The sequence below is a fragment of the Tursiops truncatus genome, chromosome 11, assembly GCF_011762595.2.
Source record: "Tursiops truncatus isolate mTurTru1 chromosome 11, mTurTru1.mat.Y, whole genome shotgun sequence".
Lineage (NCBI taxonomy): Eukaryota > Metazoa > Chordata > Mammalia > Artiodactyla > Delphinidae > Tursiops > Tursiops truncatus.
Window position 1 is genome coordinate 94,155,418 of NC_047044.1, and position 273,141 is coordinate 94,428,558.

At 38.3% G+C, this 273,141-nt stretch overlaps 7 protein-coding genes and 1 long non-coding RNA gene across 24 annotated transcripts; 5 read left to right on the plus strand and 3 right to left on the minus strand.

Annotated features, from left to right (window-relative positions):
* Window positions 1-1,057: 1,057 nt before the first annotated feature.
* Window positions 1,058-60,275, plus strand: STYK1 (serine/threonine/tyrosine kinase 1). 6 transcript variants are annotated; one of them, XM_073789040.1, is made up of 11 exons: window positions 32,120-32,470; window positions 32,997-36,731; window positions 41,464-41,618; window positions 42,029-42,163; window positions 44,898-45,164; window positions 45,886-46,067; window positions 47,904-47,987; window positions 52,402-52,610; window positions 54,386-54,426; window positions 55,089-55,185; window positions 57,342-60,275. In XM_073789040.1, the coding sequence occupies exons 3-11, from the start codon at window positions 41,555-41,557 to the stop codon at window positions 57,544-57,546; spliced, it is 1,284 nt and encodes a 427-aa protein (XP_073645141.1). In that variant the 5' UTR covers window positions 32,120-32,470; window positions 32,997-36,731; window positions 41,464-41,554; the 3' UTR covers window positions 57,547-60,275. The 6 variants fall into 6 exon arrangements, with proteins under 6 accessions (XP_019793305.2, XP_019793314.2, XP_073645141.1 ...); XM_019937746.3 differs by lacking the exons at window positions 32,120-32,470; window positions 32,997-36,731 and adding an exon at window positions 1,058-1,115; XM_019937755.3 differs by lacking the exons at window positions 32,120-32,470; window positions 32,997-36,731 and adding an exon at window positions 4,820-5,000.
* A 4,813-nt stretch (window positions 60,276-65,088) lies between these two features.
* MAGOHB (mago homolog B, exon junction complex subunit) lies at window positions 65,089-72,429 on the plus strand. Of its 2 annotated transcripts, XM_019937782.2 has the most exons (6): window positions 65,102-65,246; window positions 65,647-65,854; window positions 67,423-67,481; window positions 68,156-68,266; window positions 70,543-70,625; window positions 72,073-72,429. In XM_019937782.2, the coding sequence occupies exons 3-6, from the start codon at window positions 67,467-67,469 to the stop codon at window positions 72,170-72,172; spliced, it is 309 nt and encodes a 102-aa protein (XP_019793341.1). In that variant the 5' UTR covers window positions 65,102-65,246; window positions 65,647-65,854; window positions 67,423-67,466; the 3' UTR covers window positions 72,173-72,429. The 2 variants fall into 2 exon arrangements, with proteins under 2 accessions (XP_004321593.1, XP_019793341.1); XM_004321545.4 differs by lacking the exon at window positions 65,647-65,854 and having other exon boundaries at window positions 65,089-65,246.
* A 137-nt stretch (window positions 72,430-72,566) lies between these two features.
* Window positions 72,567-107,473, plus strand: LOC109550379 (uncharacterized). Of its 9 annotated transcripts, none has more exons than XM_019937792.3 (12): window positions 72,567-78,325; window positions 78,650-78,721; window positions 79,792-79,907; window positions 88,624-88,753; window positions 89,143-89,259; window positions 91,338-91,436; window positions 92,456-92,575; window positions 93,690-93,761; window positions 93,904-94,055; window positions 95,586-95,692; window positions 98,024-98,180; window positions 98,276-98,440. In XM_019937792.3, exons 4-11 carry the CDS (start codon window positions 88,720-88,722, stop codon window positions 98,163-98,165), a joined length of 843 nt encoding a protein of 280 aa, XP_019793351.1. In that variant the 5' UTR covers window positions 72,567-78,325; window positions 78,650-78,721; window positions 79,792-79,907; window positions 88,624-88,719; the 3' UTR covers window positions 98,166-98,180; window positions 98,276-98,440. The 9 variants fall into 9 exon arrangements, with proteins under 9 accessions (XP_019793351.1, XP_073645143.1, XP_073645148.1 ...); XM_073789042.1 differs by having other exon boundaries at window positions 72,567-78,277; XM_073789047.1 differs by lacking the exon at window positions 98,276-98,440 and adding an exon at window positions 106,225-107,468 and having other exon boundaries at window positions 72,567-78,721.
* Window positions 107,474-115,581: 8,108 nt separating this feature from the next.
* LOC117314287 (NKG2-A/NKG2-B type II integral membrane protein-like) lies at window positions 115,582-150,521 on the plus strand. The gene is made up of 13 exons (XM_033867033.2): window positions 115,582-116,559; window positions 117,662-117,760; window positions 117,904-117,972; window positions 124,685-124,836; window positions 125,805-125,893; window positions 131,409-131,482; window positions 132,717-133,457; window positions 133,849-133,947; window positions 134,431-134,484; window positions 135,011-135,162; window positions 137,073-137,173; window positions 137,495-137,611; window positions 149,400-150,521. The coding sequence occupies exons 7-13, from the start codon at window positions 133,271-133,273 to the stop codon at window positions 149,524-149,526; spliced, it is 837 nt and encodes a 278-aa protein (XP_033722924.2). The 5' UTR covers window positions 115,582-116,559; window positions 117,662-117,760; window positions 117,904-117,972; window positions 124,685-124,836; window positions 125,805-125,893; window positions 131,409-131,482; window positions 132,717-133,270; the 3' UTR covers window positions 149,527-150,521.
* A 9,104-nt stretch (window positions 150,522-159,625) lies between these two features.
* On the minus strand, window positions 159,626-165,319 carry KLRD1 (killer cell lectin like receptor D1). 3 transcript variants are annotated; one of them, XM_033867035.2, is made up of 6 exons: window positions 165,132-165,318; window positions 163,708-163,800; window positions 163,498-163,560; window positions 161,904-162,055; window positions 161,026-161,129; window positions 159,626-160,211 (listed from the first exon to the last, which is right to left on the minus strand). In XM_033867035.2, exons 1-6 carry the CDS (start codon window positions 165,160-165,162, stop codon window positions 160,091-160,093), a joined length of 564 nt encoding a protein of 187 aa, XP_033722926.1. In that variant the 5' UTR covers window positions 165,163-165,318; the 3' UTR covers window positions 159,626-160,090. The 3 variants fall into 3 exon arrangements, with proteins under 3 accessions (XP_033722926.1, XP_033722927.1, XP_033722928.1); XM_033867036.2 differs by lacking the exon at window positions 165,132-165,318 and adding an exon at window positions 164,064-164,304; XM_033867037.2 differs by lacking the exon at window positions 163,708-163,800 and having other exon boundaries at window positions 165,132-165,319.
* Window positions 165,320-208,616: 43,297 nt separating this feature from the next.
* Window positions 208,617-221,163, plus strand: LOC109548474 (uncharacterized). Its single transcript, XR_002174561.3, has 6 exons — window positions 208,617-208,996; window positions 209,337-209,384; window positions 209,856-209,951; window positions 211,120-211,203; window positions 218,094-218,177; window positions 218,427-221,163. It is a non-coding gene; the product is annotated as an uncharacterized lncRNA (long non-coding RNA).
* A 14,900-nt stretch (window positions 221,164-236,063) lies between these two features.
* GABARAPL1 (GABA type A receptor associated protein like 1) lies at window positions 236,064-244,665 on the minus strand. Its single transcript, XM_004323534.4, has 4 exons — window positions 244,291-244,665; window positions 239,644-239,722; window positions 238,322-238,440; window positions 236,064-237,419 (listed from the first exon to the last, which is right to left on the minus strand). The coding sequence occupies exons 1-4, from the start codon at window positions 244,378-244,380 to the stop codon at window positions 237,354-237,356; spliced, it is 354 nt and encodes a 117-aa protein (XP_004323582.1). The 5' UTR covers window positions 244,381-244,665; the 3' UTR covers window positions 236,064-237,353.
* Window positions 244,666-260,505: 15,840 nt separating this feature from the next.
* On the minus strand, window positions 260,506-266,637 carry TMEM52B (transmembrane protein 52B). Its single transcript, XM_004330894.3, has 5 exons — window positions 266,584-266,637; window positions 264,414-264,457; window positions 262,495-262,533; window positions 261,789-261,955; window positions 260,506-260,768 (listed from the first exon to the last, which is right to left on the minus strand). Exons 1-5 carry the CDS (start codon window positions 266,635-266,637, stop codon window positions 260,524-260,526), a joined length of 549 nt encoding a protein of 182 aa, XP_004330942.2. The 3' UTR covers window positions 260,506-260,523.
* Between the last annotated feature and the right edge of the window lie 6,504 nt (window positions 266,638-273,141).

Here is a 273,141-nt window from a genome sequence, read left to right on the forward strand (position 1 = left end):
TTCAATTAAAAATAAATAAAGTCAATGTGCATCCGAATGCATGCATTTTTTAATACAAAAACTCTGTATGTATTTGTATGTACTTATAGTACCTGTTATAAAACATAAAAAAGAAATTAAAAATGAAAGACAAGATAGCATGCAGAAAATGTTTATTAATGTAATAAACTTCTTACTATGATATTTTAATAATAACTAGTAAAGTGATTTAAATTGTTTTAGTATTTGTAAAAGTATTGGCTTAATATTTTGTGATATGTGATTTGAAAATATGTTTTATATGTTCACTTTGATCTGATAGTCGATTTCAGTGGCTGTAATAGCTGAAAAAAATGTATGGGTCCAAATGGAAGAAAAGCATTTTGCTTCTATCATGATATATTTCAATTCCATCTACCAGCTATTTAAATGTTTTGTTGGAATTTGCATAGAAAATTTTCATCTATCTGGTATCAAAACAGTTATGTAAACTAGTTAGAAATTGTTATATAATAATTGCTTTCAAAGTGGAAACTATTCATTTATACAATTTTTAGAGGTTAGAAATTTTAAAAAGTTTTAAAAATATGTAAATATGAGAGAATTCAGAGGTGAAAAATATATCATTTCAGCAACAAAAAAATACATGATAATGAATAATATCTCCAAAAACCTATTTTCAAACCCCATAGCAAGGATTCTTTTCAAAAATGTTCAATTTTTACACATTGTGAAAATATCACTTTTACCTTGAAGGTGTTCATCTTTCTACAACTATCTGCTAGCATATTCCTGTCAGTCACTGAACACAGGAAAAATAGCAAATTTAGGAGACCTACCTTCATATAAAAGAAAAGTGGATATTTTAAATGCGACAATTCTCTTAAGTATACAGATGCATCTATATAGGACAATTTAAATTATTACTTCTCATTTCAAGGTATTTCCAGGATTATACTACTTAATAGTTTTGATTTTACAAAATAAACCACATTGATATCATTATAGATTGCATTATGTTAAACATGTATAAACAAATGTAAGTTATCACCCCCTTTTTTCATATAATTGCAATTCTTTTCTCAGGATACCTCATCCTGCATACGTGACACGTGACCCTCTGACATGCAGATTCAGTGAGTATTCCATTGTCACTCTTTTATATAAAAATACAGTGAATTTTAGTGAGAAAGCTTACTTTCATATACTTCAAGATAAAAACATAAGCAAATCTTCGTATTTTCCTCACAATTTACATATATCTCACTAATGTATCCTATGTACCGAGCACTATATAGATTATCTTTTACCTTTACTACAAGACTTTTTATTTCCCTTTTATTTATGTGGAGAACAGTGGCTCTGAAAAAGTGGTATGCCTGCCTTTCTCAGGGTAATTAATTCTAGCTGCTGTAACAAACCATCGTAAATTTCAGTGGCTTACTATAATACACTTTTTTCTTATGGACGCTTTTGGTTGAGTGGTTCCCATGGGCACTTTTCCTCCCAGTGGCTTCTTAGGAATAAAATCTCTTTCCATGCTGTGGGTCTGTTGTCTTGAATACATGGTTTCAGCTTGTCCTGCTGTCATCCAGCCAGTAGATGGGCAAATGAGAAGATGTCTCCTGGGCTATGGTCCTCACTGCTCTGAAGAGGTAGGGGGAAATGTCGGTATATAGAAGATATTAGTGAAGGGGGCACGTGCAGTCAAGCTCACGTTTTGGCAGAGGGTTACTGCTGGTCACAAGGAACAGATGCCTCCGTGAGTGATTTGAGTGCTCTTCCACATGTCAGAAGATGCAAGAAATTGGGCTCATAAACTCTACTCCTGAAAATATCTAACTATCTGAAGGCCTGTTCTGCCAGTTTTTCCCAGAGCACAGAGTGCCTCATTCCTGATCTCCACCCTGAACCCCTTTTAAGGTGTGTTGAAGGTCAGGGATTGCTGTGGCTAGTGACTTCAGCCTTGTAGAACCTGACGGCGAGTGACAAATTTTAGTTGGCAGTATCTACTGTTCTTTCAATTCCTGAGACGCCCCATTTAGGTGGGGGGCATTGCTGCAGCGAGTCTATTGCTGACTCTGTTTACAGCTTGCATCATTGTTCCGTTTCCATGTGCCATGCAAACCTTCTTTGTAAGCCTCGGGGTCTGTGAAGCTGTGTATGGTCCCCTGCTGCCCTCCTATGGTGAAGTTGGATTGTTTTCAGATAAAGTTGGAAGACTCCATTTGCCTGGCTTTTGTGTTAACTTCCTTTGAAACAGTTCCAAAGCAATGCTACCCAATCTATCACAGTTTTGTTTTTTTTTTTGTTTTTTTCAGTACACGGGCCTCTCACTGCTGCGGCCTCTCCCGTTGCGGAGCACAGGCTCCGGACGCACAGGCTCAGCGGCCATGGCTCACGGGCCCAGGCACCCGGACCGGGGCACGGACCCGTGTCCCCTGCATCGGCAGGCGGACTCTCAACCACTTTGCCACCAGGGAAGCCCTATCATAGTTTTTTGGCTTTGTTTTGTTTTTCTGTTTTGTGAAATAACTCTCCCAGTTGTACTTACGGTCGCCTTTCCTGAGGCTCAGTTATGTTATAAGGTCTAGGCCAAAGGACTTTAAGAGACAGACACAACGTTGAACATCATTCTATTCTTGTCATTGGGCAACGCCTTCTCGCTCCGACACTTTCCTTATAATTAACAATTTTCTAGGGCTTTCTCCATGCCTCACGTAAACAGATTTCAGGAGGGTCCACCCCACCAGTCTTCAAGCTGGAGTTCCTCCTCACATTTGTAGAACCCAACAGAATACACTAAATAACACAGGAATGAGTGTTGTTGTAGGAATTTAGAGGATCTGGTAGAGGTGTGTATGGACTAAACTGCAGAATGAAGAGGTCCCCAGTATATATTTCAGAGTGACCTCTTGCTGTTCAGCACTTAACATTGGCAGAGCGGAAAATGGGCATTCAATAAATGCTGATTGAACGAATGGCGAGGCAGAAATAGCCATCTGGCAGGGAAGGATGGACTGAAGCATTGCTGAAAATGAGTAGGAGGGACAGAGGTAATAATTGAAATTATAAGGGAATGAACACTTGGAGAGAAAAGAGAAATAAGGGGTATCTAGACACCTTATTCACGCATATATGTGTGGGACCAGTGATACATATATGCCTCCTGTTTACATCTTCTGTTTAAGATTCTCTATCTAGCAGGCATGTAGGTGTTTCTGTGTCTGTGCAGTTATTTCCAGAGTTTTCCCTATCTCAGAAATTTTAAAAATTCATAATTTATTTGAATTGTTTATTAAAATCGGAGAATAAACTTTTGAATCCCCCTTTGTTCTATCTGTATATATTTTTTAAAATTTCTAGGTCCTAGAGGTTATTACTTCGGTGACCGTAGTGGGTCCTTTACAAAAACTAGATTTTTAAACACAATTCTGTGTATCAGAATGGGTATCTAGCAGTATGTTGGATGCTGCAGGAATTACAAAAATGAGTAAGCCATGGTCTCTGCCTTCAAGGAGATCAGGGTTCTTGGGGAAGTAGAGTAGGAGATTACATAATATAAAGCTCAGATGAGTTCATGTGTCTTTTATTCATCAATTATGACATAAAGGATGGGAAGAAAGTTTGAGTGATGAGACTTCATGCATTCTTTTTTTAAAATTGAGGTAAAATTCCCATAACAGAATTAACCATCAACCATTCTTATCAGTGGCATTCAGTACAGTTCATCCTATTTTAAAAGAGATCTGAAGGAAATGAAACTGTCAATAGCAAAGACTAGAGAACTGAAGTACCTCAGTCTCTAAATATGTCACGTCACATTGCACCCAAATTCTTTCTGTTCTAATGATGCCCGATTTCTGCTTAGTTTGTTAACAATGCTGAGCAAACTGGTCATCTATTCAATCTATGACCTATATTTCTTGAATAGAACGTGTATTAGGTGTTAGTATCTAATTTGGAATTCTCCCAGCTGTGTATTTTCTTCAGTGTCTCCTATGATTGTAAAATCCATGTGGGGGGACTTCCCTGGTGGCGCAATGGTTAAGAATCCGCCTGCCAATGCAGGGGACACGGGTTCGAGACCTGGAAAGATCCCTCATGCCGCAGAGCAACTAAGCCCATGGGCCACAACTACTGAGCCCGCATTCCACAAATAGTACTGGAGCCCGTGTGCCTAGAGCCCGTGCTCCGCAGCAAGAGAGGCCACTACAATGAGAAGCTCGCGCACGGAAACGAAGAACAGCCCCCGCTCGCTGCAACTAGAGAAAGCCCAGGCGCAGCAACAAAGACCCAACGCAGCCATAAATAAATAGATAGATAGATAGATAAATAAGTTTTTTAAAAAGTTAACATAAATTCCACATGGGCCAGTAACCTAACTAGTTGTTCATCACTATATCCCCAGAGGAGAACCGAGCACACAGATTATGTAAAAAGCATTTGTGAATGATTGATTACCTACTCCTGGGATCTTTATTTTCACTTGTCCCATATCTATTGCCTCATGTCATAGCAGTGGTCAATATAATCTGGTGCACCCAGTAAAGACTTGGGGCTGCGATTGTCCCTGGAGCTCAAGTCAAATCCTGACCATTCTGAGCACCAATGAAGGCAGCTGTTATTGGGTCGCACAGGAGGTGGCGCTGTTGCGCTTTATCATGACTATAATTTCACCTGGACAGGCGTCTCCTTTATACCGGTCTTTCAATCGCTAGTGAAGGAATTGAATAAGTTGATCAGCGACAAGTCCAGCTTTTACAGTTTCGGCAGAGGTTTCCTGCTGGTTCATGTGTGGTGAGTCCCGGAAACCTCAGTGCCCGCAGACTTTCCTTTGTGGGGACCCCGCCCAAACTCCATCCTTTGCTGGCAGCCACGCCCCACAGTGGGAAGGAGGGACTGAAAAGCATTTCCTTGAGGACGGCACAGCTTGCCCTACCCAAAACAGTCTTTTTTTTTTTTTATTCCTGGTTGGGCCCGTTTCATCTGAAATACAGAGTGACCGGAGGAAGGACACGGTAGTAAAAAGGGTTTGGGGGTACTAAGGGTGGGAGGGGGATGGCAGTGATGCAGCTCTGGGTGGACTTTGATGTTTGGGAAGAAAAAAAGGGAGGCGGCCGAAAGTGGGGTGGTTGCGAGTGGCTGTTTCTATTTTATGTGAACAGCGATCACCAGGTGAATGAATCTGTATTTCTTTGGAACAAGCATCTCGTGGGTTTTGGCTTCTGGCTTTTTTTAAGGAGAGGCTAAACTTGCCTCAGCAATTTTGGCAAGGATAGAGGCAGCCAGAAAGCGAAGTGATGAGGGGTCTCTGTGTATTACTGGAGAGGAGGCCATCAGGAGAAGGGAGATATATAGAAACAAGCATGTACAGGAATTACAGTACTTGTCACAGGACAATACAGTCGTTCAGACGTGCCGCCTTGGGCTCCCTGCTGTCACCTTCAGTTCCTCATCTCTTATGCATAATGAAGAACGTAATTACCTCACAGGGTTGTTGTGATATTTAAATGAGATGAGATAATATCTGTAATCACGCTTAAAAATCGTGCAGTCTGATAATGCTGTTCTTCGTTTACCGAATTTCAGTTTCCTTCTTAATTTGTCTTCTTTTTCTTTTTTATTGAAGTATAGTTGATTTACAATATTATTAGTTTCAGGGGTACAGCATAGTGATTCAGTATTTTTATAGATTTTACTCTGTTAAAAGTTATTACAAAATAATGGCTATTATCCCCTGTGCTGTGCAATATATCCTTGTTGCTTATGTATTTTATACAAAGTAGTTTGTATCTCTTAATCCCATACCCCTATCTTGCTCCTTCCCCCTTCCCTCTCCCCGCTGGTAACTACTACTTTGTTTTCTATATCTGTGGGTCTGTTCTGTTTTGCTATATACATTCATTTGTTTTATTTTTTATATTCCACAAGTAGGTGTGAATACAGTATTTGTCTTTCTCTGTCTGACTTATTTTACTATGCATGCTGTTCTCTAGGTCCATCCATGTTGCTGCAAATGGCAGAATTTCATTCTTTTTTATGGCTGAGTAATATTCCATTATATATACTTATATAATGTATATATGTCTTTTTTAATCCATTTGTCTGTTGATGGCCACTTGGGTTGCTCCTATATTTTGGCTATTATAAATAATGCTGTTTTGAACATTGGTGTGCATGTTTTTTCAAATAAGTGTTTTCATGTTTCCGGATATATACCCAGGGGTGGATTTGCTGGGTCATGGTAATCCTATGTTTAATTTTTTGAGGAACATCCATCCTGTTTTCCATAGCAACTGCACCAATTTACATTCTCACCATTAGTGTACGAGAGTTCCCTTATCTCTACATCCCTTCCAACATTTCTTATTTAAAGCTATTCTCACAGGTGTGAGATGATATCTCATTGTGGTTTTGATTTGCATTTCCTTGCTGATTAGTGATGTTGAGCAACTTTTCATTTGCCTGTTAGCCATCTGTATGACTTCTTTGGAAAAATGTCTATTCAGGTCTTCTGACCATTTTTTTGATTGGGTTGTTTGGTTTTTTTTAATATTGAATTGGATGAGCTGTTTGTGTATTTTGTATATTAAGCCCTTGTTGGTTGTGTCATTTGCAAACACTTTCTCCTATTCCATAGGTTGTCTTTTTGTTTTGTTGGAGGCTTCCTTTGCTGTGCAAAAGCATTTAAGTTTAATTAGGTCCCATTTGGTCACTTTTGCTTTTATTTCTTTTGCCTTAGGAGACTGATCCAATAAAATATTGCTATGATTTATGTCAAAGAGTGTTCTGCCTATGTTCTTTTTTAGGAATTTTATGGTTTTAGGTCTTACATTTAGGTCCTTTAACCATTTTGAGTTTATTCTTGTATATGGTGTCAAGAAATGTTCTAATCTCATTGTTTTATGTAGCTGTCCAGTTTTCCCAGCACCACTTGTTGAAGAGACTGTCTTTTCTCTGTTGCATATTCCTGCTTCCTCTGTTGTAGATTAATTGACCATAAATGCGTGGGTTTATTTCTGCTTTCTATTCTGTTCTATTGATCTATGTGTATGGTTTTGTGCCAGTACTGTGCTATTTTGATTACTGTAGCTTTGTAGTCTAGTCTGAAGTCAGGGAGAGTGATTCCTCTAGCTGTGCTCTTCTTTCTCAAGATTGTTTTGGTTATTTGGAGTCCTTTGTGTTTCCATACCACTTTCTTAAGTATTTGTTCTAGTTCTGTGAAAAATACCATTGATATTTTAATAGAGATTGCATTGAATCTGTAGGTTGCCTTGGGTAGCATGGTCATTTTAACAATATTAATTCTTCCAATCCAGGAACAGGATAGATCTTTCCATCTGTTTGTGTCATCTTCAATTTCTTTCATCAGTGTCTTATAGTTTTCAGAGTACAGTTCTTCTGCCTCCTTAGGTAGGTTTATTCCTAGGTATTTTATTCTTTTTGAAGTGATTATAAATGAGTTTTGATCCCCTTCCCTCTGTCTTCTCCTTTGATAACCGCTTTAATGAAAATACTGGTGCACTTAATGTTATCCCAGAGATCTCTTAGATTGATTTCATTTATTAAAATTTGCTTTTCTTTTTTTTTTTTTTTTTTTTTTTGCGGTACACGGGCCTCTCACTGTTACGGCCTCTCTCATTGCGGAGCACAGGCTCCGGACGTGCAGGCTCAGCGGCATGGCTCACAGGCCCAGCCGCTCTGCAGCATGTGGGATCTTCCCGGACCGGGGCACGAACCCATGTCCCCTGCATCAGCAGGCGGACTCTCAACCACTGTGCCATTAGGGAAGCCCAAAATTTGCTTTTCTTTTTGCTGTTATGATTGGGTGACTTCCATAATTCTATCTTCCAGATCGCATACGTGTTCTTCTGTATCACTTAGTCTGCTATTCATTCTTTCTAGTGTGTTTTTTATTTGTTATTGAGTTCATCATTTTTGATTGAGTTTTTAAAAATATATTCTAGTTCTTTGTTAAAATTCCCATGGTGTTCATCTATTCTTTTCCTTAATTTAGTTAACATCCTTATTACTAATGCTTCGAATTCTTTACCTGGTAATTGTTTATTTCTGTTTGTTATTTATTTTTTCAGCATTTTTTTTTGGTTTAACTTTCTCTGACTGTATTGACTCTATGAACAGTTACCTCTTGCAGTCTTGAAGGGGTGTTCTTGTGTAGGAGCATCCCTGTACAGACTATGTGTGCCCAGTGCCTTTGGTGGGAGAGCTGGATTTACTGTGTATGCAATCATGTCTTTCCTCAGGGCGTGCCGGCAGCTATCATTTTGGTAGGAGGTGGGGCTGGACATGGAGGGGCTGGAGCTGGAGCTGGTGTGAGGCGGGACTTCCCCTCTTCTCAGTGGCCATCGCTGCCCTATTGGGGGTGGGGTATGACCCCAAGTTGCTGGAGCAGAAGCCCTGAGGGTTGGGCCAAGCTGGCTCTGTTTCCTTTAAGTGTGTTTTCCCCTCCCTCTGTTCTGGGACCCTTGTCTGAATTGTCTCTGATGTGCTGCATGTGCAGATGCCTGCAATTGTTTCCCTTGCTCTGCTCAGAAGTAGCCTTGGATCCAAGTCCCTTTTGCCCCTCACAGCTGATCACTGCCCCACCCAGGTCACCTCTGCATTGAACAGCTGAGCTTTCTTCCTGGCTGTGGCCACCCCAGATCCAGTGTCACACTGAGACCCAGAGCAAGTGGGGCTGGAGAGTTCACTCTGCTTGGGCTGGGGCACATGCCGAGGCTTTCTCGGGAAACCTGGCAGCCACTGGAGTAGCCCTCACTCCGTCCTCTCCACTTTGCCTCAGGGGCAAGCCAGCACATGTGCACTCCTCACGAGTGAGTCCAGGCTCCCCACAGCTCTCCTGTTAGCCCCAGTGGTCTTCCCACAAGCCAAGGGAGCTCATCTCCCCTGTGTAGGACCCCAGAACTGGGATGCCCAATATGTGGCTTGAACTGCTCGCTCCCCAGCATGGGTCTTCACCTGTGTAATCCTCCTTTTCCCCTGAGTCCCCTTCCAGGGGCACAGGTCCTAACCTGATCATTTCTCTTCCCTTCTTATCCAGTTACGTGTGGATCTTTCTTATAGCCTTGTTTGTACAGGAGTCTTTCTGCCAGTCTCTAGTTAGTTTTCAGTGAGAATTCTTCCATATGTAGATGTATTTTTGATGTGTTCGTGGGGGAGAAGTGAGCTCCACCTCCTCCTACGCCACCATCTTGATTGATCCCATCTCTGTCTTCTCTTTTTCTTCATTTGTTTTTCCTTTCTGTCAATCCCTCAACCTCATTCCCATGTTGTCTCCTATCTTTCCCTGTTATTTCTGTGACTGTGGACTCCTGATACGAATCCTCTTCCCATCTGAGTTGTTCTACATTTCAGACCAAGCTTTCTTCCCACTACTTACTTGCAGCCATCGGTAGTTATGGTGATAAAGGCATTAAGCTACTGGAATGTGTAACACACCCACACTGAAAAGTACCCGGAAAAAGCCCTGTTCCCAAGTGCTAGGGGTACAGCCAGGAAGAAAATAGCCAAAGTCCCCAAATTCTTGTTCTCATGAAGGCTTTCATGCTTTCCCTTCTAACTCCCCACCAGGCTACTGCTCTGTGTCTACTTCTCGGCTGTGCTAATGAAAGGACGTAAAGAAACTGAGTATGCCCTCAAGGAAATTACCATCTGGTTAGAAAGAAACAGATAATCATAGGCAAACTGATTAAGTACTGAATAAGTAAGTTGGGTATTCAATGCTCTATATTAGCATATCATTTCTTGGATACAGTTTCTAACTGGGGAAAGTACAAGTAGAAGGGAATAAATGTACACAAAGAAAAAGGAGATATTATATACATAGTGTAAAGTGGAAAGAGTCCTGTCCTGAGTCCAAGGATCTGAAATCTGTTTTAAGCTCTGGTACTTTTTGTGAGCAAAGAACAAGGTACTTACCTCAGTGTGCTTAGTTGTTTTATTATTATTTTTTTTTTTCTGTCTTAGAAAATAAAGGGTTGAGGTAGACTGGCAAATCTTGGGAATTCTTCCAGATTAAAAAACTGGGTCTTTTATTGTGGAATTTCTCATAATTTCTCTCAGTTTCCTAACCAGAATGATCATGAGGAGATAGGTTAGAATTTAGCTGCGGAGACAGTCAACTCGGGATAAGGAAAGGAAAATGGGGATGAAGTGAAAGGGTTCCTATCCATGCCTTAGCTTCAACCTCATTTCCTAAAGTTAGTCTTACCCCCCTCAGCTCAGGTGGCCTTCTCCACAACGTTCCCCTGCCTACAACGCTAGCTGAACTGGGCGGTGTAGACTCCAGCTACATAACGCTGTGAAGGCCCCTTCCTAAGCGAGAGATTTCAGGGAACAGAAGGATTTCCTGATGCTCATGCTTCCTTTAACCCTCATCAGTCTAGGTTCTATCTCAGCTTTTAAGCATTGTCTGCCCCTGCACCTAATCTGCTTTCTTACTTATAATGATAATCGTTCTTGGCCTTGATGTAGCCAATAGCCAGTACAGCCGATTCTTTTTCTTTTTAATTAAAGAGTAATTGGCCTACGACACTATGTTAGTTCCAGGTGGACAAAATAGTAATTCAGTATCTCTTTACATTACAAAACGATCAACCCAATAAGTCTAGTTACCATCTGTTACCATACAAAGTTATTACAATGTTATTGACTACCTTCCCCAGGTTGTATATTTCATCCAAGTGACTCATTTATTTTGTAACTAGAAGTTTGTACCTCTTAATCTCCCTCACCTACTTCACTGGTTGTCCCTCCCTCCTCCCCTATGGCTGCCACCTGTTTGTTGTCTGTATCTATAAGTCTATTTCTCTTTTGCTGTGTTTGTTCATTTGCTTTGTTTTTTTAGATCCCGCATATATGTGAGATCATACAATATTTGTCTTTCTCTGTCTGACTTATTTCACTTAGCATAATGCCCTCTAGGTCCATTAATGTCAAAAATGGCAAGATATCATTCTTTTTTATGACTGTGTAATATTCCATTGTATATCTATCTCTCCATCTCACATATTCTTTATCCATTCATCTATTGATGGACAGTTAGGTTACTTCCATACATTTGCTCTTATGAATAATGCTGCAATGAATATGGGGATGCATATATCTTTTTTTAGTATTTTTTATTGGACTATAATTGATCTACAATGTTGTGTTAGTTTCTGCTATACAGCAAAGTGAATCAGTTATACATATACATATATCCACACTTTTTTAGATTCCTTTCCCACATAGGTCATTACAGAGTATTGAGTAGAGTTCAGTAGGTCTTTATTAGTTATCTATTTTATATATGGTTTTGTGTATATGTCAGTCCCAATCTCCCAATTTATCCTTCCTCCCCTTTCCCCCTTGGTAACCATAAGTTTGTTTTCTACATCTGTGACTCTATTTCTGTTTTGTAAATAAGTTCATTTGTACCATTTTTTTAGATTCCACATATAAGTGATATCATATGATATTTGTCTTTCTCTGTCTGACTTATTTCACTCAGTATTCATATCACCTCTTTTTACATGCATTACCCTTTGTCTCCCTAAAGATTATTATTAGTGATATATGAGAGGAGAAAAAATATGACCAATGAATGATAGGACAATGAGCATATATCTTTTTGAATTAGTATTTTTTTCTTCAGAAAAATACCCTGAAGAGTAATTGCTGGCTCATATGTTAGTTCTGTTTTAATTTTTTGAGGAACCTCCATACTTTTCTCCATAGTGGCTGTACCAATTCACATTCTCATCAACAGTATATTAGGGTTCCCTTTTCTGCACATCTGTGCCAACACTTGTTTATTTGTTGTTATTTTGAGAATAGCCATTCTGATAGGTGTGAGTTGATATCTCACTGTGGTTTTGATTTACATTTCCATGATGATTAGTGAAGAGCATCTTTTCATGTGTATGTTGGCCACCTGTATGTCTTCTTTGGAAAAATTCTATTCAGGTTCTCTGCCCATTTATTAATTTTTTTTGATGAGTGTGTGTTTTTTATATATTTTGGATATTAAGCCCTTATCAGATATATCATTTGCAAATATCTTCTTCAATTTAGTAGGTGGCTTTTTCATTTTGTTAAGAGTTCCTTCACTGTGCAAAAATGTTTTAGTTTGATGTAGCCCCATTTGTTTTGTTTTCTTTTTTGCTTTTGTTTCTCTTGCCTGAGGAGACATATTCAAAAAATATTTCTAGGGCTTCCCTGGTGGCACAGTGGTTGAGAGTCCGCCTGCCGATGCAGGGGACACGGGTTCGTTCCCCGGTCCGGGAAGATCTCACATGCCACGGAGCGAGCCATGGCCGCTGATCCCGTGCGCCCGGAGCCTGTGCTCCGCAGTGGGAGAGGCCACAGCAGTGAGAGGCCCACGTACCGCAAAAAAAAAAAAAATATATATATATATATATATATATATTTCTGTGTCAAAATGTATATATTACCTATGTTTTATTCTAGGAATTTATGGTTTCAGTTCTTACAGTTAAGTCTTTAATCCAGTTTGAATTTTTTTTGTATATGGTGTAAGAAAGGAGTCCAGTTTGATTCTTTTGCATAGTGCTGTCCAGTTTTCTCAACAACATTTATTGAAAAGGCAGTCTTTTCCCCATTGTATATTTTTTCCTCCTTTATCATGGATTAATTGACTGTATAAGCATGGGTTCATTTCTGGGCTCTCTATTCTGTTCCAGTAACCTATTGTGTTTGTGCCAGTACCATATGTTTTGATTACTGTAGCTTTAGAGTATAGATGGAAATCAGGGAGTGTGATACTTCCACCTTTGTTCTTTCTCAAGATAGTTTTGGCTATTTGAGGTCTTTTGTGCTTCCATACAAATTTAGAATTACTTGTTCTTGTTCTGTGAAAAATACTATTGGTATTTTGATAGGGATTACATTGAATCTGTAGATTGCCTTGAAGAGTATGTTCGTTTCAATAGTGTTAATTCTTCCAATCCATGAACATTGTATATATTTTCATCTGTTTGTTTCCTTTTCAGTTTCTTTCATCAGTGACTTATAGTTTTCTGAGTATAGGTCTTTTACCTCCTTGGCTAGATTTATTCTGAGGTGTTGTATTCTGTTGATGCAATTGTAAATAGGATTGTTTTCTTAATTTATTTTTCTGATAGTTCATTGTTAGTATATAGAAACAGAACTTATTTCTATATTTTAATTTCGTATCCTAAACTTTATTTGTTAGTTCTGATAGTTTTTGTGGTGGTTTCTTTAGGATTTTCTGTATAATATTACATCATCTGCAAACAGAGTTTTACTTCTTCCTTTTAAATTTGGATTTCTTTTTCTTGCTTGATTGCCATGGCCAGGAATTCCAATACTACGTTGAATAAAAGTGGTGAGGATGGGCATTCTTGTCCTGTTCCTGATCTTAGAGGAAATGCTTTCAGCTTTTCACTTTTGAGTAAGATGTGAGCTGTGGACTTACATATATGGCCTTTATTATGTTGAGGTATGTTCCCTCTATATATACTTTGTTGAGAGTTTTTGTCATAAGTGGATGTTGAGTTTTGTTGAAAGATTTTTCTGCATCTATTGAGATGATCATATAATTTTTATCCTTCAGTTTGTTAATGTGGTGTATCACATTGATTGATTTGAGGATATTGAACCATCCTTGTATCCTTGGGATTACTCCCACTTGTTCATGGTATATGATCCTTTTAACGTATTGTTAAATTTGGTTTGCTAATATTTTGTTGAGGATTTTTGCATCTATGTTCATTAGTGATACTGGCCTCTGGTTTTCTTTTTTTGTGGTGTCTTTGCTCGGTTTTGATATTAGGGTAATGCCTGCTATGTAGAATGGGTTTGGAAACATTCCTTTATCTTCATTTTTTGGAATAGTTTGGTAAGGACAGCGTTAATTCTTCATTAAATGTTTGGTAGAATTCACCTGTAAATCTGTCTGATCCTAGACTTTCTTTTTTTGGGAGTTTTTTTGATTACTGATTCAATTTCATTACCGGTAATTGGTCTGCTCATATTTTCTAATTCTTCCTGATTCATTCTTGGGACTCTATATGTTTTTAGAAATTTATTCATTTCTTCTAGATTTTACATTTCATTGGTGTATAATTGTTCATAGTAGTGTCTTGTGACCCTTTGTATCTCTGTGCTTTTGGTTGTAACTTCTCCCCTTTCATTTTTTATTTTATTTATTTTGGCCCTCTCTTTTTTTCTTGATGAGTCTGGGTGAAGGTTTATGAATTTTGTCTATTTTTTTCAAAGAACCAGCTCTTAGTTTCATTGCTCTTTCCCCTTTTTGTCTCTATTTTCTTTCTTTCTTTCTTTTTTGCCATGCCATGCAGCATGTGGGATCTTAGTTCTCTGACCAGGGATCAAACCCACACCCTCTGCAGTGGAAGAGTGGAGTCTTAACCACCAGACCACAGGGAAGTCCCACTTTATCTCTTTTTTGACCTTTATAATTTTTTCCTTCTACTAACTTTGGATTTTTGTTTGTTCTTTCTTTTCTAGTTCCATTAGTTGCAAGGTTAGGATGTTTATTTGAGATTTTTCTTGTTTCCTGAGGTAGGCTTATATTGCTATAAACTTCCCTCATAGAACTATTTTTTCTGTTTCCCATTGATTTTGGATCATTGTGTTTCCATTTTAATTTATTCTCAGGTATTTTTTGATTTCCTCTTTGATTTCCTCAGTGACCCATTGGTTGTTTAATAGCATGTTTTGTAGCCTCCATGTGTTGTGGTTTGTGCAGTTTTTTTTTCTTGTAGTTGACTTCTAGTCTCATACTGTTGTAGTTGGAAAAGATGCTTGATATGATTCAATCTTCAAAAATTTATTGAGACTTGTTTTTTATCCTGCCATGTGATCTATCCTGGAGAGTGTTCCACATGCACTTGAAAAGAATGTATATTCTGCTGCTTTTGAATGGAATGTTCTGTATATATAAAGTCTATCTGATGCAATCTATCATTTAAGCCAGTGTTTCCTTATTGATTTTCTGTCTGGATGATCTATCCATTGATGGAAGCAGGGTGTTAAATTTCCCCTACTATTATTGTGTTATTGTCAACTTCTCCCTTTATGATTGTTAACATTTGCTTTGTGCATTTAGGTGCTCCTATGTTAGGTGCATCTATATATACAACTGTTATATATTCTTGTTGGTTTGATCTCTTGATCATTATGTAATTTCCTTCTTTGTCTCTTGTTACAGTCTTTGTTTTAAAGTGTATTTTGTCTAAGTATTGCTACCCCAGCTTTCTTTTGGTTTAATTTTCATGGAATTCCTTTTTCCATCCCCTTGCTTTCAGTCTGTATGTGTCTCTAGATCTGAAGTGAGTCTCCTGTAGACAGCATATATATTGGTCTTGTTTTTTTTTAATCCATTCAGCCACTCGTTGTCTTTTGATTGGAGCATTTAGTCCATTTACATTTAAAGTAATTATTGATAGGTATGTACTTTTTGCCATTTTGTTAATTGTTTTTGAATTGTTTTTGTCCTTTTTTGTTCCTTTCTTCTTCATTTGCTCTCTTCCCTTGTGATTTGATGACTATCTTTAGTGCTGTATTTGGATTTCTTTCTTTTGTGTGTGTGTGTCTATCTATTTTAGATTTTTGATTTGTGGTTACCATGAAGTTTAAATACAGCAACCTAAATATTTACATGATTATTTAAGTTGATGATCTCAAGTTCAAATGTATTCTAACAACCCTGCATTTAACACCCTCCCCCCCACACTGCATGTTATTTACACCATATTTTACATCTTTTTGTTTTGTGTATTCCTTAACTATTTTTGCGCATATAGATGCTTTTACTAATTTCATCTTTTAAGCTTTCTACTAGGTTTGTAAGTGGTTGATCTACTATCTTTACTGTATATTTGCCTTTACCAATGAGAATTCTCCTTTCATAATTTTTATATTTCTAGTTGTGGTTTTTTCTTTTCTGCTTAGAGAAGTCCCTTTAACATTTCTTGAAAAGATGGTTTAGTGGTGCTGAACTCTTTTAGATTTTGTTTGTCTGTAAACCTCTTTATCTCCTTTTCAGATCTGAATGATAGTCTTGTCAGGAAGAGTATTCTTGGTTGTAGGTTATTTTCTTTCATCACTTTAAACATATGTTGCCACTCCCACCTGGCCTGCAAAGTTTCTGCTGAAAAGTTAGCTGATAGTCTCATCAGAGTTCCCTTGTACATAGTAGTTGCTTTTCCTTTGCTGCTTTTAAGATTATCTCTTTATCTTTAAGTATTACTATTTTCATTACAATGTATCATGGTGTGAAACTCTATGGGTTCATTTTGTTTAGGATGCTCTGTGATTCCTGGACCTGGATGCCTTTTTTTTTTCCATATTACAGAAGTTTTCAACTTTTTTTTCTTCAAATAACTTCTCTGCCCCTTACCTTCTTTTCTCTTTCTGGGACCTATAAAATGTGAATGTTAGTAAACTTGATGTTGTCCAGAAGACCTCTTAAATTATCCTTATTTTGAAGAATTATTTTTTCCTTTTTCTGTTCGGCTTGGGTGATTTCCACTACTCTGTCTTCTAGTTTGCTGATCCGTTCCCTGTATAATCTAATCTCCTGTTATTCTTTCTAGTGTATATTTTTAATTTTTGTTCTTGTATTTTTCAGTTATTTTTGGATCTTCTTTTAAATTTCTGTTTGTTAAACTTTTCACTGTGTTCATCCATTCTTCTCCTTAGTTCATTGAGCATCTTTATGATTATTACCCTAAACTCTTTATTGGGTATATTGCTTATCTCCGCTTAGCTTAATTCTTCTTCTGGGGTTTTACCTTGTTCCTTTATTTGGAGTGTATTCCTCTGTCACCTCATTTTGCCTAATTCTCCCTCCCGCTCGCTCTCTCTCTCGCGGGCTCGCTCGCTCTCTCTCGCTCTCTCTCTCTCTCTCTCTCTCTCTCTATATATATATATATATATATATGGTTGGTTATACATCCCGATCTTGGAGAAGTGGCTTATGTAGGAGACATCCTATAGGGCCCATCATCACACTCTCCTCTGGCCACCAGAGCCATATGCTCTAAGGGTACCCCCTATGTGGACTGCATGGACCCTTCTGTTGTGGTGAGCTGACTACTGTAGGTGTGCTGGTAGGCAGGGCTTGCCCCCAGCCAGTGGCTCTCAGGCCCTGCCTCATGTGAAGGATGCTGGCCCACTGGAGGGTGGAACTGGGTCCTTGGGTGACTGCTTGTGGGGCTTGAGTTGGGGGTTTCCCAGGGCTGGTTCCCCCCATGTGGCTGGTTTCTTGGCCTGTGGGGTCCTAGGACTGGTGCCTACTGGCTGGTGGGCAGGTAAGCCCCTGGTGCTAATAGGCTAGAGGAACGATTCCAAAACGGTGCTTGCCAGTGTTACCGAAAGCTCGGCCTCTCTGTACACGGGTGCCGAATCAAATCCTGGAGACAGAGTGTTGGGTGAAGTAGAAAAGGATAGCTTTATTATTCAATACTCTGCCAGGCAAAGGGAGACACACTGGGCTTCTGCCTCGAAAAACTGTGTGTCTCAACCCCAGAGGATTTGATGAAGGGTTTTACAGCAGTGGTTCAAAGGTGGGGTCTCTGACAAGATTAGGGTGTGAGCAGGGCTGCTCTCCCTTAATCTCATCTCAGGTCTCCTAATCTTGATGAGCTTCTCTGGTCCCTTTAACCTTTCCTCAGGTGGTTTCCTGGCTGCTCCTCCCTAGATTAGCAACTGTTCAAATCCGCCCTTTGGAACTCAGGGAAGGTCATGGAGGCTGGAGTCTTGCTTATAAGAAGTGGTGGACAAAAGGAGGCCTCCGTGCCTGCCCCACTAGGTTTCACCAGCACCAGTATTCTTGTAGTAGAATGAGTTCCCAAAATGGCTTCTGTCAGCATCTATGTCCCCAGAGGGAACCCCAGTTGCTTCCTGCCTCTCTGGGAGGCTCTCCAAGATCAGCACATGAGCTTAACCCAAGCTCCTTTAAAATTCCTGCCTCTTCACTGGGTCTTGGAGCATGTGAGATTTTGTGTGAGCCCTTTAAGAGTGAGTCTCTTTTTCCAAGACAGCTCTCCCTATGCAACTTGCCCTAGGCAAGCCCTACTGACCTGCAAAGCCAGGCATTCTAGGGGCTCAACTTCCTGGTGCAGGAACCCCAGGCTTGGGAGCCCAATGTGGGACTCAGAACCTCACTCATTGGTAAGAACCTCTGCAGCTGTTATTAACCTCCAGTCTGTGGGTCACCCAGCTGCAGGTGCGGGGCTTGACTAGACCATTCTCCTCATCCTCTTCACCTCCTACTCATCTCATTGTGGTTCCTTCTCTGTATCTTTGATTGTGAAAAATCCTCTCTTCTAGTCATCAGGTCATTTTCATCTATAGTTGCTCTGTAAATGGTTGTAATTTTGGTGTGCTGGTGAGCAGAGGCGAGCTCAGGGTCTTTTACTCCATCCTCTTGACCACTCCACCTCAATAAAACCAATTCTTGACAATTGCATGATCATAGCACCTTGAAGATAGTGATTGAATGTTTTGGACCTACACTTTTATACTTTCATGGACTAAATTACTGGCAAGAATGATAAATGAAAGGGAAATCTGCTTCAGTTTTTTTCTTGTATAGCTGTTAACATCTTATACCTTCAGTCATAGTAAACTGCCCCATCTTTGTATAGTTAACAGTGGTTCTTAAAATTGTCAGGTGACAAAATACGTAGAAATATGGTGCTGTTTCTAGAACATTGATCTAAATTAAAATTATTATATGTATATAATTCTAGGCTTTGTTAGAATTCTACTAAGAACAAATTGTAGCAGATACTAAAGTTTAAGAAAAAAATGTGTTTCCAAGTGTACATTGTAGCCATAGAAAAATCTCAATAATACATATATAAGACTCATGTTAAGCCAGTTAGCTTCCTGGAGAAGACTTCAAAATTATTAGTTTTCATCTGATTATCATTTTGAATGATTTAACCAAATGTACTGTTTTGTTGGATAAATGTGAGGTGTTGGGTTGAACAACTCTGGGAGACACCATTTATGTTATATCCGTATTATGCTATCACCTGAATGATGAAAAATATTTGCCAAAGATGATAATTTGGAGCTTAGAGAAGATGATCTTAAACATTTTTTTTTCTGACAATAATAAGTTTTCAAGACCAATTGTAGACCCAGCCACCCCTAGTTTGTGTCATTAGGATCAACCTCTCCGAAGTCCCTTTTAAGTCAGATGGGGTTAGCTTAGCCCAGACAAGGAAATCACCTGCTGACCCTTGCCTACATGCTGTACGATGCCCCTCCAGCTGAGACCCAAAGTCAGTGCTGCCTCTGGCTAGTTAGAGGCTACAGCAGCAGGAAAGGATTTGTTTATCTGAGTAGAAGTGACAAGCTTGGCTTGTGGTTCAAGGAAGGGGGAGGGGAGCTGAGGGAATGCTGAAAATCTGTCTCGACTGCCTTGTTTTCTACGGGATTTATAAGCAGATTCCACAAATCCAACCAGTCTGGTCTAAAGCTGCCCTGCCTCCTACCTCTGTGGTCTTTCCCAGTAGGTCCCAATGCCTCACCCCTTGAGTGTTCCTTGGGGCTGATATCTTAGTATGAATCAAAATGAGTTTTGGGGGAGGGATAAATAAGCAGAATATTCACAAGAATATTCTTAAAGCCCTGCAGTGCCAGCAAGGAGAACACAACTGGGATGTAGAGTCTCTCAAACCTTGGAAACGTATGGGGTAGATTTCCAGAGGTTAATCCAGATACACACACAACCCAAAGGCCTGGCAGGCAGAAGAAACTATGAAACTATAGGCATGTTATGAATTCTAAGAGCTAGGATCTTCCTCCTTATTTTCATCTGTGCAAAACTTAACTTAAAGAAGAGATCAAATGTCCAGTCAGCCTTTGGAAGGGTGGAAAATTACAGTAAAAGAACACCAGATGGACATTCAAGGCACACAAGGCTAGTCTTAGCTTAAGTTCTAATTAGCTGTTGGAAGACACCTAAATCCTGTGCCTCAGTTTCCTCATCAGCTACTTATGGAGGTTAGGGCTTTTTTGGTTGCTTTCAAAGGGCTCTTCTTGTTGTACATGCTTAGAATACATTTGTGGAGTTCATGTTGCATCTCACAGTGTACCTGTAAAGCAGGATAAGAAATGGAAGGCAGAGTTGCTATTTTTATAGTTTCTTTAGCAGGGAGCTGTGTCTGTAGTGGCACAGGAGATACAGTGGTGGTTTATGGTATGGGAGTAGAATGGCTTTTTGACACTGAAAGTTGAACCTGCTGTGTTTGCGTCCCTTCTTGAAGCCCAAATAGCTCCCTTAACACCAAGTGACCTCGATTTCATGCCCTGTCTTTCTTGTCCTCACCCATGTTCCACTCTTAAGATGGTCTAATAATGGATTCATGATCAGAAGATCCCACATCTGATTAGATCTCTGATTTATTTTCTGACCCTAGGCGAGTCACCTTTTCACTTGGATCTTAGTTTCCACATGCAGTATGAAGTTCTTAAAACAGCCGTGGATTATTCTGAATGGCTTGCTATCATAAAAATGAAGATAACTTAAGGGACTTCCCTGGCGGTCCAGTGGTTAAAATTCCATGCTTTCACTGCAAGGGGCGTGGGTTCAATCCCTGGTCAGGGAACTAAGATCCTACATGCTGCATGGCCAAAAATAAATAAATAAATAACTTTGAAGAACACTCCAAGTTTTTAGGATTGGGAAAAAAAGAAATGTAGATTAACCAAACGCTATTTTGTAATTATCTGTAAAGCACCTCCCCTTCATCACCACCACCTTTATCTTTCTAGGTCTGCTTTTCTTGGACTGATATTAAAATTGATTATTTTTAATTCACTGAGTTAATGCACCGGGAACTAGAGGCAAATTGACTTACAAATAAAAGTATGAGCTTAGGTTATCTACAAACAGATGGGCAATAAAGACTTGATAGTATCAGCAAGACCACAGATTGTGGGCTTATAGAGAGCTAGATGATGTGTGAGATCAATCGCTCAGACAAAGTTCACTGAACCTTGGGATAGAACTCTGTGCTAGATGGAAATCCCCATATCTTCATACCTGAGTTTAACAGCTATATTGGAGGCTGCACCTCTGTGGCTTTTATTTCAACCTTAATCAAACAAATTTTGGGCGCCCAGGGAACAGATTTTTTTATAGGTTAGGTTTATAGAAACATTTATGTTGCTAACAATTTAGAGATGTGACTCTTGTTACATTCTCTAGTCCTGCCAATTCATGGCAACCTAAGAAACTGAGACCAACTCAGGAGGTCCAAGGAAAGAAACTGGTTTCTGTCACTGAGAGCTACAGAATGTGGTGCTCTATAGTCTGTGTACTTACCCAGATATGAGAAAGATAAGCAGTGGGCTTCTATTATCTTACATAAGGCATGTCTGGTCAGCTTCTAGGAGACATGTACTGTGCAGCCTGTTTTAGAACTGATTTTCTCAGACACAGAACATTCTGTGGTATCACCAAGCCACACACAAATTCTGATTTAACCTTTAGAGGCCATGGACCTGCAAATGCTGACAATAAATGAGACTTGTATACTGAAAACTACAAAATGTCATTGAAAGTAATGAAAGAACTGAATCAGCAGAAAGATGTCCCGTAGGAGTAGGAAGACTTAATATTGTTAACACAGCAGTCCTCCCAAGTTGATGGACACAGTCAATGCAGTCTCTGCCGAAATTCCAGATTTTTTGTTCAGAAATGGTCAAGCTGATTCTAAAATTCATATAAGAGGGAACACAAGGGACTTAGGGTATCCCAAACAATCTTCAAAAAGAGAACAAAATAGTAGGACTCAGACTTCATAATTTAAATTTCTTTTTTTTTTTTTTGGCCACACTGCACGGCTTGTGGGATCTCAGTTCCTCGACCAGGGATTGAATTGAACCCAGGTCCTCAGAAGTGAAAGTGCTGAATCCTAACCACTGGACCGCCAGGGAATTCCCCAGACGTAATAATTTTAAAACGTACTACACAGCTGCAGTAATTAAGACATGCGTTATCGGCATAAGGAGAAATATGGACTTCAGACTCTGGGACCCCTGTTTTCAGGCCTCCAGCCTCGGATTGAATTATAGCCCCAGATTTCCTGGTTCCCCAGCTTGCAGATGGCAGACTGTGGGACGCCTTGGCCTCCATAGCCTTGTGAGCCAATTCCTATAATGAATCTCCTCTTATGTATGTCTTTCTCTATATATGCTGTTGGTTCTGTTTCTCAGAGAACCCTCACTCATACAATGGATGAAACTTGAAAACTTGCTAAGTGAAAGAAGGTCACAAATTGTATGATTCAATTTATATGAAATATCCCAAATAGGCGAACCTTTAAAGACGGAAAATAGATTAGTGATTGCCTAGGGACTTGGAGCGGGGAGGTGGGCATTGGGGAGTGACTGCTACCGGTACAGGGTTGTTATTTTTGGGGTGGGGGATTAAAATAGTCTAGCAGTGTGGTTGCACAACCTTCTGAAAATGCTAAAAAGCACTGAATGGTATACTTTAAAAGGGTGAATTTTATGGTATGTGAATTATATCTCAATTTTTAAAAAAACCCCAAAGCAATATTAAAGGTAATTTTTAAAAATATAAACTTATTTATTTTTGGCTGCATTGGGTCTTCGTTGCTGCATGCAGGCTTCTCTACTTGCAGCGAGCGGGGCTACTCTTCGTTGCGGTGCGCGGGCTTCTCATTGCGGTGGCTTCTTTTGTTGCAAAGCATGGGCTCTAGGTGCGCGAGCTTCAGTAGTTGTAGCATGCAGGCTCAGTAGTTGTGGTTCAGGGCTCTACAGCACAGGCTCAGTCGTTGTGGCACAGGCTTAGTTGCTCCGCGGCATGTGGGATCTTCCCGGACCAGGGCTTGAACCCGTGTCCCCTGCATTGGCAAGCGGATTCTTAACCACTGTGCCACCAGGGAAATCCCTAAAGGTAATTTTAATTTTTTTTTAAAAAAAAAGTTTTTTGAGAATCTGCTATGGAAGCAGTATATAGTATAATGTAAAAACACAGATTCTAAAACCACACAACCTGGGGTGAGGTTCCAAATCCCTGCTTACTAGCTGTGTGATCTAGAGCAAGTTACTTAACCTCTCTGTGACACAGTTTCTTGATATGTAAAGTGCTTAGAACAGTACCAAACACATGGTGAGCACTGTATAAGTGTTTGTCATTTTAACTATATGCCATAAAATGTACTAGGCAGTATTGGGAAGCAAACACTAGTATCGAGGAAGCAGTGCTGAGCACAAATATCAGTTAAGGGTGGTGGCGTCCACAGCAGGTTGCTTCACTTTCTTTATTGTTTGAACTCTGCTCCTTGCTCACTCGTGAAAAGAGCCTGGGTTTAGTGGAAAAGGAGGGAAAGATACTGTGGGTCCAAGGATACAATACCTGAATTTAACCTTGCTACCTGGGTCCTGGAAAAAGGTCCAAAATATGTTAGGAGAGATATATAGAGAAAAAACCAGAGCAAGGGATGGTGAACAGTACTTCATATATGTTTGTTGTTCAGTTGAATGTGTTAGGCAACAATTCTGAGGGTTTTCCTCTGGAATTTAGACACTAACCTCATGATCTTTGTTCTCTTGTCCTATCTTTGTTGGGATCTTTTTTGCTCTTTCATTTCAAAATGTAAGATCAACAGACCTTTAAAGTTCATGTCCCTGCCACATTTTTATTCCCAGGACAAATCAAGAACCCAGGAGGGTGGCGGGCATTTCAGGCAATATTTGCATCCCTTTGCTTTAAACTGCTTTCTGCATCTTTGTAGGGGTGCATTTACAGTTATTGATTTTTCTGTGGATCTCAGTCTGTTGACAGACACCAAATAGAGATTCTAGCAGAAGGACTGGATTGCATACCCATTTTGAGGGAATGATATAAGGTATTAAATTCCCTACTTAGAAGGATAGAGAAAAACCCTGTTGTCTACCTTTCTCTGGTTTTACACTTCTGAATTCTCTTCTACTATGTAAATATATTTTATACATACTTGGTTTCATCAGAGTTCTGCTTTCTTGAATATTCTCCATTGGATATCAATAAATAATTATAATGCCTTGTATTTTTACTCTTTACATATTATTTCTTGGTGCTTTACATACAATCCTTTGACAAAGAGATGTTAATTGACTTGTTTAAGGTCACACACAAGAACTTGCTGACCCAGAATCATTACTTAGATCTCGTGACTCCTTTGCCTGTATTAGGAGAGGTTTCTTCCCTTTTACTGTACGTTTCTCCTAGAACTTCCTACTGAGAAATAATCTGGGTGAGGAAAATATGGTGAATTCCAGGGCAGAAGGCAGCCGAAGCCTGAAGATTAATGCCAGGGCCTCATTATACTGGCATCCACGCTGGTACCGATATAGCATTATTTAAAATTCATTCGATATCAGATTTTTCTCCTAGGTGAATCTCATATCACCTTTTTTAAGATGCATTAACCTTTGTCTCCCTAAAGATTATTAGTAGTGATATATGAGAAAAAGTATGACTAATAAATGATAGGGCAATGAGCAGAGTTGGCTTGAAGTTCTCTGGAATACCTTAACAAAGCTTAACAGATCCCCAAGTTATTACTGTAGGAAAGCTTTACCTGTGTGTGTGTGTGTGTGTGTGTGTGTGTGTGTGTGTGTGTGTGTGTGTTTGTGTGTGTGTGTTGGGTGCAGGAGGGTGGAACATGATTCTGAAATCCTTTTATTCTAAAACTGTAAATGTCCTCTCGTATGTTTTATGTCATTTGTCAGAATGTCTCTGGTTAGGTAAGGATGACAATATATTATGTTATAGATTAGGAATTAAAACACAGGGGAGGGCTTCCCTGGTGGCGCAGTGGTTGAGAGCCCGCCTCCCGATGCAGGGGACGCGGGTTCGTGCCCCGGTCTGGGAAGATCCCACATGCCGCAGAGCGGCTGGGCCCGTGAGCCATGGCCGCTGAGCCTGCGTGTCTGGAGCCTGTGCTCCGCAATGGGAGAGGCCACAGCAGTGAGAGGCCCTCGTACCACAAAAAAACAAAACAAAAAAAACAAAAAACAAAACACACAGGGGAATGATAATATTTGGCCAAAGAGAGAGAAAGAGAGAGTACTAAAACATAGTTGCCAGTTTAGAGCCTTATCTATTCAGGGTGATCAGCTCGGTGCTCTGTGATGACCTAGAGTGGTTGGTTAGGGAAGGTGGGAGGGAGGTTCAAGAGGGAAGGGATTGGGATATATGTATACATATAGCTGATTCACTTTGTTGTACAGCAGAAGCTAATACAACATTGTAAAGCAATTATACTCCAATAAAGATGAAAAAATTAAAAGAACCTTATGTATTTAAAATAATAAATATATATTTTTCATTTTTGGCTGCGTTGGGTCTTCGTTGCTGCGCACTAGTTTCTCTACTTGCGATGCGCGGACTACTCATCGCGGTGGCTTCTCTTGTTGTGGAGCACGGGCTCTAGGCGTGCGGGCTTCAGTAGTTGTGGCTTGCGGGCTCTAGAGCGCAAGCTCAGGAGTTGTGGCGCACGGGCTTAGTTGCTCCGCCGCATGTGGGATCTTCCAGGACCAGGGCTCGAACCTGTGTGCCCTGCACTGGCAGGCGGATTCTTAACCACTGTGCCACCAGGGAAGTCCCAGAACCTTATCTATTAAATTAGAGCCTGGTGAATTTCCTCTGTATTAAGTAAGAAAGGAAGGTAATGCTGGTTTAAGGCAGAGTTCCCAAACTTGGTTGCATACTGGAATTAACCTTCAGAGCTTTAGCAGATCCCAGTACTTTGTTCCCATTCCCAGAGACTCTGATTCTGACTTAATTGATGCATCTTGGGCGTTGAAACTTTTAAAAAGCTACTTCAGCCACACTGGTTTAACTCTGGGAGGGGGTTAGAGTCGGGGTAAGGAAATCTACAATCAGTTTTATCTACTTTTATTGTAAGTATATGATGTTTTAAATTTAAAAACTATGAAGCAATTTATAGAAAAGAACACGAAAGTAGAAAATTTAAGATTTAAAAAAATCAGGTACTTCACAGAAGGAAGGTGAGAAAATTGTAGTAGAAGCCTGGTAATATTTACTCTAAGAATACATTAAATTTAGATTTCAGGAAATAATTTTCTTATTCCTGTGATACACAGACATATGAGTATTCTAATTGTGTTATTATGTCATGATATTGGTATGAAATCTCATACAAAAGGATAGGTCATTTGAAGATATCATAATTTGAATAATAATATTATTATAGGAATGTTTTTATTTCTATAATTATTATAGGAATAATTAATAATAGCTACTGTTTGCTGTGTGCTATATATTGTTCTAAGGATCATTTAATTCTTACAATGACTCTTGGAGCTAGATAATACTGTAAACCCAATTTAACAGATGAAAAAAATGAGATTTAAGAGAAATTAAGTAATTTGCTCAAGAGTACACAGCTAATTAGTAGCAGAAATGGGTATATTGGGTTTCAGAAATGCATTGGGCTATACTTCTGAGAACTGTAATAAAAACTGAAAGGTAGCTGAAGCCTGGGAGTATGCCTTTTTGGCCTTTGTTGTGGAAGATATAAAAGACCTCAAGGAAAGAAGCATCTAAAAACAAAGCATCTTCCTCATACATGTAAGTTCAGAGCAGGAAAGAAAGGGACAAAGACAGATGGCTGAGATGGGGCCAGCTGTTGGGCTGCACTGGGGCTATATTAAGACAACAGGCCAGCTATAGAAGAATCTCTCACTTCTATTTAAGAAAATACATGCCTACACACCCTACTCACCCACACCCACATTCTCCATATTCGCGTGCGCACATGCAGTGGTTCTGCATTTTTTTGCTCACTGAATTTATTTTCCAACTATTCTCCTTTAACATTTAGCAAGTCTTTTGGCATTTTCATTGTGTTGTGCCTGTGTTAAGAAGAAAGGGATTTTATCCACAGTTATGCCAGTGCTTTGAAGGAAAGCCACACTCTCTTGAGATCATCATGGTGGACCAGTAGTAATCATAGTTAGAGACCGTCAAGTAGAGTATATTATTCAGGAATGGTACGTTGGACCCCTTGGTCTGAAAAGTAATTATGCTACACACATGAATTCTTGTTAGAAGAGGAACTTATAACTACTACCATTGAAGAACACTTTTACAATCTTATTAATTCTCACTAGAATCCTCTGAGCTAAGTGGTCATGATGATCTCAGTTGTAAAAATTAGAAAACCAAGGCTTTACAAGGTTGAGATAAGTCCATTCTGCATCTCCATCTCTGATGCCTGTGTTCTTTCAACTATACCACAGTTTGATGAAGATGATATATTAACTTTGTTCCCGAAAGTTCCAACTTGGCTGTTTCCCAGATAGGAAAGATAACGCCTCCAGCAAGCAATAAGAAAGGACTTGCTAAACTTCAGAGCTTCACCTTGACTTTCGGCCAAGAGAGCCCTCTTTGAAGCCATAAATCTTGACTTACTGATTCTACCTTATCTTTAATTCTGATCACTAGTTAAGAAGAAGATTTTAAAGAAGAGTTTCTCTTCTGTCTTTTCTGTCACCCTCAGCCAGTTTTCTTTTGATGTCTCTGCTTTCAACTTTTTCTGGCTTCCAGAATTTCTTCCTTTTCATTTTTTATTATAAAATAATGAAGGCTTAATTCAGACTATCTGAAAAATAAAAAATGGGGGAAAAAAATCAATCTTACTGTCACCATTGTTGCTGTAACATTCTGATATATTTCTCTTTTGGGTTCCCCTGCATGGGTGTTTCCCCTAACCAGTACTGGTGTGGTCTTCGCTTATATATGCATATTTTAAAAATCTGCTTTTATCATCTAATGTGCTACCAATTAAAATTCCCCATTTATTAAAAATTTTCATGAACATAAAGTTAATGTATTTACAGTATTCCACTCTATAGCTATATAAAAATTTAATATCCCACCTTGTATTACTTAGGGTTCTCCAGAGAAATAGAATCAGCAAGAAGTATGTGTGTGTGTGTGTGTGTGTGTGTGTGTGTGTGTGTGTATTTATCTCACTATCTATCAGTCATCAATCTATCTACCTATCCAATCTATCAAGATATACGAAATCCATGGATACTTGGCAAGTTCAAAATCTTCAGGGTAGGTGAAGACCCAGGGAAGAGTTGCCATTTGAATCCAAAGGTAGTCTGCTGGCAGAATTCCCTCTTCTTCTGGGCAGGTCAGTCATTTTCTATTAAGACTTTCAGCTGATTTGATGAAGCCCACCCACATTATGGACGGTAATCTGTTTTATTCAAAGTTCACTGAGTTAAATGTTAATCTCATTTAAAAAATTCCTTCACAGAAACATTTAGAATAATGTTTGACCAAATATCTTGGTAGCATGGCCTAGCCAAGTTGACACAGAAATTAACCGTTACACTCTTTTTGATGACAATTTGTTTATATTTTTATCTTTTTTTATTGTAGAAAATTTCAAATCTATACAAAAACAGAAAAAAGTAGGTAGGATGGGAAGATGGCTACTGATGTATTAATCACCCAAATTCAACACTTTTAAACACATGGTCAATCTTGTTTTTTTACATCTCCACCCACTCTCCTTCAAGTCCTGGGATTATTTTGAAGTAAATGTATATTTTTGCTTTCAAGAGAAATAGATGACAGTACAATAAAAATGTTTGTCTGTGTTCAGAAACATCTTCCATTTAAAAAAGATCTTCTGGGACTTCCCTGGTGGTGCAGTGGTTAAGAATCCGCCTGCCAATGCAGGAGACATGGGTTCGAGCCCTGGTCCAGAAAGATCCCACATGCCGCGGAGCAACTAAGTCTGTGTGCCACAACTACCGAGCCCATGCTCTAGAGCCCACGTGCCACAACTACTGAAGCCCGCATGCCTAGAGCCCGTGCTCTGCAACAAGAGAAGCCACTGCAATGAGAAGCCCGCACACGGCAACGAACAGTAGCCCCTGCTCACCCAACTAGAGAAAGTCCACATGCAGCAACGGAGACCCAAAAATAAATAAATATTTAAAAATAAAAAATAAAAATAAAAAAGATCTTCTTATAATTGACTCCTAGGAGAGAAATTATTGGGTCAAAATTATAAATGTCATTAAGGCTCTTCATTTACGTATTGCCAAATTTGTTTCCGTAAATGTTGAAATTTTGATAACCTGTCAAAAAAAAAAGAGACTTTTTTTTTTTTTAAACCCTCTTGCACTGTTAGTGGGAATGTAAATTGGTGCAGCCACTATGGAGAACAGTATGGAGGTTCCTTAAAACACTAAAAAAGAGTGAGCTTTTTAATAAGGCTCTTCAGTGCATCAAAGTTCTTTCTTTCATTTTTTTCTTAAGCGGATAAGCAAAAAAAAATTGCGTCTTGTTTTTATTTTAATGTGTATTATTTAATTACTAGTTAAATTGAATATCTTTAATCTTACTCCCCCGTGGTTCTCTATTTGTTAAACATTTTGGTTTGATGAATTTGTTTTCTTCAGTTTTTCATTTTCCATGGCCATTTATTTATTGGCATCTTAATAATTTTCTTATTTATTGCTGTAAAATTTCTATGCTTTTATTTGTTCATTGGTTGATCCCTTTTTTTTTCTATTGGAAAGAATCTTTTCTTTAAAATTTAGCAAGTCCTTGCCAATCCAATATAACTTATACTGTTATTTTTTACTCTTCTTAAAACATACAGTCATTTTTCCAACTAAAATTTATTTTTACATAGGGATGAAGCGAGGATCTGAAGTATTTTTGCCAAATGAGTAACCCGTAATATGCATATTATGCGTAATTCGTATAATGCGTAATCGATCTCAGCACTTCTCAATATCAGGTAGAGTTTAGTATCTCCTGGGAAACATGGAGACACTCTTCCTTTTTTCAGTGCTGATAGGTGAAAGCATCATCTATTGGATTCATAATCATCATAATCTCTTCCAGGGTTGGGGGGTGGTGAGCGCCAGCACTATAGTACTAGTATTTTCTTAGAAGCTCAAAAAATTCTAATGTACAGACCAAGTTTGAGAATCTGCTTGTTTTTTTCATGCTGACTTCTTTATACTAAATTTCTAAATATATGTTTTATTTATAGGATATTTACATGTTCTATTAATCTTTGTCTCTATTTTTCAGTGTCATTGTGTGTGAGTGTGTCTGGGTAGGTGTGTGTGTGTGTGTATGTGTGTGTTAGGCTTTGTCATATATTCAGGCTTAGAACATGCCTCTCGGGCTCAAAGTTTGATTTGTTTTGTTTTTAGAATAAAAGATTACCTCATGCTGGGATGTTGCTTGTTCCCTCCCTCATCTTGCTGGAGCCCTAAGTTTCCAAACAAACCACCTATAAGAGATCTCCCTGGGGGCTTCCCTGGTGGCGCAGTGGTTGAGAGTCCGCCTGCTGATTCAGGGGACGCAGGTTCGTGCCCCGGTCCGGGAAGATCCCACTTGCCGCGGAGCGGCTGGGCCCGTGAGCCATGGCCGCTAAGCCTGCAGGTCCGGAGCCTGTGCTCCGCAACGGGAGAGGCCACAACAGTGAGAGGCCACAACAGTGAGAGGCCCGCGTACCGCAAAAAAAAAAAAAAGAGCTCTCCCTGAACTCCTTATCTTAATCTTCTCATTCTTAGCTAAACATCTTAGAAAAGCTACCTAAACACATTTTCTCCACATCCTCACTTTCTATTTATTCCCTGAACCACACCACTCTCTGGCTCTGCTGCTGCCCTGACACTACCCTTTCTATGGCCAAGAGTGATCTCCATGTTGCCTTTATCCATTGGTGACTTTTTTCTCGTAATTTTCATCAGCTTTACGACCAATTGTCTGAGCAAGAGATGTGAGATTAACTAGGTTGCAGAGGTAGACGGTAGGTAAAGATGGACAGTTCGGTTATAGAGTCAAATGCAGGCAAGAATAAGCAACTTGGGTTTTTGGTGGCGTGAACAGAGCACAGGGGCAAGAGGTCCTGGGGTGTGTGGATAGACATGAAATAGAGCAGGGATGGGGTGATGGCTGTGATTCAGGCTCTAGGCCAGCAGGGGTGTTTACCTGGGGGGAGATGTCTTCCCATTTGTAGCAGAACCTCAGTAACCAGAGTATAGAGCAAAGTTCTAATCTCATGAAGGAGGATTGATTTAGGCAGAGAGGACAGTAAGATCCTATCCACCCATGAGGATGGATTCAGGATGGGACCCCAGATTTGAGAGTGCTTGGATCCATAGCACGGGTAACCAGACATGTCTTGTGAAAATGGATCGAGGTTTTGTCCTCTCAAACTGGGGAGGATGGTGAGAGGAAGGGGAGAGGGGAACTGAGACTACTGATCACTGTTGATCTCCTTACTGCCTCTGTCAAGATGGGTTCAGGACCTGGGTGAAGACTGAGCCAGCAGATAGGTGGTATCAATGGAACCAGCTAGAAGGAGTTGAGGAATTTAGAGACAGAGGTTAATTAACTAATTAATTATATCACTATTTATTACAGCATTCTACCTGTTTTTGTACCTTTGTTCACAGCATTATGCTCTTTGATCCACCACGTCTAAATCTCCCTTCCTCGACATGATTGTTTTTTCTTTTTTAAAAAATATATTTATTTATTTATTTTATTTATTTTTGTCTGTGTTGGGTCTTTGTTGCTGCACACTGGCTTTCTCTGGTTGCGGTGAGTGGGGGCTACTCTTCTGTCCGGTGTGTGGGCTTTCTCTGGTTGTGGTGCGCGGGCTTCCCACTGCAATAGCTTCTCTTGTTGTGGAGCACAGGCTCTAGGCGTGCAGGCTTCGGTAGTTGTGGCTTGCGGGCTCTAGAGAGTAGGCTCAGTAGTTGTTGCGCATGGGCTTAGTTGCTCCGCAGCATGTGGGATCTTCCCAGACCAGGGCTCAAACCTGTGTCCCCTGCATTGGCAGGTGGATTCGTAACCACTGTGCCACCAGGGAAGCCCGACATGATTGCTAAATTCAGACACCTCCTGGCAGGTGTAATACTTAGGCTGTCAAATCACACCTTGTAGGTGTATGCAGATTTTTAAAAAATATTTATTTATTTATTTGGTTGCAGTGGGTCTTAGTTGCGGCAGGTGGGCTCTTTAGTTGTGGCTCACAGGCTCCTTAGTTGTGGCATGGGAACTCTTAGTTGAGGCGTACATGTAGGATCTAGTTCCCTGAGCAGGGATCGAACCCGGGTGCCCTGCATTGGGAGCGTGGAGCCTTATCCACTTCACCACCAGGGAAGTCCCTGTATGCAGATTTTTAAAACCTACATTAATTTGTGATTACTTTAACTCGCTCTTCAAACACAGGACTACATATACTTAGATCCACAAATATTATAAATATTTTGATAATGGTTTTTTTTTGTTTTGTTTTTTTATTTGTAGTTATATATGCTTACCTGATTGGTACAGCTGTGTGACTACCTCCCAACCTGGAAAACAGGTGAAGAAGGGAGACACTAATATACTGTATATGGATTGCCTGTAATGGACCTGGCACGACACCAGGTATTTTACATAAATTATCCCATATAATTTTCAACAGCCTTGGAAGGTAGATATTATTGTCTCCACTTTACAGGTGGAAAAACAGAGGCTCAGAAAGTTAGGATAACTTATACACAGTCATGGTGAATAGTAGAACTGAGATTCAAATAGAAGCCCTACTCCAGAGCTCCTTCTCTTACTATTACCCCAAAGGAAATTACAGGCAGGGGAGGGATAGGAATGAAAACTTGCGAGGTTCTGGGGCTACCATGATGTGGGTAGGAAGATGCAGGTCCAAGGGAGCCTTCAGAATTTGAGAGAGGCGAGGGGGGATTACTGGTTGTGGGGACTTCTTGGCTGGCCTGCCCCTTTTCTGGTGTCATTCATTTCCTGCAGCTCTCTGTAGTTCTTTACTACCCTCAGGAGAGAAGCAGGTGTCTCGGTCCCGAAATTAGGAAGAGAAGGGATGACAAGGTCAAGTGATATGCTCAGTGAATCACCTACCAACCCAGAACTAGAACTTCAAACCTCTGCTCTGTAATCCTAGCACCAGGTCAGCGCTGATGCTACTTCCCCGGACTCCAGACCGCTCAGCTCAGAAGCACGCTGGCCCACTCCTGAGGCGGGGAAACTACTGTTTGCTCCTGACAGTGCAGAATGAGGTGGTGATGTGTTCCCACAGGTGCCTTTTTCATCTTGCCAGGCCTTTGCTATTGTTTACCTGGAATTACCTTCTGTGTATAGAGCCCTTACAAGGGCACACCCCGTGTGACAAAGCACTGAGGTGAACGGCAGCTGAGCTGATTTCCTGATTGTGGAGTCTCCTATCTGTCTCTCTGCCTGCCTGCATCTGGGACTCATTTATCAGAGAACGAGAAAGTGTGCTTGTGTGTGTGTGTGTGTGTGTGTGTGTGTGTTTCCCACAATCTTTTGGAGACTATCTTCCTTCTTTCTTTTTTTTTTAAACTGTGAACTGTTTGTCCTATTAGCATTTCCTGATTGGCAAGCTTATAAACATATTCCACAACCTCTACAAATACACATTTTCTCATTGCATAATTTCTGCATAATTTCTTTCGATGTGGTATAAGGTGTTTGTCCAGTGAACAGAAACATCTTCAGTTTTTCTCTAATAAGAAGATAAAGTAGTTAAATGTAGACATGTTCAGCAATTAATCAGACTGTCTTCTTTCTGCCCTCCTCTCTGCAGAGGGCTGTGTGTTAGAAAAGGCTGGAGGTGTGGCAGGACAACAAAATAGATCTCCTCACTTATAGGGGAAACGGAAACGGTCAAAAGATTTTTAAAGTACCAGAAGCTCCCCCTTAGAAGGAAAAGCCAAGTGGGGTGAATCACAAAGATGGGGACTGGTCCCTGGAAATGCAGTGTGACTGACAACAGTAAAAACAAAGTATTTGAAACAAGCCCCAAGCAGCACATACAGGCATCTTTGGTGTGTCCATCAGGTAGGAGAAAATAAATGGATCAGAGGCAACTCTGTTTTCAGAGCAGGTGGTGATTGTATGTTCTTGGCCTTTCCTTTTTTGTTTGTAATAACCCACAGTGCCCAGCGTGTCACTGATATTCAATCAATGAATAAGGGAGTGGACAGCACTTTGCAGGGAGTTGATGTTGGGAGGCAGCAAAGGAGCTAAAAAGCCATTGGCCTTTCCTTCCTATCAATAATCTTTATTATGGGCTTGGGAAATTGCTGTTGGTTAGTAATCCCAGGAAGAGAAGATAGCCAGCAAGAGAGAATATAATTATATATATATTATTTCCGGACTTTGGAGGTTTGCACGTGGTGGATGCAGGGTTATGGAATCAGGAATGTGATAAGTAAAATGATCTTTATAATAAAAACAAAATGTCTCGAATTTGTATAACACCTCAAAGGGCATAAAATGTGTTCATGTCTGTAGTGATATTTAAAATCTGATGCTGTCTGTGACGTGAGCACCGCACCTCGTGCCTAGGAGTCCTGGGGCTGCGTGTCTTGCATTCCATGTCCTCCCCTACGGAGCAAGCTTTTCAGGAGAAGCCAAGATACAATTTAGGCTTCCTCATCTCTACTGCATATCACGTATATTTCAGGAATTCTCAAAGAGGTAAAAACTCCTGACAGGTAAAAATAAGCAAGAAGAGCTGATAACGCTCTGTCCTGTCGTCAAAAGATTTTGTTTAAACATGGTCAGGACTCCCAGGCAGCATGGCAGGGCCTCTCTTTTTATGGTTCAAAGTGCATTTCAAGCCTTAGGTCTCTAGGAAGGTGGAAGAGGGTGCAGATCAGCCCAGTCACAATCCTTCCATATCTGAGAAGTACGGGAGGACGAGGGGTTCTCTCTGGCTACCTCCTCTCCTCTCCGCCTTATCTGCACCAGGAGATATCCCTGGGCATAAGGTGAGTTATCTGTGCAAGTCTGATTCTCTGGGTTTAAAGAGCAAGCCCTTTCATCTACTTGTCCTCTCACGAGTGCACTGCAGGAGAAAGGTAGAGCCTGAGGCGCTCGGCAGGGCAACTCTAATGATTAGGCCAGTGCTCTGTCTGCTGGGGGTTCTGGCCCTTTCCTGAGCCCCGGGCTCACAGTGGAAGATCGCTAGTGCTGGAAACCAGGCCCTTTTCCCCAAAATGGAAGATAGAAATAGGCTTGGGCTCAGATCCAGGAAAATGAACAGACAAAGAAAATGATCCTGGATTCCATCACCTGGTGAGTACTGGAAACCATTTCTGATTCGACACTCATATTCAGAAAGCATTTTGAAGACAGACATGCAGACGTGCCCCTAGGTGACCTCGAAGAACGCACAGATTCTACTCACCTGTTCTTTCCAGTTTATGGTCTATTTGTTGGTGAAATTTAGTTTCAGCCTTGTGGTTTCCATGATTGTTTTGCATTCTGACATAATTCCTTCTTGACACTATGTGTCTTGTGCATTTGAATGGCAAGGACATACACGTAATGAAGTAGTTTATTATTTATTTATTGGGCTGCATTGGGTTTTCATTGCTGCGCACGGGCTTTCTCTAGTTGCAGCGAGCGGAGGCTACACTTCATTGCGGTGCACGGACTTCTCGTTTCGGTGGCTTCTCTTGTTGAATGGGCTCTAGGCACGCGGGCTTCAGTAGTTGTGGCTCGCGGGCTCAGTAGTTGTGGCTCATGAACTTAGTTGCTCTGCGGCATGTGGGATCTTCCCGGACCAGGGCTCGAACCCGTGTCCCCTGCATTGGCAGGTGGATTCTTAACCACTGCGTCACCAGGGAAGTCCCAATGAAGTAGTTTAAAGAACATTGGGTTTGTAGTTAAAAGACTGAGGTATGGGAAATTACCTGGTGCTCCAGTGGTTAGGACTCTGCGCTTTCACTGCTGAGGGTGCGGGTTCAATCCCTGGTCGGGAAATTAAGATCCCGCAAACTGCACGGCCAAAAGAAAGAAAAAAGTCTGGGGTATGAAACCTTTCTCTGACATTTATTTACTTGCCTTTTGTTTTTTTAAAAACCCTAATTCAGAACTTCATCTCTCTGAGCCTCAGTTTCCTCCTGTGTGTGAAAGTGGCTAGCCTAGCATGATACATGCACACTGTAGCTCGTCAATATATGTTTATTGGATCTGAAAACAGGAAGGACAGCTCGGTTTTCAGAAAGTAATTCTGGAATCCTCTAGATCTGAGCAGTTCTTTTCTATCTTGCTTCCAACTTAACATTGTCACTCCATTAAGTGAAGTTTTTGGCTAGACAGCTCAGGGGTAAGGATGATGGGGGAAGAGAAGGGAAGGCTGAGTGACAGAGCCAGGAGGCAGATGGTCTCTGTTTCGGGGTGCCACCTCCACATATTTTATCTTCCTTACTTTGGGTCTTTGTGTGCTCTGCCCCATGGCCCACAGCTAATAACCCCCTTGACCCAGTGCAGTGCCCAGCTAGGCAGCGGGGCACTTTGTCTGTATGAAGATAATATGGCTGGCAGATCCACTTGTGCAGAGATGCAGGTGGTAAGATTGAGGGTGAGGCAGGCATAACAGATTTAATCACACCTTATGGGAATGGGACCATGTGTCATACAGTCTTTCGAGGAATTTCTCACAACACACAGGCAGACAGAGTACAGGAGAATGCATCTAAATTTTTTTTTTTTTTTTTGGCCTCAACCTGTGGCATGCGCGATCTTAGTTCCCGGACCAGGGATGAAACCCCTGCCCCCTGCAGTGGAAGCTTGGAGTCTTAACCACTGGACCACCAGGGAAGTCCCTGCATCTAATTTTTAAAGTTCTATCTGTAGATGAATTTTGGTAAGAAGAGTTTCTTCTGGACACTCACAAGTAAATCGCTGTTTATGTCCACGACATTATTATGCTAACTGAACAGAAATGTCACTCATCAGAGTTGTGTTATTATTGCAAACAGAACTGTCTTTCTTTGTGTGTAATAAAACAGATGCAAAGATGCAGTGTGCATTGTACTTACATTGTAAATATGTGTAAGAATTTGGAGGGCTACTATGAATACTTAGTTCAATTCCAGTTGTGATCATTCACTTTTTTTTTTTTTTACATCTTTATTGGAGTATAATTGCTTTACAATGGTGTGTTAGTTTCTGCTTTATAATAAAGTGAATCAGCTATACGTATACATATGTCCCCATATCCCCTCCCTCTTGCATCTCCCTCCCACCCTCCCTATCCCACCCCTCTAGGTGGTCACAAAGCACCGAGCTGATCTCCCTGTGCTATGCGGCTGCTTCCCACTAGCTATCTACCTTATGTTTGGTAGTGTATATATGTCCATGCCTCTCTCTCGCTTTGTTACAGCTTACCCTTCCCCCTCCCCATATCCTCAAGTCCATTCTCTAGTAGGTCTGTGTCTTTATTCCTGTCTTATCCCTAGGTTCTTCATGACATTTTTTTCCCTTAAATTCCATATATATGTGTTAGCATACAGTATTTGTCTCTCTCTTTCTGACTTACTTCACTCTGTATGACAGACTTTAGGTCTATCCACCTCATTACAAATAGCTCAATTTCGTTTCTTTTTATGGCTGAGTAATATTCCATTGTATATATATGCCACATCTTCTTTATCCATTCATCCGATGATGAACACTTAGGTTGTTTCCATCTCCGGGCTATTGTAAATAGAGCTGCAATGAACATTTTGGTACATGACTCTTTTTGAATTATGGTTTTCTCAGGGTATATGCCCAGGGGTGGGATTGCTGGGTCATGATCATTCACTTCTATGGTCTCTAGACTGCAGTCTTGAGAAAATTTGGGGTGGATTTCGCTTCTCATTTTATTCTCATTCTCTTCCTGTTTGTATCTCCTTCATACTGCTCTGTGTCCCTCTAGATTCTCGATTTGGGGGGCGGGGGAACTAAATCTTTTTTTTTTTTTCTTTGCAGTACGTGGGCCTCTTACTGCTGCAGTCTCTCCCGCCGCGGAGCACAGGCTCCGGACGCGCAGACGCAGCGGCCATGGCCCACGGGCCCAGCCGCTCCGCGTCATGCGGGATCCTCCCAGACCGGGGCACGAACCCGCGTTGCCTGCATTGGCAGGCAGACTCTCAACCACTGAGCCACCAGGGAAGCCCGGAACTAAATCTTTTAATATGCTAACAGAGTCAGGAGCAAATGAAAAGAGAAAAAATAAGGAAGGATAACCACAAATGAGGCAATAATATTGTTTTAATTAGAGCCCTGCCTGAGAGATTTGGCACCATATGTATGTGTAAACTTTAGGCAAGCTATGTACATATTTTCCACTGTCAAATATAGTTATCAGAATTAACAATTTCACAACCTCACTCGACCCTTGATTCCAATGCCCTGCGTGTAGTAATACATGGCACTAAAGAGAGAACTTGAAATCTGCCAACTCTTTATTCACTGTCTGAATTAGCTTTGTATAAAAATGAAATTAAATGTTTTGTTTAGAAAATAAGTGAGACACAGAGAAAATTAGACCTGCTTAACGACCATAGGGAGGTAGACTTTTCCCACATAACCCACGGGCCACAATTGTTCAGACAGGTGCTGTGAACATCTACCTGAGCCCTAGAGCAGGGGTCTCGGGTGGGAGAGGAGCCTTTAAAAATAATTTGAGAAACAATGGCATGAAAGGATAAGGCATATAGGGTTGTGTTTTACATACTTAAGGACTTTACACTCCAATTAAGAGACGAAGCAGTAGCGAACATATTTTTTTCTTTTAACCCAGTGAGATATAGTTGAAGGGGACAGAGTATTGGTCATTATTGTACAGAAATGTTGGTCAGATACATTCTTCTAATAATCAGATGGGTTAGAATCAAATGCATAAGAACGGCCATCCCAGAAGGTTTTTTCATCTAGCCATGGCTTTTCTTAGCTTGACACAGAATGGGCAGCCAAGTCATGTGGTAATTGAATGTTCGTATTCAACTAATTGCAGAGAGAAAAATGATGTGGAGAGAAATATTGTTCTTACAAGTGATTATAAGAACTTTGTGACCTAAGTGCTTTGGCGGGCTCTGTGTGGTAAGTTTCCTCTGTAGGCGTTCATGGATATAGGGGTATACCTGGCGCGTATTCCCTAAAAATTCTACATTCATTTGGTATATTATAGATGCCTCTAGCCAAAGCGTAATCTTCGGAAAGGGCTTATTATACAAACATCTGGAAAGCAATTTATTGAGTGGGCCTCGCCACATTATAGGTTTATTTCCTTGCTTCAGCATCCAGTTTCGTTGGGCCGCTACGTGTTGTTAAGCCCAGTCTCTATAAACTGTCTAAGCACAATTACAACTCGTGGTGAGAACCTTGCTCAGGAAGTGCAATAGAAGGTCACGTTGTATCCCAAGGTGGGTGCTCTGTAGTAAGTGTGATACCCAGGTGAAAGGGTATAGGCATGGACTTGGGGCCTTGGCCACAGGTACGTTTGGCCATGTGCTGTCATCGTGGGTGGCCACCTGAGCAGCTCTACGCGGGGACACGTGCACAGGGCTTTACGTTTCGTGCTCAAGTGTGCGTCAGCACATGTGTAGTTTGGTTTCTGGGCGGAGCTCGCGAGTTGGAGCCGGCTGCTGCCTGACCCTTTTCTCCTCTTGTACTGCGGTAAGAGAGATTATGCTCCCAGAACCGACTCCCCAGAGAGCCAAACTCGTTTAACTGGCTGCTCCCTGAACGAAAATAATTACATCTGATAAGGCACCGAAAAGGAAGTAAGAGGAAAGGAAAATAAGAATCAGAATGACATTTGCAAATTATGTTTGAATTCTCCCGGCTGAGCTAATGTTTTATTTTTAGGACCTTCTTCGCTCCGCCCTCTCAAGGCTCTCCGTTTCTTGCCCTTTTATGAGTGTTTTCCCTTTTGTGCAGTCTTGTGGAATTGTGGGAACTTTCACCTTGCCTTTTTGGCTTGCAAACTCGATGAGATGGACTTTACTATCTTACCATTCATTGCCTTCATAGATCCCTCCCTATGTGCAAGCCCACAGATAAGAATTTCACTTTCTCTCTGTGATGTTCCTTCTCCTGGCTACTCCTCTGTTTACTTAGATTTCTGTCAACCAGCCACACACCTGTATCTCTTCTGAGCTGTAAGGGGATTGTTTAACTCTCATCCCCTCAGACAAACTCATGCAACTCCAGGAATAGTGAAAAGAAGACAGCTGGCTGGGAGGTTTCTTTACATATGTGTTTCCGGCACTGAGACACTCTGCCTCAATAAGGTATTAGTGGTTATTAGTATTAATAATAAAACACAACATGTAATGTAACAGACGGGACCATAATATGGCTAATGTCACATGTGTACAATATAGTATAATATCATATAAGCTACAATTATGCTTTTCTAAAATTTACCTTGTTATTAAATCACTACAGAACTAGATCACATATTCAGTTACCTAGGCAGTGGAAAATCACCATATTTGTTTCAGATCAATCAGAATTAAAGAAGTTGGCTTTGCTGGCCATGGAATCAAGTTAACCAAGGGCAAAATAAAGTTTTTATATATATGGAAGTGTGGTGACCACCAGTTCTCTTCAGAAAGAAAGAATTGGGTTTTTGGAAATATATGATGATTATATAGAATTCTATAGAAATATAAGCTGATTATATAGAATTCTATAGAAATATATGCTGATGATATAGAATATAATCATGTAAAGAATCTCTGGTCAGGTAAGCAAGAAACTCACAACTATAGTTTACTTGGAGGAGAATTGGGAACTGTACAGATGGAGAAGGATGGGGTGGGGAAAAGATTTTCATGGTATACCATTTTATATTTTTATTTTTGGAGTATATGAACATATTTCTTTTTTGTTAAAATAAAAAGAGAGGAAGAGAAGATGGCTTAGTCCTGACGCTTGCTTTCATCCACATATTGGTAAGAATGAGTGTCTGTGTCTATCTGTATATGATGGGCAGGGAAAGCTCTGAGAGTTGCAGAATTAAATAGTTTTATTGATAACTGCTATCTGCTCACTGGTAGCGAGAATGCGGGAGAGGGATGTTTCAGAGAAGGAAAGCAAATGCATAACTCTTCTCTCTTGAAATCTGCCAACTATGGATTCATTGTCTGAATTAGTTTTGTATAAAAATGAAATTAAGTGTTTTGTTTAAAAATTAGGGGATACACAGAAAAAGAAAATTAGACCTTCTTAAGGACTGTAAGAGAGATAGATCTTGGGCTTCCCTGGTGGCGCAGTGGTTGAGAGTCCGCCTGCCAATGCAGGGGGCACGGGTTCATGCCCCGGTCCGGGAGGATCCCACATGCCGCGGAGCGGCTGGGCCCGTGAGCCATGGCCGCTGAGCCTGTGCGTCCGGAGCCTGTGCTCCGCAACGGGAGAGGCCACAACAGTGAGAGGCCCGCGTACCGCAAAAAAAAAAAAAACAAAAAACGTTCTTCCAGTTTGAATGTCAGATAGCTGGATAGAGATGAATTTGTGGCTTGGAGCGTTCCAGGCACCTGTGTACTTAATAACTAGTTATTTGGAGAAGTGTTTTAAAATTCTCTGTGTGCTCCATTTTATTTTAGTTTTTCAGAACAACTCAATCCTTGGGGATTATTCTCTAGTGCTCTTTGCATCCTCTGGGGGTCAAGCGCTGAACTGGACTGCTGTGTGGCAATGGGAGATGAGAGGCGCATGACGCGGATGCTGTTGGAATGCAGTCTCAGTGACAAGTTGTGTAGTAAGTACAGATGATATAGAGATCTGCCCTCTGAGTTTAGGATGATGGAGATTAAGATCTGAATAGATTCTGGAAGGAAGATCATTTGATTTCTAATAGAAATGAAGCAATGGTGAGAACTGAATTGGCACTAGTGGCTTTGGGCGGAGGGGGGAGAGTGGCAATCATAGATCCAGATGTGCTGCATCCTCCAACTCAGCAGGAAAAGTGAGAGACGAGGCGCACAGCATACTTCATGGGCTAAGAGACAGGGACACTGGGATTTCAGAGCAGGGAGTCGATCCCGATTGTGGTAGAGGGATCAGCAGGAAGAGATGATCGTGTGGGGTGAGCTGAAGACTGATGGGTAGGGGAAGTCAGGTTAGGCTGCTTCTTCAATCTCTTCTCTACTTCCTTGATTTCCTACCTAGTTGTCCAGGAGCAGCAGTATGAAATCATCATCATCCCAACCCTTCTGGTTGGGATCTTCCTCATTCTCCTTGGGGTCATCCTGTGGCTTTTCATCAGAGAACAAAGAGAGCAACAGCAGTCTCCTGGACTACGAGGTAAAGTTCAAACCGGGGCTGGGCAGTGGCTCGGGGAAGATGGAGATTGTAGAAAATGAGGCACAAGCCTCAATGAGCCCAAGTCTAGAGGACCCTGCAATGAGATAGTGGGTATGGGTCCCCTCCTGTGTAGTTGAGAGGGAGGTGAGCTCTTCTCAAGGAAATGTAATGTATGCTTGTTAGCTGAAAGAAGAGTAGGCAAGAGAGGCCTCCTGTAACCTGTTTCTGTCTTCTTCGTCCTATGGCACTATCAAATCTTTGGCCATGTGATTGTCTAAGGACTGGGGAGCAAGGCTTGGGTAAAGCCCAGAGCTTTGTAACCAGCTTGGAAGGATGACATTTTACTCTACAATGCATTACAGCCCTACCCTGTGCTTCTGGAATTTAGGATGTAAAGGAGTAGCCTTCATAATAGTCCTTGAAGCATTAGGTAGGAGGTGATAATGTGCTATTCTGGGGTACCACTGAGCATATAATGGAAGAGAATCAGCTCATACAGGAAACTCAGAGAAAAAAGAAGGAAAAAAATATCCTGACAGTAAATGAAACTCTACAGTGGCTGACCCCTAATCCTTCTCTAAACTGTATCCCAAGTCTCTTATAATTCACTCTTACAAAAAACTTCTCAAAGAACTTGTCTAAACTCACTCTCACTACTTCTACTTGTCATGTTCTCTTCTGAACAAACTAAAACAAGGCTTCCCCCACCCCTCCCCGCAATCCACCAAAAGAACTCTTTCCAAGATCACCAGTGTCAACTCTGTTGGGTCTTCATCCTACTTGACCTGTCAAAAGCATTTGACACTATTTTGCACTTCCTCCTTCTTGAAAAACTTTTTTCTTTCCTTTTAAATCTACAGTCACTTCGTAACTGATCTCATTTTCAGTCTTATGGATTCAATTATTTTCTCAATTCTGACTATAGTCCCCTTGAACTCAGATTTTTATACTAAACCACCTACTTTGCAGTTTGGACCTAGTACACATCTAATACGTAATGTGTGTAAAACAAAGGTCCTGAAATTCCCTCACAATGTCCTCTCCCAACAGCCCTCCCTATCTTAGTAAATGGCAAGCCCAGCTCCCTATATGTTCAGTCTAAAATCTTGAAGATGTCCTTGACCCCTCTTTCTGTCACACTCCGTCTCTAGTCCATTAGCAAATCCTGTTAACTATGTCTTCAAAATAGACTCAAGCCACCCTCACCTCTCATAGATAATTGTAATACACTCTTAAGTGGTTTCCCCGCTTCTGCCTCTATCCTTTTATGCTCTATTGTCCCAGAGCAGCAGAATGATTCTTTTAAGGCATAAGTCAGTCCTGTCAATTCTCTGCATGAAACCCCCAGTTGCTTCTCAACTTAGAATGCAAAAAGACAAAATTCTTTTTTAAAATAATTAATTAATTTTTGGGACTGTGTTGGGTCTTTGTTGCTGCACGCAGGCTTTCTCTAGTTGTGGTGAGCTGGGGCTACTCTTCGTTGCGGTGCGCGGACTTCTCATTGCGGTGGCTTCTCTTGTTGCGGAGCATGGGCTCTAGGCGCACGGGCTTCAGTAGTTGTGGCTTGTGGGCTCTATAGCACAGGCTCAGTAGTTGTGGCGCACAGGGTTAGTTGCTCCGCGGCATATGGGATCTTCTTGGACCAGGGCTCGAACCTGTGTGCCCTGCATGGGCAGGCGGATTCTTAGCCACTGTGCCCCCAGGGAAGTACAAGACAAATTTCTTTTAATGGTCTTACATGATCTGGGCCCTCTCTGGCCTCATCTCCTGTAACCCTCCAGTTTTCCCCTTGGTTCCAGGGGCACTGATTTCATTACTCTTCCTCAAATATGTCAAAAATGCTCCTTCCTCAACCTCTGCACTTCTTCCTGATACCAGTATGGTTTGCTCTCAAATTGCTTCTATTTCTCAAAAGTCATCTTCTCAGAAAGACCTTTCCTGACCTTCAAACATAAAATTGCATAACTGATGCTCCTTCTTCCCCTCTTTTCCTCCATAACGCTCCTTACCTAGTATATTATTATCTGCTTCCTCTCTCCTACCACTAGATGGTAATCTTCATGAGAATCTGGACTTTGCCTCTTCCTATCACCTAGAACAGTGCCTGGCACAGAGGAGGTGATATTTGTTGAATCAATGGATGAATTCATGAATGAATAAAGACTTAATAAAAAGAGTGAATCTCTCTTCTCTAATGGAGAAAAGCTGGTTTAGAAAGGGGGAAAGTACCAAAAGAATTTTTTGACTGAGACTCTTGGAAATATGGAATAATTTGATTTTGGGGACAACTTGAGGGAGGAATAACTTTCGCTCAGAGTTGAGTAGTTATCCATACCTACCCTCCACCTTGGGAAGCTGTTTGATTGACTTCAATGATAGTCTCCACTGGCAGACCACATTTAGGTGTCTGTGGTTTGAATATCTATTCAGTAACTTCCTTAATTGTCTTCATACTATACTCATACTGACCTGTAATCCTGAGGAAGACTGAAATGAAATGTCGTTACCCATTTTCAGAGGTCCATCTCCAGTTGTCTTAGAAGTAATGGGATTATTACGTAAATTCTACAAGGTTTGTATTGATGCTGGTTCATAGGGAAGCATCAGAAGGTATCCTCACATTGGCCAGAGAGAAAATTGCTGAAGGGACTCCTTGATGGTTTTTTTCCAGGTTCTGCTTTCTTGGAGTCCCTAGGCTAGGAAAAAGCTTGTTGGTACCACCTCTTTGTTTTAGGTGTTGCCCACGTGCCTGCATCTAGGGGCCTAAGCTGGGAAGCAGCAAGACCTGAAGGAAGTGTGTTTGTACCACTTAAGGAGACATCGGTGGAAAGCCTTCTACGAACTTCCACACATGCCCTGGCTAAGCTGCAGGTGCCCCGGGAGCACCTCTCTGAAGTTCTGGAGCAAATCCACAATGGTAGTTTTGGGACCATCTACCGAACCAAGATGTATACTGGGGACCCTGATGAGCCCAAGAGTGTTGTCCTCAAGGCTTTAAAAGGTAAAAGGAGAAGTGTTGGACTTCCTTTTCTCTTTTAACTTGTTTTTACTGTGAGCCCTCAACAGTGAATGCTAACAGGCTTTGCAGACATTAAGATGTTAATCAACAGATAGTTGTGGTCACAATTGGGCACAGAATAAGAAGGGAATAGAAAGTAAAAACTCTGAAACAGAAAGGTTCTTCTTTGAGTCTTTCCCTAGCTCAACCTTGCCTATCAAGGCTGTTAAAACTGATTTTTCCATATTAGATATTACTTGAATGAGGATTTTGTGGTGGTTTCTTCATTTTTCTTCACTGTTTTGATATCTTTTCTAGTTACTGCATTTTTCTTCTTTTTGCTGATACTCATTGATATGGACCAGTAATGATGGATACATAAAACAGAACAAGGATAGGATTAGCAAGAATATTAATCCAAAGGTCTAGAAGTGGTAATATGTTAATGTGTGATAATATTTTAATGTGAACAGAACACTTGTCTATTAGGCAGAGGAAAGCCCACCAGTTCTAAAGACCTACGGTTCTATGTTACCTTTGACAAAAGATCAGTGACATTGAAGATCATCTTCTAATTGATTCTCTTTCTTTTTACCTTTTGTCTACACTCACTCCCCTTTGGAGCCTTGAAATTTATCATCTGAGGTTGCTTCCTGACTTGAACCCCCATTTTATTGGTGATACTCTGACTGCTCACTCCCCATGGTTCTTCTGTCCTCCACAGAAACAGCTGGGCTCCAAGAGGTGCAGGAGTTCTTAGGGCAAATCCAGTTCTATCAGTACCTGGGGAAGCACAAGAACCTGGTACAGCTGGAAGGCTGCTGCACAGAAGGGCTGCCGCTCTATATGGTGTTGGAGGATGTGGCCCAGGGGGACCTGCTCAGCTTTCTCTGGACCTGTCGCCGGGTAAGTGGTAGGGTAGAGGTGTTGGGAAGGAAAGGCATGACCTGGCTTATTAGCTGTTCACATGTCAATTAGCCTGACAAATGAGAGAGACATTATAATAGCATAACAGAGTGATTATCACCAACCAATAGAATTTTTAGTGATGATGGAATATCTGCTCTGTCCAATATGGTAGCCACTAATCACATGTGGCTACAGAACCCTTGAAATGAGGCTGATATGATTAAGAAACTGAATTTTCAAATTTATTTAATTTTAAATAATGTATGTTTAAATAGGCATATGTGGGTAATGGCTACCATATTGGGCAGTGCAGATTTAGAGAATGGACTTTGGGCTCCATCTCCTACAAGCTATGTGACTTTGGGCAAATCACCTCTCTGAGTCTGAGTTTTCGGAATCTGTAAAGTGGGAGTAATAATAAATACTTATTAAAATTCAAGGAAATTATGTCTGTAAAAACATAGTGATTGGAACATATTAAGCACTCAAAATGGTAGCTGTTTTAATGATAATTGCATAACAACCTAACTACTGTTAGTAATAATTTTGTTGTTAGTGTCAAGTATATTTTCCATTCTGTAACATCACCCTAGTGTGCCGAGGCTGAGTTAAGGAGAATTTCAGCCTGCAAGTTTGTATATCTCCGATTCATATTTTGAAAAATTTAAATGTTCAGAAATTTCCAGGCTAAAGTGCAAGTCCTATTCCTTCCAATTTCACCACTTCTCTGTCTACTCCTCTTTTTGAAGTGCTCCATGTTTTCCTAGTTAGCTCGTCACTTGCTGCTGAACAAAGTTCAATATTAATCAAGCCTCCTAGGTAGGCTGATCATTGTATTACTAAATGTGTATGAAAAAGAGACCTTGTTGACTTCTTCCACCCAGTGATGCAAATAGGACAATGTGCACATCATGAGATTTTAAACTTTTTAAGAGGTTATCCATCTGTCACTTGGTCTGTGCCCTAACCTCACTTGTTTCTTTTTATTTTTCAGACTGCATGCCTCTCTATTTCAGATTGTTTTCACATGCTTTTCTCATTACACAAGACTTCTCTCCCTTTCCCTTCTTTGTAGGGTCAATGGCCACTCACTCTTCGGATCTCGTCAAGAGCTTTCCTTGCTTCTCCAACTGAATGAGCTCTCTTTCCTCCACCATCATATGATCTCTTTTACATTTCTTTCATGGCACTTATAGATATGTAACCATGTATTTATGTGTGATTATTTTATTTTGATTCACATGTGTTTGCCACAGTATAAGCTCCAGAAGGCATAGACATATTTATTTTGCTCACTTTTGTATTCTGAGGTCCTAAGATGGAATCTGGCACATAGTAGGCATTCAGTCAAGATGTGTTGAGTTAATGTGCTTAATTAATCTCTCTCTCTCTCTGTCTCTCTCTGTCTCTCTCTGTCTCTCTCTGTCTCTCTCTCTCTGTCTCTCTCTCTCTCTCTCTCTCTCTCTCTCTCACACACACACACACACACACACACACACACACACACACACACACACATGTTCTGCCTTAGGAAAATTGCTGCTTTATCCAATGGATAGTCTTATATATACTTGTCTTTCTTACCTGCTATTCTGTTCTTCATTCTGCTATTCACCTACATTCTTTACTGTTTTTCTGGTCCAATAAATCATGGTACTTCTCTGCATATCTGAGAATCTCTCATATCGTCTGTCCTTGAATCTTATAGTCCTTATATTTTTGTGTATTTTCCTTAGCTTTGATAACTGCATTTAAGAATATCTCTGCCCCTAGCTTTTCTTTCAGATCTGTTCATGTCATTTTGATGTACTGCTTTTTTCTCTATCTATTTAGGATGTGATGACCATGGATGGCCTTCCGTATGACCTCACAGAAAAACAAATATATCACATAGGGAAGCAGGTCCTTTTGGCTGTGGTAAGGCTTGGAGAAATGACAACAGATGGCAGTGATTTTTCTTGTTAGCTTGGTATTTAATGTCATATTTCTCAGTTATGCTCTCAAATGGGGTATATATTATAAAGGAAATCAGATGAAAGATAGGGGACGGAAACTCAAGCACCAATAAATTGTTTTCAATTCTTTCATGAAATTATTTAGATAATATAATTCAGGATTGGTAATTCTAGGAAGAAAGTAGTCAGTTTAAAATGTTTTTTTAATATTTATTTATTTGGTTGCATCGGGTCTTAGTTGTGGCGGGGGGCTCCTTAGTTGTAGCTCACTGGCTTCTTAGTTGCGTTACGTGGGCTTCTTTTTTTTTTTTTTTTTTTAAAGAAGATGTTGGGGGTAGGAGTTTATTAATTTATTTTTGCTGTGTTGCGTCTTCATTTCTGTGGGAGGGCTTTCTCTAGTTGTGGCAAGCGGGGGCCACTCTTCATCGTGGTGCGGGGGCCTCTCACTATCGCGGCCTTTCTTGTTGCAGAGCACAGGCTCCAGACGCGCAGGCTCAGTAGTTGTGGCTCACGGGCCTAGTTGCTCCATGGCATGTGGGATCCTCCCAGACCAGGGCTCGAACCCGTGTCCCCTGCATTAGCAGGCAGATTCTCAACCACTGCGCCACCAGGGAAGCCCTGGGCTTCTTCATTGCAGCAGGCGGGCTCCTTAGTTGCAGCTCCTTAGTTGTGGCATGCGAACTCTTAGTTGCAGCATGCATGTGGGATCTAGTTCCCGGACTAGGGATCAAACCCAGGCCCCCTGCATTGGGAGCACAGAGTCTCAACCACTGTGCCACCAGGGAAGTCCCAATTTAGGGTTTTTAGAAGGAACAGGGGGCTTCCCTGGTGGCGCAGTGGTTGGGAATCCGCTTGCCAATGCAAGGGACACAGGTTCGAGGCCTGGGAAGATCCCACATGCCACGGAGCAACTAAGCCCGTGTGCCATAATTACTGAGCCTGTGCTCTAGAGCCCATGAGCCACATCTACTGAGCCTGCATGCCACAACTACTGAAGCCCGTGCGCCTCGAGCCTGCGCTCCCCAACAGGAGACACCACCGCGATGAGAGGCCTGTGCATCACAATGAAGAGTAGCCCCTGCTTGCAGCAACTAGAGAAAGCCCAGGTGCAACAATGAAGACCCAACGCAGCCAAAAAGAAATAAATTTATTATTATTTTTTTTTAAAAAAAGAAGGAACAGGAAGGGTTTTAAAAGGTTTCTCAGTCTTAAGGGTAAAAAACCAGGGCCAAGAGCTGTATGTCCACATACTTCCAGATATATACTAATGTTAACATAACAGATGTAAAAGGGGAAAGGGGAAGCAAGTTGGGAGAAGAAATGGGAATAGAAACTGAATGGGTGAAAGGCTACAGAACCAGAAGGAAGCTTATAATTTATACCTGTAAAACAAGAAATACTAGTTCAGAACATGTTAGGTTGTAGATTTGCTTCGATACTGAATGTGATAGGAGTTACAGATACTTTAAAAAGAACAAGGAACAAGTGGAAAAGGAGGAATAAAAAAGAAGGGGCAGAGGTGAGAGCATTTCTTTATTTTAAACTAACCTAAATAAACAGGGAAGAGAAAGAACTCAAGGTTTAAGAAAAAAAAAAAGTTACCTTTACCAGAATTACTCAGGAAATTTAGGTGACTATTCCTATGAAATTATTTAGATAATTGTGTTTAAAATTAGTTACGGAAAATCAGGGCTCTGTGAAGCTACTATTTTAGTATTTGATATATCTTGCTACCTTGAGGTATGAAATATACAAGAGATATAAAAGGAATCAGAGAAAGCTTAGGAAAAAAGAGGTGATGAAGTGAGAAAAAGTTAGTTGAAGTTCTCATGGAGCGAGGGAGAGAGCACATCATACAAATAAATGTTAACTATGGTGTTTGGATGGTCTAGTTGGTATATTTCCTTGATAAAGTTAGGGTATCAGGGGCTTCCCTGGTGGTGCAGTGGTTGAGAGTCCGCCTGCCGATGCAGGGGACACGGGTTCGTGCCCCGGTCCGGGAAGACCCCACATGCCGCGGAGCAGCTGGGCCCGTGAGCCATGGCTGCTGAGCCTGCGCGTCTGGAGCCTGTGCTCGGCAACAGGAGAGGCCACAGCAGTGAGAGGTCTGCGTACCGCAAAAAAAAAAAAAAAAAAGAAAAGTTAGGGTATCAGGACAAATGAACTATTTAAAAAACAGAAATAGACTCACAGCATTGAAAACAAACTTATGATTACCAGAGGGGAAGGGGAGAGGAGGGATAAGTGAGGAGTTTGGGATTAACAGATACACACCATATATAAAACAGATAAACAACAAGGACCTACTGTATACCACAGGGAACTATATTCAATATCTTGTAATAACCTATAATGGAAAAGAATCTGAAAAAGAATATATATATATGTATATGTGTATATATATATATATACATATATATCTGAATCACTTTGCTGTACATCTGAAACTAACACAACACTGTAAATCAACTATACTTCAATAAAAAGTTAGGGTATCAGGACAGAGCTTACCTTGTATTCTGAACCATAATTGCAGGGGTGCCCCATAGAGATGCAGTGATCACACTGGAGCATTCCTGAGAGCCCAAGGTTACCAGTTATAAGGCAATATCATACTATTTTTTCTAACTTTTAACAACCTCAAGATCAGTACATTCTTCAGTTCTTCTCATTAGAGTATAATATCTTTGTTCTGAGACCTCACCTGAGACAAAAAACCAAAAAACCAAAAAATCCCTGCTAGTCACTGTTTGCTTCACCATCAATGACTGGAAATTACCACCTTCACCTTTTATTTTTTCACACCATTCTTGTTTAGTAATCATAGACCTCAGTCTCTAGCGCTTCAGTCATGTATAGTTTTTCAGCATCTCTGTATGCCTTGAACACCGTGATGTTGGGGGAAATGATTTCAACACATCAGTGTCATTCAGGTGCAGTGGTTCTCAAATGTCTTCTTGGCTGTGCTATAATCATTTTGATACTTCTTAAAAAGATAGGTTATCAGGTCCCTCTTCCTAGATTTTGGTTAAGTAAATCCGGAGAGAAAACCTTATGAATTTATAAATCTCTCAGGCAATTCTGATTTGCAGCCTGGCCTGAAAAGTATTAGTAGAATTTGTAGTACTTCCTATGAATTAGAATACTGGGTTCTGGTCACTACCACTTAGTACCAGTGTGACCTTATATAATCATTTAGATTTATCTGAAAGTTACTTCCCTAACTCACCTCATCTAGTTATTTTAGGGACAAAATGAGATGATGTAAAACTGTATATAAATTTATTATTATGACACTCAATTTTGCTATGTATATATTACCCTGTTTGGGAGACTGCTGCTAGAAACTTGAAACCTCCTCTCCTTCCCCTTGTCTAGCTGGGTCCTATCTGAGAGGAAAATCAGGCCAGGGTCAGGGTCAGAGTAGGAGATTATAATTTCCAAACCCAGTACAAATGTTATTTGGATTATTTGCTGTTTGCTAAGCTTTATTTGTTTGTTTTAAAGCAAAGCTAGTGTATTTACTAATAAATAATATATAAGGGTATATCAAAAATATAAGGGTATATCAATGTATCCAAAATGTGTAAATCGTTTGTCAAACCCCAGAGAATGTACAATGCGAAAAGTGAACCCTGAAGTAAACTCTGGACTTCAGTTGAAAATGTTGTATCAGTATCAGTTCATCAGTTGTAACAAATGTATCACACTGATGCTAGCTGTTAATAATAGAGGAAACTATGAAGTGGGAGGGAAGGGATGTGGGAGTGCTCTGGATTTTCCACTCAATTTTGCTGTCAACCTAAAACAACTCTTTAAAAAAAAAGTCTTTTAATTTTTTTTTAAAAAGGAATGAAGTATTGGTATCAGTTTGCTAATCTTAAACACAATGCAAACATGTCTGATTCATTATAAATACTTGGAAGCCGGACTTCCCTGGTGACGCAGTGGTTAGGAATCTGCCTGCCAATGCAGGGGACACAGGTTCCATCCCTGGTCCAGGAAGATCCCACATGCTGTGGAGCAACTAAGCCCGCATGCCGCAAGAGCCACAACTACTGAGCCCGCATGCCACAACTACTGAAGCCCGCGTGCCTAGATCCCGTGCTCTGCAACAAAAGAAGCCACCACAATAAGCCCCTGCTCGCTGCAACTAGAGAAAGTCCGCGTGTAGCAACAAAGATCCAACACAGCCAAAAATAAATAAATAAAAATTAATTAAAAAATTAATAAATACTTGGAAGCGATATGTCATTATTAATGAGGCTTGTTCAGAGTAGAAAATATACTTTTCTTCTCAAGGATTTGTTTCTCTTTATCTGTGACCTAAGCCATGACCTCAGAGAGCTCATCCATCTTTGATCTCATGTTGACAGGAATTTCTCCAGGATAAGCATCTGTTCCATGGGGATGTGGCAGCCAGGAATATCCTGATCCAGTGTGATCTCACTGCTAAGCTCTGCGGACTGGGCCTGGCTTATGAAGTCCACTCCCGAGGGGCCATCTCGTCTACTCGCATCGTACCTCTCAAGTGGCTCGCCCCAGAACGGCTTCTGCTGAGACCAGCTGGCATCAAAGGAGACATGTATGGTTTGTTCCTGCCCTGCCCCATGGATTTCTTCCTTTCTCGACCCAGGTGTCCTCCAGCTCATGAATATGACTGGGTCTATTGTCAATTATGTCTCCACATAAAATGTCTACTGAGAAGTCAGACTCTCAAGCAAAAATGCGTGTTATGTGGCAGAGCTCATACTTGGCATCTGCCTGCAATCCTTTTAGTGCCTTTTGAAGTATTCCCTCTGTGTTAGATTAGAAACCTTAATTAGGACAGAAAAAAATGAATAGATTATTCATGCTAGTATCTGAGGACTTAATCTGGTGGAGTTTTATCTGTTTATCTAGTTTTATCTGAAAGAGGTAGGTCCGCTTATTCAAAAGTTTAGTTAAACTAGGACTTATTAAAATAAGTACCTATGTGTGTGTATACTCAATTTATTTTAACTTAAAACATATAAATAGATATTTAATTATCAGTCTTTTGGAGGAGGGCCAAGGGGATAGACCTGCTGTGCTAAATGAAGTTACGTGTTGTGTTTCTTGTATAAGTAGCATCCATAATGAATTACTTTTGAGTTTCCGTTTGGGATGACTCTAAATAGAGTGGGAAACTTGAAAACGCTTGTGACGCAGTTTGACTACAGACACTTAGTGTTAATTTTTCCCAGTTTTCTACAGTTGTCTCACCCACGCAATGTGACAACACTTTCTTTTTAGCAGCTTGGTTTTACAGAATATTTTCAGAGCATTCAATCTAGTTTTCAGGGAGCTAATGCTTTGGGCATGTATATTTAATCAGCTTACGTAATATTTAATTGCTTACATAATTACAGTTACATGTAGGATTGGCATAAACAGGATTGTAAAGAACTGCGATTGACTTTTGGTAGCCATATAACTCAACTGCTCGGAGGAGCACATAAACATAATATAGAATATCTTACTAGCCATGAATGTTATGAGTTGCGGGGGAAATTTAGAACATCAGTTGATGTGGTGAGTCAATTAAGAGACTGCTTTTTTATTTTATTTATTTATTTTTTGGCTGTGCCGCGCGGCATGTGGGAGCTTAGTTCCCCGACCAGGGATAGAACCCATGCCCCCCTGCAATGGAAGTGCAGCGTCTTAACCACTGGCCCTCCAGGGAAGTCCCCAGAAGACTGCTTTTTTATTTCATTGCTGTTTCGCTGACCTCTCCTTTTAAATAGAGGTCTGGGAGCTTTGAGGGCTTAACTGGGAAATATTGCTCATTTAATGATGATATTATAGAACAGTGAAATACACATCTCTTGAATCATATTGCTCAGGCAAATGCCTACTCCAATTATGTATAAAACTTGTTATGTTAATATTTTTCCTAGGTTTGGGCAATTAGATCTACTGAGGAAATAGTAGATAAATGATAAAACTTGCTTGGCCTTGAGCTAAGAATAAAGGCTAGAATTTCAGCAGGGAGAAATGGAAAGGATGAAAAAGATGCAGAGGGGAATTTCTGTATGTTTGGGTGAATATGTTTGCACAAACACTCACAATTTAGCAAATAATGGTAAATATCTATTAATGTGTAATATAGAAAAAAGGAGACATAAATTCAGTACTCAAATAGATTCGATTCTAAGGGGATTGGACAGAAATGCTTTCTAATGGCAGGCACTACCTCATTGCTTATTGTATCAGTCACCCTTGATTCCCTTTCATTGCCTTTGTAATGGGGTTCTTACTGAAGGCCTCTGGTACTTAAGTGAGCTGTCTTTACAAAAGGCAGAAATAGAAATTAAATCCATGGCCTTGTTTCTTTTACAGCTGGTCTTTTGGGATACTGCTCTACGAGATGGTGACTCTAGGTAAGGAGGATCCCCAAAGTAGTGTGCACCTATACAAAAATATACAAGGATGTTTATTTGGGTGGTGGATGACATTTGCTATGAGAAGGGGTTTCGGTACAATCTCTGAAGGTTGAACTGAGTTGACATAGAATCCTGATTTTTGAGATAGTCTTGTAATGTCTTGATTCCCTCCCTCTCTCTCTCCTTCCCTCTTCTGTTTTTAACTTTCTTTTGCTTTCTTTCTCTTTCTTTCCCTCAACACTTACCAATTCCATGGGAGGTTTTAAAATCCAAGGATGATTCCAAGGATGATCTTTTGCATAAACAAAAATATTGTCTTTAGATTTATTAATCCACTTGATGGAGAAACTATAGCACCTTCTCATGTTTGGGAAGTAGAGGGCAGATTATCTTATGTCTCACTTTGCTTTATTTTGTTACTTTCCTAAACACTCAACGTTCTGCTAAGTTATCAGTACCCACCCCCATCTCTTTTTTCCCAAAATTCTCTAAGCTATATCCTTACTTGATCACCAGGGAGCAATTATATCTATTAGTTTTTCTTTGGCTATACTTTTGCAGGTAATTAGCCCAGGTGGATGGAGAGTAGTGTTAGTTATACTTTATATTCTGAGGACCCTTAAGTTCTCTTACTACTCTCATTCTTTCCATACCAACAGGGGCACCTCCATATCCTGAAATTCCTCCTACCAGCATCCTACAGCATCTCCAAAGAAGGAAAATCATGAAGAGACCCAGTAGCTGCACACACACCATGTAAATGGTTTTTAAAATCTTTTTTTGCTCTTCATCAGTCGTGCTCCTTTCAAAGTGGCTCAGATGACCCTCAGCTGTCCTTTGTGTGCTAATGTACAACCCTAAACCAAACCTCTGCAGTAAAACACATCTGCTCACATATACGATGTACACGTATATGTATATCATATGTATGTGTGTATACATACACACACACAAAATATTGAGGCAACCACTGAGTACTATGTTAGGAATTTAAGTTTGCTAACATTGTTAAAACTTAGTTCTTCTGGAAGCTTTTAAAATAGACCAAATCCAATGCAAATACAGTAGTGTTTTATCTATTTAAATGTCAGTCTCAGTTAGAGACTACTGGCTTCAGTTCTAATATAGTTGTCATAAAATCCATTGCACTACAGTTACTCACTGGTTCCTATTTAATATTTAACTTAAAAACATATTGATTATCTGTTTTCCCAGTTCTAAGCATGTTGGAAGCCAACCAAAAGTGGGGGTGAGAAGAAATGAGGCAGGAGGAGGAGGATATCAAATTGTCAGCAGAAAGGGACAGTTGGTGAACTAACGTAGAGGCAGAAAATGGAAAAATTCAAAATTACATTCAGAATTTTATAACCAATAAAGTACAAAAAAAGGTTGTTATAGAACATAAGAAAAGGTTAAATTATTTTTAAGAAGACAGGAGTTAATATATTAATATACATTTCTATTAAAGTTGTTGCTATTTTTCAGCACTGAAAGGGTAAATTTCCAGCACCTGGGTTTCCCAACATTAAACAGTTACAGCATCAAGCATGTTAAAACTGTTAAATATCATAACTGTTGACATATATTTTTATGTGTATATACACACACATACACACAGTATAGTGATACTGGCTGGGTATACTAGAATGGAGTTGTTGACAAATATTTCTCATAGGCTTTATGTGTATAAAATGCTGTCCTTGATACTGGGGAGAGACATTTAACTGATAAAGTACCTGGTCTTGAAGAAGGATGTCAGAAACAACATGAAAATCAACATAAAATTTGAGGCAATAAGTAGAATGGTTAAAAGCTCAGATTCATCTCACAGAGTCAGAAAGACACACGTTCAGTCCTAGTCCTACTACTTTACTGTGCGTTGTGTACTTATTTTAAAATAGATATAATGATAATCCTACCTCAAAATTATTGTGAGGCTACAATGAAATAATGCATGTTAAGTTCCCCTACCATGCCCTTTATAATAAGTAAGTTCTTGGTAAAACATTAGCAGTATTATTAAAATAGCATCTTCTACAAAGTCTCATCGTACAACATTAAAGAGTGTGGGAAACACAGTGCATGCTGAGGTTTATAAGGAAAGGAATTGAGACTTAAATCTGTAGGAAAGGATATTCAAGGAATTGGGCAGAGCATGAGCAAAGACAGAATTGGGTGTTACTAACCACATCTAGGGCATAGCAAGACACTGACTTGTCAGGAGGAGAGGGCTTCAGTTAGGCAAGAACTATATGTTAAGAAGCTAGGGGGTGGTATGTTGACTTTATATGGTGAGCAGTGGTAAATCACTGTAGGTTCAGGAATGAGACTTGATGAAGAGTGTTTGAAAACAGGCTATGTTGTAAATTCTCTAGAAACTGGATTGAAGCAAAGACAGATTAAAGGTGGTAAGTACTTCTATCTCGATTAAGGCAATTTCCTAGAGAAGCTAAGTAATAAAGAGGGGAAATGACCTGGATTAAAGGAAGGAACCATCTAATTACATTATCTGAAATGAGTATGAATCGTATTATTCCATACCTTCTTATTTTCCTTGCTGTGATGTAGCTCATACTGGTAGATAAGTTATAGCAATGGTTTGGAATGATGCAGATTAATAACATGTAAGATGAAAACACTTAAGAGTTTTTGGTAATCTAATGGAAAAAAAAACCTGTTCTGTCATACTGATTGTAGTTTAAGAAATATTTAGTCATTCCTTTTATAAAAAGGGTCCTGTTGAGAAGATGATATTAAGAGACTTAGCATTAGGAGGATGAGAAGGAACAGTATTCTCTGGGAAGCATGTGGGACACAGCAGTGAGAAGTAGGTTAAAGACTCATAGGTTTCTTTTGTTAAGGTTTGTTAGGAGATGAGACAGTTTCTCTTGTTTCTCTTGTTTTCCTTTCAGGTACGGTCTCATGAAGTCCTGCTGGCGTTGGAGTGAGGACAGCCGCCCCTCACTTAGAGAGCTACACTCACGCCTAGAAACTGCCGCTCGAACTGCCAATGACAAGGCTGTGTTGCAAGTACCAGAATTGGTGGTGCCTGAATTGTACGCAGCTGTGGCAGGCGTCAGCGTGGAGAGTCTCTCCTATAGCTATAGCATCCTTTGAAGATCCTGGGGCAGCACACATTTTTGGGAGATCATATACTCTTGGAACCAATTCCTCCAAGAACAGAGACAAGACTTTCTAGTGGGACATAAAGGGAGGAATGGGACATGGATCCTGCATCTTCCCCTACACATTTCCCCAGAAACCTGAAATGATGCTAGATGAGGCTGCACACAGCATATACCCTCGAGACTGAGAAGTACAGTTTCATTTCTGTTATCCCAGTCCTGAAGATGCAGGGTAGATGGGATGGACCGTGTCAATGCAAGGGAGGTTTTACAAGTCTGCAGTGTTCGTCGCAGCATGGCACAGATAAGCTGGTCCCTCCCACCACAGGCTGGTTTCCTTTGAAACATGCTTTTATCTAGACTATTATAAGGTCCAGAAAATTGGAATCAAATGAGGGAAGAGAAAGCTGATAAAGGAGTTGATGAGAAGAAAATTGAAGGTTCTACTTGCTCAGGAGTATAGATGAGGACCAAGGTCATCCTTCAGAGAGAAGGGGGAGGAAGGACACACAGGACTTCATTCCTGGTCCGTTCATGCAGGGCTGAAGGAGAACCATTAAGGAAGACTTCTGAGCTCCCCCTAAGGTGTATATAGGAGAAATATGGTCCCCTTTGATCTAATTCTGAGGTAGGTGAACCCTGTTGGTACTATTTTAACTAGAAGCTGGCGGGGTCATTTCATGATTAAGAACATTCAACATGTACTTTTCAACAGTCTGGCTTCCTGGCCCCTATGAGACTAGGGAGACTGAGCCCAGAGGGTCAATTGGTTCGATGATGAATACACTGTGTATTTAATAAATGGGAAATATGGAAGTCAAGCAAAAGTGCTTAGTAGGCAAGGACGTCTTTAAAAGGGCTAGAAAAGGATGTAACCTGAGATGGAAGGATGATACGTTCCCATTTTCAATCATCCAGTGATCTACTGTGAAACTTATTTCATTAAATTCATATTTATTGAGTGAAAGTAGGCTTTTCAGGTTATACAGTTGCCAAAATCTCTCCAAGAGGGAGAATAACAGTAGATAAATGAAAGCTAATGACAACAGAAAAATTCAAGAGGCAATCTAGGTTGTCAGAAAAGGGATTCCTCATGCGTGAAAAGGGGATACTACCTACCTCACAGGGTTGTCATGAGGATTGAATGAGAGGATATATTTGTACCGTATCTGGCACATACTATGTGCTCAATAAATGTTAATTTCCTTACTCTCATCCTTACTAGCCTAGAATCTTTCATATCTTTTTCATTTAACACCTACGGTGGCCAAGAAGAGAACCTCGGTCTGTCAGTCACACTGCAAGGGAGGACATGCTTAAAGATGATGGGATGGTCCAAATACCACTTGACTAAAATGAGGAAGTCGTAATTTTTGTGTGAGCGTGTGGATGATGACAGGCATCTCCTACTAGTTCAAAATACTGGAAATATCATGATAATGACAGTTCAGTTGAACACGTGGTCTGTGATTTTAAACAATACCTTGGATGCTCTAGAAGGGACATCCAAGGCTGCTATAGGAAAATGACTGGCAGTTGAAAAACTTGCAGAAGTTAGAATCCTGATGGAGTCATGATGAGTCGCCCAACTGAATAATGATTCTTGCACCTCTAGGAATACCACAATGAGTAGACAGAATTTAAATGCGTGGTAAGCAGCAATAGAGAGAAGGGAGGAAGAATGGCTCAGCACAAAATGATGAAGTCCTATGGGATCTCATTGTTCTCAGCTGTTCATTTAAGTCAAATTTACAAAATATTTATTTATTTATTCAACTATTTTCAAAGAATAGAGTGTTAAGGACAACTGTGCCAGACACTGTGCTAGGTGTTGGATAAAAAGAAATGGAGAGCTTTGGCTTACAGTCTAGAAAGCAAGAGATACTATATACACATTTATGTGGGTATTTGTTAATTACAACTGTGATAAGTGCTGTGAAGAAAAAGTAGGGTAGTAGAAGGGAGTATAAAATGGGGACCTCCCTGAAAAAATGGCATTTAGACTGAGACCTTAGGGATGGGTGAGTAAGCCTGACAGTGAGGAGAAGAGAGTTCCAGTTGAAGGATTATGTATGTGAAAACTCTGAGGCAAGAAAAAACTCAGTTTGAGGAACTGCAAGGAGGCTAGTGGGAGGGAGGTATAGTGAAGTGGGAGGAGAGTGGTGCATGATGAAACTGAGCATTGCTCTTTCACGCTGTATTTTTTCTTTTTTTGCAAGGGAAATAATGAATTCACCTTTACCAATGATATTCAAAGTAGCACTCGACACTCATCCATCAGGGGTAAATTAGGAATAATAAAAATCAATTCTACCAACAGTCTGGGAATAGATCAGATGATCCAAGAGGGAATACGTCTCAAAATCCCCACCATGTACAAAAATAGACTCAATGGAAAAGAGCAGCTTTTAAAATATGTAAGAGGAAAAAAATATTAATTCTACAAATAGTTATTCATTGTATACCACACACAAAGCTCAAAGTTAGCTTCTATGGAAGAAATAAAGACAAATCCTGAATGACTCAAGCCTTCAAGTCACTTATTTGGTAGTAAATTGGTGCCCCTCATTTTTTTAATTACATATCTTTATTAGGAAAAATATTTTGAGCACTCAACCCTACTAAAATTATATAATTTATATATAGATGTAAAATATACACAGTATAAAATAAATGCAATATAAATTAAAATTGGTAAAATAAAGAAATATTTTTAAATTTTATTGGAGTATAGTTGCTTGAAATAAATCTTATTTCTAAAATATTTTGCTAGTTGTCTCACATTGTATGTTAATGTTTGTTTTGGTAGGAGGCAAAGAAGCAGACAATTGCCATTTTAAACTTTGTTTTTCTGGATATAGGTCTGGAACATTGGATACAGTAATTGTTTATTCAGAGGAAACTGGGTCTTTCCCTCACTTGGCCAGGCTTTTTCCAAAGGAGAATTATATTTCTGGCATCTTTGACTTATCAGCCATACCAGGTATTCCCAAGCTAATGAATGGAAAAAAGAATGAAAATATTTACCATTTAATCAAGTTGAATCCAGGTTAGGGTTTTATTGTTTTGATTCCCTCCTCTCCCAGTCTTGCTTTTCCAATTTATGCTTTATGGTTAAAAAAAAATTGCAAAATAGCTAGGAACTGAGCAAATGCCCACCTGGAAACCACGTCTCATTGAAACTTGACAATGTAATTCAACTTAGAATAGTCTGAACCAGTAGTTCTCAAATCATGTTCGTGCACAACACTAGTTTTAGGTATTTTCTATTAAAATTGAATAATAATATTTTTCACCATGCTAAAGAAAAAGTTAGTGAATAGAATCTTCTAAATCTTAACCTTGCTGTAACAACTGTTGTTAAATATTTGCTCTACCATGACTCATTTAAACAAATAAATGTGTATCAAATACAGTAGAAGACTGGGAGAATCACCTATTATGCTTAATTTAGCAGACTGGTTTTACTTGTATTGGAAATAAGAATTAGTGGTCATGCTATGTGTTAGAAGCATATAATATTGTCATATGCTCGATGAATTGAATACATCATGTCGTAATAATCTAGCAATAGCTTCAAGTGCTCACTCACCATATATGAACATATTTGAGAAACAATGGTGTGGAAGTTTTGGTGTTTCTGCATGATGGTGGTTTTCTCATTAAAAAAAGTAACTCCACTGAGTGGTTTAAAACAGCGGTCCCCAACCCCTGCGGGGGGGGGGGGGGGGCGGTTCCTGTTAAGAACCAGGCCGCACAGCAGGAGGTGAGCCAGCGAAGCTTCATCTGCCGCTCCCCCTCGCTCCGCACTGCTCGCATTACCGCCTGACCATCCCCTAACCCCGCATCCGTGCAAAAGCTGTCTTCCACAAAACCGGTCCCTGGTGCCAAAAAGGTTGGGGACCACTGGTTTAAAAGACATATATAGTTAAAACAGAGAAGTCTGCTACAGAAGGGAAGACAGAAAGGTGGGTGGATGGAATGAAGACTGAAATAGACCATAGTCATTCTGACATTTAAAAACATTTCAATTACCTTAGAATAATTTTTTAGACCATATAATATTCTTGATTTACTACTCTGATCCATTTAATGTAATGAGCTAGTCCTAACAGTTTTTGTCTGTAAATACAAAATCAAAACTATTCAAAAGCTACTGATAAAGAAAACAAATGAAAACAACAACTATCTTTGGGCTTGCCTGGTGGCGCAGTGGTTAAGAATCCGCCTGCCAGTGCAGGGGACACGGGTTCGAGCCCTGGTCTGGGAAGATCCCACATGCCGCGGAACAACTAAGCCTGTGCGCCGCAACTACTGAGGCTGCGCTCTAAAGCCCGCGAGCCCCAACTACTGAGCCTACGTGCCACGACAACTGAAGCCTGTGCGCCTAGAGCCTGTGCTCTGCAACAAGAGAAGTCACCACAATGAGAAGCCCGCTCACTGCAACGAAGAGTAGCCCCTGCTCGCCGCACCTAGAGAAAGCCTGCGTACAGCAACGAAGACCCAATGCAGCCAAATAAATAAATAAATAAAAATTAAAAAACAAAACAAAACTATCTTCTCTAATTATCACAAGAAAATCAGAACATATTTCTGGAAATTGTAAGTAGGAATGATTCGATAATTTTAAATAGTGGGGCAAAAGGCAAAAGAGGTGTGAGGACAGAGCAGACATGAGAGATCAAAGGAAGAGAGAATTTTAGACATAGGAAACATCAGAATATTTAAAAGATGAAATTAACACTTAGAAGAAATAATCATCTCTGACTTGATTCGTCATCATGAAGTTGAAAGCAATAAACTTAAAAACTTCAATGGGAAATCATTATTTTATCAATGAATAACGTGTATTTGATTAAATCATTAAGCCTTCATTTCAGCTGGAGTTGGAAAATGAAATGTTTATTTCTTAATTACTTCACAAGGGTTTTTGAAGCTAACCACAGAGAGACTGCATTAGCAAAGGCAGAAATAGTTCTTCATTTGGCTTCATTTAAGCAGCCCAAACATTTATTTTTATAAATAAACTATGCTGTTACCAGTAAGTAGGTCCTAATTTGAAGCCTACAGCCATTGAGATTGAGATTTCTCAATGTTCCAAAAATATTTTCTCTGTTTCCAGCCCATGTAAAAGCATATAAAATGGTTCTTATATAACTTTATTGTCCAAAATGATAGCCACTAGACATGTCTGGCTATTTAAATATTAAGTTCACACAAATTAAATAATATTTAAAAATAAAAATTCAGTTCCTCAGTCTCACCAGCCACATTTCAAGTGCTCAATAGCCATTCAGAAAGTTTCCATAGCTCTGGTGTATAACATCCAAGAAGACCACAATACACAAATGCTTTATCACTTTCCAATCTTTACGGTGACACAAGAGACCTACAGTTTGGCTTTTTTTTTTCTTTTTTCTTTTTTTGTTAATTATAGGAAGGATTGAGTAAGTATATTTTCACACTTCATCTTAAAAACAGGGTTAGAGAGGATTAGTCTTGAGCTCAGATGTCTTTTTAGGGGATAAAGACAGTAATTGGTTACAGATAAAAATCTTAACCCTGTGCATTCCATAAGCTCTATTTACACAGTCACAGACCTGGTACCTGTAGCTCTACCTAGGTAAGCGTGAACACTTGGCACATTTGCCAAAAATGGGAAGGAAATGCATTAGGAAATCCAAAGATTGCATGAGGCTCCCTACAAAAAACAAATGGATTACTGCCTATATTTTCAGAGATATTATGGAATATTATGATCAAGTTTCTGTGGATTATTTTTGTGGTAAGTACAGTGACTGACGTATCCCAGTTTGCCTGGGAAGTTCCAGGTTTTAAGATGGAAAGTCCCACATCCTAGGAAACTCCTTGGTCCTGGGCAGACTGGAATGGTTCATCACCCTAGTGATGAGGGATGGTGCTTTATGTTTCTTGTATATTTTCCATAATGGCAGCCTATATTGGAACTGAATAATTTTTCTATATTAACATTTATACAATGGTTAATATAGTTTTCTATATTGACAGTTATACAATTGCTAATACAGACTCAACATAACCTGCCCAGTCTGCTTTTCTGGTTATTCTACTTCCGTGAACTTTGTGTTCTAATTATACTGAAATGCTTGGCTTTCCCAAGGCATGCATTGTAACACGACTGCACCTTTGCTCAGGCTATTTGCTTTTCCATCCCTCTGAACATATACTGAATTTACCCAACAAGATCCAACTCAAATAGCACATCTTGTCACAAGCCTTCCCTGGTACTTCCCCTTTCTTCAACTTCCCCAGTAAAGTGACTTGTGTCCTCTGCTGTATTACCAGCATTAAAAAGATTTTTTTTTTCCTTATAGCATTTGCTTCCTTGGGCATGTGTCTACATGTTTGTTTCCTAGACTACAAGTGCAAAGGGCTCTTTTTTAATTACCAGTGCCCAACAATTTCTGGCATGTAGGAAATGCCCGTTATAACTCATTATATAATGTTTTATAAATTCTAAATCTTATTTGACATGCATTATCTCATCTGATCTTTTCAACAATTCTTTGAGCTTGACAAAGTTTATTGTAGTCTATTCGTTTGGCTGACGAATAAACAGGCTTAGAGATAGCGTCTTAACCACGGTTAGGTAGAGATACGTGATGGGAACGAATCCCAGGTCTTCTGACTGCCACTCTTTCTACCAAATCCCACTGAAGGTTAAAATCATCCAACAGGCAGGATTATTCTGTGTGTTGGTAAAAGAAAGGTAATGAATAATATCTGAACAATAGGCTTTGTGTAAAGCTCACCTTGCCTTTCCCCATCCTTCAAAATCTATCCTAGATGAGCACTCCTTCCCTTTCCCCATGTAATTCTATCTGGTAAGAAACGCGGGCTGAACCATTTGATCTTAAGTCAAGGTGCCAAAACTCCAGAGGCCACCAGAGAGTAACCCTTACTGAATAAGTTTTATTATTAAAAGGAATTCTTTTATATCATGACTGCCAGAGATTTTTCAGTTTCAACGTGCCTTTCAAAATTTCAGACCTCCTGTCTGATGAATTCTTTTTACTTTGTCTCTACTACTGGCTTCTAGGTGTCGGATAACTAGCCATCATTGTCCGAAGGGGAAAGGCCCGTGTTAGGAATCCAGCAGGAGAAGGGTTTGTATTCCCGAGGTGCCATTCTGATTCTGGGATTTCACTTTACTCACTCCACGAATCAGGGGAATAAGGCCACACCCACCTCACGGATGCCGCGAGAATCAGAGACCCGACAAGTCAGAGCGACTGCGAAACTTTAGCTCCAAGCCCGTAACAAATGCTTTCATATTTTCACACTTCTGTGCTTTCCTAATAGAATATGATCTACTGAATTTTGAAAATAATACGCTTCCAACCTAGTAAAGTTCAGGTCATTGCCGCCCGCCCCTTCCCCGCGCGCCTCCAGGTCTCTCACTCGAGTCTCCGCCCTCCCGCTTTCCTCTGGGGGGGGGGGGGGGGGGTCGCAGGAGGCGGAAATGCCGCAGTGACGCGTTTATCCTGGGCGACTGACGTCACTGCCAGGCGTCCGGCGGCAGGTTGGCTGGGCCTTCGGCGGGCTTTTCGGCGACAAGGATGGCTATGGCCAGCGATTTCTACCTGCGCTACTATGTAGGGCACAAGGGCAAGTTTGGACACGAGTTTCTGGAATTTGAGTTTCGGCCGGACGGTGAGCAGAAAAGCGGCCGCGGCAACGAAGCGCGGTGCTGAGCAGGGGGAAGCGACGTGGAGAGGCCGCGGAGGAGTTGGGGTGGGTGGGCGCGCCTCCGCGGGCTCGCGAGTGTGCAGTAGGGCCGAGGAGCTTAAGGAAAATAGGAAGCGTACATTGGCTTTGTGAATAAAAGAGTAAATTGGTGTCAGTTAAAAGAAAAGCCGATCCTGCCAGATAGTAAAGTTCAGAATCCTAGCATCAGTTCACCGGAAGGGACCTTAAAGGCTCTCTAGTTTATCTGCCTAATACCTGAACGTTTGTGAGAACATCTCCACCACGCGGCGGACGCATGGATGCTTAAAATCTTCCGGTGAACAGTAAATTTCGGACTGCCCATTCATCTTTTTTATTCATTCAGGCGCTGTATGGAAGGCAAAATGTCGAGAAAAACGAATGAGGCCTGCTCTGAAGCGGGGAGCCCCACGTGTAGAAAAATGAGTGTAATGACGTGTTTGGGGTGCCTAAATACAGTGTTCCCTATAGGATGCATTAAGACTATAAAGAAGGGGCGTGGTTAGTTCTACATGAAAGAGTCGGCAGTCTTTTTAGAGAAGGTGACAGTTGAGGTGAGTCTTGAAACGAGAGGAGATTTTTTTCTTGGTCTCTGAGGGGAAAAAAAGAGTCAGACTGCTGAGAGCCGTATGAGGTGAAACTGCCTGCTGCCCAAGAAAAGTGCAGCAAATTCTGTCTTTGGACAGCTCTGATTCTCTTTAGATGGTTGTACTATATATTGAATTCTTATTGTAACAGCGACAGTCCCACTGCATAGACTTTTCTTTTTTGAATGCATATTATGTGCTGGGCAACATGTAAAAACAAAAATTGAAGGGACAGTAACGCATAAGACTCTTTACTTCCCTTCAAGGAGTTATACCTTGGTGGGTGACATAGACATGAAACTAACCGTAAGGCAGTATAGATATTAAGTGCTGTCGTTCATGCTTTGGACAAAGTTCTGTGAAGGCATGAAAGAAAAATTAGGGGAGGATGACATATTAGGAAAGGGGAGGAACATCGCACATTTCATGTAGAAGTCAGGGTAACTTCGGCTCTGCAATTATTTAGAAACCTTAATCACCTTACCCTCTCTGGTTCTCCCCAAGTCTTTTCTAAATTTAGCTAAGGAGCCAAGTTTACCTGAATTCTCCATCTGTTCTTTCTTTGTGTGATACTGTTTTCAGGGCCTTTGCCTGTGAACAACTTGTATCTTGTCGGTATCACTTTTAGCCAGTCACATAAATTAAGTAGTTTAAGATTATCAGGGAAATTTCATTCCAGAACACTGGTTCTCATCTGCCACCACACCATTCCACAACCTTCCCATAAGTAATGATGAGTTCCAAAGACAGTGATTCCTAAGGGCTTCTCCTCATTAGGATAACCTGTCACTTTAGAGGATCAGGGTCACATTATCACAATACATCTGTATCTGGGCAACTGACCAGCCATGAGGAGAAGCAGACATTAGGGAATTCATCAAAATTAATTGTAGATCAGGTAACAAACTGGTCAATTTTTATTCAGAAGTTATAGTTTGTGTGCTTCTTAATTACAATTCTAAAACAGTATCATTGCCATAATACATTAATTTGAAGGAAAATAATTAAAAGAACATTTTGGAGTAGTGGGGAAAGTATGTGTAGTGGAAGAAGGTAGATCTAGGTCTAAATCTTGTGTGACCCCGGGCAAGTTACTTAACTCTGTTTTCTCAACTATGAATATGTGAGAGAATAAAACATACTTTTTAGGGTTGTTTTACAGATTAGATTAAATGTTCTGGGTAACTCAGCACCAATAAGACATGTAATGTAAACTTTAGAAGAAGTGTTAGTTCCTTTTTTAGATTCCCTGTCTAGATCATGACATAGCTTAAGAAAAATGGGCCTTGAAAATAACCTTCCCATTATATGGAATTGTATTGAAGGCATGGAGTTTAAAAAGTTGACTGGCTTCAACTTCAGCCAACTTAACAGCAAATACATGTTCAGCATTGATCTTATGCCAGGAGGGAGGAAATATTAATAAAAGTAGTAGTATAAAATGATTTTTACCTTCAAAATTGCTTACGATGTCATTTCTTTATATTTTAGCAGTTTTTGCTGTTATAGATTGAATTTTTTTCCACTTCCCACAGGAAAACTTAGATATGCTAACAACAGCAATTATAAAAATGATGTCATGATCAGAAAGGAGGTAAGTTTTTTACAGATGTGTAATTTTTTATATTAAACCTGTTTCCCTCATGTCTATGTTTTTATTTACATATTTAAAGTACATCTAAGGCTGTAAAGAAGAAGCCGATGTATAGATTGAAAAAGGCTTCTAATTGTAGCATCGATAACAACAAAAGAAGCAATCTGAATATATTAAGTTGTAGTCCCACATTCAAGTGTATCATTTAATTCATTTTATAATTAACTTTGTCTTTTTACTCTATTCATTATTTAAAACTAATTGATAATTATGTTTTAAACACGGTATGAATTTTAAATGAAAGTCTCGAAAGTTAGGTATAAGAAAAAGTTCAAAGCACTAACTGTGCTGTGTATTTGTATTTGTCACTGTTCACCTCATAGATTTTGTGTTGACCACTCAGAGGTACTTGAGTCCTGTGTTACAAAGGCAGAATACAAGGTTTTAAGATGAGGCTGGTGTTGAGAAGAGGGGAAAATATGTTTTAAAGGAAAGGGCAAGAGAGTGAAGAAAAATCATAAGAATGATTCTTTCCCATGTTGTACTTTTAGAATCAGAATTAAATTTTTCTTTAATATTCTATTTGAATACTCAGGGTTTGTAACTCTGTTTTATTATTGCCTTCTGAGTTGTGTTGAGAAATAGACACTGAAATTTTTATAACTTGTTTTCAGGCTTATGTACACAAGAGTGTAATGGAAGAACTGAAGAGAATTATTGATGACAGTGAAATTACAAAAGAAGATGATGCTTTGTGGCCTCCCCCTGACAGGGTTGGCCGGCAGGTTTGTATTTAATAATTCTTTAAATGCATAAATACTAAAAATTGTTAATATAATTATTATGTTTCTCCTTGTTTATTTAGAATAGCTCCTCATTGAGTCTTGGGTTTTCCATTTAGTAGGCACCTGGTAAATACTTTATAATTTTATTTCACTTTGCGTCATTTTCTGTGCTACCGCCTAGTAGTAAAGGAGTCACTTTAGACATCTTACTGAACAGTCTTCTCTGCAGCCACCCCAGCTAAAGTTAAGATGTTTCACAGTGTTATGAATGATTGGTATTATTGGTTAATTACTTTTATTAGGAAATAAAAATAGGTAGGAAAAAACACAAGTGTTTGTTAACTTTGAGAATTAGAATTCTCATTGACTACATAAAATTCACTTTCGCCAGATTTATAACTTTGAAAGTTCTTACTTGCATCTTTATGCCCCAGAGAGTGATTTGATTGGTTTCTTTGTTCCAACTGACCGTTGCCTTTGCCTCTCATATTCCCTTCAGAAAAATCGATGGGCTGCTGAAGAGCTCTGAAGGCCTAATTTCACTCTGTAGAAAGCCAGTTTGATTTCTGAATTGGGTCTTTCACCTGTTGGAGAAATGAGATATGACCCCAGGAGGAAGAAACATTTAATTTCACTTTTGTATATTCCCGAGGATTATACTGTATAACAACTTCTTTGACTAGAAGAAAATGTGGCGAAATCTAATAGATGCTGACTCTCTGTAGCAGTAACTTAACACTTCTCTTTAAAGAAATATTATTTAGGAAAGCAAAGGTAATAGTTAACAGTATTTATTTTATGCACTGCAAACACTTTTAAGAAGTAAATTTAGATCTGTTTGTTTTATACATATATACGTTTGCATTAAAAATAGCAACAAACCTTTTATTATCTCTTTAGACTCAGGGAGAGAACAGTGTTTTCATCTACCCACTTGATGTGTTCATGTGTTTTGGTTAGTGGGGAGGATTACTCATGCTCCAGAAATTGTCTGTTGGATCTTTAAGTCAAAGATTTTACGATTGTTTGAGAGTCTTATTTAATTCTCCATTTTGTGTGTGCCATAAACTGTACATAATTAGATTTTCTGCTCAAATACACAGCTAGGAGTGTCTTTAAGGTCATCTGTTAATTTAAACTGAAAAATCACTACAGACATAGCCTCTTACTTTTTCATTTTAGATTTGCAGATAAAATATGGAGAAAAATTTATACTTAATTTTGGCACACTAGAAATACCTATATTATGTTATATTTGTTTTACTAGTTCTTAATTTTAATTGTTTTGTGAAGTCTAAAGAGTATGAATCAAATATTAGTACCATCACTTACTAGTGGTTCTACATCAACAGTTTTTTTCCTCTGTTTTATGAGTCTTGGATTTCACATTTGTAAAATTAGGCAAATAAAGCTGACCTAGAAGGGTAGGCTTTATTAGTCCAATTTTAGGGATTACAGAGAATGTAAAGTCCCTAGCACCAGGCCTGACACATAGTGGGTACTAAGTAGTACTGTTATTAATATGCAGTTTATTTGTAGAGCCTGGTAGAAAGGGTAAATGTGTTTGTATTTATTATATTAAAAATAGGCTTATACCCATATTACTAGTTTTACTCACATAAGAAACATTTCTCTGTCACTCGTAAGTATATCATTCATTTGATAGCATCATCTTTTTGAGATCTCTGGAAAGCAATTCTTTTTTTTTCTCTTTTTTTTGGTTATTTCTCTCTTTTTTTAACATCTGCATTTATTTCTATTTATTTATTTATGGCTGCGCTGGGTCTTCGTTGCTGTGCATGGGCTTTCTCTAGTTGCGGCGAGCAGGGGCTACTTTTCATTGTGGTTCACGGGCTTCACATTGCTGTGGCCTCTCTTGTTGCGGAGCACGGGCTCTGGGTGCACGGGCTCCAGTAGTTGTGGTGCGTGGGCTTAGTTGCTCCACGGCATGTGGGATCTTCCCGGACCAGGGCTCGAACCTGTGTCCGCTGCATTGGCAGGTGGATTCTTAACCACTGTGCCACCAGAGAAGTCCCTGGAAAGCAATTCTTGATTCATCCTAATATTGGGGACACCTGAGGAGCTGATGAGATTTTTTTTTTTTATTTTACATAGTTTATAGCTACCATGTCGTTTCGTTTTTGTTTTTTTTTTTCCTCCTCTATGATGGCTAGAAAACTTGCAGCTAAAATTGGGACTTCTTGGTAGCAAGAATACATATATCTTGTGAGATGGATTTTTATATTAACTACATTTCTCTGTTTTATTTTTTTCAGGAGCTTGAAATTGTAATTGGAGATGAACACATTTCTTTTACCACATCAAAAATAGGTTCTCTTATTGATGTCAATCAGTCAAAGTGAGTATGTTAAAGCATTTTGACTAAATTGACATAATTTATTAGAGGGGCTCATTTTAGAACCATAGCCAGTTTGGTAAGATTATTTTAATTGCAACCTGTATCAGTTCATTATGTATATGTAATCCTCATTTTTATATTAGTGAAGACTTGTTATCAAAGAAGTTAGTGGTATATTTTACTGATTGCCAAAAATAATCTTAATCTGGACACAGCATCACAAAATTTAAAAGAAATCCTTATTGGATTTATCAGCCTTATTAGTCCCATATAACATCATTCTCCTCCTTGGATTTAATACTTGAAAGAAATGGAAAAAGCCCCAGTATAGCTTAAGTATGGCTTTAGCTACCTGTGTCTTCCCAAGCTCTGTAAGTGCGGTACCACATAACCATTGTCTGAAAAATCTCTCTGCCTCCAATTATTTCTTTCCACTCTTTCCCCTCAAAATGTTCTTACAGTGTCTTTTTCCTATCCCCCTAAATTGTAATAATTTATTTGTTTGCTTAACTGGTTTCAGTGTAAGCTCCCTGAGAACCTTGCCGTATCTCAAAGTTAGTGCAATGCCTGGCACACAATAGGTGCTTTATAATCTATAGAGGAAAGGAGAAAGGAATTAATGCATAACTACTGGATACAAAAGGCTATGTTCATATATGAAGACTGGCGAGATACTTTTAAACTATCACATCTGTTTTCCCATAGTTGGTGAGGATGTGGCATTTGTATCCTACTGGGATTGTAAATTGTTACAGTGTTTTTTGGAAAGCAATTTGATAATATGCATCAAAAGCTGTTAATATTTTTCATTTATCTTTGTCCAACTGATTTCATTTCTGAGCATTCATCTATCCTGGGAAATACTCTGAAATAATGAAAAAACTTTATTATTCATAAAGATGTTCATTAAAACCTTAGTGATAATTGGAAAAAAAAATCCAAATGCTAACAAGGAGAGATTTGCTAAATTAATTAAAAATTATTTGTGACTTTTTTTTTAATGTAATGGAAAAAGTAATGTTTAAAAGGCCACAGTAAATGATTTTAATTATGAAAAATATTAGAGAAATACCAAAATATCTATAATTATTCCATGAGGAATGACATTATATAGTATTGAGTTTCTTTTTTCTATCTTTATAATTTTATTTGCCTTAAACATTTTTGTGATGCATAATGTTATTTTTTATAAGGAAATAAACACTTTAAATATGAAATGAATACTGATGAAGAAATTTATGTATTTTTTTATTACAGAAAAGGTAGAGATGGGAATTGTTCAGGTTATCCATTTTAGTTATCAGAAAATGCTTTCTTTCTCTTCAAAATTCCTTTAATGTAATTGTTTTAGGTTTTTGGTCTTTGTTTTGTTTTAGGAATTAATTTGTACTATTATGTTGTTTCATTTTAGGAAGAAAAAAGTAACTTTTATCTTTTTAAATTTTAGGGATCCTGAAGGCCTTCGAGTATTTTACTATTTGGTACAGGACCTGAAATGTTTAGTTTTTAGTCTTATTGGATTACATTTCAAGATTAAACCAATCTAAATTGTTTTTTGAAACTGTGTTTATATTTAATTAAGGGATGGGTGAGGGAGGGTTTGCCATTTATGATATTGGGGTTTTTTTGAATGTGAAGCAAGCTTTTTTTGTATGCAAATTGAAAATAAGAGAATACATAAACAGGCTTAATGATTATCTTCACCTGGGTCCAAGTGGCTTGGACAGTCCCCACACACATTAAATTCTGTAAATAAAAGCCACCTTTATTGAAATTTTGCTCCAATAAAACATATCAAAGCCTGGATGGAGAGTGCATTTTTTCCTTCAGGAGGCTGTATCTCTGATTCATTTTAAAGATAAAAATTGTTCTAGTAGGTGCATTCTATGGCAGAGGGTCTTTCACATAGAAATATGTAGCCAGATTCCCATCCATTTAAAGGCAATTGTAGATCTTCCCTTGTTTCTACCATACCTGATGGGATTTAATTTTTTGGTGCTTATAGAAGTTGTTTGTAGAAGGTTTTGGAGTTTTTACATTTCTCACAAACCCCTCAGGGGTCATTCACATTTAAATGTTTTTGTATAAGCTGTGATTTCCTCAAGGTTACGAAGGTAAAGTCAGTACCCCAAATTAGGCACATCTTTTATTATGCCCCTGTTTCCATTATTTCACAATGTATATATTTTGTATATCTGTGGGAAGTAAATGAGTTCTCAGCTCTAAAAATTATTTAAAATTTAGACTTATGTATATATGTGTGTGTGTGTATTTATATCCTAACTCCTAATGAACACATCCCAGTCATATTTCTCAGTTCCCTTCAACTTCTTTCTGATAGACCTGATTACTTCTCCTGTTAGTAGCTAATGCCCTGATATTCTGTTACTTTTCCATCTGAACCTTCACTCTAAAAGTATGCAGTCCTGTTAGTCATCATCCGCTTTGCCCAGGGACCTTAGGGTGGAAGAATTGGTGTCTGAAGGCTCACCGGGGCTCCTGAGCAGCTATGGCCAGTAAACTGTGCGATAATAGAGATGTTCTGTATCTGAGCAGTCCAATAGGGTAGCCACTGGATACTACATGTGGCTACTGAGTACTTGAGATGTGGCTAATATAACTGAATTTATAGTCCTGTTTAAAAATATTTTCCACCATTTTATTATGAAAAATTTCAAACGTAGAAAACTTGAAAGAATTGTAAAATGAACACCCATATGCCAATCTAGATTCTATAATTAACATTTTTCATTTACTGTAATAAGTCTATTATAAGTCATATCATTGATTTCTCACGGGTGGAATAACTAGTATAATTGGTGTCAATAAACTTATTTTTATTTTTTTATAAATTTATTTATTATTTTTGGCTGCCTTGGGTCTTTGCCGCATGCGAGCTTTCTCTAGTTGCGGTGAGCGGGGGCTACTCTTTGTTGTGGCTCGCGGGCTCTGGAGTGCAGGCTCAGGAGTTGTGGCACACGGGCCTAGTTGCTCCATGGCATGTGAGATCTTCCCGGACCAGGGCTCGAACCCCTGTCCCCTGCACTGGCAGGCGGATTCTTAACCACCGTGCCACCAGGGAAGTCCCCAATAGACTTTTTTAAAGTGCTATTTAATTTTTATTAAATTTAGATAGCCAGATGAGGTTTGTGGCTACCCTTTGGACAGTGTAGCTCTAGAGCATGGCTTGGAAGCTTGTTTACCTTGGAGTGCTTCTGGTCCTTTGCATTGCATTAAAATGCGTGGCCATCCTCTTCGGGTTTGCCATGGAAAGTCACCTGATCTCCAGATTGCCACTGTGCAAGACTGCTGTCACCCCCTTGAGGTCTCTTATATGAAAATAAGCATTTCTGTTCAAGCTGTAGACCTTGATGGATGTGTACTATAAAACTATGTTATAATTCTCTTAAGCTAGATGTCAACCTCAAGGAGAAAACTGTGGGCCCACGATTTTGGTTGCTCCTCAAAATAATTCTGTGGCTCCTATTGAATAAGGCAATCCACTCAAGACTGAGCAAGACTGGGGAGAAATAGTCCTTGGGTTAGAAAGGTTTTGATATGTTAACTCCGTCCTCATTCTTAACTTCCCCCTAGTGCTGATTTACTTATGGTCTATCTTCACTATCTACTAAGGTTCTCATATTCAAACCAAGATTGGAGAATAGGTCATTAGGAGAAATATTTTATATTTTCTCTGATATTCTTGTCATTTTTGAACTGGCTCTTGCTTGATTGTAAGTGGCTAGTGGAAAACGAGCATTAAAAATGAAATTTTGTACAGCACTAGTTTTATGTGAAACAGGATTTTTATAGCACGCAGGTCAGCAGATACATGTCTCCACCTCTCACTCCCCCCATAATAAAGAGACCTCTTTAAATACATTTCTTTTTCTTTTTTAATAAATTTATTTATTTTTGGCTGAGTTGGGTCTTTGTTGCTGTGCACGGGCTTTCTCTAGTTGCTGTGAGCGGGAGCTACTCTTCGTTGCGGTGTGAGGGCTTCTCATTGCGGTGGCTTTTCTTGTGGAGCACGGGCTCTAGGCACGTGGGCTTCAGTAGTTGTGGCTTTTGGGCTTCAGTAGTTGTGGCACGCAGGCTCAGTAGTTGTGGCTCATGGGCTCTAGAGCGCAGGCTCAGTAGTTGTGGCGCACGGGCTTAGTTGCTCCGCGGCATGTGGGATCTTCCCAGACCAGGGCTCGAACCCATGTCCCCTTCATTGGCAGGTGGATTCTTAACCACTGCATCACCAGGGAAGCCCTAAATTTACTTTTCAAGTGTTGACTTTGTGCCTCATCCCTTTATTTGCCCCTTCATGGGATGGAGTGTCACTACCCAGCATCTAAGACAGTCTTTTCTATGTAGTAGGTGCTTTGTAAACATTTTTTCAGCATTTTATTGTCTTTTATATTTAAAAGACAATAAAAAGCCTTTTATATTTAAAAGACAATTAAAAGCCTTTTCAGACTGCCTTCTTTCACTCAGTAATACATATTTAAGGTTCCTCCATGTCTTTTCATGCCTTGATAGCTCATTTCTTTTTAAGGCTGAATATTATTCCATTGTCTAGATGTACCACAGTTTGTTTATCCATTCACCTACTGAAGGACATCTTAGTTGCTTCCAAGTTTTGGCCATCCTAAATAAAGCTGCTATAAACATGTGTGTTCAGGTTTTTGTGTGGACCTTAAGTTTTTTGATTATTTTAATAATTGGTTTCCTAGCATTATATGGCAATGAGCTAGATTGAAAATCCAAAAAAATTAATAAAAATAACAAAGGTAAATGAATGATTTGAGGATGAGCTTAGAGTCCAAACCGTGTGATACAGTGGCAAGAACACTGAAGAACTGAAATTCTTCATTATGGCAGTACTTCACAGAACTATTTTCCCTTTCGACCTGTGAACAGGCTTTATCCCTTAGTGGCACAGAGTCTGAATAGTTATCCAAAATCCTTTTATTTGTTTTTTTTTGCCATTATTTTTTCATGCTTTCTTATTTCCTCAGGTGTTCTCATTTAGTTAGAAGTTGGTGGAAGGATGCTTCCTGTTTGATTGGCTGCTGGAGACCAGCTGGGACAATAGAGAAATTCTCTAGACCATTAGAATAGATTTTATCGTCAAGAGAAGGAGGACAGGGCTTCCCTGGTGGCGCAGTGGTTGAGAATCTGCCTGCTAATGCAGGGAACATGGGTTCGAGCCCTGGTCTGGGAGGATCCCACATGCCGCGGAGCAACTAGGCCCGTGAACCACAACTACTGAGCTTGCGCGTCTGGAGCCTGTGCTCTGCAACAAGAGAGGCCGCGATAGTGAGAGGCCCGCGCACCGCGATGAAGAGTGGCCCCCGCTTGCCACAACTAGAGAAACCCCTCTCTCAGAAACGAAGACCCAACATAGCAAAAAAATAAATTAATAAACTCCTACCCCCAAAATCTTCTTTAAAAAAAAAAAAGAAGAAGGACAAAGTAGCTAATTAGGGAAACGGGAAATCTCAAACGTGTTCTTTTGAGTTTTTACTGTAAGAGCCAGGAAATTTCATATGGCTCAGTGGCATAAAGGTTAGGCATTAGGACAAATAGCCATGGAGGGGGGAACCTGGCCAGGTGAGGTTACTCCTCCCGATAAGAGAGAGAAAGACCATCTTCCCCTGGGATCTGGTGGTAGTTCTTGAAGCCTTCACTTCAGGCTGGGACAGGAAGAACAGCCTGCTGCTGTGAAATGATAAGCCATTGAGGTTTGAAGGTGTGACTAGGAGCTGTGTGCTAAGCCTCTAGCTGACGAAGTTAATATCAGCAGGAAGGGACGGGTAAAAGGTGTGGTTTCCTAAATGCAGAACGCCTTTAAGCAGCTAGGAAGTAAGTGGGTGCTTTATGCATTCATGTTGTGTATGTGTTACCTGTGTTTTGCACAAAAGTGAATTCGGAAGACAATGTACAGGAACATTCAGAACATCTTCAGACTATTCATCTTTCTGTTTTCTTAAGGAGTGGGTGTGGTAGATGAAGTTTAGTGCTTCCATTTTGTGCTTCTTTGACCAAATGGCAATGCTATAGGAGTTTCAGTTAGTCCTGTCTCAAGTTACTGCTGTTATCTTCTGATGCTGGTTTGAGTTCTTATTTAAGAAGGGATTTGCCTTTCCCAGAAATCAGAGCTTCGTAATAAAAAGAAACTGGAGCTTAGAGGGAGCAGCTACACAGTTTGGCTTTCCCATTATTAATCTCATGATGTCTCTCTACGAAACTATGAAAAATCTAGATTTTGTAGTCAGTTCTTACCTTTAACCACCTTGTTCATCAAGGGCACATGTAGGCCTCATATCTCTTCTATGTGCTACAGTTAGAATAACGAATGGGACCGATGTTCTCATGGTATGGAGTTTATACAGAGGAAACAGATGACTATGTAAGTGTGAAAATATGTTCTGCCCTCGTCTCAGCCTCCATCATGAGAGCTATCCACCCTCTTACCAGCTATGGGCATGTAAAACAAAAGAGAAAAAAAGCTCAACATGACCAATATCTCCATGGGGTGGTAAGACATAAAATAACCAGATCTGAGGTCGTGGAATGCCTTTTTCTATAGAGGCAGTGGGATGCTGCCATGTCTCCCAGCTCCTACATTGTGTTAATATGCACCGCCTTCACCCCCCGGTCCCCCCGCCCAGCCCCGCTTCCTTCTAAGCATCTGCACTCCTGGCTCAGTGTGTCAGCATTTCTGTATTGCAGTCCTGGCTCTTTCACTATTTATAGACCCCTCGAAGAAAGAGAAAAAAATGAATACTTACTTATTTTTGAAGTCTAAGAAATCCTACCTGTAGTGCTAATCTAATTGAATTCTTCCAGATACGTAAAGTGAGTGATATTCTTATTGAACGTGTGAAGAAACAGGCTTGAAGATTTGGAGTGACGAGTTCAAATTTTTACAGCTAGAAAGGATTTGAATCTTGGACTTCAAATAATAGTATTTAACGTTTAATGAACGTTAGCATTAGGTCTGGTTAGCGCTTTATATACCCTACAATCTTGGGAAGCAAAAGCATTATTTTACTTTCGTCGAATCTGAGGTTTAAAAAAGTGAAGTGACTTGCCTCAAGTCACACGTAGAAGTGAGGGCTGGTATTTCAAGCCAGATCTGCCCGGTTCCAGAATTCATGCTTGGTGGCAAGAGATTAGTTGAAAATCCAGGCTCTTCTGAATCCAACGCCCATCTGTGCTCTATGTATTCAATCTGGCCTGATTTTAAACATGGGTCAAGAATTAGCAATAATGTGGTCTTTGGTAAGTCAATTACCTTCTTAACATCAGTTTCTTCATTTGTAAGAGGGGGATGATAGTAAGTAGCTGTCAGCGCTGGGAGGTTTCAATATGGTTATACACACAGCAGTCCTCCAGCAAATGATGGCATCTCTCTCTGCCACCTTTTGACTACCATTACTATTTCTCCCACCCCTACTCCCTACGTTCTCTCAGCAGACTTCGTTCGTTCCTTTCTGGCATTGGGATTGAGGGCTCGGGATCTTTCTGTTTTGAGATTGACAAAGTCAATCCAGGATGACGGTAAAGAGAGAAGAAAATGCACAGCAGTCAGTGTTCCTGAAGTGTCCAGACTCCACTCATGAAACTTTGTGTGATTGAATTAAGTTAGTCTCTGGGAGGTAATTCAGCTGACTGCCTGCCCATGATGACAAGTGGCAGACTCAATGGTGATTCTGAGATTAAGAATTGCATCGGAGGATAGGAGTGGGTCAGCTGACAGCCAGACAACAGGCAGCATAACCTAGTGGTGGGGGGGGTCCTAGTGGTCAGAACATTCCGTAGACTGTGTTTGTAAAGTAGTTGGAAGAGACGTGGTAGGTGAAGAATGGGGATGCCTTCTAAAGGGTGATGGTTAGTTGTGGCTGGAGGTTGGTAAGGGAAGAAAAGAATAAGCATGGAATGTGGTTAGAACCTGGTGAAATAGGGCTGGGTTTGTCTCTGCATAATCAATTTCACCTTATGTTTCCTACCTCACTCCTCTTCCCCCACAGGGTCTGGCTCATAGAAACAGACTTATAGAAATGAATTTCTTTTCACTGGAAGATTATAGGTCTTCACGTGAGGTAAGATTCGTGGATGAAACTCAAGTAGAAGAATAATTCACCAGTATTTCTTAAAAATATCAAATGTGAACACTTTCACACTAGTGTTGTATAAATGGAAACAACTTTTCTGGAGGGCATTTGGTAATATGTATCAAATTCTTTAATGTATATATCCCTTGGCCCCATAATTTCTTGTTTAAAATTTTTTTCCTAAGGAAATATTTGAAAGTACAGGACAAATTTTTTTTAATATTCACAAAAAAATGGAAACAACCTAAATGTCCAGCAGTATGGGATTGCCTAAATACATTATGGTATAATCTATATGGATAAAAACTATACATTGTTTTTATTTCTTATTTTTTGTGATACGCGGGCATCTCACTGTTGTGGCCTCTCCCGTTGCGGAGCACAGGCTCCGGACACGCAGGCTCCATGGCCATGGCTCACGGGCCCAGCCGCTCCGTGGCATGTGGGATCTTCCCGGACCGGGGCATGAACCCACGTCCCCTGCATCGGCAGGCGGACTCTCAACCACCTCGCCACCAGGGAGGCCCCCTTGTAAGAACTTTTTACTACTGATATGTAGTCCTGAATACACATATATATATATGTTTTAAGCCAAGATATTTATATTTTTTCAGAATCCCCAAAAGTAGAATTTTTGTTTTTTGAATTAATAGTTTTAAAAGTGTCTCAGTAATTTGGGATGGTATCACTTTGTCTAACATGTGTATATATATACGTTGAACATTTTGAGCTGAACTGAATAGGACCCAGCCTATCTAATCTATTGGTAAATTTAAAAAAATTCTTTCCTTATTTTCTAATAATCATGGCTGTAGTTACTAGGAGTACAAATGACGTTAGCAAAAATACTGAAAGGTTTTCATTTCTTATATAAATCAGTCTCAGTCTACATGCTTTAGGCACTTGAAGGAGTTAATAAACACACGTCCACAGACACACACATACATCTTAATCCTGGTGTGTTGCTATAGACTAACCTTTTAATTTTTCTTTGGATAAAAATCTTTCTGTTACAAAGTTTTAATGCAAAACACATACCTCACCTCTTTTTACTTTAGAGATGAGTGATCAAGAAGGGACTTATTCCATCCTGAGATTTCTTCGGTCACCTTCGGAGTCACAAAATAGATCAAGGCCTGGTAGTACCCAAAGCCTGGCAAGACTGACGGAAAAGGTAGATGTTTGAAGCAACTAGATTCACCCATCTCTGATGAATTGTCCAACTTCTGACATTAGAAATAAAAAGTTCCTATCTGTATTCTAGGTTCTCAGTAATATGAAACCATAATGGTCTTTAATATCTTTTTTGTTTTTAATTTTGTGAGAATGGAGAAATTAATTCTTTTAAATTTGAGAAGGTAATAGAATTTTTTTTTAATAAATTTATTTATTTTTGGCTATGTTGGGTCTTCGTTGCTGTGCGCAGGCTTTCTCTAGTTGCAGTGAGCGGGGGCTACTCTTCGTTGCAGTGCGAGGGCTTCTCATTGTGGTGGCTTCTCTTGTTGCAGAGCACGGGCTCTAGGCACGTGGGCTTCAGTAGTTGTGGCTCGTGGGCTCTAGAGTGCAGGCTCAGTAGTTGTGGCACACGGGCTTAGTTGCTCCACAGCATGTGGGATCTTCCCAGACCAGGGCTCGAACCCGTGTTCCCTGCATTGGCAGGCGGATTCTTTTTTTTTTTTTTTTGCGGTACGTGGGCCTCTCACTGTTGTGGCCTCTCCCGTTGTGGAGCACAGGCTCTGGACGCGCAGGCTCAGCGGCCATGGCTCACGGGCCCAGCTGCTCCGCGGCATGTGGAATCTTCCCGGACCGGGGCATGAACCCGTGTCCCCTGCATCGGCAGGTGGACTCTCAACCACTGCGCCACCAGGGAAGTCCCAATAGAATGTTTTCATTCAAATTTGGTCAAGAGAAATTCATGAGGACTTTTTTTTTTTTTGGCCAGACCGAAAGGCTTGCTGGATCTTAGTTCCCCGACCAGGGATGGAACCTGGGCCCCCAGCAGTGGAAACGTGGAGTCCTAACCACTGGACCGCCAGGGAATTCCCTCATGAGGATTTTAAAAGTAAAGGACAGACTAGAATCTCAAGAAAACATTGCAGGGGCTTCCCGGGTGGCGCAGTGGTTGAGAATCCGCCTGCCAATGCAGGGGACACAGGTTCGAGCCCTGGTCCAGGAGGATCCCACATTCCGCAGAGCAACTGGGCATATGCGCCACAGCTGCTGGGCCTACGCTCTGGAGCCTGTGAGCCACGACTCCTGAAGCCTGGTCGCCTGGAGCCCGTGCTCTGCAAAGAGAGAGGCCACCGCAGTGAGAAGCCCGCGCACCGCAAGGAGGAATGGTTCCTGCTTGCTGCAACTGGAGAGAGCCCGCGCAATGTTAATTCTTAAGGGAGGAGACATTTGGTTCAGGTCACAGATCTTTTTCCACTTACCCGTGAATCGCAAGACTCCTGTTGTTAAAAGGAGAAAGAAACAGAAGATTCCAAGAATCACTAGAGTGGGAAAGCAGGCAAATGGAACTGAAGACCCTGCCCGGACAGAAAACAAAGAGGCTGAGGAGACCAGCAGGGGAAAGACTGAGTTACAGGGCTTAGAGGGGGACGTTCCGTAAATTCAAGACCCTAACTCTTGAATGTCTTCAAACTTGAAATCATAAATTGAAAGGGATACTGGACAATTTGAAACACCAACGGACTGAGAGTTGGATGCCAGGGTTCTACTCCCTATTCTGCTACTATATACCTCTGAGGGAAGTCACTTATTCTATCTTTACCAAAATAATCCTCTGATTCATCTCCATGATTTATGAATACAAAGTGAATACTAGATATGAGGACTTGGTTTTTGAGATGCAAACATACTTCTAAATAAAACATATCTGGGGCTTCCCTGGTGGCGCAGTGGTTGAGAATCTGCCTGCCGATGCAGCGGACATGGGTTCGAGCCCTGGTCTGGAAAGATCCCACATGCCGCGGAGCAACTGGGCCCGTGAGCCACAACTACTGAGCCTGCGCGTCTGGAGCCTGTGCTGCGCAACAAGAGAGGCCGCGATAGTGAGAGGCCCGCGCACCGCGATGAAGAGTGGCCCCCACTTACCACAACTAGAGAAAGCTCTCACACAGAAACGAAGACCCAACACAGCCATAAATAAATAAATAAATAAGTAAAACGTATCTGTATAGTCAATTTTATTGACCCATAATCAGAAGATATTTATTATCCTGTAAATATCATATGCTTGCATATATATCCATCATTTTCTCATTGGAGCCTCACTACAGTTCTTCAACAGTAGAAGAAATTATAATTCCAAACATGTATCAAATAATGTTAATCAAATATTGTTTCTTGAAACTTCATAAAATGAGTGGATATAGACATCGGGAGATTCACAATTGTTTCCAAATTGAAAAGCAGTAATTTTCCTGCTTGATTTGCTCAGTTATGAATTTATGTATATAGCACCCAAACTACATTAATCATCTGGAATATACTAAATAGGGACATTTCACTTTCAATACCATGTTTTTGGTTTAGATTATAAGATATAGTTTAAGCAACCTCATGAAACTGGGCAGGCTAACTTAGTTATTTGAGGCCATGGTAAGCTGAGCAATTGGAGGACAGGTAAGCTAGGTCCTCTACATAAACTTTACCTTTTTCTTCAGGTGATTCAGTTCTTGTTATCTTTGTCCGATTGGACTTTGTAGCGCATATTTTTGCTTCTGCGTAAATTAGCTGCTCTTTTGTCTCTGGAGATTAAAAGAGAGACGTGGTTACCACACCATAGTCACACTGTTTCTTGGAAAGCATGTAAGTTATCAGTATGTGTGAAGGGAGTTGACAGAATAGGATTTTTTCCAAATCGAGGAGATCTATATACTTGTTTTCTTCTTACCATGTGAAGTCCATCAGGTAAATCTTTTAAGTAACAAAATCTTGAAAAAGAGTGAGACATAATGTGCCATATGCTAAATTATAATGACATTCTTTAGAAAAATTATTTAACAAGGAAAAGAAAATAATATCAGAGTTCAGTAGGGACTGGGAGAAAAAAATACTCACTTTCTGCATCTGCTTCTTGGAAGGGATGTGTTTCAACTCTGCATATCCTGGGTGTTTTTCATTCATCTCTAAACATTTTTGAGATACAATTCTAAGATGCAGACATCAACAGGTTTTTTTGAAACTAAGTTTTCAGGTTCTGTCTTTCTGAGTTCTCTGTGTATTATTGAAATCACTATTTCATACCATTTAAATACTGATGCATGATTTTACTTCTGCAATTTTCTTCCAAGAAAGATTTTTGCCTCAGATTATTTTCTTTCCCATTCCTAAAATTATCAGTTACCAGCATCTCTTTAGATGTCATTTCACCTGTTACCTGGAGTTCTCCAAATGTGGTATTTAACTTTAAAAGGGTAACAGTGCTATGATCTATGAAATGTTTATACTACACTTAAAAACTGTCCCCCAAAAAAAAAAAAAAAAACTGTCCCTATCCAGAAAAATAAAAAGATAATTTTTATGAGTCATTTTGTATTGTAAAGATAACTAGTGTTACATAGTAGGTTATTCTAAAATTTCTCTTTCAGGAGTTCTCCTGATTTTTTTTCTATTTATCTTCACTCTTTTTTTATGATTAAAGATAGTTTACTTTCCGTGATCTCCTGAAGAATCTCTTCCAACAAGTTGTTAAAAATGAAAGACCTACAATTGGGATGCAAATTAGTTTAGTTGTACTCTTGTGGGGTGTGTAGCATTGTGCCCATAATATTTGAAGGCATAGGCTAAAAGCAACCAATTCTCCTTGAAATATTAACTTTACTTGCAAATTTTTTGAAAAGTTAATTTATTTCAAGTATTTCAAATATCATTTTTATAATCAAAGCAATTTATATAGAATAGAATTCTGATAACACAAAAAGTTTTAAAATTCTTATGTTCACTAGTTTGCCAGTGTATCATCAAATAAAACACTTTTTATATATTTTATTTCCTCAGAGAATTATGCCCTGTTGTTGTCTTTTATACTGATGAAAATATATAGGCCTTCGTGTGTTCATAATATTCACTTATAACATTTAATAGTTTCCCACAAGATAACTTCTCATAAGAAAACATGATTGTGCAGAAATAGGTTTATAATGCCTTTAAAAAGTCTTTACCAAGTTTGTAATATCTCATGAATATGGAAGCTATATCACATAAATAAGAAAATTCTAGATTTGGATGTGAAATAGAGAAACACACTATTATACAGACAAGAACAATTAATTACTGATTAAATAATTATTTTATTATTCATATCCTGGCTTCATCGATGTGACCATTTGCTTTATTAACTCAGTTAATCTGAGAGATATCCTGAAATATTTTCTAACAGTGCTATCAGTTATATTCAATGGTAAACCATGAAAAAATCTGAGGTAATTTACCTTGTAAAGTGAGTTTTAAACCTGAATGGGTTAGTTCTTTTTCTACAAGATTAAATTTACTGGATTACTTTTTAAAATCTCTATTCTTTGTGCTCCGTATACGCACTAGTAACGATGAGATAAGCTGAGAGCGACAGCTATAGATATAGTTGGTGATACCTGTGTCAGTGTGGTAGTTTCTGCTGGAATCTGGTCCCAATGGAAGAGGTGAACCCCAGTGGGCGAATGGCACAGTTGTGTGAGCTGTAGCTCAAGACGACTCTTCTGGGCTCTATATGTTATTGGCTCTTGTTATCAAAGAAGCTTCAGTATTTGCCAGCTCTTCATGAACATGTGAGAAAGCAGTTCATATTTATACTTCAGGCTTCACAATTTGCATCTTCTACGGAGAAAGGCAGTTTTTAAGCAAGGGAGATGAATGGGCAATATAATTTAAAGGGCCATGCCCATTTTGCACAGAATTCAACACTGAACTTAAAAAAGAAAAAAGCACCAAAAAGGCCACCATCACCACTATGACCACCACCAAATACTATGATTCTAAATATAATCCCTATATAAATTAGACACTAGCTTGGGCTCTAAATAGAAACTGTATGTAATGGGATATTTAAATCCATCTTCTAAACTATGCTAGTGTTAGCTAAGTGGAAATATTAATACATGAATACTAATAGTTCATTATTCTCCCCAGTTATCTGAAGGAGATTTTGAAAAATAAAGTTTTCAGATGTTAAGTTTTATTAGATGAAGAGCTAGTCAATCCCTGGTTCCTTTAAAATATATCTAAATTCAATTGCTTTATTCTTTGAAACATTTTTTTCAGAACATATACTTTTTACAGTCTGTTTTTTCAATTCATTCCAATACAAGTATACTCTATATTCTCTAAATATTCTCTCTCTATATAAACTTCAGGTTTTGAGGTTTTTGGTTCCCTTCTCCTTCAGTCTGTACTCTAATTATAAAGAGTAGAAATATATTGGCTTCCCCCTTAGTGGTCTAAAGTGGCATTTCCAATGGTGTAATGGATAAACAGTGACAGTGCAGTTGGAATATATATGTTTCAACTCAGTAGAAAAGGATTGATAGCTCTATCTGTTTTCACCATTCAATAATGGTAAAAAACACAATAAAGAAATGTATTTCAATTGTGGATTTCATTCCTTCAAAAAAACCCATTTTAGACTGGTACATTTGCAAAAGTTTTACATTGAGTTCTAGTATGGAGAAATGATGACAAAAGAAAAACCTATTTTGATGTAAAAACAAGTTGTTACGGAAATTTTCAAAGAGAATGAGTGTAATAAAAAAATAACCCTATGTAGCCTGAGAAAGAGGAATATTATTTATGTTCTGGCTATATGTTCTTTCTGGCTTTGTTATAGTCCCTTCTTATTCTTGTCTTGCTCTCTCGAACTGCTAGAGACTTCATCTGAAACAACCATCTGGTAAGCTCAACACTCAACACCACTGTAATTGGAATATTAGAACTTGAAAACATTTGCTTAGGCCTTAACTTCTCACATTTGGAAGTCCATCAAACATTTCCATTTCTTCCTAATCACTAACTTTCTGCACTTAAACAAAAAGTCAGTTCTCTGATCTACTTCTTTATCATTTTTCTTTACAATATTATACCTCTTTACAGCAATTTTTCTTTTTTAACCAATGATATAATGTAATAATTATTTTCATCATGAAACATATGTGCCCCATTATTTCTAAATAGTTCACTAATTCTTTAATCTTTCATATTCAAAATAGCTCTCTTAGTCTTTAGTACGATTATGCTTCACCTTACAAATTACCTTCTTGCTTGTAGGTGTTTCCCTTTCATCACTTTAAATATGTCTTGCCACTCCCTTCTGGCTTGCAGAGTTTCTGCCAAAAGATCAGCTGTTAACCTTATGGGTATTCCCTTGTATGTTGTTTGTTGTTTTTCCCTTGCTACTTTTAATATTTTTTTCTTGGTATTTAATTTTTGATAGTTTGATTTATATGTGTCTTGAGTGTTTTTCCTTGGATTTATCCTGTACGGGACTCTCTGCTCTTCCTGGACTTGATTGACTATTTCCTTTCCCATATTAGGGAAGTTTTCAAATATAATCTTTTCAAATATTTTCTAAGTCCCTTTCTTTTTCTCTTCTTCTGGGACCCCTATAATTCAAATGTTGGTGCATTTAATGTTGTCTCAGAGGTCTCTGAGACCGTCCTCAATTCTTTTCATTCTTTTTTGTGTATTCTGCTCTTTAGTAGTTATTTCCACTATTTTATCTTCCAGATCACTTATCCATTCTTCTGCCTCAGTTATTCTGCTATTGATTCCTTCTAGAGAATTTTTAATTTCATTTATTGTGTCTTTCATCATTGTTTGTTTGCTCTTTATTTCTTCTAGGTTCTTGTTAAACGTTTCTTGTATTTTCTCCATTCTATTTCCAAGATTTTGGATCATCTTTGCTAGCATTACTCTGAATTCTTTTTCAGGTAGACTGCCTATTTCCTCTTCATTTGTTTAGTCTGGTGGGCTTTTACCTTGCTCCTTCATCTGCTGTGTGTTTCTCTGTCTTCTTATTTTGCTTAACTTACTGAGTTTGGGGTCTCCTTTTTGCAGGCTGCAGGTTAGTAGTTCCCGTTGCTTTTGGTGTCTGCCCCCAGTGGCTAAGGTTGGTTCACTGGGTTGTGCAGGCTTCCTGGTGGAGGGGACTAGTGCCTGTGGTCTGGTGGATGAGGCTGGATCTTGTCTTTCTGGTGGGCAGGACTGCGTCTGGTGGTGTGTTTTGGGGTGTCTGTGGCCTTATTATGATTTTAGGCCTCCTCTCTGCTAATGGGTGGCGTTGTGTTCCTGTCTTGTTAGTTGTTTGGCACAGGGTGCCCAGCACTGTAGCTTGCTGGTTGTTGAGTGGAGTTGGGTGTTAGTGTTGAGATGGAGATCTCTGGAAGAGCTCTTGCTGATTGATACTATGTGGAGCTGGGAGGTCTCTGGTGGACCAATGTCCTGAACTCGCTTCTCCCACCTCAGGCCTGACACCCGGCCGGAGCACCAAGACCCTGTCAGCCACACGGCTTTTGGGAAGTCTGAGGTTTTCTGCCAGCATTCAGTAGGTGTTCTGTAGGAGTTGTTCCACATGTAGATGTATTTCTGATGTATTTGTGGGGAGGAAGTTGATCTCCACCTCTTACTCCTCCGCTATCTTGAAGGTGACACCAGATTTTTCAATTTAGAGTCAGAAAGTAAACAAAATAAAAATGAATTACAATATAGGCGGATAATCATTGTAGAATATTTTTTATAAAATCTCTTCTATCTCTACCCTTGGTTTACTGAGATCTTTTTTTTTTTTGTGATATGTGGGCCTCTCACTGTTGTGGCCTCTCCCGTTGTGGAGCACAGGCTCCGGACACACAGGCTCAGCGGCCATGGCTCACGGGCCCAGCCACTCTGCAGCATGTGGGATCTTCCTGGACCGGGGCACGAACCCGTGTCCCCTGCATCGGCAGGCGGACTCTCAACCACTGCGCGACCAGGGAAGCCCCTACTGAGATCTTTGAATGAACAGGAATGTTATAATATTCTTCTTGGTCAACCAACCTTGTATTTCATACATTAAAAGATAAAATGTGATATATTTTTAGGATTATCTGTAAGACCTTTTGATCTGAACTGGACATAGGACCGTGGGAAACTTATGACCACTGCCTGTATCTGAGGCATCTTGTGTGGTTTCGCCTGACTCACACATACATTAGTTTCTATGAGGTTATAGCCCTGATAAGAGTCTTAGGTCTATTTTTGTTTGTGTACAATATCTATTTATTCCCACTACAAATATTGAACTTTTTTCACTTGAGCAGTAAAGAGCAAAAGGTAGATTGTCGGTGGCTACCCAACCATATTTATATGAATAGAATTTGTTTTTCCTCTGAAACAAAGTCAGGGTGGAGGTAGTACCAAAAAACCTTGAGCCAAACTGTCACTATCTGGACATATAGGTTTTATGATGTGATTTCTCTCTTCAAATGCCTTTTTATATAAGCAGTCATTTAACTCCACCTTTGATGAACAGATATGTTATTTACAGCATTATTCCTTTTAAAAATTCCTCTGGTTGTCTAGAACCTTAGTTTCCATATACCTGTGTCTCCTTTACTGCATACTCAGTTCTCATAAAAATTTTCACTCTAGACTACTCAATTATATTATTTATGACAGTGGCTTTTCCTAATTTATTTCTGGAGTGATGGACTATTACCTGTACAAACCAGATGGTATTTAAAGGCTTGTTGTACATAGTTTAGTTAAGTAGACGTGATTTTATTTTTGTATACCTATTAGAAAATATCCAGTTAGAGATTCATATTTCCTCTGTGGTTTTTACCAAATTGAGTTAGTTTCATACAACTGTAAGTAGCTGTACCACCTGAGAGGTCTGGACTTGTCATCAACTGTAGGAGGATAGTGGAAGAAATATCTCTTCATTCATCCGCCAACAACTTTGTAAGCTCTCCTTCACTTTGGGATAAAGAAATCATCCAAAAGTCTCCACAATGTCAACTGCTTCAGACTGTGATCAACCTCCAGGTATTTTTTTAAAATCTAAATGTCCTGTGCCATTTCAATGGAAATAAAAGTTTTGTTGTTTTTGTTTGTCATAAGTGCTGGTTATGATTATACTAGGGGCATTGTATTTTTAATATTTCCCACATATACCTGAAAGAGTGCCTTTAAATATATTTAAAAGAAATAATTATCTATTTCCTGACTTGATCCAAAGTGTAATCAACCAGTTTAAATACTTTTAGGAAAGCTGGATGGGCTGTCGAGTGGAAATGTGTTTTGAGTATCTTTGATTTTACTACTACTATATTTGTATTTCCAGTGATCTTTGAAAATGGTAATGAATCTCTTAAGTTCTAATCTCACTTGCTTTACAAGGTTATAAAGTAATTATATATTTTCTATGCTAAAAGAAAACACAGAGCAGACAGAGACAATCCCTATTGTGGATGTGGAAGAGCCTCTTGCCCTTCCTCCTCCTCCACCTGAGGATGAATGGCGCCCGATTCCTGAGCACACCAATGTGGATGGTAAAGTAGATATACCAGATTTTATTCATTTACGGTCTCTTTTTGTTATCTTTAGATACATCTTCCATTTTATGTTTCTCTACTTGTTACTATTCGGAAATTTTAAAATTTAGAGAAAATACAAAGATTAAAACATTTTCAAAACATACATAGAGGGCTTCCCTGGTGGCGCAGTGGTTGAGAGTCCGCCTGCCGATTCAGGGGATGCGGGTTCGTGCCCCGGTCCGGGAGGATCCCACGTGCCGCAGAGCGGCTGGGCCCGTGAGCCATGGCAGCTGAGCCTGCGCGTCTGGAGCCTGTGCTCTGCAACAGGAGAGACCGCAACAGTGAGAGGCCCGCGTACCGCAAACAACAACAACAACAAAAAACATATATAGAAGTAAAACGAAAGTGTATTTTCTGACAGGTTTGAAATTTTCATATATTAAAGAGCATAGTTAAAGATGAAAGAAGCCATTGGTCCAAATTTAGATTTGTTTTCTCACATGAAACTGAGGGACTTAAGCTTGTTCAAGGTTTAAAACTCAGAAAATTTGTAAAAAAGACAAAGAAAGGTAGAACCCTATTACATGATGCCTCCTTTTGATCATAATTAAACTTAACATGTTTTAATAGAACAGGGTTTTCCAAGCTCGGCACTAATGACATTTTGGGCTAGGTAACTCTTTGCTGTGGGACACTGTTTAGTGATTGTAGGATGTTTAGCACCATTCTTGGCATCCATGCACTAGATGTCAGTACCACCCGCCCGTCAGTTATGATGCCAAGAATTTCTCCAGATATTTATTAATGTCCCCTGGGGAACAAACTTTCCTCTGGTTGATAACCACCAAGTTATATGATTCAGAAAGTTAAAGAAATGGTTTGGGTATTAGTCATGAATATAACCATTCTCTTGACAGCAATTTTTTACCTTGTTTCAGAAATACAATTCTTCCAAAATATAAAGAAATATCTTTTTTACACTGGAGTTTATACATTTATTTTGGAGGGAAATAAACTTACCAATAAAAGACTATTAACAATGATCTCTGAAAGTTTAGTTTCTAGAATGTGGGGATGTAGCATATTATTTTTGTGAAATTGAATGAATTATAGATGTTGTTTGACCTAAAACCAAATATCATCCCTTTAAAACATTCACTAAGATTTACTGTAATTCTTTATGAAAGGAACATACTACTACATCAAGTTCAAATAAAGAGTTCTATCTTAATAATAACACAGATTTTAAATTGTTAAGCATTTCTCCATCTGATCATATTAATGAGGATAATGTAATCTGAACTGAAATTTTGTGTCTGGTTTAAGGATATTTAATAATGCCTGTATGTAAAATTTTCACCTGTGCTGGAAGTCCCCAAAGACACACTCAGGTTTAATGTCTCAGTAGGAGAACTCGGAGGACTCTATACAGTTGTACTCCTAGCTGAGATTTACGACAATGAATGGCTAACAAGCATCATCAGCAAATGGAAAAGGCACATGGAGTGAAGTGTTGGGGAGACCAAGCTCAGGCTTGCAAGGGTGCTCTCCCAGTAGAGTCACATAGGTCCCACGAATTCCCCAGCAACAAGTTGGGACTATGTGTCACATGTTGCCAACCAGGGAAACTCATTAGAGAATCAATGTTCAGGGTATTTACTGGGGGTTAATCACACAGGCAGCTTCCAGCTGGCATGTAACAAAATTACAGACTTCCTGAAGGAAAGCAACGGTTCAGCACAAGCTATATTGTTTGCACAAACAGTGGAGACATGGTAAGCCGTGCCTATCAATTAATGGTTGTGGAAACCCTACTGAAATGTAGCTTTCCAGATGCCAGCCAAGGCCAGCCTTGTAAGCGGGCCTTTCAGGATAACAAGTCAGGTCTGCTACTTTAATTCTTTTCTGCACATCCTCCAAAATAGTTTTTTCCCCCTGTCATTCAGCCTAATAGTTCATAGTAATTCACACATTGGGCATTATTTTTCAGAAAATGTGGGCATTTTAACAATAATAAAAGGAAAATAATGATATTAGTCTTTCAAATAGCAGGAGTTTACATTACCTCTGATTTCCCTCACTCTGTTTCTTAGCCTCTCGTTTTTCCTTCTCTCTATGTGGAATAACCCCTGTGATCCTGGGAGTGTTCAGCCTGCTGCTCTTGATGTTGTGTGGATTCTTTGGTTATCACTGTAAGTCTGACCTATTGGGAGAAAAGAAATAATAGACTATTTGTCAGATGATCATATTTCATTAAACCATTCCCAGAGAATAGTTTTTGGTAAATGTTTTATTGCCATACTGAATGGAGAACAGGAAAAAATGACATGAAAGTATCACAACTTTTTACTATATGAATGAATTTAACCTTGTGAGTTCTCAGTAACCACGTTTTTTTTTTTTTCCAGGGAAGCTATATTGTTGAAATTACTGCAGAATTTACTGAGTGTAATGATTATTATCAGTATTTTGAAAGTTAGAAGTTACTATATATTAAGCTCGATGAATTTGTAACTGTCTTTATGTTGAAAATAAAAAGGAATTTTTCAGTTTGTTCAAACTGCCCATTCCTGCAGCATCCTAAATTAGACCAACAGAATGTTTGGATTATTATTAAAATTGTTCACAACTGGTTATTTTAAAATAGTAGTTTCTCCATTGTAAAGCAATTATACACCAATAAAGATGTAAAAAAAAAAAGCTAGAAAGAATTTACAGATATTTTCAGTAAATATTTCTGGTCTGTAAATGTTTGCAGCCAAGGTTATTTAAAGATAATAAAGACTTATGAATATGGAAAAAAATAGTAGTTTCTCATTGATAAAGTTAGCTTGAAATTCAGAATTCTAAAATTTGATTAGGAAGTGAAATTCTACATATTACATCAAGGCATGATGCCAAAAGATTCATTTGAGACTTGGTTTTTGCTGTTGTCATCTATTTTAATTCAGTTGATCCACTGTCCTGTTCACATAAACACACACTTAATCTTATAAGGAATTAGGATGATATTTTAGATTTAGGCATAGACTTTAGAAATAATAGTGGATAAATGAAAACATACTTAGCCAAATATCTTTTTGCAGTTTTTGAAAACATTTATGGGGAACTTTATTAAAGATCTACTATAGAAATTAAGCTTCACAATCTAATACCCTACTGTTTCATAACTGAGCATGTGTTTTATACTCATCTGGAATGCTTGTTCCAGACTTTCAAAGTGTTCAGGAATCAGAGAGCAAGATGAAGAGCCTTATCCAACAGACTGAGTCTTTGCAAAACAAAGAGGAAAACTTTCTTCAGGTCCTAAAAGCTCTTGAGCAAAATAAAGGTAATGTTAGATCTAGAACAAACCATCTTTAGATAGTTTAGAATGCTAGATTGTTTTTCTTGTTGCAGCCATAAAATGGTTGGTTGCATAATGCAATGGGAGCTAATAGAGCAGCATGGTGGTTTTGATGGCTTCTTGCCTCTTAGTTCTTCATGGATATTCTGAAACTGAGTGTCTCACATTTACCAAATATAGCCTCTTGTATTAATTAATTAATTCGTTCATTCAGTTAATCATTCACATTTATTCAGTGCACACCAGATGCCAGCCACGTGGCTGGTGATCAAGGATAAATACAATATGAACCCTGCCCTTGGGAGGCTTAGAGAAAATATATAGACCAAAAATAAACCAAAGTTTCAAGGTGTGCAGTAGATGTGCAAGATGTTGAGGGAGCATGAAAATGGAAGAACTCAAATATCTGAAAAGCAGTGGTGTTTTCATAGTTTCTGAGTGCCTCCTAAGGAGAGGCACTTACAATAATAGAGTAATCATAAAGCTGCTTTTATGCTAATTAAATTATAATATAAAAATAGTCTATGTTGTGATAAATAAATATTTTACAAAGGTCTTGCATTAAAATGGTAGGGTTTTTTTTCCCCTTGAGGTATTGAACCTATAGTGAAAAATTAAATGAACCATCTGAAAGTCCATTAGTGATTCGTCATGTTAAAAAACTGTTTTGTTTTTTTTTTTACTGAGATATGATTGATGTATAACCTTGTGTAATTTGGAGGGGTACAACATGTGTGTTTGATACATTTATATATTGCAGTATGATTACTACAATAGTGTTAGCTAACACCTTTATCATGTTACATAACTATCATTTCCTTTTTGTGTTGACAATTAAGTTTTAATCTCTTAGCAACTTTGTGCTTATAATACAGTATTGCTGACTATAATAACTAAGTTGTGCATTTTAAAAGGATGGTTTCTAAGCAGCTGATTACTTCAGCCAGAGATGAAGCTAATTAAGTAGGGAAGGGAATTGGACTAAAATTATTTGTACGTTTTGCCACTTGATCATTATTATTATTATGACTCTTGCACAGTAAAAAATCAGATGACATGTGTATTCCTATCTAATGTTAAGTCTTGTTGTCTTATATAGAAATCTTACAGCAGCTCCAAAAACAGAATGAGTATATCACTGAGGCTCTACAAGAACTAAATGTGGAACAAGGTAATTTGGAAGTGAGAAAATTCTGAGTACATAGTAATTTTTAATAACAGCCTCATTCTTTGAAGTGGGAGAATGTGTGAAGACATGAGGCCTTGTTTGTGAGGTTCTGTGGGCTCTGAGTTGTAAATATTTTCTTTCCTAGGAGACAGGTGTGGACCTTCTCTGAGTCACTGGGTACAATACAGAGACCACTGCTACCACCAAACTGTGCAAATTGTTTCTTGGTTAGAGTGTCCGGATCTTTGCATCTCTTTGAATGCTACATTTTTAAAGACAGAAAGGAGTAGATTGATGGTGAGATTGTAGTTCATTCTTTACTTCTGGGATAAATGTATAGTAGCCACCAGGAGAAGGAAGGGCTCACCTGCAGCTCTGATACCAGGGTAAGGGGCATTCTCCTGCTTCGTTTTCCACTCATCTTTCCCTGGCGTGCTCCACATCAACACACCTTTCTTTCCTAACACACCATGCATGCATTCACTGCAGAAACACTGTGTTTGCATGCAGAACTCTTCTCTCAGATGCAACCACGGCGAACTACTTCATGTCCTTCAACTATTTATTCAGTTGTCACCTTCTTAATGAGACCTGCCCCGGCAACCTTACTTAAAATTGCAACCTGTGTCGGGCTTCCCTGGTGGCACAGTGGTTGAGAGTCCGCCTGCCGATGCAGGGGACACAGGTTCGTGCCCCGGTCCGGGAAGATCCCACATGCCGCGGAGCGGCTAGACCCGTGAGCCATGGCCGCTGAGCCTGCGCGTCTGGAGCCTGTGCTCCGCAACGGGAGAGGCCACAACAGTGAGAGGCCCGTGTACTAAAAAAAAAAAAAAAAAAAAAAATTGCAACCTGTGTACCAGTGCCCACCCCACCGCCAGACCCTCCTCTGTGCTTTTAGGCATTCTTACCCTGCTTTAACTTTTTATAGCACTTGTCACCTTCTTATGTATCATATCATTTACACCTATGTTTTTTACTTCTATCTGGCCCACATCCCCCAGAAGCAGGGATCTTTCTCATTTTTGTTCAATGATATATCTCAAGCTCTAGGAATAGGCACAACATTAAATAAATGATAAAATAAGAAAGTAATTCATATCTTGGTGTGGTGTCTTCTTAAATATAAAATTTTCTATTATAATCATCGCTTACTATTCGGTTCAGAAAAAAATAATATTTACCTAGTAAAAGTATGGTAAATTTTACCTAGTAAAAACTGTGAAATAACTATATCAAAAGGATACAGGAGGTGAGAAGATAGGGCATGAGACTAAAAATTCTGCCTTCATAAAATAGGAAGTCATAGAACTAATAAAGAGTTAGGAACAGTTAATTGCCTCTGGAGAATGGCATTCATTGAGGGAGGAAATGACTACTATTTCGTATATATCAATATTTAGCATCATTTGACTTCTAAAACCAAGTGCATGCATTTGTGTGATAGACTTAAAAAATATATGTAAGTGTAAAAAATCGGATGAAATTACAATACAGTTAATGCTGTGCCCTTTCTTTTTACAACTTAAATATTTCTAAAATACACTGGGGAAATAAAAACCTTTATCATTAGTGGAACTAAGCTAAAAAAAATAAAATAAAATTTTCTATTAGCTCTGTCTTTTTTTTTTTTCTTCTTGGTGTTTAATTCCTGGTTTAAGAAATGCACAGACACTGAAGAACTGAAATATTTTTTAATGTTTTATTTATCAGTGGGCATATATAGACTGCATTATTTTTATTTTTATGATTCTTTAGACACAAGTTCTATATTTTTATCTCTAACGCACTCTTAGTATTAACACCTTTGTGTATTTTGGTTCCATGTAGTACATCATGAAGTTACTTGCAGCAAATCACACTTGGCTTGGCCTGTCTTATAATGAAGAGGACAATCAATGGAAGTGGGAGGATGGCTCCCTTCCTTCTCCTGGCCTGTAAGTTTCTGGTATAAAATCCAATTCCTTACTCCTTTTTCAATGTCTTTGGCCTAAGGAGCTTGAGGAAATAGAGAAGATCCTTTGGCCTAAAGAGCTTGAGGAAATAGAGAAGATCATTTCTCTTCTCAAAGAGGGATTGAATTTAGACCTCTTTATTTCTTGTTTTTATTTCATACTATACTGTCAGCAATTTTGTAAATCATAAAGTCACTTAGATATTTCATAATTAGTGTAAATATACCCTTATTATTAGATGAGCTGAATGATTACAATTTCAGATAAGAAATATAATGTGGGGAAGAATATCATTAGTATGAATATGGGGACCTCTCTGGTATTTTTATTGGGAAGAAGTATAGATAAAATTGTCTTTCCTCAGCCAAATAATTTGGGATTTTTTTTTGGTTTTAAGTACATATTTTTCTATTGCTATTCAGAAACACTGCATTAGACAGCTATGGCAGAAAAAATATTTTCAAGCTGTTTCATCACTGTGTGCCAATCTTAGATAATATTTTAAAGTTTGATAATTTTGATAGCTGATTATTTTTATTTTGTTCCTTTAGGTTATATTATTCTTATGTTTAGTGAGGCTGTTTTTCTTATAACTTCTAATAATACTTTTGACCATTTTATAATATTTACCTTTTATTTCTTGGTATGATTCCTTATATATTAAGTTTGTGACTTCTCTTGCACACATATCTTACCAGTGTTTTCCTTTAATAATTTGTCCTTTTAAGTTTATTTGCTTTTATTATATGAACAAATGGTTAACATTGAAGTATAATGAGATTGTCTTTGTTCATTTGAAATTTATTTTAAGACATAAGGTAGAAAGCTGAAACATGTATGTTCAAATGTAGATATAATTATATGTCTCTCTATGTATTTCAATTAAGTAATCAATTGTCAGTATTGTTTAAATGATTCATTTTACTTTCATCACTGATTTTAATGTCATTTATCATATGCTAAAATTTAATATTTAAATAATTTTAGCCTTTTTACATGTCCCTTAAGTATTTCATAGTTTGTGTAAATATTTTATGTGTAAATATTCTTGAATATTTTCCCAGCCTTGCCTGCACTATTGCATCAAATTGTTAGTCTATTCTAACTTTATTGTTGATCATTTTAATTACTGGAATTTTGTAAATTGAAAGTTTTCCTCTGCTTCAAACCTTGTACAATGTTTGGAACATAGAACATTCAGTAGGTATGTTGAATGAATGAATGAAATAACATATGAAATATTTTGGCGATTTAATATGCCCAACACAGTTCAGAATTTTTTTTCTAGTTCCTTTGGCATTTTTAAAAGAAATGTACTATGCATTTAATAAATCACGAAATAAGCTTTGCCTTTTTTTTTTTTAAGATAGTACTGAACAACCAGCTTTGCTCTAGAGTTGATGAAAAATAGTCTTGTTAACATGGATCTAAAATGCTCTTTATAATCTAGACCTTTAGTAAAGGACTAAATTCAATCAGCATATTTGATAACATCTACCCTCTGGCATTTATATCAGTGGTAAATTAAAGTAAAATGTGAATTAAAGTAAAATGAACATTATCAGAGCAGAGGCAAGTGTCCTGAAATATTACATATACAGTTAACCCATGAATAATGCAAGGGTGTTAGGGGCACTAACTCCTCCATGTAGTGGAAAATCTGCTTAGAACTTATAGTCTACCCTTCTATAGGCAGTTCCAAAACTACATGTTAAACCAACCTGTAGTACTGTAGTATTTACCATTGAAAAAATCCGCATATAGGTAGAACTGCGTAGTTCAAATCCAGGTTATTTAAGGATAAACACACACACACACTCACTCACACACACATATATACATATACATATATATTCTAAATTTCATTACTAATTTTGGCTAGCTTTTATATCTAATGTATTTATAAGTAAATATCCCTCCTCCAATGGTAGCTGTACATGCATGTGGTTTCTATCATGCTAATCTGTACTTAAACTTAATTATGTACCCCAGATCATATGTCCTGTCTTTCCTGCTATTGCCATAATTTTCCAGCTGGACCATTCTCTTCTTCTCTATACAGGTGTACCTTTTCCCACTTATAAATACTCATAAACAACTATCACATTTTGTGAAGCTTATTTATGACTTAATGTCTATCTCTTTTTGTATATATACATGTATGAGTTCTTTGCAAAGAGGGAGAGTGCCTTTACTCCCTTGAGTTCCCTACAGCGCCAGGTATAATCGGTTTCACATAACACGTTCTTAAGTAATGCTACTTAATTTGAACACAGTGAGTGGCCAGTGACTTGTGTTTTCTAAATTTCTCAGGAGTCTACCAAAGCCAAGTACGGATTTCCAGGGGAATTGTGTGTATGCAAATGTGAACACTGTTGGCATGGATACCTGCACTATGTCCTCTTCATGTGTGTGTGAGAAGCCTGTCTGTGCTAAACACTCAGAAGAAAGTTAAAAAAAAACTGATGAGGTTTGCACATCTCAATAACATTCCATATTCAAGACCTGCCTGCCTTTCTTCTATTGGCACTTCATGTTATTCATAACTCTTTTTTTTTGTGACAGAAACTGATAAATGACTTCATGATAGAAGAAGCCAGAGTCTAGAGTTAAAGGAGAAAAAACAGAGAAGCACAGAAAACTTAGAAACTCAGAACCTGTTTGATTTTCTGAGAGTTATATAAATGAATTAAAAAACATATCATTTGTCATAAATACTTAGTCTTTGGGAGTCTTTTTTTTATATTTCAAAATCTACTCATTTACAATTGTGACCTGTGGAAATAAGCGTTTAGAACAAATACAGTGGGAAATATAAATGATAAATGGTTTACCACATAATATACAAAGAATGTAAAAAATGCAAAGAAATATCAATAATAACAAAAAGCAGAAATTTAAAAAAATTAATTAAAACAAATTGACGTAGTCATCTATTTCTCAAGTTGCTTGCAGAAGTCTTCCTAGCAGATTTTCAATATATCAATTTCACTCACATCTTTAATTTCTTTTCTCCCTTTTCTTTCTGGTTGAAAGTGATGTGTTTTAAAAGTAAGTTGTCTTAATTAACGTTCCATTATAGAACCAAAGAATTATACTTTACAAACTTGAAATTTCTGTATATAGGAATAACATTTATCAGAGATTAATATATTTAAAAAGCTACTTATTCTACTGAATATTTGTATTTAATTCTTTAATATTTAAATTAATATTTAAATATTTAATTTTTAAAAAAAATTTTAATATTTTTTAAAATCTTTAATGTTTAATTCTTTTATATTTAATAATTGTTTAATATTTAGCTCTTTGTTTTGCTTTCTATTTTTAGAAAATAGATTTGTCAAAATTCCTTTAACCTAAAGTAAGTGAGGGTCATTTAAAAAAATTTTTATTAGCATATAGTTGATTTACAATGTTGTGTTAGTTTCAGGTGTACAGTAAAGTGAATCAGTTATACATATACATATATCCACTCTTATTTTTTTTTTTTTGATTCTTTACCCATTACAGAGTACTGAGTAGTTTTCACTTTGCTATACAGCAGGTTCTTATTAGTTATCTATTTTATATATAGTAGTAGTGTGTATATGTCAATCCCAATCTCCCAATTTATTCCTCCTCCAACCCCCGCCTTGTCCCCTGGTAACCATAAGTTTGTTTTCTACATCCATGACTCTACTTCTGTTTTGTAAATAAGTTCATTTGTACCCTTTCTTTTTTAGATTCCGCATATAAGTGATATCATATGATACTGTTTTTCTTCACTCAGTATGACAATTGCTAGGTCCATCCATGTTGCTGCAAATGGCATTATTTTGTTCTTTTTTATGGCTGAGTAATATTCCATTGTATATATGTACCACATATATACATATGTACCACATCTTCTTTATCCATTCATCTGTTGATGGACATTTAGGTTGCTTCCGTGTCCTGACTATTGTAAATAGTGCTAAAATGAACACTGGGGTGCATATATCTTTTTGAATTATGGTTTTCTCCAGGTATATGCCCAGGAGTGGGATTGCTGGGTCATATGGTAGCCCTATTTTTAGTATTTTTAAGGAACCTCCATAATGTTCGCCATACTGGCTGTATCAATTTGTACGTTGTAGTGGCTGTACATTCCCACCAACAGTGTAGGAGGGTTCCTTTTTCTCCACACCCTCTCCAGCATTTATTGTTTGTAGGTTTTTTGATGATAGCCATTCTGACTGGTGTGAGGTGATAGGTCATTGTAGTTTTGATTTGCATTTCTCTAGTAATTAGTGATGTTGAGCATATTTTCATGTGCCTCTTGGCCATCTGTATGTCTTCTTTGGAGAAATGTCTATTTAGGTGTTCTGCCCATTTTTTGATCGGGTTGTTTCTTTTTACATTGAGTTGCTGAGCTGTTTGCATATTTTGGAGATTAATCCCTTGCCAGTCACTTCGTTTGCAAATATTTTCTCCCATTCTGTGGGTTTTCTTTTCTTTTTGTTGATGGTTTCCTTTGCTGTGCAAAAGCTTTGAAGTTTAATTAGGTCCCATTTATTTATTTTTGTTTTTATTTTCATTACTCTAGGAGCGGGATCAAAAAAGATCTTGCTGCGATTTCTCAAAGAGTATTGTGCCTATGTTTTGTCTAAGAGTTTCATAGTGTCTGGCCTTATATTTAGGTCTTTAATCCATTTTGAGTTTGTTTTTTTGTATGGGGTTGGGGAGTGTTCTAATTTCATTCCTTTACATGTAGCTGTCCAGTTTTCCCAGCACCACTTATTGAAGAGAGGGTCTTTTCTCCATTGTATATTCTGACCTCTTTTGTCATAGATTAGATGACCGTAGGTGCCCGGCTTTATCTCTGGGCTTTCTGTCTTATTCCATTGATCTATATTTCTATTTTTGTGACAGTACCATACTGTCTTGACTGATGTACAAAATCAACTACAGATTCACTGAGAATGAAAGAGGAAATACAAGACTAAATTCCTGAAAGTTTTGGCTGGCAAAGTTTTTTAAAAGTATGTAGTTTAAAATCTAGCTAAATTCTACAAAAAGTCTTACCCAAGATTGTAGAGATTGGCATTTCAATTATTAGTTGTGTGTATACTTGGGAAGTGTGGGAAAAATCTAGAATTTTAAAAGACTAACAATAAAAAGTACAAAAATATAAAAGGATGGTATATACCATTTTAAGTTCAGAATAAAATTGCAAACGTCCTATTTTCTCATAAATGAAGAGTAAATTTTTGCATACCTTTGAATTATTGTTAGAACCTAGTAAAGTGGGCGATTTAATTCATGAAATATGTTCAATTTGAGTTGTACTGATATTTCAATTGGATATAGTCTTCCTACTGGGAAATTAATTTACTTGATGCTCATTTGAAAAAGAAAACATTAATTCTTGAAATACATTTTGTTACAGGATGAAGAATTTATAGACCTAAAAATACATATTATATGAATCTAAATGCTCAGATTTCAAGTAGTTTTTGTTGGATTTTTCTGTTTGCTATTTTTTCTCAGGAAATATTTCAGGGATTTTAACAAGGTTTAAACTGGGTATACAGTTGCCCCTCAGTATCCATGGGGGATTAGTTCTAGGACCCCCCCCCCCACTGTTGTATAACAAAATCTGCAGATGTACAAGTCCCTTGTAGAAAAGGGACTTGTATATAACCTTTGCTCATCCTCCTGTATACTTTAAGTCATCTCTAGACTACTTATAATACCTTATACAATGGAAATGCTATGAAAATAGTTTAAATTCAATGTAAACGCTATATGTGGAATCTAAAAAAAAGGCTACAAATGAACTTATCTGCAAAACAAAAATAGAGCTACAGATGTAGAAAATAGACTTATGGTTACCTGGGGGTGGGGATGATAAATTGGGAGATTGGGATTGACACATACACACTACTATATATAAAACAGATAACTAATAAGGACCTACTGTGTAGCACAGGGAACTCTACTCTATAATGGCCTGTATGGGAAAAGAATCTAAAAAAGAGTGGATATATGTATAACTGATTCACTTTGCTGTACAGCAGAAACTAACACAACATTGTAAATCAACTATACCCCAAGAAAAATCAAAAAGAAAAATTATTTTTTAATTCAGGAAAAACAAACTCCACTATGTAAATAGTTGCCAGTGTGCAGTGCATTCAAGTTTTGCTTCTTTGAAACTTTCTGGAATTTTTTTTCAAATATTTTCTATCAGTGGTTGGTGTGATATAGGGATGTGGAGCCTGCAGATGTGGAGGGTCAATTGTATATGAAAATAATGTGAACTTTGATATATTTAATTAATTTAATTTATACTGATGGTTCTGACTTAGAACTTTTACTTCTGTTTTGAGACAGACAGGAAACAAGAAGCAAGACAGATTTGTCTTCTATATTTAAAAGCAGATCTTCTGAACAGAAAAGAAGGCTGGAGGGACTCAAAACATTTTCACATCTTTATCTAGAGACTTAAAGAACTAAATCAAAGTTTTTATAGAGACTCCACCACTTATTTGTTTGATATATGGCAGAGAAGGCCCACTTTAGTCATTTGGAGCCTTTTCCTTTGTATTTTAAATTCCAGGTTTGGGTGGAATGAATTCCCAGACTCTGAGGATGGACACCTCATGCTAAAGATGTCCAAAGGTTATGTCATCTCTACCTCTAGTGCCAACTCAGTTCCCAAGAAAATGCCAGTATCATCCTTAAATTTCCCTCTCCTCTTTCCTTTTTAGTCTCCTGAATTTCACTCATTCATCAAGCCCTGATAGCATCGCTCCTAAACCTATTATTATTTTATTATTAATTATTATTATTATTTACAACATCCTACATGTCATCCGATCATGACATCTCTCATTAAAACCTTTATCATTTTTCTCCTGAACTGGGCTGCTGCCTTATAACTGTCTCCTTAGGACTGTCTTTGTTCTTAAAAGCCAATTCCATTTCTGCACAGCAGCCAGTTATATATTTAAAAGTCAAATCGGTCAATGTCATATTACTTACATAACATGATAAACTTCCACTGTCTATGAAATCACAATAAGGCTGCTGAAAGAGATGCAAAATTGTTCCTCACTCCTGCCATCTTTTCAGTTTTATTTCCTCTCTCCACCCTCTTAATGCTTTGTGTTGCCACAAGGACTGTTTGCTCTGTTCATGATTTTATGTTGCTTTCTTTGTTTTGTCTGCTTTCCCCCTAACTTACATCATTAACTCTTAGTAACTCTTTAGGACTCAAATCAGTTACTATTTCTTAAAATAAAAAATTTTAAACCTCCACCCTACTTCAACCCATGTCAGGATTTGATTTTGTGGTTCTCTTTCAAGCTGCACACCCATTTCACTGTCCCTTACACAATTACTTATAACCATGGCTCTATTTTTCTCAAATAGACTAAAAAACTGGACTCCAGTGACCGTCTCTCTTCAGTGTGTAGCAGAGACACAGCTATATTATACACTCTTAATAATTATTAGTTTAAGGAATGAAATTAATGAGTAGCAAACAATATACATTCAATTAAGTTTGAGTATTTTTACTTCTTGTACCAAATAGCCTGAAAATGTCATGATGGATTTTCTGTAGGTCGGGAAGAAAAATTTGGTATAAATTATAATATGTACACTAATATATAAAACACATAATGTAAAATGTACACTGTATAAATCACAAGCCATGGGCAGCATCTTAGAGATTCAGGAACTCACTGTCAGAACTTAGGTAAAAGGAGAGACCAGTGTTGCTATCGAACCTCACACATATTAGGATGGAAATTTAAATAACGGTGGTTTCTGATATGTGTCCAAAGCATACATCACAAAGGCTGCCTCTCAAACTTTCAAGCCCTGATTTAGAATCAAGGATTTATTACCCATCCAACTTTATACAAGTGCTTCAAAAAGGCGTTGAAGCAGGGAATCACCAACTGAATAATTTGGAAAGCGGCATGATTGAACTTGTACTTATGGCATTTTAAGCCAACAACTGAAATAAAAGAGATGGGAAGACCCTGTAAATAATATCTCAGATAAGAAAAATAACATAGATGGAGAAGAGGTAAAAAATTGAAAAAATGTTTTAGAGGTGAAATCTCCTAAAAACTTAGCACCTGATTGTACCGACTCTGAATCGGCACCTGTCTGTGCCTTCTCTTCTCCAGTTCAGTGCTCTGCTCAAGCTTTCTTTTCTGGCATTCAAATAAACTTGCTCTTAATAGGTCACCAACATTCTTCTACTCTCGGAACCCAAATTAAATTTCAATATTGGTTTATCCTCTTAGAACATTTGCCTTGACTAACTCCCCTTCTTATTTAAATTTTACCGATGCTTTTCTATCTTGGGTTTTTCTCTTAAGATCCCTGACGGCTGGATTCTACCCGCCTCAGCCCCCACTGACCAGCCGAGGAAGAGGGGTAGAAGAGGGAAGGGTAGATTCTGCCGCAGGAGAAAACGTGGCTGGGTGGCATCACTGCTCCCAATCTCCTAATCCTAGGCTCCGGCTCTTATGGCCCCTCCTTCGTCTGCAACCACACCCTCGCCCCCTTACCCACCTCTTCCCTTCCCCACCCTAGCCCCAGTCCCAGCTCTTGCTTCCCTTCCGCATGGCTAGTTCTCATTATTTTAGTTTACTATTTCATGTCTTTTTGGCTCTGTTACTGAGAAAACTGGATATAAAAAATAGCAAGCTCATTGTTTAAAAACTGAACTGGTGTTGTCTATAGTGGGAGAAACTCCTAATTAACCATTCTAAGATGAAACTGATTATATTTTCATCAGACTTCATCACATTATATATATGTGTTATACAATATACATAGGTTATGTAGTTTTCATATTTTAATAAATAAAGGGTGTTATATAAATTAAAATATTCTGTTTTTTCTTTTTTCTGACCAAATATTATTTTTAAAAATTTGTCTTTATTTTCTATGTTTCTTGGCCTTACTCAAAGATTAAAAATACAATTTCTGTGTTTCATTCCCTTATACGTATTACTTACGTTTAGTATTTCATTTGCCTGACATAGGGAGTTAAGGTTAATTTTCCCAAAAGTATATCCAGTTGTTTAAACACAATTTATTGAGTGTTCTATAATTTATTGTCTGATTCACCCATTTAAGTAACATGTTTGGGTGCCTACTATATGTCAAGTCCTAAAATGATAAACAATAATAGACATATCCTTGTGGAAATTAGAATTGTTGGAGAAAACATATATCAGTCAAATAACTACAGAAATTATTTTTAAATTACAGTGTTGATTATTGCCTAGAAAAGGTAAATTATCCACATGGTGCTATGAGAAATATCATATAGGTAACTGAGTTAGTGTAGGAGTTCCCTGAAGATCTCTAAGGGAGTGCAGATTGGAATAGGTATTTTACAAATTGAATTCCTACAGTTACTTAGGTAAAGAAACGAGGGAGAGAGTGTTTCAGGCAAGGACATCAGGATGTGTAAAGACCTGGTGATGTTAGGAAGAATGGCCCATTCAGTTAAAGAAGAATGATGTGGCAGGAGCATAAAGATAGAAAGAAGTGTAGTATCACATGGAGCTGCAAAGGTGAGGCAGAGCAGAGGCAGACAGTCTGAGAATAATGTATTATTTAAAATAGGCCAAGTCTTGTAATTGACATAGATATACAGAGAATGAGATAATAAGTAGAACTCCAGATTTCTTACTCCTTCAACAAGTTAAAAAATGGTGACCTTTACTAATATAGGAATGCATTTGTGATGATGATCTTGTTTACTTTGTTTTCATTTTTGAGGTGTTGAGTTTTAGTTGTTAATATTTGGGGCACTAAGAGGAGATGTTAATTGACAAGGAGATAAGTGAGCTGAAACCTAAAGGAAAAATCTTTCCAGCACATACACGTGTATAAACACTTGTTATAAGAAATCATTGAAACAATGATTGTGGATAAAGAGACCAAGAAAATACAGAATTAAGAAGAAATGTTTAAAAAGAAGGGAGTGGTGAATGGTGTTGAATGCTATTAAAAGCTCATCTAAAAGTGAAATAAAAGGATCCGTTTAGTGAAGCAGAGATCACTTATGATCTAAAGGTGTGCTGATGCCAAGGAATCACTGGGGCAGGAGCCAGGATGCAACGGCTTGAGTAGTGAGAATAAAAGATAAGAAATAGAGATGAAATGCAATGGCACTCTGAGAATTTTTCTTTTTTAAGAGTGATAGAGAGTGAAGATAGTAGTTATATTGGGATTTGAGGTCTAATAAGGTTAAAAATTGCATGTAATTTTAAGCTGGTGAGAAGGAAACTATTAAGAAGACATTGAATATTCAAAAGGAAAGAGGAGTGATAAATAGTGTATGATTCTCCGGTGATAGGAGTGGATAGATTCAAATACAGTTGAAATTGGCTTTACCGAAGAGGAAGAACAGCTCTGTTGAACAGGAGAGAAGATAAGATGCACGCATATATAGGGAGCAACCTGAGAGATGTTCAGTCTGATAATCTGGTGGCTTTTATTTTTCTGTGATATAGGTCATCTTCTGAGAACAAGAGTGGGTGTGGAAGAGACAGAGATTTGTGAAGAATGGAGAAAGTGTGATAAAATTGGTTTCGGAGAATGTGAAAGAATGGTGACCTGAAAAAAGTAACAGGACTCCCAGCAGTGTTAAAGCAATTTCATGTTGGTGACAATGAATTTATATTGCAGAAAATCTGATCTGTTCTAAAAGCACTTGGCTTCTCAGACATTGACAAAGAGAAACAGATAATTTATACCATATAAGATAATGATTTTATTGAACAAGTGGGACCAAAAAAAGTTCAAGGAAGTTAGTGATTGGCAGAAGAGAAACATATTATGGAATCAAGGTGGACATGGAGGAAGGTGAAGTAAGAAGCAGACTGATAGATTAGAACAAAGTCGAGCTGGAGACAAGACTAGAGATGCTAGTGAGATCAAAGCATTTTCGTGTTGGAAAAAGATAAATGAGCAATCTAGAAAAGTTAGTGTGTTTGTGGAGGGTGGGAAGTTTTAATAAGACATTTTTGAGATGAAACATTTAAAGGTACGACAAGAACCAAGGTGTTCCCATGGGAGGGGTTGGCTGAGCCAGAGTGGAGAAGTCACGTGGAGATGGTGAGGCAGAGCAATTGAGTGGCCTGGAGGTAAGAGGATGGTGCACTTGGACACTGATGGATCAGAAGAATGTGATTCATCATCACTGGTCAATAACAAGGGTACCTGGGAGGACATAAGCAACGATGAGAAGAGGGCAAATGAACGTTAGACTCATAAGTAAGTGGGAGAGGCTTGAGGGAGGTGGTGTCCGTAGTAAGGTTCTCAGTCATCAGGTAAAAACTAACAACAGAGAAATATTTGGAAATTTATAGTAAGATAATTTCTTTTTTACCTACAAGCTGGTGACCACTGAAGTCTTCCAAACTATATAGTTATTTACTGTAACACAACAGACTGTACTAAACTATATTACATGCTATAAAAACAAAATGTAAACTCCCTGCTATGGGTGGAGATATCAACTACTACTAAGTAGTTACCAACTACTAAGAATTATCTATTATAATTTAACCAGTAAAGCCAAAAATATAATTTCTATTCTGACAAATCTACATACTTTTCTCTGTATCCTATGGTATTTTTGTTCAATGTAACCTCTAATACAATATGTAATTTGGTTCATTTTTCTTCTCCTATAGGGCCTCAGACTTGTTATAGGAATACTCTTATTAAGCACTCATTAAATATTTTTCTTATACATTTTAAATCAAAAAGTCTGTAATTTATGAAATAGTTTTCAAAATACCAAAGGTCATGTCATATTAAAGCACTATTTTTCACTTCCCGATAGGTACTTTGTGGAGGAGGTAAACTACAAATTAGCAGTTGCATGAAACTTCCTTTGTAGTTTTCCATGCATGCTTTGAATAACAAAAGATTATGTCATTATTAGATTATTTTTCAAACTAGAATCTTCCCTGGAGGTTCTTACACCAGATTACCTACTATATAACTTTAATTCCAGCCTGCAACAATTTTACATTGTTTCATATCTATGATTTTCCTACACATTTTTTTAAATTTATTTTTTATTTATTTACTTTTTAAATCTTTATTGGAGTATAATTGCTTTACAATGGTGTGTCAGCTTCTGCTTTATAACAAAGTGAATCAGTTATACATGTACATATGTTTCCATATCTCTTCCCTCTTCGGTCTCCCTCCTTCCCACCCTCCCTATCCCACCCCTCCAGGCAGTCACAAAGCACAGAGCTGATCTCCCTGTGCTATGCGGCTGCTTCCCACTAGCTATCTACCTTACGTTTGGTAGTGTATATACGTCCATGCCTCTCTCTCGCTTTGTCACAGATTACCCTTCCCCTTCCCCATATCCTCAAGTCCATTCTCTAGTAGGTCTGTGTCTTTATTCCTGTCTTACCCCTAGGTTCTTCATGACATTTTTTTCCTTATATTCCATATATATGTATTAGCATACGACATTTGTCTTTCTCTTTCTGACTTACTTCACTCTGTATGACAGACTCTAGGTCTATCCACCTCATTACAAATAGCTCAGTTTCATATCTTTTTATGGCTGAGTAATATTCCATTGTATATATGTGCCACATCTTTTTTATCCATTAATCCAATGACGGACACTTAGGTTGTTTCCATCTCTGGGCTATTGTAGATAGAGCTGCAATGAACATTTTGGTACATGACTCTTTTTGAATTATGGTTTTCTCAGGGTATATGCCCAGTAGTGGGATTGCTGAGTCATATGGTAGTTCTATTTGTAGTTCTTTAAGGAACCTCCATACTGTTCTCCACAGTGGCTGTATAAATTTACATTCCCACCAACAGTGCAAGAGTATTCCCTTTTCTCCACACCCTCTCCAGCATTTATTGTTTGTAGATTTTTTGATGATGGCCATTCTGACTGGTGTGAGATGATATCTCATTGTAGTTTTGATTTGCATTTCTCTACTGATTAATGATGTTGAGCATTCTTTCATGTGTTTGTTGGCAGTCTGTATATCTTCTTTGGAGAAATGTCTATTTAGGTCTTGTGCCCATTTTTGGATTGGGTTGTTTGTTTTTTTGTTATTGAGCTGCATGAGCTGCTTGTAAATTTTGGAGATTAATCCTTTGTCAGTTGCTTCATTTGCAAATATTTTCTCCCATTCTGAGGGTTGTCTTTTGGTCTTGTTTATGGTTTCCTTGCTGTGCAAAAGCTTTGAAGTTTCATTAGGTCTCATTTGTTTATTTTTGTTTTTATTTCCATTTCTCTAGGAGGTGGGTCAAAAAGGATCTTGCTGTGATTTATGTCATAGAGTATTCTGCCTATGTTTTCCTCTAAGAGTTTGATAGTTTCTGGCCTTACATTTAGGTCTTTAATCCATTTTGAGCTTATTTTTGTGTATGGTGTTAGGGAGTGATCTAATCTCATACTTTGACATGTACCTGTCCAGTTTTCCCAGCACCACTTATTGAAGAGGCTGTCCTTTCTCCACTGTACATTCCTGCCTCCTTTATCAAAGATAGGGTGACCATATGTGCGTGGGTTTATCTCTGGGCTTTCTATCCTGTTCCATTGATCTGTCTTTCTGTTTTTGTGCCAGTACCATACTGTCTTGATTACTGTAGCTTTGTAGTATAGTCTGAAGTCAGGGAGCCTGATTCCTCCAGCTCCGTTTTTCATTCTCAAGATTTCTTCCTGATTCAGTCTTGGCAGGTTGTGCATTTCTAAGAATTTGTCCATTTCTTTGAGGTTGTCCATTTTATTGGCATACAGTTGCTTGTAGTAACCTCTCATGATCTTTTGTATTTCTGCAGTGTCACTTGTTACTTCTCCTTTTTCATTTGTGATTCTATTGATTTGAGTCTTTTTCCTTTTTTTGTTGATGAGTCTGGCTAATGGTTTATCAATTTTGTTTATCTTCTCAAAGAACCACCTTTTAGTTTTATTGATCTTTGCTGTTGTTTCCTTCATTTCTTTTTCATTTATTTCTGATCTGATGTTTATGATTTCTTTCCTTCTGCTAACTTTGGGGGGGTTTTTTGTTCTTCTTCCTCTAACTGCTTTAGGTGCAAGGTTAGGTTGTTTATTCGAGATGTTTCCTGTTTCTTAAGGTAGGATTGTATTGCTATAAACTTCCCTCTTAGAACTGCTTTTGCTGCATCCCATAGATTTTGGGTCATCGTGTCTCCATTGTCATTTGTTTCTAGGTATTCTTTTATTTCCTCTTTGATTTCTTCAGTGATCACTTTGTTATTAAGTATGTATTGTTTAGCCTCCATGTGTTGGTATTTTTTACAGATCTTTTCCTGTAATTGATATCAGTCTCATAGTGTTGTGGTTGGAAAAGATACTTGAAACAACTTCGATTTTCTTAAATTTACCAAGGCTTGACTTGTGACCCAAAATATGATCTATGCTGGAGAATGTTCCATGAGCACTTGAGAACAATGTATATTCTGTTGTTTTTGGATGGAATGTCCTATAAATATCAATTAAGTCCATCTTTTTTAATGTATCATTTAAAGCTTTTGTTCCTTATTTATTTTCATTTTGGATGATCTGTCTATTGGTGAAAGTGGGGTGTTAACGTCCCCTACTATGAATGTGTTACTGTCGATTTCCCCTTTTATGGCTGTTAGTATTTGCCTTATGTGTTGAGGTGCTATGTTGGGTGCATAAATATTTACAATTGTTATATATTTTTCTTGGATCGATCCCTTGATCATTATGTAGTGTCCTTCTTTGTCTCTTCTAATAGTCTTTATTTTAAAGGCTATTTTGCCTGATATGAGAATTGCTACTCCAGCTTTCTTTTGGTTTTCATTTGCATGAAATATCTTTTTCCATCCCCTTACTTTCAGTCTGTATGTGTCTCTAGGTCTGAAGTGGGTCTCTTGTAGACAGCAAATATATGGGTCTTGTTTTTGTATCCATTCAGCCAGTCTGTGTCTTTTGGATGTAGCATTTAATCCATTTACATTTAAGGTAATTATCGATATGTATGTTCCTATTCCCATTTTCTTGATTGTTTTGGGTTCGTTATTGTAGGTCTTTTCCTTCTCTTGTGCTTCTTGCCTAGAGAAGTTCCTTTAGCAGTTGTTGTAAAGATGGTTTGGTGGTGCTGAACTCTCTCAGCTTTTGCTTGTCTGTAAAGGTTTTAATTTCTCCATCAAATCTGAATGAGATCCTTGCTGGGTAGAGTAATCTTGGTTGCAGGTTTTTCTCCTTCATCACTTTAAATATGTCCTGCCATTCCCTTCTGGCTTGCAGAGTTTCTGCTGAAAGATCAGGTGTTAACCTTATGGGGATTCCCTTGTGTGTTATCTGTTGTTTTTCCCTTGCTGCTTTTAATATGTTTTCTTTGTATTTAATTTTTGACAGTTTGATTAATATGTGTCTTGGCGTATTTCTCCTTGGATTTATCCTGTATGGGACTCTCTGTGCTTCCTGGACTTGATTAACTAGTTCCCTTCCCATATTAGGGAAGTTTTCAACTATAATCTCTTCAATATTTACACAGCCCGTTTCTTTTTCTCTTCTTCTTCTGGAACCCCTATAATTCGAATGTTGGTGCGTTTAATGTTGTTCCAGAGGTCTCTGAGACTGTCCTCAGTTCTTTTCATTCTTTTTTCTTTATTCTGCTCTGCAGTAGTTATTTCCACTATTTTATCTTCCAGTTCACTTATCCGTTCTTCTGCCTCAGTTGTTCTGCTATTGATCCCATCTAGAGTATTTTTAATTTCATTTATCGTGTTGTTCATCATTGTTTGTTTCATCTTTAGTTCTTCTAGGTCCTTGTTAAATATTTCTTGCAATTTGACCATTCTATTTCCAAGATTTTGGTTCATCTTTACTATTATTATTCTGAATTCTTTTTCAGGTAGACTGCCTATTTCCTGTTCATTTGTTAGGTCTGGTGGGCTTTTATCTTGCTCCTTCTGCTGTGTGTTTTTCTGTCTTCTCATTTTGCTTATCTTACTGTGTTTGGGGTCTCCTTTTTGCAGGCTGCAGGCTCGTAGTTCCCGTTGTGTTTGGTGTCTGTCCCCAGTGGCTAAGGTTGGTTCAGTGGGTTGTGTAGGCTTCCTGGTGGAGGGGACTAGTGCCTGTGGTCTGGTGGATGAGGCTGGATCTTGTCTTTCTGGTGGGCAGGTCCACGTCTGGTGGTGTGTTTTGGGGTGTCTGTGGCCTTATTATGATTTTAGGCAGCCTCTCTGCTAATGGGTGGTGTTGTGTTCCTGTCTTGCTAGTTGTTTGGCATAGGATGTCCAGCACTGTAGCTTGCTGGTCGTTGAGTGAAGCTGGGTGCTTGTGTTGAGATGGAGATCTCTGGGAGATTTTTGCTGTTTGATATTATGTGGAGCTGGGAGGTCTTTTGTGGACCAGTGTCCTGAAGTTGGCTCTCCCACCTCAGAGGCACAGCACTGACTCCTGGCTGCAGCACCAAGAGCCTTTCATCCACACGGCTCAGAATAAAAGGGAAAAAAAGTAGAAAGAAAGAATTAGTAGAAGTAGAAAGAAAGAAAGAAAGAAAGGGAGGGAGGGAGGGAGGAAGGAAGGAGGGAAGGAAGGAAAAAACGAAAGAAGATAAAGTAAAATAAAATAAAGTAAGATAAAATATAATAAAGTTATTAAAATAAAAAATAATTATTAAGGAAAAGAAACATAAAAACAACGGACGGATAGAACCCTAGGACAAATGGTGGAAGCAAAGCTATACAGCATAAATCTTGCTCTCAAAGTCCACCTCCTCAATTTGGGATGATTCGTTGTGTATTCATGTATTCCACAGACATCAAGTTGATTGTGGAGCTTTAATCCGCTGCTTCTGCAGCTGCTGGGAGAGATTTCCCTTTCTCTTCTTTGTTCTCACAGCTCCCGGGGACTCAGCTTTGGATTTGGCCCCGCCTCTGCGTGTAGGTCGCCTGAGGGCGTCTGTTCTTTGCTCAGACAGCACGGGGTTAAAGGAGCCGCTGATTCGAGGCCTCTGGCTCACTCAGGCCGGGTGGGGGGGGGATGGGGGAGAGGGAGGGGCACGGAGGGCGGGGCGAGTCTGCGGCGGCAGAGGTCAGTGTGACGTTGCACCAGCCGGAAGGGGGGTGTGGATAGTAACCTGTGCTCACACACACTCTTCTTGGTGGCGGCAGCAGCAGCCTTAGCGTCTCATCCCCGTCTCTGGGGTCCGCGCTTTAGCCGCGGCTCGCGGCCGTCTCTGGAGCTCCTTTAAGTCCTCGCGCACCAGGAAACAAAGAGGCAAGAAAAAGTCTCTTGCCTCTTCGGCAGCTCCAGACTTTTCCCGGACTCCCTCCCGGCTAGCCGTGGCGCACTAACCCCCTGCAGGCTGTGTTCACGCCGCCAACCCCAGTCCTCTCCCAGCGCTCCGACCGAAGCCCGAGCCTCAGCTCCCAGCCCCGCCCGCCCCGGCGGGTGAGCAGACAAGCCTCTCGGGCTGGCGAGTGCCGGTGGGCCCTGATCCTCTGTGCGGGAATCTCGCCGCTTTTCCCCCTGCACCCCTGTTGCTGCGCTCTCCTCCGCGGCCCCGAAGCTCCCCCTCTCCGCCACCCGCAGTCCCGCCCGCGAAGGGGCTTCCTAGTGTGTGGAAACTTTTCCTCCTTCACAGCTCCCTCCCAGAGGTGCAGGTACCATCCCTATCCTTTTGTCTCTGTTTTTTCTTTTTTTCTTTTGCCCTACCCATGTACGTGGGGGGTTTCTTGCCTTTTGGGAGGGCTGAGGTCTTCTGCCAGCGTTCAGTAGGTGTTCTGTAGGAGTTGTTCCACGTGTAGATGTATTTCTGGTGTATCTGTGGGGAGGAAGGTAGGTGATCTCCGCGTCTTACTCTTCCGCCATCTTCCCGGAAGCCCCTACAAAATTTATTTTTAAATTTATTCTTCAAGTCACTGAGTATTACTTTTATTTCCTTCTCTCAAGAAGTTAAAAATGTATGTAACTTTTTAAAACTAATTTCAACAATGAACTCAGAATGTATTAAATGATAGTTTAGGAAAAAATAATTTTTGTAAAATTATGTTACATGCTCATTTTGTAAACAGTGTTGTGGAGTATGAACCCAGCTATCCCTTGAACTTCTTTGTTTCTTTGTCTTGGAATTTTTCTGTCGTTTTATTTTCCAACTATTTAGCCTCTTTTTTGAAGTAACCCATCATTTTCACATTATTTTGAAATCTTTTATCAGTAGATGTTTTTATTATTTGGTTTTGATATTTACATACTGACAAATTATTTTCCAGAAGGGAAAGATTTAGATTAACCAAAAGTCCGTGTAAATGAATGCCTGTTTTCCTGCACTTTGTCCAACTCTGTGTGGTTGCATTTGGCTTATAAATATTTACTGATTCTGTAGGTGAAAATGTATATCATTAATATAGTAGTTTGTATTTCTTTGGTTAGTGATGAAATAAAAGTCTTTTAATGTGATTATTATTGATAAAAATCTTTACATTAGCAAGAAAATGATGTTTCTATCATTTAACCTAACTCTCTTTCTTGTCTGTGTGTGACTAGAAAGTTATAACTATTTACTTATACTTTCTTTCAGTCGTTTATCAGTTTTATCATCTCATGGTTTACATTTAACATTTTAGTTTATCTGAAATTTGTTCAATTATATGTTGTGAAATTAGAGATCTAAGTCTATGTAATGCTTCAATTTGAACCAATATTCCACCTGATTCTATCGCTTTTAACATTTTCTAGATCAGCTTATTCAATTATTTATTTTCAAAAACAATAGTCATTTTTCTTCCTTTTCTGGTACAAAAAATAGTTTAATTGTCCTAAATATTTAAACAGCAACATTCTTACAATGCCAATTCCTCTTAAATATCATTTTTGCTGGTGCTAAATGAATTGGTCAAAACTTTCAGAAAACAATTTGAGGAAGTGTAAAAAATTCTTAATTTGAAAATAACTTTATCCCAGTTGTTTTGAGTTTACTTAGTAAATTTATAGAAGGGTAAATATAGAAAAGGCCCTATGTATAAAATTATTTATTATTCAATATTTTTAAATAATCAAATTTTCACCTTTAAATAGATTTTAACATATGTTCTTTAATTTTCAATAAAATTGAGAGCAGTGCAAACCTGCCAAAACTCTACCTACAAGTAACCACCAAAGACATAGCACGTTACAAATCTATTATTTTGCTTTACACATCAGTAATATTTGTTGGGCTTCCCCGGTGGCACAGTGGTTGAGAATCTGCCTGCCAATACCGGGAACACGGGTTCGAGCCCTGGTCTGGGAAGACCCCACATGCCGCAGAGCATCTGGGCCTGTGAGCTATAATTACTGAGCCTGTGCGTCTGGAGCCTGTGCTCCACAACAACAGAGGCTGCGATAGTGAGAGGCCTGCGCACCGCGATGAAGAGTGGCCCCCCCTTGCCACAACTAGAGAAAGCCCACGCACAGAAACAAAGACCCAACACAGCCATAAATAAATAAATAAATAAAAATTTAAAGTAATATTTGTTATATTAAACAATGGTATACTAGGGTATAAATGTCTCATAACTTTAACAACTCCCTTAATTGTGAACCGTTCTCTTGACAACTTTTTGTTCTTTTGTTTTTCCAATTTAGCTTTTAGTAAATAAAACCAAAAACAGGTGCTACACAACTTTGAATATTTAAAAAATATTTTGTAAGATAAATTAATTAAAATAGAATTGCTGGTAAAAGCCTGTATATTTTATGTTTTAATAACTAGTGACAATTTTATACTCACAGTCATTTGCCAATTCAGAAAAGTATCAGTTATTTAGTGTTCTCACAGGTGAAAGTTGTTCTATTCTTTTCATTTGCTTTCTTTCTTTATTAATGAGATTGAATAAATTAAAAAAATTTTATACATTACCTTTTAATTTCTTTTGTTTATTTTTGGTGATTCATTGGCCTTGTCTCTTTAATTTAGATGGTCTGTGTGTCTGCCTCTGTGTGTGAGTATGTGCCTGTAGGTAAATATAATCTAGTTAAGTAGAAAAAGACGTTAGGCTGGCAGATTGAGAGATACATGGTTATTGTACAAATGTAGACTCTACCCAGTTCTTGAAAGAGTTGGGGTTTTCCTCTATTAGTAAAGAATCTCCTGAGTAATGGGTTATTTCAGTGATACAATAAACTTTATGCCAACCTGATTTGAAATAAAAACTTTAATATTAAATTTAAATAATCAACACTTTGTTAATGTAGTTGTGTTTTAGCCATAGTCTACACATTGTCAACATGATTCATTATACAGAGAATGTTGAGAGGGAAAAACATATCTACTCCTTAATCTGCTCCTTTCAAAACCTGATTCAAAGAGGAAATGAAATGTATAATCTCATTAAAGGGGAATAAAATTATTCTTCTGAAGAAGGACTGCAAAGTTGGGAGAGAGATTTAGTCTCTCATTTCCTCCCTTTCTTACCCTTTTAATGTTATACCTAAATGTTTACTTGTACATCAGAATGAAGGCAATTTTCACTGTCTGAGCTGATACAGTCACCATGTAACTCTTTTCCTCACATTTCTCTATTGCATAGATATTAAAGAGAGACACAGAAAGATATCAAGATTGAGCTGAAACAATCTCAGTCTTTCCAGAAAATAATGTTTAAGAGTAAGCAAAACAAGGGTATTGTAAACAAGCAAGAGGTAACCTACACAGAACCAAAATTTTCCAAATCTCAACAGAAGCAAAAAATACCCAAGACAAACCAGAGAAGTGTCAAATCAAGTGAACAGCAAGTAAACTACACGGAACTGAAGTTTCCAAGGCCCTCTCACCTTCAGCACAGAAAACGGTTGTTTAGGAAAAAAAGAAAAGGTACAATATTATATATATTTTGTTATTTGCTAGATCTTGATTCTTGGGTTTAGAAGATTACTTTTCTCAAAACCACTATAAAATTGCCTCATTACACTAATTATCTGTCTTCAACACTCTCCTTAATTATTTTAGGATATTACCATGGAATTGTTTGTCTCTTAAATAGTCCTTCACTATGTTCATTTCCTCTAAAATAGCATTGATTCAAATTCCTACAGAATTGCATTACTTGTAAGAACTACTGTGAAAATTCTATTCCTTTTTTTGTGTTATTTTAAAATTATTTTAAAATAATTCTTGATATTAGTCTTCAATTCAGTTCAATATAACTCAGTCCCACAACTATGTCTGAATTTGTTCTGTGGGCCTGCTCTGGACTTAGGGTACCTACAAAGATGAAGAAGCAATAACCACTTAGCTTCAAAGAACTAACAGAATTTGTTAGGGGAAAGACAGATTATAGAGAGAAAAAGTATTTTGGCGGTAGAGCTTATATGACTTCATGATTAACTGAAAGTTGGAGGTAAGGTGAGAAATGAGTAGAATAAGATAACAAGGTTTCTAGCTTAAGTGACTAAGTAGTTAATCATCTTACTCACCATTAAGAAAAATAATGTTTAATCCAGTAAAAGTCAGATCATATATGGCATTGAATTGTCTCTTGATCACTTCAGAGGACAACGTCCATAATGAAATTAGATTAAAAGGCTGGATATTCCAGAAGAGGATGGAAATGGGTGGGAAAGACTCAGTAGGTAAGGTTGCAAATAGAGATGATGGGGGTGAAAAGTCTGTCATAGAGAAAAGCAACATATAAGGCTTGAGTAGAGGAAGACTCAAGAAAGGTACATACGAAATGTATGTCCATTTCTGTTAAGAAAGAACTGAAGTCAACAAGAAGCTAATAGGGAGGAAATTTGGGTATCAAAGAACTAGGGTTCTCAATGTGGCTGAGAAATAGTTTTATTCAGGATGAACTCATTCAAGAATTAGAAAATGAATGGTTGCCCTCTAAGGGTGAAACACAATGGTCTTAAATTTTACATTTGATGACTTCTGGGAAACGATGGAACTTCATCATTGTTTCTGTTTTCTTTAGTGTTACACCACCGACCTACAGCATGGCAACTGGTGACTGGGAGTCTAGGGATCTTGTGTGTGGTCTGGATGACAACAGTGGGTGCCTCGCTTGCAAACTGTAAGTAATTAAGAAAATAATCTGTTTTTATTAAAATCAGTAACATAATACATTTCAATGATTTGCTTTCAAGACTGATTTTTACGTTGTCTTAATTATTTTATCCTATACAGAACTAATTACTACCATAATTTTTACCACAGTATTTTCTAGCAGAGAAGAACAAAACTGAAAAAGATCACCTGTTCCCACACTATCTTCTAAAAATGGTGGTGAGTATTCTCTCTGTTCAATCCACTTCTAATATTGATCATTGGAACTAAAGGGTTTGCCTTCCTGACAGCCACAAAACTTCGTGAATCATGATAGAAAAATGCTGTTTTATGGTATGGTCAATGTTTTATCAAGGAAATATTAATATTGGGCAAAATAAGAAAGAAGACATAAGAGAATGTGAAAAGACCCAAAGTATTATGTATAAAAGATAATTATTGTTTGCAATTTGATTATTATTAGGAGAAAATGGGATTTAAATTATATTAAGGTGGGGGGCGAGAGAAATGTGTGAAGGGGGTCAAAAAGGCAAAAAGAAAACAAATGAAAAGCAAGGGAGTTGTGTCTCATTAACACTTTTTTCTTTCTAGCTTTCTCTGATGGATATTATTCCTCTAACATTTATGACATTACAAGCATATAAATTTTACATTAATTTTTTTATACATCCAGATACAATAGCCATAATATAGAAAGCTGTTTTCGTTTTCAATTCTCTTTTTTTCACTTATCGCGGGTTTATTCAAATCCTTATCAGTAAATTAAGCACTTAAAAAACAGCAGGGGTGGAGCACAGTGGGGGGGGGGAAGAGGAGGAGAGGGAAAGAGAGAACTTTCCTAATTGAGTCTGTTTTTTCAGGAAGTCGGGATGGTTCCCCTCTGTCGTCTTTTCAGAGAAATATTTGCTTTTTCATGAACAGTGTAAGATTCTCAGCACAGATGCATTTACCAAGAAAAATATCTCTTCCACACACAAAACCCAAAAGTGTAGGGTTCCTTTGTCATTGAGACTAAAGGCATTCCTCATGAGTATTCCTGATGAATAGTCCCTATAAGCAAATAAAAAAAAAAAAGGAAATGGAAGGAAATTAAAATAATGGAGTAAAAATATGGAAAGAACTAATTGAAAGTCTTATTAAAAATAAATTCTTTGAATAAAAAAGGGAAAATCTCAATAGATGCAATAAACAGGAGACTAGACCCAGCAGCTGTTAATTTTTTATTTAAATTAGTGATTGCTTTTCAAAACTTCTTGATGTCTCCCAGAAAAAAAATATTAATGCCAAATATTAGCTGTTCATATTGCTTGTTTTTCTTCAATTCACCTAATCTGAAAATAAAAAGCAATCAAATAGTAAATAATTAAGGAAATGCAAATTATGACCCCAGTGAGTTACCACTACACAACCATCCAAAATGGTTACAATTTGAAAGGACTGACAGTAACAAGGACATGGAGTTAACTGTACTGGTGCAAATCCCCAACAATTTCACTCTTAAACATTTACAAAAGAGACATGAAGAGATATGTCCACATAAGACATGTGCAAAAATGTTTATAGACAATTTATTTATAAAAACTAAAAATTATAAGCAATCCAAAAGTAAATCACCAGATGAATGGATTACAAATTGTGGGTTAGTCATATGATGGACAAGTCAGCAATGAAAAAGAATGAAATCCCTATACACACAACCTGAATAAAACTCAAAAACATTATGTTGAGTGACATAAGATGCAAACGAGTTGATATTGAAGGATTGTGTTTATACGCATTGCATACAAAGGTAAAAAATAATTTACAGTGATGTAAATCAGATCTGTGGTTGCTTGGGTAAAGCAGGTGTGGGGCATTAGTTGGGAATTGACATGAGTTAACTTTTGAGGTGATGGAAATATTCTAAATTTTAAATGGGGAGGAAGTTACAAAGGTATATTCATTCATCAAAACTCATCAAAGTGTGTACTTCAAAACAATGTAATTTATTGTGTGTAAATTGTAACTCAACCAAGTGGAGTTAAAAATAGCACAGGAAGACATAATTAAAAGCAGTGAAGCTAACTCTTCTTCCTCTCTTTAGTCCTATTCCTCAGAGGTAAATTCTCCCATAGCTTTGTTTTCTACTAATGTTTTCCTAGTCTTTCCATAGTCCTCTTTGGAAATAAAAAGCAATTTATTGTTTTTTAACAATAAAATAAAATAAAAAAGTCCTCTTTCTTTTTTATTTTTACTTCTTATTCCTTTACTACTACTTTAGTTGAATTTCTAGCTTTAAAAGTCAAGAGATGCAACTCAAGCTCTACTTCTCTCGTAGGAAGGAAGAGGTTCAGGGTTACAGTCGACAGGTGGCAGGGAACCAGCGTTGCTGCTCTAATTTCTACCTAAGGGATGGTGCTTAACAGCTCAGGCATCTAAGTTTATGTGTTAGTGAAGTTCAGCTTCCCTTTTTCTCCTCATTAGATCCAGATGTCTAGATGGACACAATTTTTTTAATTTAAATTTTAGTTTTACATCTAGGTTTCTGATAAAACAGCGGAAATCATCAAGGGCCAAAGATGGAGAGAAAGCTTGAAACGAGAGAAGCATTCTGACTCTGAAGTTACCACTCTCTGGGGTTATTTCCAGTTTTAATAACTGTACAGTCTGGATTGAACCGCTACAACAGAGACAGAGAATGAGGCTTTCACTTAGCTTGAGCAAAAGAGTTAAAAATTAGTTTCTCATGTAAAGCTTGAGGATATTAAAACAGTTTTTTCTATATTAGCTCAAGTTCTAGTTGACTATACAGACCTTTCTGTAATTTCTTAGGCAGACTCACTTAGAATTTAAGGTTATATTCCCCGTGTGATCCTGGGTTGGTAGGACCCCAAATCATCACAGAGAAAGTACATGCAGATGATCCATCTAAGAAAAGGACACTAGCTCAGGTCCAGATGATTGTCATATATAAAAATTAATTTAAAATACCAAATTGCATAGGGAAAAAGTCATAACAGTACTTAGCTGAGATAACAAAGAAATTAGATGCTAATACATCCAGGTAATTGAAGTATCAGATACAGAATGAAAATTAGATGTCTTTCAAATATGTAAAGCCTTGAAAAGTGGAATTAAAGACACAAAAACTGATATGGAAAGTACAAAAGGACCAAACACAAACTTAGTCTTTTCCTGGATGTTTTAAGAAACAGAGCCTGAGGCAAGGAATAAAGTAATAAAGTTTTATTTGGGAGAGAAAAAATCAGGTCATTGAGGGTGCGTAAACAGTGGGAAAATAAAAACTGAAGTAAAAAAATAATATGTTATGATTCTGGTTATTATTTCATAATGAGCAGCAAAATATCACAGCAAACTGCTCAGAAGTATGTTTCTGTTCTGCATACTAAATTGCTTTTGAATGATTGCAAAAGGAGCCCATGCAGTTGAATAATTAATGGGAGAAAGAAAGAAAAAGAAAAAAAGAACAATTTGTAGGCTGAGGGTGGAAGCAAGATATGAATGAGAGAAAATCTTAAAGAAGAAATTTAAAGTATAATTAATATATGAAAAGATGCTCACTTTCACGGGCAATTAGAAAAAATTGTAATTAAATAATGGTACATTATTTCAAATTTCAAAGATTAGTATAGATTTTTTAAAATATGAAAATTTTAAAAAGTTAGAAAAATGAGCAGATTAAAGGAAGACTCATACACTGTTGGTGAAATGGTGATGAGCAAAAGCAAACATATGCCTTCTCTGTTATACTCTTTACTATTTACCTCAAAGAGAATTTTTTGAGCTATAATTGACATGCAACATTATATTAGTTTAAGGGGTACAATATAATGATTTGACACTTGTATATATTCTGAAATGATCATCAAAATAAGTCTAGTTAAAATCCATCACCATATATTGTTATAATTTCTTTTTCTTTTGATGAGGACTGTTTTTTTTAATAAGAGGACTACTTTATTTTTAAATTTTATTTATTTATTTTTGGCTGTGTTGGATTTTCGTTGCTGCGTGCGGGCTTTCTCTGGGTGCAGTGAGCGGGGGCTACTGTTTGCTGTGGTGCGTGGGCTTCTCAATGTGGTGGCTTTTCTTGTTGCAGAGCGTGGGCTCTAGGCATTCGGGCTTCAGTAGTTGTGGCGCACGGGCTCTAGAGCACAGGTTCAGTAGTTGCGGCGCACAGGCTTAGTTGCTCCGAGGCATGTGGGATCTTCCCGAGGCATGTGGGATCTTCCCGGGCCAGGGCTCGAACCCGTGTCCCCTGCTTTGGCAGGCGGATTCTTAACCACTGCGCCACCAGGGAAGTCCTGATGAGGACTTTTAAGATCTACTCTCTTATCAACTTTCAAATATACAACATGGTATTATTACCTATAGTCACCACACTTTACCTCCCCAGAATTTATTTATTTTACAACTGGAAGTTTGTACATTTTGACCATTTTCACCTACTTCCCTCACCACCACACCTCACCTCTGGCAACCACAAATCTGTCTGTTTCTATGACTTTTTTTTTTAGATTCCATATAAGTAAAATCATAGTGTATCTGTCTGACTTATTTCACTTAGCATAATGCCCTCAAGGTCCATCCATTTTGTTGCAAATGGAAGATTTCCTTTTCTTTATGGCTGAGAATTGGGAGCCTCTGTGCTTCCTGTTCCTGTATATCTGTTTCCTTCTTTAGGTTTGGGAAGTTTTCAGCCATAATTTCTTCAAATACACTTTTCATCCCCTTTTTTCTCTCTTCTCCTCTGGAACCCCTATTATGTGTACGTTGGCATGCTTTATATTATCCCATAGATCTCATACGTTGCTTTTGTTTTTCTTTCCTTGTCTTTCTGTCTACTGTTCTGATTGGGTGATTTCCATTTTTCTATCTTCTAGATCACTTATTCATTCTTCTGTGTCATTTAGTTGGCTATTCATTGCTTTGAGATTGCTTTTTTTTTTTTTTTTTTTTTTTTTGCGGTACGCAGGCCTCTCAATGTTGTGGCCTCTCCCTGTTGTGGCCTCTCCCGTTGCGGAGCACAGGCTCCGGACGCGCAGGCTCAGTGGCCATGGCTCACGGGCCCAGCCGCTCCGCAGCATGTGGGATCTTCCCGGACCGGGGCATGAACCCATGTCCCGTGCATCGGCGGGCAGACTCTCAACCACTGTGCCACCAGGGAAGCCCCGAGATTGCTTTTTATCCAGTAATTGAGTTATCTATTTTTGATTGGCTCTTCTTTGTAGTTTCTAGTTCCTTGTTACAGTGATCTGCATTTCTATTGACAATCTTTCTTAATTCAGTTAGCATTTTTATTACCACCTTCTTGAACTTGGGGTCTGGTAGGCTGGTGAGCTCTGTTTTATTTTGTTCTTTCAGGGGATTTCTCTTGTTCTTTTGGTTGGGAGTAGTTCCTCTGCCCTTAGATTTCACTTAAATTTCTATGACTCTATGAATTTAGGGGAAACAGTTGTCTATTGTGGTCATGAAGGTGTGTTTTTATGTGGGAGCATTCCCGTGGAGGCTGTGTGTATTCAGTGTCTTTGGTGTGAGAGCTGCCAGCCACTTCTTTCCTCAGGGTGTGCTAGCCACGATCACCTTGATAGAGACTGTCATTGGCATTGGAGGATCAAATGCTCGTGCAGGGTGTGAGGAGGGACTTCCTCTCTGTTCAGTGGCCATCATTGCCCTGCCAGGTGCTGGATCTGCTCCCCAGCTGTGGTGTGGAGTGAGCAGGGCTGCGGTGTTTGCCCCTTCGGATTCAGAAGTGTGGTGATGAGGCAGCCACCAGTGCAAGGCTCTGTCCACCTGACTGTTGGCAAACCAACATGTGCACACTCCTTATGAGTAGCATCTAGGCTTCTCCAACCCTTCTGCCTGTCCCAGCAGTTTTCCCAGCAGGCAAGAGGGCTTGTCTCCTTTGTGCAGGACCCAGGACTAGGATGCCTAGATTGTGGCTCACCCTGCTCGCTCCTCAGGTTGAGAGTCCTTTTTTTTTTTTTTTTTTCAGATCCCACCCAGGGGTGCAGGTCCCGAGCCAATGTCTTTTTTTCCCATCCTACCCAGTTATAGGTTTCTTGCAACTTTGGTTGTGTAGTTCTGCTAGTTTCCAGTTAGCTTTCCATGAGAACTGTTCCACATGTAGATGTATTTTTGATGTGTTTGTGGGGGGAGATGAGTTCCACATTCTCCTACTCCACTGCCTTGATCCCCTTCCCTAACTGTATGTTTTTGATGATTATAAAAAAGATTATTAAAATATGCAAATTGCATGTTTATTAAACAGTTGAAGTATAAGTTTTTATGAAATTAGTTACTGAATTTTATTCCATATATTTAAAATAATTAATAATAAAAATTTCTGACAAAAGTGCAGTAGTTCATTAATTGCTTTTTGTGTTCATATGATTATATATTTTTTAGCCTTTTCAATATGCATATATAATTTTTATTTATTTATTTTTTTGCGGTACGCGGGCCTCTCACTGTTGTGACCTCTCCCGTTGCGGAGCACAGGCTCCGGACGCGCAGGCTCAGCGGCCATGGCTCACGGGCCCAGCCGCTCCGCGGCTTGTGGGATCTTCCCAGACCGGGGCACGAACCCGTGTTCCCTGCATCGGCAGGCGGACCCTCAACAACTGCGCCACCAGGGAAGCCCTGCATATATAATTTTAATCACATCAAACAATTGTATAATATTATTTGGAATGCATTTTCCTTGTGGGTAAAATTTTATACAAATTTTTAGTAGAAAAATTCAAAACATGAGCTAAATATTAATTATTGTTAACTATGGTTTGTGTAAAACTTGCCCAGAAATGTTACAAAAAATGCTTGTTTTGCTATCTAATATCCATCTGTAAAACAAACACAAAGATATAGTAATTGTGTTAGTAGTAGGTATTCATAGTACAGAGTACACATTAAATATGTTTACATTTTCTAGAATGTTCCTGTGATCTTTGGTCAACTCACTGGATTGGATTTGGAAATAGCTCTTATCTTCTTTCCAATAAATCCAAAACCCGGGCGGAGAGCCATGCTGCCTGTGCAGAGCTGAATTCTCACCTTCTAAAGATCGGTATCAAGGAAGAGCTGGTAGGGCAGACACTTCTGTTTTTTTTGTTATACTATAACTATATCTGGTTTCAAAGCATTAGTGATTGACACCATAATTTGGGAAAACTGAAGGTTCTCAAAAGTGTATGATATTTTCTTACTTTGACTCAATTTTCTTAGGGAGAAACTCCACTTTTTGAACATTTAATGCTAGAAGAAAACCACATTAACAAATGAGATACCTTGAGAAAAAATCTTATTAATACTAAGTGGATGTGGTGCAAGCCCTTGGGAGAACTTTAACCAATAACAGTTGAGCCAGAAAGGAGTGGATTATAATATGCACACATTTCTGGTTTATGATTTCTTTTCCCAATTGGAAATTTTATCCATGTTTGAAATGAAAGGCTGGATAGGTCTCAAAATCAATGAAACCAATAAATCCTGGTTAAGGGAAGATGGCGTCACAGTAACTGAAAGCCTGAAAGTATAGTGTTTTGATAACTGAACTTTTCTGAGAGTATATGACAATTCGTGTGTATGTGCATGTATGTGTGTGTGCGTTACGTGTGTAGGGCACAGAAAGAGCAACCAAGAAAAAGGAAATCATTACGGTTTTTGAGGATCAGTCTGTGGGATTTAATTGGGGGAAAATTTCCAGTTCTTTCTAAATAATATCACCTTTAGGGCCTTTACTTTTTTAACTTTACTGGACTCTTAGGAGAAACTTATGCATAGTTTTAGGCAAGCTGATAAATCCATAAACTTCTATCATATTGGCTTATAATTCTACTTAAATAAACAGGATAGGATTAGATACTGTTTGGTATTTTGTGTTAAGCTTAATATTTTGTAATTAAAGACTGTCAATCTTCAGGGTTTAATTCTTGTTTTGATTAGTTTGTTCCTTTATTGTTTCTCATTTTGTTTGTCCTTTCTAATTTTAAGCTTGAGATAAAATTGGCATTTGCGGATATCACACCTTGCTTTACAATTTTTTTTTACAGATTCTTGGAAATGGAGAACCATGGTTGTCCACATATTGAAGGAAATTATGTTTATGCTTGTAACTGTTCATCTGGGAAAACTTACGTCTGTGAGTTTAATATATAGCAGCTGTTTTCCTAATACATGTTGTGATTGAATCCTAATTAATTAAAGAAGTACAAAATATTCTGTTGCCTTTATAAAATTTTACAAATTATTGTTCAAGTTTTTTTTTTTTTTTACTGCACTCACAATACTTTAGTTAAATTTTCAACTTTTAAATGTATTCGAAGTGAGGAAAATTCACCACCCACAAATTCTTTGGGAGTGAGTGTTCTCCCTATGAGAGCTCATATTAATATTAATTTATTAAATAAAGTTAGCAAACTGTTTGTTTTAACATCTTTATGGGAGTATAATTGCTTTACAATGGTGTGTTAGTTTCTGCTTTATAACAAAGTGAATCAGCTATACATATACATATATCCCCATATCTCTTCCCTCTTGTGTCTCCCTCCCTCCCAGCCTCCCTATCCCACCCCTCTAGGTGGTCACAAAGCACCGAGCTGATCTCCCTGTGCTATGCGGCTGCTTCCCACTAGCTATCTATTTTACATTTGGTAGTGTATATATGTCAGTGCTACTCTCTCACTTCGTCCCAGCTTACCCTACCCCCTCCCCGTGTCCTCAAGTCCATTCTGTAGTAGGTCTGCGTCTTTATTCCCGTCCTACCCCTAGGTTTTTCATGACCTTTTTTTTAATTTTTAGATTCCATATATATGTGTTAGCATATGGTATTTGTTTTTCTCTTTCTGACTTACTTCACTCTGTATGACAGACTCTAGGTCCATCCACCTCACTACAAATAACTCAATTTCGTTTCTTTTTATGGCTGAGTAATATTCCATTGTATATACGTGCCACATCTTCTTTATGCATTCATCTGTTGATGAACACTTAGATTGCTTCCATGCCTTGGCTATTGTAATAGTGCTGCTATGAACATTGGGTTCATATGTCTTTTCGAATAATGTTTTTCTCTGGATATATGCCCAGGGGTGAGATTGCTAAATCATATGGTAACTCTATTTTTAGTTTTTTTAAGAACCTCCATACTATTCTCCATAGTGGCTACATCAATTTACATTCCCACCAGTAGTGTAGGAGAGTTCCCTTTTCTCCACACCCTCTCCAGCATTTGTTATTTATAGACTTTTTGATGATGGCCATTCTGACAGCTGTGAGGTGATACCTCACTGTAGTTTTGATTTGCATTTCTCTAATAATTAGTGATGTTGAGCATCTTTTCATGTGTTTGTTGGCCATCTGTTTGTCTTCTTTGAGAAATGTCTGTTCAGGTCTTCCACCCATTTTTTGATTGGGTTGTTTGGGTTTTTTTGATATTGAGCTGCATGAGCTGTTTGTATGTTTTGGAGATTACTCCTTTCTCCGTTGCTTTGTTTGCAACTATGTTCTCCCATTCTGAGGGTTGTCTTTTCGTCTTGTTTATGGTTTCCTTTGCTGTGCAAAAGCTTTGAAGTTTCATTAGGTCCCATTTGTTTATTTTTACTTTTATTTCTTTTGCCTTGGGAGACTGACCTAAGTAAATATTGCTATGATTTATGTCAAAGAATGTTTTGCCTTTGTTCTCTCCTAGGAGTTTTATGGTGTCATGTCTTATATTTAAGTTTTTAAACCATTTTGAGTTTATTTTTGTGTATAGTGTGAGGGAGTGTTTTAAGCTGGTTGTCCAGCTTTCCCAATACCACTCGCTGAAGAGACTGTCTTTGCTCCATTGTATATTCTTGCCCCCTTTGTCAAAGATTAATTGACCATAGGTGTGTGGGTTTATTTCTGGGCTCTCTATTCTGTTCCATTCATCCATATGACTATTTTTGTGCCAATATCACACTGTTTTGATTACTGTAGCTTCGTAGTATTGTCTGAAGTCTGAGAAGGTTGTGCCTCCAGATTTGTTATTTTTCCTCAGGATTATTTTGGCAGTTCTGGGTCTCTTCTGGTTCCATATGAATTTTAGGATTATTTGTTACAGTTTTGTGGAAAATGTCATGGGTAATTTGATAGAGATTGCATTAAGTCTGTAGATTGCTTTGGGTAGTATGACCCTTTTAACAGTATTAATTCCTCCAATTCAAGAGCATGAAATATCTTTCTATTTCTTTGAATAATCTTCAGTTTCCTTTACCAATGTTTTATTGTTCTCAGTGTATAGGTCTTTCACCTCCTTGGTTAGGTTTATTTCTAGGTTTTTTTTTTGGATGCGATTTTAAACAGGATTTTTTTTGGATGCGATTTTAAACAGGATTTTTCTTTTTACATTCTTTCTGATATTTTATTGTTAGTGCAAAGAAATGCAACAGACTTCTGTGTATTAATTTTGTATCTTGCTACTTTGCTGAATTTGTTTATTAGTTCTAGTGGTTTTTGTGTTGGAGTCATTAGGGTTTTCTACATACATAGTATCATGTCATCTGCATATAGTGACAATTTTGCCTCTTCCCTTCCAGTTTGGATACCTTTTATTTATGTTTCTTGTCTGATTGCTATGGCTAGGACTTCTGATACTATGTTGAACAGAACTGGTGAGAATGGGCATCCTTGTCTTCTTTCAGATTTTAGCTGGAAGGCTTTCAGTTTTTCATTGTTGAGTATTATATTAACTATGGGTTTGCTTTTATTATGTTGAGGTATAGTCCCTCCATACCCACTTTGGTGAAAGTTTTTATCATGAATTTTATTAAATGCTTTTTCTGCATCTATCAAGATGATCAGTGGTTGTTGTCTTTTCTTTTGTTTATGTGGCATATCACATTGATTGATTTGTATTTGTTGAACCATTCTTGCAACCCTGGAATGAATCTAACTTGATCACGGCATATGATCCTTTTTATGTATTGTTGCTTCAGTTTACTAATATTTTGTGAGGACTTTTGCATCCATATTCATCAAAGATATTGGCCTGTACTTTTCTTTTTTTTTGTAATATCTTTGTCTGATTTTGATATCAGGATGTTGGTGGCTTCCTAGAATGACTTTGGGAGAGTTCCCTCCTCTTCAGTCTTTTGGAATACTTTGAGAAGGATTGGTATAAGTTCTTTGTATATTTGGTAAAATTCCCCAGTGAATCCGCCGAGACCTGGACTTTTATTTACAGGGAGTTTTTTAAAAAATTACAGATTGTATTTCTCTTCTAGTGATCATTCTGTTCAAATTTTCTCTTTCTTCTTGACTCAGTTTTGGCAGGTTGTCCATTTTTAAAAACTTGTCCATTTCTTCTAGGTTGTCCAATTTGTTGACATAAGTGTTTATAGTATTTTCTTATGATTTTTTGTATTTCTCTGGTATCAGTTGTTATTCCTCCTTTTTCTTTTTTTTTTTTTGTATTTGGCTCCTCTCTCTTTTCTTCTTGGTGAGCCTGGCTAGAGGTATGTCAATTTTGTTTATCTTTTCAGAGAAACAGTTCTTGGCTTTATTGATCTTTCTATTGTTCTTTATCTCTATTTTATTTATTTCCTCTCTGATGTGTGTTATTTCCTTCCTTCTGCTGACTTTGGGTTTTTTTGTTCCTGTTTTTCTAATTCTTTTAGGTGGTAGCTTAGGTTGTTTACTTGAGATTTTCTTCTTTCTTGAGAAAGGCCTGTATTGCTGTAAACTTCCCTTTTAGAACTGCTTTTGCTGTGTCCCATAGATTTTGTAAGGTTGTCTTTTCATTGTCATTTCTTTCCAGGTATTTTCTGATTTTCTCTTTCATTTCATTCTGACCCATTGGTTTTTAGTATCATGTTGTTTAGTCTCCATGTAATCATTTTTTTTTTCTCATTTTTTTCCTGTGGTTGATTTCTAGTTACATATGGTTGTGGTCAGAAAAGATGTTTGAAATAATTTCTATCCCTTACATTTCTTGAGGCTTGTTTTGTGTCCTACTATGTGGCCTATCCTTGAGAACGTTCCATGTGCACTTAAAAAAGAGTGTGTATTATGGTTTTTTTGTATGTAACATCCTGTAGACATCAATTAAGTTCAACTGTTCTATTGTGTCATTTAGGATCTCCTTTGCCTTATTGCTTTTTATGTCTGGAAGATCTGTCCAGTGATGTCAGTGGGGTATTAAAGACTCCTACTATTATTTTATTCCCATCAATTTCTCTCTTTACGTCTGTAGTGTTTGTTTTATGTCTTTAGATTCTCCTAAGTATATTGGGTGCATACATGTTAACAAGTGTAATATCCTCTTCTTGTATTGATTCTTTTATCATTATAGAGTGTCCTTTGTCTTTCATTATGAACTTTGTTTTAAAGTCTATTTTGTCTGATATGAGTATTGCTACCCATAGTTTCTTGTCATTTTCATTTGCATGTGCCATTTATCTTGTGGTTTAAGCCTTCTTTTCCTCCCCTTCCCATTGTTTGGTTAGGTGATATTTTTAAAAATTACCTTTTCTTGAACTGCATAGTTTGACTTGGGTTTATGTCGTTACATCAAATATTCCTAGTGTAGGGCTTCCCTGGTGGCACAGTGGCTGAGAGTCCGCCTGCCGATGCAGGGGACATGGGTTCGTGCCCCGGTCCGGGAAGATCCCACATGCCACGGAGCAGCTAGGCTCGTGAGCCATGGCCGCTGAGCCTGCGCGTCCAGAGCCTGTGCTCTACAACGGGAGAGGCCACAACAGCGAGAGCCCCACGTACCACCAAAAAAAAAACTATATGTATATATATATATATATATATATTCCTAGTGTAATACAACTAGTCATGATTGGAGGATGAATTCATGAGTGATATAATGAGTAGTTATTTAATATTTCCACCTATGTCATGGTGATACAGTTTAATATTGTTTGTGTTTTATCCTTTCAAGGGGCATTTATTTTTAACAGAGGAAATCTGCAGATTAAATTATTTATTTAATAAGAATAAAATGGAACGTAAGAACTAGGGCAGAGAAATAGAGATGGTATTTTGAAAACGATGGACTTTGTGCCAGGTAGAGTATGGTTGAGAATGTAGAAATTCCTCAGGATAATTAGTGACAAATATCCTTAAATACTTGTTGAAAATGGGATTATGGCTTTTAGAAATTCTTCCATGACAATAGAAATGAGATAATAATGGATATGAGGAAACAGTGTATGTACTGCCAAGATTTAGCAACTAGTTTAAAAGTAAAACTTGAGGTATTTGAAGTTTGCAGTGTTCATGATTGAGATGGAAATAAGATAACTGCAGGGTGGCTAAGCCGCCATCTCCTCAGATCTTGTAGAATGTGAAAACAATTTCTCAGAGACATTTGAAAATGGAAAATCTAAATGACACACTTAGAGGTCCATTTGTCCTTTCAACTGGAGCCCAAAGTCTCCTAGTTTCTGGAGGTTTGTGATGAGGTAAACTGTCTTCAAAATAGCCTATGTGTGAGAATTTCCTGTTCAAACCTGAAGTGACACATTGATGAGAAATCAACTTTTTCCACTCTTGTTTCACTCTGAGCCTTCACAGGGCAGTCTGTGGAGGTCACAGACATTGTTTATTCTTGTCCTAGATTTATGTTTTTAAATTTCTTCTTTTAATTTTTTCAATTCTTCTTTAAATTTCTTCTTTCTACCCAGCTATAGCAGGCCTCTTTTATGAGAGTAACCTGACCTCCCCACTAAAGGATGCACAACTTTCTGGCCAACAGAAGGTATGTGTCCCTCCTCTCCTGTCTCTCTACTAGACCACCTCACTTAGTGGGAAATAACAAATGTTAAATGTAATGCAAGTGAGGTACAATTAATATACAACAAAATCAAAGTAGAATATTGGTGTTTTTTTAAAATAATTCAGGGTAAAAAGCAACCATAAAACGTGAAATATGTTGGAAGATTTCTCAAAGTATTCAATTTATTGTCTGTAGGAAGTTAGTCAATTGCATATGCACTTGCATATTTGGGTTTATAAATCAATATAATATTAAGTGAAACCCACGGACATCATGACAGGGAACAATTACTTTGGGATTTTATAATCAGTAGAAGGTGGTTTTTTTGTATAATAGTATGTTAATATCTATTTTGCTCAACCTTTATAAATAGATTCTTGGAAAGGAATTCATTGCATAACAAAAGCCAAACATAATTCCTCATACGTGTACTTAGACTCAATAAAAGCAGCCTGATTTTATAACAAAAATCAGGATGAGGTAGCTTCCTAAATGCTAATTTAAACTTAATTGTAAGTAATGAAAGAATTTTTTAAAAAATTGAACAAACACTGCAAAAAAATGTACCATGCTAATTAAAGACACTCCTGCTTAATAAATTACTTAACAGGGTCTAACTGATATGAATTAGAAATAGTAACATAGAAATTGTGACTAAAATAATAATTAAAACTGATACTTGTTGAGAACTTGTAAGTGTCAGGTTGAGTGCTCAGTGTTACATGCACTGTATATTACCTATTCTTATTTCCATTTTAGATTAGTAAGATAGGTTACTAGATACTAAATAATCTTTTAACAGTCACACTCTTGTAAGTTTCAAAGCCATAATTTATTTCCAGGTCTTTCTGACTACAGCATCCATTGACTGAATTATTAAGTTATGTTATCTGGATTTTTTTATAAGTAATTTTTATAAGTAATTACCATCACTTATACAACTAAAATGACCTTTACTAACTTTGACACCTATAGGATCTTTCTGGAAGTTTGAATTAACAGTGTTCTTCCATAAATTACTTATATTTGTTTATTATTTTGTGGGTTCATATCTTAGCCATTAAGTCAATTATCGATTACTTTTACAAACTAAGTATTTTTTAGTCTTTTTCTGTTGTTTTATTTTCAGTATTGTCTAGGTTATATATAAGTTTAGTGTATCATGTAACATTTTCCAATACATGAAGTATTTCCTCAATTTTTAATGTCTTCTCAGAACTCCTCAACCATTCAAAATAACGACCATTTGGTAACACTTTTCATAAGTAAATGTAAGTCACCAAATAATGTAATTTAGTGTAGGAGATTGTTGTACATGCCAACATTACTCTTTCCCCATCTTTAAAATACTCTATCTTTAACCATTACTGGATTTCAAAATTATCATAAATATAGGTGAATCTCTCTTTTCTAATAAAACATTATAATTTTAATACAAGCATTATAATGGTGTTAAAATATTTCTGTGGAATCTGAGTAGGATATTATTAGTCATGAACTTCTTTACTCCTCCCTAATTTATTGCTTTTCATTGTTTCAACCAAAAATATATTGTCAAATGTAGAATAACTTAAAAAAAAAAAGTATTCTACCATGAGACACTTGTTTAAAGCTCTAAGGAATTTAGAACCAGGCCTTAAGATTGTTCTACTGCGAAGTGAGCACTAGACTCTACCCCGCCCATTTTACTGTACTAGGGATCTCATCTTACATACACCATTCATTCCTAAGTACACTTAGAGCACTGTCTGACATAATTCAGCTGCAGAGATGAATAACCAAGGAGTAACCTATGCAGAACTGAAGGTAGCCAAGAACTCAAAGAGGCAGCAAATAAAACCTAAGGGCAATAAAAGTTCCATTTCAATAACTGAGCAGGAAATAACCTATGCAGAATCAAATCTTCAAAATGCTTCTCAGAATCTTCGAGGGAATGACAAGAACTACCACTGCAAAGGTAAAGCATTTAATAGTCACATGATGGAACTGTTCTAGGATATGCAGTTGGAGTACAGAGGTTGGAAAAAGAGTAGGGGATAAGTTCACATATTTTTCATTTTGAGGAACAGAACTTAAAGTTGGAGATGGGATTCTAATGTGAAACTGGAGGACTACTTTTATTCTGGCATTGCTGTAATTTGTAGTCTTTGATCAACAACTCATGAAGCGTTATATATGCTGAAAATGCAAAGGTATATTCTGAGAGAAAGATTATAGTGGTAGAAATGGGCTTGGGGTCCAAGTTTATATATATAACTCCCTGTTTATGTGGGTTCTCTTGTTTGTAAACTTTCTAAACAACTGTCACCATCACTCTTTTCTCAGTGTTTCCTTTTCTTTCCCTGCAGATTTACCATCACCTCCAGAGAAGCTCATTGCTGGGGTTCTGGGAATCATCTGCCTTGTTTTGATGTCCAGTGTGGTAACAATGATAGTTTTTACTCCCTGTAAGTAGATTTTTGAAAAATTGTAAGGGAACTTTACACTTTAATGATGGTCAGTGCCTCTAAACACTTCATAATATTATGGAATGGGCATCTCATTAAAATGTATGCATTTAGACTGAATGTGGAATGGTTATTCTGAATTTGTCAAAAGTATACAACACAATAATTACAGAGAGTATGTATATGTATATCCTGATTTCATAACTCAAAAGCATGCTTTAGGATATTGAAAGATCTTACTGAGAAATACAAATTAATTCTTGAGATTGGTTAAAACAAATACTATAAGAGATGGTGATCTGTTCCTTCAGGCTTTTGAAATAGTTTTTCAACCAAATCTTCATTACTTAATTTTTCTTGGTAAAATCAATTTTATTCCAGATTATTCTAATCCTAAGCAATAAACCAAATTTTAACTCAGAAACTACAATCATTATGATTTATTTAGATCAATATTAACTTTTATAATGATTAATTTTGTAGCTACTGCAATACGGGAGCAGAATAACTCCTCTCCGATAAAAAGGCTCCAGAAAGGTACATAATGATTTTCAAAGTTCTGATATAAATACAGTTTGTATTTTGTCTCTATCTTAGGCTAGTGGAAATAAGAATAGATTTTGGGGTTGAACATAAATTACAAAATATGGCAACAAATATTCATAAATAATGATTATAGGAGAGTGTTTCTCCCTATGCAACAATATGATCACCATACCCACTGTTGCCACTGGCTCAAATTTCCTCCCTCTGTAATATGATAAGAGACAAATAATTTTGCTATTCTAAAACAGAGGTTTCATTTCTTGATTTTCAGGACATGTAAAGAGTGGCTATTTCTGTGTGTGTGCTTTATACGGAGACATAAATTGGGGGGTGAGAGACTGACACTTCTGTGAATGTATGAGTGTGGTTTGTTTTATATGCACCAGCCTTGAGGGTGCATAGATGTGTTTTATATATATACACACATATATATTTATACCTATGCATATATGTAAGTTAGTTTTCATTTTTTTTAATTCAAATTGTTTTTAGATAATAATTCACAATCTTTCTTCAGAATGTCATGCTGGTCATTGTCCAAAACAGTGCTTTACATATTCCAACAATTGCTATTGTATTCATTTGGAAAAAAAAACATGGCATGAGAGTATGACGGCCTGTGCTGCTAAGAACTCTACTCTGCTTTATATAGATAATGAAGAAGAAATGGTAAGATACTAAATGTTGCAAACACTTTGTTAAAGGCTTGATTCAGTCAATATTATATTTGCTAGGATTCACTTGCGGTTTTGTACATATTTGCAGTTTGTTTAAGGCCTATTAATGTTCCATTAAACAACAGAATACAACTTTATGATATTCTATTTATATTTTTATACCATTAATACACGTTTGATAATTTCCAGTTCTTGCTTTTCATAAAAAAAAACATGTTTCTACAAATGCTATTATTTTCTAAAATAAACTGTGCTATTTAATTTTACAATATATAAAGGAAAATAAACATATCATGATTTTGCATATTGATCACAAAATGTATAGAACCATGTAATTGCATATCAGATCGTGGAATAGAAGTTTCCACTTCATAGCAGCCCCACTCCTCTGTATTCTCTCATCACTTCTCCACACTTCGTGTATACCCACTGTCCTGACTTTTGATATTATAGAATCTCTTTGCTTGGTTGTTGTTTTTGTGTGTGTGTGTGTGGTACGCGGGCCTCTCACTGTTGTGGCCTCTCCCATTGCAGAGCACAGGCTCTGGACGCGCAGGCTCAGCGGCCATGGCTCACGGGCCCAGCCGCTCCGTGGCATGTGGGATCTTCCCGGACCGGGGCACGAACCCGCGTCCCCTGCATCGGCAGGTGGACTCTCAACCACTGCGCCACCAGAGAAGCCCCTCTTTGCTTGTTTTTGAACTTCATATACATGGAATCATAGAGTATGCATTTTTCTTCCTGTCTCCTCTCACCCCCATATGCTATTTTTGCAATTCATCCATATTATTGCATTTATGTGTAGTTTGTCAATTTCCACTGCTCATTATGTAAATATAACATTTAAAATCCAATCTACCCAATGTCTCTGGTTACAGATGGAGTCTTATGCCCTCAGATATAAAGAGGCTTCCTGGGTTCAGTACTTTTAGTCATGGGATCCCCTTCGCTGGTCCCACCTCCACCCCTACCCCCCAACTCTGGTATCTCTCGGTGGAGGGGGAGGAGAAGCCCTTACTCTGGCTGCTTCTTGTTAGCAGGTGTCCTGCTGGATCACCTTGTAAGGCTCACCTGGTGTCGCCCACAGGATTCCCCTCAACACCAAGGAGGAATGGCTAGGCTGGGTGTTGGGAAGCAGCAGGCCTAGGTCACTTTCTTCGGTTGGGTGGTGGATATAAGATGCCCCTAATAGTTGTTCCTTAACCCCAGGGTCGCAAACCATTTCACCTTTCTCTTTCCACCTTTCAGAGTTCTCCTTGACTTGCGTCTTTCATTAGTTCCAGTGTTTACAGTTGTACCTAGCTGGGCGCAGCTGAGAGAAATGAGTCTCTGACTCCTTGTCTGGTCCCTTGGATTCTAGCAACACAGAAACAGAGTGATTGGGGGTTGATCTAGTCAAAGAACGGTGTGAGCCCCAGGAAACCAAATCTTTGGCTTTCGTGTCACTTATTTTCTCAATTTCATTCCCTTAATTTCCTTCTAAAACCGAAACTCTGAGAAACATAGAGGAGAAATCCATTGATATGGTCACAGTATCCTGAGAAATGGATGTCACAGAATCTAAAATCTTATTTAAAGCCTTGTTATGTTAGTTTTGACAACATGGGTAACAGTTGAATTACATGAATCAGAATTTTCCTTATTAACCTAAGAAAAACAGTGAAACTGCTAAGCATAACTGTTTGAGTTAATTTTACATCAAAAGTACTGACCTTGGTTAATGTATTTGGCAGTATTAAAACTTTGAACTTTAATATATTTTTAGTGTTAGATGAGACTCTTAACACTCATTTTGTTCAGAAAACTAAGGATCCTATGAAAGAACACACTACTTGCCTTTGAAAAATTAATAAAAATCTTTCATGACGACTATTTAAGTGAAAATTCTTTATTTTGGGCTAGAAATTCCTGATGTCCCTATCAATTATATCATGGATTTCAGTCTTTCGTAAAGGCCGTGATCATCCATGGATGTGGCTAAATGGTTCAACTTACAAACTACAGTAAGTTTTTAAAAATAATACTGTATAGAGGAGGAAAAGATTAAAAATAAAAATTTTAAGAATAATATTAAAACATTTGTTTTAGTTGAATTATAGAAAGATGAAGGAGGATGTTGAAAGTTAATAAAATGTTGATATAGTTATTAAAGAATGGGCTCCTCAATAGCCCATTTCCCTAATAACAAGCTCTTACTAAAATTATATTAAAATATCATTACCCATTTTCAAACTATCTTTTATTACAGTGACATGGAAAATGCTATTGTTTCATGAGTTGTCCTCATATGATATAACAGAATTGTGCATTTTTTTCCATTGCAGTATAACAGACCGATCACCTGATGAACGTAACTGTGCTGTGCTCTATCCACATGGCATTAAATCAGACAGTTGTGAGCGTCCACATAGATATAATTGCAAGGATCAGCTTGAGAAAATGTGAGTTTGGATGCTGTTGAGTAACTTTAACTTTTATGAAATGGAAATAATATTATGATTGTATAAATTTTAAAATGAATTATATTGAAATATAATATGCACACCAAAAAGTATAGATATCGTTACTTTTGTGTCTGGCTTTTTTTACTCTACATTATTTTTATGGCCTTCAACCTTTGTAAAAGATCGCATGTTGTGTGAGTCCATTTATATGAAATATCAAGAAGAGGGAAACCTATTCTAGAGGCAGAGAGTGGATTGTTGGTTACCAAGGGCTGAGCAGAGGTAGGATTGGAAAATGACTGCTGATGGTTACTATGTTTCTTCTGGGGGCGATGAAAATGTCTAGAGTTTGTTACTGTTGATGGTTGTAAACTCTGTGAATATACTAAAGAAAAAAAATCACTGATTTATACACTTTAAGTGGATACATTTTATGCCATGTAAATTACACCTCAATGAAGCTGTTTTTAAAAAAAATCCTGGAATTATGTTTGGGATTGCATTTAATCTTCAAAGTAATTTGTAAAGATAGTCATCTTTACAATATTGGCTCTTCCAGTCAATATCATGCTTTATCTCTCTATGAATTAGGTTTCTTTAAATTCTCCCTATTATATTTTGTATTTTTCTATATTGAGTTCTTAAAGATACATTGGTATTTCACTCTCATGCTTTTGTAAATGACATCCTCATTTGAAAATTTTTAGTAAGTTTTGCTGCTGTAAACAGTAATACAATGAGGTTTACATATTGGTCTTATAGCCAATGATTTCTCTGACTTTATGTATTAATTCTGTCATTTCAAATATATAGTCTTCTGGATTTTTATATAACAGCTCTTGCATTTGTAAATAATCACACTTTATTTCTTCTTTCCAGATGCAATTTTTTTTCTTGACTTATTTTTATAGGCTAGGATTTTATTTTCAATGTCGAATAGAAGGTACAGTAAAGGTTCTATATGTATCCTTTTCTATTTTCGAGGAAAAGCTTTCAGTATTTCATCAATATGAGATTCATCTTAAGGTTTTTTTCATCATAAGTTTCTCATATGAAAACAGTTCCATAATATTCTCATTTTTCAAACAAATTTTATAATCAATTGACGTTACATTTGTATTGTTTTTCCATCAGTTGGAATGATAAACGTTTTCTCTGTATAATGATTATGAAGTAAATTACCTTTATTTCTTTCATATGTTAAACCAGTCTTGCATTTTGAAGTAAAATCACAATGATCATGTGTTGTCCTTTTTTAAAAAATCAATGCATATATTATATCTAGGTCAAGCTGAAGTTTTTCTTTATCTGTGTTCCCAAAGAAATTTGACTGAGTTTTCATTTACGTTATGTACTTGACAAGTTGTTACCAAGGCTATTTTTAGGAAGCATTTCCTTTTCTTTTACCTGGACCTTTGTGAAAGAGTACTGCTACGTTTTCAAGTGTTATTATTCACTACTAGTGCCATCTGAGCTTCTAGAACTTTTTTGTGGGAAGGTTTATATAACGAACTCAATTTCTTTACAATATGTGTTAGGTTTACTCAGGTTTCTATTTTTTGTGATGCATTTTGGTAATTTTCAATTTAGGATTTTTCTATTTTTTATAGATACTAAAATGTTTTCATAATATTGCTTTTTTTATCTGTAAAAACCACATGGTATCCCCATATTTATTATAGACATAAAAGACTTGTTTCTTCTCAAATTTTTTTTTTTTGGCCACACCGCATGGCTTGTGGACTCTTAGTTCCCTGACCAAGGAATGAACCCGGGGCCTCGGCAGTGAGAGCGTGGTGTCTTAACCACTGAACCATCAGGGATTCCCTCTCCTCATCTTTCTTTCAGCAGTCTTTTATCAATTTTATTAAATGTTTTCAATGAGAATACATTTGGCCTTGTTCCTCTCTATTGTAATTTTGTTCTTTGTCTTGATTTTGTACTATTTATTGTTTTCTTCCTTCTACTTCATTTGGTTTTAATTTCACCTAAATTTAGCTTTTCCATTTTTAGTTTCTTGTGATGCATGCTTGGATTTCTGCTTTGTTTTGTTTTATTTAGTTTGTAAGGTAAGCATTTAAGGCAATCAGTACTTCACAAGACAGACATTTGGTTTTATATTTTCCTTGTAATTCTTATAAAAATTTTGAACGTTCATTGTGGTCATTTCTATGGTCCATCTGTTACTTAGACATTTATTACTGAATTTAACACCATATAAGGATTTTCAAAGTTTTGGTTATTGACTTCTGCATATAGTAAAGAGCATTCTGTTTGGTTAGAAAACTTTCTGTGAAGCTAGAAATATTCCACATCTTTGTTAAAAGTGGCTGGTGTGAAAGAGGAACCAATATTAAAATATTATTTTTTTAACTAATTAAAATTGAATGCCCACATTTCAAGTGCCCACTTGCCAAACTTGCCTAGCGGCTACTGCAGTGACACCACTTCTATATTTTTATATGAATATGCTTGGAAATATGATTTATAGTGTATTTTTTGAAAATTTCTATGTAAAAACATATGAATAGTCCATACTAGTATATAGTATATGTTCTACACATATGTTTTGATTAGTTGTCTAGTTTAAATCTTTCTTTAGCCTTACTGATATCTGCTTGTTTGTAAGCAGTGAGAGAGAATCGTTTAAATCTCTATTTGTAATAGTTCACTTTTTTCAAACTTATGTTGAACTTGTATTATTAAGTACATAAAGATTTTTTAGAAAACATTGCTAATAGTTTAGATACTCTATCTATCCTTATGAAACATGCTTCATCATTTCCAATACGGCTCTTGCCTTCTATTATAACAGTATACTAACTATAGCAATTTTCTACTGGCTTGTGTTGCATGGTATATTTTTCATCTTTTTACTTTCCTCTTTCTTTAGGCCTTTGTTAAAGGAGTTTCTCATTAAGATAGTGAACAGTTATTTTAAATATTCTTAGAATTTAAATTGGAAGTTACTCTATATTTAACATAATTTTTAAATTATTATAAGATATATTTACATATATTATTTATATATAAGTATGTATTGTATGTATATATAATTAATTAAGTATAATATAGTTATCCTTAATCAGAGATGAATGCTACCATTTCTTTGAACTCCACTTCTTTTGTTGTTTTCTTTTTATCTTTCACAATAACTATTTTAACTATTTTAACTATCCTCTGTTGTCAGTTTAATGTTTTAAATATTATGTTATTAGTGCCCCACATTTTACAGCATAAATTCTTAACTCAGTAAAGTCTAACAAATTAATACCTTTACCCTTTCTCGAAAAGTGAAAAGACATAACTACCTTCTACCTTTATTTACTGCTTATGCCGTATTTGCTCCCTTGAATTCGAATACAAATATGTATTTTAAAATTTGAAACTTTATTGTTAATATTTTGTCGACTCGATATCCATTAAATATATCCACATAATTCTTACAACTCTTCTTTCCCTTCTGCATATCCAGGTTTTCACCTAGAATAAGGGTTTCTTTTTTTATATATACATCTTTATTGGAGTATAATTGATTCACAATGCTGTGTTAGTTTTGTTGTACAACAAAGCGAATCAGCCATATGCATACATATATCCCCATATCCCCTCCCTCTAAAGCCTCCCTCCCACCTTCCCTATCCCACCCCTCTAGGTGGTCGCAAAACACGGAGCTGATGTTCCTGTGTTATGCAGCTATATCCCACTAGCTATTTTACATTTGGTAGTGTATATATGTCAATACATCTCTCATTTTGCCCCAGCTTCCCCTCCCAACCCTGTGTCCTCAAGTCCATTCTCTATGTCTGTGTCTTTATTCCTGGCCCGCTGCTAGGTTCATCAGTACCATTTTTTTAAAAATTCCATACATATGTGTTAGCATATGGTATTTGTTTTTCTCTTTCTGACAGTTCATTCTATATGACAGACTCTAGGTCCATCCACCACATACAAATAACTCAATTTCGTTTCTTTTTAGGGCTGAGTAATATTCCATTGTATATGTATGCAACATCTTCTTTATCCATTCATCTGTCAATAGACATGTAGGTTGCTTCCATGTCCTGGCTATTGTAAATAGTGCTGCAATGAACATTGTATGAACAATGTATATTTGCATTGTTATATCTTCTTGATGAATAACTCTTTTATCATTATATGCAATGAGTTTCTTTAGCTCTTGTTACCATTTTTGTTTAAATTCTATTTTGTTTGTTATAAGTATCACTACCCCTTCTTTATTTTGGTTTCCAATTCTGTGGAATATCGTTTTTCATCCCTTCACTTTTAGCCTAAGTGAATCCTCAAAGCTGAAGTGAGTCCCTATACGTATATATGTAGTTGGGTCTCAGTTTTCTTATCCATCCAGTCACTGTATGCCTTTTGGTTGGAGAATTCAATCCATTTACATTTAAGGTAATTATTAACAGGCAGGCACTTACTTAAGCCATTTTATTGTTTTCTGGATCTTTTGTAGTTTCCTTGTTCTTTTCTCTTTCTCTTGCTGCATTTGTTTGTGAATTGATAATTTCCCATAGTGGTATGTTTTGATTCTCTTCTCTTTATTTTTTTGTGAATCTATCATAGGTTTTCACTTTGTGGTTACCTTCAGGCTTAAATAATACATGCTATAGACATAACAATCTATTTTATGCTGATAACAACTTCAGTTGCAAACCAAACCTTACCTTTTTACTCTTTTTATGTTTTTCATATCACAAGAAGGTAATTTTTTTATATTGTGTGTTTAAAAACAAATTATTTTTGCTATAGTTATTTCTAATATTCTTTTCCTTTAACCTTTATACTATTTCAGTATTAGAGTATTCTGGATTTGACCTTGACCAATGTCCTGTATATTTTCTAGGTTCTCATGTTACTAATTAGCATCCTTTCATTTGAGGTTAAAGAACCCCTTTCAGCATTTCTCATAAGACAGGTCTAGTGATGATGAATTCCCTCAGCTTTTGTTTGTTTTTTTGAGAAGATCTTTATCTTTCAATTCTGAAGGACAAATTTGCCAGGTTGAATATTCTTGCTTGGCAGTTTTTTTCCCCGGCACTATCCCACTCTCTCCTGGTTTGTAAGGTTTTGCTTGGAAATCTCATAGCCCTCTAGGAGTTCCCCTGTAAGTTACTATCTTCTTTTTCTCCCGCTGGTTTTAAGACTATCTCTTTGTCCTTGATTTCTTTTTACAGTTTTATTATAATGTGTCTTGGAGAGAATCTCTTTAAGTTGATTTTGATTGGTGACTCAGGAGCTTCATAAATGTGGATATCAAAATCTCTCAGCAGACTTGGGAAGTTCTCAACCATTATTTTTTCAAAATAACTTTCCACCCCCTTGTCCCTCTGTCCTCCTGGAACTCCAGTAGTCTGCAAGTTGGTTCTTTTGATGATATGCCATATATCATATAGGCTTTATTCACTTTTTTAGTTGGTCTTTCTTTGTTCTCCTCTGACTGGATAATTTCAAAGGTCTTGTCTTCTAGTTTACAGATTCTTTCTTTTGCTTGATCCATTTGGTGTTGATGCTTCCATTATATTTTTGTTTCATCTATTGTATTCTTCAATTCTGTTTAGTTCTTTTTATGATTTGTATCACTTTGCTAACCTTATCATTTTTCATTTATTGTTTTCCTTACAGTGTTGAATTATTTTTCTTTTTTTCTTCTAGCTCGTTGAGCTTCCCTGAAACAGCTCTTTTGAATTCTTTATTGGTTAATTCATAGATTTCCATGTCTTTGGGGTTGGTTGCTGGAAAATTACTGTGATCCTTTGGTGGTGACATTTTTCATGCTTCTTGAAGTTTTCTATTGCTGTCTTTGTATTTGAAGTAGTGGCCACCTTCTCCCATTTACTCACTGACCTCAGGAGAGAACTACCTTCCATCAAAACTGCTAATGATTCTGAGGCTTTTTAGGACCTTTTATGGATGCACCTGTTCCACACTTTGTGCTCCCTCTTGTGGCAAAAGTTTTAAGTTTTTATACCTTATCTTAATTTTGCAATGAACCAGGCTGGATGCTGAAAGCCTTTCTTTTGTTTTCACAAACATGATGTTAAAGTTCATGTTTGTGGTCTCTTGTTGGCCTTCAGATTCAGACTAGGTTTCTGCACATGCTCACTAGCCATCTGCCAAAGCTCACTCTCTATGCTACAGTTGGGAGTGCCCACAGGGAGGCAACTACAGGGTGTGGGTGTTTTGAGGTGAGGTGAGCTTATTACTGAGGGTGCCTGTGGGCCAGTTGGGCGGATCCAAGTGGCTCATAGGCAGGTTTCCTGATGGAGCCAGTGACACAGTTAGTAGGATCTGCATCCTTTTAATGCCCTTTTAGAGTCCTATTTGCTGCTATCTTAGACTCTTCTCAGCCCCCCAGTTATACATATGATTCAGTGCCCTGGGTGAGGCATGAGAGAAATCAGCCTCTTTGGCAGCCTCCCATATAGCTGAGAAGGCCGGGTGCTCACTCACACTCTCTTACTTTTCCTAGTGGAAAAACCATGGGCCAAGAAGGTCTCTCTTGGCCCTAAAACTGTGTTTCCATGGAGGAAGGGTAACGTAGGTAAAGTCAGGTTGCTCCTCTTATCTTCTCTAACGCATCCAATCTCATATTCTTTGCTCCAGTGGTGTGGTGGAACTTCTTCTCTGGAAGCCTGGACCTCCACAAGGGTTCTTTTGTCTGTGAGTGATTGTCTAAGACATTGTTTTCCAGAGGTTCCCTGAAAGAGGGAGGAACTGGAGCTGGTTCACAGGCAACTGCAGGGTCCACAGATGGGACTGAGTTCTGTATCACTCAATTTCAAATCATATAAAGTGGAAAACACCAAGAATAGTCCAGACAGTGTGGGTGAAGAGCATGAAGAATATATTTTGTCATTAGTCCGAGGAACCGAACCAAATTCTGGAAAAAAAAAAAAAGTCTATGAATATATTGAACAATAAATATGTGGTTGCAGAGGTAATATTACAGATCCTAAGAAAAGAATAGATTATTCAATAAAGGTGATGGAAAAAATCATTTCCCTGTGGAAAAGTATTGAATATCAGAGATCTAATTATGAAAGACGTCCTCACAAGTTTAACAGAAAATACAGCTGCAAACTTCAAAACCTTTGGTGAAGGATACACTTCTCAATCAAATTTCCAAAAATCCAAATCATAAATGCAAACGATGCTGTAAAGTAATAATTAAATAAGTAAATTTATTATCTGGACAGTAAAATATATTATTAAGATTGGAAAGATACACCCAGACTAGCACAGATTATACAATCAGTGAGTGGTTTGCTGGATCGGGCTCATAGCTAATCAGAAGAGATTATTGTTAAAATTTCAGGAATTTTGAAAACAAGCTGTTAAACACAATCATTACTAAAATTCAATTATATAAATATAAATATTGTAAATCATACTAACAATAAAAGTAATAAATACTCAAAACTCATTTTTAGTTATTTTGCTAAATTTACTATACTTATGAAGTTATTTGCATCTATCATATCTGGTTGTTGAAATACTGTACAATGTTGTACTACTATAAATCTCTTCCCTTCTCAATTCTGCATTCAGTGGTATCAGGTTAGTAGCTTTAAATTTGATTATGGTCAGAGTACTTACACAAATAAAATTGGCAAACTCTACCAATGAGATCTTCCCCACCACCATAGAGTGGGTTTTTAAACATTTACTAATTTACACTGGGTGCACTTAACAATAGATTTCTATCTAGAATATACAAAGAACTTATGTAAGTCCATAAAAAGGCAACCGATTCAACATAAAATATGTGAAAAGACAATTCACAGAGAATTAGACCTGAATATTCCTTAATGATACTATTATAAAAGTTAAATGTAAGTAATTATCATGCAAAGGCAAACCAAGACATCCTAACAAAATTTTGTATTCACGATATTAGAAATATGAAAAGATTGTAGATTCCAAATCATGGATATGGTGTAAAAAAATGGAAGTTCTCATGTACTTCTGCTTGGGGTGAAAGTAATAACAAGTTTTGAAAAGCAATTTGTCAATATTTGTGAAGTTTTGAATATACTTATACTAGTACCCCAAAACTGGTAAGTACATAGTCTAGAAGAAACACTCCTGTAAATATGGTTAAGGAAAGATATTGAAGAACATTCAAGACAGAATTTTGAGTGATAATAAAAATGAAAAACAGGAAGAATCTGAATATCCTTAGAAAAGAAAATAGGTGAAAATATTGTCCTATATTCATAGAATAGACTATATTTTATGAAGAAAGTGAATAAAATAGCACAATATTGAGTATATCAATATTAAGGGAGGTCAAAAATACAAATTTGAGCCAATATAAATAATTCTAAAAATACACATTATACATTGTTTATGTCCTTTTTAAAAATACATGCAAGACATAGCCGTATGTATTAGATATAAATAAATAGGTAATAGGGATCCTCTAAAGGGAAAAGAGGGAATTAAATTATGAATGAGCAGATAAAAATTTTACATCTATTCATAATATATTTCCTAAGCTTGATAGTGGGTACATTAGTGTTTGTCATATTATTCTTTAAGCAAAAATTATTATCAATAAGGCAATTTAGAAATGTTTCAGAATATTTATATAAACTTAGAGCAACAGAAGACTTTGTAGGCAACCCAGTACACCCCCTAATCAATAAATAAAAGACTAGAAATATTTATCTACGTAACATAACAATTATGTCAAATAAATAATGGAAAATATATAAAACTCATAACTAATGTTTGATGAGCACTTATTATGTACCATACATTATTTTATGTGCTAAAGATACATCAGTGAAGGAGACAAACTTCCTGTCCTTTCATATTTTATATTCTGGTGAGGAAGAAATATAAAAAGCAAAATAAACAGGTTAGAATAAATGATACAAGTAAAAATAAGTTACATTAAGAAATAAAACATATTAATAGTGTGTTCAGGAAAAGAAACTCTAGAAGATAACATTTGACAGAAGTTAAACGAAATAATGAACTTATCTGGGCAAATAAAATTCATATCTGTCGGAGCAGAAAGGCCAAAGAAATAAACGGTGTTGGTGAGGAACAATAAAAAGAACAATGAGTCTAAAGAGGGAGAAGGAAGATGAAGAATAGGTCAAGAGAGAAGAAAAGTTGATATGGACCTAGTGCTTGACCACTTCTGAGTATTAAAAAAACAGAAATGAGGTACACATTTTTGCAAGTACTTTTTAGATGGTTTTCATTCTTTTGACTGCATCACTCCGCTGAGACTGAAAATGTGAGTCATTGCTCTTAAAGATACAAGCATATATGTCTTTAATAATCTAAAACAACATCTAATTACAAGGAAATATTTGGCTTTCTGGTTTGTAATCACATCGGGAACCACCACTCAAACCCTGTTTTAGTGTAATAATGATTATTCCTATTAACCTTGAGAACACATCACGTTTGAAAATTTCTTTTTTAACTTGTCTTCTTGACATTTCTTATTAAGAGAAAATTCTGTAAACCACAGAGTATTTTTTAAACAAACTGTCTAACATTAAAGATATTTAGAAAGTAAAACTTCGTGTTTTGAATCATAAAACTAAGGCCCATGAGGTCCATTTGTATTTTAAAATAGAAATGGGTTAAAAGTCCCAACTGGCTTTACACCTTATTATGTCTATATATTAGGTCATCATCCCCTTCCTTAAACTGCTTACTCTAGTATCCTCTATATTAATGGTACCATCATTATTTCATTCAGTAAAAAATAAAAACGTATGCATCTTTCTTATCCTTTCCCTCTCCCCACTCTTTTTTGTTTTCGGGACACGGGCCTCTCACTGCCGTGGCCTCTCCAGTTGTGGAGCACAGGCTCCGGACGCACAGGCTCCGGATGCACAGGCTCAGCGGCCATGGCCCACGGGCCCAGCCACTCCGCAGCATGTGGGATCTTCCCGGACCTGGGCGCGAACCCGTGTCCCCTGCATCGGCAGGCGGACTCTCAACCACTGTGCCACCAGGGAAGCCCCCTGTCCCCACCCTTGTCTTCACCTACTGTCAGATCTAATGTCATCAACTATGTGAGTAACCTCCCAATTATTGTCATCTTCACAGTTCCTAACCTCACAGTTTTGGATAAAAACACTATTTACTTCTACTGTCCCTAACTATTTTTCTTATTTGTTCTTTATCCCCATCTGTATCAAATCTGTTGTCCTCTGAACAGGTCAAATTGTCTACCCACAGTGTGGAAACCTGACCTTGTCAATCCTTTCTTAAAACTCCTCAAAGGGCTTTTACTGACTGTATGGTGCTATTCAAGCTTAGATTATGAATCTTTCTTCTCACTCACACACACCCACTTCTTGTCCTTCCAGACTGTTCCAGGTTCCATCCATCTCCAGATATTCATAACCCCACCTAATAAACCAACAGTACTGGAGTGTGTATAGCTCTCTTTATTCATTTTACTGTCTCTTTCTTCTGAGTCTCTGTCGTTTCCATCTTCAATTCTTGGTATGTGTTAACCCCGTTCCACTTGATATCTAACATATTGTTTTAAAAAACACTCCCTCTAAATCACCTAATCAAGGACATCTTCCCTAACACCATTTCCTCATAGTCGATACTGGTCATCCATTGCAAAATTGTTATGTATAATCCTAGCTTCTCTACTACCCAGTAATTGTGTCTACCATTGCAAATTGCATATTAATTTAAAACCATATGCTTATGTCTATGCCTTTAATAGATTGTGGACAATTCGATGATAGGGATTGTGCTGTATACTTTATTAAACTATGTGTATCCATTGCCAAACAATATGCTTGACACACAGAAATCCTTAACAGATAGTAGCTCAAACAATAAACAAGAAACAGCCTTCATGAAAATACAGCAGTTTCCTATTTGTATGTTTATTTATATATTCTGTTGTGCTTTGATGTTGTTAATTCTGTGTAAAATAATGGAGAAAAAAATTAATGCAGTTTAAAAAGGCTCCAGGAGATGGGCTAACACCACAGAAGGAACATTGTAAGCTTTTAGTAGTTATTTTCAAACTCTCCAAGAGGATAATGTGAGAACTGTAGAGCTTAAATTGAATGCATTTTTATTCTTGTGTACACAAATGAATCTACTGGGAACAAATGAAGAAGCAATACATAAATTAGAATTTGACCAACTGCTATTAGGTGCATTTAAAAAAAAAAAGGTTGTGACTTGGGAGACCTTGGTTCTACCTAGATCTTCAACTAATGAGCCTTTTTCTTTGGGAAAAGTGCTGTCTTATTCCTAACTCTATGTCCTTGGGCACCTGGGATAAGTACTGTCCAAATTTCATGATATTTACACAATTCTACTATTCTTTGATATTTAAAGTACTGAAGTAAACACAAAATCCACTTGGATGCAAGATGCAGAAGTTGTAAATAGCATCTTTCTTTTTTTCCATGAATGTGGAGATTACTGCTGTGGCAGGAAGTGTAAGGTCAAATGGCAAATAAACAAGCAATCAAACAAAAATAACTAGGATGCTAATAGAAATTGGAAGTCCTCTAATTTGTAAGTCACGCATGTGATTCACTTGAGAGCAATTTTGAAAAGAGTTACTATTTACATGCTGTTTATTCTCAAATTCTAAGTTAATACCACAGGAGGAGAAAAGTTTTCAGTTTCATTATATCATATAGATGGATATTAAACAAACAATGAAGTTTTCTAGCATGGCCTAAGTGAATATAATGAAAATATTTCTTTGTGAAAGAAATGACATCTCAGTAGAATTGTTTATTTTTAGAATTACAGAAGGTTTCAACCGAGATGGGGCCAAGAAATTATTTATCCATTACAAGCTCAGGCAACTGTGTCAAGCAGTATCAGTTAGTTGCCAAGATGGTGATCTCTTCTCTTTCCCTCCCTGCTGAAGTTCAAGATTTATGAATTACCTGCCTTGTGTTCATTCTACTACAATGTACTAGTTGGCAGCATACGTTCCTTGCACAGTACGTAATACCCACTAAGTGTTCTGAATAAATATTTAGGTTCTGAATAAATATTTTTTCAAGTGTGTTTGCAGATTTTTCACTTTTTTATCACTCAGCATTTCAATTCTGCTTCACTATGCCCATGCATATCCAGACTCAGCTCTGTTTCTCCCTGTCCCATTTATTCACTTCATTGCTCATGTGAATTTTAGAATCTCTTTGTCATGTCTCTTATTAATCCAAACACATTTACATAAAAGTCAAGACTACAAAAGTTTCCCTTGGTCATGGCCATACATCATATGCTTGTGTTTCTAGGCAACTGTCCAGTAAACATCCCTGACCACATCTACTTTTAGAGTCGCAGCTTGAAGTCAGTATCCTGCCCAGAGGACTGTTTCTCACCACAAAATTGCATTGTGCCTCACTACCTTCTCCCCTTATGGTACACAGGAAGAGCTTAATACAGGCTCAGTCATGTTAACCAGACTGTTATTTACTGGCCAAGAAGGCCTGTGGATTAGGCCGTGGTGGTTTTTCTCACTTAACGAATTTAGTTTCTGCATAGTTTGTGGAAGTGGTGGCAGTTAGATGACTTGAACCCAGGCTGTTTGCAAAGCATTGTAAATTTCTAGATCCAGTAGTTTTAAAAGGTCAGATAAATATGTCCTTATGCAACCTATACATGTACTTTTGTACTCAAATTACTCTTTCTGCATAAATTCATTTTGTTGGTTTTATTCCATTTATTAGAAGGTATGTTTTCTGAAGGCAATGTCATGTCTTTCTGCAATTTCACATGTCACTGAAACATCACTACTCTTCAGCACATCCTCAATAAATGTTCCATGATGACAGATGCAAGGTGAATATATGCTTAGCATTGAGAAAGATTTTGGAATTTCTTTGTACATATTGTCTCTTTTTTTTTTTTTTTTTTTTTTTGCGGTACGCGGGCCTCTCACTGCTGTGGCCTCTCCCATTGTGGAGCACAGGCTCCGGACACGCAGGCTCAGCAGCCATGGCTCACGGGCCCAGCCGCTCCGCGGCATGTGGGATCTTCCCGGACCGGGGCACGAACCCGTGTCCCCTGCATCGGCAGGCGGACTCTCAACCACTGTGCCACCAGGGAAGCCCTATATTGTCTCTTTATACAAGTAAGTTTTTGTAACCTCTCCCCTGCCTTTTAACTTTTTTAACTCACCATCCTAACGCAGAATATATCTCTTTAAGAATCCTTAAAGAAGGATGTTAACTAGATGTTGTGGTGATCATTTTTCAGTATATACAAATATCGAATCATTATGTCATATATTTAAAACTAATATAATGTTATATGCCAATCACGCCTCAATTAATTAATTAAAAACACTTTGCCCCCCCCCCCCACTTCAAAGAAAACGAATCCTTTCCTCACTCCATCAATTGATGTAGCAGGGCTTTACATATGACACCATAGCTCTCCGTGTTCAGCTGTATCTATTTCCAGAAACTGTACCTGTAGGTATGTTTTGTGACTTTCCCACAGGACTCTAAGTTCTTATTTGAACTAAATGAAATAGTAGAATATTCAGATGTTCTGTTTCTTCCCTATTGCTATCTCTTTTTCTTGGTCTTTTATTTAAGAGACACATAATATCAGTTAAATATAAAGCCACTAGGGCTTCCCTGGTGGCGCAGTGGTTGGGAGTCCGCCTGCCGATGTAGGGGACACGGGTTCGTCCCCCAGTCCGGGAAGATCCCACATGCCGCGGAGCAGCTGGGCCCGTGAGCCATGGCCGCTGAGCCTGCGCGTCTGGAGCCTGTGCTTCGCAACGGGAGAGGCCACAACAGTGAGAGGCCCGCGTACCCCAAAAAAAAAAAAACAACAAACAAACAAACAAAAAAAACCACTAACATAAAAAATAGCTCTTCAACTAAGTGTGATTTAGATTTCCCCATAAAAAGCCCACATTCATTTCCTTTTATAAACCACATATTTTTTTTAAATGTGGTTGTAAATGTCAGCCTACATTTCACATATAGAGATCTAATTTTACTCTAAAATAGTCAATGGAAAATGTGGATTAGCTGAAAAGAATTTTGCTCAAAGACTGTCAGAAGATAACATTATTCTTTTTTCCTTCAACTTGTTTCATATTCACTTATCTTGTTTATTCTTGAACTTGTTTCACACTTTCTTGTCCATTTTTCTATCACCTACACTAAAATGTAAACTCCATGATGGCAAGAAATTTTTCCTAGATTGTTTAACATTTTCAAGGCTTAGAAAAGCACCCAGCAAATAGTTGTCACTAAAAAACCTATGTTGAATAAAATTGTTTATTGTCCAAGTTGAAACATATCAACAAATTTGCTTTCCTTATTTCCTTAGTATATTTTTAAGAATTTTGACTTTGATATCTTACTTTTCCTTAAAATTTTATGATGTTTTGTTATCTTACTTTATACTTTATCTCAATGTTTTGAATAAATGAAAATAAATAAAATATATACTGAATCAATCTTATAAATTGATATCAACTCTCATATATTATTTTTTTAATGCACACCAGGGTTGTGATTTAAGTTCCTAATTGTTCTGCATATGATGTTTTTATGTTGGCATAAAAAATTTCACAGCAGTAATTATTTAATAGTATCTCATTTCCTACTTTATCTGCAATGCTACCTCATCTGTTTTTTCATCTATTCACATGGCTTTTCATTGTCTGTATCTTTTCTCTTTCAATTTATCGGATTTGTCTAGGTTCTCATGTCACTTTGTTGTAATGGACATAGCTTTAGCAAAGGTCTTAAAAATTAGTAGGACAAGTCCCTCACCATTTTTTCTTCTTCAATAGTGATACGTCTACTCTTGGATTTTGCATTAATGAACATAGGATAACCTGGGATATTAATTGGAATTAAATTGAATCTCTAAAATATTTTAGGATTGACATCGTTATTAGATTCAGTGGTCCTATCAAAATTTAGTTGTTTTTGAAAATATTTCTATAAAATTATACAATAAGTTCAATATAGATCTTGTCTATTCCTGTTAGATTTACTCATAAGTACCTTACAGTGTTTCTGTTGTGGTTGTTAAGTTAATTAATTATTTCTGTTTATTATTGAACTTTAATAGTATTTGCAAATTAATGTTACATTCAGTTATACTAATATTATTTCTATTAACTGGTCATTAAATTATATTTTTATGTTCTATGTGGATAAATATATCATCAGAAAAAAATTTTTTTAAGTCCTTTTCTTTTTAATTTCCTATGGTGGTCTTAAATGTGCTGGAGAATCTCCTCAATGATATTGAAAAGAAGTGGTATTATTATCATTTTGTCTTAATGATTTTCTAAAAAGCTACTAATACCTCAAGGTTAAGAATGATGTTTATACAGATTCTGATATACATGCTAAAGATTGTTTTTATCAGGAAAAGCTGTTGAATTATAATAAATATGCATTCCATCTGGGTATATTCATCTTTTATTTCTTTAATCTACTGTTTGGAGCAAATTTCATTTAACAATTTTTCTTCCAAAATAAAATTATTATTACAAGGCTGAAATAAACTCAATTTGGTCATCTATAGACTAGACAGTTTTATGTACTGTTTGATTTGGTTTGGTACTGTTTTAGGATTTTGTGACAATTTTCACAGTAAGATTGGCTTTTCCTTTTCCTGTTAACACATTCTCATCTAATTTGGACATCAACACAACTCTAGTCGTAGTGAAAAAAAATAGCAACAATTCCTTTCTCCCCTATAGTTTAGGAAAGTTTTTATGTTTTAATTATTTCTTCCTTGAAAGTTTATTATTTCTCTCCTGTAAAAATATTTGGCTTGGGTTTCCCTGGTGGCGCGGTGGTTGAGAGTCCGCCTGCCGATGCAGGGGACGCGGGTTCGTGCCCCGGTCCGGGAGGATCGCACGTGCCGCGGAGCGGCTGGGTCCGTGAGCGTGCGCGGCCAGAGCCTGTGCTCCGCAACGGGTGAGGCCACGGCAGTGAGGGGCCCGCGTACCGCAAAAAAAAAAAAAAATTTGGCTTTTGTGTTATCCCTATAGAAAGATTTTAAATAATGTATTGATTTCATAAAAATTATTATAGCTTTATCAAACTTTGCAGAATTGACTTTTACCTATGTTAAATTATCTCACACATATTGTACATAGTAAATAGTTACAGTGTCTATGTAATTGTTCTATTGACTAAAAATTATTGCTTGATAATTCTCTTATTGACTGAATAGGTTGTGGATTTACTGGTTGAAGTTCTGTTTTCAGCAGCGCATGTTCAGTGAAAGTTCATATGAATGACTCCTTCTTAAGCTGTTTCCCTTTAGAGTCGTTTTTTGGTTTTCTTTTTCAAATTGCCCCATCTAATTTATAATAATAATAAAGATAATGATTGTTACTATTCTGTAGAATATAACATTATAAAGAAGCACCAATACTTATTTTTAAATAAACTTTTTATCTTAGAATAGTCTTAAATTTACAGAAAAAGTGCAAAAGTAGTACAGAGTGTTCCCATACACCCAGTGTCCAGTTTCTCTTATTATTAACAGCTTACATTAGCATGGTGCATTTTTCACAATGAATGAACTGATATATTATTATTAATGAACATACTTTACTTGTATTTCTTTAGTTTTTACCTAATATCCATTTTCTCTTCCATTATGCCATCCAGGATACCATGCTACTTTTAGTCATTCAGTCTATTTAAACTCCTTTTGGCTGTCATCATTTCTTAATATAACAAAAATTATAAATAGCTAAAAATGAGAGCATTAAGACATTAGTTGATTATGTTACTATTCTGGTAAGGGATTTGGAGCTATTGTTCTGAGCAATAAAGAGAGAGTAATATAATGAGTGGTGTACACAAGGAAGAAGGAGAAAAGAGCCCTATTTAGGAGCAGAGGTAGATCTGAGAGACTCACATACATCATAACTGAAATAATATTGGTCACAAGTTGATAATTATTTAAATTAGGCATATGATGATTCATCATGGAATTTTTATCTTGTATACACTTATATTTTCATTATTAAAAGGTCATATAAATACACACATATGCATATATACATATGTATGCATATACATGTAGGTATGTACCTATGTAGTATATATATGAAAGCTATCTCTCTGTAGTTTCAGCTTATATGATACAGCATACTTAATTCCACTCAAACTTATAAAAGCCTATGCACAAAATGATTAAGAAGTTTAATTTTTTCTCTATTTTTTCCACAAAGTACTTATAACCATATTTTATTACAAATTTTTCACTTTTGAAAAAAATTCAGAAAGAGATTATTTGATCCCACCATTTGTTTCTTAAAACTCTGGTGACTTCTTATCACTGAATTCACCATTTTTAAGTCCTAAAGTGATGTTAGGACCTAACATTTATTCCACCAAAAAGGGAAATTTTCTGTCGTGAGAGGTGGAAGCACTGTGGTTTGTGCTATGCTTTTTCAACAGAAAGATGAGATTAGAATAACACTTGTCATATCCTTTTCAGGGATCAGAATTGACTGGATATTGCTAGTATCAAATCTAAATCAGGAACTCAGGACATGTCTAATTTTTTCAGGAGGCTCTTATCCACAAGAATCAGGACCTTCCTTCTCTAATCAGGTGTGTGTCTGTGTGTGTGTGTGTGTGTGTATGTTTCTAACAACTATTGTTTAATAAATAAGAAACTCTTGAGGTTTTAACCTCAAGAAAATTTCTAAAAATATATGCGCTATCAGGTAATTCTAATTGTTTCTTAAGTGTTTGAATTGACTTACTGAAGGCAATGAATACTTGTTACTTCTGAGGTATATTCTGCTCCACTTTATTTAATGATAGGTAAGTAGGATATACTTATTGAAGAATCAGAAGTTATGATATTACTATAAGATGTGACACACAACCTTACTTTCAAAATGAAACAAATTATTTTCATTGTTTCCAACTATCATGATCAAATGTAAAACAGTTTATATTTTTAAAAACCTAAGCACTATGCGCATTTATTAAACACCTTTTATTTTTTCCTGAGAGCTCTGCTAGGCAATGTTAAGATGTTACTATATTAACAAATGTGAGATTAGTTTTGTTAATGATGACAACGATAACTTGTAAATGATGACAACGATGTGGACAGAACTTTAATTAAAGTATACTAGAAAAACTCATTCAACAAAAATTCATATATCCTACCCAGACTTACCTTGCAAAGAAAGCAATTACCACCAATAAAGTTACCACCAAATAAAATAAGACGACTATAAATAAAAACTGTGTGTGGGGCTTCCCTGGTGGCGCAGTGGTTGAGAGTCTGCCTGCCGATGCAGAGGACACGGGTTCGTGCCCCGGTCCAGGAGGATCCCACATGCCGCGGAGTGGCTGGGCCCGTGAGCCATGGCCGTTGAGCCTGTGCTCCGCAACGGGGAGAGGCCGCAACAGTGAGAGGCCCGTGTACGGCAAAAAAAAAAAAAAAAAAAAAAAAACTGTGTGTGTTATCATTCACTATCAGTGATGAAAAACATCTTTAAGTATCTTAGTGTAGGTGAACTAAAAACAACTATTACATTTTTTAACATTTTGTTTTTTATTTTATAGCAAGAGAAAATTTAAAAGTAATTTTACCTGGCTCTATATGAATTCTCATTTCCATTCTTTCCTTTTTCATGTCTGCATGGGTGAAATTTTTCTGTATTCTCACTTTTCTAATCTAAATATATCAACTCACCCCAAGGAGAGGAAACAGGAAAAAAATTCACATTTTTATTTTATTCAGTAATCCTTTGTAAAAAATGAAGAATTTGGATTCATCTGTGGGATAGATGGGCAGTCATAATTCTATGATGGGGTTGGTCCGAGATCCGTGGGCCCATCACAGCATGGGTACGTACTTTCCACATAAATGTAGTTTGGTCTTTCTGTACAATTTTAAGATACCCAGAATTTGATACAAGCATATAAGTCATAGAAAAGTAATTTACTATGATTCACTTATGTTCATTTTATATTATGGTCATGTTATATTTTAAATCCTGGCTTCAAAACCTTGAAAGGTTTTTTCCTCCTTCATTTCAATAACTACCTAAAGGAATGTATGTCACAATTTGAGATAACAGCCTTAGTATTTGGAGTTAGAACTGGGTTTTAATCAAAATTTTACCAGTCTCTAGCTTTGAGATCTGGGACAATAACAGCCTCTATGGACTTACGTTTCCTTTTCTATTAAATAGAGGTATAAGACATGCCATATTTACCTTAGTGGATTTCTATGATATTCAACTCAAGTGACATAAATTTGAAAGTGCTTTTTTAACTAAAAATATCATAAATTACTCATAGGTGATAGGTTTATACTGAATAAGCAGTATGATTTTGGCCGCCTCTAAGATTTAATTTCTTCACCCATAAAATAATAATAAATATTTACCTAAATAATACATAAATAAGAAATAAAATAATACCCACATTTTCCACATACTTAATAATGAAGTTTAAATTAAATTACATATTGTATGTATAAACTAAAAAAAGTTTTAGTTTAATTTTAGGTGCAAAAGGTAATTCATATTCACATTTCATTTATAAAAGGCTCTTACATATTCAGTAGTGATTATTTCAAAAAGAAAAAAAATTATTTTTCACTCGTGTTATTCAGAGGCGAGATTCTTTACTTGTCTTTTTCCTAAAATTTTAGAACCTACTATTTTATTCTTTGTAAGTCCTTCACTATAAAGAACTTTACTACATGATTTACATTATTGATACAAGATGCATTTCATTTTCTTTTACTTTTTAAAATACCCACACCAGGTTTTGTTACTATTCTTTGTCTTCCTCCCTCCCTCCCTCTCCCCCTTTTTCTCTGTCTTTCTCCGTTTCTTTCTTTGTTTCTTTTCTTCTTCTTGCAATTTGTGAAATTATTAACTTAGTAAACGTGGCTCTGTGAATTAAACACATGTCTAATGCCCTAGATCCCTGTCTTTTTCATGATAGTGTCTTTATTTTTATGTTATATTTCATTACACATTAAGAATTAACTTATTTTAGGGCTTTCCCGGTGGCACAGTGGTTGAGAGTCCGCCTGCCGAGGCAGGGGACACGGGTTCGTGCCCTGCTCCGGGAATATCCCACATGCCGCGGAGCAGCTGGGCCCGTGAGCCATGGCCGCTGAGCCTGCGCGTCCGGAGCCTGTGCTCTGCAACGGGAGAGGCCACAACAGTGAGAGGCCCGCGTACGGAAAAAAAAAAAAAAAAAAATGTTGTTCCCATCCCAAGGACTACAAAGATATTTTCAGGATGAAGGAAAATAGAATGCAGGTAAGAGTGGCAGAAAAAATAATAAAAATGAAATGGGTCAGATGCTCCTGGATTGACTGTGATTAGTATGATGGGGCCAGATGTGAGCAGGCCACTGCCATGGGTGACCAGTACTCTTCATTCGAATCAGCACTTTCCATCACAATGCCCTGAAAAGATATGGGAGCTTAAAAAAACATCTGAGCTATAATTGGGTGGCAACAGGAATTTTCTTCCCTCGATGGAGCCAATTTTGACATAGATTACTCTCTGAAATTAGACATCATCTGTCATATTTAACACCTTCCGTTCCCTCATTGTTCTTGCAGCATTGTAATAAATGTTCATGAGTTCTCAGGAAAAAAAAAAAAAGGCTGATTGAACTCTGGACACTTCATAGTGTAATGATATGAAAGTAACAATTTGAACCTATACTTTAATGTGGCTAAATAAATACAGTTGAGATTCATCCTGGACAAAAATTATGAAAATAGACTATCCTTGGTTCATTACAGAGAAAACTACTCCAGGTAGGAAAAAACAAAGAAACACACAAAAAATTCAGAGGAAATTTTTGTGGGAAGAGGACAGATTGATGGGACAGTTGGAACAGAAAAGTATTTATTTTCATTATAAGCTTGCCTATAATGTTCTTTTTAAATTCAATTAAACTATATTATTATGAAAATCACATGGACAGCAAAGGCAAAACATTTCAAATATCTAGAAAGTGCAATGCATGTTCACTTAGTCCAAGTTAAACATTTGAAAGATGTTATAGTCTATCCTGAATTTTGCATAGTATAACTTAAGTGCATTTTTCCTAAGTCAACCTGCATACAAGAATGTGAAGAGTTCAAGCTGTAGTACTATTATATTTATATTTTGAGAAATAAAACATAAGAGGCTCTTTCCTCTTCCTGACTCTTTGTATTTTAAAAATCAACTTTGGGTTCTTAATTATTATTATTTAATTAAAATATAAAACTAGAGAGCAAATATAGATGTCAATACACAATTTTTAAGATGTAGATGCAACAATTACAAAAAGGGAATTGGCTTTTGATATCTGTGAGGTTGGGAAAATCTCTTCCAGGTCAGACGGGCATCAGAACTCATTGTGTTCCCACCCTTTCTTTTACCTATTTAGAAATCCTTCAATAAAATGAGCTAGCCCCTCCTCCACCCCCCCCAAAAAAAGGGTAATTATTGGGTTGGCCCAAAAGTTCATTTGGGTTTTTCTGTAACATCTTACAGTATTTAGTTTTTGGTACATACTTTTAGGAAAAGGCTTTGGGGACTGGCTAGAGATTAAAATCTTCAATGTACATGTAAGAATGGCTTTTTTTTTACTGATGGATAAGCATAGGCAAGAAAGATAGGTGGAGTAAAGAAATAAGTATTATAAATTTATATGATCAGGGCTTAGATGCCCTTGCCTCTTGCAAAATATGAAAGCAATCACGTGAGACCATATATTTGGCCAGAGACTTCCAACTGTTCTGCAGAACTCTGTAGCATCAAGAGAAGACACACAAATGTGTTCCCCTCTGAGGCCAGGTGACACATATGAAGAAACTATTATATGGCACTTCCAGCTCTAAATTAGAACATATAGATGTATAGAAATCCAGAAAGAACTGAAAGGGAACACTAAAATTATTTTTACTTCCGGAAAAAGAGAGATGAGGATGGGACTTCTCAACTCAGTACGCCACACAAAGGACTGATACGATGTGATATATATTATTTGGCATGAATTAAGTTTTATTTAAATTTCTGCAGAGAGTTTCCAAGAATATATGCATAAACTATTAAATTCACTCTTTACCATATACATTAATATTCATGAAATTACTTGTCTGGACTATAATTTTAGGTGTAGGCACACATTTCATCCATTTTAAGACACACGGCAAAATTTAAAAATTATAACTATATATGATGATGGATGTTAATTAGACCTAGTGTCTAGTTATTGTTATGTTGTATACTTGAAGCTAATGTAATGTTATATGTCAATTATATCTTGATAAAAAATTTAAACACATTTTCAAATACATGAAAATTATGATTGATAAGACACAATTTGAAACATTTTACAGATCCCAGAAGTAGGTAGTTAGTAATATATGTTACCATTCTAAGTATGCTGAATCTTCATTGCACACCCCTTCTGCCCCAAGAGACATCTAAATAAGCTGTTGCTTACAGACATAACGATATTGACTCCCACAGTCTGTATCCAAAACTTCTCCGCTTGGGCCATATATTATGCAGTTCTTTGGAATTAGAGGGTGAAAGGATGGAAATCTGTAATGAAGAATAATGTTTTAATATATTGGGAAAAGGAAATGAGAATGTTCAAGGATGATGTTTTTGTTAAATGATAGAACTACAGACATTTTAAAAGCATTTTAATGAGATATTACCACATTGAGACATTATCTTTTTTTCATTCAAGTCAGTTTTCACAATTTCAGAGTACAATGTTACAAAAACTCGGCTATTGCATCAATAATCAATAGCAATGAAGTTGGGGATTTTTTTGTTTTTGCTGTTGTTTTTAATGGTTTGGGTATGTTATATACTTTACTTCTAAGATGCATCTGCTAATCTAGTCTAGGGAAAAAATCAGAGCATAAAACCTGTCATTGTATGATACTGTAAATCCCATGTTTATGAATGAAAATGAGATTTGAAGATTACAAATACACAGAAAATAAGCCCAGAATGTTTGAAATATGGGATGATGCTGAGAATATTGGGCTCCACCAGAATAAGGAAAATAGTGGATATACTCTTTTCTCTGGATGGCTTTTGTGTATGTGAGAATCTGTATACGTACATACATATCCAAGTGCTTGTACCAAGGCAGGAAATAAAAGCATATATCAAAAGCTCTTTTAGAGTCACAAGTACACTAACTTCATCTCACTTGAGCATACACTTGGGTGTTGTGGTTGGGACTAAAATTGTTATTCTGTTGTATCAATTCTCTTTTCTGTATTCTCACGTCCTAAACAGGATATCTTACCTACAGTGTTCCTGGATGTTACGTTCTCTGATCAGATCTAAGGATAAACTCAAAAAGAACAGAAAAAGGTTTTGAGTGCCAGAAACTTACAGATCTTGGGAGACAGTAGAATTATCCTCCCACAACCAGGCATGATGTTCTTCACTGTAAGAGAGTCCAATCCAGTAATAATAGGAAATGGAGTTCATAAAATGCTGTTTGGAAACAAAGACCAACATATTAATCTATTTTGAATCTACTCTAGGGATCAGGTACTTTTAAGAAAGTCAGTGACTTTTAAGAAAGTCAGATTCAGTTTTTCAATTATACAAACTAAAATCATTTTTAACTTTTAATTTAGGAGGTATAGTCAAGCCACATGCCTCATAGTTCTCATTCATCAGGCCCATTCATTTATGGAGGAAAACGTACCACAAAATCTCACTTCTTGAAAGAATGAAAAACGTCATAAAGGGAATTAGAGCTTTCATGGAACACTTCCTTCACAGGGGATCAGCAATCAAATTTGATCCCAAACCAACAGTATCTTGAGGGATAAATCTTAGCACAGGTTCTGCATGGAGCTAGAGAAAATTTTCACTTTTTCTTAAGAGTTGGGTAATTGTTTTATAATATTCTTCATATTCATTCCAAGAGTGATAACAAAAGCTATATAATTACAAAACAAATTATAAATTCAATTAATGAACTAAAAATTCAAAGTCCTTTGAATAAAAATAATGATCTATTATTTATTCTTTGAATTCTCTCTAAAAAGTTTCTTGTACTTTATCTGTCACATTCCTATAATGTAAATCTTTGAGAAATTTTGTGTAGATTGTTTGACTGTTTCAAAGTGTAGGAAATTAGTTCAAATATAACTGCCTATTTACTATCTGATTAAAGACTTGAATCAAAGTATTCAGCTTACTTAGATAATATTTTCCTAGGTCAAAAAAATTGTAGAAAAATCAGAATTAAATACATGCCAGTTCATTTCTGTCTTGTATCTGAAGTAGACTGGAATTCTGAGAAACACAAAAATTTCTACTGTCTTTCCATGTTTTTAATTCACTAGAAAGGAAGTAACAGCTGCATTGGTAGCCAATCCACTTTTCTCGGCAAGTACAGCAGCCAGATCCTAAGAGAAAAAACAAAACGTGACTTGATGACATTGGCGATTCCGTTGTTTTCAGTGCTATTTACTCATTTGTTATTTAATGTTTTCTACAACTATTCTTTGAGAATTTACTGCATACACCACAGTTCAGGGGATATTAATCTGAATGACTCAGACATGACCCTTCTTCCTCATGAAGATTATATTCTAGAGATAGAGACAGAATTATACAAATTTCAGTCATTTATGAATTATATTTAATGATAATTTGTGTAAGTATACACAAGAAATTCAGTATGTAAAAATACTGTGTAGCAGAGTATAGGATGGGGGGCGGTTAGAAGAACCTCTTTTGAGGAAGTGACCCGAAGTTGATCTCTGCTGTGTAATTAAAAGTGAACTAGATAAAAGAGATATTTAAAGGAGGAAAGCATTTTAGCATATTTCCTGAGTCAGAAAATAATTCTGGATATTTTATTTCAAAATGAAGTTAAGAAAGCACTTAGCTTGAAGTCTGACCGTCCAGTTTACTAGTGATAGTGTCTTCAACATTTACCATCCTCAGTGATAAAAGTCATATTATGTGGTAGGCACTCAAATCTTTGTCAAATGAGTGGTGCTGAGATTGTAGAGTTGAATGGTGGCTACCAGGGGCTGGGATGTGGGGGAAATGGGGAGCTGTTGGTCAAAAGGTACGAGCTTCCATTTAGAAGATGATTAAGTTTTAGGGATCTACTGTGCATCATTATAACTAGAGTTAACAGTACTGTATTATATACTTGGGAGAGTTGCTACAAGAGAGCTTCTTAAACATTCTCACCACAAAAAGACATGATAGTTGTGTGACATGATGGAGGTGTTAGTTAATGCTATGGTGGCAATAATATTGTAATAAGTGAATCATTGTACACTTTAAACTTCCACGATGTCATATGTCAATTATATCTCAATAAAGTTGGAAAAACGCTGAGGGAAAAAAGATATGAATGAAGTGCTATATGAACACAGAAGATGATGAGACATCATTTAGGAAAAGCTATGTTTAAAAATATCTTTGAGCTGACGTTCACTGGTTAAGTAGAGTTTAGAATTGCAGAAATCTCTGTGCTTCTTTCTGAGTTATGGAAGAAGCGGAGGTACAGGTAAAGAGGTATCAAAGTTGTGTTATGAAACACAAGCAGGCACTTAGGATCAGCTACAATATTTACTGTAATTTGCTTTTGTTACTTAAACATGAGCAGTCACATAGGAAAAATAGGTCACTTCCGGCTAATATTTTCCTTATTACTTAATATATAAATGACACACATTCAATGTAATTTAATAAACTAAGTTAGCAATAAAATGAGACTATCCTATAATTTCTATTACTAAGCATAATATCCCTTCATGCTTCTGTGTGAGAAAAACAAGAATATTTCATTCTCTAACAGCACTAAAGTTTTCCAAAGTATGGAACCCACCTTCCTGGAGATCTGTGGAGGGTCCTGGAGAGAATGTCGGCTGAACATTTTGTTTAGTAAATGCTGTAAGAAGTAATTAGAAATTTACTTCATCAGACACAGATTTATGAAATAACAAAATATTACACATTAGCAAAATGAAACCTTTATTGTAAGACAGTTTCATCACAATTTTGATCTTTTTATATAGTCTTGATTAGAAAAACTTACGATTTTTCAACAAAACTCCCAAAGCAGCCACCAACAAAAGGCACATTACTCCTAAGACCCCAGAAATCAGCCTCCATGGAGTGGTCTGAAAAGCTATAAAGAAAGAGAGATAGGGTAAAGATTTAAAGGACAAACACAGGAGCTGAAGTTCTTAAAAGCAGAAACCAGTGAGAGAATCCAAAAAGTTCCTTGGTTTAATAACCCCATAATTTTGTCAATGAAATGTTGGAAAATGAAGACATTCCATTTAGAACTCCACCCAATACCAAAAATTTTATATGATGTACTTTATTCTTCAGTGAGATTAGCCATACCTTTTCCTCTTTATCAGCTCTATCTTATCAAACTGTACTTACCACTTATTTTTAAATTTGACAAAGAAGCTTAGAGATCTGTAGTAAAAAGAGATCAACAGGCACCAAGTTCGGTCTTGTGGGCTGATATAACAAACTCTTAGTTTTGTAACAGCAACAAAAAAATCACAAGATAGAGAATCTGATTCCCATTAGGTAGCTGAGAAAATGTAGGATCCATTAATAATGTTATTTTCTCAAGGAATCAGAGCTATTAAGTACCCAAGTCAGAAATCAAATGAAAGTTTGTCTAGACCCAGAGTCTTTCATTTAAATGACATGTATTCCATCATTGTTACAATAATATTAATACTACTTGGGAGTGTGTCCTTCTGCTAATCTCAGTGTATTCGCTTCTCTGAGAAATGTCAGGCTGCTCATAGCTTTGTAGAGGCTGTACTGTGAAGAGAAGACATGGTGTGATGAGAGGTTCCCCAACCAATGTAGCGCTAATAACTTGGGAACCTGAGTTCATTTCACAGTACATTGAATTATGATACGTAAAAAACCACTTTTTTACAGGAACCATTTTTAACATGTATTACGTCTTCTCATACCAAAAATTACTTGCTCACAGGCATTTCCCCTAAAATAATTTAGCATCAGGAGATTCTGCATTAACATTAGAGTACTCCCAAAGGGTGTCGTCATTCACAACAGTTCAATGTGTCAAACTGTTAATCTGGGTGGTTTGGGGGATGTCACAACACAAATGGTAAATCAAAAAAAAAACACTTTTAAACATTTTGTTGATAATGTTTAACATTCTCTATATATTTTCATGCTAGAATTATGTTGTTTATATTTTTCCTGGTAAATTCAGATGCCAATCAGAATTTAGAGCTATCCCTGTCAGAATCCACTCTTTAAACCTGTTGGAAAAATCTTCACAAAATCATTTCTAAGTTACAGAATGAAGAATCAGAAAAATGAAATTAGAAAGTACAGATACATGGGGAGCCTAAAAATGTATACTTTTGTCCCACAGCGTTGCCTCAAATTAGCCATACCCACAAGATATTTTTCCTGGTTATTTTAATTTTTTCATTTTATGACTTGGGCTGCACATACCTGCCATATGAAATGTTGTTCCAGTGTTCATGCAGGAAAGGCACGATGGCTGCTTGTTCAAGAACTGGGTTAGATCACGGAGCTGAGCTGTAGGCTAAGGAACCTGAAAGTTGTGTATGAAGAAATTTTTTCAAAAAGAAAACTTGTGTATTCAAGTGTGCGTGCATCATCTGCTGATGAGACACAGATGTGTAGTATGAACAAGAAGCAGTAAAATCACTATCTTCTAAAATGTTTCTGGAACCACAATACAGGAAATTCTCACTGAACTTGTGCAATGCACACCCTTTGACTATCACAAAAGAAGGTGACGGAAGTTTTTTTCATGTTTAATGGTAAATTTACTTGGTATAATAAAATTCCACACATAAGTTTCCTTTTTCTAAAATATTTATTTATTTACTTTTTATTTTTTATTTTTTTACATCTTTTTTTTTTAACATCTTTATTGGAGTATAATTGCTTTACAATGGTGTGTTAGTTTCTGCTTTATAACAAAGTGAATCAGTTATACATATACATATGTTCCCATATCTCTTCCCTCTTGCGTCTCCCTCCCTCCCACCCTCCATATCCCACCCCTCTAGGCGGTCACAAAGCACTGACCTGATATCCTTGTGCTATGCGGCTGCTTCCCACTAGCTATCTACCTTACGTTTGTTAGTGTATATATGTCCATGCCTCTCTCTCGCTTTGTCACAGCTTACCCTTCCCCCTCCCCATATCCTCAAGTCCATTCTCTAGTAGGTCTGTGTCTTTATTCCTGTCTTATCCCTAGGTTCTTCATGACATTTTTTTTTCTTAAATTCCATATATATGTTAGCATACGGTATTTGTCTTTCTCTTTCTGACTTACTTCACTCTGTATGACAGACTCTAGGTCTATCCACCTCATTACAAATAGCTCAGTTTCGTTTCTTTTTATAGCTGAGTAATATTCCATTGTATATATGTGCCACATCTTCTTTATCCATTCATCAGATGATGGACACTTAGGTTGTTTCCATCTCTGGGCTATTGTAAATAGAGCTGCAATGAACATTTTGGTACATGACTCTTTTTGAATTATGGTTTTCTCAGGGTATATGCCCAGTAGTGGGATTGCTGGGTCATATGGTAGTTCTATTTGTAGTTCTTTAAGGAACCTCCACACTGTTCTCCACAGTGGCTGTATCAATTTACATTCCCACCAACAGTGCAAGAGGGTTTCCTTTTCTCCACACCCTCTCCAGCATTTATTGTGTCTAGATTTTTTGATGATGGCCATTCTGACTGGTGTGAGATGATATCTCATTGTAGTTTTGATTTCATTTCTCTACTGATTAATGATGTTGAGCATTCTTTCATGTGTTTATTGGCAGTCTGTATATCTTCTTTGGAAAAATGTCTATTTAGGTCTTCTGCCCATTTTTGGATTGGGTTGTTTGGTTTTTTGTTATTGAGCTGCATGAGCTGCTTATAAATTTTGGAGATTAATCCTTTGTCAGTTGCTTCATTTGCAAATATTTTCTCCCCTTCTGAGGGTTGTGTTTTGGTCTTGTTTATGGTTTCCTTTGCTGTGCAAAAGCTTTGAAGTTTCATTAGGTCCCATTTGTTTACTTTTGTTTTTATTTCCATTTCTCTAGGAGGTGGGTCAAAAAGGATCTTGCTGTGATTTATGTCATAGAGTGTTCTGCCTATGTTTTCCTCTAAGAGTTTGATCGTTTCTGGCCTTACATTTAGGTCTTTAATCCATTTTGAGCTTATTTTTGTGTATGGTGTTAGGGAGTGATCTAATCTCATACTTTGACATGTACCTGTCCAGTTTTCCCAGCACCACTTATTGAAGAGGCTGTTCTTTCTCCACTGTACATTCCTGCCACCTTTATCAAAGATAAGGTGACCATATGTGCGTGGGTTTATCTCTGGGCTTTCTATCCTGCTCCATTGATCTATATTTCTGTTTTTGTGCCAGTACCATACTGTCTTGATTACTGTAGATTTGTAGTATAGTCTGAAGTCAGGGAGCCTGATTCCTCCAGCTCCATTTTTTGTTCTCAAGATTGCTTTGGCTATTCGGGGTCTTTGTGTTTCCACACAAATTGTGAAATTTTTTGTTCTAGTTCTCTGAAAAATGCCAGTGGTAGTTTGATAGGGATTGCATTGAATCTGTAGATTGCTTTGGGTAGTATAGTCATTTTCACAACGTTGATTCTTCCAATCCAAGAACATGGTATATCTCTCCATCTATTTGTATCATCTTTAATTTCTTTCATCAGTGTCTTATAATTTTCTGCATACAGGTCTTTTGTCTCCTTAGGTAGGTTTATTCGTAGATATTGTATTATTTTTGTTGCAATGGTAAATGGGAGTGTTTTCTTGATTTCACTTTCAGATTTTTCATCATTAGTGTAGAGGAATGCCAGAGATTTCTGTGCATTAATTTTGTATCCTGCTACTTTACCAAATTCATTGATTAGCTCTAGTAGTTTTCTGGTAGCATCTTTAGGATTCTCTAGGTATAGTATCATGTCATCTGCAAACAGTGACAGCTTTACTTCTTCTTTTCCGATTTGGATTCCTTTTATTTCCTTTTCTTCTCTGATTGCTGTGGCTAAAACTTCCAAAACTATGTTGAATAAGAGTGGTGAGAGTGGGCAACCTTGTCTTGTTCCTGATCTTAGTGGATATGCTTTCAGTTTTTCACCATTGTAGAAGATGTTGGCTGTGGGTTTGTCATTTATGGCCTTTATTATGTTGAGGAAAGTTCCCTCTATGCCTACTTTCTGCAGGGTTTTTATCATAAGTGGGTGTTGAATTTTGTCGAAAGCTTTCTCTGCATCTCTTGAGATGATCATATGGTTTTTCTCCTTCAGTTTGTTAATATGGTTTATCACATTGATGGATTTGCGTATATTAAAGAATCCTTGCATTCCTGGAATAAACCCCACTTGATCATGGTGTATGATCCGTTTAATGTGCTGTTGGATTCTGTTTGCTAGTATTTTGTTGAGGATTTTTGCATCTAGGTTCATAAGTGATATTGGCCTATAGTTTTCTTTCTTTGTGACATCCTTGTCTGGTTTTGGTATCGAGATGATGGCGGCCTCATAGAGTGAGTTTGGGGGTGTTCCTCCCTCTGCTATATTTTGGAAGAGTTTGAGAAGGATAGGTGTTAGCTCTTCTCTAAATGTTTGATAGAATTTGCCTGTGAAGCCACTGGTCCTGGGCTTTTGTTTGTCGGAAGATTTTTAATTACAATTTCAATTTCAGTGCTTGTGATTGGTCTGTTCATATTTTCTATTTCTTCCTGATTCAGACTTGGCATGTTGTACATTTCTAAGAATTTGTCCATTTCTTCCATGTTGTCCATTTTATTGGCATAGAGTTGTTTGTAGTAATCTCTCATGATCTCTTTTATCTCTGCAGTGTCAGTTGTTACCTCTCCTTTTTCATTTCTAATTCTATTGATTTGAGTCTTCTCCCTTTTTTTCTTGATGAGTCTGGCTAATGGTTTATCAATTTTGTTTATCTTCTCAAAGAAACAGCTTTTTGCTTTATTGATCTTTGCTATCATTTCCTTCATTTCTTTTTCATTTATTTCTGATCTGATGTTTATGATTTCTTTCCTTCTGCTAACTTTGGGGGTTTTTTGTTCTTCTTTCTCTAATTGCTTTAGGTGCAAGGTTAGGTTGTTTATTCGAGATGTTTCCTGTTTCTTAAGGTAGGATCGTATTGCTATAAACTTCCCTCTTAGAACTGCTTTTGCTGCATCCCATAGATTTTGGGTCATCGTGTCTCCATTGTCATTTATTTCTAGGTATTTTTTTATTTCCTCTTTGAATTCTTCAGTGATCACTTCGTTATTAAGTATTGTTTAGCCTCCATGTGTTTGTATTTTTTACAGATCTTTTCCTGTAATTGATATCTAATCTCATAGCGTTGTGGTCGGAAAAGATACTTGATACAATTTCAATTTTCTTAAATTTACTAAGGCTTGATTTGTGACCCAAGATATGATGTATCCTGGAGAATGTTCCATGAGCACTTGAGAAAAATGTGTATTCTGTTGTTTTTGGATGGAATGTCCTATAAATATCAATAAGTCCATCTCATTTAATGTATCATTTAAAGCTTTTGTTTCCTTATTTATTTTCATTTTGGATGATCTGTCTATTGGTGAAAGTGGGGTGTTAAAGTCCCCTACTATGAATGTGTTACTGTCGATTTCCCCTTTTATGGCTGTTAGTATTTGCCTTATGTGTTGAGGTGCTCCTATGTTGGGTGCGTAAATATTTACAATTGTTATATATTCTTCTTGGATCTATCCCTTGATCATTATGTAGTGTCCTTCTTTGTCTCTTGTAATAGTCTTTATTTTAAAGTCTATTTTGTCTGATATGAGAATTGCTACTCCAGCTTTCTTTTGGTTTTCATTTGCATGAAATATCTTTTTCCATCCCCTTAGTTTCAGTCTGTATGTGTCTCTAGGTCTGAAGTGAGTCTCTTGTAGACAGCAAATATATGGGTCCTGTTTTTGTATCCATTCAGCTAATCTGTGTCTTTTGGTGGGAGCATTTAGTCCATTTACATTTAAGGTAATTATCGATATGTATGTCCCTATTCCCATTTTCTTAATTGTTTTGGGTTCAATATTGTAGGTCTTTTCCTTCTCTTGTGTTTCTTGCCTAGAGAAGTTCCTTTAGCAGTTGTTGTAAAGCTGGTTTGGTGGTGCTGAACTCTCTCAGCTTTTGTTTGTCTGTAAAGGTTTTAATTTCTCCATCAAATCTGAATGAGATCCTTGCTGGGTAGAGTAATCTTGGTTGTAGGTTTTTCTCCTTCATCACTTTAAATATGTCCTGCCAGTCCCTTCTGGCTTGCAGAGTTTCTGCTGAAAGATCAGCTGTTAACTTTATGGGGAGTCCCTTGTGTGTTATTTGTTGGTTTTCCCTTGCTGCTTTTAATATGTTTTCTTTGTATTTAATTTTTGACAGTGTGATTAATATGTGTCTTGGCGTATTTTTCCTTGGATTTATCCTGTATGGGACTCTGTGCTTCCCGGACTTGGTTGACTAGTTCCTTTCCCATATTAGGGAAGTTTTCAATTATAATGTCTTCAAATACTTTCTCAGTCCCTTTCTTTTTCTCTTCTTCTTCTGGAACCCCTATAATTCGAATGTTGGTGCGTTTAATGTTGTCCCAGAGATCTCTGAGACTGTCCTCAGTTCTTTTCATTCTTTTTTCTTTATTCTGCTCTGCAATAGTTATTTCCACTATTTTATCTTCCAGGTCACTTATCCGTTCTTCTGCCTCAGTTATTCTGCTACTGATCCCATCTAGAGTATTTTTAATTTCATTTATTGTGCTGTTCATCATTGTTTGGTTCATCTTTAGTTCTTTTAGTTCCTTGTTAAATGTTTCTTGCATTTTGTCTATTCTATTTCCAAGATTTTGGATCATCTTTACTATCATTATTCTGAATTCTTTTTCAGGTAGACTGCCCATTTCCTCTTCATTTGTTAGGTCTGGTGGGTTTTTATCTTGCTCCTTCATCTGCTGTGTGTTTTTCTGTCTTCTCATTTTGCTTATTTTACTGTGTTTGGGGTCTCCTTTTTGCAGGCTGCAGGTTCATAGTTCCTGTTGTTTTTGGTGTCTGTCCCCAGTGGCTAAGGTTTGTTCAGTGGGTTGTGTAGGCTTCCTGGTGGAGGGGACTAGTGCCTGTGTTCTGGTGGATGAGGCTGGATCTTGTCTTTCTGGTGGGTAGGTCCACGTTTGGTGGTGTTTTGGGGTGTCTGTGGACTTATTATGATTTTAGGCAGCCTCTCTGCTAATGGGTGGTGTTGTGTTCCTGTCTTGCTAGTTGTTTGGCATAGGATGTCCAGCACTGTAGCTTGCTGGTCGTTGAGTGAAGCTGGGTGCTGGTGTTGAGATGGAGATCTGTGGGAGATTTTCGCCGTTTGATATTGTGTGCAGCTGGGAGGTCTCTTGTGGACCAGTGTTCTGAAGTTGGCTCTCCAACCTCAGAGGCACAGTACTGACTCCTGGCTGCAGCACCAAGAGCCTTTCATCCACACGGCTCAGAATAAAAGGGAGAAAAATTAGAAAGAAAGAATTAGTAGAAGTAGAAAGAAAGAAAGGAAGAAAGAAAGAAAGAAGGGAGGGAGGGAGGGAGGGAGGCAGGAAGGGAGGAAGGAGGGAAGGAAGAAAAAAAAGAAAGAAGATAAAGTAAAATAAAATAAAGTAAGATAAAATATAATAAAGTTATTAAAATAAAAAAAATAATTATTAAGAAAAAAAAGAAAAAACTTAAAAAACAAAAATGGACGGATAGAACCCTAGGACAAATGGTGGAAGCAAAGCTATACAGACAAAATCTCACACAGAAGCATATACATACACACTCACAAAAAGGTGAAAAGGGGAAAGAATCATAAATCTTGCTCTCAAAGTCCATTTCCCCAATTTGGGATGATTCGTTGTGTATTCAGGTATTCCACAGATGCAGGTACATCAAGTTGACACTGGAGCTTTAATACGCTGCTCCTGAGGCTGCTGGGAGAGGTTTCCCTTTCTCTTCTTTGTTCTCACAGCTCCCGGGGCTCAGCTTTGGATTTGGCCCCGCCTCTGCGTGTAAGTCGCCGGAGGGCGTCTGTTGTTCGCTCAGACAGGACGGGGTTAAAGGAGCCGCTGATTGGGGGCTCTGGCTCACTCAGGCCGGGGTTGGGGGGGGAGGGAGGGGCACGGAGTGCGGGGCGGGCCTGCGGCGGCAGAGGCCAGCGTGACGTTGCACCAGCCTGAGGCGCGCCGTGCGTTCTCCCGGGGAAGTTGTCCCTGGATCCCGGGAACCTGGCAGTGGCGGGCTGCACAGGCTCCCCAGAAGGGGGTTGTGGAGAGTGACCTGTGCTCGCACACAGGCTTATTGGTGGCGGCAGCAGCAGCCTTAGTGTCTCATGCCTGTCTCTGGGGTTTGTGCTTTTAGCCGCGGCTCGCGCCCGTCTCTGGAGCTCCTTTAAGCAGCGCTCTTAATCCCCTCTCCTCGCGCAGCAGGAAACAAAGAGGTAAGAAAAAGTCTCTTGCCTCTTCGGCTGGTCCAGACTTTTCCCCGGACTCCCTCCCGGCCAGCCGTGGCGCACTAGCCCCTTCAGGCTGTGTTCACGCCGCCAACCCCAGTCCTCTCCCTGCTCCGACCGAAGCCCGAGCCTCAGCTCCCAGCCCCGCCCACCCCGGCGGGGGAGCAGACAAGCCTCTCGGGCAGGTGAGTGCCTGTCGGCCCTGATCCTCTGTGCGGGAATCTCCCCGCTTTGCCCTCCGCACCCCTGTTGCTGCGCTCTCCTCCGCGGCTTCGAAGCTCCCCCCTCCGCCACCCGAGGTCTCTGCCCGCGAAGGGGCTTCCTAGTGTGTGGAAACTTTTCCTCCTTCACAGCTCCCTCCCAGAGGTGCAGGTACCGTCCCTATTCTTTTGTCTCTGTTTATTCTTTTTTTCTTTTGCCCTACCCAGGTACGTGGGGGGTTTCTTGCCTTTTGGGAGGTCTGAGGTCTTCTGCCAGCCTTCAGTAGGTGTTCTGTAGGAGTTGTTCCACGTGTAGATGTATTTCCGGAGTATCTGTGGGAGGAAAGTGATGTCCGCGTCTTACTCTTCCGCCATTTCCCGGAAGCTCTAATTTTCCTTTTTTAATAATGAGAAATGTCTATTATTTACCGTATGCCAAACATAGTTTAAAGCACTCGGTGTATATTAGCTTATTTATCCCTGAAAATGACTTAATAATAAAGGTATATAAATATACATGTTTTATCAATGAGAAAAGTATGGTGTAGTAAAGCTAAGTACTAGAAAAAGGTCACTTATGTTTGAAACCCTTGTAGTCTTTCTCTAGAGCACATATGTGATCTATTTCAAATGAAGCCTATCTCTCTGTGTCTATATGTTTTGTTGATTTTCATTTATTTTCTTTAGTACAGAGCGGTTGGAATTTTCCAACTCTCCTTCTGTGCTTCTGATCCCTGCCTCATTAACTCAAGTATGGAAGGCAAAGATAAAAAAGGTAGAATCAGAGGGACTTCCCATGACTGTCCCATACACACACACACACACACACACACACTATGACTGACTCAGCTGGCCTAAGCCTACACGCAGTGCCTCATTCACAACAGCCTTAAAAAGTTTCATTTAATCTTGACTCTCCTTATTTTTACTAATATATTAATTATTATAATCATTTACAGTGTTATTCAGATAATATAGAGATAATTCAAGTTACACATTTTTGTCCTCAAGCGTAACCTTAACAGTGGGAATTTCAAAAGAGGGACAGATAGGCAGATTAAGAGTCGAGAACAGAGACATTGATCTACGATTAAGAGTCAGGAAATATAATCTACCGTTCAGCCCCACACAAAAAATAACTCCCAAGTTTTTTTGTTATTTATATCGTCTATTTTTAAGCATAATATTACCTTAGATGAACTCTTTTGTAAAAGACAGGCTTTTCAACCAAAAAGAAGAAGAGAAACAAAAAACCAGGACTGTGATTTGATTTCTTGGTTTCCATGAAGCTAAAAGTTTTCCATCTTTTTAACTTGCACTGTGCGCATTGGGCTGCTTTCACTGAATCACCAAAATAGCTAAAACATAAATTCTTCCTCGAGAATGTGAACATGAAAATCCTTCATCCAGATTTTACGCAAATCCAAGTTGAAAGAGGTGATATAAATGAAACTGTGCCTTCTTAAATTCTATTTTTTCTGTTTCAATGTGGTACAAAGCGGAACTAGCAAAAACTGCCTAATTTTGCTCATTTTTTGCTCTCTGTCTCTCTCTTTACCTTAGTTCACTAACTCAGAAGTCAAAATCCATCAAAGATGTGTTCAGTCCAACAACTCTAAGCTCAAGTCACAAATAAGATAACTGAATACACACATGCTCACACACACAAGATATGTACATGTGTGTGTGTGTGTGTATATATATATAGTCCCTTTAATTCTTTCTGAATTGTCGACCCTGGTTGATTGGTCCATTTTTGCACATAGGCAGTTGAATTGTTTTTGTGTCAGTTTCCCTACTATTTATCTCCACTTGCAGCAGAAGTTTTCATTTCCCTACCCATATCCTTCGGAATATTTGTAAACTATGGCCAATCAGTATCTGCAGCTCTTTGTCTGCAGACTTTTTCCTCCTGGAACTGCTGAAAGCCCGGCTGTTCTCACACATGACAGTCCAGAAGTACTAAGGAATTCTCACCTGGATGGCCCTCAGGCAACGAATCTCAAGATTTGGGGTAGTTCAGCAATTTTGACCTGAATGTGAAGCAATTTAGAACATTGTGTTTTTCCCATTTCCCAGAATCTTTCAACAGCGTTAAGTTCCAGTCTCCTCCTCTAGTATCTAGATTAAGAGAATGACCTATAGTGAGTTCTGCCTTCCCTTTCCTGTATCAACACTCCCTACCTTTATCCACCACACATCCCAAATAAACTTTTCACTCAAACCTTTATAGGGGTCTGTTGCAGAGAGAACCCAGATGGAGATTCCACTGAAATGTTCAGCTTCACTTACATGTTTGCTTGTTAAATGTTGGGTGTCCTTCCAGAAAATGCATGTCTCTCTGCAGGATCTCCTCTGCCCTAGTGCCCATTGCAGGCAACTACAATTTTTCTTCCCTGTAATTTACTATTGCCCTTGCTCAGAGCAAGTAATGACTCCAATAACTAAAGATCATTCAAACCTGAACAAAGAGCTGGGGAAAATAAATGAATGTCAGTTTAATTATAAACAGTGAGGTCTTTTCCCTGCCTAACAATGTATAACTAAAATGTTCCAGAACACAGTAATAGTATATATTCCAATGGTCCCAAATGAGAAATTTACTTTGATCTCACGACTTGGAAAATGTGTGCATTCTCTGAGTGGAAAGAAAATTGCTAGCATCAAGTTGCAAATTATTCTCCTTTTAAGGGAGGGGAAGGACTCCCTGGGAAAAGAAAAAAAAGGATTCTGACCTGATAAAATCTCCTTGGAAACGTGTGTTAATGACAAACCTACTAGCCAACACTAGTGGGTTTTGCTTGCCAAAATCCTTATCATGGGCTGTTTTTAGGAGGATGTATTAGATTGCCTAAAATGGTTTATGGTCAAAACAAAACAAAATAAGAGATGGAATTGGGGTCTATTGGTTTATTGAGCATGGCTTCTTAGAAAAATGTGTCATAAACTATATAACCATTTGAGTATGAAATGGAGATGTATAATGACCATAGCATCTCCTTTTGTGTTTGTGGTGCAGCCACAAGCATCATTTGGATGCTCATATGTTAATCTGTTAGTCTGGACCACAGTACATCCTAAGGTGGAAAGGAAGGACCTGGCAGGCTGCACTGGCAAGCTTGTACTTCTCACCACTTGGTCTGTACGTCACAGTGATTGTATCATAGAAATTACTAGTAAAGCTTGCTACTAGGTAAAATCTCTGATGATGCTGTGAGTCTGATTTAACTATCCAATTCTTTGTGTCATCTTCTTGACAAATTGATAAACTTTGTCCACATAGATAAGGAGAAATATGCATCCTAATATATGTGTATAATCAAACATCCCCTGCCACTCACCTTAACTTGTAGCAGAACTTGTCATTGCTTCTCTCATATCCCTGGGAACCCTCATTGTACATAGAGAGATTTCTGCATCTCTGTTCTTGGAGCCTTCTTTCCCCCCAAGATCTGCTGAAAGCTTTGCTGCCCTCACACCAGTAAATCTCAAGATTCAATATATAAATATTCTAGCTCCTTTTGCTTCTCTAATACACAGGGACTATTTGGGGATGCATGCTTGAAAAAAGAAGTGTGTGAAAAAAAAGTGTTCGCCATCCCTAAGACTAAGAAAAACTCTCCTGACCTGAGGGAAAGGAGAAGCTAATGGTGTAATGGTGGGGGGGGGGGGGGGGCGGGCAGGAAGATAAAAAAGGTCAGGGGGCAAGACTGAGTGCTACTGATAGGAAAGAGTGTGCTGTGAGTGGAGAGGTTGCATTGGGTGACACTCACCTGCCACTCGAGTCAGCACTTCCCTTCATCAATGTCTTGAATCATTACAGGAAATGGGTAAATATATAAAGATGATTCACCCTCTATGTGGGAGGGTACCGTGCATTTCCTGCTCTTAAGTGGTGTTCTAGCTGTTCACCTTACTATTACCTGGAGACGATTTCCCTTTGGAAGAGATAGCATCCATCCTATTTAACACCCCTGTTTCTTGCAACATTCAGTAATGCTCGTAAGCTCTCAACAACAACAACAATGATCATAATCAAAAAGAATGGAACCCTAATGGTCAGTTAGAAAATAGTATTTCTGAACCTTGATTTGGTTAGACAAAAGAAGTCCAAGATTCATTCTTGGCTGGAAATGTGAAAAACACCTCTTTATACTTTCACATGGAAAGCTAATAAAAGTAGAAAAACCAGGATAAGAATCAGTTTGCCCCTGGGGGCAGGACCAGACTGAGGAAAAATAGAAAAAAAGAATTGTTGATTTTTATGATAAGCTCTTCTGTACTATGGAATTTGAAAGCATATGCATGTTTTGCTTATGCAGAAAAATACACAATTAAGCAAAAAATGTACATCTCCAAGAAACAATTCATAACTTTAGACTTCAAATGTTTTGAAAGATGGTACTTTCTAATCTGCATCTATCATTGTATAACTTAAGTTTATTTCTCCTAATTCTTACTTTATTCAAGAGTAAAAATGACTTCGGTGTGATAGTCACATTGTCTATCTTAAGAGATAAATGAAGGGATTTCCTTACATTGACACACTGTATGGTGAAATGATGAAATAAAATCATATACCCCTCAGTTGTGTTATTAGTGCTTGAAATAATACAATGAATTTGCACAAGAAATACAATAAAATTAGGAAATTAAAAAAATTTTTTTTCTTAATCTTTATATTTCAAGTAGAGACCAAAATTTTATCAACAATATAAGTGGTTTCAAATGTATTTATATAATATTTATTATGAGATAAAATATACATGGATACATTTCACTGTCTTCTAGAGGTAGAGAAATGAGCATGATTTATTATAAGAGGTTTCATTTTTAGTCAGATGAGATTTGAATCTTTTCTAGGAAAACAGTTAAATAAAGTGTTTCTTACAAATACAGTAGTTTTGATTTTTTTTTAAATTTCCCTTTCCTTACACTCTAGAGGGTGACAAAAAAGAGATGGGGTGTGTGTGTGTGTGTTTATGTGTATGTGTGTGTATGCACACTCCAGTATACAAATGAGCATAAGTCTAAACTATGTACGGACACAGCAACACCCTTTGAGCCTACTAGGGTAATCTAGGTAGATACGAATTATTATCCTGTTTCTCTTCTAGTTTCAAATTTCACACCCTGAGACTTTACCTTTAGTGCAATTCAATAAAATGGGAATTAACTTGGTCAAATCTTAAGGTAAACTAAAAAAGAACAAAACCAAGCAGCATAGCACCAGAACTACCAGACACTTAACAAATTGGAGGAAAAAGCAGAGTCATTGTCTCACAAGCAGGTGCTAGTTGAGGGTCTGGGCCAGGAGAAAGATGGTAGGGAGTTCAGAAAGCCCTGGCTGGAAACAGTCAAACATATAAAATGAATCCCAATCCCTGCAGCCCCATGACACAAAAATTCATAAATTTACTTTTGCTTATGCAACTCTGGGCACCTTACATTTTGAATAAAGTAAATGCATGACGTCACACTCAGCCATTCAACCTCATGCTCCAAAATTACTTTCTCTTATAATAAGGGAATAATCACATGACTCCTCGTTCCTTTTTTTTTGCCCATTCCATTATGGAGTATAAATCACCATGAAGGTACACTCATCATAGGAGAGGTCAGAACGTAAATGTTTAAAGCAACACTTTCTTCCTAAATTACTAGCAATTCCATCTCAAGACGTCTGAATTCAATGAAACTTTGTGGATAAGGCAACTGCGTAGGTCCTACTGTTTGTGTAGTCGGTCAGCACAGGTTTTGAATGTACTCAGAGAAACAGCTTTCTTCTTAAAAGTACGGACTAATTTTTATTTACATACTCCTAAGATGGTTGTACGTGTTACTTCAGAGATGCAAAAAAAGCTACATCATTTTAAAACAAACAATAGAAATGAGTTAAAGTTATGATTCAAAGACGTTTAAGTGGTTGTTGAATAAACAATGGATGAGACTGAAATTTTACTCTATATTGAAGCTAAGTATTAGAATTATGGTTGCCTGTTTTATCTCTAATCTCCTAAAGTGCAAACCATGAACGTAAGAAGCCTATTTAAGTGTCACATCACCAGGTAAGAACATTGAATACGTATATCTTAGTCACGATTATGACCATTTCATTTTCACAAAAACACAGGGGTCTATATTTTATTGTTTAATAATGACCTATTTTTATTCATTGTAAAATTTCCTAAGAGTTTTATTCACTTTTTTCTGAAAACCTAAATTTTATGTTATTTGTGTAATTAGTTAAAGCACCTATTTCAGTTTTATAATGAGTATTTTAGAGTACAGGTAGTAACCAAATAACTTGTTCAGATTCCATCCAATGTCTACCAATCAAATTAAGTGTTCAGCTTAATTGTGAAGTATCTCTCAGTGTCTTCCAAAGAAAACACTGTGATACCTGGCTTGAGAAAATATTGATTCATCTCTACTCTCTAACTGAAATACATGGGAATTCTGACAACCTGGGGATAGAGACCCCAGCTCTTTATCAAAAATTTTGCTTCATTAGAAAGGAGACAACATCTGAATCTGTTCCCAGTAACTCTGGACCAGAACTGTGTCCCAGAGAAGGCAGAGACAACGTCAGAATGAAATGAAGAAAGAACTCATAATAAGATTAAAATTTGAGCATGGTCAAGTGGGATAAATAGACTTGGAAATATGGAAGTGTGGTTACTATAAAGTAAGAAAGAGTTAACAGAACTACCTCATATCAAAACCTAAATAAGACGAGAGAATTCAACAAGCGTATTTTCTCTTCTTACCCTTTTCTAAATAAAATATAATATTCATACTGAAAAGTAATAAAATCATAAAGTTTAATACTTATCAGAGGCAACACCCATGTAACTACCACCCCGGTCAAGAAATAGAACATTTCCAGGATGCTCAAGATTTTTCCTCATTTAACCTTCCAGTTCCTACCCTCTTCCTCCTTCCAGATATGACCACCATCTTGACCTCTAACACTGTAGTTTAGTTTTGCCTGTTTTTGAAATGTGTACTAGAATCATATAATATAAACTCGTTTGTGTCTAGTTTATTTTGCTCAAGTCCTTGTGAGAGTTATCCAAGGATTCCTCTCCATCTTATTTATAGTAACTAAGCTAGATGCAAATTACTACTGTGGCCCATGGATGACACATTGGTTGACTTAAATCCATGGGGACCCTACTTAGATACTGAGGTGGGGTCAACTTAACTCAAAACAAAATGGCAAGCAATGATTATATAATGGAAATTTTGAGACGCTGAACTTCTAGGATGAACTTTGGAAAGTAGTGACCCCTATCAATAATGTTTCATGTTTGTTTTTGGTTTTGTTTTGCTATTTTCTCAAGATTGGTCTTTCTGAATGAGTCTCCCACTGACCTACATGTACAAGTTCACTTGGAAGCACAGTGAAAAGATGAGAATGATCTTCTTGTGTACCTATTGTCATCAGTTAGAGTACATATTTAGGGGTGTTGCGTTCAGAAATCTTCAAGTCCAAATTCAGCAAGAAAGAATGTTATAATAGAAGCACAATGAGTTCTGTGAGCTTTGATTTGAAAACATTTAGCACATCCACCACCTCTGAATTTACTGCTTCTGATGTGGAAAGAACCTCTTGTTAGCGAATATAACAGAATTTGCTTTAGTGAAAGAACTAGCAGTGTAGCTGAGACATAAGAAGGACAGGAAAATGAGGATAGTTAGTGCTAATACCAAGGGGATAAATATACTGTCTTCTGTTAACCTCTCTTTTCTTCACTTTTTATTTTGAAATGAATATAGATTGATAGAAAGTTGTAAAAATATACAGTACAGGGAGATTCCTTGTAACATCTTACATAACTAGAGCACAACATCAAAACCAAGGTATCAACATTAGTACAATCTATAGTCCTTATTCAGTTTTCACATGCATTTATTCACTTATGTGTGTGTATATATATATGTATATAGTTTTATGTAATTTTATCACATGTATAAATTCATGTAAACACCATCACATCTGTTTTTGTAGTCTAGAAAATAATTACCACCAATTATTTTGTTACTCTGAAGTAAGGTTGTTAAAGGCAAGATAAATAACGGAAACTTTACCTTTGTTTACTAATTTTCATTTTAATGAACTGGTTCAGTAGGGGAGAATTTTAACATTTATTTAGCACACATAACATGCTTATTGTAGTGCTGAGTGTGTATGTCTTTCCACCTTAGGATGACTATATATATATATTTTTAACATCTTTATTGGAGTATAATTGCTTTACAATGGTGTGTTAGTTCTGCTTTATAACAAAGTGAATCAGTTATACATATACATATGTTCCCATATCTCTTCCCTCTTGCGTCTCCCTCCCTCCCACCCTCCCTATCCAACCCCTCTAGGTGGTCACAAAGCACCGAGCTGATCTCCCTGTGCTATGCGACTGCTTCCCACTAGCTATCTATTTTACGCTTGGTAGTGTATATATGTCCATGACACTCTCTCACTTTGTCACAGCTTACCCTTCCCCCTCCCCATATCCTCAAGTCCATTCTCTAGTAGGTCTGTGTCTTTATTCCCGTCTTGCCCCTAGATTCTTCATGACCATTTTTTCCCCTTAGATTCCATGTATATGTGTTAGCATATGGTATTTGTTTTTCTCTTTCTGACTTACTTCACTCTATATGACAGACTCTAGGTCCATCCACCTCACTACAAATAACTCAATTTCGTTTCTTTTTATGGCTGAGTTATATTCCATTGTATATACGTGCCACATCTTCTTTATCCATTCATCTGTTGATGGACACTTAGGTTGCTTCCATGAGGATGACTATATTTAATCCTAGTGAATTATTTTGTTTTTGTTTTTGTTTTGGCCACACAGCATGCAGGATCTTAGTTCCCCAACCAGGGATCAATCATGTGCCCCTGCAGTGGAAGCACAGAGTATTAACCACTGGACCACCAGGGAAGTCCCTCTAGTGAAGTATTTTGGTATTTTACTGTTTTACTGATGCAGAAATTTATTAATACACCAGAAATTCTCTGTGCAATACCTTCTTTAAAGTGAAGGTCACACAAGTATACCTAGCAATAGGAAATCATTTAAATTTCTCCCACCTCTGAATAATCTTGTCCTAGATCCTGACACCATTTAAAATTGAGTAGCTGGCCTCTTATTGGTCATTCATTTCCACTGATGAAAGTTTTCTAAGAATTAATTAGGGTTGTTCTTTAACAGGTCTTGCTCTGGCCTTCTCTAAGAAGTAGAGATGATCACCTTGTAGCTCCAATCAAGTGAGAAATATTTGCCGTTGGTGAGAATCTGATTTTCAGTTCTTGTTCAACATATTATTTTAATTTGACCTCTGACATGTTACCCAATATCTTTATAAAAACTGCACTGTTGTTTTTACAAGTATGGTATCACTTTACTGTTACAATTTTAACTGACAATTACAAATTCAATCATAGATATTGACCAGAGACATTACACAAGAAAGTGTTAATTTTCTTAACACTTAAAAGTGCCAAGAGTACTGTTTCCCCTCAAAAGAAATAAAAGGATAAACAAACAATAAAACCACAGCGGCAGTCAATTCTGCATCTGGTTTAGGAATCGCTTACTCAGACTCAAGTGAAAGAAAGAAAACAATGTGAAATTTTGGGACCTATCTAGATCTTTCTTAGCACTCGACTCTGCCTAATAGCTATTTTATAAAGTGAGATGTCTACAGAGAGAAAGACGCATTCAAATAATAGTGATCTAACAGGCAACATACATTTTGGATAAAACATTGGCATTCTCTGATTGTTTAGGGTTGGGAGAGGTTTATAAAACCAGAGTGAAGAGAACGTACAATTTGTTTCAAAATTTCTCAGTGTCGGCCCTTAACATACATCTCTTCTAACTGATGAGCCCCATCAGCTGAGGATTGAGCAAAGCGTAAACTTTTCACGGAAGAGCTGCAGAGAGCTTGCTCTGGCTGCAGCTGTGGCTTGGCTTCCCCCACGTAGCTGGAAACAGTGTCTCTGTGGTGAGCTGTTGGAGAGCCTCTGGGTTATCACTCAACACACCAAAGGTGACAAATTGGTCACTTTTAGAAATCTAAAGCACAAGTATTTTTTTACTAAGTGTCATTAAAATGGCACTGAGCCTCTTTTTGGGCCTTTAGGCAAAAATATCTACATTGAAAAGCTCTATAGTCAAAATCTGTTAATGAAAAAGGCATAGAGAAAAAGACAGGGGAAGTAAAAGGATTCTCTAAGAATAGTAAGAATCAGTACCCAAACAGGAGATTATTCAACTCGGTAAAAACCTGTCAGTTTCAAGAACGTACCTTTTGTTCATTTTCATTTTTTTTTTAGCTGTACGCGGGCCTCTCACCGCTGCGGCCTCTCCCGTTGCGGAGCACAGGCTCCGGACGCACAAGCTCAGCGGCCATGGCTCACGGGCCCAGCCGCTCCGCTGCATGTGGGATCCCAGGGCACGAACCCGCGTCCCCTGCATTGGCAGGCGGACTCTCAACCACTGCGCCACCAGGGAAACCCCTCAAAAACGTACCTTTTTACTTTTGGGCTAAGCACTCATCCAGTGATGAGTGTCAATTTACACATTTCCAAGCTGCACTAGCCTGAAATGAAGCTGAGAAAAAAGATTCACATAAAGGATTATTGTTAAAATTTTATAATTCATTCTTTAATTCTTTAGTCGAGAGGTGGTCTATAATTTATTATATATATTATATTTAATAACTATCTGTAAAATAGTAAAATTATTTTGGGGTTTATGCCAGTTTTGTGTTAGATATTTTGCGTGATTTACCTTTGTAATCTTCATTTACCCTATGTTATTAATAGCATTATTTCTTAAATTTCATAGTTGAAGCCACAGTTTTGTCAAAGAAATACGCTCCAAGTCAACTAGATAGCAATGGCTGAACTCTCACTAAGTTTTGTCAACCTGTAATAGATAAAAATGTGGAGAGTCGCTTAGCATAATTGTAAGAGAATATATGTGATTTTGCTTCAACTATCCTGGTAATTTTGAGTCTTTATTTGGTTTTAGATACATAAATAGCCACCGATGCATTGGATATTATTACATAGTAATTACATATATTTGCACATTTATGTACTATACATACTACATGCATAATTGACTATGAACTATCTGATTGTTCTTATGGAGGTGAAACCCAGATTCAGACAAATAATTAAACCAAGTTCTTACCATAATTTTGTACAACTTAAGGTCGTTTTTAAAGTCTTGGCAAGCTTTCAGTTATATGCTTTGTTTCCTAATTTCCCTGATTTCATGCCTTCTGTCTCCTAAGAAGCATAATTTAATTTTTAAAAATATCTGTCTGTATACACTAATATCTATTCGTGAATTTTATGATACTTTCATATATAAAATAATTCACTTGAAGAGGATATTGGCACCGAGCTGGGTGGTCGTTGTTAGAATTTATTTGGATTTGTTTGAAGTTAGATTTCATGGTGGAAATCTTACCTTTCCCTCCTTCTTCTATTTGTGTGTGCATGCGTGTTTATATGTGAGCATGTTTGTGGGTATGTAAGTGGTAAGAGAGGTGAGAAATCTTTGACCAAAAAGATTAAGTGCAAAGATGGAAGTAATATTATAATTTGGCTGTAACACTTAAAGGATATTTGCTATTCACTACATGTGAATATTGTTTACAGTGTTCCAACAGGCACTAGGGGTAGAATGATACGAATATATATTACATCTTATTTTAAGATCTATGTCTACTGAAAAGGTTAGAAAATTATAGCACATTTTGTCAACAACATCAGAGAGGTGTGTATAAGAATTTAGGTACTATAAGTCTGCTACGTGACATAAAGTAGAAAATATAACATGTCTTGGTTGAGAAAAACTTTGTTATATTAAGGAATTTGATTGTATCCTGTTCCCTTAAGATAGTGGAGAATTTTTACATCATATATATGAAGTTCTGTAATTTACTTGTTTAATATGATTTTTTCCTGGTTATAGATTCCTTCAAGGGTTGAAAACTAGAAAAATAAAAGGAATAGAAATGGCCTGTATTCTGTTTACAGGCATACCTCCTATAATTTCACTTTGCTTTATTGCACTTCGCAGATACTGTGGGGTTTTTTGTTTTTTTGTTTTTTTTACAAATTTAAGGTTTGTAACCAGCTTCAACATTCCCTTAAATCAAACCCTAGTCCAGAATAAGGCCCTAACTCTCTCCAGTTCTACGAAGGCTGAGAGAGGGAGGAAGCTGCAGAAGAAAATTTGAAGCTAGTGGAGATTAATTTATGAGGCTTAAGGAAAGAAGCTGTCGCTATAACATACAAGTGCCAAGTGAAGCAACAAGTGCTGATGTAGACGCTGAGGCAAGTTATCCAGAAGATCTAGCTCAGGTAATTAATAAGGTGGCTACACTCAACAACAGACTTTCAATGTAGATGAAACAGCCTTATATTGGAAAAAGATGCCACCTAGAACTTTCATAGCTGGAGAGAAGTCAGTGCCTGGCTTCAAAACTTCAAAGGACAGGCTGACTCTCTTGTTAGGGGCTAATGCAGCTGGTGACTTGAAGTTGAAGCCAGTGCTCATTTATCATTCTGAAAATTCTAGGGCCCTTCAGAATTATGCTAAATCTGCTCTGCCTGTGCTCTATAAATGGGACCAAAAAAGCCTGGATGACAGCACATCTGTTTACAACACGGTTTACTGAATATTTTAAGCCCACTGTTGAGACAACTGCTCAGAAAAAAAGGTTCCTTTCAAAATATTCCTGATCACTGACAATTCATCTGTCACCCAAGAGCGCTGAAGAAGATGCACAACGAGATTAACGTTGTTTTCATGCCTGAAAACGTAACACAACACAACATCCATTCTGCAGCCCAGGGTTCAAGGAGTAATTTTGACTTTCGAGTCTTATTGTTTAAGAAATATATTTCACGAGGCCTTGGCTGCCGTAGACAGTGACTCCTCTGATGGAACTGAGCAAAGTAAATTAAAAACCTTCTGGAAAGGATTCACCATTCTAAATGGCATTAAGAACATTCATGACTAATGAGAAGAAATGAAAATATCAACATTAATAGGAGCTTGGAATAAAACGGTTTCCACCCTCGTGGATGATTTGGAGGTTCAAGACTTCAGTGGAGGAAGTAATGGCAGATGTGGTGGAAACAGCAAAAGAACTAGAATTAGAAATGGAGCCTGAAGATGTGACTGAATTGCTGCAATCTCCTGTTAAAACTTGAATGGATAAGGAGTTGCTTCTTATGGATGAGCAAAGAAAGTGGTTTCTTGAGATGAAATCTACTCCTGGTGAAGATGCGGTGAAGATTGTTGAGATGACAACAAAGGATTTAGAATATTATAAAAACTTAGTTTATAAACCAGCTGCAGGTTTTGAGAAGACTGACTCCAATTTTGAAAGAAGTTCTACTGTGGGTAAAGTGCTATCAAGTAGCATTGCATGCTGCAGAGAAATTGTTTGTAAAAGGAAGAATCAATTGATGTGGCAAACTTCACTGCTGTCTTATTTTAAGAAACTGCCACGGTGACCCCAGCCTTCAGCAACCACGACTCTGATCAGTCAGCAGCTGTCAACATCGAGGCAAGACCCTCCAGCAGCTGAAAGATTATGACTCACTGGAAGCTCAGATGATGGTTAGCAATTTTTAGCAATAAAGTATTTTTTAATTAAGGTATATTCATTGTTGCTTTAGACATAATGCTATTGCACACTCAATAGACTACAGTATAGTGTCAACATAACTTTCATATGCACTGGAAAACCAAAAAATTCATGTGAATCACTTTATTTTGATATTTGCTTTATTGAGGTGGTCAGGACCTGCACTATCTCTGAGGTATGCCTCTACTTTCTCCCAGGTCCTTTAAGTGTAGTTAATTCTCTTTCTGTTCCCAGTAATTAACATGAGAAGAAAGTGAATGTTGGGTGTTGCTATTCCACTATGGAAAACTATGAGAAATTGATGAAAATGTGGAGGCATCCAAGAAAAGTATCACATCCTTGCTCTTTACTTGGTCCTGCCTTTAAAATAATGGCTAAATGTTTTGAAACTACCATTACTTAATCTGAGTGATTTTCACACTTCCTCTTCAACACTCTAGAGAGAACAGGATCATATTTTCTCTTGTATAAAAATCATAAGATTTTTATGGATACAAAGTAGGAACAGCTTTCATGAAAAAGTGAAACTGATATCTGAATGGGTTAAAAATTAACGTTGTAAAAATAAATCGCTATTTTAAAGATATTCTATTCTTAAATGATTAAGAGTTTACCCAACTATTACATTAACAAGCATCAACATTTGCTTTGAAAATCTTTCAAGCCAAAAGTGGTTTCTTGATTTAAGAAATGATTGCTGAATGCCTACTAATTGCCAAACACAAAAACAAAACAAAAATCTTTGCAAGGTAGTATTTTAATTCTATCACAGGAGTCTAACAATAAGACCACTCACGTGTAGAAGAGTTTGTCAGATGGAGCAATATAAAACAAAGAAGGAGGATTTGAAAAGCTGTACAAGTATGAAGTATGATAAAATTTTGATTCAGACAGTGAAGCAAAGCCACACAGTGAAAGAGACAACAGACTTGAAAAACAGTGAATAAGCAAGTCATGTAGCTTGGCATCCACAGTTGAGGTGCTAACATTCATCTGGCTCCTTTACTAAAATAGACCTCAGAATGTTACTAGGAAATGTATAATCCAAGCCTGGAAGTGCTTCCTTATTCTAAATCTAGCTGTCCCGGAAAGAATGGCCAAACTTCAGTCAAGAGTCCTGAATTATTTTGTTTTCCTTAGAGAATGTCAAGTTAATTTTTAGTTTGTTTCTAAAGCAGATGAATCCACTTTTAATCAGAAATATCCAACATCTGTACTCCAACTTTTTGACAGAAAATATAATCAACAACTTTCTGATGCTTTACTAGTAACAAAATGTCAGTTACAAAGAAAAAATAAAAAGAAATGATTGTGGAGGGGAATGTGGGCAACAATTAATATGTTTCTAAAATTTTGCCAATTTTTACTTTACATTAAGCTTAGCAGACAGACAAATATCCTTACAAGGCACAAAAATTAGTAGCCAGAGGATGGCAAGGTTTTACTTCGGAGTACTGCCTACAAGAGTAATAAAGGACTGATTAGGTCAGCCTAACCGAACCTGAAATACAAAAAAGGGAAAAGTTACTCACATGTTAACACCTACCTGCTTCCAGGGTTATATGCACATACTTCCAGCAGAGATCTGTCATGCCCCTCTGGAAATGTCAGACTGTTTGTCCTTTGCCCTGATTGAAGAGCTCAGCAAGCACCTAGGATTCACTATTCTAGCACCAAAGAAAATTCCAGGAAATATAGGAGAGTGGCTGCGCATGAATAAGAAGTGGACCAGGGTCCCATAATTTCAGAGCTGGAATACAGTGCAAACATAGACAAGCATGAGCAAAAGTATGGTTAAGAGTGGCCCTATTGGTGTGTATGAACACTAGATGCCGTCTTGGAAATACGAACGTGTTTCCAAATTAATGTCTATACAATTGTGTACAGCAGTCATCCATCTCGGTGAGCTGTGCTTGGGAAATTTGCAGTGAGATGCAAGCAGTGTCTTTAGTGGCTGCCACTATTAAATTTATCTACATGCTGGCAGTGACAACAATGCAGTTAGTTCAGGTTACAACGACCAGCATAAGTGGAGTTACAGTGGCTCCTTTCTTATTAAAGACATAGGAGTCTTCAGTCAGGCACCAAGTAAAGTTCTGAAATAACCTTTCAGTGTCCTCTTGCTCTGTTTCCTTCCTGGAGGCATAACATGGTTTGAAAGGGACTAATCTGTCTTCTCGTGGACATGGTATTTGTTGGTTCTTCTGTTTCAATAGTTGAGATTTTAAGCAAATTTACTGTGTTGGATTTCTATATTTCAGTAGATCCTCTACTCCATGATTCTGTAGTCCCAAGATATAATTTCCATGATTATCCTGTCATTGACCATCCTGTTCCACTGAATGCTGATCATTGTTCTCCCAAAATAAGATGCTTCCCACTTCCAAAGTGGATGCAAAAAATACTTGTTCCACTTCCAAAAGAGTAGTTTCTGTCCCATGTTGGGCACTAATGGTCCAGTGATGAAATAAGACAAACACCACAAATGGCACATGATACAACTCAAAGGAACTCAGGGATCGTAGGATGCATGTGGCGCCCCAGACTCTGGTTATACAGTACAGAGACTTTGCTAGGCTCAACTGAAGCCACGGTAGCTAGTGCTACAGGAAAGGGATCCTAGTTTCATGTAGATTCATGGGAAAAATGCTAATGCGGAATCAGAAGACAAGACCTCCAAACACATTTAAATAACTAACCAGTATGTGATCCAAAAAAGGTCAATTTTCCAGGTTTTAGTTGCAGCAGTTCTAGAGTGAAAGGATTAGATTTAAGTCAGTGATTTTCATAATTTTATCTTTTAGAGCAGAACTTTTATATAAATAAAATTTTAAGTAGAGATGTAAACAAATGAACTGCACAGACTCCAGAAGTATTATTACTGAGCCTAGGGGTACTTTCCCGTTTAACTTCCTCCACGCTTGCCTTTGAAGATCTAAGGCTGATTTTTTAAAAAAATAGAAAGAGTTTATTTACATGATGAAACATCCATTCTAACATTCAAAATTTATGATTTTCAGTACTCACAATTTAGTAGATATGTTTGAGCTATCTTCTCATTTCCAGATTTTGTTTTTTTCCTGAACCAAACCAATCTCGTGAAAAAGTCCTTTTTGGTTGAATTAAATCCTACAGAGAATCAGAATTCATAACACTATGGATATCAGGTTTGGAGTATGTTTTACTATCTTTGCATCTCCTGCACCTAACATTGAAGGGCAACAGCAGATGTTCAACTTCAGTTTTCACACGTACTGACACATGACTAAGTTGATAACTGATTAATGTATGTGGCAGGTTGTTACAATATGAACTTCCCCCAAAGAATATCATCTTATTGTATTCATGCCCTTGTGTTGTCCCCTTCCACTTTGAATCTGAACTGACCTGTTACTTGCTTTAAACAATAGAATGTGGTAGATATGATGTTTCTCAAGTTCCCTAACCAAGTTAAGAGGCCTTGAGGCTCTTTCTGTCTTGTGAAGAACTAAGCCACCATGTAAAGCAGTCTGGACTATCATGCTAGAGAGGTCACATGGTAAGAGGGGCCATGGAAGGTGAATGACCATGAAGGGGAAAAAAGTCTTTGAGAATAAAGACCAAAGAGAGGCAAGCCTCAGGCTTGCAGCCATCCCAGCTGGTGGGCAGACATATGACTGGTGACATCATGGATACGTCTGTCCAAATAGCAACCCCATGGATGACCCAGCCAACATCATATGGAACAGACACGAGAGCTATCTTGGCTGAGCCCTGCCCAAACAACCCACAGAAACATGGAAATAATAAAATCATTATTGCAGTAAGCCATTAAATTCTGAGACTATATGAGATAAGCATGTATGTTAAAAGGCTCTGGTCGGGCTTCCCTGGTGGCGCAGTGGTTGAGAGTCCGCCTGCCGATGCAGGAGACGTGGGTTCGTGCCCCGGTCCGGGAAGATCCCACATGCCGCAGAGCGGCTGGGCCCGTGGGCCATGGCCGCTGAGGCTGCGCGTCCAGAGCCTGTGCTCCGCAACGGGAGAGGCCGCAACAGTGAGAGGCCCGCGTACCGCAAAAAAAAAAAAAAGTAAAAAAAAGGCTCTGGTCAAAGCAAAAAGCACTTATCTACTTGAAGTCTTTGCACTGTCTTGCTCCACTGTTTTCTCTAAGTGTTGAATATTGTTTCATTGCTTCATATACATAATTTTTACTCATGTTATCTAAAGCATTTTGAGAAATCTAACAAATTTTATCTAGTCAGAAAAGTTTCGTTTTATGTCAACTTTAATTAAAATTTTAGTACATTCTTCAGTTCTGGTCAAATCAAAAATGAAAATATATTCAAAAAGTACCATTACTAACATATATTTAAACCTAATCAAATGTTAAATTTAAAGCAGGAGAAGTCATTATTTGGAATCACTAACAGATCTAATCCATTAATCACATATTTTCTTTAACTTCTCTTCTTACCTAAATGTCTTCTTGATTGTTAATCTCCATCTTTTTTAGTCCTGCCTTTATGATTTCCCTTATGCTGTGTGATATTTCATCCTAATATGACCACTGTTGCATGCATATTTTCTTTTTTTTGTTTGCAATTTTATTTCATTCTATTTTCCTTTATTTTGTACAGATATAAATATTAAAGATATTTTAAAAATACAATCTAATAAATTTACTCTGAATTCTAATAGTAACTTCACACTTGTTTTAAATTATATTAAAACATTAACAATACATTAACATTAACAATAATGAAAAAGCATATATTAAGATTGCAGTTATGTTTAAAATATTAGCAACTTTCCAACAGTAAAATTTGACATCTAATTTTTTGAAATGGGAAAAATGCAAGGTGCATTTCTATTATTTTAGATTGTAATTTTTAGATTGTAATCCTCTCCCTCCATTGTTTTCAAATTTTACTGAAATTAAAAAGTAATTGAAAGGCACAGATAATCAATCAGGACGGCTTGCATGGTCAATATGTATATGTTTTTTATACAAGGAAAGAAATATCTTTTATGATAACATGTTAGTTCTGACTGGACCAACTATAGTTTCAGATAAATGATTTTCCTTCCCATTTGACCTGTTGTGTCAGTTATAATTAGTGACTCCAAGCTATTTCTGTTTTCATTTTTCTCCTTAAATACATTAAATGTGCATTAATATTTGATGTTACTGACATTTCCTCTAAATGGATTTTAACTTTATTAAAACAAATGTTTATTTATAAAACCATAATATTCATTATAAAAGTATAGATAATGCTTAAAAATATTAAAAAACCGAAACAAACTAGAACCAAAGCCATTCTGATAATCTCCTGAAATAACACCTCAAATGGGGAATCATACTGTGTTTATTGTTGAGAATAGCTAGAGTTTGACAATATCCTATCAGTTTTCCATAACTTACAGAGTTGTAAAATAACTTGAAGACAGTGAAAGGCATATACGTATTTTTAAAATAAATACATTATGTTAACAAATGTGTTTATTTTTGTCACTTTAAGATGTCAAATGCATATGTATGACAGTAGAAAGTTGAGTGATGTGTGCTCGTGAGTTCCTCTGGTCTTATAAAATGCTTTGTATAATAGACATTTGCTAATTATCTACCTAGTAGTTTTCTCTGGGTAATAGAAATTAGTTACTCTGGCTAAAAGTTATAATTAATATGCATGGTTAAAACTCTACGAGAAACAGTGATGAGGAAATGTAACAGTGATGGGGAAAATTTTTAATTTTCCAAAGATGAAGAACAGGTTTTTCCTAAATCAGTGATGTTCAAATATATTAAGTCTCTGAACCTCAATACACTCGTAAATTATCTCCTGTGGTGGTTACTTAAAGGAGTATTTCTAATCACTTCTGATATCAAAAGTTCATTGCCAATTTCTGTCTAAGGCATCACTATTAATGGTGATAAAAATTCACAGATGCTGGAAATCACACACTTCTGTAGAAAAGATGTTTCCCATTAGTGCAGAAAAATACCAATATGGACTCTATTTGCTAAAAGAACTATTGGAATGAATGTTTCTGAGATTTTGTGTGCTTATTGTACCATGTAACGGGAAGGGAAAAATGCTCTATTATTTGCATAATATTTTTTGCAAACTTTCCCTGAGAAGTATGTGTTGAGCCTAATTTTCTCAGTAATTTGCATTCATGCATGTATGTATTTATGTAACAAACTCCAACAAATACTTACTATGAGCCATGCCTCCTCTAAGTATTTTATAAATAATAATGTTTAATAACTGTACTGATCTCAGACATACCCTTCCAGTCCCCCAGTGCCTCTTTCATCTAATTTCAAAACTGCAGCCTATACTGCATATACATCTTGGTCTCTCCCAGGTTTTTAATCATTTAAAAAAACCATTGAAGTTCATTATATGAATAAAACTGAGCATAAACAGTTATGGCAGTCCCAGGACCTAAAAAACAACAAACACACAAAATGACAAAGTATGTTCAAATTAAGAAATTGCTGTAACCTCCTCTGTGTGACAAATTGAATTTCTATTAATCTAGTTCCAAGAGTGCAGAAAAAGTGGATAAAGGAGGAAAATTCATGTGCATATTATTGAACTCTGACTCTAAAATAGTGTCTGTCTTGTCTTTATCTGTGTCAGGACTGCCAGAAAAAGTAGGATGAGAACAAAGGTTTTACCTGTCTTGTTTACTTCTGTATCTACAGCTCTTAGAACAACACCTTGTCTGATTTGTAAAATAATTACTTGTTTCATGAATGAATGTCTGAATATATAAATGGAATCAGGCAATAAGTAGATTTATAAAAAATTGAATGTCTCTTAACAACTAACTGAGGTGAGAATCAACACACCTGCCTCAGTAGCATGAAAATTGTGGCATCAGTGGGATAATCTAATGAGAATAAGGCACACGGAAAATCTAGAAAAATAGCAGCACAGAGCTAAATGAGATGACAGTACAAATATAGACTGTTTTGCATTGAAAACCAGTTTCTAATTGATCCTCATCAGATGATTCTCCTCTGCCCTTTTTCAACCTGCTAAATACGAGACGTCAAAAGTCAGTGGCTTCCAGTGTCTGATTCTGTTTCTTGTTAGATTTGAAAACTTGAGTAGGTTACAGAACCCCTTTAATATTCATTTCCATCATCTGAAAAGGTAAAACGCAATTAAATAATTTATTAGAAATGACATGTCGATTCTGAAATGGCCCTGCCCCCTTGGTCAGACCTCAGTCATCAGCTCAATGCGCTCTATGTGTATAGAGGTGTACTGTACAGTACAGAATATTTCCAACCGCAGATTTGCTGATTCTCGAAATAACACAACACCTACACTAGCCTCGATATGACCATACAATCTTTGGGATGAGGTGAGTGGATTTTGGGCAGAGGAGATAGCATGTCTGTTAAAAAAAACAAACAAAGACAAGAAGCTACTACCAAAAAAATAATGGGAATTGAAGCAGTTCACCTGGTCAAGGAACAGAAGATAAAGCTTAAGGAGGAGAAGGAACCAAAAATGAGGTTTACAAGCGTGGATGTGGTGATCGTAATCACTTTAACTGCATGGTTATCATTCAGACAAACATGATCACAGGAAATGGCACTAAATTCAGAATCATAACCGCATCTACCCACTGTGAGAGGAGGAGGGAAGAGGAAAGAGGCAAACACAAAGAAAAATAACTAACACAAGGGTCATAAAGCATCGATGAGACTGTAAATACTAGAGTTGTAGTTTACATGATGTCTTTTTTTTAACCTGAAGTTTCTTCTGATAGAGTGCTTAGAGGTGGATATTTTGTAGATGGAAATAATGAGTAAGTGAGGACACAAAAGACAACCCCTAAGCTGCGATGGAGAAAGGTGTTAAAAAATACCATACAAACATTATTGGGGGTCCTGCTTATATACAGTCTTGCAAAAGGAACTGTTTCTTCCTAAGTTCCTCCCTGAACCAGTGCCATGACAGAACAGTGATTGGAACAGAAAGTCTTCAAGACAGCCAATTCACATGAGAGGAAGAGAAAGCAGGAATGTGGCAAAAATAGTTCCAGAAAAAAAGGGGAATCAGACAGTCATGATTTTAGTGAGTGTTTTAAAAGAAGCAAGCTATTCTTAGCAATCAGTAACAAGACTGTACTGTACTTAAATGTCAATTTTAGCAGGAACACGATCTAAAGTAAAAACAACTTATTTTACAAATAATAGAAGGTGTTTTTAAAAATAAGGCAATGCTCTTCTAATGCAGGTGAACATGAGAGATTGCTAGTACGGTTAAGCAGGTGACACCAATGGAGCCAAGAGAGAGAGGGAGAGGGAGAGTGAGAGAGAGAGGAGAGAGGAATCGAGAAATCAAGAAATCAAGCAGAATACATCAGAGATTGTTCTTTTATAAAGTGTTTTCTCGCCATTTCTTTAAAGAGTTAGAACAGAAAATTAAATGGTGTGTAAGACACAAATATAGTCCCTAATTTTGTATCCAAAATCCTTGGGAAAAATGTATTTTACGACTCACAATTTTGTACTTTAAAATATAATATGTGCATATACATATGTAAATTAACAGTACCAATGGAATTTGGTGGTTCACCCTATAACCAAGCACATCAATATTTCCTCAGCAAAATGCATAAAACAAAAACCATAATTAGCTTCATTCAAGTTTTGGAACCAAACTTCCAAAAATATTTTGCTTTATAGATACTTTGGTTTTCAGCATTGTGGATAAGTGGATAACTGATTAGCGACGTGTATCTCCCATGTCAGTATAGGGATTAAATTATATTCAGTTCTTTCTTCAAAAACCTTTTTTCTAAACTCCCTTCCCTTCTTACTGAACCTTTCTACACATGGTTCCATATTGATAATTTATTGGACTGATCCTACCCACATGTTACAGTAAAGAAGCTGACATATAGATTAGACAAGATAGGTTCAATGAATCTCTTCACAAAATACTGTGTTAGCAAGTCATACTTGCAGTCGGGTATGAGAGGTATCTCTCCCAAAATACTGTGCTTCTGTGTCCTTGGGGGACCTGGTTTCTTCCACCCTGTGTCCGTCACTATCCTTTTCGTCCTCCTCGACCTTCCCCTGCTCTGCTCCTGTCTCAGGTGCTGATTCCTGCAAAATACATTTCACAGTTTCCAGGACCAACCAGTTTCCAGTCAGGTTCAGTCAATGGGAGCAACTGGCTTGACATTTGGAAAGTGAAAAGTGGGGAGAAGGCTGGTGTTTTTGCTTTTCTCTACTTGCTTCAGGCTGCATCTCCTGCCGTGGCTACACAAGCCATGTGGGTTTAACTTTTGCCAATCAGCAACAGCTGCCCCTTCCCAGCTCCCAGCACACACCATCCACTGTGGTCCCCGTTCTTGCCAAGTGGTTTTGGGGAACCCACCTGCTCCCTCAGCTCCCCCAGCCCTAGGAATGGTCCCAGCTTTCTGTTTTTCTCATCTCTGGGCTGTCTCCTTTCTCCTGTTTGTCTTTTCAGCTCTACAACTGCTTTGTAAATATTTCTCTGTATTAAATTCCCTCCATTTAATGACCTGGCATGGGCTTTGTTTATCTGCCTGGACCCTCACCAGTGTTGCAAGGCATGCAACGTGTTCCCAGTGACACTTTCAGTACTCTGTCACCAGAGGCTATGATTCTAACATCTTTCTTCATAACACCCCTTTCACATCCATTTCCATGCTGCTTTGCTGCATTCTGTGCCCCTGGAATTAGGTGGTGGACATTGGGGGCACTCTGGACTTGGGGTTTGCTTTCTGCATTTGATTTGTTTTCGGTTTTATGTTTATCTTAGTTTAGTTTTCAGTGATTGTTTTCATTTGTGGGTTTGTTTATTGGTTTGGTTGCTCTCTTCCTTTTTTTTTTCTCTTTTTGTGAGTGTGTGTTTCTTTGTGTGATTTTGTCTGTTTAATTTTGCTTTTACCATCTGTTTTGGGGTTCTGTCTGATCCTTCTTTTTTTTTTCTTCCTTTTCTTGCAAGCCATGATGTAGGCAGGGTCTTGGTGCTCCAGACGGGTGGCAGGCCTGAGCCTCCGAGGTAGGAAAGCTGAGTCCAGGACGATGGACCACCAGAGAGCTCCTGGCCCCATGTAATATTAAGTGGTGAGAGCTCTCCAGAGATCTCCAACTCAACACTAAGACCCAGCTCCACCTAATGGCCAGCAACCTCCAGTGCTAGACACCCCATGCCAGACAACTAGCAAGACAGGAACACAACCTCACCCATTATCAGAGAGGCTGCCTAAAGTCATACTAAGTTCACAGACACCCTAAAACACACCACCAGACGTGGCCTGCCCACAAGAGGGACAAGATCCAGCCCCACACACCAGAACACAGGCACTAGTCCCCTCCACCAAGAAGCCTACACAAGCCACTGAACCAACCTCACCCACTGGGGGCAAACACCAAAAACAACAGGAACTACAAACCTGCAGACTGCAAAAAGGAGACCCAAGACACAGTAAGTTATACAAAATGAGAAGACAGAGAAATACGCAGCAGATAAAGGAGCAAGGTAAAAACCCACCAGACCAAACAAATGAAGAGGAAATAGGCAGTCTACTGGAAAAAGAATTCAGAGTAATGATAGTAAACATGATCCAAAATCTTGGAAACAGAATGGAGAAAATACAAGAAATGTTTAACAAGGATCTAGAAGAACTATAGAGCGAACAAACAATGATGAACAGCACAGTAAATGAAATTAAAAATTCTTTAGAAGGAATCAATAGCAGAATAACTGAGGCAGAAGAATGGATAAGTGACCTGGAAGATAAAATAGTGGAAAAAACTACTGCAAAAAAAAATAAAGAGAAAAGAATGAAAAGAACTGAGGACAGTCTCAGAGACCTCTGAGAAAACATTAAATGCACCAGCATTCGAATTATAGGGGTCCCAGAAGAAGAAGAGAGAAAGAAACGGTCTGAGAAAATATTTGAAGAGATTATAGTCAAAAACTTCCCTAACATGGGAAAGGAAACAGTCAGTTAAGTCCAGGTAGCACAGAGAGTCCCATACAAGGAGAAACATGCCAAGACACATATTAATCAAACTATAAAAAATTAAACACAAAAGAAAAAATATTAAAAGCAGCAAGGGAAAAGCAACAAATGACATACGAGGGAATCCCCATAAGGTTAACAGCTGATCTTTCAGCAGAAACTCTGCAAGCCAGAAGGGACTGGCAGGACATATTTAACGTGATGAAAGGGAAAAACCAAGAACCAAGATTACTCTACCCAGCAAGGATCTCATTCAGATTTGACAGAGAAATTAAAACCTTTACAGACAAGCAAAAGTTAAGAGAATTCAGCATCACCGAACCAGCTTTACAACAAATGCTGAAGGAACTTCTCTAGGCAGGAAACACCAGAGAAGAAAAGGACCTAAAAATACAAACACAAAACAATCAAGAAAATGGTAACAGGAACATACATATCGATAATTACCTTAAATGAAAATGGATTAAATGCTCAAAGCAAAAGACACAGACTGGCTGAATGGATATGAAAACTAGACCCTTATATATACTGTCTACAACAGATGCACTTCAGACCCAGGGACACATACAGACTGAAAGTGAGGGGATGGAAAAAATATTCCATGCAAATGGAAATCAAAAGAAAGCTGGAGTAGCAATACTCATATCAGACAGAATAGACTTTAAAATAAAGACTATTACAAGAGACATAGAAGGACACTATGTAATGATCAAAGGATCAATGCAAGAAGAAGATATAACAATTGTAAATATTTATGCGCCCAACATAGCAGCACCTCAATACATAAGGCAAACGCTAACAGCCATAAAAGGGGAAATCGACAGTAACACAATCATAGTAGGGGACTTTAGCACCCCACTTTCACCAATGGACAGATCATCCAAAATGAAAATAAATAAGGAAACACAAGCTTTAAATGACACATTAGACCAGAAGGACTTAGTTGATATTTTTAGGACATTCTATCCAAATACGACAGAATACAGTTTCTTCTCAAGTGCACATGGAACATTCTCCAGGATAGATCATATCCTGGGTCACAAATGAAGCCTTGGTAAATTTAAGAAAACTGAAATCATATCAAGTATCTTTTCCGACCACAAGGCTATGAGACTAGATATCAGTTACAGGAAAAAATCTGTAAAAAATACAAACACATGGAGGCTAAACAATATGCTACTACATAACCAAGAGATCACTGAAGAAATCAAAGCAGAAATCAAAAAATTCCTAGAAACAAATGACAATGAAAACACGACGACCCAAAACCTATGGGATGCAGCAAAAGCAGTTCTAAGAGGGAAGTTTATACCAATACAATCCTACCTCAAGAAACAAGAAACATCTCAAATAAACAACCTAACCTTACACCTAAAGCAATTAGAGAAAGAAGAACAAAAGAAATCCCAAAGTTAGCAGAAAGAAAGAAATCATAAAGACCAGATCAGAAATAAATGAAAAAGAAATGAAGGAAACAATAGCAAAGATCAATAAAGCAAAAAGCTGTTTCTTTGAGATGATAAACAAAATTGATAAACCATTAGCCAGACTCATCAAGAAAAGAAAGAAGACTTAAATCATCAGAATTAGAAAGGAAAAAGGAGAAGTAACAACTGACAGTACAGAAATACAAAGGATCATGAGAGATTACTACAAGCAACTATATGACAATAAAATGGGTCACCTGGAAGAAATGGACTAATTTTTAGAAAAGTAAAATGGGTCACCTGGAAGAAATGGACTAATTCTTAGAAAAGCACAACCTTCCGAGACTGAACCAGGAGGAAACAGAAAATATAAAGAGACTAATCACAAGCACTGAAATTGAAACTGTGATTAAAAATCTTCCAACAAACAAAAGCCCAAGACCAGATGCTTCACAGGCGAATTCTATCAAACATTTAGAGAAGAGCTAACACCTATCCTTCTCAAACTTCTAAAATATAGCAGAGGGAGAAACACTCCCAAACTCATTCTACGAGGCCACCATCACCCTGATACAAACACCAGACAAACATGTCACATAAAAAAAAACTACAGGCCAATACCAATGATGAAAATAGATGCAGAAAACCTCAACAAAATACTAGCAGACAGAATCCAACAGCACGTTAAAAGGATCATACAACATGATCAAGTGGGGTTTATCCCAGGAATGCAAGGATTCTTCAATATCTTTCTTCAAAGCTTTCAACAAAATTCATTACCCATTTATGATAAAAACTCTCCAGAAAGTGGGCATAGAGGGAACCTACTTCAACATAATAAAGGCCATATATGACAAACCCACAGCCAACATCGTTCTCAATGGTGAAAAACTGAAACCTCTAAGATCAGGGACAGGACAAGGGTGCCCACTGTAACCACTATTATTCAACATAATTTTGGAAGTTTTAGCCAGAGTAATCAGAGAAGAAAAAGAAAGAAAAAGAATCCAAATCAGAAAAGAAGAAGTAAAACTGTCACTGTTTGCAGATTACATGATACTATACACAGAGAATCCCAAAGATGCTACCAGAAAACTACTAGAGCTAATCAGTGAATTTGGTAAAGTAGCAGGATACAAAGTTAATGCACAGAAATCTCTTGCATTCTTATTCACTAACAATGAAAAATCTGAAAGAGAAGTTAAGGAAGCACTCCCATTTATTATTGCAACAAAAAGAATAAAATACCTAGGAATAAACCTACCTATGGAGAAAAAAAGACCTCTATGCAGAAAACTATAAGACACTGATGAAAGAAATCAAAGAATATACAAACAGATGGGGAGATATACCACGTTCTTGGAGTCGAAGAATCAACATTATGAAAATGACTATACCACCCAAAGCAATCACAGATTGAATGCAATTCCTATCAAACTACCAATGGCATTTTTCACAGAACTAGAAAAATTTTTTTACAATTTTTATGGAAACACAATAGACCCTGAATAGCCAAAGCAATCTTGAGAAAGAAAAATGGAGCTGGAGGAATCAGGCTCCCTGACTTCTAACTATACTACAAAACTACAGTAATCAAGACAGTATGGTACTGGCACAAAAACAGAAATATAGATCAATGGTACAGGATAGAAAGCCCAGAGGTAAACCCATGCACATATGGTCACCTAATTTACAACAAAGGAGACAAGAACATAGAATGGAGAAAAGACAGCCTCTTCAATAAGTGGAGCTGGGAAATCTGGACAGCTACATGTAAAAGAATGAAATTAGAATACTCCCTAACCCCATACACAAAAATAAACTCAAAATGGATTAAAGACCTAAATGTAAGGCCAGACACTATAAAACTCTTAGAGGAAAACATAGGCAGAATACTCTATGATATAAATCACAGCAATATCCTTTTTGACCCACCTCCTAGAGTAATGGAAATAAAAACAAAGATAAACAAATGGGACCTAATGAAACTTAAAGGCTTTGCACAGCAAAGGAAACGATAAATAAGACAAAAAGACAACCCTCAGAATGAGAGAAAATATTTGCATACAAAGCAACCTACAAAGGATTAATCTCTAAAATATACAACCAACACATGCAACTCAGTATCAAAAAAACAAACAGCCCAATCCAAAAATGGACAGAAGACCTAAATAGACATTTCTCCAAAGAAGATATACAGAGTGCCAGCAAACACATGAATGAATGCTCAACATCACTAATTATTAGAGAAATGCAAATCAAAACTACAATGAGGTATCAACACACACCAGTCAGAATGGCCATCATCAAAAAATCTACAAACCAAAAATGCTGGAGAGTGTGTGGAAAAATGGACCCTCTTGCACTGTTAGTGTGAATGTAAATTGATACAGCCACTATGGATAACAGTATGGAGGTTCCTTAAAAAACCAAAAATAGAACTACCATACAACCAGCAATCCCACTACTGTGCATATCCCCTGAGAAAACCATAATTCAAAAGGGACCTGCACCACAATGTTCATTGCAGCTCTATTTACAATAGCCAGGACATGGAAGCAACCTAAGTGTCCTTCAGCAGATGAATGGATAAAGGAGATGTGGCACATATACACAGTGGAATATTACTCAGCCATAAAAGGAAATGAAATTGAGTTATTTGTACTGAGGTGGATGGACCTAGAGTCTGTCATACAGAGTAAAGTAAGTCAGAAGGAGAAAAACAAATACCATATGCTAACACATATATATGGAATTTTCAAAAAGGTTCTGATGAACCTAGGGACAGGACAGGAATAATGACACAGACGTAGAGAATGCACTTGAGGACACGGAGGGGTGTTAGGGTAAGCTGGGATGAAGTGAGAGAGTAGCATTGACATGTATACACTACCAAATATAAAAGAGATAGCTAGTGGGAAGCAGCGTAGCACAAGGAGATCAGCTCGGTGCTTTGTGACCACCTAGAGGGGTGGGATAGGGAGGGTGGGAGAGAGACGCAAGAGGGAGGGGTATGGGGATGTATGTATACATATAGCTTATTCACTTTATTATACAGCAGAAACTAACACAACATTGTTAAGCAATTATTCTCCAATAAAGATGTAAAAAATAAAAAAATAAAAGTGACTATATTAATTAGGAAGTCAAATAATGACATCTGTTTATTTTTTTCTTTTCCCCTTCCGCCCTCCATTCCTTAACTCAATGAACATATTTTAGAGTTCTCAATGTGCCATACAAGTTTGAGAATCAGTAGTGGAAACTCAGAAAAATGTATCTCAGTCTCAAGGGGTCCATTAATTTGAGACAGAAGATCAGAAGCAAATCCATCTTTGGAACATTAAATATCTTAAAAATATTTATGAGGATAATGTTTATCCTTTCTATTAACTTTCTTCATTCCACTGAATTTCTTTTTGAATGTCATTAAGGCACTAATCTCTTAACTTTTATTTTCTCCTTATTCATCACCACTGACATGACTTAGTCACATAAACTTAGACCTTATAGTGAGTCTCATGTATGATTGCATTGTCACTAGCTGCTCATTTTCCAGTGTGTATACCTAATTAACTTGCACTCAGCTGAATTAAATTCCATCTTCTCTCTTTCTGCGTTCAGGTTGCATATATCTGATGTAGGGATTCAAAGTGCCTGGTGCTAATTTGCATCAGGATCTCAAATCTCACTACGATTCTTACTGGCCTTTAACAAATTTATTTTACTTATTCTTTGTATTTTTTAAAGTATAATTGATTTACAACGTTATATTAGTTTTAGATGTATAGCATAGTGATTCAGTGTTTTTACCGATTATACTCCTTTGAAAGTTATTATAAGATAATGACTATACAATACATCCTTATGCTATACAATGTATCCTTGTTGTTTATCTATTTTATACAGAGTAGTTTGTGTCTCTTAATCCCATACATCTAATTTGCCCTTCTTCCTTGCCTCTTCCCTTTGGTAACCACTAGTTTGTTTTTTATATCTGTGAGTCTGTTTCTGTATTGCATATATGTTCATTTGTATTATTTTTTAGATTACACATATAAGTAATATAATAAAGTATATTACTCTGACTTACTTCTCTAAGCATATTCTCTATGTCCATCCACATTGCTGTAAATGACAGAATTTCATTCTTTTATACAACTCAATATCAAAAAAAAAACCCAGTCAGAAAATAAGCAGAAGACCTAAATAGACACTTCTCCAAAAAAGACATACAGATGTCTAACAGGACAATGAAAAGGTGCTCAACATCACTAATTATTAGAGAAATGAAAATTAAAACAACAGTGAGATACCACCTCACATCTGTCAGAATGGCCATCATCAACAAGTCTACAAATAACAAATGTTGGAGAGGATGTGGAAGAAAGAGAACCCTTGTACACTGTTGGTGGGAAAGTAAATTGGTGCAACCACTGTGGAAAACAATATGGAGGTTCCTCAGAAAACTAAAAATAGAGCTACTATATGATGCAGCAATTCCACTCCTGGGTATATATGTGGAAAAAAACAAAAACACTAATTTGGAAAGATACATGCACCCCAATGTTCATAGCAGCACTGTTTACAAGAGCCAAGACATGGAAGCAACCTACGTGTCCATCAACAGATGAGTGGATAAAGAAGTGTATATATATATATCAAACTCTAGATCAAGAATTATAATTATGTCTAGTATGTGGGAAAATATTCATGCTCCTAACTGGTTTCTCAGTAGCTACAATTATTTTGGTTGTTTTTTATTTTTTTTGGCTGCATGGTGTGGCATGTGGAATTCCCTGATGAGGGATCGAACCTGTGCCCTCTGCATTGGGAGCGCAGAGTCATAACCACTGGACCACCAGGGAAGTCATTCAGTCTGCTACATTTAATGCAAACATGTTTTAAAAACTAATTGTTACATCAATGATAGCTCTGACATTTTTGGTAAAGCCATGATTGACATTACATTGAAGTTTTTAAAATATTATTATATCAAAATATATTATTTTCATTTAAAAAACCACTCTTCTCTGCTTTGTGTCACATGTATCTGATCTATTTATTGTCTGCTATTGATATGTGGGTTAACTAACTCACTAAAACTCTTGCTGGTTGTAAGGAAAGTTGATATTTTAATATATAATGGCTTTTAGAAGTGAGTTGAGATAGTGAATTTGTAGAGAATCTTTATTTTTTCAAAGTATGTTTATTTTCTAAATCTGGCAACCCTCACTACATTCTTAGGATAAGGGTAAACTTAAACAAAATCAGCTTCCCCTAAATTACTAAAAGGAAAATTTCCTTCTTGAAATAGCACTCCTGAAGCCAGGCTTCTTGTGGATTTCCAGGCAGTATTAACACCACCTCTTTGGTTAAAAAGATCACCAAACCAAGATTTTATTTTTTGTGTTTTTTCCAGCTTATTTGATATAACTGATATATAATATTGTGTAAGCTTAAGGTGTACAACATAATCACTTGATATATGTATATATTGCAAATTGATTAACATAATAAACTTTAACATCAATTACCTTACATAGTTACCATTTTCCCCTGTGATTAGAACTTTTAAGATCTACTCTCTTAGTAACTTTCAAATATACAATACAGTACTGTTAACTATAGTTATTATACTGTACATTACCTCCCCATAATTTATCTTATAACTGGAAGTTTGTACCCTTTGACCTCCTTTATGTACTTCCCCCATTCACCTCACCCAGCCTCTGGCAACCACAAATCTTGTCTCTATTTCTGTGAGGTTTTTTTGTTTTGTTTTGTTTTAGATTCACATATAAGGGAGATCATACAGCGTTTGTCTTACTCTGTCTGATTTATTTAACTTAGCATAACACCCTCAAATTTCATCCTTTTTACCACAATTGACAGGATTTCCTTCTTTTTATGGCTGAATAGTATTTCATTGTGTGTGTGTGTATATATACGTATGTGATATCTGTATCACATTTTCTTTATCCATTTATTTGTCAGTGGACATTTAGGTTGTTTCATGTCTTGGCTGTTATAAATAGTGCTGCAAAGAACATGGAGGTGCAGATATCTCTTTAGGATAGTAATTTTGGTAGTTTAATTTTTGATTTTTAGGAACTCTACTGTTTTCCATAGTGTTTATCCCAACTTACATTTCCAACAGCAGTGCACAAGTGTTCCTTTTCTCCACATTCTTGCCATTTGTTATCTTTTGTCTTTTTGATTATAGCCATTTTAACAGGTGTGAGGTGATATCTCAGCGATTTTGATTTACATTTCCCGAATAATTAGTGGTATTGAGCAAATTTTCATGTACCTGTTGACCATTTGAATATATTCTTTGAGAAAATATCTATTCAGGTCCTTTGGCATTATTTAATTGAATTATTTGTGGGGTTTGGAGTGGTTTTTTGTTTGTTTTGTTTTGCTATTGAGTTGTATGAATTCCTTATCTATTTTAATAGCAACCCCTTGTTAGATGTGTTTTGTAAATATTTTCTCTCCATTCAGTAGATTGGCTTTTCATTTTGTTGATCATTTCTTTTGGTGTGCAGAAGCTTTTGGCTTGATGCAATCCCACTTTGCTTTTGTTGCTTGTGCTTTTGTTGTTATGTCCAAAAAACTTTGCCGAGACACATGTAAAGAAGACTTTTCCCTATGTTTACTTCCAGGAGTTTTGATTTAAGGTCTCATATTTAAGTTTTTAATTCATTTTGAGTTAATATTTGTGAGTAGTTAAGATAAAGGTCTACCTTCATCCTTTTGCATGTGAATATCCAATTTTCCAAGCACTGCTTATTGAAGAGACTGTCATTTCTCCATTGAGTGTTTTTGTCTCCCTTGTCAAATATTAATTGGCCACATATGCAAAGGTGTATCTCTGGGCTGTCCATTCTGTTCCATTGGTCTATGTGTCTGCTTTTATGCCAGTACCATGCTGTTTTGATTACTATAGCTTTCTGATATAGTTTCAAATCAGGAAGTATGGCTTTGGGTAGCATGGGCATTTTAACAATATTAATTCTTCCAATCCATGAACATGAGATATATTTCTATTTATTTGCATATTTTTCAGTTTCTTTCATCTTATAGTTTTCAGAATAGAGAGCTTTCACCTTGATTAAATTTATTTCTAAGTATTTTATTGTTTTTGATGCTATTGTAAATAGGATTGTTGTCTTTATTTTTCAGATCATTTGTTGTTAGTGTATAGAAATGCTACTGATTTTATGTTAATTTTGTATACTGCAACTTTACTAAATTCATTAATTAGATCTAACACGTTTTTGATTGAGTCTTTAGCATTTTCTTTATGTAAAATCATGTCATCTGCAAACAGAGAAAATTTTACTTCTGCTTTCCAATTCTGATGCCTTTTATATCTTTTTCTTGCCTGATTGCTTTAGCTAGGACTTTCAGTACTATGTCGAATAGGAGTAGTAAGAGTGAGCACCCTTGTTTTGTTCCTCAGGTGAGAAGAAAAGTTTTCAACGTTTCACCACTGAGTATGATGTGGGCTTGTCATATAAAGCCTTGATTATATTGAGGTATGTTCCTTCTATACATAAATTGTTAAAGAGTTTTTATCATGAATGGATGCTGAATTTTGTCAAATGCCTTTTCTGCATCTATTGAGATTATCATAAGATTGCTTTTTCATTCTCTTAATGGGATTTATCACATCTATTGTGGTCAGAATGTAGCCATTCCTTTTACCCTTCAAATGTGGTCCTTCTTGGTCTCTGTAGGGGAGCTTCACCCTCACTCTCACGTTCTAGGATTTTCACAACAGTGTCTTGTCTATGGATAGTTGCTAGATGTCTTCTTTGAGGGTGACTGGAATCAGAAATGACCTATGTTTCCATCTTGGTGACATCACTCCTCCAAGGTTTTATTTTAAATGTGTTCAAAATTACTAATGTTTCTTGGTCACCTAGCAAAAGAAAATGTAAATATTCTCTAGGGCAACTCTTTTGTTCCAGGTTTAATAAGCTCTCATAAATAAATTAGTGAGAAAGATGAAAATCTGAGTCAGAAACAAACAATCTAAAAAACTAAGCACACAAGTAAACAAGAAACCTTAGAAAGAACCAGCAGGAATAAAAATGACAGCAGAAGATATTCACAAAATTATTACTGCAATAATCAGATATGCATAAATTAGCTACATTTACTGTGTTGAAAGTAATATAAGACAAATTGTGCAATGTGTTTAGAGAACAAGAAACTTTAAAAATGACCAAGCAGATTTGAAAAAGCACTAAATAGAATTACTAATAAAATAAAATAAAATAAATATTGGATAGGTTTACCATCTACTTTGACACAGATGAAGAGAAAGTTAATGAATTGGAAGATATTTCTGAAGCACTGTTTAAAATATAGCACACAGAGACAAAAAGATAGAAATTATGAAAAATAAATTAAACATAAAGCAACTTAAATAAACGTGTTTAGAAAGCAGCATTTCAGAAAGAGTGAAGAGGAAAAGTGTCTTCTGTAAAATTAACAGCAAAGGCTTTTTCAAAGCAGTGATAATGAGACAACAACCTACAGATTTATGAAGTCTAATTAACATTAACAGGATAAAAGAGAGAAAAATAGTTCACAAAAATCACATTATAATAAAAAACTGAAGAAGACCAAGAACAATGATACATTTCCAAAAGCAGCACTAGGAAAAAGGCTTTGAATGTGTTTTGTTTGTTGCCCCTTCTGTATATACATATTATTTATCCTTGCTACATTTTGAAGTTATATTAAAAAGTTATATTAAAATTATGATTACTGTTGAATTGAAACTTTCATTATTATCAAGAAACCCACCTTAAATACTACATTTTGCATTAAAGTGTATTTTGTCAGATATCAAGAGCTATAACTGCTTTAATTTGATTAGTGTTTGCATTGTATATATTTTTATCTTTTATTTTCAACCATTGTGCACCCTTATCTACTAGATATGACTTTTGTAAATAACACAAAACATTAAAAATTTTTTAAAATCCTGTGATAATTTTTATCTTTTTACCAGAGCATTTACAGCACCCACATCTACTGTTGATACATTTTATTTTTTATCAATATCATAATTTTGTGCTTTCTGTTTGTCCTGTCTACTCTAGGCTTTTTCCCCCTCTCCTTTCTAGCTTCTTTGGGTTTATTAATTTTTCTCAGTTTATGTTTTCCTCTATAATTTTTGAAGATATACTTTCTTTCCATCTTTTTAGCATTTACTTGAATTTAAAGCACATGTGCTTAAATTATTAATGTCTGTAAATGATCATTGTCTTTACCCTCTTCCAAAACAATGCAAGACCCAAGAATACTTATGGTCTCCCAGTCAAATTATATTCTTTTGCTATGAAGTTTATTTCTATTGATCAAAGGTGAGGGCAGAGGCCCCTGTGGTCATTGTGGTATGTATATCTGAGAGCACACATTAGACTGAGGATGAAATTTATGTGCACACTTTAATGCACATAAATTTCATCCTTTCAATGATAAAAAACATATGTTCATTAAAAACAGCAACACAAAAATGGAAAACTACATACGTAAAATAAAAATTTACCAAGTTAGTCACTTAAATATTATTATATTGCAATCTTAAATTACCAGGTTAAACACATATTATTATACTGTAAGCACACGGATAACAACAGATATTTTTCTACCAAATATAGTATAAAATCATATTTTGCAATAATTTGAATATTATCCCACTTAATATATCACGGAACATTATTCACATCAATACTTGCAGAACTGTCTCATCTATACTTAATGACTGTGAAAGTTTTTTTGTAGACATACATTATAAATTATCTCATTATTTAATTTATTGATAGTTAAATTGTTCCTTTTACTTTTTTAAACAAAACAGCCATTGGTCACTTGAGAAACTAAGAAAAGTTATGAATAATTATTTCAACAGACGTATTGCAGGAACAGAGTTGTATGTCATTTTCATTTTCTCTAGTATACCTTCTAATAATGGGCATGAATATTTATAACCACAAAAAAAGATATTTCTAAAAATCAGTATTTGTTACATTTTATTTAAGTACAATACATCATTTATTTACATAACAGTGTTTTAGTCTTCATTGTTCATTCACTGTTTCTGAAAAATAACAAGGCAGAGAAGAAATCATTATGGAGAATGTAATTTTAAACTTTATCTTTGGAAATAAAAAAGCGCTTCATTATACATGGAAGAATAACAAATTTAATCTATAGGGGCTGAATTACATTGCCTTTTATTTTCTTAAATGTAAAAAATACTTTACATATTAAATTTAGAGTAAACATCCTGTCTGATGTTGCAGTATGAAGAGATCTGTTTCCTTGATCCTGTTTCATTCTAACCCTCTGCTCATCATCTGATCCATGCAGCCTAAGTTCAGCTATGGGACCAGAGACACCAGCACCATCCAGACCCTGTACTGATCAACCTTCGCCAGAGGAATTGCATGAAATAAATAGAGGTACTGCTGCTATTGCTAAGAAATCCCTTTATTTAATGAGAAAATAATATAAATAACAAAGTCCATAGCTAGGTACTTTTAGAGGAAGAGTTAAAAATCTTTTGCCTTTATTTGAATTTAAAATTTTCCGGTTTAAGGGGATTTAAATTTGAATCATTGTTTGTTAAGTGAACATTTACAATGGAGTTAGAGTTAATATTACTTGGAAAAATGTTATTGACTTTGTGGCTGTGAATTCTGCTTCATTTGCACTGAAGAAGTACATGCAATATGTTGCTAAGAAAATTTATCTACCTAGCAAGAATTAGATGATTTTTTTTCTCATGCTTCTTTCATTAAGATTAAATTCAACTATAAGAAGGAACAATTGTAGACATTTACATTACAGGTATTTAAATTAATTTTTAAATTTCTACTCTTGCTTCTGCAACCAGTTTTACTCCTGACGATATTTTCCATTCTATTCTTACAATTACTATTCTACACTACTACTATGACCACTTTTACAATAATAACACTTATTGCATGTTTATTGCTCCAAGTGCTATGCTGTTGACTTTATATAGATTAACTTAATCTCCACAATATATCTATAAATAAATACTATTGTTATTCCTATTTATAGATAAGAAACTAAGGATTAAAGAAGAAAAAAGCGTCACATTTCACAAAGCAACTACCTAACTGAGCCAATTTTAAAACTTTCTTATAAGCCTGAAATGGGGGCAATTTTTGTTTATGATTTCTAACATGCTTTTAATTGTATGTCTATATATCATAAAAGAATGTATATATATATACATGTGTATATATAAATTATAATTATTTACCACATGCATTTTTCTAATATATTTTCTAGACTCTTGTGATGAAAGTATAACATACTCAGAACTCAAAATTCATTGTTCTTCAAATATTCGGAAGAGAAAAATAACTAGGATTTTAAAAACAAAAGGTAAAAACACTTAGAATGCTAGATTCCCTTTTTTGCCTTAATATTTTAATGAACTAGTCATGAGAACAAATATTTGCGGACTAATCTCTGAATTGGATTTATCTCTCATACAAAGTCTTTTAAACTGGTCATAGTGACCTAAAGTGCTGTGTTAAGAGCAAATGAGAATGAACAATGAACTACTGATCATTTTGTTTGAACAATCAACAATGGCTTAAAATGATGTACCATAGCCATAGAATCAAGAATGTTTCATAGATACTTTTTGGGTTTGATATTTTAGCTTTGCAAAAGGTAAGTGCTCCTTTAATCCTGCAGTTTTTCTAAAAACAAAATGGAGCTTGTGAGGTATGTCATAATAACTAGACTTTTATCAAAACAGTCACAGAGTGTCTGTCAGGGCCAACAGCTAACATAGGAGTTTTATCCTCTTTTTTTTGTTGTTATTTTTTATTTATTTTTGGCTGCGTTGGGTCTTCGTTGCTGCTCCCGCGCTTTCTCTAGTTGCTGCGAGCGGGGGGCTACTCTTCGTTACAGTGCTCTGGCTTCTCATTGCAGTGGCTTCTCTTGTTGCGGAGCACAGGCTCTAGGTGAGCGGGTTTCAGTAGTTGCAGCATGCGGGCTCAGTAGTTGTGGCTCGTGGGCTCTAGAGTGCAGGCTCAGTAATTGTGGTGCACGGGCTTAGTTGCTCCGTGGCATGTGGGATCTTCCCAGACCAGGGCTCAAACCTGTGTCCCCTGTGTTGGCAGGCGGATTCTTAACCACTGCGCCACCAGGGAAGCCCAGAAGTTTTATTCTTAACCTAGTTCTGCTACAAAGATGGAAGAAATATTTTTTAATTAAAGGAGGGTGATGAATTAAATCCCTAGTAGGATTTCTGAAGTGCTCTTTTTAATTATAAAATTTCTTTAACAGAGCAACTTGTTAGTTCAACAACATTCCTACATAAAAATATTCATATTTTCCCTGGCTATATCCAAATTTTCAAGTAATTTTTAGAGTTTTCCTAACAGACTGGGGAATACCAACAATGCAGTACTCCCATGGGTTTAGATTTCATTCCAATTTAACGGGTTGAATATTCCTAACCAAAATTCCTTCTAATCCCAACTCCTCAGTCTTGTTTCCATTGATCATCATAGTGAATCACCTTTCTCTCTTTGGGCAGAGTCTCCATGGTGCCTTGCTGCAGTGATATTTGCCTTGCTTTATTTAATTGTTCTGGTACTAGCTGCATTTATGATAGCTAAGGGTAAGTATTTTTCAGTTTTTCATTAACTTGTTTAAAATTACTAGAATAGGATTTTTAAAGCATTTAAAATTAATTCTAAGGATTTCCTAAAGTTATTTTTCTCATTTGTTATTTTAATTATATAAAAGTTATTTTAGCAATTCAATTTTTGAATTATCAACAATAGCATAGGCCCAGGTGATCTTATCAAAGATGTCAGTGGGTAGCTAAGAGTTTTGATAAAAATGAAAAATAATAGCAGCATTCTATATGTTACCATATTGTTACTGACCTTAGATTTACCAGCTGTGAGATGTAATAATACTTGAAAATATTTATAGAATTTATTGGTTGGGCAGTTCAAAATTAAGGACATCAAGCAAAGGTCATTTGAAAGAAAGAATCTAATAGAAGAGATAAATGATGGTGGACAGAGATTCATCAAAAAATGAAAAAAATTATCAGGATATTGGACTAAGCCTATACACTGCTTGAATTCAGTTATGTCTTTTTTTTTTTTTTTGGTACGCGGGCCTCTCCCTGCTGCGGCCTCTCCCATTGCGGAGCACAGGCTCCGGACGCGCAGGCTCAGCGGCCATGGCTCACGGGCCCAGCCGCTCCGCGGTATGTGGGATCTTCCCGGACCGGGGCACGAACCTGTGTCCCCTGCATCGGCAGGCGGACTCCCAACCACTGCGCCACCAGGGAAGCCCCAGTTATGTCTTAATGTTATAAAATATATGTAGCTTTTTATAAAAAAAAAAAAAAAAGACTCATAACCAGTACTATCAGCAAACCAGAAATGTGAAAATTCCTTCAAATATCAAAAGTAAGGTAATTTATGTTTACAAAGCAGAAAAAACAACAGTTCCAAACATATGAAGGATAAATTTATTCAAAAGGCATAAGTAGATCTAAATCAATGAGAATGTAGCATAATGTATAATTTTTAGTGATAAGCATAAAAACCTTGTTTAAATGTATGATTTCTTACAAAGACATATATGATGATAAAGAGACTCAAGACAATGTAGGGAAATTGAATAAATATGACTGTATTCTATAGATAAATAAATGAATATCTATTTGGATGCACAACGATGGTAATTTTTAAGAATGAATTTGAAAATATCTTAATAACAAAAATTGACTCCTAGACAAACTATTTAGTAGCTGGCAAAAGATGGAAGATTCCCATCCAGATTCATAAGGTAAGCATAGCATTATTCAAATTATTTTCACACACAGGAAAATATTTTGGAACAGCATCCGTTACACACATAGAAGCAAAAATCCTACATAAAAAAGTGAACATAATACACTACTGTACTGAAATAATACTACATGATGACCAAATTTTGGTTAAAGTCAGGGATGGATCTGTACATTTACCAAGAGATTTGTCAATATAGAAGAGAAAGGAAATAACTACAAGTAGAAGGAAACATTGAACTTGATTAAGGGTATTTATAAGAACTTTCACCAAATATTATGTTTCATAGTAAAAAAATTAGAATCATTTTCAACAGAATCATGAAGACAAAGACGACTGATATAATTGCTATCATTCCTTTGGCTGTCCAGGGCAAAGAAATCAGTAACGCAGGAAAACCTTTTTAGACACAAATATTTTAAATTAATTACTGAAATTGTATGTCGATGATGTGCTTTGTTACCCAGATATACCAAGAAAATCTACTGAAAAAAAGCAATCATAATAAGAACACTTCAATAATGAAGCTCAATACAAAGTTAACAGACTTTCATTTTATACAATCTAGAGCTAACGTCCAATATCCAGGTCCACATTTTGAGCCTCTCACTTGACATTTCTTCTTTGATATCTTGAAAAACACCTCGCCCACAATACTTTTAAATAGACTGTCTTCCCAGCCCTGATCCTTACCAGCATCAAGAAAAAAAAGCAGATACTTTAATACTGTTGTCTCTCTTGGCCCCTGATGTCCAGTGAGATGAACCTAGGAATCCTCTGTGCTATCTAACTGCCACTGATTATTCCACTGATTATTTCACTGATTATTTAGTGAATTAGTACACTTCTCTACAGTTGCATTACTACCCATCTAATCTACGACAATTCTTTCTCTCTGTCCCTCTCTCTCTCAGTCTATGCTATAAGCCTCCTAGTGATCTAACTACAATCCACTCTTGACCTCTTCCATTCAATTTCCAGAGTAACCTCTTCAAAATATAAATTTTATAAACTCACCATACTTAGCTTTTTAATACTTTAAATTCAATATAAATTTTAAAATCCTTAACATGGTTTATAAGGTCATTCCTTACTTGGTCCATGGCTCTCTACACCAGCTAGCATCACATACTTTTTCGCTCACTAGGCTCCAGTCACAGTTGTCTTTTAGTCCACTGAATGACTCATGGTTAGACTTACCATGTAGCATCATAAAAGCAAGGATAATTTTAAGGATGAGGGTAGATGATGTCGATAATTACTCTGGGACAACAAGCATAAATCAGGACTTCTCTGGGTAGATTGATTATGATTTATAACTTTATCCGTAATCCTTCTTGCTACAAAGCATATACATAGACTATTTTTTTTACCTAAAGCATCCTTTCTTCTACTTTTCTTCTAGGTAACTAAATCCTAGAGTAATCATTTAACACTATTCTCTTATAATTAGGCCAAATTTCTCTATTACAATATCTTATGTACGACTCATTTGTAGCATCTTTCACAGTCTCACCTGTGTAGTTATTTGTGTGGTTATGTATTTAATGTCTGCCTCTCCCACTAGCATGTTAGCTTAGAAAGAACCTATGTATGTATTTGCTCTACATTTTAACCTTTGCTTTTGAAAACTATGTTGTCACATTAGAGGTACTTAGTGAACTTTTTTATTAAATAAATTAATACACCTAGTAATGTACATGGCTTATATGAAAGAGATTGTAATACTTTATTAAAAGATATAAAGAAGGACATTTAATGAATTGAGTATATATTAAATGTACCTTGATGGGAAGACTAATCCTGTGTAGATGATTATACTATTCTAGACTCATCTAAGATTTATGTGATTCCAATACATGGGTATTTTCATAAGTACATTAATTACAATTTAGACATAGAAGTAAAAAATTATAAGATTAACAAAATACGTATTGAAATATATTAAAAAAGAGACGTAGCAATCTAGCCTTTCCAGGTACCAAAATAGTCTACAAAGCTACAGGTAATTTAACATTATAGTACTGGTATAAAATAAATATATCAAAATAAGAGAAAACGGCCTGATCATAAAACCATATGAATGTCTGTATCCATGGTGTATATATATTTAGTTGTTTTGTTTTGTTTTGTTTTTTAATCTATGTCCTGGCTTGAGTGATCTTCAATCCTTACTATATATTTGCCTTTCCTGTTGGGATTTTCCCTTTAATATGGACTCTTACTTTTTTTTTTCATTTAGGGAAGACCCTTTAACATTTCTTTTAGGGTAGGTTTAGTATTGCTGAATTCTTTTAGTTTCTGCTTGTCTAAGACATTCTTTATATCTCTTTCTCTTCTAAATGATAATCTGGCTGGATATAGTAGCCTAGGTTGCAGGGTTTTCCCTTTCAGAACTTTGAATATGTCATGCCATTCCCTTCTGGCCTGCAAAGTTTCTGCAGAGAAATCAGCTGATAGTCTCATGGAGGTTCTCTTGTGACTGACTCTTTTTTGTCTCTTGCTGCCTTTAGAATCCTGTCTTTATCTTTAAATTTCACCATTTTAATTGTGACATGTCTTGGTGTAGGTCTGTTTGGTTTCATCTGGTTTGGGACTGTCTGTTCTTCCTGTACCTGGATCTCTGTTTCCTTCCTTACGTTTGGGAAATTTTCAGCCATACTTTCTTCAAATACATTTTTGATTTCCTTTTCTCTCTCTTCTCTTTCTGGAACTCTTATTACGTGTAGTTGGCACACTTTCTATTATCCCACAGATCTTGCATGTTGCTTTATTCTTTTTAATTTGTCTTTCTGTCTGCTCTTCTAATTGGGTGATTTCCATTATTCTAAATTCCAAATCACTTATGCATTCTTCTATGTCATTTAGTCTGCTATTCATTGCTTCTAGAGTGCTTTTTATCTCAGAAATTGAATTATCTAGTTTTGACTGGGACTTCTTTATAGTTTCGAGTTTCTTGTTAAAATGGTCTATGATCAGTTCTCTTCCCTAATTCAGTTAGAATTTTTATTACTAACGTTTTGAGTTCATTGTCTGGTAGACTGATTATCTCTATTTCATTATTTAATTTTCAGGGGTTTGCTCTTCCTCTTTCAATTGAGAGTATTTCCTTTGCCTTTCCACTTTACGTAACTTTCTCTGTCTTTATGAGTTCAGGTGAAACAGTTACCCAGTGTGTTCTTGAAGGGTTGTTCTTATGTGGGAGCACCCCTATGTAGACGGTATGTGTATGACGCCTTTGGTGGGAAGACTGGATTGATGTGGTTGCCAGTCACATCTTCCTCAGGGTGTGCTGGCCACTATCACCTTGGCGGGGGGTGTGGTGGTGGTGATGGAGGAGCTAAAGCCTGCTCAGGGTGCGAGGTGGGACTTCCTCTCTGCTCAGTGGCCATAGTTGCCCTGTTGGGGCAGGGTCTCTTTCCAAGTTGCTAGAGCAGACGTTGTGAGGGTCAGGCTTGAGCTGGCTCTGTTTCCTTTGTGTGTTTTTCCTTCTCCCTACCCTGGAGACTTTGCCCCAAATGAGGGGAATGCTGAAGTAAGTGCGGCTTGTGCAATGACGGAAGTCTGATGTGCTGCCTGTGTAGGCATCTGTGGCCCGTCTCACACACAGCCCAAAGTTATAGCTTTTCCCCTGTTGTGGTCATCCCAGATCTAGTGCTAGGTTGTGACATGGAGTAGGTGGGGACAGAGTGTTTTCTTGGCTGGGACTGGGGAGTGTGGCATAGTGGGTTGTGGGAATTCAAGCAGCCATGCTGCTGTCAGATGTCTGGGCTGCTTCTGGGGTGCTGTTTGCCCACTGTTGCCCCACCTGGACCACACCCTGGGCCTTGGGTTGCCCCCGTGTCCCTACATCAAGCCTTTCCCAGGTTCTGGATGCCCTAGATCCGGTGTCAAGCTGTGGCATGGAGTGAATGGGGCCAGGGCATTCATTTGGCTTGGGTTTGGGCGCACAGTGAGGTAGCAGCTGCTGGGGAAGACCTCTGTCCACCTGTCTGGTGGCAAGCAGCATCCAGGCACTCCACACGAGTGTAGTCTAGGCTCCTCCAGCCCCTCTGTCTGCCCCAGAGCTTCTCCAAACAGCCAAGGGGGCTTGTCTCTTCCATGTAGGAGCCCAGGACTGGGACGCTCAGGCTGTGGGTCAACCCTCTCACATCCCAGGGTGAGTGTCCACCCGTGAAATCCCCCTTTTCTTCTTAGTCCCCTCCCAGGGATACAGGTTCTGATCCAGGTTTTTTTTTTCGGTCTTACCCAATTGTGTATCATTCTTACAGTCTTGGTTGTATAGGAGTACTTCTGCCAGTTTCCAGTTAGTTTTCCATGAGAACTATTCCACATGTAGATGTATTATTGATGTGTTTGTTGGGAGAGGTGAGGTCCATGATCTCTTACTCTGCCATCTTTTTTTTTTTTTTTTTTTGCGGTACACGGGCCTCTCACTGTTGTGGCCTCTCCCGTTGCGGAGCACAGGCTCCGGACGCGCAGGCTCAGCAGCCATGGCTCACGGGCCCAGCCGCTCCGCGGCATGTGGGATCCTCCCGGACCGGGGCACGAACCCGTGTCCCCTGCATCGGCAGGCAGACTCTCAACCACTGCGCCACCAGGGAAGCCATCTGCCATCTTGATCCTCCCTTCTAGTACATTTATTCTTATGAGTCCAGCAATGCATTTGGGACTCAAGCTGGAATAATATGGTCCAGAGAACTTAAAGTCTTGGTCATATGAGTCTGCACTTGACCGATTGAAAATTTATGTCCAGCAACAAGTTATATGATTTTGTAGTTGGACTGGGATCAGATCTTTAAAAAATAGGGATGCAGAAAGATTTTCTTTACAATTTATGTGAAGTCTCCAAAATATCTTAGAAGTAACCATAGACCATTCAGACTAAATAAAATAAATTTGAGCTAGGAACATTCCATTCACTCTATTTCAAATTCAAGTTGTGTCACCTGGAGTGCCAGAGTCTCCAAAACAAAACAAAATACATCATGATGTGGGTTAAAGGTTTCATATTTGAAAATAGTCAGAAATACAGCTGTTAAGAAAATGGCACAATTTTATAATTTTTTTATTTTAATGAGCTTGAATTTAATATATAAATAATTGATAGTCTCACGATATTGAAAGGGTAATATCAGTAAAGCTGTGCAATGGGGGTATTAATTCTAGAGGCGTTTTGAGAAAAGTAGTGGAAAGTGAGAACTAGTGAAGAGAGTTTGTAGAATATTATAAAAGTTCCATATAAAAATAATGAAAATCTGAATAGGGAAAAGGTTATGGAACTGTGAAGAAGGAAATAGATATATGAGGCATTGTAGCGATAGAATAAATAGTACTTTGTGACTGAGTGGATATGTGTTATGTGAAAGGCATTTGCTTCAAAGATAGGTTTGGTCATTATGTCCTGACTGTCTGGGTATATTAACTGCTTAGAATAGCATCAATCAGATGTGCAAACTTTCGATGATTAAAGCACCAGTAATTACCTCATAAATATCTGTCATAAGTAAAAAGTTTTATACTTTAATGTCAGTTATTTACAAGTGGTAATTTCCAATTTATTCTGCAGTTAATAGTAAAAAATGAATGGATAAATTGTACTTACATTTAAAAATTTTTTCTATCTTATTTGCATTCTTGAGTGTTCAAAAGTGATGTCTTAAAATGTATTTTCTTTTGTAAATTTTATAAATTTCAGTTTATTGTCTAGAAGAACTTCTGAATACATGGGAAACCAACCATCAAAATGAGACTTCACCTTGCAAAATAATATAAAACAGAGGTATGAATTAGATTGCAATGAGAACCTTGATTTCAGTGTAAGAGGTTTAAATTTAGATGTATATATACAATTAATAAATATAAGATCAGAGTTAGTAACTGTGGTGCGCTTATCAGAAAAATTCTTATATATCATGGACTTCTCTTGAAGTTAAGAAGGATAATTGAAAACAATAATACAAAAATTATAATACACAGAGCTAACATGGGTGACAAAGTTATCCTCACGGATGTACCTTTTGTTGTCAAGGTCCTTCTCTGAAGAAAACTGTTACTTTATTTCTGCTGAAAATAAAGTCTTGGCAGCAAGGAAATTGTTCTGAAGCACTGAGCTCCAGTCTTATCAAGACAAATAACAAGGAAGAATTGGAAATGTATGGCATTCCTTCCTACATTTTCTTATACAGAAGATAATTACAGAGACATTTTAACATCCTGTGTTCATTCAAGCCTGCTAAACTCAACATATTATAATAATTGGAGATCTCTGAACCAAACCCAAAATATCAAAATATGGGCTTAAATGGTTAAGTGATTTGTAAATGCAAATGTATTTGCATATAGAAGTAAATGCTAATATATTAAAATCTCAGACCTTGGCAAAGAAATGGGAGGAAACCACACAGAACATGCAAACTGAAGAGCATTTAGTCACAATTAGCACTTAAAAAATACCTAACATTTATTGATTGCTTCCAATATTCCCGATACTACTTCAGTGTATCATATATTAGATCATGTACTGCCCCAATAATTCCTACAAAACAGTACTAGTATTGTGATTGTCTTATTAATAAAGAAACTGAGCCCCAGAAAGAATGAGAAATTGTTCCAAAATTGTATGGCTAGTAAGAATTAGAAACGTGATTTAAGTCAAATAGTTTTACCCTAGAGATCATGCATATAACTATTATGCTATGCTGATCTCGGAATAACAAATCATATCAAATCAAGTTGTAAGAATATTGCTTCCTTAGAAATAGCCAGGGCTACAGATTTACATCCCCCCACGCCCCGGGTATATCTTTCAGAGAGGAACAAATGAGAAAAATAACTTTCAAGAATGAAATATTATAATAGCTCTTCACAGAGAGTATTTTATACTAATTATTCTCTGGAATATGGAAAAAAGAGATTAATAGAAGTGATGTTTTTCACCTGAGTAGACTCCAGCAAGCTTAAAGAACATAGGTCTCCTTTCATTTTAGTTCTCTTCTACTATGTGATTGTATATTTTTTCTTTTTTTTTTTATTGCATTCAAGTTCTGTTATTACATTTAATAAAGACTTCAATCCATATCAGTGATGATAAATTGATGGCATATATCCTGACAATTTCCATATGGTGCTCTTGGAAGACATACCTCATAATTACAACATTCTTCCTTGCTAAGGCTGGCCTCCACTCTGAATAATTTTCAGCAAGAATATCTGAAAGTCTTTCCCAGCTGCTCCCATCTCATCTACATACCATGCTCCAAATTAAACTTGTATATACAGATCATTGGTGAACTCTTTCAGGAAAAGCAAATAAAAATGTATATGCAAAGTAGTGTATTTGCTAAGACAATGTCTCCTAATGATCTATTACCTCAAAATTTGCTTTCGTAAATCACAGTTTACCCATAACTCATAGTGAAATAGATAATATCTGTGAATGTTCCAAAGCTGATAGAAGACATCAAACTACATATTGACAAAGTATTAGGAACACCAGTAGGGTGAACAAAATGAAAACAAAGTTATATGTATCATGTTTAATTGCTGAAAACCAAAGATAAATGAAAGCTGAAAGACAGGCAGTAAAATACAGAATTTACTTTTTTTTTATTCTATTTATTTTATTTTATTTTTTATTTTTTTATTTTTTTTGCAGTACGCGGGCCTCTCACTGTTGTGGCCTCTCCCATTGCGGAGCACAGGCTCTGGACACGCAGGCCCAGCGGCCATGGCTCACGGGCCCAGCCGCTCCGCGGCATGTGTAATCTTCCCAGACCAGGGCACGAACCCGTGTCCCCTGCATCGGCAGGCGGACTCTCAACCACTGCGCCACCAGGGAAGCCCCAGAATTTACTTTTAAAGAAGAAATTACTGGGACTTCCCTGGCGGTCCAGTGGTTAAGACTCTGAGTTCCCAGTGCAGGGGGCGTGGTTTCAATCCGTGGTCAGGGAGCTAAGTTCCTACATGCCGCATGGCGTGGCCAAAAAGAAGAAAAAAAAATAAAATAATAAAGAAGTAATTGACAGCTAATCTATAAAAAGAAAACATAGAAGCCATATAATTACTGAAAGACAATTGTCATACTAAAACTCTATCCCCAGAGGAAAGAGAATTATATGAGAATCATATGAGGATATAATTATATTCCATAGGTGAAATAAAGATAATTTAAGATAGGTAGAGAAAAAAATCGTTAACTTAGGTCTGCACAAAGGATATACTATAATGTTCTTTGGATGTAAGAAACTAATCCCAAATGGAACCGCTAAGATTCAGGATAAAGTGCACTGAAATAGGTAAATGTGGGTGTAAATCTAAATGAATAGTGATTATATAAAACCATAATATTAGTGTCTGTGGTTTAAAATTGCATAAGCTTCAAGCACTGTAAGTGTTGCAATTAAATTAAAAGGGGCATAAGTGGAGTTAAAAGGATCTAAGGCTATTGAAATATACAAGAAGAGGTAAAGCAACTATTTATCTTGGACATTACAAAGTCAAGAATGCATGTTGAAATTTTCAGAATAATTAAAATAATAAAATATTAAGTAAGTATGAAGATAATGAAGGAGTTATCTCAATTAATAGAATGATAATAATTTAATGGGATAATTTTTTTTAAAAGATGTTTTTGATGTGGACCATTTTTAAAGTCTTCTTTTTTAAAATTAATTAATTAATTAATTTTATTTTTAGCTGTGTTCAGTCTTCATTGCTGCATGTGGGCTTTCTCTAGTTGTGGTGAGCGGGGGCTACTCTTCCTTGCGGTATGCAGGCTTCTCATTGCGGTGGCTTCTCTTTATTTCAGAGCATGGGCTCTAGGCGCATGGGCTTCAGTAGTTGTAACACGTAGGCTCAGTAATTGTGATGCATGGGCTCAGCTGCTCCGCGGCATGTGGCATCTTCCTGGACCAGGGCATGAACCTGTGTCCCCTGCATTGACAAGTGGATTCCTAACCACTGCACCACCAGGGAAGTCCCCATTTTTAAAGTCTTCATTGAATTTGTAACAACATTGCTTCTGTTTTAGGTTTTGGGTCTTTGGCCGCGAGGCATGTGGGATCTTATCTCCGCGACCAGGGATCGGCCCGCACCCCCTGCATTGGAAGGTGAAGTCTTAACCACTGAACTGCCAGGAAAGTCCCTTAATAAGAAAATTCTTAATTAATAGATAATACTCCATGAAATCACTGAAGTAGAAGGATTCATATCAGAATCATTCTTAGACAAAGACAATCATTCTGAGGGCTGCAGGAGTTCAAGCAAGAACTTCAGCCTTATCTCTTGGATCCTTTCTGGGTATTGAGGGGCCCAAAAAGTATTGAGAGTGGACATTGGAGTATGAGAATGAATAACTCTAATCTCAAAAATGGAGGGGCTTCCTTGGTGGCGCAGTGGTTGAGAGTCCGCCTGCCAATGCAGGGGACACGGGTTCGTGCCCCGGTCCGGGAAGATCCCACATGCCGCGGAGCGGCTGGGTCCGTGAGCCATGGCCACTGAGCCTGCGCATCCGGAGCCTGTGCTCCGCAACGGGAGAGGCCACAACGGTGAGAGGCCCGCGTACCACAAAAAAAAAAAAAAAAAAATGGAAGCAGGCTCAAAAGCCTTCAAGTCACCGTATTCTCCTTTTCCTATCAACTACTTTAACTTGCAGGGCAATTTTATTTACCTCTGTCAATTGGTCCTTTTCTTAAAAACTACTTAGGTTCCCTTGACTTCTTCACAGTTCTTACAGATTCATTTATCTCAGATGTATATATATATAGTTTCATAACCCATAATGTATTTTTCTCAACCATTTTCTCTAGAAAAATAGCCATGTGGTTTTGTATGAGAAAGCCACACTAAGGAGCCTCATCTTCATGTAATCTTGCTTCGCATCTCTTTCAGTCTCAAGTAAAGCCCTAAAATAAATTTACAACATCTTTTTTGCTCTATTTCCTCTCTTTAATATATGTTTCTATAAGAACTAGTTTATTATCCTCCTGTGGAACTGATGGTAGCTGATTCTTCAAACCATTTGAAAGCTGAAGCTTCAAACATATTCATTATCTTAATTTCTATTTTCAATAAATTTTCTGTACCAGGATTTTATAGTCCCCAGATATAATTCCCATGATCACCTTATTACTGACTCTTCTATTTAGGCTAATGCCCGATCATTGTTCCTTCAAAAGAAGGTGTATCTCACCCCAAATTTACTGGACAGAATATGCTCTGCTTCCAAAAGGGAAAGAGTAGCTATGTTCCATGTTGGTGATAGTAACAAATACGGCAGACACTGCAGGTGAAAGCTGAAGGACACCACAGATCCATGTGCACCCGGAGCAGGAGATAGGAGGGGGAGGCACACAACAGATCATCTAAGGCTCTGAGGAGAAGCGAGGCGTGATTCTCTGGGAAGTAAAGACATTCAACAACAACCATATATATGAGGGAATGAAAAATCTACACAGAGACCCAGGCAAGATGCAAGTTCAAAAAGGCCTGAGAAGACCTTAAGGCTTCATCTCAGGCTAATCCCAAGACTCAAAGTTCAAAACTAATAAATATAGAATTGCCCTGACACAGAGCCAATTTGCAAAGACTGGGAAAGGCAGCTGTTTTACCAAATGCCCAATTTTCAACAACAACTAATCACAAGTCATACAAAGAAACAGGAACATAGAGCTCACTCGAAAGACAAAATGAATCTGCAGAAACTGTCCATGAAGAAGCACAGATATCAGTCTATGTAAACAAACCTTTAAAGCAACTGTTCTAAATATGCTCACGGAGCTAAAGAAAAACACAGACAAAAAAAATTAAAGGAAAACAGGAAAATTATATATGAACAAAATGAGAATTTCAAAAATATAAATAGAAAATATCATAAAAGAACCAAACAGGGCTTCCCTGGTGGCGCAGTGGTTGAGAGTCCGCCTGCCGATGCAGGGGACATGGGATTGTGCCCCGGTCCGGGAGGATCCCACATGCCGTGGAGCGGCTGGGCCCGTGAGCCATGGCCGCTGAGCCTGTGCATCCGGAGCCTGTGCTCCGCAACGGGAGAGGCCACAACAGTGAGAGGCCCGCGTACCGCAAACAAACAAACAAACAAACAAAAAGACAGACATGCTCATTGCAGCACTATTTACAATAGCCAGGACATGGAAGCAACCTAAATGTCCATCGATAGATGAATGGATAAAGAAGATGTGGCACATATATACAATGGAATATTACTCAGCCATAAAAAGAAACAAGATTGAACTATTTGTAGTGAGGTGGATGGACCTAGAGTCTGTCCTACAGAGTGAAGTAAGTCAGAAAGAGAAAAACAAATACCGTATGCTAAAACATATGTATGAAATCTAAAAAAAAAAAAAAGAAAAGAAAAAAAAGGGTTCTGAAGAACCTAGGGGCAGGACAGGAATAAAGATGCAAACATAGAGAATGGACCTGAGGACGTGGGGAGGGGGAAGGGTAAGCTGGGATGAAGTGAGAGAGTGGCATGGACTTATATACACTACCAAATGTAAAATAGATAGCTAGTGGGAAGCAGATGCATAGCACAAGGAGATCAGCTCGGTGCTTTGTGACCATGTAGAGGGATGGGATAGGGAGGGTGGGAGGGAGACGCAAGAGGGAGAGGATATGGGGATATATGTGTACATATAGCTGATTCACTTTGTAATACAGCAGAAACTAACACAACATTGTAAAGCAATTATACTCCAATAAAGATGTTTTAAAAAATCAGTATTTTGCCACGTGTAATGACTTAATGGTTGTAGTTAATGATCATCAACTGCTGCTAATATTACAAAAATGAAACCCTAAATAATAACTTTCTCTGAATGCAAGTACACAACCCTTATAAAATAGTAGGGTGCTTTTTTTCTCCAAAATAAATCCAATCCGAATCTTATCAAGTATCTATTTCACTATCAATATACAAGAAATAGGAAAAACAAAAGAACATGTCGAACAACAATATAGCATGACATCAGAAAAGCCAGGGCTATAGAAAACCCTAAAGGACAAACAATCCAGTTTTCTCAGCAATATAAACAACAATAACAACAACAAAGGTAAAGATGAATCAACGAGTTTCAGAAGCGAATCGCTATTTAATCTTCTTTAAAAATATAAACTAACTGATGATATTAAGAAATTATTGCTGGAAAATGTTTGAAAAAATTCATTTGCCTTACATACGAGCATGCGCACAGCCCTGAAACAGGAAACTGCTTGGTGTAGCTCCCGAAACAGATATAGGACCAGTGTGGTTCAAGATTAATTAGTGAGAGGGCAATTGACATGCGATGGATGAAGTGATGGATGAGGTTGGAGAGATAAGCAGAGGACTACTGTATATATATAATCTCTTTAGATTTGAACACTATAAACAAATTTAGGTGTGTATTTTGTGGCTGCAGAGGTTTTTAAAAATATTTTATTTTGTCTTCTTTTTTCTTTTTTAAGGCAATACCAAAATGTAGTTCCATTCTTTTTATCCTTATTTGAAAGCTTAGTCTCCTAAACAAACTAGGAGTAGAGCACGTTTGGAAAAAGATGCTCAAAAGTGATCGTTTCCCTTTCCTTTTCATGCCTCATCCGCCTTTACCACCTCCGCTTGAGGAAGCTCTTCATTAATTGGTAACATTGAGGCAATGAGACCAAAGTCAGTTCTGAGAGACATTTAAAGGAATTGATAACTAAGGGACTTCCCTGGCGGTCCAGTGGTTAAGACTCTGTGCTTCTAATGCACGGGGTGCAGGTTTAATCCCTGATGGGGGAACTAAGATCCCACATGCTGCACGGTGTGGCCAAAAAATTAAAAAGAAAATAAAAAAAGGAATTGATAATGAATACCTGCTTTTCGGATTGTGATGATGGTCTATCAACAAAACTTCACTTTTTATAGAGGCAAATACTCTCAGAGATATAAAAACTGAGATAAAGCATAAGCGTTTTGCTTTTTCCCCCCTTATAAATCTTTACTTGGTCTTCCCTCTACAAAATGAATGAGAGAACAAATCTATGTTATAGATGTTGCATTTCTTACAAATTGAAGATTTGTAGCAACCCTGCATTGAGCAGGCCTATCGCACCATTTTTCAACAATATTTGCTCACTTCATGTCTCTGTGTCACACTTTGGTAATTCTCACAGTATTTCAAACTTTCTCATTATTATTATATTTGTGATGGTGATCCGTGAATAGTGATCTTTCATGTTACTATTGCAAGGATTACAAGTCGCTGAAGGCTCAGGTGAGGCGTAGCATTTTTTTACCAATAAATTAAAGTATTTACATTGTTTTAGACAAAATACTATTCCACACTTAATAGATTGCAGTAAAGTGCAAACATAACTTTTATATGTACTGGGAAACCAAAAAAATTGGTGACACTTTATTGCAATATTCACTTTATTGCTGTGGTTTGGAACGAACCTGGGATATCTCTGGGGTATGCCTGTAATTGCATTCCTGGATATGCATCACTGTTAATTTTTTGAACAGAGGCATATCCATGTGTCTGAGATAAGAGTGTTAGTATTTATTTAGATTTTGAAGGAGACACTAGAAAGTCAGAATAACAATTTAAAATGTGTAATGCATCTCCCTACTTTGGGAGGTATTAAAAAGTTGACAATCAATGAACAAGATGATCTCATATCTCCATATAGTCCTAAGAGTCTGTGGTCTTTGTTTACAGAACGGTGATACACTCTTTTATTAGTGATAAATGGGAAAATGATCATTGCAGCCAGTGGCAATTCAAGCTAATTAAATGGATCTGGCCCGCCACCTTGTGGCCAGAAGTGCAATAACATAGTTTTTTCCGGGCTTGGGGGCTGTCTTGCAAGTTGGCTCATCAGCCTTTCACCCAGATCAAAACAGCATCAGAGTCATTGCGGATGGAAGACCGTTGGCTTGTTTTCTTAAAAATGTGCGAGAAGCTTCTTTCTAGAGCTTCCACTCATCTGTAGCAGAAATCTAGTTCATTTAATGGAATTGTCTTAGATTCTGCTGCACTGTAAGGATTAATGGAGAAGGAAATACAGATCTGGCAAGAATTATTCTAGGGCTGTCACTTACTAGGAAAATGAAGCAAATTCAGAAGAAAAGCTACTATTTCCAGAACTGGTACCAATGAGTTTGTTAGACAAAAAGCATCCAATTGAATTGTTCAGAACCCTGGCTGCAGAGATCCCTTGAGGGGTTTGTAAAAAGTAAAGATGCCCAGACCCTCCCCTATGTCCCGATACTGAAGAGGGGCCCCTGGTTGGTATCAGCTGTTTTTAAAAACGCACTACTGATGCCAATGCAACCGGTATTGGAAACACCATGTACCTTAAACCCACTCGGTGGGATGGTTGGTAATTTTAATTCAATGTGGTTATAAAAACCCAGGTTGGGCTTCCCTGGTGGCGCAGTGGTTGAGAGTCCGCCTGCCGATGCAGGGGACACGGGTTCGTGCCCCGGTCTGGGAAGATCCCACATGCCGCGGAGCGGCTGGGCCCCGTGAGCCACAGCCGCTGAGCCTGCGCGTCCGGAGCCTGTGCTCCGCAACGGGAGAAGCCACAACAGTGAGAGGCCCGCGTACCGCAAAAAAACAAACAAACAAACAAAAAACCCAGGTTATTTTGTTCAAGAATAAACAAACAAACCCCCCTACATAACAGCAGTCATATGCAAATGATTAACACACCAACGTTATCCAAATTTTTAAAATAATTAAAAGAAACCCAAAATTTTTCTTGACTAGGCCCCAATAAATCTGTTCTATATCTATATCTATATATCCATCCCTAATGGTAGTCTTCTAGTTTTCATTCCTTTTTAAGCCTAGATACATTTTATTGTGGACCTTATTGTGAATTTCTCTCATCGTTTGGCAAGAATAAACTCTACCTAGTGGTTCTAAAGATTCCATCTGTATACGGAAAACCTTGCTTAAAATGTAGTTTCCCGTGTTTACCTCTCAGAAATTCACATGACTAAGTTTGAAGGAGTGATTAGAAACCTCCCATATTTAGCCACCAATCCAGACGAATCAGATGCTTGTAATTTCATGCATCTCACAGAAATATTGCTTAGTCATACCATGCAACTTGCTGATTCACTGAGGGTGTGGGGTGTGTTTTAGATAAGGAATGTTCAAATATTCTCTACTACAGTGATTTTCAAAGTGTGATCCTTGAACCAGTAGCATCAGTTATCACCTGGAGACACCTTAGAAATTCACATTCCAGCCCCACTCTACACCTCTGGAATCAGAAACTCTAGGAGTGGGGCTCCCAAAACTATTTTAACCAGCCCTCTAGGTGATTCTGATGCAGTCTTAAATTTGAGAATCACTGATCTCCTCCTACCACCCCATCCTCCTTGATGGCTTTTTGATGTAACTTCTCCTTGTTCTGAGAATTTTTTCCTCCCCCTCCTAACACGTTTTCAGGAAGGAACCATGCCCCATGCCTATGTATCAATATAAGGGAAAGTGCATGGGATTTGAAATTACAAGACTTGGATCCCAGCTCTCTCAATTACTGGGAGTAAAACCATGCATAAATGCTTTCACCCTCTGAGCATATTTCCTCACTAAAAACTGGAAAGGGAACATGTATCCAGGATAAAGAGTCACAGCTGTGCTTGAAACTTTAGCTCATTTAATCAACACCCACTGCTACAGTTGGCATTACCACTAATTCATAGATGAGGAAACAGAGAAGGGTGGCCATGATTGTCTAACCCTGATCCATTGGACACAAACCTTGTTTTTTTTGTTCTGTTTTTTTTTTTGCAGTACACGGGCCTGTCACTGCTGTGGCCTCTCCCATTGCGGAGCACAAGCTCCGAACGCGCAGGCTCAGCGGCCATGGCTCACCGGCCCAGCGGCTCCGCGGCATGTGAGATCCTCCCGAACCGGGGCACGAACCCGTGTCCCCTGCATCGGCAGGCGGACTCTTAACCACTGCGCCACCAGGGAAGCCCTGGACACAAACCTTTTGACAGTGTTTTCTCATCTGCAAAACGTGGATAATGACTCCAAGAGTTTGTTGTAAGGATTAAATAAGACAATGGAGTTGGGAAGGATTTGGAAAAGGTAAACATATGTTTTATGTATTATCTTGGCAGTTTGGTGGGTTGCGTGGAATCAGCATGCCCAAATCTTCAGCTAAGGGAAACCAACAGCTAAAAAATGTAAAGGAGAAACCAGAGGTTCCTTCCAGGTGGCTCCGTGATTTGATAACTTAAGAGTTCTCCTCGTCTCAGGCTTCCTAGGTAATCTGGGGTGGAGCCAGGTGCAGCTCTGCTGGTCAAAGGGTGAGAGCAGAGGCCTTGCCCATCAAGGAACACAGAGAGACATCTTTTCCTTTTCTTTCTTTCTTTTTTTTTTTAGTTTTTATTGGAGTATAGTTGATTTACGATGTTGTGTTACTTTCATGTGTACAGCAAAGTGAATCAGTTATACGTAGACATATATCCACTCTTTAGAGTGTTTTTTTCTGTTTTTTGCCCTGAAGGATGCCCTTTTCTGTTTTTTGCCCTGAAGGATGGGCTTAAGCCATCAATACTTACAAAGACCAGTTTTCAATTTTCAGAAGAGCCTTGCTAATGAGAACCCTGTAACTATTTTCAGGAGCTTAAAAAAAAAAGCCATCTCTGCCTGCTGCCCTCTCAGCTGAATATCCTGCCACAGTCTGAAGCAGACGGCTTGGGCCACCAGCCCTGCCTGCAGGAACCACGTCAGCTCTGCCCATCAGGACTGCAGCAGGAGGGACCACTTCCCAGCAAGAAATGCCTGCAGGTATGTCTCACTAGAAAAAGCCAAGCGTCTTCTTCAGTGTTCTCGGAGGAACCACAGCTCAACACAGACCCTTGCCTACAGGGAATGCTACATTTTTTTTTTTCTTTTTTCTCCTATTGAACGTTCCCTGATATACTTCTCTTGCCAAATAAGTGGATTTCTAATTGTATGTTTCAAGTAGAAGACAAATGAGTAAAACCTGAAGATAGAACCGTGGTTAGTCGTTTGACTGTTCGTGTTTGTTTGAGGAACAACTTAGGAAGAATAAGCGAGAATGAGGTAGGTACTTATATCTTGTAAAAACATATCTCTCTATAATCCTATTGGTTCTGTTTCTCTGGAGAACCTTAACTAATATAGTGAGACAAGTATTCCAGATAAATCTTTGGAAAGTCTTGAGGTTATAAAAATCTTGGTGAGTTTGCGGATCTGAGAGCGCCACTAAATCTACCGCATAAACAGCAAAGGGCAGAGTGACCCTAGTTGAAGCTGGTTACAGAAGCAAGCAGCAAACAGTGAGGAAGTAACTTACCAATGTATGTTCTCTTCTAGTTGACTTTGAAGGTTTAATTTTGCTCCCAAGGATGCCTCTTCTATCTACATAAATTTGAGATTTGTATTTAATATGCATGATATGGAAAATGCCCCATCTGCTTTAGTCTTTCTTGCTGTATTGTACTGTATGGTAGGTTTTGTTTTGTTTTGTTTTGTTTTGCGGTACGCGGGCCTCTCACTGTCGTGGCCTCTCCCGTTGTGGAGCGCAGGCTCAGCAGCCATGGTCACAGGCCCAGCCGCTCTGCGGCATGTGGGATCTTCCCAGACCGGGGCACGAACCCACGTCCCCTGCATCGGCAGGCGGACCCTCAACCACTGCGCCACGAGGGAAGCCCCAAAGTAATAAAGTTTTGAGCCAGGAGGATGGCCACCTAAGACACAGACTAGATTTCCCCAGCTCCATTTGCAGTAGAAGTGGCCAGGTTACTCAGTTCTGGCCAGTAGAAATCAGTGGCGCTGTCCTTAGCACCTTCAGGGAGCGTTCCTTCAGAGAGAGCGGGGCTGTGTGCTGTCCTCTTCCGGCTCTCTTCCTCCATCGGATTACAGGGAACAGATGGTGCCTCTGACTTTCAGGCTGAAGATTACACCCAATTGATACGGAACAGAGAGGGCAAGAGCAGCCTCAGGAGGCAGAGCCATCATGCCAGACCTGGACATTTTTACACAAGAGCGGAGTAAATGTCCTGTGTAAGCCAGTGTTATTTTAGCTTCATGATACTTGTCCTTGTATAATCCGCGCACTGGGGCTACTTCTGGAGAGAGTTCAGTAAACAGGCAGGACAAGAAAGGGGATTCCAGATAGAGAGTGACATAAGGAGAGGACCTGGAGTGTAAAAGTATTTGGTATATTTGTAATCAGCGAGCACAAGCAAATCAGGACAGGGCACCATCACAGAGAGAAACTGAAACACTATAGCTTCAGCCTTTAATCTGATCCAAGCTGCACGTGGAATCCCTGAAAGGCCCCAACCTGCTGTGACCGTGGGGAAGACCCGCACGTGAGGTTTGCGATCAGCCGGTCCTGGGTTTGAATCTCGCTCAGAGTTAGCTATTTGATCTTGGCAAAGTTCCCTTCCTTTCTCCTATTTAGCAAATTGAATTAAAACATTCACCTCAGCGTTTATTTTCCAAGATTAAGGGAGAAAACCTTGAGCATCTTGCACAGTGATTTATACTTAATAACTGGGCCGATAAAGGTTTGTTCTCTCCCACCCTTTCTCCTTGAATTTGCCTCCTGGCTCACTTGTGGGTACTTAAGAAGTGTGGGTCCTCAAGGGATCTGTCATTTAGGGGTCATAAAATTGACAAAGAAGGCAAACAAAAAAAGACACCTAATTTGCCATTCCAGGACCAGCCTGCTGGGACCACAGGCAGGAGAAAGTGCTTCTGGGCGCTGCAGTCACATGGAGTACAGGACACCCCAGCCGAGGGCATCCTCTCCAGAACGCAGTGTTTCATACAGTTCCTTGGGCTTGGGTGGTATAAAAACTAATGGGCCGGGGGCTTCCCTGGTGGCGGCCCAGTGGTTGAGAGTCCGCCTGCCGATGCAGGGGACACGGGTTCGTGCCCCGGTCCGGGAAGATCCCACATGCCGCGGAGCGGCTGGGCCCGTGAGCCATGGCCGCTGAGCCTGCGCGTCCGGAGCCTGTGCTCCGCAACGGGAGAGGCCACAGCAGTGAGAGGCCCGCATACCACAAAAAAACAAAACAAAACAACAACAACAAAAAACTAATGGGCAGGAGTTATATTTGTTAATGTGTGTACAGCATGATGAATATTTGGACATTTTATAGTTGTTTAGCAAAAAATAAGCTTAAAAAAAAGATTCATGTTGCTTCTAACCTGATAAGGCTGAAAAATGTTCCGGCTACTCTGTCCCACATCTAGGTGTTTTTTTTTTACCTGCTGCTGTGGAAAAGGGGAACGGCAAGACCATCTTTGATAATAAACAGCAGCTACTGCCAGCCAGAAATCAATCCTCCAGGAGAGTTTATTAACCAAGAGGAAAAGCGCCCTCTTGGCTGTATTTCCCGTCAGTCTGAAAACGGCTTTTGGAGACACCCTGCTCAACACATGCCGCTTCATTTTCCCTGACTCACGGGCCACGTGATGCGTTTGCCGATGAACGTCCTGTGGTATTGCCTGAGGCTAAAAACACGAAAACCTAGATTATTCCTGCCAGCTAGCCTAAGTCACTGGCATTTTAGTTTTAAATAAGACTTACTAATAGGCAATAATGCTATTTAATGATTTGCAAAGGATTTAGTATTCACAACCTATGATGTAATTATTATATCTGACAGGAAGGAAATTCAGAATTTCCTTTAATACAAAAAATAAACTGGCCCATGTCACCGAGCTGGATAAGTGGCAGAGCTGGGGTTCAAGCCCTATGCCCTGCCTCCAAATCTTCTTTCTAGAAAGCTCCAAGGTGTTCCCAAAGTTCCTTGAATGGCCCTTTTGTAACTTGTGCTTTTATGGATAATTGAGTTCTTAATTACCTTAGTCCCTGAGCTGAAACCTTCAATCCTACCAGAAGCTACTATGCTTTCACTATTTTTTGAGCATCAACTCTAGGCCAGGCACTGTTCTGACCAGTTTGTGTAAACCACTGAACAAAATAGAGCTTCTGCCTTTGTGGAGCTTACAGTCTAGTGAGAGCAGGCCATGAACTCGAGAAAACGTCAGAAGGTGGTAAGTGCTCAGCTAAAAGCAGATCAAGGAGGGAATGAGTGGGAGGGGCGAGTGGGTGGAGTTTGCTGCGAGTGGGTGGAGTCTGTTGAAATATTAGAAGAGGTGCTCTGGGTAGCCTGAGACGGCAGCTAAGCCAAGACCTGAAGGCGGTAGGGAGCCAGTTAGCCAATGTTAGCACCTAAAACATGGCTTATTTTTCCTTTTCTTTGAGTATCAAGCAAAGCAATCACCAAGCTTTGATTGAGTGATGTTGAGGCAACGTTGAGCCCTCTGAGATGTGTAAAAACAGATGTCTTACTCCCCAAACCCAAGCGCTCAGGATCACTTCATGCAAGTTTTAGGTGCTCAATACCTCTGGACAGAAGTCACGAGGCTCTTAAATCAATCCACTGCTATGTTGAAAGTAGAACTGTCAAAACTGATTGGTCCACGCTGTGGAATACGCACCAGGAGTGACTAGGGTCGTCCGTTACTCACTGTTGAAATACGTATGCACCTGCACAGTGGCATGTGGGGACGTCATCTGACTCCTTCTAGGGGTGAGCCCTTCCTGTTCCTTCGAACTTTGAAAATAACCTGGTCATCTGTATTTACAAAGTACTAAAGTGCCCTTAACAGTAAGAATGAAAGTAAAATATATAGATATAGATATATATATATATGGTCCTATAACACAACAGGGGAAACAGGCTGACATCTTCACAACATCTTACAGCTTTTGGGATGAAGACTCCAATGTTTTTTGTTTAGGCCGTTTGAAGCATGAGAAAAACAAGCTCTGTAGCCCTGAATCGTCCACGGGAGGGTACGCCACAGGCTGGAGCTGACCAAACTGCAGGCCCCACGCTGTAACATCCAGGTAAACAAAGGGGCAGGTGAAGAGTAGGGGGGCTAGGAAGGAACTAGTTACTCGGGCGGCAGTAAAGTGACCAACTGGACTCAGAGCCATTCAAGGACAAAGTGGACCAGTTTCTGAAAATAACTGGTGGTTTCGTGCAGCAAAAACAAAACGAGGATGAATGCTTGGAACCTGGTCAAATTTGTCAGAGTAAAAAATATATCCCGAAGAAAACACAGCTAGAAACAGTTGATTCCAAGTTTTGTATCGAGTAAAAGAGAAGTGGATGGAATCAGTTTATCAACTGGTTTATTTTTCAGAAATGACTTGTTATCGCAGTTGACTTGGGGCTGTATCCACGGGCAAGTGTACACGGGCCGTCCCAGCCCACATACAGAATCTCAAAATCACACCACACCCATCACACTGGGTGGTTACCAACATGCGATGTATTGATAGAACTGCGTGCTTAATACACGCAACGGGGTCACAGCAACTTGCAATAACTGACAATAGTGTGTCCAAAGGGTGAACGCACCAGGGCAGAGCCTGGGCACCAGCCAGCTCCGGAGAGTGCTGTTCACACCACCATGGCAGGGCACCCCCTGGAGCTGTGCAAGGCAGTGCCCCTGTCTGCCTAATCACCGCTATTCACGATTTAACCATTTGTTTTGCTCTTCTGCAATCTTAACTTCTGATTTCACAATATGGTCCGTGAACTTTTTTTTTTAAAGGGACACAGTGCTTTAAAGGAAGAAAACAACTCTGCATTGGGGAAGAAAATAGAATGAAGCAGAGCAATCTACCATTCAGGAATGGCCTTCTTCTTCCGGTCTCTACGCACACTGCGCTGCGGCAGGCTGCACTGGGATGGATGGTGGGACTAAGCTTCCCTTTTTACACTCAGTATAAAGAGCGTGACCATTCAACATTGTGTCCACTGGGGGACTTGTGACAGGGCAATAGGGAACCATTAATAAACCAGTCAGGACAGGAAGCACCAATCTAGACTGTCCTTGGCAAACCCAGATGTATACTTATCCTACAGCTGTATCTGAGAGCTTGCTACCAAAATATATAGTAAAAGTTAAGGACTCACTCAACTCTGCCGTTGACGTCATACTGGCCTCCAAGGGAAGAATGGACTTATGTGACACACCATTCAAGACTGGTCCCCAGGAACATGCATCAGGGTGTCAGTCAACCTTACGTGAGACCCAGTTAACAAAGGACATTTCCTAACCTGCTTTTAGTTCAAGATGACTCACAATGGACTGAGGGTGCTAAGAAGCTTTAAAGCTTGGCCAGCAGGGAACAGGGAAATGATGCTGAGATACTGATGTGCAGGAAAGAGCATCATATCCAACTGAGAACAATGAAATATCCAGCCTGCCTTTGTCTCCGAACTTAGCTGTTTAAACTTTATGCAGGTACCTAGGTCAGAGGGCTGGTCTAATATGGTATGTAATGTCCCATCCAAGGATAAACTTTTTCTACCAGGAAAATCTAGAGATAAGTAGGACCAAAATAAGCAAAGGCCTGCTGGGGGAGGCACGGCCTCTAAATTCAAGGCCCTTCTCTGGTTTAGCAACGGCCTACAGTCTCCCGCGCCACTGCTTCCAATGCGTATGGAGGACGGGGGAGCTGCCATGTGTTTTTCTTTTAAACATTTATCCAATCTCATTCCTAGGTAGTGTGGGCAAGTCTTTAGTGTCAAGTTCATTATCTTAATTCCAGTAATAGCTTCCATTTGGCTTTATCAGAAACACCCCAATACCTGCCAGTAGTGACAGGTGTCCATCTCCAATGCCTTGATGTCAACGTGAAAATTCCTTAGAACTTTCTGTACTTCCTGCATGTGGTCTTTGCTGGGCTTGGTCTTCTCCTACCCTTCCTCTCAGTCCTAACTTAACTCTCAGCCAGCACACTGGGCATGATTTGGGCTTGGTGGTGGGTGGAATCCTGCCATGGATCCCTTATGACCATCTGCTTCTTTTCTGCTGACTCTTATATTTCCATAAAACTCTACAGAGGTAGACAGTACGTGGGGATATAGCCCTGCAAGAGATTAAAGATTAGAAATGGATAGAAGTTCTTTCAGAAAGGGATTTGTACTAATCTGTTTTTCATTGTCTCTGAACAGGCACCCCACCGCCTACCTACGCATCGCTTCCTGAATGAAGACTCTCCTAAGCTCGGACGGCATCAAGCTTGTTCTGACCCCAGGAGCCTTATGGAGGCGCCATTTGTCGCCTTGGGAGATGGTGGCCTCTTATTGACCAGGACGTGAAAAGAACAGGTTGGGTTAGGACTTACAGCAAAACCAGGTACCAGAGCAACGCCTCTGCAACCTCAGCGTGCAGCAGTCACGAGGAGCCGGTTAATTTAAAATGCAGCTGCCTACGCTGAGGGGCTGAGTCAGCCGAATCTGCGCAAGGCCTAGACATCTGCATCTTAACAAGCACCCTCACCCCCATCCGCCCCCAATCTTCTAATGCAGGCAGTCTTCCACCTTCAGCTCTGAGGAACACGTAAAGCGGTGACAAGGCATTCATCTGCGGAGGAGAAAATCACCCACGTTGCACCGACACCCTGGGCACGCTGCCCCACCTCCATTCACCTTTGGACGGTGACTCCTGGGCAGTGACGGGCAGGGTACACGTCTGGCCGCGCGTGGGCACCCAGCCGACAGCCACCCCAACTCTAAGTTTTCTGCTTGGAGTCCACACGCCGTCTATTCTAAGACGTACTAAATAGAAGCGACATTTCTGAACTCACGGCAGGTTTTTACGCAATTCTTTTATTTCCTCGGCCTGACAGCAGAAACTTCATGATACAAGAGCCTGCAGCTGACAGAACTGACACACGGATTTCCACCACGGGAAGGACCCTTTTCATTAGCGGAGATGAACTGAAGTGTCCCATCTGAGTGCAATTCCCGCTTCCCACTCCCACCCACATCATAACCCCTAAAGTGAAAACGATCAGAATCAGATAGAATCCCCAGGAACTACTAAAAGTCACCCTCTCAAATGTTTCTATCTAGCAGCTGTGGTAAGTGAAAACCCAAGGAGGGAAGCAGCTGGCCCTCACTGGGCATTTCCGTGCGTGTGAGAGTGAAGGGCAGCAGCCCGGGAGCAAGAATTCTGCATGAGCGGGGGCTGTGGACAATCCATCTTACCTCACACCCGCCCCTTCCATACGTAACTCATCTTTGTCCCCATCCATGGAGTGAAGTTTGGGAAATGCCAGATGAGGGGTTTTAGCCTATCACTGGAAATGGCGGAGGCTCATTCAAGGCCAAGGTAGGTGTGGGGAAAAGGGGCACCAAAGAGCAAAGCAGGTTAGACAGAGATGCTCAATACTTTGTCAGTTCCAGTTTAATGCTATCAAGACTCTCTTGGCAATCCTGACATCCCTCACGCCTGGCCTCTATTTTCCAGCAGAAGGAGAGCTCCATCTAAGTGTCTGGGTCTGACGTCTACTGCCACCACTGGGGTGGGTACTGTGATGCTTGTGAGATGACAATGGGATGCGGGAGGAGATGTGGAGGTAGGAGAGGTCAGGGGTCACAATGCTTCAATTACAATGGGTCTCTTTTGGTCCCCAGGAATGGTCCACTACCAGTGATCCTAGAACATTCCCATCCCCTTTCCCTACATGTCTTGTGCAAATGTCAAACATAGAATCTCTGCCCAAAGAGAAGGAGAGCGGAAAGTTACGGGTGGTCCACGATCTCTGGCCCCAACTTGCCCACCCCCCGATTCTTCTATGGAAATCCCACGAAAGTTAATTCGCAGCAGTGTTGTGAGACTAGAGCATCCTCATTTTCCTATGAAGCCAAAAAACAGCTCTGTCCTGACATGCTTTCTCCCTGGGCCGAGAAAGCAGCAAAAAATATCAATTGAGCATATGAAAATATGGTGATGGTGTGTGCAGTGTAGTGTTTCCAGATGTCTTCACCTTCTGTCTCCTCCACGGGGGGAGCCCTCCCCCCCTCTCTCCCCAAGCCCCACACACGCCCCTCCCCCTGCCCCGAGTCCGGGTGCTCCCATCGGCCGGCTTCCGCCACTCACTTCCCGTAGACACTCTCGTCACTGTAGGCCACGTACAGAAAATAGTCTTCCTCGTGGTTGTCCTAGGGGAAGAGGTAAGACGACGGTTTAGAAAACATCATCACATTCATCATCCCTAGGATTCAGAGCCTCACACAACTCTGTAAGGCAGGCAGAGGAGGTACCATCAGTCCCCATTGAAAAGAGCATCGAAGCAGCAGCAGAAGTGGCTGGGATTCAACTCTGAACTCTGAGTTCACAAAAACCTTCGTGGAGAACACCATACACACCAGGGATACAAACATGACCCCTAAAAGGCTCACGCTGGCAAGGGGAACATAGATCCAATGTAACTATAGATACTGGAATAAAAACTAATAGAGAATGTATGCTGTGGAATAAAAATGAGAGGTTATTAGGAAAGTTTGCACAAGTCACTAATGGGACACAAAAAGAAGGCAGTATTGTGTGAAACCCTTTAAGGAATAATAATGCAGTAACAATCTTAGGTGATATAGCACGATAAAGTCCTTTATTATAGTTTTCTCATCAGATTCTTACAGTTTACCAATTAAACCAAATAAAAACACTCAAGTTATTCCCTCCAACTGAGTTTATCTGTGAAGACAAATGAATCCATTTACAGACTGCCGTAATCTTAAATTTCATTTTATCTGGAATTTTTGCAGTCAGAAACCACTTCCTGCTGTTTCAATAAAGACGATCCAATGTTAAAACACTATAGCAAGGCAAAACTAAAAAGAGAATTCAAAGGGACTGAATCTAGTGGGGTGCTCACTCCGTAAGGGACAAGTGGCATCTGATCTCCCAGAGCCTGACACGGCCTCGTGAAAGGAACCTGATAAACAACACCTCCTGCCCCACTTCCCAGGTATGTTGGTAACACACCTGGGATGTTGATAACACACCTGGGACAAAAGCTAGAGAAGGCCAGACTGCACAGTATTGTCACCAGGACCATTACCTCATACAGCTGGCCCATGGTCGCGCTAGTGGGAGGGATGGTGTTGTTGACAAAGAAGAATAAGGCGTCTTCGGGTCTCAGGTGGATCCTCTTCCGGATTAAGAAGTAGAACTGGCCAACTAGATGAAGGAAGGTTTTAGAAAAGGAAGGAAAGGAGGAAGAAAATGAGAGGTTAGCATAACGGTAAGATCCAGAAAAAAAATCCTACTGCACCTGTTTCCAAAAGTACCAGACTTACAATCACCTGAGCAGAGCCCAATACCGTCCTACAGCGTTAGAAATAAAAAGTGACACTCAAGGAAGCCTGCATATTTCTTGACATGCCATCGAGGAGTTTAATTCCTCAATCCTTCCCCACTTTACTCAATTTCAGACCTAATGTTAGCATATCCACTCAAGGCCTGAGGACACCTTTGAGGGAATACAACGTGTCTCCAGACTGAAACACTCCCATCATTGTCTAAATCGGACTTGAAACACACTTCCAGGGAATTCCCCGGCAGTCCAGTGGTTAGGACTCTGGCCCTTTCACTGCCAGGGCCCGGGTTTGATCCCTGGTCGGGGAAATAAGATCCTGCAAGCCACGTGGTGCAGCCAAAAAGAAGAAGAAAAAAAGAAAGAAAGAAACACACTTCCCACTCCCACCTAAGACAAACTTGTGACGGGAAGCGGTCTAATAGACTGCAGTAATCTCAGCACAATTAGTCACCCCAATGTTGGGGCAATGAGTGGGGTTCGATGCGTTACCCTTCACTGAGCACACTGAAAGATTTCTAGAAGGCTGATATGCAAATCGAATAACTCTGGAGCAAACACATCTACAAAATCTTTCCAAGTGTCTCCTGGATGCACTGGTTACTCCATTAAGAATCAACGTGAAGAATGAATGTATCCTATCCAAACAGTATCTACAAGATGTATTAACAAAAAACTGTAGCTTGAGACAAGGTATTCAGCTGAGAATCTCTAAAATGTGATTCTCCCAATAAACTAGTCTGGTTTTCCTTTGGGAGTAAATTGGTATCACAATAACAAAGCTGAATTTTAAGCGGTTTAAATAATGGACGTCGGATCTTTTCTTTCATGCTTTTGTACTTTGCTGCATCTAAATCAAACAAAGCACTATCATGGGAAATGCTTAAGGAAATTGGTGATGGGAAAGAACTATGACATCACCGTTTTTGAATCACCTAACTCTCAGGAGAATCCCACTCACTCTCTTCAATTCTACTTCCTCTCAATCCCACAGTCGCACGCACACAGGAAGGACTGGGAATGCTTTCCCATGGGAGGAAGTTGTCAGGGGAGGGAAGGAGCATTACCAGTGAGGTCAGAGGGCACTAGGTACTTCCTCTTGTCCAGATCAGGCACCCTGGCCTTGGGAGCCTTCTCCACGATCACCTGGGAGGAGAAGTAGAAAGTGGGGATAAAAACTGCAGAATCCAACCTAGTATTTTCCCCTCTACATCCTACAGTTGCCCTATCTGAAGTGAGTTTGTCTAGGGCCGATACAGCTTTTCCATTTCTTATTCCCCCTTCCCCCTTACAAAATGTATGGGGAAATGGACTTTCGTAATAACGTTATGGTTTTATTACTGCAATAACAAAAGGATGAGGAGGGCATGTTATGAAAAGTAAAGATTTTAAAACCTTGATTTTAATTACGAATTACCTGTAAGGTATACTATAGGATATATACTTTCTGGTATTTAGTTAAAGCACCAAGAAGATTGTCTGAATTTTCTCAGATGGTCCTGAGTACCTATTAGTTTTATTCTTTCATATAAATGCTATTTATTAAAGGTACAGATAATGTGGTTCAAATTTTATACTTTATCAAAATTTTTGAGAACTGAAAAAAATATATTCAAGACACTATTAACTGAAAAAAAAGTAAGTATTAAAACAGTTCTTATATTCTTTAATATGATGTCAGTACAATAACTAACCCATTAGTCAATACTGATTATCTGTTAGGATTTTAAGAGATTTTTCAATGTCTGCATTAAATATTTCTATAATATTTCAAGTTTTAGAAAGATCATATATGGCTGTAACGAAAAGAAAAGAAGATATGTAAAATTTAAAGACTCTTTATACATGAAGATTTATAAAATAGAAAATATCTTATAAATAAATTTTTAATATTAATTTAAATATACTTAAATGTAAATATTATATAAATATATTTACTATTTATATATTATATGATATAATATTTAATTTCATTTAAAAATATTTAAAATCTATTGTAAAACCATCAGCTTTAGAGTTTTAGTTTAGAAAATATAATCACTCTAGGCAGAAGATATGGGAAGTACAGAAAATTTAAAGAAATAGAACTATACACTGGACAAGTATCCCTAGTAGCTTGTGACCTTCAACAGGTCACTTAACCTCTCTGAGCTTCAGCATTCCAACAAGTAAATGGAAGACGATAACTTTCAAACACATCTTTTACAGAGGCATGGAACTGATACAATGAACTTGAATAATCCATAACATTTTAAGTGAAAAGGCTTTGTAAATTACAAAGATCTAAACATAAGGATTGATTTGGAGAAATCTGAAGCTTTTAAATTTAAGGGGAGAGAATACCAAGTGAAAAACCTACTTATTTTTGCACAGAAAAAGAATCCTGCACCTGGAAGACCAGAAGGACGTGATCACACTTAACAATAAAAATAAATCCAGTTGCAAAATAAATGAGTCACAGGTACAAAATGTCTAGTGTGAGGAATATAATAACAACTAAGTAATATGGTGACATACCATAACTAGACTTATCACGGTGATCATTTGGAAATGTATAGAAAAAAATCACTACGTTGTGTAACAGGAATTAACACAGTGTTGTAGGTCAATTACACTTTGAGAGTAAATCCTAAGAGTTCTCATCACAAAAAACAAATTTTTTTTCTACTTCTTTAATTTTTTATCTGTGTATGAGATTATGGATATTCACTCAGCTTACTGTGATCATCACTCCATGAGGTATGTAAGTCAAATCATTGTGCTGTACACGTTAGACTTATACAGTGCCCTATGTCAATTATATCTCCATAAAACCGGAAGAAAAAATAAATAAATAAAAATCAAAACTGCAGCAGTGATATGTGAGTCAGAAATTAAAAGAAAAAGTAGGAAGAGCACAGGAGGAGACCAGTGATGGCGCAACAATGAGGATGGACAGGAGGCCGCAGGCACATAAAATCAAAGGGAAGGAGGCTGCCTTGTGTCACGCAGGAGCTCTGAGATGACGTGGCAGCTCCAGCCTGGATTAATAAGACACGGAAACCATGTGAAGGGAGCAGAAAAAGAGAGCGGCAAAGCCAAGTGCAACTGTGACATCGGGAAGAGAGGGTTGGATGTGGAGGAAAAGGAGGGGAGAAGGAATCATTAAGGCCTTCGCTTACCAGAAAATATTCAAGTTCCCAGGAACCCTTCAGTTACAGTGGGCCCTGGGCCTAGATGCTTTGCCTGTTTGGGTCTCAGTTTTCCTCCTCTGTGAAATGTGACTAATACTCCACAGGGCTGCTCTTGAATTTCAAAAAACAGGCAATCTCTTCCTAACAGTTTCCTGCTATGTTGCAGGTTTTCAATACACTGTAGCTAGAAAGGTAACTTCAAAATCTCATGAAACTCTGTCTCAAGGCCCAAGCACGCCTATTCTTTTGGGTGGCAGCTACAGATGTGCTCAGGCTACACTCAAGTCACGTAAGCAGTCAGGGTACGTGACTGCTTTAATGACACCAATGGTCTAGGGGGAAAGGGCTTTAGAAATCATTTAGTCTAACCCTCTTCTCCGTAAACACAACACTTGAGCACAGCAAGATTCAGGGTTCTGCCCAGAACTTGCACCAAATCTCAGGATTCAGAGGGTAGAGATCCTTTTGCATCACAACTAGAAAGAAGGCCACAGGCTGAGCACCTAAGGAGCAGCTAGAGGCTGACCACTGGTTAAAACCTAACTGGAGGAATCATGAGATCTAAGTGAGAGTCATAATGGCTTACAAACTATCACAGAAGTAAAACATTTAACACCAAACAATGAGCAGAACAAAAATAGGGGGGGATTAGCTGAAATATTCTGGGTGAACGCATGTAAATGACTGAAATGGAAAAGACTGTTTTGAGGAAATGTATGAGAATTTTAACTAGATTTAGGAACAGTACAATTCTGAGTTTGTGACTTATACGGAGCTTCCTGGAACAGAGCCTCATACTTAGCGTTCTGAATAAACGGTAGTCATTTTGCCGACTGGGATGCCGTTCTGGCATCCTACTACCATCTGTGAACTCTCGAAGGCAGCAACAGTTGACTTCTCTATTTCCAATACCTAACAGTGCGAGGCACACACGGCACACTTAAATAATTCTGTTGAACAGAACTGCATTAGAGATTGAGAAACAATATGACATGGAGGGCCCAACAGCCAGGGTCAGAATCCCAGCTCTGCCACACAGCAGCCAGGTGAAACCTTTCAGGAAGTTACTTCGGTTCTCTGTGCCTCAGATCCTGCCTCTGTAGAATGGGATTATAACGGTGTGAGGACTAAGTGAATGAATATAGACAGGGAACTGAGAATACTCCCAGGTACATGGTAAGTTATCAATCAAAGTTAGTTGTCACTTTCAAATATTACTATAAGAGAGTAGGAAGGGGTATCACCAAGATTTGGGGGAAACTTTTAAAGCAGTCATGCAAGGTCCACAGACCAAGCAAGCAATCTGTCACGAATCCGTCAGTGGGTAATAGGGCTAGCTCTCCTTTTTAGCTGAAAACCCTTTTGTATGTAATTCCTGGGTAATGGAACAGCCCTGATATCTCCTCTACCCTTATAGGAAAAGGACTGCAAGGGGTTTATACGGCCCAGGTCGCTTTTGGCAGCTGTAAGAACATCAAAGTTAGATGAGGTTTGGAAAGGAATTCAAGAGTACCTCTCACCATCAGATAATGGCAATTCCTTTACCTGCAAATTATCTGTAATATTTATCCGAATGCCCCTGCCCGAAAATAAAGGGTCTTCGGGTCCTTAGGGTCTCTAGTCCCCCATCGCCAAAGCTCACTGACTGTTCCCTCCACCACACTTTAAAGCCTTCTGCCTTCCCATCCGGCTGCGTAGCCCACAGTAGAGAAAAACCAGGCGGGAGGCGGGGGAGGGGGAGAGGGGGAAAGCGCCCGGATGCAGCAAGATACCTTACTATTTCTTCCCTCTTCACTGCCTGCACTAGTTTTACATTACATACGCCAGAGTCCAAAAACCCGAGAGAAAAAAGGTCTCAGTCCTTCCTTATTGTGTCCAGGTACAATGTGTTCAGAATAAATACCGGAGGAAGGCTGGCTACAGCCCCACACGCCCCGGAGCCAAGAATGATGAGGCAACTGCGCGGAGAACGTGACCTTGTTTTCTGGGCCAGGCCTGTCTTGGGGCGCCCCCCATCCCCCCACGCCCGCTCCCTAACGCTCAGAGACAAAAATAAAGGATCCACTGGCTTCCGAACATTTCCCTCCCAAACGCAAGGCTATAAGGGCCAAAGTCAACTTGATTAACGGAGACCCACCTAAGGAGAAAACTGATGGGAGCAAATCCACCGCATCTGTTATTCCCAGAACAATTTCCATGCAGTCTTAAGGGCAGCAAATGGGTAGTCCCAACCTAATCATTCTCGCGCAAAAAGGCCCACATTTGGAGTACATCCCAGCTCACACATCCTCTGAATACTGCTGAGTCACTCAAACGTAGGCTCCGCTCTAAAACTGCGGTCAGCTCTAAAGATGGGGACGGGCCCTGGGGATACGGGTTTTAAAGGGTCCGCAGTGCAAACGTTCCTTCCACTGGCTCTCTCCGTAGTGAAGGGCGTCCAGGTTAAGTACTTTTAGGGACCACCTTTCTGTGCCTCTGGCAGCCATCACGACTCCGCCGCCCCCCACTCATTCCCTCCTCCCCCTCCCCCTCCACACTCACAGGGACCCGGTCCGGATATTTCTTCCGGATCTTTTCTCCTTCCTTTTTCCGATACTCAAAGGGATGGTCCTCCTTATACTGGAACTTCATGATGGACCGCAGGGTTTCTAAGATCCCCGGACAGGGCCTGCCTCCCTCGCGGACGAAGGCGTCTCTCCCCTCTTGATTCCCTCGGAACAAATTGCAATGTGTCTCAGACCCGCTTCAGAAAGGCCAGTCCCCGTCGCACTGCGGCTCCACAGAGCTTTCAGATGGGGTCTCGGGGGCCCTCGGTCCAGAGGCACGGGAGGCCCAGGTAAAGAATTCCCGGAGGCTTTTCCCGAGACTCGGGAGCACAAAAACAACACGGCGGCGCGTTGGTCCTGTGACGTCACGAAGCCCCGCCCCAGGCCCGCCCCCCGCAACCCGTGGTCCGCGGGATGGGGGTGGGCGGGAGCTCTGTCCCTTTCGGTGTTTTCTCCTTCCATCTAAACTTTCCCTGCATAGAGTTCACTGGGACCACGAGCAATTTTCACCTCTTATTTTATGGTGACTGTGACATTAAAGGTGTTTTTCAAACAAAAAAATGTTCTAATAATGTCTTCTTCCCTCTCCTTCGCAGTTTCTTGGTTGGGCCCCAAAACAAATACAGATGGCGAAAATCCAGCTTTTTTCAGCCTGTTGGGATCTGGAGTCTGGGAACAGATGGGATGGGGGTCCTGGCATTCCTTTGGCCCGTGCAGAGGTGCCCCGTGCTTGCCTTTCGCCCTTCGCTCGTTGGATTGCACTCGCCCGGCGCCTTCGGTGCTAGGCTGGCTGCCTCCGACCGTGACCCCTCCTTCACCACGTTGGCGTCATGTTGTTTAGGTCCTGGCTGCAGGCTGCTCCTAGAGCAGCAGCACAAACAGCATGACTAAGGGGTTTGAAGAGACGTATAAGGTGAAGGGCAAGAGGTGTAATCAAGGTCCAGAGAAGTGATGTCAGTCCCGACTACTAAGGGCTTCACACACATTCAGATATAGAAATGATTTACTTTCTCTTCTCTTAACCCAGAAGTAGGATCTGTCTTCGGAAAAGAAAATATCAAAGAGATTCAGGTGATTAACTCAGTAGTCCTCAAACATTTTTTTTTCCCCCTAAGGCAAAAATTCCCCGGAGAAGAGTACTCCTCTCCTCACCTGGATACAAAGTGCCACCGGAAGGGCTGGTGACGGACTGGAGGGTGGACTTGGTGCCAGTGTCGCCTCCCTCCGGCCCTCCCCTTTCCCTGCTAAGAATCCGAGGACAAAAGGCCTTTCCAACCACTACTAACGACAGTGATTCCTGGGACCTGTAGGGGAGGAGCAGCAGAAATTGTAAGATAAAAAAGAGTGAAGAAAAGATGAAGAACGAGGGGCTGCTTAAACAAGGCCCGGAAGTTCTGAAAAATGTATCAGACAACAGCGGCCCCAGTCACCTGTCTACTTTCAGCAAGGTCTCCTTATCTCTGATTTGAAAAACAAACCCACAAAAGAAAAGAAACTAAGTTTCATTATTGAAACAAGGAAAATGAATTGCATAGCCTTTGATGCTCATTATTTTTCTCTATGGCATTTTTCAATCCTTCTCATGTATGAAAATCCAGGAATTCTTTTATCACATTGTATGTTTATAATGTTTAGTCCTTATTCTCAAACTGAACATTTTAGCGCATTTGAGCTTTGACCCAAACGTAGCTAAATCTCTCAAAGGAGTACTTTAAAACCAATTGAGAAAAGTAATTACGATGGAGATTAATATTTTTTAAGAGGGTTGTTTTCCCATCAAATCTACTGGAAACAATCATAGCTAGTTTAAAGCTGATTTTAACTTTTATTTTAAAAATACCTAATCACAGTGGCAATTTATATATGAAAACTAATTTGGAGATGAAATATCAGTTACTCTTTCTGCCTTAAGGCTTCTCTAAATGCTAATACTTTATCTTAGACTACACAATCCTTCAACTCCCACAGCTTGCTCTCTACCTTTATTTGTAGCAGAACACTTAAAATATTATATAGGAGGTAAATTTATAAATTAAAACATTCATTCAGATAAAAATATTTCCAAATCCCCCTTTTAACCAAAGGCGATATTGAAAATTTCACATTTCAGGAACTTTCATTCATTGCTGATGAGAGTGAAAAATGTTACAGTCACTTTGGAAGATGGTTGGTCGTTTCGTAGAAAACTAAACATACGCTTACAATAAAATATAGCAATCAAACCTCTTAGTGTAGGGAGAGCAGAATTTGCCACTCTAAAAATATCTCTGGTATATTAATTATTTTAAGCTGGTTGTTTTCTAAGAAACAGCACACATGGGGAAAACTGAAAACCAAGGAGTTACCCTTTTGTAAGTGACATTTGTGTTTGTAAGGAAAATCTCCTTTATAAGGGTGTCTCCCTTGTTGCACCTGGAAGAGGACTGTGGCCAAATCTCTAGAAACTCTTATCAACAGAGAAGTCAAGGACTTAAATCTGCAAAATAATACCCTTGTTTACTGTGTTTTTCCTGGTAACTTCCCATAACCGACTCTCCCCACCTTCAAACATCCATCCTCTTTTGTCCTTAGCTGAGGAAGGTATTTAAGGTAAGGGCTTCGGACATTTTGGTGAGTTAGTTACTCTGTTCTCCTGGGTCTCTCCTGTGTATATGTGTTATTAAACTTTCATTTGGTTTTCTCCTGTTAATGTGTCTCATGTCGATTTAATTCTTAGACCAGCCAGAAGAACCAAGAAGGGCAGAGGGAAATTTCTTCCTCCCCGACACTAGCATTTACCCAAAGAAGTAGAAAACTTCTGTCTACATAAAAACCTGCACACAGGTGTTTATAGCAGCTTTATTCATAATTGCCAAAACTTGGAAGCAATCAAGATGTCCAGAACCTCCTTGAAAAACTAAATCTAGAACTACCATATGATCCAGCAATCCCACTCTTGGGCATATATCTGGAAAAAAAACATAATTTGAAAAGATAACATGTACCCCAATGTTCACTGCAACACTTTTTACAAGAGCTAAGACATGGAAGCAACCTAAATGTCCTAAATGTGGTACATATACACAATGGAATATTACACAGCCATAAAAAAGAATGAAATAATGTCATTTGCAGCAATGGATGGACCTAGAGATTGTCATACTGAGTGAAGTAAGTCAGACAGAGAAAGACAAATATCATATGATATCACTTATTGGAATCTAAAAAAAATGGTATGAATGAGAGTCACAGATGTAGAAGACAAACTTATGGTTACCAGGGAGTATGGGGGTGGGGGGATAAATTGGGAGATTGGGATTGACATATACCCACTACTTTATATAAAATAGATAACTAATAAGGACTTACTGTATAGCACAGGGAACTTTACTCAGTACTCTGTAATGACCTATATGGGAAAAGAATTTTAAAAAGAGTGGATATATGTACATGTATAACTGATTCACTTTGCTGTATACCTGAAACTAACACGTTATAAATCAACTATTCTGCAATATAAATTATTTTTTTTGAGAAAAAAAGAAAAGAAAAAGATGTCCTGACCCAAGTAGGAATTACCCTTGGTTGGAAGGGTAATTCCAACCCAGATGGAAGGAATGTTAAAGAATTTGTGGACATGTTTTAAAATCACCATTATTACTCAAATCCATTCTTAGTCTTTAATTTTTATCTTTATCGTTTCTAGGAGATAGAGGAAGAAAAAGCTCACTGATACCAGGATAACTATAATAAAACCATATTTCATTGTATCATTTCTCTTCTTAATATCTTTCAGCGGTCAGAGATTCTCCATAGTCTTTGGAAAAAGTTCAAATTCCTTAGTAGAGAAGTGGAGTACTTAGGATCCGGCTGACGTTTTTCTCACGACCCTCATCTATGGCCATCTCCTATTTTGCTCTCTCTGTTCCAGGCATACTAAGTCACTTAAATTACCTCTTTCTCTAATATTGCCCTCGTTTCTGGCCATTGGATATTCTCAAAGCCTCTTCCTGTGAAAACATTTTCTCCTATTTTTTATTTCTGTCTGATTCCTATCAATCATTCAGGATTTAGTACAGCATCGCTTTCTCCAGGAAACCTTTTTGATTTCACTTGCCTGGATCCTTTCGTATCCCTTCCACCGGCTTCCAAAGCACTGTGTGCTTGTCATTGTCACAACGCATTTTGTAATGATGTACATTAGATAATATTATGCCTATTACTTCTCATTGGGGTTTTTTTGGGGGGGTGGGGCGGGGGATATGCATGGTTTTAGAGGGAATTTCTCGTCCCACTGATACCACATAATTCTTCTAGTAGAATCCACCAATCATAGACCCTCACTGCCTTGACCATTTATAAGGCCAAGTAACTTTACACAAGACTCATCAGAATCTATCCTTAGAACTTCTCATTTGTGACGCTAAGAGAAGTGAGCCTCTACTTTGGAGATGAACTTTGATGATGTAAGATCACAGGTTTACAGGAGCCATTGTTTTAGACTCCTGCAGTCCAAATGTACCAGTTCAACATAAAAGAATATCTGGGAGGGGTAAATTTCCCCCTCTACCCTTCATGAGTTCTTACGGCTGGACTAATAAAAAATTGACACAAGGTTGAAGAACAGGAGAAAAAGAAACAAATTTTAGTTAGTGCACACAAAAATCTCAGAAATGAGATCCGAGAAATGGGCAAAGCCGTCATCTTTTATACTTTTTAGACAAGGAAACAGCACATTTGTGAGAAACTGACAGGGCAAAGAAACAGGTTTGGGGTACTCAATTAACGAAGAATCTAAACAGAGTTTGGGCTTGCAGTGGTAAATTAAAGAAGTAACAAGCTTTGCTTACACAAGTTTCTTGTCCCTGAATTTCCCATATCTGGCAATAAAAGCGTCCTTCTACCTTAGATGCAGGGAGGGCACCTTTCACATGGGAGATTTATTTCCTGCTTTCAGGTTGACAGAGAGGAGGGTCAGTGTCCCTCTTCAGGTAGACAGAGAGGAGGGTCAGTGTCCCTCTTGCATCAGCTGCTTCTGAAGTAACTTTAATTCAAAATAATTAATATGCCATCGAGGCATATTTTGGGACGGCCTGTTCTGGGTTCCAACAAGAGATAGAGAAGATGATATTCGGAGAGGCAAGATATATAGGTAGGGATAGAGACAGATAAAGAGTTAGAGGCAATTCTAATGGCATTTAAGTCCTTAGTTTCAGGTAGTCTCTCGCAGTTGCTTCTGTGCCACTTAATGGCATGTTATGTGTATTTATATTCTCAGTACTTTGACATTCTTTTTTTTTTTTTTTTGCGGTACGCGGGCCTCTCACTGTTGTGGCCTCTCCCGTTGCGGAGCACACGCTCCGGACGCGCAGGCTCAGCGGCCATGGCTCACGGGCCCAGCCGCTCCACGGCATGTGGGATCTTCCCGGACCGGGGCACGAACCCGTGTCCCCTGCATCGGCAGGCGGACTCTCAACCACTGCGCCACCAGGGAAGCCCTCTCAGTACTTTGGATACAAAGTAAAGACTCAAAAAATGTGCAGTATGTGATAGTGAAAAGAGTAAAGGGTAGACTTATGATTTAAGATGGTAGATTGAAAAGGATATATTTATCTTTGCTGTCTCTTGAAATTCCACTAAAACAGGGGTCCCCATACCTCGGGCCACGGACCAGTACCGGTCCACGGCCTGTTAGGAACCAGGACCACACAGCAAGAGGTGAGCGGCGGAGGACGGGTGAAGCTCCATGTGCCGCTCCCCACTGCTCGAATTACCGCCTGAACCATCCCCCCTCACCCCCCATCCATGGAAAAATTGTCTTCCACAAAACCAGTCTCTGGAGCCAGAAAGGTTGCGGACCGCTGCTGTAAGCAACTGTGTCATGGGTTGAAATACATCCCCCCCAAAAATGTTAAAGTCCTAACCCCGGTATCTGTGAATGTGACTTTGGAAATAGGGTCTTTGCAGATGATCAAGTTAAGATGAGGCCATTAGGGTAGATGTTAATCCAATAGGACTGGTGTCCTCCTAAAAAGGAGGAAATTGGGACACAGACAGACACGCATAAAGGAAAGAGGATGCGAAGACATTGGAAGAATGCAATCTGCCAGTCAAAGAATGCTGGAGGTTACCAGAAGCTAGGAGAGAGCCAGGAAACAGTCTCCCTCACCACGTTCAAAAGGAACCAACCCTGCTCATACCTCGATTTCAGACTTCAAGTTTCCAGAACTGAGAGAATAAATTTCTGTTGTTTAAACCATCCAATTTGTAGTCCTTATGGCAGCCTGTGATACTGTGATTTATAAAAAGAAATATATATTTGGTCTTCACCCTGTCCCTGGCACAGAGCTCTGAAAACTCTTGGAATTTCCTAAGTGTCGAGAGCAATAAACGTGTCTTTTGTTACATTAATGAGTGACTTCTGGAATGCCCCTAGGTAACCTAAGGATAGGGGCTGGTCACCAGAGGAACCAACCATGTGATTGGAGAGTTGGAACATTCAGTCCCACCCCACCCCCACCTCCAGGGGGGAGAAAAGGGCTGGAAATAGAGTTCAATCACCAATAGTCAATGACATAATCCAGGTTGCCAGAGTGATGGGGCCTCCATAAATATCCAAAAAGACAGGGTTCTGAGACCTTCAGGTGGATGAATTCATGGAGGTGGCAGATGAGTGGCTCACTGGAGAGGAGCACAGAAGCTCATGCCCCTTCCCACATACCCTGCCCTGTGCACCGCATCCATAAGTAAACTGTTTTGTCTACTTATGGAAGAGTCCTGTGAGTCGCTGGAGAAAATCAATCAAACGAGAAGAGGAGGTCGTTGGAACCTCTGAACTATAGTCTATCAGTCAGAATCCCACGTGACAACCTGGACTTGTGATTGGCGTCTGAAATGATGTGTGTGTGTTGGTGGGGGAAGGTAGTCCTGTAAAACTGAGTCCTTAACTGTGGGATCTGGGGAGATAGTGTCAGAATTCAGTTGAATTGTAGGACATCCAGCTGGTGTACGAGAATTGCTTGGTGTGGGGAAAAAACCCACACATGGGAACTGGCATCAGAATCCTTCAGCTCTGCACATGCAGATGGCCAAAAAGCACATGAAAAGATGCTCAACATCACTAATTATTAGAGAAATGCAAATCAAAACTACAGTGAAGTATCACCTTATACCAGTCAGAATGGCCATCATCAAAAAGTCTACAAACAATAAATGCTGGAGAGGGTGTGGAGAAAGGGGAACCCTCCTACACTGTTGGTGGGAATGTAAGTTAGTACAGCTTCTATGGAGAACAGTATGGAGGTTCCTTAAAAAACTAAAAGTAGAACTACCGTATGACACAGCAATCCCACTCCTGGGTATATACCCAGAGAAAAACATAATTCAAAAAGACACATGCACCCCAATGTTCATTGCAGCACTACTTACAATAGCCAGGACATGGAAGCAACCTAAATGCCCATTGACAGAGGAATGGATAAAGAAAATGTGGTACATATATACACAATGGAATATTACTCAGCAATAAAAAAGAACAAAATAATGCCATTTGCAGCAACATGGATGGACCTAGAGATTGTCACACTGCGTGAAGTAAGTCAGACACAGAAAGACAAATATCATGATATCGCTTATATGTGGAATCTAAAAAAAAAAAGGGTACAAATGAACTTATTTACAAAACAGAAGTAGAGTCATGGATGTAGAAAACAAACTTATGGTTACCAGGGGATGGGGGGAGGGATAAATTGGGAGATTGGGATTGACACATACACACTACTGTATACAAAATAGATAAATGATAATAACTTGCTGTATAGCACAGGGAACTCTACTCAACACTCTGTAATGGCCTACATGAGAAAAGAATCTTAAAAACAAAAAATAAAGACTGGATCTATGTATATGTATAACTGATTCACTTTGCTGTACACCTGAAACTAACACATCACTGTAAATTAACTATACTCCAACAAAAATTAAAAAAAAAAATCCTTCAGCTCTAGAGAACAAGTACAGACTGTAAAGGAGAAAAAGGGAATCAAAAACTCACAAAGTCAAAAAGAAGAAAATAGAAAACAATATTGGTGTCTAAAAAGAAGACTGACAAATAATAAACGACAGAGGAGATCTGAAAAAGGCCGTCCAAACCTGGTGCTAGGGAAAATCTGAAGTAGTCCATTATTCTTGACAGAACTTAAAAAGGCTCAGCCATCTTTACCCCCAGATTGTCTCCCCAGCCCTGTAGAGACTGGAGATTTATTTTTGCATGATTAACAAGGTCTATGGACTGGGAAAGCTAGGGGGGAAAGTGGGCTTAGTAGAAGATGGCTACTGAAAACAGGAAGGTTAGGTGAGAACTTACATACTGACCCTTGAATCCTCAACCTTCTTCCTCCTTCTGTTCCCAGAATTCTAGCAGCCCAGCTGGGTTTTTGCACACATACAGAAATTTCAAATGAGCTTTATAGTGCCTTGTTCTTCAATATGATCAGACGGCAAGGACTCAAGGGTTTCCAAAAAAGATCTAATATGAAGTAAACAATTAGTGAAAAGTAACTTGGAGAAAATAAGAAAGACTATTCGGGGAGATAAAAATACCAAAAGAATTATCATTAATATCTTCAGAGAAACAAAAGAAGATATGGCATCCATGAAACAAAAATAGCTACAACCCAAGGGTATTCATATAAAAAAAATCTTCAAAATTAAAAGTAAGAGAAGGAAAACATTCAACAGAAGTATTAGAAGAAAGTTAATGAAATTTCCTAGAAAGTAAAGCCATAAAACAGAAAGACGGAAAAGGAGGCCAGGGGAATTAGAAGTCCAACGTTCAAATACTAGGAATCTCGAGAGGGAGATTTCAGAAAATAAGGGAGGGAGGTCAGATTTTATTTAAAGCTAGTTATGCCTACACAATCCTGAGAGGATTTATTTTCTTCCTAGAATTTTATGCAAAGCTAAGCTATTACTTAAGTATGAGGAGAGCACGAGACATTTCATAGACATTGAAGTTCTTCAAAAATTCACTTCTTATGTACCTTTTTCCAGGAGCAGCCCCCAAATGAGGAAGTAAACCAAGAAAGGAAAAGACATGGGACATAGAAGACAGGATTTAACACGAGAGAGATGAAGATAATCTTCAAGATAGTAAAAGTAATTGACAGTTATTAATGTATACACGCTTTATATGGAGTATGAATATATGTATTAACCTCCATCATCCTCACACAATAATGTAATGTATGTGCACTCATTTGAAGATCATTTTACAGCTGAAGAAATGGAAGTGGAAAACAGTTAAGCCACTACACAAAGATTGGACCAAAAGGAAGGGAAAGCACCAGATTTTTAACCCAGAAAGACTGGTTTCAGGAACTTAATCCTTAATAGTCCTTTTTCCTGCTTCCCATTATACTCATCTAATCAAAATGATGACATAACTATATTTAGAAAATAGGGGGGCACAAGAAATGTTCAGATGTGTCGTGGTCGCGACGGTAGGGATGGTGGTGAAAAAGGGCCATATTTTCATCTTCCATAATGGCAAGTCAATAGATAACGGTCCAAACTGAAAATAAAAATCGAGAATAGACACATATGACAAGGACCTACTATATAGCACAGAGAACTATATTCAAGATCTTGTGATAACATATAATGGAAAAGAACGTGAAAAAAAGATATATATATATATATATATATACACATATATATACACACACATATATATATAACTGAATCACTTTGCCTTATACCTGAAACTAACACAACATTGTACATCAATTATACTTCAAAAAAAAAAAAGGAAAGGAATAGAAACGTATGCATAGTATTTGAAGTAATGTAGATTTTAAAAAGTCAGCTAAAAAGTAGGGATTACATGTGCATGTATGCGTGTGGTGGGAAGGCACTCCTTTTCTTCCCAAGCCTTGTAGAGCTATTTGACTTTGTAATCTGTATGAAGGTATGTATTTGATTAAAAGGAATAAAAATTAAATGAAAAAAATCAGAGCAAAAGGCTTTTCAGTTTGGTGTTTGAAGTCTGAGGAAGTTGAGTGTGAAGCCAGCTCAGGCACTCAGCTCTCCACCAGTTACATCACTTGTCTGCAACTCAGCCTCCAAAGCTGACTAAGGGAGCACACAGTTTGGAGAATGAGATAGGGCACTGAAGGCATTCAAATGGTTATGATTACCTACCAATTGTTTGACTCCTGGTGAACTTTTGTCCCCTTTGAATTGGATGTACGTTTATCTACTTTGATATTTCCTGAGTTTGGATTTACACTCTTTTTGGGGAGAGGGAGAAGAGGGTACTCAATCCTACCACCCATAGTAATTAGAATTAACATGGGAAGAAAGAGCAGGTGTTAAGTCTAGTGCAAGAGGATTGTACAAGATAGATCCTATGTAGGCAAGTTTGATATACAAAATGGGACCCAAGAAAGTCCAGACACTAAGAACACTGATATCATTTGTGAAACAAGGACAGTAATTACCAAAGGGCCACATCAACACTTGGATGAGTCCTACCAGGAAGCTGAAACACAGTGAAGAGGCTTTACATTTGGTCTGCCTTATTCTATAACTTTGCCTATAACTAAGCTCTTACGGAAGAAATTGGAGTGTTGTCTGTGGGGTAGCTGAAGAGCCATAATGGTGTCCCTGTCCTCTACATCTCACTTCTCTCATTCATCCTCTAGTGACCACTGAAGCGTCTTACAAGTTACATGATCTCTTTTCCCTCTTCAGAAACGTTCAATAGCTTTCATACAAGGCAGGATAAAGACCGAACTGCTTAAGCTCGTATGGTAAGCAGCTCCTCTGCCTCCTTTCTTTTGTCCATCCCTGTTTACTTTAGACCTTATTCATAAAGATGAGGTCATTAGGCAACATTTAACTTAGCTCCTGAGTTCTGCTTTACTAAACATACACAACACCTTCCCTAACCTGTTGATTCCTTTCCCAGATTAGAAGGAATAAAATGAAGAATTAAGTAGTTAAAGAATGACTGACCTTCTACCCCTAGCTTTCCCCTAGTAAATTGGCAGGTGGACCTCGCAGGTAGAGGCAGAGCACGTGGGCAAGAGAACATCCAATTGCATCCAATGAGCAAGACGGCGTCCCAAGATAGATCAGAAGAAGTCAGCAGGTTTGCACACAGTGGAAAGATGACGAAGAATGTGACCTTCTGCCTTAATGATTAACTGAGATTGTTTTCCCTTTAAAAATCGTCATGGCTGAGCAGAATCTTCAGAGTTGTTCTCTGGACATAAGTCCACCATCTCCTCAGATTGCCGGTTTTTCTGAATAAGGTAACCTTTCTTCTCTTGCCCCTCAATTCGTTATTGGCTGTGGAGCAGCGAGTGGCCAAACCTGCACTTGGTTACAATATTTAATGCCTTCCATAAACAGATGTCAACCTATCTTTTCAGATCCATTCCTTTTCTATCACTCTTGGAATTTTTAACCTTCTCTATGATTCACGTTCTCATCTTTCTCATCTTTGCTCATAGACAGAAAATGCACTTATAATGTCTATTTGACATTTAAAGTTCTATGATCCTTCAGGTTTCAACTCAAACACGACCACTTTCATGACACCCTTTCCAAACTCTACAGTTACGAGGAATTCTGAGGTGGGAAATAGTGCAATTCTGGCTTAGCTGAGGTGGAGGTGTCAACAGAAGGACACTGGCCAACATTATTCAGACACAGCTTGTAAAATATTTTCCACAGTTGAATGCTCAATATATCTTGGACAATCCACAGATCACAGAATTTTTTTCCCCAGTCAGCTTGTTCAAGGGCAGACCTCCTATCCTGGCTTTTTTTTGCCTTCCAGCCAATCTGCTTAACAAATGGAAAGAAAACAAAACTCACTGTTCCCAGACTTTGCAGTTTTTCTCCCCTGCTTCTTATATTTGTTACACAAATTCCATTTCTGCTTTATGTCCATGCTCTCATATACAAGTACACTCCTAATACATTAACTAATCAGACCGTCTAATAAAGGTCTCATCGGCCAGGCCCATAAGGCCAACTCAACCAGATTCTATGCTCTAGCTCTTGACCTAGACCTGGATCAGAAACAAGCCACTGAGAGGTATCTTGTACTGTTCTATTTGCCTCCAAACCTCAGACAAAACCGGTCATCACAGCCCAATCAATCTTCTCTCAGACCCATCTTCCTGCAGAAAGGAGTGCCTTTATTATCCTTGTGTAGAGTAATCCAGGCCCATCTTCCAGGTCTCTCACAGATTAGGGACTTCATGCTTTCAGAGTCTTTTCCTCTTGCTATGTAGATATTAACACTTCCTTTCAGATATTGGACATAGCCCTGATTGTAAGAATTTCAGTTTTGTCAAGTAAAAAATGATTTTTTAAAATGTGGGTTTCTTTTTTCACTAGTGTAATCACCCCCAGAAAACCCAAATTAAGCTGTAGAGAATGAATAGTGCAGCTTCACAGCCAGGCTGCAGGAGGTTTATATCAATCCACATTTGTGGCATTCAGACTGAGAAAGAGGTAGCAGAGATTCTCCACTGCTTAAAATTAGAGGAAAGACCTAGAGAACAATGGTGTAAAGGTTATAGTTCCTAACCATTTTGTTATTCGTTTTTGCAATTTGAGCACAGCTCAGAGCTCTGCTGAAAAGAAGAAATGATTATCATTCATTTCATCACCACCACTTCCCGCCCAGCCTCCCATTCATTTTCAGGCTCTCATCAGTTTTGACTAGGATTTTTAATACATGCTCCTGGCTGGAAGCAAGACCTGCCTTCTTCACACTTCAGCTAAGACCTCAGACATTTTCATCAGTGTCTTTCTAAAACACTGACCACATGGATCTCTCCTGCTAAAAAACTTTCACGGCTGTCTTCAAGCACAGTGTCTGAATTATTTAGTACCAGGCGTAACAACGTGATACTTTTCTCCTTCAGATTATGCTCTCCTTTCTTTTTAGAATATATAATGCATACTAAACTAATGTATACTAAAGGGAAGAAACGAATAGAAAGTGAACAATTAAAAAATAAGCAGGGCTTCCCTGGTGGCGCAGTGGTTGAGAGTCCGCCTGCCGATGCAGGGGACACGGGTTCGTGCCCCGGTCCGGGAGGATCCCACATGCCGCGGAGCAGCTGTGTCCGTGAGCCATGGCCGCTGAGCCTGCGCGTCCGGAGCCTGTGCTCCGCAACAGGAGAAGCCACAATGGTGAGAGGCCCGCGTACCGCAAAAAAAAAAAAAAAAAAAAAAATGAGAAGGGAGAGTTATCTCATTTATACCCATATCTATAAATATACATTTTAACTTGGTGGCTTCCAAACTCATATCCTCCTGTCCAGACCCCAGAGTCCCAAACTGGCAAATCCCAATCATCTCTGGGCCATTCCCAGTGGCTTATTTTACAGACACTGCAAAGTATCAAGATCCGATATGGAATTACTTTTCCTTTTTTACAGATTGAGGCTTTCCTCATTCCATCTCGAGGAAAATGATTTTTCTCATTGGCGCACCTGAACCTTCCTTGCTGCTTTCGTGTATTAGACATCATTTCAGATTAACTTGGTTTATATTTTGCCACAAAATGCCTTTCCCCCCATTGTAGAAATCCCTGAATTTAATTTCCCCCTAAATCAGGTCTCTGCTAGTCTTCGCCATCCTCGTAAACAGCTACACCTTCCGCACATGGCCTCGGGTCATTGATCTAGGAATCATTTTCCCTCGCTACAGTTCCCTACCCAATCTGTTAGCAAGTCCTGATGACACTGTTCCCAATGTCTCTTTCAGACTGCAGCACTACTCAGGGATGTAGGCTTTGGGGAGAAATCAGTTAGCATCACTGAACCAACGGTTAAAGATTGAAGGATGGATATGAGGAAAGTTAAAAGGAGTTAAAACTGAGAACAATGGTGAAAAGGACTGAGCTGATGAACAGACGTCTTCGTCTGAGTAGAGAAAGATCAGCTCGGTGCTCTGTGACCACCTAGAGGGGAGGGATAGGGAGGGTGGGAGGGAGACGCAAGAGGGAAGAGAGATGGGAACATATGTATATGTATAACTGATTCACTTTGTTATAAAGCAGAAACTAACACACCATTGTAAAGCAACTATACTCCAATAAAGATGTTAAAAAAAAAAAAAGAAGTGAAACCAAGTGGCTGCTGATTGCTTGTGATGTAATGCTAAGCTGACTGTGTGAGGAGAGGGCAAGGGGGAGGGGCAAGTGGGGCGGAGAGATCTCTTTAGAATAAGATCCTTACAGGCAGGATTTCTTTCAAGATCTTGTTATACCCAAGGACATTTTAACTTCTTTAAGACTGTAGTATTTTGAAAAATGAAAGGGCCTAGAATATTTCATGGAATATGTAATAATGAAGAGATTCATTTGGCAGTGGCAAAACAAGGCCCCCTCGTGTGTTATTACCAAATTCATGCATTAACGATTTCCAGAGGCAATGTCTTAAGTGACTCAGAATAAATTCAGATCACCAGCAGGTTATACTCGCTTAGAACATTTTCCCTCCTGGCTGAGTGAGCATCCCAAGAAAGTATTTAATGAGGTGGTGCGTTAATCAGCCATCCCTGGGTCTGTATTGCTCCCTGAGAAATGGACCTAATTGCCTAATAAATTTTTCTCAAATATTTCTTACCTCTACACAGGATATATCAAGAGGAATCACATGTCTTCAGCTGTTTACCTCAATCAACAAATATTTATTGATGAAATAAAGCTACATCAGGTGTGACTTGGCAATAACATAGCAGGCTGGCTGGCAAAAGGACAAATCAGAACATAATTTTCAGTAGAGTCATAGCAGGCCAATGAAAATTAGTTGTCAAGAGTAAGAGTAGGGTTTCCTGGTGGCGCAGTGGTTGAGAGTCCGCCTGCCGATGCAGGGGCCATGGGTTCGTGTCCCGGTCTGGGAAGATCCCACATGCCGCGGAGCGGCTGGGCCCGTGAGCCATGGCCGCTGAGCCTGCGCGTCCGGAGCCTGTGCTCCGCAACGGGAGAGGCCACAACAGTGAGAGGCCCGCGTACCGCAAAAAAAAAAAGAGTAAGAGTAACTAATGCACGTGTATAATAATTTACAAATCTTGTCATCTACATATAGCTTATTTGATCTTCACAACAATCCTTGGAAGTGTTATATCTCCTAATTTATGGATGAGAAAACTGTGCCTGAGAGTTCAATGACTTTTCTAAGGTCACTGGCAAGCAGTATTTCCCCAAATACACTTCACTTCCTAAATTTTCCAATAACAGTACATTTTGGAGGTAGTATGTTATGTGGACAGCTTAGCACTACACAGTATGATCGTGCCCTGGGAAGTTTCCCACCCAGTTAGTGCTCCAAAAACCAGAGAGGTGCGCAGACGGGCTCCCACAGGAGAATGCATTTCTACCATGGCTCCACTAGGTGGCAGTGAAGACCACCACTAGAAGCAAGTGTTTGTCACTACTGTAGAGACATCTGGTCAAAGCAGGGAAGAGGAAAGAAGCAGAGCGGCACTATTCTTTCAGAGTTAGAAAAGCGTGCGTGTGTATATGCTTGCGTGCCTCCGTGTGTGCGCGTATGTTTGCAGGGCAGAGGAACTAAAAAATGAATAGAACTGTTACTGCATTCTATGCGGTTTCCCCTACTGCTGGGGTAGAACCAGAGTGAAAGAAAGACCTTGATATTTGGCCCTTCAACACTCGGCTGTGTCCTCTAAACCCAGGCCTGCAATCCCACCCCTGGATTCTGGATGTCCAGTGAGGCATTACGTGACGTACAAAATTATCATTGTCATTTAGCGTAAAAGTGAGTGCTTTCTCGAGAGGAAGCATGTGTGAATTCAGTGCATGAATGTCTCTGGCTGTGCCTGCGGGCTGGTCTTTCTCCACAAGTGTACATAATCTGTTCGCTGGTAGAGAAACCAGCAACTTGCAGCGTCCTATGGGGAAAGGAACTCAATAGCTGAAGGAATCCAAGATACCTTTGATGCTTTCCTGTTCAGTAGTAATCAGCATTGCTACAGCTTAATTGCAAATTGTGGCCACTGGATAAAGAAAAGTTCTCGACTAGAGCATGCCAAAGCAGAAAATCTACATGTCTGGGTTGGAATCCATCTTTGCCACTGAATGTTGTTTAGATGGCCATCCTAAGCCTTCTGAAAGTTAGGGGGTAAAAAATGTTCCATTTGTCTGTGAATCGCTACCAGCTCTGGGGAAACCCCCAACCCGTTGATCAAACCAGAGTTTCCATCAATTAGAACAGTTTTCTATTGGAGGCGACTCCTTTGCCGTTGGGGACAGCTGCTTTTCTTCTGGCACTGGGGGTAGATCAGGTGCTTTCTGGCCACACCTGGAAACAGTGAAGCGAGTCATGTGAAGAGCTTCTTCATACCCTGGGAGGGTGTCCAGGGAGGACGGCAGCTGGCTCAGGGAGCTGGGGGAGTGAGCCACAGCCAGGATTCTTCGAGCCGCAGGGCCAAACACTGACTGCAGGGCTGGAGAGGAAAGAAGGACTAGAGCTCAAGTAAACGCGGCGTCCACAGAAATCAGAGACTTACGGCACACGCAATCCCCTTTCATTTTAAACAAGTGTCCAAATTCATCATCACTCTTGGCCACAGATATTAGGAAAATCCTGTGAAGCTTGTTCAGAAACCAGCTTCACTCTTTGCTAGGAGATCCCATCTTCTCTGGATTCCTCCAATTCTAAAGTGGGCTCCCATATCTCACAACCCTGTCCTTTTCCCTTTACGGATTTGGACCCCTTTATACCAACACACTTAAGTTGCAGACTCCTTAGAAATAGTTGTTTCTGCCTACTTATCTTTTCCCCAAAATGACAGTGAGAAAAGAAAAGCAGGATAGGTGAACAACGTGCTATAGTGTTCTCTCTTTTCAAAATAAATATCACAGGGTATAATCACAGGGTATAATTTATCACAGGGTATAAATATCACAAGGCCTGCTGTTCTGCCTTGTATTCACTCTCCAATTTTAGCAAAGAATGTAATGCAAAGAAGAGAACAGAGGGAAATAAAGGAAGGTGTTTTATGATCATCCAGTGTTGGGTTTAATATCTAATGGTTTAAGACCTGGTGAATAAAGAAAGTACACACAACTCATTTCTCTAAAGATAAAAAAAAAATTAGTATAGATAATAGAAAGCGTATGTTTTCACAAAAATCTAAGACATTTTCGAAAAAGGGATATGTTCAGAGCTTCAAATGGTTTTATCAAAATAATTATTTATAAACTTGGGAATTCTTCCTGTAAGACATTTCCAATGTTGTCTCCAACATTCCATTTCTTTCTTCACTCCATTACCTGACCAAAAACTGAAAATACAGCATCCATGGGAGACCAGGTCACTGCACCATCAGGCTTTGGGAAATTAAAGCTGCCCTAAGTTTTAGAATCTTTAACGCTATTTGATGAATGTTTTTACACCGTTGCACTGTCCTAAGCGATCGTTTAAACCTGGGTTCACCTCCCACGTCCTACGTCCGTGTACTCACAAGTGATCGTGCTCTGGAGCGTGTTGTCCTGGTCAAAAGCGATGACCGTCACTTCATAGGGTGGCCGGCCCTCGTCTTCCCCATTTTGCTGGTGACCCAGACAACAGCGGAAGCACATAGAAGTGAGGCCACACAGGAGAAGCAGCGCCCCAATGACCACCAGCAACCTGTAAGGACCCCACCAAGCAGTGAGAGCTCTGTGGTCTGGCGTTTTTCCCAACTTTGGCGTAATCAGTCTTCAGTGTCTCCATTTTGATTTTTGTTTGAGTATTTTATAGAACGACTATCAGATTTTAATTCCCAGGTTTTCTCTTCACGTATATGCTTCCTTATTTTGCCAGCAAGACTAAGTCAGTTCACTAGAGCAATTCATGACAGATTTAAATGTGGTTTGGAGGGGCTAATTTTTACTGAAGTAATCTCCTCTCTGTGGCTTTCTCTAGAGCTGACCCTGAGAAAGTACACAATAATCTGTCGATGTTGGCCCAGGAGATGGTATTGAAATAGGAAATCCTGGTATATTGTCACACAGGTTAGTGACGGGGTAAAGAAGCTTTACTCCACGAGATGCTAGGAAATAGGCTGGATGTCTCAGTTTCTCTTCTGCTGTCAATATATTTAAAAACTAAAATAAATAAATAAAAGTAATACCCCTGAGAAAAACTCCCTTTTAAACATCTTTCTGGGTAATATAGCTGAAACTTACCATATATACCAGAGATGTACCCAATCTGTGGTCAGGCAACTATGGAGGAAGAATAAAGGTTTGTTTGCAATAAAAATATAGTCAATGCCTGTTATCATTCCAGAATCAGAAATACAAGTTACAACGTATGATACCTTGTTATAATAAAAGCATCACAGGTTATATTAACTTCGATGTAACCAGCTGAATCTATTATGAAATGGGATGCCTTCAGTAGTGATTTATACTATAGATGGCATTGTGTAAGTCATTATGAGACAGACGAAACTAGTGATCATGAAAATAATGTTAATAGACCTGTAACCATGACCATTGTAAACAGTTTTGATGACAATTACCAAGAAAGAACTTTCAATGCAAGTTTACAAAGAGCGGAAATAAATGTGAAAGTTAAGGTTTGTATATATTTGAGGTCAATAAAATTTAAACATAAAGAAAATTTCAGTTATAAGCGTATAGTTTGTAATTTATGTTTTGCAAGTTGTTGCAAAAAGGGCCACCATATAAACAACAAGGTCCTACTATATAGCTCAGGGAACTATACACAATATCCTGTAATTATCCATAATGGAAAAGAATATGAAAAAGAATATATATATATATATTTGAATCACTTTGCTATACATCAGAAACTAGCACAACATCACAACCCTGTAAATCAACTATACTTCAAGAAAAAAATAAAAAGCAGAAAAAACAAAAAAGGGCCACCATAAAACCATAAAAACTCCCACCGTAAAAAGGGCTTTAAATTTTCACATCCAGGATCAAAACAGATAAGCATAGCCATTGAGGCCAAAGAAGGAGGGGGGAGAAAATGTAGAAACCAACTTCCTCATGACAAAAGCTAATTAAATATTCTGAATGAACTAGGGCAATTATCAAGTTTCTGTATAGAATGAAGAAAATATGGATTGCAAGGGAGAAGGAGTGTGGGATAAGCTGGGGAGTGTGAAGGGGAGGGGAAGGAAAATATCTGTTTGTCACTGAAGATGAATACATTTACTACTTTATGATCTAGTGATCTGTTGAAATCCACTTCTATATCCTCTCTGTTTGCACAGTTGTAGATCATACAGTTTTCTTTTTCCCTGAACAGTGTCTCTAGGTGTTCTCACATTCCCCGTTTGTTCAAAGCCCCTTCCAGTTCTACAATGTTACAATTCTGATTCTATTAAAAATAACCCTCCTATGGTGGTAGGTGTCTAAAACCGCAGAGAGCTCGTGGCAAGTAACCAAGGCCATCACCATTTCCTTTGGGTTTAACAGACTTGGCTGTGGGGAAACTCTTCCTGTGGCTAAATGTGTGTTTTCCTTCAGCCTAAGTAAGTCTTTTCATTCAAATTGTCCCTGCTTTCTTAAATAGTTTACCTCCAAGAGGAAGGAATCTCTTCCCTTTTTATCTTTGTGTCCTCTGTGTCTACATAGGACCTAATTGTGACAGGTTTAGATTGAGGGATAACTACCTCAAAGTGATAGCTAAATGAAGTCTGCAATAAATATTAACATGCCCTGAAAAATAGGAAACGCTTTGCAGATTTGAAACGGCGGTGCTGCGTTGGCAATCACCCAAGTATATCTGCGTGTCAGTAGTGAATCCCGTCTGTCTTGGTGACTCTCTGAGGGGTTTGGGAAAGAAAATCTTTTGCAAGTCACCGTGACTGTATAAACTGAGATTAAGTCTGCTGTTTTGACAGGAAGATTGGCTTTGGAAAAACACCATCAGCAGTGTTATCTTGAGTACTTAGGATGACACAACACCTGTTTTTGGATAATCTGTCTTTGAGATCAGTGGGTTGATGCCATTTAAGTAGAAATAAGGGAAGTCAGAGATATCTAATGACATTTTGACCCTGTTTTGGGTGTTGATGTTTTTGTCTGTCTCGCTTTCCTCCCAGTGTGGACTCTCAGATACTTACTGTTCAGGATTGACACAGTTCTCCTCACATCTTGCCCAAGGAAGCTGTAGGAAGGGAAACAATCTCAGACAGGGAAATGGTCTCATCTGCTGTGCTCAGCAGTCTATGAGTCATCCCTCATGACTGCGCTGTCAGGTCAGTCGGTGACAGCAGGGCAAATACAAGGACAAGGTCATGGGGTCAGTCATGTTTAGCACTGTTTTCATCTCTCCTCTACCTGATCTTTATTAAGTTCACAGTGGGAAAACCTGGAAGAGCAAATACCTGATCTGTTTCGGTTTTGGTTTTGTGGTGGTGGGTGAGCATCACCGCCTCTGTGAACGAGAGGCAGCATTTATACCAATTTGTTTGTCCTAGAAACTTCCTGATCTGTCTCTCAGGATACAGTTCTTGTTCTCCTAATTCTCTATCAGTTAGAAATTGAATTCAACCCCACCGTTCTTCTTTATTCCCTCCGTACATCAATAACTCACTGTACAAGAGAAGAAGAGGGGAAAGGGAGGGGAAAATCTTATTGATTGAATAGCTACTCTATGCCAGCCAGATTGCTAAGAATTTTTAAGATTTCATAACATTTCATCACAATAACCATGCTGGTGGGTACATTATTTTGAAACGTTAAGAGACTAAGGCATAGAGGTTTGGGTAACATGACCAACTGCATACACCTATTGAATTGGCCAGAATTCAGATCAGACTCTCTCATGTACACGTGTGGAATGAATCGCTAGAACCAGGGACAAGTCTGCTCTAACAGCTGTTGACATTGCTGTCAGGTCCCTTCTACTCCCAAAAAAAGAATGTCGCACTCCTTCTTTTACCTTATATTTCAGTTGACTTTCTCCTTCAAAAACCTCTCTAGGTAAACTTCTGTTCTAGAAACTGTCTCTCTCTTCCAATAACTTGGATGACTTGATATTTCAGGAAATCAACAACAAAGGCCACAAAGTTACTCTAAAAAGAGGCAAGAATTTGTACTTCTTGGGAGTTTGTGGGGAGGGTGGAGGCAGGCAGGGGACACACCTGCATATGACATTGGGTGAAAAGGATTTGTAAAAGAACAAACAGCTGGTCTCTACAGAAGACATTTGAGAAACTCCTGGTTTTGTTTTAGTTTAAAATAATTGGCCACTAAGGATGACAAAGTATGTGTTTCCTCAACCCACCCCTGGTACTTCGCTTTGTTTTCTTGACTAAAGTTTAAAAAAAGCCTAAAGTGCTCAGCCGATAAAATGCCTCTTTTCAGGCCTGTTGCAAAAAGAGAAGAAACGAGAAAAGAAAGGAAGGGAACGACAAGGAGGAGAAGAAGCAGTAAAAAGAAAATACAAGAAAAAGCAAGAAAAGGCTATGGTTTCAGACATTCCGTTAACTGGTATATAGGAAGTAAAGAAAGTAGCACCCTCTCTGTTAGGAGCTGTTCAGGAATCTGAAACCAACCCATTTCTTCATTTGCTTTTCTTCTTAATAGATTTCATATCTGTGTAAACGTCCCCTTGAAAGTGATCCAGAATTCCTCAGTCCAATGACTCTTTCTCAGCTAATGAGTTACTCAGAATCTTCTGCTTCTTAGTAGGGAGAAATAAAAAGTGCAAAGTATTTTAAAAGAGTTTTCTTTCTCAACTTATCTCTTATCCAGAGGCACCTAAACTGCTAGAGTAGTATTAGGGCTGATATGGGAAACACTAGGGGAATTATGTACTTGGTTTTAATAATTTACTTGGATTTTTTTTTTTTTTTTTTTTTTGGCCATGCCACGCAGCTTGTGGGACCTTAGTTCTCTGCCCAGGGATCGAACCCGTGCCCCCTGCAGTGGAAGTGTGGAGTCCTAACCACTGGACCACCAGGGAATTCCCAGTAACTTACTTGGGGTTTTGAGGGATAGGTGAAGAGATGTTAAAAGAGAGAAATATACATGAGACACTTCTAAATTGTCATTGCTCTCCTACTAGTATATATGTCCTTCTTTTCACTGATGTCATTAGTCACACATGCACTATATGTAACCCTATAATACTAAGGGAACATTCTAGTTATTCTTTTCCCTACCATCCCTTTGGTTCTATAAATGTCTCCCCCCTCATTCATTTCCCTCCAGGTTCTTCTGAGAGTTGATTTATCTGAGAAACAAAGAAACAAACAGAGGTCTTATGTCTGCGTTTTCACAACTCACCTGGATGAAATACACCAGGGCAGAAGCCATCAGGGCTCGGGATTGCACCCTCATCGGGCTGCACTCCTACCTCTCCAGGTCACGCACTGGGCGTTCGTTGCCTCCTTTCCATGCTCTGTGCCATGTCTGACTTCTTGACCTGAAGGACCTAAGGAGAGAAACTCTTCTCAGCAATAAATCGGTTTTTCCTCCTCTCTCTTTCTCTTCTCTTACTCCCTCGGGCTGTTATTTTCTGTGGTTTTTCTCTCCCCTTTCATCCTAGCTTCTTTCTCTATTTCTATTCCTGGTTTTAAGGTCTCCACGTCTGCTTCCCTGTGTCTTCTCTTCTTCCATTCTACTCTTAGCCCTTTCTAGATGTCTTTAAATTTCTCACACTGCCTCCAAGAAGAAGACGTTCAGGAAGGACACATCAGTCCTGTGAATTAGATATTTTTCTAGGCAGTGCTGGGAAACTGGACTTGAAGGAGGATCAAAGGCACGTTGAGGGTGACCACATAAGTTCTCTTCTCCATCAGAAAAGGAGTAATATTCTTGGTCCTTCACCCAAGCACTCCAGGGTGACTGTTGCCAGTTGAAAGTCACCCTGCCAATCTCCATTCACTCCCCTCTCCGTGTGACTAGCTCGCCTGTCTTGCTCTCCCCTTCAGTATGCAGGCCTCCCCTTCACTATGTTGATAATCAACTCTCCTGGTTCTGGGTCATTTATTCCTAGACACTGCAGTAGGGCTGAGAGGTTGCCAAATGAACTGGAAAGCTATAGCATCTTTGGAGAAAGCAGGTGGGGAGATTAGAATTTCTATGTGCTATCCATGAAATAACCCTCCACCCTGGCTTCAATTCCCATTGAAATAGTTAAAGAGACATTTTTAAACAAGATTCAAGATCTATATCTCTCTCTATCTCTCTCTGTCTCTCTCATATAATGTAAAGTCAGACCAGGAATAAGCACACATGGAAAGGACATAGAAACTTTGTAAAGACGCATCTCTATAGGAACAAATGAATGCTGTATAAATGATGTATGCTTAAGCCAGTAATCTTTTAATTAATACAAAGTATTAAAATTTTTTAAATACAAAGTCTTTCATAAGAAAATTGGACATTTGCTTACAGTAATCTATCTTATAAACATTGGGAAAAAAACAACTTTCAGATACTAACTCTGAAAATCTGATTTTACTGAGTTGTTGAGGGGAGACCGTTGGGCGGGGTTGATTCTAAAAGCCCTCCCACCGCATAACAATGTGATATGAGAATGGAGAATGTAAACTTAATTTTATTTCTTTTTTTTTTTTTTAAATAAATTTATTTATTTATTTTTGGCTGTGTTGGGTCTTTGTTGCTGTGAGCGGGCTTTCTCTAGTTGTGGTGAGCAGGGGCTACTCTTCGTTGCAGTGTGCGGGCTTCTCAGTGCGGTGGCTTCTGTTGCGGAGTGCGGACTTTAGGCGTGTGGGCTTCAGTAGTAGTGGCTCGCAGGCTCTAAAGCTCAGGCTCAGTAGTTGTGGCACACGGGCTTAGTTGTTCCGCGGCATGTGAGATCTTCCCGGACCAGGGCTCGAACCCGTGTCCCCTGCATTGGCAGGCGGATTCTTAACTACTGCGCCACCAGGGGAGTCCCCTTAATTTTATTTCTTAGCTAAGGAAATCAAATAGTGAGAGAAAAATCTGGTATGATACTGGTGATTCAAAATCATTCATTTCCAAAAATAAACGAACACTACATTATATTTGTAAATGTAAGAGTACTTTCCAAATTTTAGCAGAGAATTGGGCCAGGTAGGAGGTATTTTACAGGGTAAGAGAGCAGAATTCTAATCTAAACCCTCCACTAAATTATTATATAATTTCTTCAGTTCTCAGTGTTCCCATTCATTAAATAGGAGTGGAATGCCCACTGGACCTGCCCTAGATGTTGCTTTATGTTGCATCATGAAGGCATTTTGATTGGAATATTTCTAGTCAGAGTGTCATGTTCATGTTCATATAGCATCATTAAGCTTGCCCTTCTCTTTCTCTTGTCAGACAGGCAGTAGGGCATCATGGCTAAGAATCCAGCTTGGTTGTCTGGGATTAAATACAATACTTACTTGGTCACTTATTAAGTGTGGAATCTTAGGCAAGTTATTACATCTCTCTGTTGGCTCAGTTCCATCCTATATAAAATGGATAAAATAATGTTACTTCATACACTTATAGAGATTAACTATGTTAATGTGTATGAAATACATATCCTAGTCCTGATATAACAAGTATTTTGTAAGTGTTAACTAAGATTGCCTTGATTTCCACTCAATTTTAACAGTAACTTTTCCCTTCAATATGCTGGTAAGTGATGTCCTCCTGCCTCTCGTGTGTATTGTCACCATGACCTTGTTTTAGCTGTCCTAGCATTCCCGTTCTGGAGTATTTCCCCTTGCTATCCTGGCCCTCTCTTCTCCCAGTCATGCCAGCCTTCACCTGCATGAACAGGTTTGCCCATTAACATGACTTTTTGCCCCCAATTGCACTTTTCTGCCATGTGTTTGCCCTCCAGCTTTCTAACAGGTTAGAACAAAATGGAATTCTGTTCATGACCTTCCTGTTACTTTTCTTTCTTAGAATTACTACTGCCCCTTGCCCTCCCCCGACCCCTCCCTCCACTGGATTATTCCCAGGAGAAAGAGAACTTCTTGTTTATCCTAATGGAAGTGATTATGCCTTGTGGCAGTTTTAGCTCTGAGCTCAGTCCCTATCAAAGCATCCCTGTAGGGAATGATGAGACAGGAGAGAGGCTTAGGGTGGGAAGACCGAAGAGGTCCACCCTGGAAGGGCAGGTGCCTGAGGTAGAGGGGCATGAACTCATTACAACCCTACACAGTCTCGTGGCTCCATTACGCTTGTCAATCATTAGCTTGTACCCAGGTTGTTAAGAACATGGAGTGGAACCAATGGAGGGCACTGTACCAAAGCCTTTTCACCTATGCTTCAGGGAATTGTTATACAACAGTGATAACAAGTGGGGCGAAAGAATTTCTTACTTCTGGTTCCTTTGATTATTCTCCTTTTGACCTTGCCTAGGTCAGGTGACTCACTGCAGGTTCCCTTCCTCTCTGTGCTTCAGTGAAATAGAGGCTAGGACTATTATTCCTCTGAGACACCGAGAGTGAGCTATGAAGAGCTGACAGTGGGTTGGACCACAGCCATGGCTTCAAAAATAGCTAATACGCCAGGAGAAACCAGTTTTATCTTGCATCTACTGGAAGCTCCACTAGGAAGACATAAAATAATAGTGTCTCGACTTTATGAATCATGATTGCAGCCTAAGTTTTTTTTTGGCCATACCACACGACATGTGGGATTTAGCTCCCAGACTATGGATAGAATCTGTACCCCTGCAGTGGGAGCTCAGAATCTTAACCGCTGGACTGCCAGGGAAGTCCTAGATTTTTTTTTTTCATTTTGTGTAAGCAGCTTAAGTATTGAGTGGGAACCTCAGAGGCACTGAAAGTCAGTGATAGGATTAGATTTAAGGAATTTTACAAAACAGGAGGATTAAGATTATCACAGAATTATTAGCTTTACATACCATGTAACACATTACCACAAATTATGTAAGCAGCAATGTAAAATGACACACATTTTTATCTCACAGTATCTGCGGGTCAGAAGTGTGGGCACAGCTAATTTGGGTCCCTTGCTTAAGGTCTCACAAGGCTACCATCCAGGTGTCTGCTGGGTTGTATTCTCATCTAAAGGCTTCACTGGAGAAGGATTCATTTCTGGGCTTCCCTAGGCAGAATTCATTTCTCTGTGGCTGTAAGATTCATGTAAGCTGTTTCTTTAAATACAACCAGGGAGAGAGAGAGAGGGAGAGGGAGCGCACAGGGAGAGATCCATACTTTAGTGAGATAGGCACTACACCTATGTAACCACATATATGTGATCACGTACATTACATCACCTCTGCTGCACTCCAAGCCACAGATCCCACCCACACGCAAGAGGAGGAGATTACACAAGCAGGGATAATGAGAACCACTTAAGGTCTGTCAAGTCTGTCCAGCTATCTGCCACGTAAAAATTGTAGAAATTATTCCCATGGATGTTTCAAAAACAGAAGAAACCCAAATGTCCCCCAGTGAATGAATGGATAAAGAAAATGTGGTATACCTATGCAGTGGTATATTATTCAGCCTTAAAAAGGAAGGAAATTCGGACACATACCACAACATGGATGAACCTTAAAGATATTATGCCAAGTGAAATAGGTCAGACACAAAAGGACAAATACCATATGCTTTCACTTGTATGAGGTCCCTGCTGTAGTCAAATTCACAGAGGCAGAAAGCAGGATGGTGGTTTCCAGGATCTGGGAGGACAAAGGAATGGGGAGTTGTATTAGTCAGGGTTTTCCAGGGAAATGAAAACAATAGAATTTATATATATAGAGAGAGAAAGGGATTTATCATTTAATTATGGAGGCCGGCAAGTCCAACTCTGTAGCGTGGGCTGGCAGACTCAAGACCTAGGAGAGCCAATGGTGCAGTTCCAGTCCAAAGGCTGTCTCCTGGAGAATTTTTTCCTTTTTTGGAGAAACGGTAGTTTTTTGTTCTGTTCAGGCTTTCAACCGATTGGATGAAACCCACTCACATGGGGAGAAATCTGCTTCATTCTACTGATTAAAATGGTAATCTCAGCCAAAAACGCCCCTGCAGAAACACTCAGAAGAATGTTTGACCAAATATCTGGGCACGCTGTGACCCAGTCAAGTTGACGCATAAAATCAACCGTCATAGGAGTTCTTGTTTAATGGATACAGAGTTTCCGTTGGAGAAGATGAAAAACATTCTGGAGATGGATAGAGGTGATGGTTGCACAACAATGTGGATGTGTTTAATGCCACGAAACTGTACACCTAAAAATGGTAAAAATTTTATGTTATGTAAGTTTTACCACAATAAAAAAGGAGAGGAATAGCTTAAAACCTACAGGCTAGAATAGCAAATAGCAAATAGAATAGAATAGCAAATAGAATAGCAAATAGAATAGCAAAATATGGCCATGTTGAGGGGCTAGATCACCCAGAAGATGGTGACTGGTCTAGTTTTCACACTGTCCGTGTTGTGACACTTCTGCGTGAGCTTCTGGTTGGAGGGACATCAAGAAAAGATTTGAGGGTGCCCCTGATGTGGGTATCCTCTACTGCATACCACATTTAAAGTCTACTATGAAGTGGATATGCTCTGCCTTGGTGATCTGAAAAGTCTCTCACTGAATCCTTTGAGAGAGATTCACACTGCGTTTATAGTATCACTTAGAAGAATTCACCTATGTCTTTCATGATCTGGCATAATTGAAAGAACAGTGAACTGAGTTCTTGTCTAGCATCAGGTAGAAAAGAGATATTCAGTAACCCACTTAAATTTGGGGGACTTTAGTTCCACTTTCTCAAAATAAAAGAATTGAGATAGATTTTTCTTCGATTTCTTTGTAGTTTAAAAATCCAGTTTATGCAGGTGATGTCTTCACAATTAAGAATCTCGTGTTAACTGTCAACTGTCTGTAGACTATTGGCACAATTGGTATGGTATGCTAGGGTGGTAGAAAAGAATGAGATTTCCTTAATAGAAGGGGATCTATCCTTACTTTTAAAGGGCTTATAATTTAGTTGGAGAAATGGAATAACATTAATGAAGTTGAAAATCAATACAGTGCATGTTAGAGTACATAAAATGAGGGGAGAAAAAGAAACTGATGATGACATTCCGACCTGTAGGTGCTAAGGTGAGAGGATTTTTTAAAGAAAAAAAAAAAATTGTGTGTGAAGGAAGTATAGGACTTGTAGAGCTCACCACCAAGTCCTGGACTGTTAGGGAGATTCCTGTGAGTGTTGACCCAAAGGACAACGGATGATTATGCCCTCCTGGGTCTCATGGGTGAAGTGCGGAGGTGAATATCAGAGATCTGGGCGATCTAGCTCAATCTTAGGCCTTCTGTAAGGAGTGCATTTCTTTCTGGTCTTGTGTCTTTCTTTGGGTAATTTTTTTTTTTTTTTTTTTGCGTTACGCGGGCCTCTCTCTGTTGTGGCCTCTCCCGTTGCGGAGCACAGGCTCCGGACGCGCAGGCTCAACGGCCATGGCTCACGGGCCCAGCCGCCCCGCGGCATGTGGGATCTTCCCGGACCAGGGCACGAACCCGTGTCCCCTGCATCGGCAGGCGGACTCTCAACCACTGCGCCACCAGGGAAGCCCCTTTCTTTGGGTATTTTAACTACATACTCACATGCATCCTTCTGAGATACTTCTTCCTATAAAAAGCTATGAGGATGTGATGGGCTCACAAGAAATATGTGTCATGTCCATTTCCTCAACAAGGGTACCTCTATGTCTCGTCTTAATCCACTAGAATATTGATGGCATCTGAAATAGCGTCGCTGTGGGAAATGATAAAGTGTCCACTTCACTGTGGTATCATTTCAGTATTTATTAATCATCATTAAAATAATTTCCTGAGATCCTGTTTATGTGAAAGTCCCCATGGCAAATGCAGTTATGTATCTAATCTTGCTTCCTGGCACTC

What these genes read in the sequence shown, in the direction of transcription:
- LOC109550379 (XM_073789047.1), top strand. Translation starts at nt 88,720, where the DNA reads ATGTCAACTGCTTCAGACTGTGATCAACCTCCAG. An exon ending in TGAGCACACCAATGTGGATG is followed by an intron (nt 89,260 to 91,337) that starts GTAAAGTAGATA and finishes TCTGTTTCTTAG; the next exon opens with CCTCTCGTTTTTCCTTCTCT. An exon ending in AGCTCTTGAGCAAAATAAAG is followed by an intron (nt 92,576 to 93,689) that starts GTAATGTTAGAT and finishes TGTCTTATATAG; the next exon opens with AAATCTTACAGCAGCTCCAA.
- KLRD1 (XM_033867035.2), bottom strand. Translation starts at nt 165,162, where the DNA reads ATGAACACTGGAACAACATTTCATATGGCAG. An exon ending in AACAACATTTCATATGGCAG is followed by an intron (nt 163,801 to 165,131) that starts GTATGTGCAGCC and finishes CTTTCTTTATAG; the next exon opens with CTTTTCAGACCACTCCATGG. An exon ending in TCTACTGTCTCCCAAGATCT is followed by an intron (nt 160,212 to 161,025) that starts GTAAGTTTCTGG and finishes TCTTCATTACAG; the next exon opens with ATTTCCATCCTTTCACCCTC.
- GABARAPL1 (XM_004323534.4), bottom strand. Translation starts at nt 244,380, where the DNA reads ATGAAGTTCCAGTATAAGGAGGACCATCCCTTTGAGTATCGGAAAAAG. An exon ending in AGTGCCCTCTGACCTCACTG is followed by an intron (nt 238,441 to 239,643) that starts GTAATGCTCCTT and finishes TCCTTCATCTAG; the next exon opens with TTGGCCAGTTCTACTTCTTA. An exon ending in CCATGGGCCAGCTGTATGAG is followed by an intron (nt 237,420 to 238,321) that starts GTAATGGTCCTG and finishes CTCTTCCCCTAG; the next exon opens with GACAACCACGAGGAAGACTA.
- LOC117314287 (XM_033867033.2), top strand. Translation starts at nt 133,271, where the DNA reads ATGAATAACCAAGGAGTAACCTATGCAGAACTGAAGGTAGCCAAGAAC. An exon ending in CAAGAACTACCACTGCAAAG is followed by an intron (nt 133,458 to 133,848) that starts GTAAAGCATTTA and finishes CTTTCCCTGCAG; the next exon opens with ATTTACCATCACCTCCAGAG. An exon ending in AAGGATCAGCTTGAGAAAAT is followed by an intron (nt 137,612 to 149,399) that starts GTGAGTTTGGAT and finishes GTTTATTTTTAG; the next exon opens with AATTACAGAAGGTTTCAACC.
- TMEM52B (XM_004330894.3), bottom strand. Translation starts at nt 266,637, where the DNA reads ATGAGGGTGCAATCCCGAGCCCTGATGGCTTCTGCCCTGGTGTATTTC. An exon ending in CCCTGGTGTATTTCATCCAG is followed by an intron (nt 264,458 to 266,583) that starts GTGAGTTGTGAA and finishes CCCTTCCTACAG; the next exon opens with CTTCCTTGGGCAAGATGTGA. An exon ending in GCTCCAGAGCACGATCACTT is followed by an intron (nt 260,769 to 261,788) that starts GTGAGTACACGG and finishes TTTCCTCTCCAG; the next exon opens with CCCTGCAGTCAGTGTTTGGC.
- MAGOHB (XM_004321545.4), top strand. Translation starts at nt 65,153, where the DNA reads ATGGCTATGGCCAGCGATTTCTACCTGCGCTACTATGTAGGGCACAAG. An exon ending in ATTTGAGTTTCGGCCGGACG is followed by an intron (nt 65,247 to 67,422) that starts GTGAGCAGAAAA and finishes CACTTCCCACAG; the next exon opens with GAAAACTTAGATATGCTAAC. An exon ending in CTGACAGGGTTGGCCGGCAG is followed by an intron (nt 68,267 to 70,542) that starts GTTTGTATTTAA and finishes TATTTTTTTCAG; the next exon opens with GAGCTTGAAATTGTAATTGG.
- STYK1 (XM_019937746.3), top strand. An exon ending in TGTCCTCAAGGCTTTAAAAG is followed by an intron (nt 45,165 to 45,885) that starts GTAAAAGGAGAA and finishes TGTCCTCCACAG; the next exon opens with AAACAGCTGGGCTCCAAGAG. An exon ending in AGTAGCTGCACACACACCAT is followed by an intron (nt 55,186 to 57,341) that starts GTAAATGGTTTT and finishes TTTTCCTTTCAG; the next exon opens with GTACGGTCTCATGAAGTCCT.